We start from the raw sequence: 284,968 nt of genomic DNA, 5'->3' as shown, positions 1-284,968 counted from the left end.
TATAACATGTTTGTTTTGTTTTGCTTTTTAGTATAATTCATTCAACAGATACTTATTTTACCCCTGAGTTCTTCCAAGCAATGGAGAGACATCAGTAAACAAAATCAAGCAGAATTCCTGCCCCCCCCCCCAGGAACTTGGGTTTAATTGTAATGCAAAGGCTCCAAGAGGTTCTTTGAATAATTTCACTGGCAAGTAATTGGATACCTATTAATCTAAGATGTCAAGACTCTAAGGAGTTAGTTAACAAGAAGCCCAGAAACCAGCAGTTCCAATATTGATTTTAATGTCTGAAGGATGTCATTAAACTCAGGCCCCTTTTGGTCCTTGTGCTAGGCAGTTCCCTGAGTGGTGATATCTTCCCTCTGGTTTCAAGATGGCTGCCGTAGCTCTGAGCCCTCTGTCCTCACACCATAGCTCCCAAAGCAGGGATCCAGAAGGGTAGTAAGAAGGATTTTTCTCTTGCCAGTCCTTGGGGGAAAACCTTTCTTTCTTTCTTTCTGGATTGAAGAAATGACTTTATTCAGGTTATTACAACACAGAAAACATTTATTAATGTGGAAAGACAAAGAAAATGAGGGTCCCTATGGGTTTTACGGAGACTGATCAACAGGGACCCAACCTGGAATCCTATGGATGTTACAGGATATGATCATCCTCGTAAGGAAGGATGGAGGCGTGTGTTTTTCACTGCAAATATACAAAAGCAAGGTGTTTTGTCCCCTGGTGCTCTTTGCTGGGCCCTGAAGTCTCAGATAAAGTCCAACATTGTCAGTCTCCTCCGTTTGTATGGAACAAATGAATCTCATACATCACCAGAAAACTCAGAGGCAGTCGTGGGCCTGCCGAGTGGGGTGGGGCAGGCTTGAGGAGCGTCTTTCAGTGGTTCTGGGGACACAGTTTAACTAGTTTCATAGGAACAATCTGTTGAAAGGTTAATCACATGGTCAGTGGTTCTAGAAATCTAGAGCCAGAAATCTTAAAAGAGGGATGATGACAAGGACACCTCTCTGATGTCCGGTTGTGGACTGTGAGTGTGATCAGCTCTGTGGATTCCAAGAGGTTGGTAGAGGAGATCCTTTGGTCATACAGCACCACTGCTGAGGTGTCTTGACGCTTTCCAGCTACAACAGGGTGTCCTTGGTCAAGTCCTGCTCACCTAGGTAAGAAACCTTGTTTTTTGTCAATAATCAATATCTAATAAAATCAGCATAAACCTAGAAGGCTACTTTGTTAAGACCCAGAATCTTTGCTATCTTGGTAGATTGTATGACAAGAAGGGAAAGAAAAATACCGTATTATTTCTTTTAAGAGAAAGCCAATACACTAAAAAGAAAAATCACTAACAGAAAATGAATTCAAGTTTGTTAACAGTATCATATTTGATAATAAAGTTCTTTTTAAAAAATGCTATGAATAACACTGCCATAGGTAGCTCAGTGGTAGAGCATTCGCCTGATGTGTGCAGGGTTCAATTCCTAGCACCAAGAAAGAAAAAAGCGTTATAAAAAACAAAGTCAACCTTTAGCCAGCTTTGACCAATGATAAGTAAAATTCCCAAATCTTTCATAATTTTTGTAGCCCATACCTATCCTTATAACACAACTTTAAATGGCAAAAATGAACAGATCCAAATATACTTTGCCTCTCTATAGCATATAAAAGGTGAAAGCATCTAAACTTAAAACTATGATAAATAATTCATGTATCAATATTTGAATATCCCATAAGTAACTCAATTTAGTATCAGTCCAAGGTTTTAAGTCACCTAAAGATCTTGGGAATTATCTTCTATCTGGCATACTATGAAATATAATTGCTGATGGAATAAATTTCTCAAAACAATTATTCATGTGTAAATACAAATTTACACTTTTTGTGACTTAAATAAGCTGATATTTCTTCTACTCAGTGTTTATCAGTAAACCTAGGTACATTTAGAAAGAACATATCTAAGTAAAATAAAAATCTGTCAATGTAATTAAAACTGTTAAATAAGAGAAAACTGTTTTTTGTAAACTAAAAATATATTAGTCTTGTTTGCCAAAAATTTACCTAATATGTGGCTTGAGGAAGACCTTTCTTGGAAGCTCAGTGAACCTTCTCCTCGGGTCTAAGTAGTCAAAGTTCAGCCCAGGCCAGTGCTACCCCGCGTCACCGATGGCCTCAGGCCAACCATGGCTCATACACAGGGTAAATGACTGCCAGAAGAGGAAATCTGACATCTGTCAGGAATAAGAAGGTGACTGCGATTTTGCTCGGCAATCTTACCTTTAACTTAACCACATTCTTGTTAAAACATTAGGGACTTTGTATACATTATAATTCTCCAGTATTTAGTATCAACCTGAAGATGAGTGAGTCCTGCCTTTTTTTTCCCCCTTTGTGATTTTTTAAAAACTAGTTATACAAGACAGTAGAATGCATTCATGCACTTTGATATATCACACATAGGTGGGATATAATTTCTCATTTTTCTGAGTGTCCATGTTGCAGAATCACATTGGTCATGCAGTCACATATATACACATAGTAATCATGTCTGTTTCATTCTCTCTCTCCCTCCTATCCCCACATTCCCTCCCCTCCCCTCCCATCACTTCCCTCTACCTCATCTAAGGTAATGCTGTTCTTCCCTAGAGCCCCACCCCTCCTTATTGTGAATTAGCATCCACATATTAGAGAAAACATTCAACCTTTGGTTTTTGGGGATTGGCTTATTTCGCTTAGCATGATATTCTCCAACTCCAACCATTTACTGGCAAATGTCATGATTTTACTCTCCTTTAAAGCTGAGTAATATTCCATTGAGTATATATACCACATTTTCTTCTTCATGAAAAAATTTACTGTTGAGTGCAATAAATTAACTTGGATGTTCCATGGAGTTGAGGAATTCAAAACAAGTTTGGGGGATTACATATTCATTTCAATATTCATATGCAATCATTTATATTTTAGAGAGAACATCTGCTATTTTACCTTTACATGTATCTAGGAACACCGTCATGGGTGAGCTATGTCACCAACATGGACCAAACACACACACACAACAAGAACCAGCCGAAGAACTGGTTCAGGGCACAGGAGCCTATTCTGGGCCAGGGTCCTGGGGGTCGGCAGTGTCAGAGCGTCATCCTGGATGGTCAGCTTGGGGTGTCAGCCTGCACGTGCTCATCACCGGCAGGAGAAACCGCACCATGCTAAAGCCGAAGGGCAGGGATTTGGAGGTTCTTTGTGATTTTCCTGGGCCAGGCTGGTGACAAGTGACCAGGGGATGGGGCCAGGGTGCCATTGTGTCCAGTCACAGGGTGCTCTTCTGATGGACCTCGAGTGAGCGGGTTGCTGCACGGGGAGCTCACGGGCCTGGTTTTCCCACCTGAGCTTGCGAGGCACGTGCGCCTGTGCTTCTGGTGAGCACACAAGTTCACGGTCACTCCTAGCAGCACGCCTGATTTATCCGTCTGTGCCTTACGGTGGTCGTGCCTGGCAGATGGTGGTGTTGACTTGTACAAAGAAGGTGTGGAGTCATTGCCCCTCAGCCTGAAACTCAGAATGGAGGGCTCAGGGCCAACTGCTGCTCTATAACCAGGTCAGCACAGGTTCAGGCACAGCCTGGAAACTGCTGCTCTGTCCATGGTGGAGCCGCTAAGCCGGTGCCCGGCGGGCTCTCTGCACCTCTTTGCTGGGTTTGCTACTTTAGAGTCACCAATTATAATTAATTTGGCTCATTTCTATCCACATATCAGTGAGTTTTTCTTTTAAAAAACTCTTGATTAGCAAATAAGAATTATATGTATTCATAGGGTGTAGTGTGATGTTTGATACACGTATATGCTGTAGAATGTCTAACCAAGTTTTTTAATATATATCCATTACCTTATGTACTTATTTTGTGGTTAAAATATTTAAAATCTGGTTTCAGCAATTTTTAAGTATATAATGCATTATTATTCAATAAATCTTGTGAATTTCTTCCTGTCTAACTGAAATCTTACATGCTTTGATCTCATTTCTTCAATCTCCCACCCCTCATCCAGCCCCTGAGAATCGCCGTGCTATCTTCTGCTCCTTGGAGTTCAATGTTTTCAGATTCCAGATGTAAGTGAATTATGCAGTCTATTAGATGCTTATCTTTAATTACTTTAATATTTTTTCCTTTTCATCAGAAATCATTATTCAAAACCTATCTCCTATGTCAGTAGTGTAATAGTCAACCGTGATTGCTCTGCTTGATAAGCTTATTAGTTCTCCCATGTCAGGTGAATACATCTTCCACACACATTGTTTAAGAAAAAGAATCAAATGATTTCAGACTTTTACAGTCTCTTTATGAGAAGGGGGAGGATAATAATAGTTCCAAGTTTCTTCTCCTAAAGGGACATAGTTCCTGACATATATTTAAATATTATGGAAATTGAGTGATGTTCTCAGCCCAACTGGGCTGTGGAACGTGTCTGTCTGCAGGCCCGTGTCCACACGTAACCCATGTGCTCCCCATGTGCCATCAGATAGCGTCTCTTGGCTTCTCCCCGATGATGCACTCAGAGCAGAGCGCAGCTGAGAGGGACCCAGGACAGGTCAGAGGGAGAAGAGGGCCCGGCGTGGTGGTGCCCAGCTGGGACCCCAGTGGCTCCAGAGGTCGAGGTGGGAGGATCACAAGTTCCAGGTCAAGCTTAACAAGACCCCGTCTCAAAAAGTAAGATAAGAAGAGCTGGGGATGTAGCCAGTGGTGAAGGCCACTCCTCAGTGTGGAGACAGAGGAGCAGCAGGGAGCCGAGGGAGACCAGGCTGGCTGCAGGAGTCCTCTGCCTTCAGGCCAGCAGGGTGTGGCCGGGTCCTGTGGCAGCCCTCCCCTGTGGCGTCACCTCCTGCTGGCTTCCAGAGCGGTCCCCACCTCTTGCTGCTGTCCTCCCATGGAGCATCCCCCCTCCTGCCCACCGCCCTGTGGCTTTCCTCCGCTCCCTGGCCAGGAGGTTTGCCATCTCCCTGTTCACCCTTCCTGGGTGTGGCACCAGTTTTCTGTCTGACCTCCACTGACCTGTAAGTATTAAAGGAAAGAAAGAAAGAGAAAAGAAAAAAGCCTTCAGTGGCTGAAGTTCAGATTCCTCCGGAAACACGAAGTGGCTGACCTCTGGGCGTCTGGGGAGAAGCCCTGGCGGTGCTGTGCCCGTCCGCGGGCGAGGGGCTGCTTTCTCTGCAGCGTGGCTGCCCGGTGTGTGAGCCGTTCCTTTTCCATCCTCTTTCCAGGGCTCCGTCTCTTGACTCTTAGAAGCTGTGGATGAGTGGACGTTGGCACAGGGGCCACTGAAGTACTATTGAGAGTGTTTGAGATGCCATGTTGCCTAGGCTGGGCTCCAGATGCACCTCCTGCCTCAGCCTCCCAAGTAGCTGGGGCGACAGGTATTCCCTACCATGCCTGGATAACGAGGATTTTGAATAAGTGAGTGACACAAACTACTTTTTCCTTTACAATATTAACTCTGGATAATCATTTAGGAGCCTGTTGTAATTACCTGGATGGGAGATTCTTGAGATTGAACTAAAAAACTGATTGTAGATATCAGGACACACACACATATACTAAAATAGTATACCTCAAACAAAAAGTCAGCAGGTCTTGATGACTGGTTAGATGCAGTGAGCCAAGAAAAAGATTCAGAGACAAGCAGAGAAGGTAAAGATGCAGTCTGGGATCGTGTTGCAATGAACCTCTCTGTAGGGCAAGGGAGCGTGTCTGTGGTAAGCGAGAGAGACCCTGGAAGGTTTCTGAACAGGCGAAGGCGATCATTAGACACGTGATTTTAGTCCTGAAGACAAATGATATCTGTTGGAAACTTACATTGAAAGACCAATGATATGACTCTATTTAAAAACAGAGTAGTGTATAATTGAATTTAATTTTTAAATTTCAAATGACAACATCTTATTCCAGAAGTGCAAAGATGATTTAACACCAGAACATTAATTAAGGTAATTTAGCACCTTAATTACTACATATTAGTAATTATTTGAAGAGGAAGAGAACATGGTGTCATAAAGGCATTTGGCATCAAAACATTGAGGAATAAAAGACTCCTAGAAAAATAGTAATAAAAGTAAGTCCTCTTGGTTAAGAAGTATTTGTTTTAAAAATTATAGTAAGCATTGTGCTTATGGTGAACTGTTAGAAACAGTCCCGACAACAGAACTTACATACTTCCCACGGGCCTGTCTCTTTTACGCTTTCCTGGAGATCATAAATAGCACAGTACAAACAGAATTTTTTTAAAAAAAGAAATAAGAATTACACGGGAAGAGAGAACATTGTCCTGATTTACTATGTAGAGAATCTAAGAGAATATATAGAAAAACAGAATGGCCTCCAAGAGGTACAGGATTCCCGTCTGCTTGGTCAATGCTGCTGGATGCAGTCTGAGCTCACAGAAATCAACTGCAAATCTGAGCTCTGATAACAAGTCGTCTCAACAGCTGGAGTGGCAAAACAACATAGTTATTTGATTAGATAAATTGCAAAATCTAGCAGAACATCCAAGACTTCATGTAGAAACTCTGGCATATTACCAAAGGATAGAATAGAAGATGGAATGAACAGTGATATGCACTATGCTCATGGAAGAGAGGATTCACTATAGTAAAGATCTCAACCATGACTAAATCTAAAAATTTAATTAAATTCTACTCCAAGCAGATAAATTCTTTTTTCTCTTGGGACAAAAGTGATTCAAAAACATACATATGGAAGAGAAGATCCAAAGTGTCAGATATCAAATCATATTGCAAACATGGACAATTAGGATAATGGGCTATTAGGGGCATATTTTATATATCAGAGAGCCACCATTAAAAATGAGTTTTGAAACAATCGTGCTAAATATTTTTATATATGCAAAAATTGAATTATTTCTTTATACCATAATAATTCTAGGCATATGAAAGATCCAAAAATGAGGGCAAAAATTTAAGCTTTTAGAATAACATTTAGGAGAACCTATTTATGTGTGTATAGATGAGAAAATGTTTCTTAAACAAGCCAATAAATACAGACCATGAAGGAAAAGATCAATACACTAGGCTAAATTAAACTTAAAAGATTTCTGTGTAATGTGACGGCATAAAGAAAATTAAAAAAAAAAAAAAGGCAAGCCAGTAATTGGGAGAAGATATATGCAGTATTGGTCCCTGGAATGTATAAATACTGCCTCCAAATCAACATGCAAGACAGACCAAATGGAAAAAATGACAGAGGGTATAATTCATTGAAGCAGAAGCCCAAATGACCAATAATCTTACAAAGGAAGATGCACAACTTCACTGGTAATCAGAGAAATGCAAATAAAAGCCAAGTTGAAATGTGCTTTTATACCAAACAGATCATCCAAAATCGATACGGCTTGAAGGATGGAAGGACGTGCGGCAGGGATCTGTAGCAAAGCTTGCTCTCCTCAGTGCTAATGAGGAAGCAGCTGGGCGTCACGGAGTTAGGTTGGATATGCCCCTGGTTTTCAAGTCACCGATTCCATAGCTGTGTATTAGCCCTCTTTATAAAATAGAGATAAAAATGCACACGTCACATGATGAAATGGGAAAATAGAGATTGGACAAGTGAGACTAAGCTACAGTAGTCTGTCCATCTGTCTATCCATCCAGCACCTCTCTTCAGCTCCACACCTATTTGTCCAGTACCAACTCATCTTTAGGTGGCCCATCTGTCACTTATGTGTCTCCCATGACCGTCCACGGCCTCTCCTCCACTGGCTCCTGGGCACACTGCAGTTGGGCTGCTGCGCCCACTCAGTTTGTTCTTGGGAATGTCACCCACTGCTTCCTCTGTCCAGCCCCACCCTGCCTGATCTCTGGGCCACCTCTCCTGGCATGCTGCCTTCACCTGTCCTCACCTCCCTGGCCTCCTTTCCACTCTCCAGCCAGCTCCTCTGCTGCCTTGCTGTTCTCCAGTGTCACCACCTCTCCTAGTTCCTTCTCCTTGGATTGCGTGGTTGATTCTTCCTCTGGTCACCTTTCTCGGTAGTTGCTTCCAGCACACCGTGGACCCTGGATCCTCAACGCCTCCGTCCTGAGGAGGCTGCAACCCCCTCACTGCCCTCATCTTTCTCTATAGACTTCCCGTTCTGGGCCTGATCTCCGAGGATGTCCCCACTGGCCTTTTCACCTGACATCTAATCTGTCACCACAGACTATTGATTAAATCACAGATATCTTTGCAAATATAATGAAAACTATGGATCTCATAAGGTTTGGTGAGTCGGCATTGCTTCCAGAGGGCTGTGCTGAGAAGTTTTGTATAGTTTATTCCATTTCATGGGCACAGGAACTCCATGAGGTGGGCATAAGGCTCTTCACCAGGTTTTCAGACCAGGATAACAAGGGAAAGTGATTTCTCGTGTGGATGCCAGGCGTCTCTTACTAAGGAATCTGCCTTGCAGAGGCACCAAACTTCTTAAAACAGCAGGTGCCACCACCCAGGGATTCCCCTGGCTGTAGGGTAACATCCCACTTCTCTGCAGGATGCCGATTCTTGGTGAGCACTGCCACAGCTGTCCACAGATTCTGCTGAGAGTCTGGCCTGGGCTTGCTGGCACTCAGGGCACCCCGTAACTCCTCCTTAGGAGGTGCCACGACCAGGCCCTGCCTCTCTGCCTCAGTTCTCCCACTGGCAGCTCCTCAGTGCCCCCTGTTGGCCACCAGGAACTTGGTGAGGTCCGTGGAAGTACTTCTATTTATAGATGTACCTCTGTTTAACCTCTCTTGTTCTGGTCGATTCTGTGAGCTTGGCATAGGACTCCTGGCATGGGTGCCATGTGGTGCCAATTCCCCTTCATCACTAAAGGTCCTGTTCTTTCAGCTGCTGGGAAGGTTGTTGGCTGACTTTTCTACTCTTAGCCCTTTGTGGTGTCCTCAGAAAGAGAGCCATCAGGCCCTGGGTCATCGTCCCCACTGTCCAGGGTGATTCACACCCAGCAGTTGTTCTCAGGGCTCTCTGGAGGCCTGACCCACTCTATCCAACTCAGGCCAATTCTGAAGGGTTATCTTGGCTTCAGAGCTCCCAGAAGCTTCCACTGAGGGCTTGTGGTGACTCCTGATGGCCTGACTGGCATTCTCTCCTTCCCCCTAGATGACAGTGCAGGTGCCGGGAGCACACTACAGTGCACCTCCTGAGCTACATCCACTTCAGAGCTGGGATGCTGGACCTGGGCAGCTACCTGGGGGCAGATTTGGGTGGAGCTCAGCACCACCAGGCTTGAATCAGAGGCCTGGAGGTGGGGCCTCCAGAACTTGCTTTTTGGGTACATCATCTCAAGTGATTCTGGTGTCTACAGAATCCTGGAGGAAAGGGAGATGAGCTTGGTGCCTGCAGGTCTGGGTCCCAGCTCTCGTTCTGCTGCCTCGTGACTCCTGGAAAGTCACTTACCCACCAAAGTGCTCCCTCGTCTGAAAAGCAAGATTCCTTCCTGCAGCCTCCGAGGACTGTTGGAAAGTCTGAGCGAGATAAATCTTGCTAATCATGTTTCTAAGAGCTTAGCGCCATGCCACACACAGCACACAGTTGGTGACTGCCAGTCTCTGGCCCTTGACAGTTGGAGGGATGCGAGAGAATCATCAATGTGATCTGAGGTTTGCAGAATACAGCAGACAAAACCCTCTTGTCCCACAAGGTCTGGGCTCCTGCTGCTTGAAATTCTCTTCTCTGGCTGAAGGCATTGTCTCCTACCCTTGTTAACAGACTTGTGCCCTCTGGGTAAGCTGAACTGCCACTCAACCCTCCTGTAAGCTTTTCAAAGTCTGGGCATTGCAGCTGCTGTTGTTAACCAGACTCTCTCCAGGGCGGGTTGAGGAGGATCCAGACTCAAAGGTGAGGGCTACTTGGAGTGGAGCAGGCTAAGGATGCTCAAGGGGTGTGGGCTTGGGGAAAAGCGAAGGGAGAGGGGAGGAGGTGACTACCTGTCACCAAGATTCTGCACCTGATCTGTGGGTCCTGGGTCCTGCAAGCACCCGGCTACTACTTCTTAGGAGTCTTTCCCTCCACCACCTTCTCTATTTCCTAAATCAGACCTGAGGATCTCAGAGCCCTGTTATCAGATTAAACTCCCAGAGAGTGACTCTGGTGTCTAGAGCATCATCATCACCTTGAAATGAGTTGGCCAAGGATGCTGGCAGCCGCCACCCACTGCTCAGTGACACCTCGGACAGGAGCCGGGCTCTCATTTTCAGTCCTGAGATTACATTTCCACCCTTCCCTGAGGTTGCAGCTCCCACATTCCCCTCCCCATGGGTGGAGCTGATCTTCCTGGGCAGGTACCGGCACCCAGTGCCACCCTCTCCCTCCTGCCTGTTTCACTCTGCCTTAGTTATAAAGGTACCAGTGTGGTGCGTCTTCTCTGCAGTGCAGGCCCAGGTCCTCTGTCCCTGTCCCAGCAGGGGAATTTTCTTGGGCTTGGCTCCTGATGCTTTCTGAAATTGAGCTGGACCATCTGGGAAAGGGACCTCACACCTCTCCTTCAATTCTTGAACTCCCGCCCCAGATTCGTCCCTCGGTTGTTGTTCCCATCTGCTTGATGTGGAGCAGTCGTCTCTGCTCCTTAGAGGCAAGGGTAATGCACTGCAGGCCCAGGGTCCACCCTTGGAGCTGTCTGCAGAAGTGAGCAAACACCACCTGTTCAGGAGCAAGTGAAGCTGTTTGTGCAAAGCTCGCTGCAGCAAGGGAGTGGTCTCCATCACGCAGGTTTGGCAGGCAGAAGAGGGGGAAGACTTGCTAGTGGACAGAAGAGCAGGTCCAGGTGTGCTCTGGCTGGTGGCTGTTGTTGGGGATGCAGGAGGCTAGCTAACCAGGAGCAAAGCATCCTATGGGAGGGGTTGGAGGGCCATATTTGACTTTCTTGGTCACTTCTGAGTGGGAAGTGGGAGCAAAGATTAGGGGAGTTGGCAGTCCTGGACCAAGTCCTGACTGTGTAGTGATGGTGGCTTCTGAAGAGCTTTGGTTTGGTGTCCCTGGGTGGATGCCACGGGGGTGGCCCTTTCCAGTGCTATCGTTTTATGTGGCCTGGCCATTCTCCATGAGTATATTTAGTCTCCCCTTCCCAAACTTGGCTCCATGCTGGAATAACATGGGCTCTGAAACCTGCTTATGCCTGGGGGTGACACCTGGGCCCCAGCTGCAGATATTCTGATTGAAGTGTCTAGAGTCCATTCTAGGCCTGGGGGTGTTTCCATGTTCCCTTGGGTGATTCTAATGCAAGGTTGAAAACTACCTCCTAATGGAGAGGCCATAAAAGGCCAGAGAATAACTATGTTATACTTGGTGAGCCCTATGGCCTGCACGGCAACTGCTCAGCTCTGCCATTTTAGCATAGAGGCCATTATGAGCAACACGTGACGAATGAGGGTCCCTGTGTCCTGGTAGATCTTAATTTATACAAGCAGGCAGAGGGCCAGATTTGGCCACTGGCTCTGCACACCTCAACTGCTTCAACTGCCTGATCGTCATTTGGGGCACTTGCCCACATTCTTCAGGAGCATTTCCTGGGCCCACTGTCAAGCTTGTGACTGTCAATCTGCAAACCCAAGGCCTCTGTGGGTCTTGACTCCCAAGGGAAGGCTAGATCCTCCCAGGAAAGGGTGCACCTGTTCTATGACCGAGATCTGTGTTGAGCACCAGGTTGTCCAATAAATGGAAGGGCAAGGGAGCTTCAGCTCCACCCTGGTGCAGACCTGACCCCGGGAGCAGGAATCCCAGAGAGGAGGTGAGCCCGGAGCAGCAGATGTCAATGACAGGGACAAGGTTGGGCTGGAGAAAGAAAGGAGGAAGAAAAGAATAAAGAAAGATAAGGGTCAGACATGACTGGGAGCAGAGAGGTTTCTGGGAAGTCTCCTGCAGATTCCAGAGCTTCTCAGGGGACTTGAATTCTCCCCTCCAGGAGTCAGGGCTCCTACCACCCACCAGCTGCATTGCGTCCTCTGGAAGGGGCACCCAGGAGCTGCTTAGAGTAATGACAGTGTCGGGACACCGTACCTGTGGGACGCCTCACCTTCTATTTTATAATGATGACATCACTCTGTTATTCAGTCTCCTATTTTATGAAGGTCTTTTCCTAGACCAGCTTATCTGAAGTCAATCAAAATTTTGGGTACAAGCAGTACCATTATGGTTCTCGATTTTCAGGTAAGCAAACTTAGGCAAATCCCTTTGCCTCTTGGATTACCCCAAGACTACAAAAGTTTAACTTGTAGAGGCAGCTGCGAGAGACCCCGAACACGCCCTGCCGCCCCCAGGTGAGACTCCCCGAGCCATGCAGTGTCTTGGCTCCTCACAGGGGCTGGCTTTCTCCCCTTCAGCAGACACTCAGAAAAGCAGCAACAGAATTTATTTTAAAGGGATAGAACAAAAATCCCCAAATGGTCTTGTATCTGATTATCATAAAAATTAGATTTTGGGATCTACTTTTGGGTGGTACTTCTACTTCCCGAAGAAAGAGAAATAATAATAAAACCATGATGACCAAAGACACTTAAGGTATCAGATCAGTAAAACATAGCCAAGACACTCAAAATAATAGCAGCTTCTTAGGATATCTAAAACAAAGCAAAAACACTCCCCACCCCCCAGCCCCCCCAAAAAATCCCCTACCTACTGTCTTTTTTGTTCTTCCCTTTTTCTAAAAAAGAAATAAAGCAGCAGCCGATTTTCTTTGAATGGATTTGTGAAAAATCGTGTTTCCTTCCATCCTCACAGGGTGCTGCCCTCTGGCAGGCCACTGTCCTTGCACCTAGAAGATGGCGCCTCACTCTTCCAGCCCTCCTGCGGTGGAGCACCAGGCAGAGTACTGGCCCGCACTGAAGCAGACGTTCAGACCCTCCCTGGCAGGTGAGCCCGGGTCTGGCCACTCCATGCAGCTGTCTTCCTCCAGAGCCAGGACTCAGAGTGAGACAGCAAACATGACGCCGCACACAGCACCTCACGACCTGCACTGGAAGTCGCCTCCCATCACCTGAACCCGGCTCACTCACTAGTGAGTCCCTACGTCCAGCCCCTGCTCAGAGGAGAAGCCTAGCCAGGGTGTGATATCAGGATGCAGGGGCCGGAAGGGCCATCTCAGAGGCTGCCTCCACTTCTGTGTTCTGAACCAGAAGATAAGTGGAACCCAGCTAAGCCCCAAAGAGCCCAGAACTGCATGCAACCTAGAGACCCACACGTGGGAAAGTCAATGATACCTTGGTGAGTCTTGTACCTGATGAGTATCATGAAAATTGGTTGTCATTGCGGAGAAAGTTGGCTGAAGTTCTTAATCAAAGGAAAGCTACCTCTCTCCACAACTTTCTACCTGCTGATTTTTCTCCACAAAACCATATGCTATAGCATATGTGATAAAGTACCCAGTAGACTCTATAAAACATTCTCTATGCTTTTCCAATTGTTGGTTTGTTTATCATTTGACGTCACCTTCCAGAATGTTCATGCCAGGAGGGCTGGGACTTTTGTTGGTGCTGTCCCCAGCTATATCCCCAGTGGCTGGAGCAGTAGAACAATGTTTGCAATGCAATATTCCCTTTGCAAATATTTGTTGAATGGATGAGTGGATAAATGCTGATGTAAGAGACAGGTCTGGGGAATTATGGATGTCAAAGAGTTTCTCTCTTTGGAAAGAACTACAATTGCATTGGATCAATGAACAGCAACTTTAGAGACATCTCCAGGGAGATTGTTTTTCTCACTTGGGTGAGATGCTCTGCCCCTCCACGGCTCTGGGCTCTTCAGGGTAGTTTGTACCAATTGAGATCCATGCCAAGTTGACCTCCTGAACACAAACTTCTTCTGTGATGTTGAGTCCAACAGTCAGAAAACGTACAAATATGACATGCAAAGAGGCCCAGACGAGCGGGTGGACACGGGGCCCACTGTGACCTCCTGCTGTGCCATGTGGTGTTCAGGTGAAGGGCACACTGATGTGTGTGATGTGATGTCTATCCATCTCCCGGGGCTGCATGGCAGTGTCACACTGGCAGCTCAAAGTGGCTAGAAATTCAAAATGCAGGGGTTGCCCAGGTTGGCCCCTGGAGAGGGCCTGAGGGGGAAAGCCTGCCCGAGCCTTTCTTGAGGCTGCTGGTGGCAATGTTAGGCTTTCCCCACTGTAGACATGTTTCTCCAATCTCTGTCACCTCCACGTGATAATCTCCATGTTTGTTTCTGTGCCTGCGTCTCTTTCCCTGTTCTTATAGGAAAGTGATTTATGTTGGATCAGGACCCATCCAGTGATCTCATCTCGACCCGATGGTGTCTCCAGAGAGCCTGCACATTTCCAGATGAAGTCACATTTGCACATCCTGGGGGCTGGAACTTCCATCTATCTTTGGGGGGCACTAAATTCAACCCATGATGGCTTGAGCCTTCCTGAGTCTTAGTGAGCTCAGCGAGACAGAAGGAAAGAGGAGCGATGCAGACATGTGGGGACCACAGGGCATTTCAAGCAGAGGAAGGAGAAGAACTGTGGCCCAGAGACCTAGGTATGGCTCACATGGAGCTGCAAGCAGCTTGGAAATGCAGCTGAGGACTTGTGCAGGGCCCTTCAAGGCCAGGCAGAGGGGCAGCTCTGAGGGCCAGGCTTCAGAGCTCAGACTTTTGGGGACAGAGGAAAGGGAACTATTAGTCCCTTCCAGGGTGATAGATGCCAGGACTCTGGGATAGCACATGAAGCTGCAGGCTCTGTGGCTGTGGCTGTGCCTGGGAGAGTGTGAGGGCGAGGGAAGGGCTGACAGGCATGGGCATCCTGGTCAGCGTCAGGCAGACAAGGATGGGGGCCTGAGCAGGTGGGGACAGGGCAGGAGGCTTTCTCCCGAGGGGCTGGAGTGCTTTCCACGGGGAATGACAGTCCCAAGAGAGTTACTGCTGAGTGATTTTAGAGCCCAAGTCACATGCTCCATCAATAAGCTAACATATATTATGGAATAATAATATATATTCTTGGTATATTATGATTGCACACTAGACTTCTGGAAAATCCACCCGTCTCATTCATGGGTTCAGTTTTGACTTGGTGAATTCTCTTTGTTCTTAAACAGCCTTTTGCAGACGCCTGTGCTGGGTTGTCCTGGGTCAGTCTTCAGGACACCAGGGGAAGGGAAGTGGAGGGGCAGAGAGCGCCTCCGGATCCAGCTCGGCTTCAAGGACACCAGGGTTTAATTAGCGGAGAAGAGAACGTGGGCATGAGGTAGGCTGGGCGGTTAGGGCTGGACTGAAACCGATGCGGCGTCTGTGCAGAGATCACTGTGGCCGCATAGTGTTAGAAAACTCCAATTAGACAGGACAGCAGCGCCGAAGCCTGGTTAGCATTCCAGGCAGGGGCTCTAACGAGCTCGCTGCCAGCAGCACAAACAAATGGCCACTCGGAAAAGGGCACTGTCCTGGGAGGGAAGGAAACCTTGTCAAGGGACAGGAAATGGAATGACTGAGAAGACAGCCCTCACCCGAGGGGGGCGGGCTTGTTGTAAGTTGCAGCTAGAACCCTGCATGACGGTCCTTAAAACTTGAGCCTTCAGTTCCCGGGTGTCCTTTAAAATCCCCCAGAACAGCCAGCCCTGACGCCAACCAAGGGGCCCTGCAGGAAGGGCATGGGGAGCCCCGGGCCAGCCACACACCTTCATCCTTGGCCTCCCCCTGGGGCTACCTCCTCTAAAAGCCTTTCTGGGGAAAACTAGCGCCACTGTCCTTTCCTGTCTCTGGAATTTTAGGAAATACAAAGTGCACCCTTCAGAGCGCATTTTCAGGGAGATATTGAATCTGGATATTACTCTCTGATTCTATTCTAAACTGCCAGCATTTGCTGGTGGGAAGAGTGAGTCTTTTCAAGGCAACTGCCACTGCAGCTACCTAGCACCTCTCGGGATTTAATCACTGCCGGGCCCTGCTCTAATCATCTGCTAACGCAGGCTCTCACCTCGAACACCCTCTGCGCAGACGGGGACACTTACATAACGTGGCCAAAGGCACAAAGCGAGGGGAGACGGCCCGGCTGTAAACAGGAGCCTGGCAGCCCCAGAGGCTGATCCTAAACCTCCACACGCGGGGCTACAGGCTGCCACTGCGCCTGGGGCCCTAGGACTTGGGCTAGTTCCTTCCTACCTTTGAGCCACAGGTTTGGGTCAGGCAAGGCACTCTGCCAGCAGTCCCTAGGTTCTAAGGGCAATGGGCTTTGGTGGAGACTCCTGTGCAGGGGGCAGCACTGAGCCATGTGTTGCAGGGGACTGACTGGCCACTACTCTGCAGAAATCAGAACTCCACAGGCAGAGGGGAGAGAAGGGAGGGGGTAGGCTCGGGGCAGGAAGGTTAGTAGAACGACTCGGACATTATCACCTTATGCACATGTACGACTACACGGCCAGCGTGATTCTGCATCACGCAAACCAGAAGAATGAGAAGTTATACTCCATTTATAACTTCTCAGAAGTTACAAAGTATGATGTGTCAAAGTGCATTCTACTGTTATGTCTAACTAATTATAACAGATTAAAAAAAAATCAGAACTCCTTCCTTGTCAATTTGCACTAGGAAAGACATAGGGCCATAGAACTCCAGTGGTAAGGCCCATTGTTTCCCCTGGTTCCTATGCACCCTGGCCCCCAGGCGGGTAGGGATGGAGCCCTGAGGTGTGAGCCAGGTGGCCCACAGGAGCAGCTACTCTTGTAGAGGCACAGAGCTAGGGTGGAAGAGGAGATGGCGGGAGACGGAGCCCAGGGCCTGGAAGGCCACCCTCTGTGAGAAATCTGAAAATTCTCAGACTTGGCTGAGGAAGTAGTTATGGCCGCCTCTTTGTCCACGTTAGACAGTGAAAAGCGTCTCCCTAACGACACGCCCCTGGACTTGTAAATGATCGGCGACAGAGGCCCCCTCTGAAGTCTGGTGCATGTTGGGAGCTGGCCTGGGTCAGAGCTCTGAGGAAAGCAAACAGGGCCTTGGGTGTGACAGTGGACAGGCCTGGAGGCCAGGGAGGAGTTGTCTCTGAGAAGACACCTGGGGGAGGGGGAGAAGCAGCCTTCGAGTGACCTGCCCAACACAGGTGCCCAGTGAGCAACAGTGGGGCCGAGATGAGGGGGTTGGCAGGCTTGAGAGGGAAGAAGCAAAACACAAACTGGAGCGTGCCAGAGCTGGGAGGGGAGAGGGGGCGCAGGGGACACAGCGTGAGGTGACTCAGGCCCCGCGTTAGATTTCAGATTTTAATTCCAGTAACGTGGGACATCCGGAATAACCTTTGCCATTGAGCTGTCTGGTCATAAGTCAGTGAGCTGAGAAAAGTGAAAGCAGCCTAGCGTCACAAAAAAAAATGAATTAAAGACTCACCAAGGCCCTTTGAAACCATGGCTTGGGCAGGCCCCATGTTTCAGTGGTTAGAACAGAGACGGTGCCCACCCTTGTTCTGAGTTGAGTCTTGTATCATATTTCGTAAATCAGGAGCAAGATATTTAGGACAAGATGACATTTGGACTTCAGCACGCTGCTTGCTGTGGTTTCAGAACCCTTAGGGTTGACCGTGACCTTTGCTGGGGGGTGTGGGCACTGGGAGGGCTGGCCTTGGGCATGCTTTCCAGACTCCCATTGCAGGAGAGAGCAGGAGGAGCACTTAAAGACCTGTAGACTCGCCGTCCACTTCTAGCATCTTGCCATCCTTGCTGCTGGAGAGTTTTAAGAAATGAAGCGATTTAGCAGAGGCCTGCTCCGTAGCAGTAGTGACAGCAGAAAGCTACTGACATTGTGTTGGGCAGGGGCACTTCACATGTATCGATTGGCTCATTCCATCCCCACAGCAATCCCCGGATGCAGCAGTCACAGGATTCCTATTTCATAGAGGGAGAAAGGGAGGTACACAGAAGTTGCAATTGCCAAGGTCAGCCCTGTTGGTAGGAAAGCTGACATGTAAACAGTATTCTGAATTCTTAACTACCATGTCTACTGACTTTAAATACAGAGTAGATCTGGGCATATTTCCCAAGTTTATAAAACTTGGGAAATAGTGTTTTCACTCAATGCAAATTATTCTTTCTACTCTGAGTTTTACCCCTGTTAATATATTTTGTTCCTTTTTAAATACTGCATAGTATTCCAGAATCAGATGTTTCCCAATTTATCACTGATTCTTCCATAGATAGATACTTGCGTGGTTTCTAATTTTTTCTCTTTCAGGCAGTACAAAGAACATTTTTGTCTCCTTATGAACATGCCTCCCTTTAGACATTTCTAAGTGTCTCTGAGCTCCCCATGTTAAAGCCTTACATACACAGGATTTCGTTATCTGTTCTGGGTTTGTTTCCTTTGTCGCCCAGCTGGACAAGCAACTCCACGGTGCACGGGGTTTCAGAACCTCGAGCTATGCCAGACCTACCCCCAGCATCATGGGACCTTCCACATTTGTGCCTTTGATCGAATCGCTCTCCGAGTCTCCTCAGTTTGTACTCCCATCCGGATGCACGGAGTCCTGCAGGTAGCGCCATCCCTCCGTCACTGATGTTGTAGCGCACGTTCATTCTGTTTTGGGCAAATTCCCAATACCATTACTATTTTCAAAGAACAAATATTTGACTTTGATCTTTTTCTGCTTTTGCATTTTTCTATTTTATTTCCTCTCCTAGGTCTCATTTTTTACTCCAGATTCTCGAGAAGAATTGGTTGACTAACTTGTCTTTTCCCTTTTCTAACATAAGTGGTGGAGAGGTTATATATTTCTCTCTAGGGATTGCTTTCAGTTGCACTGCAAAAGTTTGGGTGGGTAAAACATTGTCTCTTTAATGTTCAGTTCAAAATACTTCCCTTAAAAACACTTTCTCTTTGACTCAGATTATTTACAAGTATATTGTTTAATTCACAAATAGTTGGTGATTTTTAAAATGATATTTTTGATATGTATTTCTAGCTTAATTTTACTATAATTACAGAATTAATCTGAATGATTATGATCCTTTGAATTCTGCCAGGGTTTATTTGCAATCCATTATGCGAGGAAAGCTGTGTGCAGCGTTCAATATGTGTCAGATGACTTGAGTTTGCTGTTTTGTTCTGATTTTCTTTACCTCTATGGATTTTTTTCCTCTGCTGGAGCTGTCAGCTATTGTGAGATGTGTGATAAAATTTCCATTATCATCATGAATTCCTTTATCTTTCCTTTATTTCTGCAAGTTTTTGCTGTATGTATCTTGAAGCTAAATACAGATTCATAATTGTTATTTCTTCCTGACGGTTTAACCCCTTTTTGCTGAAGGAAAAATATTCTTTTCTCATAGTAATGTTTTGTCTTTAAGTCTGTCTTGACTGACGTTAGTATAGCTGGGCCTGTTTTTTGTTTTTTGATAATGTTTTCATGATATCTGTGGGCTTTGAATATTCCTTGGCTCTATTAATTAAGGTATAACTCCCACAAACAAAAATATTGTCAGATTTGCTTTTACGTACACTCCGGTGATCTCAAAGCCTTAATTGGAACATTTCCTCCATTAAGAATTGAAATAAGCCCTACTGTGCTTGAGTTCTATTGGCTTCCCCACTATTGATTTTCTAAATGACCATTTATGTATTGCAGGTCCCCTTCTCTCTCTCTCCCTCTCTTGCATTAGAAAATGATTGTTCCCTTTATCCTACGGAATGGTTAGTTATGTCGGCTTCTGTTTTTTCATTGTTTACCATGTGATCAGAAAGTGGCCCCTTGACCTGCTGTGGTCTAACGCGGCAGGAAAACACGAAGGTAGAAACTAGAACTTGAGTCCTTGGAGGTCCTAGCCCCATGACGGGGCTGGGGAGAGAAGTGGTCTGCGTGAGGTTGGTAAGGCACCAAGGTTGCGAAGGAGGCCTCCCTCCCAGGAGCTCCACATGTAACAAAAGAAACTAACCCAAAACGAAGAGACCATAAAAATACCTCAGAAAAAATAGAGAATGTAGTATGAGCACGTCTTCCCTAAAGGCCAAAGGACGTTTTCCAGCCATGCCTCATGATCCCAAAGGGAAATCCATCCCCCGGGGATCCCACGTGAACACATGGATACTCGGGCCAGAAGGAAGCGCCAGGCCCAACGTGAGTGTAGGAGCGAGGTTCCTGAAAACCACGCAGGTCGGGGCAGGGAGCAAAAAGAGCTGGAGAGTTTTGAACCCCTGGATGCGGAGGAGGTGGCTGTGGACAGGTTAGCCCTGGGCCTCCCTGCGCTGTGCTGGTAAGTCCTGGCCAGAGCTGGCTGCGCGGCTGCAGGTGTTCCTCAGACTCTAGGCCTGCGCGCCTGGGGCTGGGTGCGTTTTCTTTAATGTGAATCACATCTCAGTAAAACAGATTTAAACAGGAACAATGGACTAAAGGCCCCGTCCAGGCAGCACCTGGAGTGGCAGTGGGCGCAGCATGAGTGCCTGGGCACGCGGGCGCTTCCCGGGTCCTGAGGCCCGTCTTCCGTCCTGGCCAGTTTTGCTTTATGTTTTAAAGAGATTTTCTTGTATTCTTCGTGGTGACCTCACCCACTCATCGTTTGGGTTTATTCTTAGTTAACCTATGTTTTGCTGCTGTTGGTGAGTGAAGCTTCTGGAAATCGACGTGGCTGCCTGTGTTGCCAGGCGGTTGGAAAGGCTGTTCATCACTGAGTGGATTTCTCTTTGAAGTGATTCTCCCAGGGCTTCACCTCCCTGAGTGGAGAGAGAGGCCAGTGGAATTGTCGGAACAGTGAGGTCCCTTCCAGCAACGTGACTGTGTGTTTTCTTTTGTTTGGGCCTGCTAAAACCTTTGAGAATGTCAAGGACGCTTTTAAAATTACATCACCAAAGACCTTTCTATTTCAGCTTAAAGCAGGCCCGGTCCCTGTCTGGGTCACATTAGGGCAATTTCTTCTGCGATTTATTCCTATTGTCTGAAACAGCGTTGTCTGCAGAGATTCTGCTTTAAAACCTGGAAACGAAACACCCTTTATTTTCCTCTGAGAACACACAAAATGTACTGATGCAAAATATTTATAAGATATTGAACTGTATAATGGGAAAAGCAAAATCCCCCTGAAATCCCCTCTCACAGAGAACCTCTCTCATCAATTCAGCATCCATTTCTCCCCGTCTCTTGGTGCTCAGACTATTTATACGTATTTACACAGCCAACAAGCATCAGGTGATGCTCCATCCCGAGAGGCCGGCTTCTGGGTTATTTCACAGAATTGACTCATAACTGTTACCCTTGCCTGAGGACCCCCCTCCCAACAGGTTGAGGATGAAGGCCTGGCCCCCAGCATTCCCCCAGGAGCGTTGCCCCAGGTTGTGCCCTGGATCCATCTTCCTGAACAGGTGTGCCCTTTGACTTTGAACTTGGGGAACCTGCTATTCCCTCCCTGCTCATGGCTCTCGGCCTCAACCCTACCCTCATCCCTGTCGTTGCCTGGTGTAGTGCCCAAGGACCTGAATGTCAGTCCTTCTTGGCATCCCATGGCTTGTCCTTTTCTGAACCAGGATGGTCTGTCTCTAGTCCAATACTTGCCTGTTACCAGATGCCTTTGTGACCTACAAGACTCAAGGGGACAATGACATGTTTGCTATGGATCTGTATTTTTTTCCAGGCAGCATCTCATACATTATAAGTAAACTTTTGATATTGTGAATTTCGTTATTGTTTTCTCCCATCACTCTGTTATGGGTACATGCTGGCTTAGGGGTCAGTCCTGACTTCTTTAGTGAATTCTTCACAGCCACCTGTAATATGACACATCACCTGAGAGTTGGGCGATTCCTGGCCTTGGTCTTGGGGATTTGCTGTGGAACTACCATTGAGAGGTGCCCTGTACAGGAGCACTGGATAAGGAGTTAGGGGACTGGCTTCTAACCATCATTCTCTTCTACTTACTTTGACTTTGGACAAGTTTCTTTGCCTCTCTGATCTTTAGTATTATCTATAAAATGAGGGAACTGAACTCCAAGTTTCAAAGATCTAAAGTTTTTTAGCATTTAAAACTTTTTAATGACAGAGTGGAATAATCAGTCTCTTCCCCCCATATTTCATATTGGTGCATTCTAATTGTACCTAGCAGTCGGATTCCTTGTTATATCCTCATGCCTATGCATATAGTATATTTTGGCCAATATTATTCCAAGTATTTCCCCTGGAATAATCTGTCTTAAGAGTACAAGTCTGTAAATTTTTACAAATGCATCTAGTCATGAACCTGGAAGTCAGGATTCAGAAAATTCTGCCATTCTACCATCTAGTTCATGCCCATCTCCTGTAGGCAAACGATCTTCTGACTTCTTTCATCACAGACCTACTTTCCAATTGACCTGAGTAGAGGAACAAGCCTTGTGCGTTCTCCTCCTACTCCTGGCTTCCTGTGCCGGGCTCCTGTCTATGTACCCGTCCACATGGCTCTGTGAATCAGCAGCTGATCACATCCTAGTCTCATCTCATCGTAGGGGTGTATCACCAGGCATGCGGCACAGGCTATGTGCCAGGACTTGGTGACCTTGGTTTTTCAGTGGCAGCTATTGTGGTGGGAGGGAGACAACATATTGGTTGTGACTTTATTTGCATTTCCATGGTGATGAGGGATTCTGGGCCTTTGCATGTGCCCACTCACCATCTTGACCTCTGGTGAGGTGCTGTTCAAGTCTTTTACCCATTTTTCAGTAGGACTGTTAGTCTTATTAGTGATTGCAAGAAGTTCTTATGAATTCTGGACACAAGTCCTTTGTCAGACATTTGAATTTTGATTACTTTTTCCAATCTGTGATTGACTATTATACTAGCCCTTTGTTGGGTGAAATGAACCTTCTAATTTTAATTCAATTAAAAATGCTTTGAGCCCTCATTTCCTATTCAAAAGATATTTTTCCTTATCTAAGAGTCATAAGATTTCTTTTATATTTTCTTCTGGAAGCTTTAGAATTTTAGCTAATGTTAGTTAGGTCTATGATCCATCTTGAAATAATTTTTCTGTATAGCATGAGGAGGGGGTGATTTTTTTTTCTGCTGCACTTGAAAAACTCTACTGCAATGTCAAATAACAAATGATCCCTCCCTTGGTCTGCTCATCTGTCTGTCTGCTGCTCTCACATGCTGTAGCTTTATGTTACATCTTGGAGTCAGTCAGGTAATAGGAATAGTCCAGCTTTATCCTCAAGATTTTTTTTCCTTTGGCTATTTCAGGTCTTTTGCGTTCTCATATATTTTTAGAAACAACTCAGCCCATCTTAACCATAACTTAAATTTAGAATCACTAAATATTAATAATAAATACTGGGGAAGTGTTACTATGTGCTGGGCAAGATGCTAAGTGCTGTAGGTTCGTGATCCATCACATTTACAATTCAAAACCACCGTTAGAAATGTGTGCTATTATCAAGATCCTTTTACAGAGGAGAAAATGGAAAGCGAAGAAGATAATGTTCAAGTTTCAAACCCAGTCCTCTCTTTCCCCAAATTCAATGGTCCCAACCCCTACTCAAGTATCCCTGTAAACCCTGCAACTTTTCAATTCATATTTTAACAGGGACTTGATTTTCATTAATCACAAATAAGTGAAGTTTCACAGCCATCAAGGATGGAGAACAAGCCATCAGTCAAACCCCCTGGGAGGACCCGACAGGGTGGCAGTGAACACAGGCACCGGCAGGAGTGACTGGCACCCCTCCGCTGAAGAGAAGCCAGGATGGGTCCTTGGTGAACTTCACTGTGAATGTGAAACACTTCCTTCTCCTACCACGCTGCAAGCTGTGTCTGCATATGCGTTGCCTTCATGTGTGTAAGCCTCAAGTCTACATTTAGGGTTAATCTCAGTTCTAAGTCATGGGGAAGTCTTTGTTGACACTTCAGTGCAGTTGGTAAAGGGATTATAGAACACAGTGGCAGAAAAATAGTGTTTGGAAATGACTTCCGATTAGAGGAAAGTGTGAAGATTCAGAATCTCTTTGGCTCCAAAGCTTTCAATTTACCTAGGTCTCTTGTGGTCCCGAGTAGAGACAAGGGAGCCTTCTGAAGAATTATGTGCAAGGAGTGTCTGCAAGGAGATCTCATTTCACACCCATCCCATGGAGTGCGGAGGGTCACTCACTCAGAGAGGTGCATGTGTCACCCAGAAAAGGCTTTGCTACAGACTGCAATAAGGGAGGGACACCTCTTTCCAAATGCATCCCGCTAGATGCAGAGTTTGGAGATGTGCTATTGACAACTAAGAGCCTCCTCTAAAACCCTAGAAGCAGTTCTATGACCCTCACGGTGTCCCGATTCTCCTTGAGAGAGGAAAATTTCCATCCCATCCAACTGAAGTATACTGCCATGCAGGCTCCATTCCTTGTTGTGTCCTTTTGGATGAAAAGGAGAAAGGCCAGTGCCCTGGGTGTGGCTGGGCTCCTCTACGCAGAGCGCAGCCCAGCCTCCCCAGGCCTGAGCATGCTACCTGCTGTCCACTGTAGCCTTCTTCACGGGGCATTTCATTTCCTACTCACAAGTTCCTGTGGGTGTATTCCTTCTCCCCATCATGTTGATGAAGAGGGCGTTTGGGGTTACAGATGGTGATGTTTCAGGGCTCTGAGTCAAAGACACAGATTTTCCAGCTGGAAGCCTACGGGCAATGGGTTTCAACCCCTGCAGTTGTGACCTGCATTTTCACATGGGTGCTAATGGCCTCTTCTTGGAAGGGATCAACAATTTTCATCAGATCATCTAAAGGGAATCCAGGACCCCACAATTGGAGAGGAGAGAGAGAGAGAGAGCGTAGCATCTTGGGGATGTGAGCATAGTGGCAGCCGCTGAAGACAGGAGGACTTACAAAGGAGACTGAGAGGAAAATTAGTTTTGCACCAAAGACCACAACCAAAATCTTCTCTGAGCCAACATTTCCTGATCCTGGATTCTGCCTTGGTAGGGGTTCTCCCCTCTTCCCACCCCACCTGCAGCTCTTTCATGAGGTACAATCAGAGCGGTCTCTAATGAAAATCTTGGAAGAGAAGACGTCTCACCACTGGACGGTCACAGCCTCAGAGAGCCAGTCTTGGAAGTCGGCAGCTTTCTGCCATCCCTGCCTCAGCTGTGGAGGGAATTGGCTTCAACTCCATTGCCCCCCTCTGCCTCCTGCCCAGCCGACAAGCCTGCCTGGGAAGGTGAGCGGGGTACTGAAGGAGCCCGTCACTCTGTCTCAGGAAGTGCTGCAGCCTGCCGGGGGCTGCCTGGGCACCTGATGACCGTGCTCTCCACCGGGCTGACCCATTATTTAGAATTCAGAGCCCAGAGGCTCTGGAAGCAAAGTCCAGCCCTTTTCACTCTCTGGAACTTACCCTTCTATTCTGTGAGATCAGACATTGGAGTAGATGCTTCCCAAAATTGCTTCTGGCCCTTAGGTTCTCTCTACTCCGGAAGAGAGAATTCTCTTCAAGACGAAACATCAGAAAGGGTGACCAATTTTCCAAGATCACAGAGTGGGTGAATGGAAAGCCTGGGTGAGAACTTAGGTACATGAAGGGAAGAGCCGATTTCTGAAGAAGGAGACGTTAAGCAAATGATTCCGAAAGTGAGTTTCCAAATCAGGCGACTCACTTCCTCTGCATGTGGCCACCTTTACCAGAAGGAAAGGGGACACCTCCAGCAAGGGACCCAAATCTCAGCTACCAACTTAGAAGTTTATGTTCATAGGCTGTGGCATCTCTGTTTATCAATATATAACTAAGACAGGAAAAGGAACCCTGCGGGGTCCGGAGCTCAGGGCTCCAGGAAGCAAGAGCCCCATGAAGCTGGCTTAGAGGGAAGGATGGAGATGGGGGAAGGAGTCAGAGTCAGCTGGAGCAGCACAGGTGGCCCAGGTTGGCCAAGATGGATCTGCAGTGTGTTCTGGGTGTGCTGAGAAAACCCAGTTGGCGTTGACCACATTCAGATAGTTCAGAGAAACTGGAGTTGAGCGTCTGGGAGGAGAGAAGGTTCTTAGTTTGATCACTGAGCTACGTACCTGAAGCTCTTTTATGTAGAGGAGGTATCTTCAGGAGAAAGGGGCCAGAGGACATAGGGGACAAAGATGCTGCTTTCTGTTTGGGCCCAGCTGTAACAGATTGTCAAAGACACTGGTCATGGGAACCGTGAGCTGCCTCTCCTCAAGGGTGTCCAGCCCAGAGAGTGTCCATTTGCCCAGCAGGCAAACTAGGGCACTTGTGAACGGAGGGGGTGGTCAGGTCAGACAGCTTCACATTTCTCACCTCGTCCCTGGGGATTTGAATATGTTTCTCTATTCAAAATTCTCAAGCCATGTTCTTGAGACGTGTGGGCCGACTCTTCCCTCTCGGTTTCTAAACACGTAACTAGCAGTCCCACTACTGACTGCTAAAATAGAAGTTGACTTATTAATCAGACGAAGCACAGTTATAGCAGGAAAGTTCACGTTAAACGTATTCTAAACATTCTGGAGAAAGTTCCTCTGTGGGTTGCTTGGATGCTGCTTGGCCTTAGGAGCTGGGAGCTAGTGGCCAACCTCAGCTGGGCCCATGTCTTGACCTCTACTGACATTTTCTATCTGCCTTATTGCAAACTCACTCATTAGGGAGTAGACATCTGTCAGTCAAAACATGGATAGATAGGGGTGCGATCGCTTGATGGCATATGGATCTCCTTAGGTGTAAGAGACAACATTCCTCATGACTGGGGCTGACACATAAGCTTAGTGTACGTTTTCCTTTCACCCTCAGTACCTCAGCCAGCACCTTGTTCTACAAGCCCAGCACCATCTAGAATCACAATACAGAGCTCTGCGTTGTATTGGTCCAGACCCAGGGTCTGTGTACCACTGCCACAGGAGCAGGTGTGTGGCTCCTGTGATTTACTGGTCTGGTTTATCTAAATAGCCCAGCAGTATACAGGAGACACCAGCTTGGAAATGACACCCTTCACCCAACAGACATTATAGGGTGCTGTCTCTCCAGTCTGTACAAGTCACAGGTCGGGGAACCGAGGGGTGGAAGCAGGAGTCATCCTGTTCTCTGTCACTCCCAGGACCTGTGTGAAGATTGTGCACTCCTGTTCCTGGAGATTTAGCGTCCATGGGTCTAGCAGTCCTACATCCCAGAGAAATCTTCTACCCGGGAATGCAGTATGAGCCCCACTAAGTGCAACCTCTTCTGGATGATTAGCTCAGACTCCTTGGGCCAGTTGATGAGCCAGTGCAGGGAATCTGGTGCAATTGATGCTGACCGGTCCCCAAGCACTGAAGATGAGGAATCTAGCGTATGTGGTAGAGGACAGAGATGATGGATATCATTCATAGCCTTGGGACCACTGGCAAGGGCTGTGGCTCACCCCATTAGATTTCCCTTGTAAAGTTTTCTAGAAATGAAACAATTGGAACTCTGGGGAAGCTACACACATCTGAGTGGACCTGATACGGTAAGAGGGGGAGTGAGAGGTGCAAGAGGTGGACTGCAGTGGACACCTTTGACGTCCTGCCCATTTCACAGGCCCCTGAGATGTTCGTCTGCTCACAGCTCGTGCTCCATTGTTCTCTGGCAAATTTCCCTTGGTCCATGAGAGTTGATGGCCCAGATCTATTCAGGAAGTCATGACCCTTCCTGCACCAGTGTCCATAAGCCAGGGACTGGCCAGTTCCAAGGTGGAATGATGGCACTCTTGCCACAGAGAGGGACAGGCCACAGTGGCTCTGACTGAGGCTACTGCAGCTGAGCCCTCTCTCTCTGCTCTGTCCTGAGCTGCTTCCCTCCCCTCGTTACAATTCCTAATACGAACACTTGCTCTAACTCTGTCATCTTATTGTGATAGTTAAATTGCACCACTGTCTCTCAAGACTGTAACCAGAGCCCCAGAGAAGAGGGGAGGAGAGGCTGAGCCTGCACAGGCCTCTCTTACCACTTTAGGGTGCAGTATCCTTAGGGTACCTCGATCCTATAGATGTGCTAATAGATGACCACACGGGTTTGGTTATACATTTTCTGTAAGCTAAACTTTGTTTGGACAAGGACTTTGATTGCCTGACTTGACTAAAAGAAAGTTTTCTAACATGCCTACTGTGATCTGGTTTTTTTTTTTTTTTTTTTTGCACAAATTCCATGGTAATCACTCAGGTCTTCTCCCATTTAGATTTCTAACAAGTTGAGATCAGAATAAGAAAGTAGAAAGGATCAAAATGGACCATTGGTGTCATTGCTGACTTGGCTAGAGCAAAGTCACCCAAATCCGGCATTTATTGTACTTGGAGGGCACAGCTAAAGTCTGAGATTAAAAGTTAGTCTTCCCTATTTGCATCAATCTAGGTCTTAGGCCCTTCTCTGGGAAGAGTTAGAACTATACAGCTGCACCCACACCCTGCCGTCTGTACTGCACATTCAGTCTCAGTGACCCTTCCGCTGAGGGAAGGAGGCCCCTGGAGAGCTGGGATCTGTGGATGGACATTATAATAAGGGAGTTCTGCGGGAAGTGGAGGTGGGGACAGGTGGGAGGCTGTAACCCATCGTGTGGGTGGTCAGCTCAGGGCTGTGCTTGTGGCTTGTGCTATGGCTGAGGTGTGGGCTAGGCCATCCTCCTCCACTTTTTGTTTTTAATTGTAGTTGGACGTAATACCTTTATTTTATTTATTTTTATATGGTGCTGAGGATCGAATCCAGGGCCTCACACTTGCTAGGCGAGCGCTCTATCGCTGAGCCACAACCCCAGCCCCCTCCTCCACTTTTTAAAGCAGCCTTCTGGAGTGCGTGGCCTTGAAGCTCACAGGGAAGGGAAAGGACAGCTGGAATCCCCCTCTATACGCCTCAATGCCACCACCTAGAGGGGTCTGTCACTCCCTCTCACAGCCTAACCCATAGAGGTGATGGGTGGTGCCCCGCACTGGTAAAGGGCCGCAAGGCAGAGCTCTCAGGAGAACTGAACTCCTGTGAGCCCTTGAATTCTCCACCATGAAAAACGCATGCTGAGGGCCTAGTGTGGTGGCTGGCCCCAGCACTGGCTCCCCTGCTCTCTCCTAGCCTCCTGGCCCATCACACTGTGGGCTGGAGCTGGTGACGGCGGCTTCCCCTGCCCTCCCTCTGTGACAGGGTGGAGAGACAGATCTCTCTCCTCTCTTCCTGCCCTTATGAGGCCGCAGTCCTGTGATACTAGGGTCGCCTCTCAGGACTTAACCATCACCAACCTTAACATCTTGGCCTTCAACTATGAAGTTCAGGGTCACATTTCAGTCCTCGGCACTCACAGGGCCTTCTTGACCCTCTTCCCCAAGCAATGAGCTGGTGCCATGTGAGTGGCATTTGCCGTAATTCTCATGATTATTAGTGTCACTTCCTCAGCGTTTTCTCTTTTCAAGGTGGCTTGCCACAGCCACAGCCAGAGCATCTTCTTCGTTGGGGATGAGTTTGTGAGGGTATGTAGGGACATGTAGTGGAGCTTCAAGCTCCTCTGCCCCCTGATCTCAGGCTTCAGTTCTCACCGCCCTGTTCCAGAAGGATGCCTTGGCCTGCCCATGGACTCCACCCCAGCCTTGGAAGCCTGACCTTTGTTTCCCACAGCCCTGTTCCTCTCAGGGGCTGGAGTCTAGCTGCCAACCCCAGGTCTCTGCTGTCTGCTGAAGTGGCCACCATGGCTCTCCCCACCCATGCCCTGCTGGGAGTCAGGTCTCCAGGACCCTCGCTCTAGGATGCCCAGGTGAGTGAGGTTTGGTTAGGGAGGGAAGAAAGTGGAATCAACCTACCCTGTTCCAGGGGATCCATGAACTGTCATTAATGCGTTCCTCATGGACACTTTGAGTTTCAGAGAAGACAAAGACCACCCTGAAATCACTCGGCTGATAGGCGACACAGGTTGGATTGTGCCAGGTGTCGGCCTCTGGTGGGAGGAGCTCAGCTTAGACCTCCCTGGGCATGCACCCATTCCCACCTGCTAAGCACCACTGATGTCCCCTTCTCTGAGATTTGTCCCTGCCAGGGAGGGAATGTCCCCTCCCCAGGACTCAGTGCCAGGGAAGATGGGCTGGTAAGGAAGACGGGTGCCAGCCCCCTTGTCTAAGGGGGGGCAGCTCTGCCGAGACCCTCTTTCCAGGGCTCAGGCTCAGCTCTAGCCTTCACCTGCTTTCCTCACAGGTTTCTCCGAGCAACATGCCCTCAAAAGGTCATGAGATGCGGGAGCCCTGCCTCAGCCTCTGCTTTCAGGAATGTGGCCCTAGAGACCCCCAGACCAGACCTTCCCCATGCCACGTGTGGGATTCGGCACACCTGGATGTACTGCCCTGAGTCCAGGGGCCTGACCCACTCCTGGAGATGTACCCTGGCTTCTGGGAGGTTTGGTGAATGGATGGCTGGAGGAGAGAGGAGGAGGGGTGGGGCATTTCTTCCTTGGCCCCTGCCTTGCTCCGGCTCCCTGGGTATGACCCTGCTGTGCCCATCTTGTCAGCTGTCCGACTCATGGCTCCAGCTCTGACCTAGCTCTCTAAACTCAATCCTGCCCTCCCTATTCTCCATGGGCCCACCCATTGCTGCTAGTCCCTGGCAACTTGACATCTGAGCTGGTTCTCTTAACCCCAACAGAGTTGGGGCCCTTCTGTAAGAGTGCCTTAATTCAAAGTCTCTTCAAAGACTCTACATGGGATGGATATTGTTTCTTGAGAGGCACACTAACTGCTTTGCTTTCATCTGACAGATCTACTCAGATTGATTGCCCATGGCTGTCCACATGATGTGTTTAGGAAGAGTGCTGTGATCCATTAGTGATGTCTGTCAGTGTGCAGCAGGGTAGGCATGTATAAGTGTCATGTTTTGGACTTCTCTGAACTGGATGGCCCTGTCTCTGAGATTCCTTTTGGCTCTGACTTCTAGGATCTATTATTTATGAAAAAAAGAGATCAATTTCCCTCCAGAGAAGCCTGAACAAGATGATGGAGTTAATGACTGTGGCCAACCAGCTGACAGCTTATTGGCAAATGAGACATCGACACCGTGGGAAATTATGTCCTCCGTGTGGCCAATTAATCTTGACTTTGTGGCTCATGCACTATCAGTACTGCTGTCAGTAATGGACCACCAGGGAAGAGGGTGGGAGGGTCTTTCACAGGCTTTTGGAACCAAGTGCAAAAAAGTTTGGGGGCCTGTTGAATGCAAACCCTTCCAGTTACAGGTGGGTCTGGTCAGACCACAGACAGTAGAGTGATTTGCTCTGCAGCCTTTGTAAATGCATATTTTTATTAAAGGTGCATTTTGATCAGTTATTGTGGGCCAACATTTTGGGCTATATGTTCTGCAAAGGAATAACTCCATAGCCTTAAGGTTAGCAAGGGTGAGAGACCCTAAGCAAAAATCACAAAAATAAATGTACACTTTTATCATTTAAACAAAATTCAGAAAGTGAAGAATGGAAGCAGGACTACTTTAGGGTGATGTTCAATTATGAAAAACCTGCACTCTGGTGGGAGGGACCCAGGTGGAGGGCTGGTGGATCGGTGGCTCAGGCAGTGGGGACAGAAGACACAAAGATCCTGAGGCAGAGAGATGAAGGAATGGAAAGTAGACCAGAGGATTTGGACTACAACAGGGATGAGGAAATCATGAAGAAGAAGTGCGGGAGACAGGGTCAGGTCAGCAGCACACCGGGACGTGGTTAGCTGGACGTCTCTGAAGCTGGATCCCTGGCCAGTGGGCAGGAGCCTCATGCAGAACATGGGGAGGTGCAGCCTGTGGTTCTCAACTGCACAGTAGAGATGCCAAGTTGTGTCCCCGTCATGCTGGGGGCCCCATGGGGTTCTGTGTGGGAATGCAGTTTTTTTTTTCTTTTTTATTATTATTTTTTTTATTGGTTGTTCACAACATTACAAAGCTCATGACATATCATATTTCATACATTAGATTGAAGTGGGTTATGAACTCCCAATTTTACCCCAAATGCAGATTGCAGAATCACGTCAGTTACACATCCACAATTTTACATAATACCCAATTAGTAATTGTTGTATTCTGCTACTTTTCCTATCCCCTACTATCCCCCCTCCCCTCCCCTCCCATCTTCTCTCTCTACCCCATCTATTGTAATTCATTTCTCTCCTTGTTAATTTTCCCATTCCCCTCACAACCTCTTATATGTAATATTGTATAGCAATGAGGGTCTCGGAAATTGCATGGAAATGAAGGGAATGCAGTTTTTAAACAAGAGCTGTGAAGTTAAAATGGCTAACTAGAAGGCCATCGGGCTAAGATGGCTTCAGTATCTGGGTTCCTCCATGAGCAAAGGAAACGTAAGCTCATCCTATCAGAAGTGGCCGGCGAACCTCTCCCAGGTCTCTCCACTTCAACCTCTCAAAGATTTGTCTTTCTTCTGCAAACACTTTATAAAATCTTCTCTCCCCCGCTCACTGGAGCATTGAGCTGTTCATGGCTGGTGCCGTGTGGTCAGCTCCACTTCACATTTTAACATGCAGAGGTGCACTGTTTAACAGTCTGCAGGAGACTGGGTTCAAAGGAGGTCACCTTTGCTGTCCCTCCCTATGTGGCCTGGCTTTTCACTTCTTGGCTGATTCTCTCTGACCAGGCCTCTGCAATGCTCTGCCTCTTCAGCCAGCCCCAGGCCATGTCTGCTCCAGGTGCCAGATGTGAGCTCTTGCCCTCTGCTTCTTCTCGGGGCTCTCTGTGTCCTGATGCTAACCTTCTCTGTGGAGACTGAAGGTCACCAGCCACTCGGCTCCATTCATCCACACGCCACTGTCCCTGAAAATGGCATCCAAGCTTCCAAGCTTTCTCTGAACGCCCAGGTTTCTTTTACTCTCTGAACTTCTACTCACCCTTCAAAACTCGGCGACCTGACTTCCTCTGGGTGCCGTGAGGGCTGCCTTGTCAGCCCAGGTGACCCTGCAGAGGGCCAGGCACGAGGCCCCGGTCCTGTTCCTAGCCTGTGTCTTTCCCGGCACTTGCTGCTCCAGCACAGGGCTCCCTCCTAGGAGGGACCCATTAGAAGTTCATAAACCATGAATATGTGAGCGAGTCGATGACAAGATGCTGGGGACATTCCTTCTAAGAAACACAACTAGAGAGCAGCCCCCTCTGCCAAAGCTCAGCTGGAAAGTAGAGCTCTGTCACCCTTTGGGAAGTTCTTCCCACCGTGAAGAGAAAACAATGAATACATAAAGATTCATTTGTCTTCCTCTGCTGTCTGACCATGGAGTCCTCCAACCCCCTGCTTTCCAGCCAGCAGCTCAGGCACCAGAGTTGTACCTGCTCCCCACCGTGGTGAGCCAGCCAGCAATAAATCCTCAATTAGCAAGGAGGAGGATTGATGGAACCTGTTCTCCTCTTCCTCCACTTTTGTTCAATGCTCCCTGTAAACAAGGCTGCGTGGCTGGCATTCAAGAGGAAGGAAAATTGGATTTAAAGTCATTTAAAACTTGCCATGATTGATGTCATGCCAGGTAAGCAGTGAAAAAGCACATCAAAAGAATACAAAAATAATTCTGCTCTTCGGCCTGAGAACATTGTCTTTCTATGTGCATATGAATATATCACACAGAACCTTCTACATAAACAGAAGTGAAACCATGACCCTCATGTGATGGCAGCTCACCATCTCTACAGGGGCAATGGATTCACATATAACATATCTACTGTGAGCCCCCAATGCAAATCATGTCCCTGTGGGACGTGGCCTTTGCAACACTGCAAATACTTGGCAAGAACCATCCATGGAGTCAGACAGCCCTGGCTTTAGCACTGAACAGAATTCTGGGATCTTACAGGCTGGACTTGATTGTTTGCCTTCTCACTGGTGGTAATACCAATCATAAATGTGTTAGGATTTTTAAAAATTCTAATTTGTTATATATGACAGCAGAATGCATTACAGTTCACATGACACATATAGAGCACAGTTTTTCATATCTCTGGTTGTACCCAACATAGAGCTACACCAATTGTGTCTTCATACATGTACTTAGGGTAATGATGTCCATCTTATTCGACTGTCTTTCCTGCCCCCATGCCCCATCCCTTCTCCTCCCACCTCTTTGCCCTATCTAGAGTTTGTCTAGTCCTCCCACATTCCCCTCGCAACCCCACTATGAATCAGCCTCCTTAAATCAGAGAAAACATTCGGCATTTGGTTTTTTGAGATTGGCTAAATTCACTTAGCATTATATTCTCCAACTCCATCCATTTAATGTGTTAGGATTTATGAGATGCTGTAAATGAAAAATTAGCAAAGAAACTGGCATTCATTAAATATTCAGTTAACGAAGCATAGGTCTATTTTTATCCACGTCCATAGTATATGTGTGTTTGTGCATGCACTTGTGGCATACCACCCCTGAATTGATACCTTATATAAGGAACATAGAGTTATTGTGTGTGTGTGGTGTAGGGGGCTGTGCATACATAAGTATTGAGTTTAGAATGACATTTCAACAGTTTTATTTTGGCCAAATATTTTAAAATATGTTACCACCTAGACATGATTCAAAACCATTTTCGGATTTAGACAGCTCTGCATTGCATCATGTTTTCACAAAGTTCTGTAAGACATTGGACCTCACTGAGGCTCCTTCTCTCCCTCCGTAAAATGGGAAAATAGGGAAATTTACATTAGAGTGCTCGTGCAATTCAATGAGACGGTCTATTGGCTGGCTCACTCATTCCCAAAGCATTTCTCTTGGTGTCTTTCTGCAGGGGATGAAAATGCAAGGAAAACTGGGGTGGGGTTCCCACCCCAAGAGGGTCACCTGTGATCCATGCTGGCTTATGAACATGCCATCCTCTATCTTTGGCACCTACAGGGCAGGGGTCCCATGAAGGGTTTGGTAGTTTGTGCAGGTTTACATTGAGTTGCAACCCAGAGTAGGAAGGAGAACTTAGCAGGATTCTCTCCTACAGCTCTTCTTCCCAACCAGTTCTTATCGTTGACCTACTCTCTCCCTTTTTTATAAAATAGGGAAGGTGTTAAAATGGGTGTCAGGAAACTGTCATCCTTTTCTTATTGTGTCCTGGATCACCACCACAGCACCCAACCAATCCTGCAGCTTGCACCCCCATCCCCATAACTGAGGTCGACTCAGCAGCCACAGTTAGCTTTATAGAATGTCCATCTGCCCTCAGCCAGCTCCTCTGCTGGGCCCAGTGGCTTCTCATCTCTGAAGGAAATTTCCTTTAAGTTGTCACAGCCCTGCTGGCTTCCTTCTTGTTCCCAGAAAAAGCTGGACTCCTTGGCCCCTTGGGAGTGGCTCTGTCCTCTCTGCCACCATTTCCTCCTTACCGCCAGATACTGTGTCAGTTGTAACCAAGGTGGGTGGAAGGGCCCCTGCCTCCACCTGACACCGGATGGGAAGTTGATTCCTTTGAGAAAGGTTGTTGGCAGAACAGATGTTCCTGGTGGCAGGAGCTTGTGAATGGGACTCTTGCTATTGGTCACATACATAGTCGTCATCCTGGCCACTATGAGTTCACTGTGCCCATGAGTCCATAATGCCAGCAGAGGAGAACATCAGTGACCCTTGCTCCAGGCTCAGTAGGGCCTGCCCAGAGCCTCAGGAGTCACCTTTCCCACCACAGATACTTGGAGTACCTTAGGGTCTTTCTGGTCACAGAGCCCTAGTGGCAGGGCACCAGGACACGCTGCAGAGCCTTTTCCTGGGCTGTTCCCAGTGGAAGCTGACAGCCTTCTGTGTCACATGGTAAATAGCCTGAAACAGTACAGGGGTCCCTCAGTGTCTTTGGGGACTTGGTTTCAGGAAACCCATGAAAACTCAGATTTCAAGTTCCTTATATAAGATGGTGTAGTGTTTGCATACCCCCCCCCAATCCTCCCACATACTTCAAATCTTCTCTGGATTACTTAGACTACCTGGGCAACGTAAGTGCTGTCAGTAATTGCTGTTCTGTATTGTTTGGGGAGTGATGACAAGGAAAGTGTCTTTACATGTTCAGAACAGTGGCAGTTAAACATTTTTCTTGTGTGATTTGTTGGATCCATGAATGTGGGGAGAACTGCTTCCTGAGGTGCAGAGCCTGAGGAGGGCTGCTCTGCTCAGATGGTGGGGAGTGGAAGCCATAACTTGGTGTTTTTCTTTGGGAGGAAAGAATGTCCCAGGCCATTAGATCCCTATGAATGTCATGGCAGAGTCCTAAAGTTCAACATGGTTTATTTACTGCTTCTTAGAACCTGTGTTATTTTACAGAGAGCATCACCAATCCTGCCCTGTATGTGCACCTTATGCAACCAGCAAGATGTCAGTGCCCATCATCCCAGCTACTCAGGAAGCCAAGGTGGGAACATTGTGAGTTCAAGGTCAACCTGGGCCACTTAGGGAGACCTCATCTCAGAAAAAAAAGTTACCTCTTGTATACTTGCATATTAATCTACTGTGATGTTCTTTGGAATAGAGACCATAATATTTTAGGGATTTGAGAGTTAAGATAGCTGTAACAAGACTGCAACACTGTAAGTGTATGCACACATCCTTCTCAGAGGGAGGAGAAATCCTTTGGGTCATTTCCTAATAGGACTGGGAAGGAAGGCCTTCATGAAAATCAGAGGTTCGAACCCCATCCCTGGAGTGCCACTAAGGGCTTGAGACAACACGATTGAGAGAAGACTGTCAATCTTGAGGGAAAAACAGCCACAAACAGAAGAGAACATACTAGATTCAGCATGCATGGCCTCACCCATGTGCACGAGATCAGTCACATGCCTACTCTCGGGAAAGGTAGAGATTGGAAAGGGGCAGGAGACACTTTTAGATTCTGCTAATGATCTCTTTATTTGGGTATTGGTATTGTAAGTGCTTGGTTTGAAATAGTTCAATAATCTGGATTTTATTCAGTCTTTTTGTAGGTAGACTCTACTGATAAAAATCTATTAAAATGGGATCTCCTTATTATAAAATAATCATCAGGCATTCCCTTGCTTGAAACCATTCAGTGGTTTTATTATACTTTTATTATACTTGTATTATACTAGAGGAATATATAAGTACCCTGGACAGGTCTCACCTTCTTAGCAGGACGTGGCCCAGGCAGGGCAGTAGGAGAGAGGTCAGTTTGTGGAACAAGATCCTGGGGTTGGAATCCCATTCTACATGTACTACATAGCCAAGCTGCTTAGCCTCTCTGTGCCTCCATTTGTCCAACTGTGAAGTCAGTCCTCAGAGTTATTTTGGCTCAAGTGAGATCATACATGGAGTGCTGAGAATCTGTCAATTCATAGTAAATGTTCCTTTTATTTCCTTGAACACATGGAGATTTTTACCCCTACAAAGGACATTTTATTCTCTATTTCCTCTCCTTGAAATCATTTCACCCCATTTTAAGAAATTAAAAAAAAATCTTAAGAGTGGTTTCCTTTTGATCAATAGTTGGTAGGAGCTCAGCACCTCACCCTGGGTCACCTGCACTGTGAGTGGCGGATTCTAAACCTGAGCTCTCCTCATCGATATTTTAGTCTAGGACTCTTCCTGTGGTAACCTGTTCTTTCCTTGAAGAAAGACAAGTCTAAGTTATTTTTGTGCATCTTCTTGTGGTACAAAAAGCACAGGAAGGTTTTGATGAATTGAATTGTTTTCTTGAACTGACGCAGTTCCTGAGTGAGCGTTCAGTTTGGTTTAGGAGACAATACATAAACACTCAAAGTAAAATAACAAATGTATGTTTCAATGCTGTGGAAGAAGAGCTTTCACACAGCATGATTAATTGCCCAGTGATCAATGCAGACACTGTTCAAGTTCAGAGAAATGAGAATCGTGCTTGGGCTGGGCTGCTGCTCAGAGAGGACCCCTGGAGGGCGGGCCCTCTCCTGCATGGGCTGGGGGGGAGTTGGCAGGGTGCCCGGGAGAGATGGCTTCCAGGCTGCAGAGCAGCATGAATCTAATAAGCCCAGGGGTGTTGAGGGGACAGCGCAGGAACCAGTGTGGCTGGAGCCTAGTTTTACCCAGGAGAGGGAATGAGAGATTTGATTGGGAAGCAGAGGGAAGTTGAGTCCTTAGATAAAGGTGCTGGAAAAAGAAGTTTAACTTTATGCTGACTTATAATTTCTTTAAAAAAAATTTTTTTTTGTGGCACTGGGGATTGCACTCCGGGCCTCGCACAGGCTAGTCTAGCACCCTACTGCTGAGTCACATCCCCAGCCCAATTTGTTTTCCTTTTTGTAAACAATTTTATTGACACATAATCCAAAGACAAAACACCTGCATGTGTTTAACGTCTATCATTTGAAGAGTTTGGGTATGTGCCTGTGTCCAGGACACAACCACCATGATCAAGGTAATAAGCAGACCATCACCTCCAAATCTTCCTGTGGCTCCATTGTTTTGGGGAGGGGGTAAGAGTGCTTCTCAGGAGATCTATTCATCTAACAGAATTTCTAGTTGTTTGGAGGATACATGTATTAACTTGAGCACCAGGCTGTGTAGCAGATCTCTAGACTTGTTTATCTTGAAACAAACTCCTTTCTCTCTTCCCTCACCTCAGGACATCTGCCATCTAGTCCCTGCTATAGTGACTGCACTACTTTAGGTACCTTATATATAAGTGGAAAGCCTTCTTGACACTGGCCTTGGCAATCATTTTTTAGATATGCCACCAAAAACAGGCAGTAAAAGCAGAACTAGACAGGTGAGACTACATCCAATGAAAACACTTTTGCACAGTAAACAATTGTGGGAGTGAAATGGAAACCGAGGAGTGGGGGAAAATATTTGCAAACAATGTATCTGACAAGAGATGAAGATCCAAAATATATAAGAAACTTCTTTTTACATACTAAGAAAATGACAACACACAAAACTCTAAATAGCCAGCTTGGAACAAAAATGGGCAAAGGACTTGAATAGACTTTGCTTCTAGAAGACATAGGAAGGGTCACCAGGTTTATGGAGAGATCCTCAGAGCAGTGCAAAGACATGCATAAGACAGCAAGGGTGACAGCGGACGAGTGCATTCCAGGTGCCAAGAGCAGAGCACTTCCGTACAGCATAGCCATGAAGAAAACTGAGTTTGGGGCCTGGTTACTTGGCTTAGATCCTAGGTCCACCACTTAACACCCTCAGCTGCTGCCTTCTGAATCCAATTGCTGTGGTTTTGCTAAGGGCACATTTTCCATGAGCCTCTCCCAGCCTGTAATGAGGAGGAATTCTGCAGGAGTATCCATAGGAGGCGCTGCTGTTCCCCTGCATGATGCTGGTTGTAGAGCTCCATTGCTGGTCTGTTTCTCAAACTGTACTGGAGAGGCAAACCGCCCCTTGTACTCCCAGAATGACATCTGCCTGAGAGAATTAAAGAAGATTTAAGCATATGTAATATATACCAAATTTGTAATCAGAAACTGAGCATTATCAAGCCCCGAATGATCTAGAGATTTGGTGCAATCCCAATCAAAATGATAATTTATATGGAAATGCAAAGGATCTAGAATAAACCAAGCCACACCTGAACAGCGAGGAAGTGAAGGACTAGCACATTCCTCATTTAAAATCCCGAGCAGTTAAGAAGCATGACATTGGCACAAGGATAATGGACTATACCAATGGAAAAAGCAGAGTGCCTAGGAACATCCACACCCACGCTGTTGCATGGCAGTGCACAAAAGGGTCATTTCTCAATCAATGCTGCTGAGTCAACTGGATGTCCACACGGAAAGCCGAAACCTTGGCTTTAGGTGTGAAGGTAATACGGAACATCATGTCTAAGAGGCAGAATGTTAAAGCTTTCAGAGTAAAACAAGAGAATATCTTCATAGTCTTGGGTTTCTTGATACTGTTACAAAACAGGAAAGACCAAAGCAAAATCCTACCCAGAAACTAAACAACTCTTTCATATACACATAGGTACATTTGTATACAGTTATTTATGTATGTACTACAGATGATTTAACTTTGTGTTTTTCCTCAGTCACTCTTGGGGTTGGGGCTTCAACACATGGTTGTTTGGAGGACACAGTTCAGCCCATCACAGATTCCTAACCATATTTCACTCACCCATCAGGCCTCTGAGTGGCCCATACTGGGCAAAGTTGAAATGCCAAGTCTAGAAATTAGATAAGGCCTTGTGATGGGGTCTCTTGTGCTCATCTCATGGTTTTGTAGGTACAAGGGGGCTAGCACCCCCTCATTGTCTCCCTGTCTGTTTTGCCCCCGAGGATGCTGTGTTCAGCATCATCTATGTCAGGGGCTACCTGGGAGCTACTCTAGTCTTGCCAGGAATGGGAGCCCCTGGCCTAGGGTGGTCAAGATGGACCCCAGCACCAATGATTTCATAAAACTTGTGCTGTTGGTGAGCCACATTCTTTGATGCCCTCCTCCCTCAGTGAGGCCCACAGAGGACACCAGGGGCTTTCCTTTGACATTCCAGAGCCTTTGCAGGTGCAGGGTCCTCTGGGCCTGCTCTTGAAGGCCTTCATGCTGGGTCTTCTCTCTCCATATAAGCATCCATTCCCACTTGCACCTGCTTCCTGTGCTTGGCAACATCTTTCTCCACTGCCAGCAGTGACACTTCTGTGTTCTGTGTTCTAGGAGCAACTCTTGCTGTGACCTAGTGGCCAGGAAGGGGAGGGTGAGTCCTTGGAGCAGCGGTCTCTGCACCACCTTCCAGCATGGAGGAGGCCATCATGAGGAGGAGGAGTGGGCCAAGTCTGTTGCTTCGGAGGATTCAGAGCAAATCCTTGGGGGCATGCTCAGGTCAGGGTCCCAGGCTTTCCCAGAGAGCATTACAGACCTGACTTTCTTGGGCCTCCCACAGTCTTCCAAGGTCAGCCTCTCTACCTACTAAGTCCTGGACTTGGCCCTGTTTATTCACACTCCAGTTGCAGGAGATGAGAGTGTCTTTGCTTCTAAGAGAGGCTTTCTGGCATTCACATCTGGCTGTCAGCTGTAGGTTTCTGCTCCCAACTATTTTCTATCTTTCTGAAAAACATCTGTGACACTCAACCAGCACCACCACCTACAGTCATCCTTACAGACAAGTCACAGCCTCAAACGAAGGCTGTCCCAGAGGCTGGCACATTCCCTCCACCTCATCTCCTTGTCTTGCTCACACAATTCCTAGTAATTGGTACAGGCTGAGTTCACAGAAGCAGACCCCGAGACAGAGTTTGGAGCTCACGATGCTTACGAGGACACCATGTGTGAAAGGAAGGGCAGGGAGCAGGACTGGAAGAGGAAAAGGGCCAAGTGCAATGAAGATTCAGCACACCTCAGCTGGCTGACCTGCCGGGCAGTTCTGGAGCAAGTAACGCCCAGAGTGTCCCAACTGGGCCAGGATGTTGGGACCTTAGTGCTTCAACTGCCTCAGCCCCCATGTCTGAGGCCAGGCCCTTCTGGGGACAGTCCATCCCAGTGACTCTGCAGCTGAGGTGGACACTGAAGGTGCTGAATGTGGAGGCTTCCTGCTGACCACACTGCTGGATGCTGGGTGGGGAGGCCTCTGGGGAGGGGTCTAGTGTCTGTGTGGCCACAGTGGATAAGGTATGCATGATGTGTGTTGCGTGTCGATGCATGTTCAGGCACTCAGCCTTGTGTCCTACCAAGTTCTCCTGGGCTTCTGGGGATGGTGCTTGCAGGAAAGGGGTGAAAGAGATGCATCAGGAGCCCCGTGAGCTCTGGGGTCCCTCTGCACCAGGGAATGCATATGGCAGGCAGGCGGGGAACTTAGGGCAGGAAGAGATCTGCTGGCACTAAGTTCCTTCCTCCCTCCCCTTTTTTGAAAGGTCGGAGGTTGGGGGATGTATAGGCAGGAACGCCCTGGTTGAAAATAGAGAAAACAAACGTCATTAACTTTGCAAGGTTTCCCCACCATCCGCTCCCAGGCATCCCAGGGTAGTGGCTCTGTGCCTGGCTGCATTGTCCTGGGACCCAGAAGAGAACAAAGCTCTTTGGAGAGCGGTGGGTTTGAATAATGCCTCATCTGAATGCCAGTCTTGGCGGCCTGTGGGATAATCATCCACCACCTGAGCGCTGCTCTTCAGCCCCCAGGCCGGGGCGCACGGGGTTACCAGGCGCCTGGCAGCCAAGGAGGCCTCAGGCGTGAGCAGCCTGCATGTGGCTCTGGGGCCCCATGTGGCCAGTCCAGAGCTGCTGTCTGGAATTGAGCTTGAAAGCTTTTTTGGAAGCCTTACTCAGGGATGGCCGGCACAGCTGCCAGCTCTTCCAGTCAGACTGGAGCCATGCCATGACTGGGGGCAGCTCAGACGCGGTGGGCACGAGGGCTGCAGCGACCAAAGGTGACGAGGACAGCAGTGTCATAAGAGCTACTGAGCATGCCAGGCCCTGGGCTGAGCTGTAAGCCTCTCTTTACAAAAGCTGTGAAAGATGGCTCTTAACCTCATTTTAAAATTTAAAAACAAAAACAAAACAAAAAACAGTTTATTGAACATTTACCGCAAAGCACAGTGCCAGCCCTTGAGATGGATTATGCTGTTCCACGCTCCCAGCTTCATGTTATGAAACTATCATGAACATGATGAGGAAACAGAGGCTTAAAGGCAATAAGTAAATATCTATAATTGAGGTAGATTTTAGAGCCAGGTCTATGTGATTCTAAGCAACTGGCTAAAATAGTGGGGTGGCAAAAGATGCCACCCTAAAACCTGCTATCCCAGGGAAGAGCACCTGGCTGAGAATGGCAGGTTGATTTGGGCTTTAAAGCGGGGCCTTGACTTAGCCAGTTAACACTTTGGGTTCACATTTCTGTACATTGTGCCTGGGCTCAATAATGTCTACCCTGACACCAAGCAGCTGTCATGCAGAGAAAGAATGAAAATATGATGCCTTCCAGACAGAGACCACATGGCTCCAGGGTGGGATGTGACAGTGCCCAAGTCCTGGAGGGAAGCAAAGACCCAAGAAATTAGCATCCTGCGTTGGAGTGTGGCTCAATGGAGGACTGACCCTGTCTTGACCTCTACTCCAGATCAGCCAATCGAACGGCACTTTTGTGCATTAGTTTCCCCACCTGAAGATGGGGACCCATGGCGTAGGGAGTGAAGTCACCGGTCTAAGGAGCTTCTTCACTGACCAGCACACAAAGCCTGGTTACTAAGTGCATGCAAACATGTAAGGTATCAGGATGTTCGTGACTGTCTAAATGAGAACGGTGACAATGAGGATGGTGAAGAATATGGATAGAAGAAGAGACTCGTAACGCTGCTGCTGCAGACAGTGAGGATGATAATGAAGCACGACACCTTTGCTAAGGAGAGACATCACCATACACCAGGAGCACATTACGCAGTGGAGTAGCTATGATCCCATAGAATAGTCACACTCTGTTTTGGGTGGTGTCCTGGTGGGCAGACCGAAGCACAAAGAGGCCAAATGGCTGGTCACAACCTATGTTCTTCCTCAGAGAGCAGTAAGAGAGCCCTGGCTACACCCAGGAGGTGAGGGGTGCAGGCTGGCAGAAGCAGCTAGCCCTTCGTGGGAGACAGCAGCCTTTGTCAGCTGTGTGGTCCAGAGAGTCAGTGGTCTTTAGGGAGTGATCCAGTGGCCTGGCTCCGGCAGAGATGCTCCTGCAGAAAGCAGAAGCAGCTTAGAAGACATCAAGGAGGAGGTTAGGAAGGGACCTGATCAGGTGAAGGTCAGGTCCCTGGGCTTCTTGTTTTCTGGAATTCTGTGATATCGTTTTAATGTCTTCAACTGAAATTCCTGTACTTTTTGCAAGAAGCAAGATTGGGGTTAATCTGCCATCAGGTAGAAGCAACCATTTGCGTGTTCTCTCTGGGAGAATGTGAGATTTACAAAGTCAAATCTGATTAAGGTGCACAGACTTTCTCAAGGAAACAGCGATTATGCATCACAATGAAAGGAGAGCGTAGCCCAGAATGGAGAATTCACTAATTGTTCTTTGCAGCTGGGGGCATCAGGCCCCTTTTGGTACCAAGCTTATTGTCTGTGTGTGTAAATTTTCCAAATTCTCCCCCAGTGGCCTGGCAGCAGAAGAATAAATAAGAACACTTTTTTCCCCCCTATAACCTTTTGAAATGAAAAGGAGTCCCAGTTCTCCTCTGAATTTGCCTTAGCAAAGACTCCTGTCTAACACATTTGTTGCCCTAGGGTGTCCCCAGGGAACCAGGTTTACTTAGGAGGAATTCATTGTCTTGAAAGAGCAGGAACAGGGACATGGGCTTCGTTGGGAAATAGCTGTCAAATCAATTATGCCATGATCAGATTAGTAGCGTCAGAATTCTGTATCTCTCACCAGGTCAGCATTTCCAGGCCCATTGATTCCACAGGGAGAAGGGGAAGGAGAGACCCTGCCAGGTTTTGAGTCACCCCTTCCTTCCCTCCATAGAGCTTGGACATGTAGAGCCAGGCTCAGGAGCCTCAGACAGACACTGCTTGGGAAGAGGCTGAGCCTCACCTCTCAGGTCCTTCCTGCCCACCCCAGGAAATAGCCCCTGCTAAAGGATCCTGCTTGTTTGAATACTGTTTTCCTTCTGCCTTGGTTGGTCTGAGATCTGTGATGACAACCCAGTTCTCCAAACTCCTTCCCATCAGTTTTCCATTCCAAAGGGACCTGTGAGGCAGGACTGATCTGTCCCCTTAATGGTCCCCACTTTCCCCTGTCCCAGCTCCCATCCCTCTCCTGCCTCAATGGCCTGGGCCTGAGCCCGAGCCCTTTAAAAGCCTGGCTCCTCAAACTCCAGACCTCTCCTCCGATATCACCTGCTTGGAGACATCTTGCCTTGTTCACCTAATCCCCAAATGCCCATCCCTTTTCTCTCTGGTTACGACTCTTTCACAGTCATGGCACCAAGGACACTCAGCAGTGACATCATGACTTGGCGACAGACTTGGTTTGCTGTCTTCACCTCCAGGAGACTCCGAGCACCCAAAGCAGAAGTCACATTCATCTTTCTGCCCTTCTCTCTTCAGTGGCCTCCAGGCCTGAGTGGCCCTGGAGCTGGGCTAAGTTGTATGTTGCTGGGCCTCGGTTTCCGTTCACAGAAGAACCACGATAGTGCCCGCCTCTCCAGCTGGGGTGTGGACTCTGTTGAGTGGACAAGAGAAGCTTTGAAGCTGGTTTTACATAAAGTCTAAAAGCCATGTTGATCTCTGTGGTCACCATGTTTCATGCAGCAAGCAGGGCAACAATATTGTGCAGCACAGGCCAAGGAACAGGAACGAGTCAAGAGAAAGCAACGACCAAGTCCCCATCAACAAAGTCAGCCTTCATTGCTCCCGTCTGTCTCCTTTGAGGAAACGAGGTGTTTGAAAGGGCCCACACATAGGGAAGATGGAGATAGGGTCAAACTCGCATCTTCTGCTTAGTTTTTGACATTGGGCCATTGCTCCTTTAACTTCTGGGAGCCTGTATTTTCATATGAGAAATGGGGACAGGAAAAAGAAGCTCAGAGACATGAAATAATGTTGTATAAGGTCCCCCAAGTCAGTTTGTGGAGGTGGGCCCCGAAGGAAAAGAAGAATTTGCAGAAGACCCTTTTCAGTGCTCTGTGCCATGATCTACCGCAGCTCACTTCCGATTTCTGTTAAAAGAGGGATCATTTCCAAGTGCAGGTCACAAGTTCAAGTACACTAAGGGGTCAGTTTAGTCACTAATCTGAGAAGCAACCCTGAGTAGAGAGAGATCTATGCATATCAAGTGATGCCCAGAGTTGGGGGTGCTGTGGCAAATGTTCTGTGCTCATCCTATGGAGCCTTGGCTCTACCCATGGTGGCCAAGAGGGCAGGTACAAAAAGGGTCACCAGAAAGTCTTACTCCTAAGGCAAGCTTGACATCTGGATTCTGATGACACATTTTCACCATTCAGTAGTGGTATCTCAATCAATTTATTTTTAAATTCCCAGGATGAATGCAATCTAATCTGGGAGCTCAGTTTGACCTCCAGGCTACCACTTTTCCCTGCTGCCCTAGAGAAGAGGTTCCAAAAGAGCCTTGGCCAAGGGATCAGCCTTGGGGCCAGCATATCTCATGATCCACTCTACTGTGGGAAGGGCTCGTCTGCTGTCGCCTATCTGGGAGGCTGTAAGCAGGTATGTGCCCACAGGTGTGCCTCCTGTCCTGGATGCAGTGCAGACTGAAATGCAGGTCACATGGCCGGCTCCCTGCTGGCTTTCCCCTGCTGTGATGGTTTATTCTGATGACGTCAAGGGAAATACCAAAGATGTCTTCCACTCACTGAAGGAGTCAGGACTTGGCACATGTTGCCACAATACGTTTGCACACCACCCCAAGAGTCCAACAGCATCACCTTCAGTTTCCAAAGGAATTCCTCATTGACTTGGGCCTGCATGTAAAGCCAACCCCTCAGAGAACAAGCTGGGCCATTTCCCTCCACTGGTCAGAGGGATGGTGTTTTGCTGAGGGAGGCACCCGTGGGGCTGCCTGCTCAAGCTGCTGGCCTGTGCCCTGCCCCATCCCATTCATGATCCCTCGCAGATGTAATCTTTCACTTAACTGCATGACTTGATGGGTCTCGTGACAGTCTGCTCTGGATGCCTCTCATCTCAGGTCTCATGGATGGGCTTTTTGCCACACAGGGTTCGGTCACATGCCAGGGCTGTTTCATGTGATCTTCCACTAGACTGCAAGACCTCGTGGTATAGACCTGGGGCCTGTAGCCTAATTTTCACAGGAGTCCACCACATACTCACTGTAGCACCTTTCCCACTGCAGATCCCTTTGACATAATAAGGTCTTCCAGGACAGATGGCCCAAGGCTCTTAGACTGCTGGCGATCCCTGCTCTGACCAACTCCATGTTGACCCTCTACTGCAGCACTCTAAGCACATGGCTTGCTGTAGTGTGCACAGGTGTGACACCTGCTGTTTGCAGCACCTGAACAAGCCTCTCAGGTGCTGTGCCTCCTCCCTAGTGGTAGGAGGTACAAGGTACAATACTTTCCTTTGGAGGAGAATCCTGGCATGCCCAAGACCACTGCATGGATGCGGAGTCCCCTGGATCTGCACGAGGTTTATCTCCTTCCCTCCAGAGCACATTCTTTTTACCAAGGCCTCAGCATACCTGCCCTTCTTGATCAGCTCCTGCACTGAATATGATGGCTGCCTCAGAGTGGAGGACACTCTGCAGCCTGCAGGCCAGGCAGGCCGTGCCCCTGGATGGTGCTAACATTGTGAGAACATGTCTCCTGCATCTTGCACCCTGGAGTCAGGTCCTGCTGTACCCTACTTAGATCTGCAGCTGCTTCTGTGTGTCCAACAGAGAAGCCCTGTGTGTGTGTGCTGGGCGCAGGGGTGGGGATGGTCAGTCCCGCTGGCCTGGGATGGTTGGGTAACACCATCTTCCTCAGGAGATCAGAACTCTGAAGCCCAGGCAAAGAAGCAGGGAGAAGCCCGATCAGTTGTGAGTGATGTGTGGCTTTTTGTCCGCCATGCACTTCTGTTTCATCTTTTATTTGGCTCAGAAGAGGAGATGGAGAAGGATGTGATGCCATACAGCAGGCTGCTCTTGAAATCCAGCTCATTCATGGTGTGAACTTTTCCAGGTGGTCACGAGTTCAAGACACGGGCTGTTTGAGCAGGGAGGAAGAGCAGGAAGAAAAGATTAACATTAAACAGAGACATGAGATGGGTGGGAAAGGGAGAGAAAAGGGAAATTGCATGGAAATGAAGGGAGACCCTCATTGCTATACAAAATTACATATAAGAGATTGTGAGGGGAATGGGAAAATAAACAAGGAGAGAAATGAATTACAGTAGATGGGGTAGAGAGAGAAGATGGGAGGGGAGGGGAGGGGGGATAGTAGGGGATGGGAAAGGTAGAAAAAAAAAGACACGGGCTGTTTAAAGGGTGAATGTGGCAGATGCCACAGTGGGATCATTTTAGAGCAGCCACACACCCTGATAGTGACTTAAACATGCAAGTGAAACTACATAGTCCCCGTCCCCAAGGCTGATGATCTGTTTAGGACTGATGGCTTGACAGTACCAAGATGGGGTAAACTGAGCCCAAACCCAGAACTAACCTGGGGCCAGGCTTAGTTTTTATTCTTTCTTTGCTTCATCACTCAAAACCTAAGTGGCTTCCAGCAGAAATATCTGTATTTCTCACTCACAGGTCCACAGGCTGCAGGGGTGCTGCTTCTGGCTGTGGTCTGGTCCAGATTTGCTCTAGCGTCTCTGTTGACCTTGGCCAGCAGCTGCCCATGGTGTCTCAGGGTGAGTGGCAGGAAGGTGAGAGTGCCGCAGTCCGGCTGCAGCAAAATAACCGGGGGGTGACGAACAAGTTGTGTACGTTGATACAGCAGGAGAGGGAGCCGTTTATTGTAGGACAGGAGGGGCATATATACATTCCACACAGCTGATATTAATTAGCATAAACTAGATACAGCAGTTAACCAATAAGAAATCTCCACACTTAATGGCTCGCTGGCATGACTTCACAAACCACTCCCTCTGGCATTTTGCCAGGCGCCATCCTGACTTGTTTACAGACTCTAACGTGAGAGGAGCAGATGAAAACTTGTGTTGGAGAGACCCCTCAACTCCTCCAGGTGAAACGGACCCACAGCCAACATCAGGCCCCATGCAGGGACAGTGCCCTGCCCACTGGATGTTAGTGGCCAATCCCACAGCCAAGAGTGTGGATGCAGCCCTCTGATGGGGACAATCAGAGGCACTGGCCTGACTCCCCTGTATCCTAGTGTTCAATATACCAGCTTCTGGGAGACTTAGGGTCCCCTTGTGGCCCCCCGTTCCTGCACTCCTCACATGGTTGTAACCCCCTTTCACTGTTCTGGAGACTCTTGGAGGCAGAAGCTGGTATGTGAATGTTGTTTGCCTGGCCCCAGAGCCCAGCCCACCCTCAGGAGAGGCCTGTGTCAACTGACCGGCCATCACGCCCTCACACCAGCTACTGAGTTTGTCTTCCTGTTGCTTCCTCCAAACGGCAACATTATTGCTCAGATCTAGGCATCCTTTTGTGCTACTGTAGAGAGAAGCAGGAGCACCTGCCTCAGAGCATGCTATGGTGCTAAATAAATGTCAGCCCAGCACAACGATGGTGATGGCTTTGGCATGCACATAGGGTCTGAATGCGGGTGGGCAGCCTGCATCACCTCTCTAAGTCTCTATTTCCTCATCAGTAAAATGGAGACAATAGCTCCTAATTCACAAAAATTATCCTGAGGATACAGAGAACAGCAGATTTGGAAGGACTCCCGCAGATCATCATGTGGAAGGCAATTCTGCGAGGTCTTAATGATATTGGAAAACTGTCCCCATTTGTGTTTTAGACTGAAACAATAAACTGTGGTTTGTTGATCTGTGGTGAGAAGTGGGATATTTGTTTTGTTTTTTTATTGACACAGCTGCTAGTGACAGTCTGCCCCAGGCCAGCACTGCCAAAGGATGTGATGAGGTCTGCTGGTTTCTGCTGCCAGCTTGGAGCCCACAGTCTGTCCTTTCGTTCCGCCTGTGCTGCCAGGCTCCCGTCAGGTCACTGGGTCCTCATGTGGATGATTGCAAAAATAGCTGCACATCCTGCCCTTCTTTGTATCTGTGGCTTCACAGCGTGATGTTGCACAGAAATCTGGGTTGGATGTGGTACTTATTCTGATCAGCAAGAGAGCGCTCCTGCAGGTCAGATTCCTCTCTTGCAACACTGCTGCCACGTGACAAGCTAGAGTTGGGTGCTGGATGGAGAGACACGTGTGGTCCAGTCTCCCTTACTGCATACCTGACATCCAGCTTCTCCCCACTGCAGAGCTCCTACCTGGTTGTCAGCTGGGCATGTGAGCGAGCCCAGCCAGAGCAGAAGAACAGCCTGGCTGAGCCCAGCCAAACCACACGTGCCGAGTCATGAGCTAACCCAGCAGTTATTTGGGGCCACATGGTTTGGGATTATCATACAGTGAATGCTGCTGATACACTAGGCATATCTGGTCTATACCATATACCATCTGTCTGGAGGTGACACACACCTCGACAGGTGTGTGACATGCTGATAAATGCAGAAGGGGACTGTGTCAAGTCTCCAAGACCACCCTCAGGTTTGCCAGCTTATAGGAGGACTCAGTTCTCAAAGTCTTTGTACTTGGGGTTAATCTGTGAAAGCGAGAAGGATGCAGATTATAACTTGCTGATGAACAAGGCATGTTGGGAGAGCCCAAGGGGGAGCAGCGTGAGCTCCCAGCCGTCTTCTCCAATGGAACTGCGGAGTGCTCAGTCGCCCCCCCCCCAGCAATGACTTGTGACAACAGGATGAACTGTCAATCAAGCTGGCTCCCCCAAGCCTGGTGTTCAGGATTTTTATTGGGTGCCAGCCTTGGAGGTGGCAGTGCTTTTGAGTCTGACCTAAGCTACTTGGCACCTTGTCTGGAGGTCAGACTGACCCGGTGCACCCAAAGCCTCAGGCACAGGTCATCCACAGCAGATGCCCTTGCTAGCCCAGCCTGTGTGGCGTGGCCCAAGCTTAAGGCATGCAATACACTCTTCTCAGGCAGGTGCTCAGAGGGCTTGCTGGTCCAAGGCAGAGCCTGAAGGTCTGCCAGGCCCACAGGTGGGGACGTGTCTTGGTTAGTGACAAGCACTCCACTGGCAGGAGAGACTGCACAGAGGCATTGCGCACAGCTCAGAAGGCAGGCGCATGCTGGTTTAGGAGCTGCACGTGAATGTCATAGTAACCTCTGGGCACAGGACAGCCCTGGGCACAGGTCTCAGGCCACATTTCCTCTCCCCTTGGCCTCAGTTTCCTCCAGGGAAGAGTGAGATGAAAGTCACCCCCATGACTTCACATGGGCTCAGTGTTACGACTCTTCACACTTGAAGGAGGCGTTGATTGATGTGAGCCCAGATTCCTAAGAGTGCCCATTCAATGTCATGAATTTCCTTCGTTATTACTCTAATGGTCTTGTCTTCCAGTTCACTCAAAATGGAGATACCATCTCATTTCCATCCCTAGATAACTGGAGTTAGTGCCCATGTGGAAGAATGACCCAGTACCATAAATCCCTCTGCAGCTTGGCCACCCCTTCCAGGCGGGACTGGTGATCAACAGGTTCATCTGTTCACTTTTTCATTCATCCAACATACATTTGGCCTCTCCATGTGCTGGACACAGGGCTAGGTGCTAGGAGCAAGTAAGTGAAGGGACATGATTCTAAGCATCACTCGTGGGCTAGAGGGGGAGAGTAACAAGTGGGCAGCCCTATGCAGGGGCGCTCGGGAGCTTGATATCGTGTAGAGCCCAGATGAGCTGCCACCCACAGAGGACAGCAGAGAAGACTTAGGGGAGCAAATTGGGTGTGAGGTTGCACAAGGGCTGGAGGGAGGCAGCGGGGAAGGGAGCGGCACCTGGAGGCTGAGGGCATTGACAACGCACTCTGCAGACTAAAAGCAACTGGGGTGCTGACCCAGCACTCCCTCGGCCCCCCTAGTGTGGTCCTGGCAAGACCCCAGGTCACTGGTGTTCTCTTTCCTACAGAAGAACAAACTCGGTCCAGCCATGTTAGAAGCAGACAGCTAACATAAGTTCAATGTGGAACTTGATGGGAAGTCTCTGGGCCTCCAGCTGAGAGCCTGGTAGGGAAGCACTTCCAGGAGACCAGAGCTGGGAGGGAAGGAGCGGAACAAGGCGAGTCGGCAGGGTGGTTTCTGCAAGGCTGATCGCTGTGAGGGATGAGAATGGAGGCAGACCCTGTGGTCCAGGAGGAGTGGGGCCTGAAGGAGGGGGCGGTACACCCGGAGGTAGGGAGTTGGGGGACTTGGGGGATGCCACTCTGCCACTGGGTGGGCCTGCATGGGTCATGGTGTAGGAGACAGAGGGGTTCCTGGGTTCTGGTCACAGCTGGAGATATGTTGGCTCTCTGGATTCCAGAAAGTCCCCAGAGCTCTTCAGGCCTCTGTCTCATTGTTAAAGGAGGCTTCCTAGGATCTCCAGTTGTTGAGGTTTAATCCAGCTGAAGTATGTTAAGCAGGGGCGGGGGCAGCTGAGCTAACGAGTGAGTGAATGAATCAACACTTGGAGAACCTTGAAGGGGGAAGGATGGGGGAAGAGAGCCCTGGGCCACGCACTCGAGACCTGCTGCAAGCCTCCTGTGGAAGGTGCACCCTTTAGCATTCTGAGCCTTTACAAATTTCAGCTGCATGATGAAGATACCCAGTCGTGGAGTTAGGGAGCAAATTGAGGTATCGTGCGTCTTTGGTCAGGAGACTTGCATTTCACAACAAAAAAGAAATGCATTAGTGCATTCTAGTTACAGCCCCAGTATTCTGTTTCCCTCCCCTTCTCCCTCCCCCAGCCTCTTCCTCTATTGTTCATTTATTTTAATTGGGCTTCATCCTATATGAAGGTGGAATGCAGGGTGATCTGTTCATACGTGACGTGCCATCAATCCCCGAGTCCCCTGCTGCTCCTCTGCTGACTTCCCTTCTGTTTGAGGCTTCCATTTCTACTGGGCTCAGAAAAAGCTCGTGGAATTCACCTCTCAGGCTCACTGGGAGAAGCAGCAGTATAACACATGTGAAGCACACAGCCAGGTGGAACCCACAGGTTTAAAGTCCTCTAAGACTTGACACTTTCCAGAGAAGAGCTCAGGTGATTCTCACAGGTTCCCTTTGGTGTGTGTCAATCACATTTTCATGGGAGAAAAAACGGACAGATAAAAATGTTTCCTTAGGGTCAGGAATACCAAGATTCCACCTTTGTTTAGTTGAGCCTGCCTCCATCTTTTATTCTAGGCGCTCCTGGCGGAGACAGAGCATACGTCATCATCTCAGGCACTTCATCCTCTGGGGTTGTGGATTTGGGTCATTTCTCCTGGGGAGCTCTCCACGACATCCCGAAAGGAGTTAAGCAATTTGTCAAAATTCACAGATGTGAATTCCAGCCCTGGATGGCCCATTTCATCTCCTTCCTTACATTCCGTGCTCTTTTAGTTACACAGCCAGGGAAAATTTAAGTCTTGGAAGTGAGCGAAGTCCTGGGCTTTCTTTTAACTGGACTCGGGGTATTTAGAAAACCCTGTGGGGTTATTTGATTTCATAGGCATCTACCCCTCCAGCATCTTTCACTGTTATTTTTCAATGCTCTAAGATACATAAACTTGAGGGAAGAAAACCAACAACCACCACCACCCAACCAACCCCTGCTTCTCTATGAGATGGATTTCATCTGGTGGAGAGAACAGTCGATCCCCCCCCATCAAAGGGAATAGCCTACTTCAAATAGTACATTTTGCTAGCATGGCCAATTTTATCTATTAGCAAATTCATTTCAGAATTCCCGATTCCAGATTCTATGATTCTTCACATTTTTTGAAAACTTAACATCTTACTGGTTCCATCATTAATTAATGAATTTATTAAAATCTTTGACATGTGTTCATTATATATAAAGTCATAATTTTGTTATTTTGAAGGAAATAAATGTATACTTGAAATAGGGAAGCCATGTCTAAGAGATTATATGTATATATGTATAAATATATTCATTTGTATCATTAAATGTCTTTGGTTTATATATATGCTTCTCCAAATGCTAAACACACAGCTTTACCATTTTTTGTTCTAACATTGTACATTTTAATGGTTAAGTGATATTGTCCTAAACAACAAAAACCCTGCCATTTTATATTTGGGCAACAATGAAAAAAATTCATTATGTCTTTTAATATCAATTTTTATAAACAAAATCATGTACTGCTGTTCTGTGTGTTTGTGTGTATAGAGCATGGGTATACATATGTGAACATGTTTGATTTCATGACATTCCAGCTCTAGGTGCCCCAGAGCCACTACCCATGGGCCCTTTACCTATTGGTTACTTGGAAACACCTGCGGATAGCCGTGTCCACCAGCCTGAGACCTCACAGTGACTCTCCCTATGGTGGGTCAGGAGCTGCTCTTGATGTGCAGGTGGTATCCATTGGGACTGACCATCTAACCCAGCTGCCCCTGGGGAAAACAATTAAATGTAACTAACTGTGGTCCAGTTAAAACTGAGGACAGTCACTAGGCAGGGGACACAGGGAGAGCAGAACATTGGTTGGGATTCTGTCCTCCTCTGCCTGCTCTTGCTCACCTCCACCCAGCAGGTAAGGATTTGAGGGTCTGTGTTGACAAGCTTCTGTATCCTCTGGACTATCAAGGGCAGGGATCCTCAGATGCTAGGGCACAGAGTGCTGGCAGGGTGCGTCCAGCTGTGTAGGAGGGAATTAGAAGTGGAAGAAAACCCCTTTCACTCACAACCTCGGGGGACCAGTCCCTGAGACGGGCCCCTGTGCTGTGTCATCTCACTCGTTCCTCCCCACATGGAATGAGAAGCCTGGGTCCCTGCCACCCAGATGATCTGTATCTATAAAGTGCTGATTGGTCAGAAGCGAGTTCTCCTGGGGTAGTACCGAGTGACATCACGTCAGAACACCCATGAAATTGAGGAAGTGAATGAAGTCAACACGTGAGAGTCACTACAGCACGATTTCTATTTTATAAAACACTAACAGGGCTGGGGATGTGGCTCAAGTGGTAATGCGCTCGCCTGGCATGCATGGGGCTCTGGGTTCGATCCTCAGCACCACATAAAGATAAAGATGTGTCCACCAAAAACTGAAAAATAAATCTTAAAAAAAATTCTCTTCTCTTAAAAAAAACAAAACACAAACACTAACAAATGCAAACCCTCCTCCTCTTCTCCAGATCCTGTCCCAGGAGGGAGAAAAGGCAGGCTTAATCTGCCACCTTCATGTCATTTCCTTTCCCCTCTGGTCAAGCCTGGTGGCGGGATGTGTTGGCTATCTGGACTCCGAAAGTCCCCAGAGCTCTTCAGGCCTTGGTCTCATTTCAGAAGAAGTTTTAAGAGCTAAATGCTCCAAACTCAGTTAATGAAATAGATAAAAAAAAAGACCACCTAGATGTTTTAGACACGGATTTCAAGAAAATAGCCTAGCTTGTAAGGTTATTGCCGGGCACTAAAGTCCTTTTTCCTATGTGAAAGCTGATAATCATCCTTTAGAACTCTGTGCTCCTTCTGCTAATGTGACAGAGAAGGTCACACTCAGGGACAAGAGAAAAACATTAGCTAGAGGAGACCCTTGGTTATACACACACACACACACACACACACACACACACACACGCACACAGCCTTTCTTTAGTTCAAGTACAACTATCCCAGCACCGAGGCAGGCATTAGATTTAAAATTGAGAACAGAAGAGCAGACCCTCAGAGAGACCATCTCTCATGCATCTCAGTGTCCTGATAACAAGGTAATAATTGGAAGGACACGCAGAGAATATCATGGCAAACTCTCTGGGAGCAGAGAAGACTCCTTACCATGCTTGGGAGGTCACACCCCAAAGAAGCTGGCACAGGAGCCAAGTGAGACCTGAAAAAACAAATTGTTCACTCCTCAAATACAGGCCCGTGTGTCCCAGCCAGTGCCCAGTGTGTCCCAGGGTTAGAGAACACCATGAGCAAATGTCAAGAAGAGAAGCAAGCAGTATTCCTTACCACAAACATGAACCCCAAAGTCATTACACAGAGCGCAGAGGGGAGGCGGGGGGAGCGGAGAGATGAGGGGGGACAGTAAGCACCTTTGCACTGGGGAGGACTGGATCATCCCATGGATGTTTCTGGGTTTGCCGTTATATCCAGCACAGTGTATGCCATCATTTAGCCCTTCTCCAAAAGGACATGGTTTAAAGGCAGAGAAGGTCTAAGATGCTACAAACCACAAAGACAAACTGAGCAGGCATTATGATCAAGAGATTTCTAGGAGAGGGAGATCAGATGGTAAAATGGTAACTGAAGTTGAGGCTCATTTAGAAGGACACCAAATAAAATAACCAAAAAGATATGGCTTTGGGAAGTCATTAAAAAAAGGGGAGATTCAACTCCAGGATATATACAGAACTCAAAAAACTTAAAAAAATAACCCAATTAATTAATGGGCTAAGGAACCAAAGACACTTCACGGAAGAAATACAAATGATCAAATATATGAGAAAATATTCAACATCTCTAGCCATTAGAGAAATACAAAACAAAACTACACTGAAATTCCATCTCACTCCAGTCAGAATGACAATTAGAGAATACAAGCAACAATGTTGGTGGGGATATGGAGAAAAAGGTACCTTCATACACTGCTGGTGAGACTGCAAATTGGTACACTGAATCCCACCCCTATGGAAAACAGTGTGGGGAATTCCTCTGAAGACGCAGAAGGGAACAAACATTTGATGCAGTTATCCCACTCCTTGGTTTATACTGAAAGGACTTAAAATCAGCACTATAGGACACAGCCACATCAATGTTTATAGCAGCACAATTCATAAAAGCTAACCTATGGAATGAACCTAGATGCCCTTCAACAGATGAATGAATAAAGAAAATGTGGTACACACAGTGGAATATTACTCGGCCTTATAGAATGAAATGATGGCATTTGCCAGTAAATGAATAGAGCTGGAGACTAATCATGCTAAGTGAAATAAGCCAATCCCAAAGAACCAAAGACTGAAGGTTTTCTCTGACATGCAGATGTTAACTCACAATACAGGGAACTAGGGAAGGATAGAGGCAGTTCAGATTAGAGAGGGGAGTAAAAGGAGGGGAGGCTGTATTGGGGTAGGAATGACAGTAGCAGGAATCAGACATTATAACCCTATGTGCATATCTGATTACATGATCAGTGGGATTCTACATCACATACAAGAATGAGAGGTCATACTTCATTTATGGATGATGGGCCAAAATGCATTTATTGTCATGTATAACATTTTTTAAAGCAATTTTTAAATTTGTTCTAATAAAAGATTCAATATAAAGAAGGAATTACTGGAAAGCATAGCTAAATAAAAAGGAAGTATCATTCCAGGCTCTGCTCGGTTCTGCAGCGGCAGCTTTGTAAGAGAAATAATGTATGGACTGTTTAGTGACTTGAGAGCGCTAAAACAATATTCAAGGAGCCGCGAGAGGCAGGATGGGCATGTGTTAGAGAGCCAAGGACTTATGCAAATGAGACATCTTGAGACAGTTCTGCTAACATTCATAAGTCAAGGGAAAGCAGAATAAGCAGTTTGCTTTATAGGTAAATATACACTTACCATAAGAACCAGCAATCCCACTTCCAGGTATTGATCTAAGAGAAATGAAAACGTACGTCCACACGAAGACTTTATTTATAGCATCACAGACTGAAATGGCCCACAAACTGGAAGAGGAGTGAAAAATTGTGGGGTGCCTATGCAGATGGTGAGGTGCCTTCAATGCAATACTAATACAAAAGAATGGACTATTGATACACACAGTGCAGACAGACCCAAAACACTGTGGCCACTGCACAAGTCAGACACAGCGGACCAGATACTGTGCGATTTCCCTCATGCTAAATCCCCACCAAGGCGGACCCCTGTGGGATGGGCCAACTGGCGTTGGCCAGCAGGAGGGAGTTGGGTGGAGATCTTGATGGCGAAACAGCCATCAGGGACTTGTGGGGGTCATGGAAATGCTCTATGTCTTGAAGGTGGGGGTGACTCTAGCCGTTGTCAAAATTCATGGAATAGTACCCTTAAAATTTCTGAATAGATTTGCATTTAAAAATAGCCATGGAGTCATTGAATTTTAAAATAGAATTATTAGAGGTGAAAAGACACTTTCTGAAATTAATCAGATTAGGCACAGCTCAAAAGGAAGGAGTGACTTGGATTACAGATTCAAACGCAGCAACAAGAAAGGAAGGAGAAGATACAAAAGGATTTTCTACCATGAAAGGTAATTAGAAATTCTAACACGTGCCTAATCAGTTTCCTGGAGTGAGATAAAATGTAAAAGAAACCATTTGAAGATGAAATGGCTGAAATATTTCTACTTTAAAGACACTGAACACACATCCAGAAAGCATAACTCATAACGAGCCTCATAAATAAGAATTTATAGCTAAGCATGTGGCATTAAAGCTGTGAAAGAGCAAAGATGAGATTCCAAACATCTCTACAGACAGGGCATATAATTTACAAGGAGACAATTAGAATTACAGAAGCAAAATTGGAAGCAATAAGGGAGTGTTAAAATATGCTGAATGAGGAAAAACCTGAGAACTGGGAACTAACAAAGCTGCCTCTCAAGAACAAGTATAAAATATAGGCGCTTTTGGATATAGGAAAACAGTTTATCACTACTCAGATTAACTGAAGGAATTACTAAAGCACACACTGTAGAAAGAAGGAAAAGCGACCCCTGAAAGGCTACGGGGCAAGGAGGAGCAGTGGATAAACCGGGAACGGATAATCACGGGAATGTGTGCCAGAGCTAACAGTAATGACAATATGTATATGTAGTAAGGACAGACCGCAGCACAACGGCGCGTGAGCTGCAGGGGTTCCAAGAGCCAGGCTGCTGCCATGGGTGCAGGAAACAGAGGGACGTTTTTGATTGACTTTAGGATTTGTGATAGTATAAGGAACAGCCCCTAAAAATGAAAATAACAGGAAAAGCATGAACTAGAAGAAATAGAAACCAAAGATGCAGAAATATTAAGACTAACAGAGAACAAAGCACACCTAGAGGAAAAGTAATCCAGGAGAGGTTTGGTAACAGAGCAAGGCCAAAATGACAGGGGGGCATGGGCCAGAGGGTAACATGGGGACCAGCTCCCTGGAAACTAGGAACCACTGCTGGTGCCCCAGGGCCTTCCTCTGGGGCAGAGACCCACGTCCTCTCACGGCCACTGCAGGGGTGCATCCCAGGGCTGCATCTGATATACTACGGCGTATCATATGACTGTTCAGGACCAAGCATGTTCAGGTGCCATTGTGACCCCTTCTGTTATCCGGAACTCACTTACCCATGACAGTGGGGGGACGGCATATGCAGAGAGAGAGATCAGCAAAATATAATGGAGAGTTCATTAAAACTCAGACTAGAGGAGTGAAGTGAGTCAGGCCAAGACTTCTTAGGTGTAACAAACAGCACGAGAAAAAAAAATGAAAATAAATTGGACGTTATCAAGATCAGAAACCTAAAGAGAATTCTTGCTTCATAGGACATCAAAAACAGTGAAAAGGTAACCCACAGGATGAAAGCTGTTTGAAGAGCCTGACCATATCTATGATTTGCAATCTAAATAGGCAAAGAGCTCTTACAACTCAAAATCAAAAAGACATAATTTAAGAGTGGCCAAAGGATCTGAATAGATTTTTCTCCAAGGATGGTAAACAGATTTCTAGAAAACACATGAAAAGATGTTCAACTTCAGATATTAAGGAAATGCAAATCAGCACTCTGATGAACACTGTTACTCTATGCCCATGCGCATGGTCACCACCAGAAGGAGACAATATCTGTGGAAGGGTATGGAAAGACTAACTCTTACACACTGCTGATAGAAACATAAAAGGGTACATTTCACCATGGAGGACAATCTTGCATTTCCTCAGAAGTTTAAACAGTTACTGTATGACCCAGCAATTCTACTCCTAGATTTGCATCCATTGAAACATCCATGTCCATGAAAAAACAGTCTGAGTGTTCAAAGCAGCATTATTTAAATAGCCCCAAAGTGGAAACAATCCAAATATAAAGTGGTTAATGCATAAACCAAAAAAAAAAAAAAGATGCAGTTCATCTGTACAATGGAATATTACTTTTTCAGCTACTGCAAAGAGGAAAACTTCCAGAAGAAAACAGTAGGGAGAAGTTTAATGACACTAGACTGGGTGATGGCTTCTTGGGCGTGACCCCAAAAGCACAGGCAGACGGGAGGGGCATCCTGCAGGAACCTATCTGTAAACCACCTGCGAAGGGGCAATCTGGAGCACAGAGCTGCTAACAATAGCAGAACATCTAAAAAAACTCAACTGAAAGATGCACAAACAACTTGAAGGACATTTCTCCAGAGAAGAGTCACCAGTGGCCAGCAGGCCTATGAAAGATGTTCAATGGCACTTATTGTCAGAAATGCAAGGAAAAGCCCCAGTGAGCTAGGAGCTCACAGCGGTCCTCCCAAAGCCAGAACATAACAGTACTGCTGAAGACGGGGAAGTGGGAGCCTCCAGCAATGCTGTGGGATTGTGAACTAGAGCAACCACCCAGGAAAGCAATTCAGAGGCTCAAGATTAATTAAAAAGAGAACCACCACATGATCTCATGATCCTACTCCTAGGTGTACATCCTAAGGAAGTGAAAGCCAGATCTCAAAGAGTTTTGCACAGCTTGTCAGGAAAAAACAGAACAAAACCTCACACATATTGCATGATTCCATTTACATGGGGTAGCTAAAGTGGTCCAATTCACAGGATCAGGGAGTGGGGTGGCTGGGTAGGGGGCACTCTGGAGACCTGTCTCACAATGGGAACACACTTAATGCTACTATTCGTACCTGAGGAAAAACTTAAAACAAAAATTACATGAAGTTACCATCTTAACCATAATAGAAATATTAGAAAAAGCTTAAAGGATGAATACATGACTTTAGGACAAGGTATTTTAAAAATGAGAATAAATCTTGAAAATTTGCCATAATTCACCTGAGAAGGAATAGAAATCAGGATTGTTCTATCTCTATTAAAGAAAATTAAATTTATAGTCAAAGTCTTCTCTGAAAATAATCGGCATCTGGCCTTTTCTTTCAAAGCAATTAAAATGAAGCTTTGATGAAACCATCAACAAACAGTACAGACAGGTCAGCTACTCAGCGTGTTCATGGATGGCCACCCTGGGCGGGGAGGTAAGGCAGGTGGAGGGGAGAAGTGTGAGCCTGTGTGGTTAGACCTGGGCGACGGGGTGGACCCACAGACCCAAATGGCCAAACCAAGACTGAAGGGGTGGGGGGCAACGCAGAACAGGTCCTGCTCATGACAATAATGCAGCAAATGTCCCACAGACACCTGTAGTGATTTTTGAAGGTGAGTTTGCCTCTACCTGTTGATCCAGATACATTACCACAGCGGGATCCAGCTCACCCACGACCAGGCAGATCCGACATGGGACTGACCTCCCCAGGAAGGTGGGCAGGGCAGGTTCTGGGGTGAGGAAGCATTCCAGGTTGAACTGCATCCTCACCACTTTCTCACGCTGAACCCTCGAGTCCCAGGACCTCAGCTGTGAGCTTATTTGGAAATGAGACATTGCAAATGAACTTGGTCAAGATGAGGTCAAACCAGAGCCTCTGGGCCCCTCTCCAACACGACTGGCACCGGGAGAAGGCCTTGTGGCAGTTGAGGCTGTGTGGTCGTGAGTCACGGGGCACTGAAGATCCCCTGCAAAGCCCCAGGGGAGGGCACCCTCTCTCACCACCTTTAGAAGTGGCAACCCTGCAGAGAAGTCAGATTCAGCTTGTGTCCCCAGAACTGGGAGAATGAACCTCTGTGTAAGGTACCTGGGGTGTGGTACTTTGTCACAGCAGGCCAGGACGGAAAAACATACAGTTCAGTACTTACAGACTCTGGGAAGGAGAAGCAGCAGCAGCCATGAAGCCCCTGCCTGGTGGCTCTTGCCCCTTGCAGAGTGGAACGGTGCGCAAATAAAAGGGACACTATGGCCAGAGTGTTGTATGTGGGGGGTGGGCAGGGTCCTCCCCCACCCCTAATCCAGGAGGTGGCGAGAGCACCTCCTGGGGGAGAGGGGGTGGGGAGATGGACAGGGAACAGGTCCCGCAGGCCCGTCCTCAGGGGTTCTGGGGGGCACAGGTGCTCGCTCAGGCAGACGGTGCCCGCGTGCTCCCCACAGCCACTGCTTCTCCTTGCCCACCTCAGCTGCCCGCTGCTGCCGTGTGCAGCCGCTGAGGCTCCACGGCTCCAGGTCACTCCCCTGTGGAAGGCACCAGCTCCATGACCAGAACTTCTGGCCTGTTGACTTAGTTCTGAGAGAAGTGCTGCCAGGTGGCTAGTTAGGAGCAGAGGGACGAGCCCCACTACCGCTTCCTGCTGGGACAAGAGCAAAGGAAAGTGACCTTCTACCTGCCCCCCAGCTTGCCATAGGTAAGGTGGGGGCAATTACAGTGCCGAGCTTGCCGTTTCCTGTGAGAATCACTTCTGCTAATATTCTGCACTGCTTAGAGCAGTGCCCGGCCCATGGAAAGCACCCCGCGAGTGTGCAAAAGAAACATTATGAAGCGCGAGTGGGGGAGAGTGGGGGAGAGTGGGGGAGAGTGGGGGAGAGTGGGGGCGAGTGGGGGAGAGTGGGGGAGAGTGGGGGCGAGTGGGGGCGAGTGGGGGAGAGTGGGGGAGAGTGGGGGAGAGTGGGGGAGAGTGGGGGAGAGTGTGGGGAGGCTGAGTACGTGTGCGCGTGGGGGGGCTGTGTGAGAGTGGGGGGGCTTGTGTGAGAGTGGGGGGGGCTTGTGTGAGAGTGGGGGGGCTTGTGTGAGAGTGGGTAACCCCAAGAAACCAAAAAGGAAGATGTCTGCTTATGCCTTCTTTGTGTAGATAAGCAGAGAAATAATATTCAAAAATCTCCTTCAATTTTGCAGAATTTTCCAAAAAGTGCTGAGGTGGAACACAATGTCTGGGAAAGACAAGATGGCAATGATGCAGTGATTGGAAAATGAAGGGTTATGGACCAGCTGAGGGTGGCAAAAGACCCCAATGCCCAAGACATTACCACCTGAATTTTTTGTTCTGTGCAGAACTCTACCCCAAAATCAAATCCACAAATCCTGATCTCTTTTGGGGACCTGGCAAAAAAGCTGGATGAGGGGCTGGGGATGTGGCTCAAGCGGTAGCGCGCTCGCCTGGCATGCATGCAGCCCGGGTTCGATCCTCAGCACCACATACCAACAAAGATGTTGTGTCCGCCGAGAACTAAAAAATTTAAAAAAAAAAAAAAAAGCTGGATGAGATGTGAAACAACTTGAGGGACAGCATAAAGCTGCTGTCCATCACTAAGAACACAGGGCTGAAGGAGAAATAGGACCCTGCCGAAAATGTCATATAAGAGGTAAGGAGGGGTAAGTCAAGAGAATACAAATGGAAGACATGATTTACAGTAGAAGGGGTAGAGAGAGAAAAGGGGAGGGGAGGGGAGGGGAGGGGAGGGGGGATAGTAGACAATAGGACAGACAGCAGAATACATCAGACACTAGAAAGGCAATATGTCAATCAATGGAAGGGTAACTGATGTGATACAGCAATTTGTATACGGGGTAAAAGCGGGAGTTCATAATCCACTTGAATCAAACCGTGTAATATGATGTATTAAGAACTATGTAATGTTATGAACGACCAATAAAAAAAAAAAAAAAAAAAAAAAAAAGAAGTCTAAAGTCAAGTTTAGTGGTCAAAGGAGCCTGCTAACGTGGCCTGGGAAAAGGTAGAAGAGAAAGACAAAGACGAGGGGGAGGAAAGGGAAGGATTAAAAAACAAACAAAAAAACCCATTTCCTTGTGATTGACAGTCACATCTCCAATTAGAAATGCATCAATTACCCTATGTTCAATTCCAGAATCTGTTCGGTCATATTGTAGCCTCTCAAAGTGCTCTAGTAATTGTCCGTGGTTCATATAAAGTGGCCCTGTGTGTTCACAGCACCCTGAAACTGTATCAAAGTTGTCCATATTTCAAACATTTTTTAAAATGAAAAGGCACTTGTGTTCTCCTCACTGCTCACTTTGCTGTGGGCATGTGAAGATGTCTCTGGTATTTAGAAATAATTTTATAAGGTGGTGTTAACTATGTGGTCATTGGCTACAAATCCTCAAGTATCCACTGTACCTATCCATAATCTGTTTAAAAACAAACAAACAAAACAAGAAAACCACCACTAAAGCAAACTCTTGATGCTCCCTGCTTGGAGCAGGTGCCCTTCAGTAAGGCTGTAGTTCAGGGGACAAGCCATGAGGCTGGCCCTGCAGACATTGCAGTGGGCACCCATTCAGCTTCAGCCATCTTGGTTTTGTGTACAGTGATATAGTTTTCTGCTGTTTCTTAGCTGTGGAAAAAGGGGTGGGGTCAGATGGTATGAAGTGTTTAAAATTTACTGCACTTAAAAAAACAATATAAACTTTTTTAAAAAACAGAAGAACCCTTTATTGTCAGCAAAGAGCCACTGCATCTACAGAAGTTCAAGAACCTTCTGTACTTAAACATTTGCAACATTGGATGTTTTGTATGTTTAGAATGCTGAAATATTTTTGAAGTACTATTACATTTTTAGAAGTTTTTTAATGCTTTACAAAAGGAGTTGTTACCAACTTGTGATTTGTGCAGTGGGTACAGGGAGCATGAGCCAGTGATTTTTTTTTTTAATGAAACAGTAAATAACAGTAATTCTGCACCAGGACAGCTTGGCATGGGAACAGTAAGTAACAGTAATTCTGCACCAGGACAGCTTGGCATGGGTAGGGCCAGTCTTGTGTCATGGCCATGCATGGATCCTGTGAGGGTGTGAGCTGTGGTCACAGTTTCAAAGGCATTTCTTGTAAGACATGTGACCAAAGCCACTGCCTTAGGGTGTCCATTCTGTCAGAGCACCTGGCAGCCTCGCACTCATCGCCAGCAGCAGGCAACTCCTCCTGTGCAGTCTCTTTACAGGATTCTGAGGCTGCCTCTGGGGGAAAAGTGGAAGAAGTTGCAGTTGACTGGTGCCATCTGGCACTGGCACAGCTGGGAGCAGTGGCACATGCTGGGGTGCAAAGTTCCCGACTCACCAGCGCTTCCCTCCCGCGCTGCACAGGTGACCACACCAGCTGCTGCCTGAGCAGCAAGAGGCAGCTACCTGCTCAGCGTCGCTCAGAGGCCCAGCAACAGGAGCCTTGTCAATGGTGGCATGAAACTGCCGACCATCCAATGGACAAAAATTAATAGGATCTATGGAGCTCACGGCCGGCAGGGGATTAGAGAAAAGGGACTTTTCATATATAGCTGATGGGATTATAAATTACTGCAGTCATTTCAGAAAGTAATCTGTTCTAAGAAAATTAAAAAGACAACTGACTTTTGACCCAATAATCCTCCTTAGGCAAAGTATACCACAAAAATAGAGTTACCAGCATGAAGAATATATTTGTAATGGTGTATTTGCAGTAGTGTTGTGTGTGTGTGTGTGTGTGTGTGTGTGTGTGTGTGAGAGAGAGAGAGAGAGAGAGAGAGAGAGAGAGAGAGAGAGAGAGAGAGAGAGAGAAACAGGGAAAAATGCAACAGCAATACACTTGTTACACTGCATTTTGGTTTTTCTTTTGGTAGAAAGTAGTCAGAAACAAGAAAAAATCTGTACAATAACATTGATTTTAGTATGAGATTGAGAAGTCTGGAAGACAGACACACTCCTGTAACAATAGGACAGTATTGTGCTTACTGTGATGAGCTTGTCCTACAGGAGACAGGGTAGTGGGTTCAATCCAGTGGGCACATTCAAGAAATGGAGGCTCACTCCAGAGGCTCCAGAAGATGGTTTAATGGGAAAAATACCCGAGTCAAATTCTAAGTGATGCCACCTACTCCCATCCTGGGCTCGCCTTGTCCTTGGAGATCTAAGCCGCCCTTCCTTGACCACAGCGCAGCCATTCCAGGCAGAGGTTATGTGCCACACAGAAGGTTCCCTCCCCAGCACAGGACCCAGTCACAGCCCTGCTGGCACCGAATTGCAGTAGGAATCTCTTAGGTAAACCATACTAGGGATTTTGCAAGACATTATTTCCTTAATAAGAGTCCAGAAATAGCATTTTAAAAAAGAAATTTGGAGGGAGGAAAAAAAATCATAACATTCCAAAACAAGCACAGGTGGAAGAAGGGTTCCTCACCGTCTCCTTGCCCACCCTGCAGATAGCCTGGGTGAGGAGGAAGGACCGTCACTCAGACCTGGAGGTGAATCACTGGCTTTGGGCAGTAGGGCCCCTGGGGTGGAAGAGCACTGGCTGCGGGACCATGGGAGGGTCAAGGAGGAAAGGAACTTCCTCCCAGGAAGCCCTGGAGCTGGGGGTGGGGGCCGTCTTGAAGGGCTGGGGGTGGGGGCAGTGGCTGGGCCAGCCCTACCATTTCCTCTCATAGTGGGCAGGATTGACCCTGGATCCTTTTGCCTAGAACCGCTTAGTTTGGAGAATAGTGTCCAAGACCACATGGTCTAGGGCAGGGGCCATCTGCTTCTCCTAGGACCTTGTGGACTTCCAAAATGCAGACGAGTGACTCCAGGCAGTCCAGTGTCGGAAGCAGGAGGTTCTGGGTTCCTGACCTCACCTTCAGCAGGCTGCAGATGGAGAGGGGAGGACACTACAGGAGGAGCAAGACTTGGTCAGCAGACTTGGCTTTAGCCTGTGACCCGGTGGGGATGAGGGTGGGGATGAGGCTGGGGATGCATGGGAGGCAGAAGAGATTTGAGCTAACATTCATCCAGTCCCTCCCTGGTTGAAGTCCTTGGGTTAGGAGCTGTCACTGCTCTTACATTCCAAGGTGACTAAGGCAATGCTGACCCTAATCTCAGGCCCAACTCCAGGGCAGCCTCCGGTCACTCAGGAGATGACCATGTGCATTTGGCCAGGAAGAAAGGTCCCAGTCAGTGGTGCGACTCGTCTGGCCTCCAGGTCTGGGACCTGGCACCTGGCCATGACGGGGTCCTTTCTGGGAGCATTTGAAGCAGCAGCATTCTTCGGGGAGAGACCCCAGGGGCCAAAGTCATTCTTCCTTTGGACTCAAGGACTGGCCATGCTGCAGGCAGCACCTCCTTCCAGAAGAGGGGGCACCTGGAAGTGGCCAGGGAGGTGACCAGGATGGTGGCGTGCCTGGGGCCCCAGCCATATCCCCGCCCTCTGGACACTCCAGTTTTGTGGTCAGCAATCCTGTGGAGACAGGGCCAAATGGTCACTAGCCAAAGCTGCTCTGGGGTTTGTTCCGGTGGTAACTGTTAACCCTTCAGAAGAGGCCGATTTGTACCAGGTGCCAGGATTCATGAAGTAAACGTCCATGTACATTCAAGACCCCCAGGGGATGTCTGGAGCCACACCTAGTACTTACAGGGCTCAGTACTGTGTTGTTTTTCTATATACACATTATGATAAAGGTCATAAATTAAGCACAGTAAGATAATAACATAGAAACATTTTAATACTATAATGAAGTCATGTGAATGTGAACTCTTACTGCTAACTTTCTCAGTTTGAGGTACAACAGTAAAAGCATGGATTTCTATAGTTTTACAGATGCAAGATTTTTTCTTTATTGTAGCTCTTAATCTCAATGTGTTGTTTTTTATCTTTATCAAGAAATTCACCTTTATGCTTAAAGGAAGCATTTTACAGCTTCTCTTTGGCAACCCAACTGCCAGCATCACAAGTCTTGTGCTTTGGGGCCATTAATACAGTAAGGTCACTTAAATATCAGCATTACTATACCATAACAGTAGGTCTAATAACTGAGATGGTTAAGAGATTAATAGGTAGGTAGCATACACAGAGTGGATACACTGATAAACTGAGCAAGGCTGCCGATTCACATACTCTTACACAAGGGTGTACAATTTTATCACACTACTCTAAACAGTGCACGATTTGAAATTTATGTTTTGTGTTTGCAGTTGAATGTAGGGAACTGAAGCTGTAGAAAGTAAAATTATGGACAAGGGGAACGACTATTCTCCCACCATGGTCAAATGTAAGCTCCCAATGGGCTGTTGTCCCTGAATATTTAGCTAGAAGAAGGGCCACACAACTGGTGCTTCTGAGCCTGTATAGATGGCTCAGCTCACCCCCGCTTTCTGCAGCCCCATCTCAGTTCCTCTTCATGCTCTAAATATTTGTCAAGAGTCTTTCCCTCTCCTGGCAAAAATGAGGTAGTGAAAGCCAGGCAGGCTCATGCGATTTGTCAAAGTGATTGATACTGCCCAGCAGAGGGCCAGGGCAAAGGCTGCTTGCACAGCAGACGGGGAGAAAGATTGCTATCTGCAACACAGAGGGAGACATACAATTTAAGAAAGGAGATTGATTTTTTCCTTAAACAAGAGGGATGGGTATTGCCACTCCATAGCCAGGGCTCTCCCTGGGAACTGCAGATATAACTTTGAGCGTTTCTTGCTTTCCCAGCTTTTGTTCTACAGACTTGTGTCACAGGAAGGCAACTTTGCCAGAAGCCCCGACTCACCTCCCAGCCTGGGCCCCTCCCCTCCAACAGTCCCCAGGTGGACATATTGCCATCTGGGTCTGGCCTGCAACCATCATGGTCAGGCTGCAGGGGACCGAGAAAGATTCAGGGTTATCAGTATCTGACTGGGCACAGAAACATCCACCTCACCTTCACTCATTGAAAATCTTTCCAACACTTGTTGTGCTTCTTCGTGAGAATCCCAGTTGTGAGTAGGAAAACCTTTGATGATTTGCAGGACACACGGGGTACATGGTTCATGTTCATTACAGTTTATTTCCTCCTCTTTGCTGTGAGACCCACATTATAAGCCAATTTCTCTGTTGAAGTCCCCAGTGACTCCTTCCACTCTGTGGGGCCATCTCTGTTGCTTATTGATCAGACACTGATGTTCAGAACAAGATCTATCAGAAATGAAGCTGTGCTTACCTTCTGATCAAGTAATGCTGGTTTTAGCAATTTATCTAAGACAGCAGTAGGTACATACAAGGATGATTGGGATTGTTGCAGTATTATTGGTAATGAAAAACAAAATATCTATTCATGGGAATAGTGAGAAGGAACAAGATATTAAAAACAGCTTTCTAGTGCTTAGAGCAGCATCTGGCAAGTACTAGAATATACTCAGTGGATGTTGAACAAATGAATGCACAAATAAAATTCAATGTGACCATTTCAAACAATAGAACTAAATCAAATATATCAGATGGCTAAGATGGTTAAGTGAGAAGGGGAGTTGCAGAACATGTGTCATTTGTTCCCTTGTAAAACAGATTTCTTCCCCGCTCCCCACTCCCCTCCATCCCCCTCTTTAAGTGTCCGAGCTTCACATGCACTGAAGTTACCTGTGAGACTGCAGCAACACTATGGTGGTAACTTCTGAAGCATGTTTGGTCGACCTGTGCTCTTTTTCATTCAACAAAACATTTGACAAATGTACACGAAGATAAGCGGGTCTCAGATCTTCATCGCCAGTCCTAATGACCACCTAATGAAAACTCCACAGGGGGATGCATTAGTTCCATTGAAACTTATGTTATTTTCACAATTAGATTGTGCCAAGATGAATGTTCTGTGCATTTATCGTTGCCTGTTGAGACTGTATTAGCAGATGCAGACAAGCAAAAGAAGCTTTTCATGTTTACACTTGACACTTTGTTTCTTGGTTAATTTCAAAACCATGAAATGGCTCAGACATTTGACACACAGTGAAGCTGGCCCAGCCACCTCCATTGTAATCCCAGTTTCTTCCTCTTGAAGTAGGAGTATCCTCCCAAGGTTCATTGTGAGCATAGGATATAGCAATGAGCAAGAACTGTGCACAGAAGGCTCACGGCCAGCACACCAGATCAAAGACATGCTGCAAGGAGCTTTGTGGCTCAGAGGAGGGGGGAGAGAGCACGTGGCACAATCCAGGAAGGGATATGATCAAGCCTTCTGAAGGGAGGAAGTTCTAGGTCAAGGGGCCATGTCTGGTGAGGACATTCTTGCTGTGTCTTAACATGGCAAGAGAAAGTCAGTCCTGAACTCATTTCTGTAGCAAGTTCACTCCTGCAGTAATGAACCTCGTCATGTAAGAGCAACATCAAGCCACTGATGGAGATGGAGCCCTGGTGACCTGTCACTTCTCAACACTGTTGCATTGGGAACTAGGTTTCCAGCATGGGAATGTAGGAGGACATATTCGAACCATAGCAGTCACCCACTGGGGATGGACGGAACCCTAGAGGGAGGCAGAATTAGCCACAGATGAGAATGGGCAGGGGATGCAGACATCTTGAGTCACTTACTGATCTTGCATACCCAAGCTGGGAACCAGCAAAGACACAGGCTGTGGGTATGCCCAGGTGGCTTTGAGAAGGGCAAGTTAGTGACAGTTCCCAGTTCACTTGAACAGAATGGGACAGAAAAGACACTGTATTTTCTCCTTTGGTTCAGAAGGAGGCAATGAACTGCTTTGAAACCTTTTTTTTTTTGGGGGGGAGGGTACCAGGGATTGAACTCAGGCACTTGACCCCTGAGCCACATCCACAGCCCTATTTTATATTTTATTCAGAGATAGGGTCTCACCAAGTTACTTAGCATCATGCCATTGCTGAGGCTGGCTTTGAACTCATTATCCTCCTGCCTCAGTCTCTGGAGCTGCTGGGATTACAGCATGTTCCACTGCACATGACACTTAAGTGTGGAGATAGGATGCCGAGTACAGTCCCCCCCCACCAGTATCCAGAAGAGAAAAAGGATCCATGAAACACTCCCCAGGGCTCTCCATGCACTGGAGGGACTGGAGCCCCTTTCTTGTCAAGGTGCTAAAGAACCAAGCCTCAGGTCTCCTGCAGAGTGGAACATGCTGCCCATTTGGTGCAGGATGTTGAGGGAGTGGACAGTTGCTAGCCCATGCGATGTGGCTGTGGCATAGACTGGGAGAGAGGGAGAGAGAGAAAGATGAAGAGGAGAAGGAGGACCTCTACTTGGAGAATGAGGATTCAGTGGAGCCTACAGGAACAAGGTACTGTTGCCCAGGGCACAACCCTGTTTAGGTCTTCCTCCAACCATGCTCAACCTTTCTTCCAGTCCCTCCCACCCCCCAGTAGTGTATTCATCTTGAATGAGAATTTCATGTTGACATCAGAGCACTCACCATCCAATGCTTCCCTCCAAACCCACCCATGAAGATGGCTCATGTGGGGACTGAATCTTCGGCACAGGAGCCTTTTGTGGGAGATTTCAGATGCAAACCCTCTCCCTCTCCCTCTCCCTCTCCCTCTTCTCCCTCTCCCTCTTCTCCCTCTCCCGCTCCCTATCTTGCTTTGATTTCCTGTTTTGGAAGCTTAGACATTCTTTGCTCAGTGGAGTCCAGTATGTTAATGAGCTCATCAAAGCTCTTCCTCATTTGTGTCCCACCATTTTGTGTCTCCATCTCTTGCTGCCTTGTCCCCTCTGCTCATGCCTGTTCTCTGTCTTTCCATGAGAGCCCTTGGCAGGTTAGTCGTGGTTGTTTGGGGGGTTCCTGATCTGAGGTTCCCAGCATCCCTCCTGGTGGGAGTCTAGTGTCCATGCTTGCTCCTCTCTCAGGCCTTTGCCTTTTACTCTGCCTTGTAACTCTAGCACTGGGGAAGGGAGCTCCTGGAAATAGGCCTTGGGGAGTGTCCAGGAGTGGGAGGCAAGCTTTCTGTGGCCCCTCCAGCGGGTCCCTGTCTCCTGAGCCTGCATCCTGGGCTGGGAATGTCCCCAGTGCTTCTGCCTGTTGCCCTCTTAGGTGGAACAGCAGGAAGGAGGGTGCTGGAGCTGGGTGCCTGCCTTCCCCCAGGTGACACAGGCTCTGGTGAATCCCAGTTGTTCAGACTCTGATAAAGCAGTTTCTCTAGAGGGCAGCCTTGTTAGGAACAGAATGCTCTGGCGTATGTCAGAAAGGTCCAGAAACATGAGGAACCTGGAGACAGTCTCAGTGGGAACACTGAAATCCTGCAGGTAAAACCCACAAAGGTGGAGGGCCCCTGTGATCTGGCGGTGGTTCTGAGTTTTTCTTTTTCTTTTTTCTGTTTCTTTCTTTCTTTCTTTTCTTTTCTTTTTTTTTTTTTTTTTTTTTTTTTTTTTTTTTTTTGTGCTGGGGGTTAAACTCAGGACTTCACTCTGCAGAACAAGCTCTGCCCACTGGGTTCCCTCCCTGGAATTTTCAATATTCAACTTGCCTACTGAGCCTCCAGAAATCCATCAATTACAACCTGCCTTTGCCAAGACTAGTATACACATTTTCATAGCAGCTTTGTTTATAGACAAGAACTGGAAACAGTGTAGATGTCTATCAGCAGGTGAGTGGATGCAGACACCCCAGGCCCACCTTAAGAGACAGTTGATCACTCAAAAATAGGAAAGGGTGAGCTATTGGCACTTCACATTGATGATGCTCAAAATAATTATGTTGAAAGAAGCCAGATTTAAAAAAAAAATAAAACATGCTGTATGATTCCGTTTATTGAAACTTCTAGAAAGTATATAGTAACAAAAGCAGATCAGGGGTCACCTGGAGATGTGAGGGGGGATGGTGGAGGTGTGAAGGGATTGCAGAGAGGCAGGAGGAAACTTTTGGGGTGATAGACATGTTGTTTATATTGATTGTGGTGCCCTCACAGCTGATGCATAGTATTGGAACTCAGCAGAGTGTGCTTGAAATGTGCAGGTTGCTGCCCTTCATTGAAACTGTTTTTTGAAATTAGCTACAACCAACAGGGGACAGAGAAGCCCCCAAGTGGTCTCTTCCTTTACTGAAGACTATGATGTAGAAATAGATTCCAGAAGAAATCTCTTTCCTGTCCATGCAATGTTTTGAGCTTAGCAGTGCTTACCTGCTGCATGGCTAAATCGATCCTGCTTCAAATGCTGGGCGAGATCTTCAGGGGTGTAAGTACCACGTAGGCAACATGATGCTAAAGCGAGGTCTCTCTGCCCCCAGATGCAGGTCCCTTCCCTCATGCATCAATCCTTTGGGGATAAAGGGGAGAAGCCCCGCCTGGGATTCCAAAGCCTTTGGAAAGAAAGTTGAGGGGTCCCGGGAGCAAAGAGGGTTGGGGATGTGCCAAGGGATGAGTAGGAGGTGTGCACTGGGAGGAGGGTGCTCCACGCGGGCCTCCACTGTGCACCCAGTGTTCCACGAGGCTGGTTCAGAGCCAGGGCTGCAGGCCAGGAACATCTGGGCACATTGCAGGTGCAGGGGACTCTGCCGAGCCTAGAGAAGGGGATACTGGGGCTGAGCAGCATATATCAGGGAAATCGGTCGCTCCCACCTGACAGATCCCTTTCCAGGGCAATCTTGGGGCCCTGCTGCAGGGACACCCAGTGAGGATGCTCGAGGAAACCTTTCTGTCCAGGAACAGGGTGGGGCTGGTGAGGGCTGGGGTCCTAGGGCGAGCTGGCTGCAGCTTTTTACCTGAAGTCCCCCTGTCCCGCCCCTTGATGATCCTCCTGGAGTCGGGCCCCAAGGGACTTCTCCCTTGGCAGTCTTTGGGAGGCACTGAGGAACTGTCTGGGGCCCTTTCCCTGAGGGCGACAGGGCTTCCAGTGTTTGCTGACTTGAGTCGTGGGGAGTTTGTGAGGAGGACTCCAGCCCTCCACCTCTACCCACAGACGTTCAATGGATGGCTAAAGGCAGAATTAGAAGGGCAGCATCTCTGCCTCAATATATGGCCCATCCATCCCCTTTGCCCTGAGTCACCTTGGATTTGTTACTGGGAGCCCAGCCCAGGGACCCTGCCTGGACCCTGCTAGCTGCATCAGTGCCCACCAGCATAAGGAACAGGCAAAAAAAAGAAAGAAAGAGAGAGAAAGAAAGAAGGAAGAAAAAAGGAAAAAACTGAACTTTATCTGTTTGATGAAACTGGGGAGAAGCAGCTAGAGGCTTGGAGGAAGCCCCTGACCCACAGAAGTGGTTACAGTTTATAGAAACAAAACCCAAGTGATCTACATACATCAATTTCCTTGGCCTGAAGAAAAGCAAAAATGGGAAAAACACAGAAAATGCCTAGGCAAATGGCCTGTGCCCAGGCCTGAGGAAGGGCGGGACCCATCTTAGCTTTCCTGGCTCCTGAGGTGGGCGTGGGGGTTGCAGCAGAAGGAAGTTGCTCTTAATTCAGAATCCAGACCCCCGCCCCCATGCAGTCTGTTTCATGTCCCAGGAACAAGGTCTGATCTGATGTGCATCTGAGAGCCAAAGCAGGTGACACAGCTCTCCTGACAAGGCCCCACCTGGCCAATCCTGGGATGATGGACAGACCTCACCTGGTCAGGACCACCTGCTTTGGCAGCTGTGCAAAGCCCAAGCCCTTGCCTCATTCCCCTTTCTATAAAAGCTCCAAGTCATTGTCACTCCCTGAAGACAGGCTAAGATGTGGGTCCCCTTGCCTTCCCCGTGTGGCTGCACTGATAAAAGTTCCTTTCCTGCTGGGCATGGTGGTGCATGCCTGTAATCCCAGAGATTCTCGGGTGGCTGAGGCAGGAGGATCACTTGAGGTCAACCTTGGTGATTTAGTGAGACCCTCAGTGACGTAGCAAGACCCCTTCTCAAAACAAGAATAAAAAGGATTGGGGTGTGCTCAGTGGTAAGGCACCCGGGTTCAATTCCTAGTCCTTTACCTGGAGCTGAAGCTCCCTGCCTCCTTTTCTTTTCCGGGTTAAAGCTTCCCCTGTGCATTCAGTCTCATTGGGCTTGGAGTTACCATTGACCCAACTCAGAAGTTTCCATCTCTGGTATCTCCACCTCCTCTTGGTACTGGGGATTGGACCAGGGGCTCTGCCACTGAGCTACATCCTCAGCCCTTTTAATTCTTTATCTTAAGACAGTGCCTCAATAAGTTGCTAAACCTGGCCTCAAACCCACAATCCTCCTGCCTCAGCCTCCTGAGTCACTCTATCACAGGTGGGTGCCACTGTGCTCGGCCTGTGGTTGCATTTGGATGCAGTCCAAGCTGCTGCAGGTTTGGGAAATGTTCTGTGGGCATCTATATAACAGTACCTGGATGGGGGTGCTTTCTGAAGGGGGCACCAGACCCTCTCGCTGTTTTTTCTGTGGATGTCTGCCTGGCCTGCAGTGGGTTGGTCATGGGACATTCAGGAGAGATCTAGGGCACTGGGCAGTGCCCTCCATCCAGCAGGTGACCTGGCAGGAAGAGCCCTTGCAGCAGGGAAGTGGGGTGGCACTCTGTAGGTGAAAGCACAGAGCTCTCTGATGACTAGTGACTAACACATGGTGAAGCAGAAACATCCCATGAACTTCATGTTCAAATACAAAGTTGGCCAGGATGACTGGGTGGCATTGCAATCTCCTAAAGGTCCTTCTTGGATTCATACAAAAAGAGAGAGCGAGGGACTAAGGGGCAGGAAGGAAACACAACTTTTTCAAACAATGAGATCTGGAGTCCAGCTCCTGCCACGTAGTCAGTGAATGAATGGATAATAGTTGTTTTTACAGGACCATGTGACTGGGGCTGCTCGGCTTCCTGTGGGCCCTCAGCATCCCCATCTATAAAGCAAGGGCACAGACCAAGGGTGCTGTCTGCTTTCTGTTGCTGTGACAAAGCATCTGAGAGAATCCCCTTAAAAGGAAACAGGGTTTCTTTTAGCTCATGGCTGCATAGGTCTCAGTCCATGGCACCTTTAGCCCTGTTGCTTTGGGCCTGTGGCAGCACAGTAGGACATCCTGGCAGCTGGAGCATGTGACAGAGGAGGCTGCTCACCTCTGGGAAGTGGGGTGGGGGTACGGGTAGTACTGGGCTGGGTCCCAATATCCCCTCAAGGTCACACTCCTAATGATCTCATTCCCTCCACTAGGCCCCACCTCCTAAAGTTTCCATTATGTCCCAAGGGCCACAGGCTGGTGACCAAGCCTTTAGCACATGGGCAATGGGGACATTTGACATCCAAACCACAATACCAAGTGATCATTAGCTGGGGGCTAACCCCTGGTCACCAGGCCAACCCCTCCCCACAGCCCAGGCCTGGGGAGATTGACTGCCATCTGCAGGACACCCGCTGCAGGCAGCTGTCTCAGCCAACATGGAAGTCCTTAGCAGAGGCTCTTTTATTTCACGGGGGGTGGGGGGGTGGGGGGTGGTACCGGTGATTGATCTCAGGGATGCTTGACCACTGAACCCCATCCCCAGCCCAATTTTGAATTTCATTTAGAGTCAGGGTCTCACTACTTTGCTTAGTGCCTTGCCATTTCTAAGGCTTATTTTGAAGTTTTGATCCTCCTGCCTCAGCCTCCCGAGGTGCAGGGATTACAGGAGTGCACCACTGTGTTGGCCAAGGGGCTCATTTTTGGCAGTGGGGTTTCCTTGGAGAGAAAGCTGACCCTGTCCTGGGGTCATCCCTGATTTGCCCACACAGCAGTGCTTTGTTACTTTTTCTTTTCTCTGGAGGGCAACTCAATTCATACCTAGTAAACATAGCCCCACAGGTTCTCTGATTAAGAATAGTGCAGAGCTGGGGGGCAGTGGTGCTTGCCTGTAATCCCAGCAACTCTGGAGGCTGAGGCTGGAGGATGGCATGTTTGAAGCCAACCTTAGCCATTTAGTGAGGCTCTGAGCAACTCAGTGAGACTCTGTCTGTAATGAAGTATTTTAAAAAGGGCTGGGGATGTGGCTCAGTGGTAAAGTGCCCCTTGGTTCAACCCCTGGTACCAAAGAGAGAGAGAGAGAGAGAGAGAGATGAAGAAATAAGGGAAAACAAAACTCAAGCTAAGATCTTAACCCTGCAAACGCAGCTGGTAGAGAAACGTGCTGACTTCAGGGCTATGGGGATTCACCTCACCAAGTCTCAGTTAGCAAATGCTCTCCAAACCTGTCACCCTCAGGGCTGGGTGAGCTCCGCGGTAGAGCACTTGCCTAGCATGTGCAAGGCCCTGGGTTCAATGCCCAGTGCGGCAATAAAAAGGATTTCAAAACCCCATGTCATCCTCAGGTCCAGGGAGAGCAGTCAGAGCAGCTGTCTGCCCCTGAGACTGGGCCTGGGAGGACTCACTGGGAGGATGCCAGGGGCTCATCAAGGGTCCGGGGAATTGCCACCAGTGCGCCCAAGGTCACTCCTAGATGGCAAACTGAAGCCTGTGAGCCATGTTTTCTGTGACTTTCAGGAATCCCTTCCACACCTCTGTCCTTAAAACAGGGAAGAGTAATAATGTCAGTCCCTTTGTACTGCTGGGACCACAGTGGTCTTTAGAGGAGATCCCATGGCTGCCCTGGGTCACCCCTGCTTCACATCCCCTTGGTGACCAGTGGTCTCTTCCCACCTGAATGCTGTCCAGACCCGACTTCTGGGGGGCAAGCCTTCCCCTCCACCTCCACCAGTGCTCACCAGCTGCCCTGGAGCACGGGAGGCTGTGACCCAGGCTTGGGGAGGGCTTCCCCCCTAGCCAGAGCCGTCCTGACAGCACCAGGCTGCAGCCCCAGCCTGGAAGTGGCTGCCTGGAAACAGAGCAGGAGGTTGCTCCCTGTGGCCCCTCTGGTCCCTCTCTTCCTCCTGTTGAAGGAGCATGTGAGGAATGGCTTGTCCTTAACCCTGTGCAGAAGCTTCCAAAGAAACCGCTTCAAAGCCCTGGAGCAGGGGAGGGGGTTGAAAGGTTTGGAGATGGAGCCATCTGAGAAGAAATGGCAGAACTTCAGAGATGAACAAGAGAGCAGGAGTTCCAAGCCTCTGTCTATGGAGTTTCTAGCAAAACAGGATGTTGGTTGCAGGAGCCAGATGTAAGCCAGGCTCAGATGACCCCATGGAGTACCATCAGGCGACCAATGGCCACTTCAAAACTGTATCGTAAAAGAGCTTCCAGTCCTGAAGCGCAAACTATGCCAGGGACCTCCAGGCTAAGTGACAGAAGCAGGCACACAATGACACATGGCCTGTGACCTCACTCATGGAGAGTATAACACAGTTGTACCATAGAAGTAGAAAACACTATTGTGACCAATATTTTAATAATGATGATTATTATGATGGCCTTTCATGTTGGTTGTGATAATTGACAGCTGTCATTTTACAAATAATGTTGATCAAACGTTCCCTCTGGGCCATGCTCTGGGCCAGCCACTCTACCTGCCTTGCCTACCGGATCATCACAGTGTCCCCAAGAAGCCAACACAACAAACCAGAAAGCACAATGTCTCTGCTAGCAAGTGCAGGACCTAAGTCATGAACCCAGAGCCAGAGACCAACCAAATTAAATGAAATATTTACTGGAATACTGGTAGAAATCTAGGAGAAGAGGCTGTGGCCTCGAAATGGGGAGGGTTGGCTTCAATCCTCAAAACCCAAAGCTGTCAAGATGGTTCAATTGACCATCCACATTAGAAACTACTCTCCAACGAAATATGCCCCAAACATTGCCAAAACAGAGGGACCGATTGGGAGGAAATGGCAACCCAGTAGAACAGGAGGCACGAGGAGAAACACAGATGAGCACTATGCACGGGAGGAGGTCACTGGAACACAGCTGGCAAGCAGATGAACACAGGCTCAAATGATGTATTTTATTTATTTATTTTTTACAAAAATCAAGGATGTTGATAATATGTGCTGGGAGGGGATAGGAAGATAAGCTTTTTTTCATACACTTTGGAGACACATTTAACATTATCCATGAAACTTAAAAAATGCACGAATGCTATGCTCCCTACAACACAGAAATTCAGGTCTTGGCACGTGCCCTGGGAAGCTCCCAGAAGGAAGTTCATTTCAATGTTGTGTTAAATTATAGGACATGTACAATGCAATGGCCATTGGCAGGAAGTCTGTGGCCACAGTGAATAAGGAGGCACGTGCTGACTGCAAGTTCTTAGGACCTGTGGGTGGAAAGAAGACCCTGGACCACATGTTTCAGCTGTGAGACACAGACACAGCCCTGAACATAGGCTGGTCCAGCGGCACTGTGCATCTCTCCAGATCCACACAGTGTGGAAACCGCAGCCATCACTTGGCTTTAGGGACAGTAGCTGAGGTGATCCTCTTTTCTGAGAGATAGGGGACCACGGGTGACTCCCTAACAAACAGATGACCAAAGCCACCTCTGGGGAGAGTCTGGTCCAGGAGGTGATGGGAGAAGAGGAATTCGATCATCTGTTTCCATTTTTCTGTGATTTGGTTCAAGTGGTAAAGCGGTGATATTTATTAATTAATGGATCAAATAGGTTCATCATTGTTTTAGACTACAATTAGGTGCCTTCAAACTTTAGGCTACATGGGCACATTTGAGAACGGTTCCAGCCATTCTCTCATCCTTTGGGTCATTCCCCTCCTATGTCCTGTGAGACATTTTCTATGTGACGCTTTAAGAAGAAGAAGAAGAGAATATTCTGTAAAGAAAACCTTATGATCTGTGCATTATAAAATTGAATGGGTTCATTCAGAAATCAGAAGTTCTATTGAAAGATATTTGCATGAGGCAAATAAAACCTATTTTTAGGCATCCTGGTGAAGACAAGCTTTTATCTTTATGTCTCATGTCTGTGTTTTTCTTTTTATTTGTTAGAATGAAATTCATAGGTTGGCAGACCGTTCTATCAGATGTGTACCTAGGTGACATTTAAATTACCCACTTTTACATGGTAGACATTTTTTAATGAACACTGCCTGTCAGCAACTTTTTTAAAAACAGGACTGGGCTCAGGAGCCCAAATACCAATGTTAGCTGGAACATGTTCTCCAGTTTGGCCTATCCGCCAGTATCCCCTGAGGTCATCTGTTCAATGAGCTTCGTTCCTCCTGCTCCCTCACTGGATTTCATAGAAACCACATGCTGTCTATGAGTCAGAGACACCAATCCCACAACATTGTGTTCTTTGAGTATCCAAAGTCCCACTTTTCACTTCGCCATGCCTGACATTGTCGGTAATATTTATCAGCAAATGTGAGATTTTCAAAGATCCAATTCTATGTGCTCCTTTCTCAAAGAGCCTTAGGCAGGGCTATAGCATACATAAATATTAAGTAAAGGCCTAGTTTTTAAAATGTCATCCATTGAATAGTTGACACATGTCTGAGATACTTTTTATTTTGGAGGAGGTATTATTTAATAGGGAATTCCAACAGCTACATAATAGTGAAATGAGAAGTCTTGCATCCATTTTATTCTTTGTGATGATTTTTATGAGTAAGGATAAGATACTTCCTTGTTCCAATGAAGATGTTGCCCACTTCTGTGAATGGATGCACGGTGTCACCCACTACTTGCATATCTGCATGTTGTGCTTGACATTAACATCGTACTAGGCAGGTGGCAGAAAGTCAATACTGAAGTTAAGCTCTTGTGTTCTAGCAGCTGTGCTGCAGATCCTTGGTGTGCCACCTTCTGAAATCCATGCTGCTCTGTTCATGTTCCTATTGACTTCCTGGTGATGAGCATCATGGTCTCCTGGTCTTGAGAATGGCCAAGGATTTCTCTGTGAATGTGGAAGATGGGCATGTGGAAGGCTCCAGGGAGGAGGGATCATTGGTCATGTACTCTAATCCATGTGCCTGTTTAATGACCTGTTTTTCTTCTTGGGTTTTAAGGGAGACACTGCCCTAAAACACTTCTGTGCAGCTGGGAATGCAGGCTTCTGCTTCACCTTGAAGGAAGCATTAATGAATCCTTTCCAGAAGACATGAGAAGAGAGAGTGAGCCTCTGGTATCATGCAGGTTCCTTGCATTGCCCATGGGCTAGAGGAGAGAAGAGTTGCTTCATGAGATTTGATCCCCTTTTTCCTAAAAAGTTCCACACAGAGGTGAGTCCCCAGCATGTTTAGACATCATTTCAGACATCTTTGTTGATGGAAATGAATCACACCCCCTGATGATGTAGAAGAGCTAAAGATGGGTTTGCTATGAATTTTCTATTTCATTTCTCAGGGCCTGAGTCAAGCCAGCCATTGTGCTGTCAGCGCATGAGCTGCTGGTCAAATGTAAGGAAGTGGTCTTGCTTTATGAAAACACCACCCTGATTCAGTGAGCCAGAGGCAGCCTGCAGTCCCTCTTTTCCTGTGAAGGCAGATTGCTGTGGATGGCCTCTGGCCTCGTCATGCAGCCCTGCTCAGAGTAGGGGATTGAGGGTCCAGGCAGTTCCCAGTTCCTTTTGACCTTTATTGCCATTGGGCCGCCCCAGGGTCCTTGGACTCTACCTGGTCTTCTGGCCTGGGTCAGGGGATGTGAAGTTTGGAATCCCCCTCTGTGGCAGGATCCCAGGCCCCCCAGCCACTTGAGGGCAGCACATCCTTCCCTAATTGTGTTAGAGGGGGAGGATTCTCCCGCCCCTCCTCATCCATGCTCATCCCGCATTTTGTAGCTTGACACCTGAGGACCTTTATTCATTGACTTAGTGGTTAGTGGTGATGGTTGCTAAGACTAAGTGACACTTTCAAGGTCACATCACTTGCATGGTAGGGCTAGAGCATGTATCTTCCTAATTGATTTTATGGGACTCTCTCATGGAGACTGTGACTGCCTCCTAAAACACACACTCTACATTTGGAGTGTCAAAATTCTTGGCACTGCCTCCTTGGCAAGTGTATCTTGTCTTCTACATGGGAATTTCACAATTTTTTTTTTTTTTTTGGTTTGTGGAGGTCATGCATAAGGGATTTCATTTGAAATAGCCCAAAAAAGAAATACCAGTTGTCTTTTTCGCACATGGATGTGTGTAGTGAACATCCCTTTCTGTGTGCTTGCATGAGTTGCTCCTTTGAATTTGTTGAAGAATGGTTGGCTGGGGAGCAAGGTAACGAGAGATGGATATCAATGCTTGTCCAGTATTCTGAAGTGAAGAATGTATTGAGGATGTGAAGGCTTTTCTAGCCAGTTCCTATGGCTCAGTCAGGGATCAGTCAGAGGATTCTGTCTGGTAGACTCTTTGGAGTAGATGTCAAAATGGACCAGTCTTACTCTGTCCAGGACTGAATGCTGAGCTTGAGTGGGAGCTTCTTATCAGTTCAAGCACTTCCATGAGTCTGTCCTCTGTTCTCTTTGTTTGTTTGTTTTTTTATTTTTTTCAGTTTTCAGTGGACACATCTTTATTTTATTTTATGTGGTGCTGAGGATCGAACCCACTGACTCACGCATGCCAGTCGAACACGTTACCACTTGAGCCACATCCCCAGCCCCCTCTGTTCTCTTTTTTCCGAGCAGTTTCTAACAGGGAAGGAGAACAAACATTGAAAGTCCGGTGATTGATTATGTATACCAATGTTATTTGAATCAACTTTGTATAATTCAAAATTAACTTTTTGCTAGTAAAATTTCATATGTTGAGGAAATAATGAAAATATTGGGGTTGGGGGATGAGGATGGGCAAATCAAATATTTTTGAGCACCAAGACCTGTTTTTTTTTTTTTAACTTAAATCATAAACTGCCTGAGGACCACAGCAAGTAGATATTTCCAGCGACAGTGGGAAGGTAGTAGCACATGAGGAAGGGAAGAGCTCTCAGGATGGGAAGAGGGGGCAGCTTCAGGACTCACTGGGCAAGGCACGAGGCTGCTGGCCATGGTACATGCCTGGGCCCACTGAGTGGGGAAGATCCATGCTCTGTGTCCCTCCACCCTCCTCTGTAGCTTGTGTTGGCAGCAGATCAGGGAATTGGGGTCAGAAGTGCTCCCAGTAATATAGGCACCAGCCCCCAGAGTGTGTTCCTAGCCCTTTCCCCACCTGGCCTGACTTGGTGCTTGTGTTGATGCAGGGCTGAGACCCTACAGTCATCAGAGTGTGTCTGCGGTCCAGATCCACCCTGCATGGCCAACATGCTCAGACCTTTGGCTGGGTCCTAGGCCTGCTACAACCAAACTCTGTCAACTGGGTGGCCAACAACAGAGGAAGGGCCTTCCCTCAAGCTCCAGGGGCTCAACACACAAGGTGTTCGGCGGTCCCACTGCCAAAACACCTCACAGGTTCCTAGGGGACTGTCCCCCCAACTCTCCCAGCCCTTGCCCACTCTCCTATTGCTGCCCACGATCTGTGGTTCCCATATGGGCATCCCGCCCTGGCTCCAACCTCACATAGCTGGTATCCCCAAGTCTCCCTGGTCTCTGGGTCCAGACTCTCCTCTTCCTACAAGAATATCAGATATTGGATTTGGTCCCAGTTGATGCTGTGTTCCATCATGTGAGCTCTTAGTTTCATCACTGTGCAAAGACTCTTTTCCCACACAAGTTCGCACGACTTTTGGCTGGCTAAGAATTTTCAGGCGACACTTTTCTAATGAGTACACTTTCCTTCCTTCCGATCTCCCCCCAGTGAGCATTCCTTGCACCCTTGTCCTAGTTCCTTTATGGCAATTTCCCTCCTTATGGCTGAGAGGACCTAGTGACCCCTGGATTCACACATTCTCCTTAATCACCAACACACTGCAGAATTCTCCAAAGGGCCATATATGCTCCTGGAAGTTGGTGTTGGAAATAGTTCTCCATCCATTAATCACTCCCTCACTCACTAATGTCCTTGTGTCCTTGAGAAAGGCTCTCCCTTTCCTGGTTTTCCTGAATAGAAATCCTCTTGCCTCTTGGGTGAATAGGGTTATGGGTTGTGCAGAGGGTGTTGGTCCACTGAGCATCTTAGAGACTGTCCTTTATGGAGCCTAATGATCCTCACTGGGGAATGAGGCCAGGGTCCTAACTGTGGTTAGTGTGAGGACACCCTGGGTTCAGAGAGGGAAAGAAGGACGAGGGAAACTCAGATGTCCCTTCATGGCCCCTGGAGTTAGAGGACTTACCCCTTTGCACCTGGGATCAGGAGACCCCATTTCCTCGAGAACACGCACACTCAGACGTAAAACTTGAGTGTGGGTTCCTTTCTGGGGTCCAGGGCTGTTGTTAGCCACCAGGAATGACAGTGCTCTCCATGCTGAGTGGAGCCATTTTTGCCAGGAAAGAGAGCCCATGGTCACGCCTTGTGCAAAGCATCCCACGCCAGGGGCTCCCATCCCTACATTCCTGTCCTGAAAGGAAGCCACTCAGAGGCAAGGTGGGTCCAACCACCTCCCATGTGTTCACTCATCACTGTGTTCCAGCAGTCACCCCAGTGAACAGTCCTGATGGGATTAGATGTGGCTCAGAATGTCACCCTCATGAGCTCTACCCTGCTACAGCTGCAGTTCTGCAGTGGGAGAAACTCAAAACCTCAAAACACATGCACATGAAAGAAAAGAGCAAGAGCCAGAGCCCAAACAGGCCAGGTGTGGCAAAGACAGCTGGAGTGCCTAGGTTGGGACTCAGAATTATGTCAGTGGGGTGGCATTGGTGCTGGCACCAGCATGATTACAGAGAGCCAGCCCTGCTCTATCTGGGGTGCAGTGTGTTGGGGAAGGCAGCAGAAATTGAGAGGCAGGATTGAGTTTGGCCCTAGGAGGAGGTTGGGTAAGAGGCCAGTGTGGGTTGGAGGGCCTGAGCAGATAGAGAGAGGCCAGGGCACACCCCAAAGCCTGGAGACTGCACTTGATGTCCAGGGTTGTGAAACACCACTTCCCCTCTTACTCACAACTGAGAGCAAGGGGCATTGATGAGTTCAGTTTGTGTGCGGCTGCATCCAAGGTGGCTTGGCTAGGCACCTCTTTTTCCTCTTCTCAGGAGGCTGAGAGTCCAGACTCCACTGAGTCTCAGCTGGGAGGATCAGAGTCTGAGTTTATGCCTGTGTTCCTGGTAGGATCCATGTTGGCTGAGCCTCAGTGTTTTTGTAATGAGAGGATGGGTGACTGTCATGTCTTTAACACAGGACACACTTCCTAAATGGATTTGTTTGTTCTGAGGAGGAAAGAGAGAGAGGGGAGTGGTGCTGGAGACAGGGATGCAGACAGGGGTCATGGACTTGGCATAACTCAGTCTTGGAGGTGATATCCCATCACCTGTACCCACTTCAATTCCCATGAATCCAGAGGCTGAGCCCCCTTGAGGTGAGGGGTGAACCGGTTCTGGGCAGCAGGATGCTGTGGTACCTTGGAGTCTCTGTGAGACCCCAACACTAAACACACTTGGCCCTTTTGAAATCTTAGGAGAAGCCTTGGGAAGTTGTATGGCAGAGGGGAGCAGCCTCTGCATCTCAGTCCCCTCCAACTTGCCATGGTGTAGAGAGGGAACTGCAGCCACAATGGGACGGACATTGGCCACGTCCCTGTGTGGGACACAGGCCTGATTGAGTTAGGGTGCATTCTTTGTCTCTCCCCTTCTTGTGATTGTCCCATCTCTACATTTGTGCTTTAGCCACCTGTGAGTCCCATCTCTGGTTTTGTAAGGGTCGGAGTAAGAGACCACAAGAGACTCTCTTATGCAACAGCAGAAGGGTGGGTTTATTTGGAGACCAGCATGCTAGGGCTCTCTCTATAGCAAAGAGAGATAGAGCCCTGAGAACAGCTTGAGCAGAACTTCTATACTTTTCTTGGAGAGGGCAGGGAGGGAAGTTTATTGACAGGTCAGGGCGAGTGGGCAGCTTGCCTGTAACCGAGTGAGGGAGTGAATTCTGCAGCTTGGCAGTTGGGGACAGCACATTCTGGAAACAAGATTAGCAAAAACAGTTTCTCAGGAATTTTAACAGTGTTTTGTTAAGCATATAGAAAAACGGAATGACAAGTACCTATTTTATTAATCTTTCAGTTTCAGAGAGAATAGAGGGTGTTATGGGCCAATAGACACAATAAACCCTAGAGATTAGATGCTACCCTACTTTCCAGAAAAGACTGGGCACACCATGAGTTGCCCAATGATGGGACCAGGGTCCAAAAGCTGCTGAGAGGGAAGGACTGGTTGTGAATGCATTTTTGAAGGCTCCAAGCTGGAACTCTAGTGGCACCAAGCAGGGCAGATGCTGGTGGGGATGTTTGGGTAGTTGTTGGTGAACACCTGCGCACCTGAGATGGGTAGGCATGGAGGAGAAATCAGCAGCCCATAGGGCTTTTGAAAGTGGTCTTATGTGAAAAGAGGCTCAGGTATGGGCACAGGAAATGACATCATTGCCTTGACAATGGATCAAACAGAACATGGAACCCTGGTATCCAGGCACCCACTTCACTGACCAAGCCATCCGAGCTCACTTGGTTGGAGCCACTGGAGGGAGAAGGATGTTCTCCTGTGGTTGCAGACAATGCCGAGCCTCAGGCTCCCAGGAATCTCAGGGGGGCCAACTAGCCCTTTTGTGGATACACTGGGTGAGGCTTCATCTTAGACGCCAGAGCCTCTGGCGATTGTCGCAGAGGAGCTCAAGAGTAACAGTAAGTAGCACAGGGCAGGTGAGCCCAGCAGGCCCTCTAGTCTGATCCCTGATGAATGGCCCAGGACTCCTATTCTGACTCTGTGTGTGTGTGTGTGTGTGTGTGTTTGTACTGATGGGAACTGTCCCATTGTGCTTTGACTCTAGTGTATTGGCACAAGTCATTTTTCTGTTTGTCACCATTTCCATTTTGAACCCACCATTCTTGGTCCCAACCCAGGGTGAAAATGATCAGAACACGGAGGAGCCCTTCAGGGTTCAGAGCCTTGAACCTTACAGGCACAACCAGCTTAGGAATGAGCTCCTGCCTGTCATTTGTGGGAGGAACCTACATTTCAGCAGCAACATGGGGTTAATCTCCTGGGATTTCATCCCCACCCAGCAGGTGCTGGATCTCTTGTTCCCAAGGTAAGCACCAGACCACCAAGCCCAAGTGTGTAGCCCCCTCATGCCTCTGTCTTGGGGCTGCCATGTGCCTCTCAGGGACCCAAAGGTTTGTGATACCTAATGAGATAGAGGACCACACTCATAGTGGAATGTCAGCCCCGAACGGGACGAGTCCTGGAGGTGCCTGCCACAGCCTTGCAAGGGCAGTGAACTTCCCCTCTCAGGCAGAGAAACCATCCTGACTCCAGCTGATCCACAGAGATCCGTGGAGCAGTCCCCACACACTGGGCACCACAGCTCAATGGTGTGCACTGAGCTCATTCCCAGGTGGACTCAGTGAGGCCAGGTGGTCTTTCTGGTGTGATGTTGGCTTTGTGAAGAACGTAGATCTGTGCTAGAGGCGTCTCAAAACTCGGGCCTTGGGAAAAGCACTTTTGGGTTAATAAAGACATGTTAGTTTCCATAGTGGGACAGAGCGTCCTAGCTGGGACATAGCTGGACAGGGGCTTTGGACATGGCAGCTCCCACACCCAGAGATATGTGGGAATCAGCAGTTTGGGCTCATTCACTGGTGAACATGGAGAAAGCACCCACTGTGTGAAGACACGTTTCCAGTCACGTTTCATAATTCAGTGAAAAATGGGGTGCAAATGATTGCCATTGTGTCCCTTTTCATGGGGTCAGCCTAAACCGCAGGTGCCATGAGTACATATCCTACATGTGACTGCATCCCTGACTCCATGAGGCATAACTGCACGTTGTCCTCTTCAGTGACTATGGTGGACCCTTGGACCAACTTCAACATGGAATGGGCTTGGGGTCAAGAGGGTGGGCTCCTGTTTCCAGAATAGGGACCTGCAAGGTGATTTGACTTGGGAAGGCTGAGGAAAGACTGCTCTCCCCAATTCAGTTTTCTGCCTGCAGTGTAAGGTGTGGGGCTTCAACAGTAGGAGGGGTAAGGCAGGGAGTTGTAGGTGGAGTCAGGGTCCTCTGGGGAAGGCCCTGGGATAATGGACCCCCCACACCACACCTCCCTGTCCTCCCCCAGGGCCACAGAGATGTGGTCTGCACTCATGGGAAAAGACAGGTCCACCGCTACTCAGGGGGACTCAGTGAGAGCTCACAGAGAATGAGGTAGCATTGCAGCCCACGCCAGGGGAGGAGGTGTCTCTTGAGCCCTGAGAAGAGTGGGCAGGAGGACAGACACTCCCAGAAGGTGCACTCCAGGTTGGAGAGCACGTAGCCAAGAGGAAGAAGAGTGTCAGGCCTGCCCAGAGGAGGGGAGAGCTGGTCAAACCATGGATCTAGCGCTCCTTCGTTAAGGTTCTTTGCCTGTAGCGACCTGTCCTGACCCTGCCTGTACAGCCACTGTGTCTTGCCTGAGGTGGACTGGTGTGTTCAGAACCAGGGACGGTTCAGGAGGGTAGGGTCAGAGGTTTGCTCTGGAGCCCGTGGCGAAGGCAAGGCCAGGGTTTTGCTGACTCCACACCTGCCTCCCCACAGTGCCTCACCTTCCTTCCTGGGGACCTGGGTGAACTTCTACTCTGAGGCTTCCCATCAGCCTCCAGGCTCTCTGAGTCTGCAGCAGCTGCTGCCGTACATGTGGCTCCTCCTGAGTGGCTTTAACCTGGAGCACCAAGCACACCACCTGCTGGCCCAGGTTGAAGATGGCAGATCAAGCCAGGCAGAGCCTGAGAGCCAGGCGGACCGGGGTGAGTACCTAAGGGTATAAGAGGAAAGGTCCGACTGTTGTCCCACTGCAGGGAGTCTGTATGCCTGGTGTTGGGCTGGAAATTAGGATAAGCCTTTGTCCATTCAGGAAGTGACCCCAGTCTGCAAAGAGGTCCCGTGTGGGCTAAGGGCCCGAGTTCTTCCTGGCAGCAGGGGTATTGTCTGTCTGTGCGAAGGTCAGGGCAAGGCAGTCATGTTGGCATCTTTTCTCCTCTAGCTACAAGCTCAGTTCCTGTCACGGCTCCTGAGCCAACCCCAGAGCCAGAGCCTTCTCCCAGGGAAGGGGTAGAGCCGGAGTCCAGGACATCAGGGGTCTCCACTCGGGACTCCCCACGGCCCAAATATACCAAGCGGATGAGAGGCAGGTGCGTCATTCGCGTCTACCTGGAAGACGAAAGGACAACACAGTATAGAAGCATCCTGGTGAGTCTTCGAGCAGGGGAGTCTCCTGGGAGCCCACAGTGGGGAAGACTGAGTCCACAGCAAACGCCTTGGACTAGGCCTGTCTTCTTGAACTGGAGCTTCTGGAAGGTCAGGAAGGAGAGCATAAAATGAGGAAGAGAGAGGCGAGAGAGCAGCAGCATGCCAGGTCTGGGTGCGAGTGGGCCTGCGTGTTTTGGGGTGTGCAGGTCAGAAGTGCAGGAGTGAGTGCTGGGTTCAGAGGAGGTCAGAGAAATATCGAGGGTACAGGCCATCCTCTACTGACCTTGGTATTGAGGAGGAGTATATTGAACCGTGGAGGTTGAAGCAGAGGAGTTGGCAGTCATTTTCTTGTGTGTGGGAGGGGATATGTTGCTGGTTGAAGGGAAGGGAGCCATTGTAGAATGATTAGGGTGGGTAGGTGTGGGTCATAGACAACGGGGGGCCTTGGAGGGGCCCATTAGTGTCCTAGTTTGCATGTATGTGAATAGAGATTTAGCGGGTCTCTCTGCAGAATTTTCCTGGGTGTGGAGTATCCATGCTGAGACTCTGGTGTCCACCTCCAGGGGAGCCATGTTGAACCACTGCACCTGCTGGGTCCGAACCTCCTGACACCCCAGCAAGCACTGACACTCTCGAGCCCAGCAACTTCCATGCCTATCATTAAAGAGTCCTAGTGTGTGTTGTGCCTGGCTGTCAGGACCAAAGCACCTAGGGTTTGTGCCTGGTCCACACAAAAATGCAGCTGCATCCCAGACCAGAGCAGGGATATGGAAGTCCACTGGACCATTCCTCCCATCTTGATGGGACTAGAGTGTGTCTGTACAAAGCCTTTTGGTCCTTATTCCCTTGTCCCTGTAGGGAATAGCAGGTTGAAGCAAACTCTTGTACCAAGATTGGACTAGAGGCTCATAGGAAGACCCCACATGATCACATGAAGGCCTCAGGTAGCAGGGTAACAAGATGGTGCCCTTGTGTTGAGAGCACTCTTGTCTCTGTCCTCGAGCAATGTCCTCTGGGTAGTTACTCCCAAATTCCCTCTCTGATGAGCTTTCTCCAACCCTGCTCAGGTGACCTGCCAGGATAGGACTCCAGCCGTCATCCGCAAGGCCTTAGATGTACACTTGCTCCAGCAGGAGGATCCAAAAAACTATGAGCTTCTGCATATTTCCTGGAACCATCAGAGTAAGTGGAACCATCAGAGGGTAGGGAGCAGTGAGTCACAGTGGGCTCAGGATAACTGGGAGCCAAAACACAGTGTGCGTTGACCCAATGCCCAGGAAGAGTATGGTGGGACTTGTGCACAAAACAAAGTGTAATTGATGGCGCATAAATCTGCAGGTTCTTCATGTTCCCCAGGGGCTGTGGACCTGCCTATCATGTGTTCTTTCCTTGGCCTGAGGAGGCATTGCAAAGCTATTATCCACGAGGGGCCAAGAAGAGAAGCTTCTTTGTCTTGTGTCAAAGAAGACAGACAACCACAGGGTGCCTACTTTGGCCGCCTTTCCTGACCTAGATGAGTACATGAGAAAAGCAGTTCAATGAAGAATCATTTCTGGCTTCCAATCTTTCTATTCATTGCAAACTGAGTCCACTTAGGACCAGAGGCCATTTCTAGAGAGAAGAGTGTGGTAGAATAGAACCCTTCATAGCTTGTAAACTGTTCTTGGAGAGAGAGAGAGAGAGAGAGAGAGAGAGAGAGAGAGAGAGAGAGAGAGAGAGAGAGAGAGAGAGAGAGCACGAGCGAGAGAGAAAAGAAAAGAAAATGAAGAAGGAGGAGGAGGAGGAGGAGAAGTAGAAGGAGGAGTAGAAAAATGAAAATAAGTTGAAGGAGAAGACCATGAATAAGAAGTTCAAGATGACTATAAGAAGAAGCATGAGGAGAAGATGAAGAAGAACAAGAACAAGAAGGAGAAACACAAGCCGAATAAGAAGTATAACAATAAATTGATTAAAAATGTGAATGAGAATTATACTCAGGTAGGAAATGCACAAGTGGGGAACTCAAGAGAAATATATTCCTCTGGATGGCACAGCCCTGTTGTGGACATCCGCCACCCACGCTCAACACACCTCCAAACCATACCCCTCAAATTAGTGTATCTCTGTATGAGTGGATGAATCCACTGGCAAGGTGGAGACACCCACCATCAAGTGCTTTTCCCCAAACCCACCTGAGATCATTGCTGCAGTGGGGCGAAAACCTTCAACACATGAGTCTTTGGGGACCAATCCAGATACAAAGTCTAGCTGTTTCTCTTTGATGGGTCCAACGTGAGCTAAGGGGTTCTGGGGTACAAGGGGCTATTTCCTTGAAAGGTGTTCCTGGAGTGGACCTCCTGTGCATAGAGGGTCCTCAGGGATTAATCAGTGGGGAGTCTTTGGTGGAACAGAAGCTGGATTCGGGGGCTCTCAGGTCTGTGTGTGAGACCTGAGCTGGCAGAGGCTCTCAGTTGTGGGGGATGTTGGGTAGTGTATTCCTTGAGTGTCACCTACCATGCCTCTGCCCCTGCCTCTCCAGAGCTGAGGGTCCCTGCTGATGCGAAAGTATATCACGGCCTGATTGGAGGAGTGCATTATAACTTTCTTCTTCGGGAAACAGATGCCAGCAAGTCGTTGAAGATCAAAACAAAGGAGGTAAACAGCCACCTTCTTCACTCTTTACTCCTGGTGCCACTCCACATCCTCCAAGGGGACAAGAACCTCAGGTTCTGGATGGATGTTGTAGAATGCCCACAGAGCCAACTGCCAGGCTGGGTGGGGTGCAGGTGCTGGGCTTTGCTGATGTTGTCATCCCCCACAGTTCTTAGAGCCTTCTGTGGCAGTGGCATCCAGGATCCCAGCAGCTGTGAGCAGCAGCTCTGCAGTGGCTGCAGGATCATTGCCCCAGGCCACCCAAAGCAATGAGTGCTGCATGAAAAAAGTCACCAGTAGCACCTCCTCACTGCTTCACTCCAGCGAGCAGGTGGAAGACAACCGCTTTGTTCATGTCCTCCTAGAGGGACAGAGCCTAAGAGAGTCAAAGCGCATCCTGGTAAGCCCGACAGCAGGGCTGCCTCCTGTGTGTCCACACAGTGGAAGGCAGGAGACACAGCCAACCCCGGGGCTATGGTGGGAAATAAAGAAGAGAGAGGTCCGTCTTAAGGGCTTGACCAGAGGAGGGAGAGCCTCAGCATGCCCAGCTCCAGCGGTGAGTGGGCCTGTGTATTGTGGGTTTGGCAGGCCAGAAGTGCAGATGGAAGTTCTGTGGACAGATGAAGTCAGAGATATGTCCAGGGTGCAGGCTGCAGTGCCTAGAACTTGGTATTCTCAATGAGTGAGATTGGAGCAGAGGAGGTGGCAGTGACTTGTCACATGTGTAGGAGGGGATGTGTTCCTGGTAGCCGGGAAGAGAACCTCCTTAGCATGACTAGGTGTAGGAATTTGGGCTCGGGATCACCTGGGGGGTCATGCCAAAGCTTCGGAATGTCAGCCTTTGCATGTATGTAAATGCGGAGCTAAAGGGGTTCTTGGCAGAATTTCTATGGATGTGCAGTAGACACGCTAATGCTGCAGGTGTCCAGCTGCAGAGGAGACATGTTCAGTGACTGCCAGTGCTGAGTCAGGGCCTCTCAAGGCTATCATGAAGCACTCAAGTGCACACTCTTGTATATGAGTCTGTTTTGTGTAGTGGCAGTCAGGACCAAAATTTTCAGTGTGTCTGCCTCTTCCACCCACAAAGGCAGCCTGGACCCCAGAGCACACTTGGTGCGCAGATCCCTGGCCCATTGCTCTCGTCTCAGTGAGATGAGAGTGTGTCTGTGCATAGGCAGTTTGGTCCTTTGACCTGAGTGGAATGTGGCTCCCCAGGGGGAGGGGAGATGGCAGGTACAGGCAGATATTTGTACCAGGATTGTTCTAGTAGCACATTGCAAGAACCCAGGGGGTATATGGAGGCCACACTCAGGTAGCAGGATAACAAGATTGTGCCCTTGTATATGTAGCTGAGATTTCTCCTGAATGTTTGACCACAGGCTTCTGGGTAGCTCCTCTAAAAGCCATTCTCTGATGACATTTGTCCCACCCTGATCCAGGTGACCTGTGTGGATACGGTGACAAGCCTCATCCGCATGGCCTTGGACCAAAATTTGTTGCAGCACGAGGATGTGGACAACTTTGAGCTGCTAAGAATGATTTCTGAGAATGAGAGTAAGTAGGACAATCAGACAGTGGGGAGACATGATCCACAGTGGGCTCAGGATAACTCACAGCCTAGAGAAAGTGGGCCTTGGCCACAAAATACCAAAGTGTGGTGGGCCTGGTGCAGGAAACCAAGTGCAGTGATGGGCATGTCCAATGTGGAGGTGCTCAATGAGGCCCGAGGGGGCTGCTGAACCTCCCTAAATGTGTTCTCCCCTGGACCTGGTCTGGCAATGGAAAGCTAATATCGATGAGGGGCAAGGCAGAGAGAGGCTCAATCCATCATCAGTTTGGTTTATGGCTCACTGATAAGGATGCCTTCAAATGAAGAGGAGGAGAGCATGGGTCCTGATTGAGTCAGCATCGCTATGGACGGAAGCAGCACAGGTCCCAATCCATGGCCAGGATATGAGAAGTCCTGCCTACTCAAGAATGTCAGGATTGCAGCACCTGGGAACAGGACTCAGTGAAGAGGAAGTCAAGGCCAGGGGACAGCCTGTTTGGGTTCTTTTGGGAACAATTCCAAGTCTTCTGTGCCTGGGTGCCCATGTCCTGAAGATATCAGAATGGCCAGGTTATTATTCCTTCCAGCAACAAAGAAGGGCATCTGAAGAACAGAGGCCACAATGCTGAGCTGTCCACAATGCCAGTGCTCTTTCCTTTCTTGTGAGCAAGACACTCCTAGCCTCCACCATCCCAGCCTGTCCACAATAGAACCCACCATCTGTTGGGCATGTAAGTGAGTTTTCCAATTTTCCAACACCACCTCATTTGGGTTGGCTCTGTCTTACACATGAGGAAGACTGAGGTGCAAGGAGCTGGGCAAAGGGCAGTGTCTGCGAATCTCAGGGACTTGGGAGGCAGCGCAGGAGGATGGGGATTTCCAAACAGCCTCAGAAACTTAGGGAGACCCTGTACCCAAGTAAAAAGGCCTGGGAATGGTCTCAGTGCTTAAGTGCCTCTGGTTTTATCCCTGGTACAAAAATAAGCCAGTCAATAAGGAATTACCAAACTGAGAATCTACGAAGATGATTTCAGAAACAGACACTTTCAACCCAAGCATCAGTTGAGAGCAGGCTCCAGACCAGGGGAGATTTGTGTGTAACAGACGTCAAAAGGGAGGACTACGTGGGGCCTGGACCCCACTAGGTGTGATGGCATCTATGCCTTATGGCAGGAGGGTGGCAGTGATGCTGGCCCTCTCCTAGATTTTGGAAACCTTGTTTTCATTGGGGAAACTTTATGGAGATGGAATCTATTTTAGCAATCCTGGTCCAGATGAGGTGCTGACTACCACAGGTAGAAGCCTATCCAGAATACGGTGTCTGTTAGGAAGTCTTTCCTGACTGTGACAATGACAAAGAAAGGAAGTCACTTGTCTTTGGTCTTGGTTTCACTCCTGGCCATTGATTGAGAACTGATTTCATCTTGGACTACTGAACAGAGGCTGCATCTGGGCAGAAGAGTGTGATAGATATGAGCTCTTCAGAGGACGCCCCACCATTGCCAGAGAAAGAAGGAGAAGGAGAAGGAGGAGAAAGAGGACACTCCTGAGTGGGGAGAGGATCACACGATGAAGAGCAGGAGGAAGAAGAAGAAAAGGAAGGAGGTAAACTGAAGGAAGGATGGAGGGAGATACACAAGAAGAAGAAGGAATCATGTAAGAATAAGAAAAAGACCCAGAAAGAACTACAAGAAGATGCAGGACAGAAAGAAGAGCCAGAAGTAGAACAAGAACCAGAATAAAAGTACAAAGCAGACAGCTCATGATGAGAAACAAGGGGAAGGAGAGCGAACCTAGAAAACAATAGAGTTCTCCAGGGCACCACCCTGCTGACGTCCTCCCATGTCCATGCCCAACACACCTCTGATGGATACCACCTCCCATCCGCGTATTCACCCATGAGTTGATTCATCCAGGGCAAGTGGATGAATTCGCCCACCATCCAACGCTTCCCTGAATGCCCATGTGTGAGCATGGCTGCCCTGGGGAGAAAGGCCTAAGCACAGGAGCCTTTGCCAATCCTGATGCAGAGCCTAGTAGTGTCTCTTTGGCAGATCCAACCTGCACTGAGAAGTTCTGGGCCCAAGGTGCTGTTTCCATTGCCAGGTGCTCTTTTGGTTTAGAATCCTGTACATCATCTTCTCCAGGGAAGAATCACTGAGGGAGTCTTTGGTGGCACTGTAGCTGGATAGGAGGGCTCTCAATTCTGGTGCAGGCTCGCCCTGTTGGAGACTCTCAACGGTTGTGTGTGTTTTGTGGTAAAATCCTTGAGTGCCATCTAACAATTCTCCACTTCGCTCTGCAGAAATCAAGGTCCCTGACCACTCACTCATGTATATGTCCATGAAACCGTGGATAAAATATTTCATCGTGAGGAAACGCCCCGAGGTCAAGAGAAAGGAGGTAAACACCTACCTTATTCAAGCTGTACTTGTGCTGCCATTCCACTCCCACCTGAGGAAATAAGAAGCCTCAGCACCTGGACATATGTGCTAGAAGCCCATAGAGCCAACTGACAGGCTGGGTGGCTTTCTGTTTCTGGGTTTGCTGATGTTCCATCCCCCACAGTTCTCAGAATCAACCTGCAAGAAGTGCTCCAGGCCACTTTCCCAGAAGCAGGTGGGAGACACCTGCTTAATTCGTGTCCACTTAGAGAAACAAAGTCCAACGATGGCCAAGGATGTCCTGGTAAGCCTGGGAGCAGGGGTGTCCCCTGGTGCTTACACCTGGGTGGGGAGCAGACACTGGTCCAATACCAGGGACTCCTCATGTACCTGGACATTACTACTAAATGTCCAGGTAACCCAATGACCACCCTTGCCGTATGAGGTGCCCTCCTACACCCCAGCCAGCACTGAGCCTCTGGAGGCCAGGAGGTCTCGTGGCTATCTTTCAGCACTCCTGTGCGTGGTCATGTTCCTGGGTCTGATTTGGGCCCTGGCAATCCAGACCAAAGCCTCTAGGTTTTGTGCCTAGGCCATTCCCAATGCCGCCTGCATCCTCGGGCAGACCTGGGATCTTGGAGGCTATTGTCCCATTCCTCCCAACTTGTGGGATGAGATTGCATCTGTATGCAGGTAGTGGGGTCCTTTCACTTCTAGAGGAGTGCAGCTCCACAAAGAGCAATGGCAGGCCCAGGAAGTCCTATGTACAAGGATTGGGCTAGTAGCCTATGGGAAGAGCCCACGCGATGAGCAGGAGGTCAGCCTCAGGTAGTAGGGTCATGGATGTTGCCCTGGTATCTAGAGTGGAGGTGCCTCCAGAATGCCCCTGCCCACTGTCCTTGAGTAGTCACTTCAAGGCCCATTTCCTGAAGGCCTGTCTCCCATGCTGCTCCAGGTGACCTGCCAGGATAGGGCTCCTGTCGTCATCCGCAGGGCCCTCGAGCTACACTTGCTTACTCAGGAGAACCCGGAGGATTATGAGTTGGGCCAAATCATCTCTCACCGTCAGAGTAAGTGAGACAATCAGATGGCAGAGAGCAAGGGTCAGGATGTGGACTCAGGTCAACTCTTAGCAACAAAGAGTAGTCTCTGACCCCCAAGAACACTCCAACAGGTGTGTTGGGTTCGTGCACAAAGCCAACTGCACTTCTGCTGGTGGAAGGTCTCGAGGTCCAATGGTATACCCCAGTGGATATTGCGGCTCCCCACCAGGTGCCTCCCCTGGACATGAACAGGCATCCAAAGCTGACATCTTTGAGGAGTGAGGAGGAAAGCCTCTTTCCAGGAGCAGTATGCTTTCATGGTCTGGGATAGGAGTGGTTTCAGAGGAACATGGGAATGCATGGGCTAAAGAGGGAACTGGCATTTTGTGGACTGAAGCAGTAGGATTGAAAGCCTTCTGTGTGACCAGAAAACCACTGCCTTGGCAGAGCATTGCCAGGATTCTAGCAAGCAGTAACAGGATGAAATTGGGAAGAAAACACAGCCTGGGAGACAGCTTGAATCATGTCTTTGCATAAATTCCATGGTCTTCCGCACCCGAGTCCACTTGCCAAGGAGTGATCACAATAGCCAGGTTGCGATCCCTAACTAAAGTCAGATGAGGGCTTCCTGAGCACGTAGCCACAAAGCTCATCTGATAATAATGCCAGAACTTTTTCGTTGGTTGGTTTTTGTGAGCCAAACACCACAGCAGCCATTATCCCAGCCTATGTACGCTGAAGACCACCATCCCGATGAGTTCTAGGATCACTTGTCTCCTATCTTAACCTTCTGTTAGGTTAGTAGAGTCTATGGAAGAGGAAGTCTGTCTGGGGCCTTGGTAGTCTTAGAAATTCATAGCAGAGATCTTCACATCCAACCCAGAAGGGATGGAGAACAGGCTCTAGGTTAGAGGAGGGCGACAGGAAACACGTGTTCAGAGGAAAGAGAAGCGGGCTGTTGTATTCCCCCACTTGGGGTCATGGCACCACTGGACCATACACCATGTTGGAGGGAAGCATTCCCTTTGCTGGTCTTTGGAACCATTGTTCTCAGTAGGGCAGCATTTGGAATGTGGCCTCCATTCTCAGAATGGTTCACATGGAGGCGGGCTCCACCAACGCAGAAGCATGGCTCTAATGTGGTATCCGTGCTGGTCAGCCTGTCCTCACTGTGGCCATGCTTGAGGAATCCTAGGCCTTTTCTCTGGCTTTCACAACTTTCTCTTTGGTTGTGCACTGAGGCTGTCCATAAAGCTCTAGTGTGTGGCAGTGGAGAGCTCCTCAGCCCTTGCCACAAAGGCATAGACTGGGAGAGAGGGAACAAGGCTGGGAGAGAGGGAGAGAAAGATGGAGAGGAGAAGGAGGACCTCTACTTGGAGAATGAGGATTCAGTGGAGCCTACAGGAACAAGGTACTGTTGCCCAGGGCGCACCCCTGTTTAGGTCTTCCTCCAACCATGCTCAACCTTTCTTCCAGTCCCTCCCACCCCCCAGTAGTGTATTCATCTTGAATGAGAATTTCATGTTGACATCAGAGCACTCACCATCCAATGCTTCCCTCCAAACCCACCCATGAAGATGGCTCATGTGGGGACTGAATCTTCGGCACAGGAGCCTTTTGTGGGAGATTTGAGATGCAAACCCTAGTGGTGTGCTTTGGCAGATGTAAGAGGACCTGGGATGTTCTGGAGTCCAAAGCCTTTGGTAGGAACCGACATTAGGTCTGTTGAAGTGCTCTGCCTAGTTCTTCCTCAGGGAGGACTGTGGAGGCTCTCTTTGTTGGTATTGGTGCTGAATTGGAGAGCTCTCAGGTGTGTGGCTCTGGCCTTTTCTGGCACAGGCTCTCAGATGTTGGGGTGTCCCAGGGAGCACCTCCGGAGCCACCTTATTTTGTACACCCCTCTCTCCCCAGAGCTGAGGATTCCAGCAGAGGCCAACGTATTTTACGCAAAGAACCCTCACACAAAACCCAACTTCGTGCTGAGGAAAAGGAGCCTCTCCCAAAAGAATGATGGGTGGATCCAGCCTCAACCTCCCTCTCGTCCTGGAAAGAAGGCTGCAGCCCTCCTGAGGATGCTTGCAAAACCATTCTGCTGCTGTGTGCCTGGGCGGGGCTGAGGCAGCCCAGGAATATTTACATTGATTACTATTTGCTTCAAAGTTTGAATCTATAGTTTGCCATTGTCCTTGACCTTGTTTAGTAACACAGTTGTTACTCTATCCTGTATTTGTTGTTTCCATTAATATATTATTATTTTAAAATATATGTTTTTGTTACCTGATCTACTGTGATGATTTGTTACCTGCTCTACTGTGATGGTTTTTGATCAAAATTGTGCATTTGATGATAATGAATGCCATGCATTTAGGAACCTGTAGACTCTAGACAATGAATGAATGTCTACTGTTGCATGGACTGGTCTGCAAAGTCCTGTAGCATTTGAGCTTGTGTGAGGGCTTCATAGGGCTTGCAAAAAGTCCAGGTCAGATGGTCCTGCATGAAGCTTAGCTCCTAGTGGTCTCCTCCACCGCATAAGGGCCAAGGAGAAACCCACTTCCACACAGAAGATGGAAAGCTACCTTATGAAGGTGATCATAGGTGTGGGACCCTCTTGCTAGGACCCTTTTGCTATTGGGCCAAAACTGTGCTCTGAATGTGCTTACTGAGAAGAGCTTGGAATTTCCTGATTGAAACAGTTCATGCAAGCTGCTTCCACTTGCAGGAACAAAGTGTTCTCGTTGAGCACTTTGGGGTGTCCCAGGTTGAACTAGAGTGTGTCAGAAGCACTTGTAATGATTGGCATTCACGGTTTCACATTGAAGCCTCTGTGCCATCTGTCAACCACTGATGGCTGCAAGTGGGTACCCTGCTTTTCAATGAGTTTTCTGAAAAAGTAGGAGTTTTGAAGAACTGATCTTCTCAACGTTCCCCTTGCCTCCCCAAGTTGGGTGATATCAATTATACAGGCTTCCTTGGGAGCACACATTTTATATTGAGCTGGAATTGGACTCTGTATGCGATTGCTGAAAATAGCTGGGGAATGGGAGAATGGAAGCTGTTTGCTGCAAGCAGTTTCAATTTGCTTTGTTGATTAACTTTGTTGTAAGTGAACACATGCTATTTTTTTTTTCTGTGGACCTAGAAGAATTCAAAACTGCTTCTTACAGGTGACAGGCATGCTTACACATTGAAGCCTCTGTGCCATTGATAAAAAAACAGTTCACTCATGTGGGCACCTGCACTTCAAGTGAATGTTGTAAACAAGTGTGACAAATGGATGTCAGTGAGACTTTGGAGAACTGATCTTCTCAGCTGGTCCTCTTTTCCCCTGCCAGTTGGTGATGCTAGATTCAAGAGATCTCTTTCTGGCACCCTTCGTGTTTCATGCCTGAACTGTGCTCTGAAAGGGTTTGAGGAGAACAGCTTAGAAGTGCAGAAGTGAAGCTGTTTGTGGAAGCAGCTTCAAGTGGCACAAGCTAACTTGTTCTCAGTGAGCACATGGGGATTTTCCCTGGTTGAAGCAGTGTGAATGAGAAGGGCTTCTCAGAGCTGGTAGGCATGTTTGCATTTGGCAAACTTTGCCTTCTGTCACCCAGAGTTCCTTGCATGAAACCTGCATTTCCAGTGTTTTCAGAAAGGTCTGATGAGTGGGTTTCCATGGAATTTTGTGGAATTGATCTTTTCAGGCAGTCCTCATTGCCATCTCAAAATTGTTGATCCTGGTGCAAGGGCTCTCTTGTCAGCCAACATTGTATTTTGGGCCTGACCTCGACTCTGAATGTACTTGCTGTACTTCCCATCTTTCCTCTCTCTGGTCCACTCCTCAGATCCCATCCTCCTTTCAATAGGGCCTCATCCAGGAAGCCTGCCCATGTGCCTCCCACTTGATTTAAACTTCTCCAGTGCACTTGTTGTCAAAGCAGGGACTCCCAGGAGAGAGGAGCTCTCCATTCTGCACACTGAAATCTCTCAGCAGGGAGGACTCCTCCATGCTTGGATGGCAGGGCTGCAATCACCTGGGAAGGTGGAAATAGGAGGCTGGTGGTGTTCCTAGCCAGGATGCTGGTGACTGCAGTGCATTTAATCTATGGCCCTCAAGGAGCTTTATGCTGCAGATTTGTGTACTTCTGCATCTGTATGCACACAGTTCTTCATGTGGGGAAAAAAGCAATGTTCTCAAAGTTTGCTTTATATTATACTCAACTGGTAATTTACAAACCCCAGTGTCCCATCTTAGCCCAGAGCCATTCCATCATCCCAGGGCCAGTAGGTGGTCCAGTGGTCAGTACTATGCACAGCTCCCAGGTGGCTCCAGTGTGTAGCTGAATTTGAGAGCCAGTGTACTGTAGGATTTGCCCTTCAGGTTAGAACTCACTGACTTCCTCTTATGTCATTTCACTGGTTCAGGATATTCCTTGTCTCATGAACTATTCTGTGAAATCTTCAAGTTAGCCATCTCTGGTCATTTCTTCCCTTTGATGGCACCTGGTTCAACAGCTTGTTGTTGGGTGGGGTCGGTCATGTGCAGTCCTGGGTCACAGAGAGGGACAGGAAGACCATAATGTGGAATGGTGGTGTAGAGAGTAAGGATGGGGCCAGAGCCCACACTGTGGCTAGGGTAGGGAAGGGATCTGAAGAGACTACCTTGAAAGTGAGCTCTGGCTGCAGTTAACCAGGAATCAGGGCCTGGAAATGGAAGCCATGACAGGGCTTCTGACTAGAAAGGACACATCTTTCTAGGCTCAGTTGGAGGTCCATCGAGGCAGAGGAAAATAGAGAGGATGCAGGAGAGGGAGATGGTCTAGATCAGAGAGCAGCTCCGTCATCATATCTTAGAGAATGGATTTTTTTCTTCCAGTTCTTGGTAAATGCTAATTCATTCACGTGTTACATTCACATCCACCTCGTCCATTGGAGAGGCCGCTCAACCACCACAGGCAGTGGTATCTTGGTGGATGTGTGCATTCTAAAATGAGGTGAGGTTGGCGCCAATAGAGTGTGTGGGCGCTCAGGCATTGGCAAGCTTGCTTTGGAGAGTGAATCCTCTAAATGTTATTGGGCTGTTTTTGAAAGCTCGTGTGGTTTGGCTAGACCTAGAATTCTTCCACACAATTTAGCATGGTGTATATTTTAGAGAGCATGATCACTGAGGGGCAGGTTGCTGGTGTGAAGCTGGGAGCATTAACATCTATCAAGTTTCTCACCTGGAGTTGGCTACCTACAACTGGTGACAGTGTTTGGCTACTGCTGAGCAATACTGAACAAGTCTCTGGGCCAGTAATCCATTGCTGAACTACATCACCAACAAAAAGACACTCAGTGAAGGTGAGGACCAGAAGAGCCCAGGAACCACCTGACAGCAGCCCTGAAGTCCTGAGCTCTGGCACATCATATGCCAACTCAACTGGGTATCAACCTTGTCTTCCTGGGCTCATTAGAACTGTGTGCTTCAACTTTCAGAAGAAATGCAGAATGATGAATCTTCTCTGAGGACACTTTTCTAAGTCTTATTTGCAGCATGTCTTCACTGGAATGAGTAGTCATTTGGCATTCTGTTGTACTTAAAATTTCATGAGATTCTACTCCTACTTGGTAGGTTGTGTGAAAGTGACTCGGCCTGAATGCATTTTACATCCCAAAATATGGCTTGTCTTTTCTCCTAAACCTATCAGGGCAATCAGAGCAGCCAAGGAGTACTATAAATTCAGGCACAAAATGGCCAGATAGACTGGGATCACTGTATATCTTTCTAGAACCTTCTTTCATGCTCTGGCTTCCCTGAGGTAAAGTGTGGAGACTCTGATCCAGATTTGTTAGCAAGTAGTTTTCTTGGGAGGTGATGCTAGAAAACTCCAGGTTGGAACAGGAAGTGATTAGGAACTGGAAGACAGGGTGTACCAGCCAGTTGTTGTCACTGAGTGACTAAGCACAGTCCTGATAAGGAGTGCTGGGGGTACATGTAGATCATGCTACTAATAGAAGCCCTCCTACAGGGTGAGAGAGCTGGGGGTTCTCCACCCACTCCTGCCAACCATGACGGGAAGCTGCTGCTGGCCTTCACTGTAGGCAAATGGGCCATGATGCTGGGGGCTGGAGGTCAGCTGGGGTGTGAAGAAATGGCATAGTGCTGGACAATGTCATCCAGCTTTGAATCCCCTGGGATCTTTAGCAGGGCAAGGTCAGAGACTGTGCTCAGTGCAGCGTCTACTTCTCAGCATAGTGCCAGGCACACAGCAGACCTCATCAATACCCGTGGAATGCGCTGGCTCGCCCCAGCCCTGCTCCAGGCCTCTCTCACCTGGGCTCTCTCTACTGGTCCTGTCTGTTCTAGTATATTCAGCTCTTGCTTCTTCGTATTTCGCTTTCCTGAATTGTGTCCTCTTTCTCCACACTCCTGTGGTCACTCTTTCTCCACACTCCTGTGGTCCCAAATGGCTGTCTGGCGGGGCTGTGGCAGAGAGATCTCATTACTACCAGAGATGGAGTTTTTAAACCAAATAAGACACGTGCTCTGCTGCTTAGGATTGTCTTCAGCATAACGTGAGGTAGAAGGTTTGAAATTAGGATTGTCCTCCCAATCTTAAGGCATGTCATCCCTGTGTGCAGACCAGGAAGTGCCCTGGGAAGAAAGGCAGGTGTGGGTTTGGAATCAGAGACCAGCATGAGAAGAACACTTTCACTGCTTACTGGACAATGACCTTGGGCATGTTCTGTAACCTCTTGGGACCTCAGTGTTTGCATATCTGAAATGGGGATAGTTGTATGACTGACTTCAGGAGGTGGGTAGAGAGAATCCTAGAAGTAGAGGAAGAAAACACACAGCATCTGTGAAGCACCCCGCCCCCATATTTAGTCTTTCCATGATTTTCTAAGCATGTGTTGATTGGCTGTTGGTTACAGCATGCCTCCAGATCTACCTGAGGTCCCGTCTAATCCACACGGATGGAGAAGCTCAATTTTGCTCAGTTGCCATATTTGCAAGGACACCTTTTAATAGAATCGGATCTAGGAAGCTGGGGTCCCTTTGCAGAACATACAGGATCCACAGCAAATTCAAGCCCCTGAGACAGAGGGCTTCTGCTGGTGTCCTCATGTCCTCATGGGCACTGCAATGCCTTTCTCCACCGATGTTCATTGAGAGCCTGGTCCAGGCCAGGCCAGGGCTCCCTGCTGAGGATGTGGCAGAGAATGAAGCACATGCCTGGCTGGCTTGCAGGGGACTCAGCAATCGGGGGCAAGACAGGCCAGTGATGGTGAAGACAAGACCAGTTAGTTGACTTGTCCGAAGGTCTTGGAGCCAAGCACTCTTCTAAGCACCTTATCATAAAAGCTTCCTCATCCCTCAATAGTTGCAGGAGGAACAGTGCTTTGGTTGTCCCCATTTTCCATAGGTGACAACTGAGGCACTGGCCTATATGTATCAGGAAACATTTTCTTGAAGGAAAAAAACACTTTGCACCGAATAAACATATATTTGTTGTAGCTTACCCTGAGACATCATATTGACGGGTTTTAAAAATTGATTCATTTTACAAATTCAGCAGCTTATTCTGAAGTTCCATTGCCCTCAAAATCCCTTATGATTGGCACATTAGCCAACAAGCAGAATTCTCTGAAGCCCCAGCAAGAAAAAAATAAAGTCAAATTCCTATTTGTTGACATTTGAGGAAAACAAGGGAGAAGCAAGGGGCCCCACTCATTGGTGACAAGATCTGGTTGAACATCTTTTATCTAATGCTTACCAAGAACGGTAGCAGAAACAGCACCGGTTCCTCAAACAGGGCAAGAGAGAGGTTGACACAGGTGAAGAAGTACGTGGCCATCCGCATGGCCCAGTGATTATAAAAATAGTAAAGTCTGGAGAGGAAAAACAGTAAAGGTGGTTATAACCACTGAGCAGGAGTTCTATAACACTCAAACTTCTGTGCTAAGACGAACAGGGCCGGGGCTGGGACGGCAGCTCAGTGGTAGAGCAGTACCCAGCACGCACCAGGTCCTGGGTTCCATCCCCAGCACTGCCAAATAAACGGGTAAATAAACAAATAAACAAATAAGACTCGTGATGGGTCACATGCCCTTTAGGTTCTCAGGAGCAGGGGCGGTATTTACTTGAGCTCAAACTATAAAACACTAACAGAAAACATCAAGATGATGATCATGTCTCAAAGCACACTTGGTGGACAGTCTCGAGCCAGCTTTAGCACCTTCTTCACGGGGTTGTTGTCACAGTAATAAGAGAACACTCTGAACCAGAGACTGACAAGGTGAACCCTCAGTTAAAGTGACCTAATGCCATTTGGGCGTAGCTGAGTCCAATGTGAAAATGTGCACAGCCCGTCTCAACACGGTATACTCAGGACAGAAGTGGCTGCCACACGCCAGATCCCTGCAGGGTGGGACAGTCCCCCACTCCTGCTTGGCAGTCTGGGCATATGAGGTGTTTGTTGCTTTTGGAGACACTGACACCGAGCACTGATGTAAGAGAGGGTTTTTCCTTACTCTAGCCAAGGGCTTGGTCTTAGTTGAAGCTTTAAGGGGAGATAGAAAAGGCTGGATTCCCAGGAAAGGACTGAATGTGTGGGTAGCATTAGGAGGTGACAGAAGGGAAAAGAGAAGCCCTCTTTTGCACTCCAGGTAATGCTGGCTCGAAAGAAAGGTGGCCATGTGCGTCCAGCTTGGGCACTCCATCTCCTGGCCTTGGTGGTGTCCATTACCCCCCGATCTGCTCTTAACTGACCGGATGCTCCCTGCACGTGGGACACTGTGCTCTTAGAACTTAACCCAAACCACCAGGCTCAGGGGCTGGGCTGCAGCTCCGTGGTGGAGCGCTTGCCTAGCACAGGCCAGTCTCTGGGTCGGCTCCCAGCACGGAGAACAAAACACTCTTGGGTTTTGCCCAAATTATGTGCCGTACCTAGACCCCTCTGAAAAGTTTCTGTAGAAAGAATGCCTCCAGGTTTGTCTCAACCTCTAGAACTTAAGGTGGACAAGTGGGACAGCTAGATGATTAAATTACCTGATAGCCTGAGGGGAAGTTTGGAATGGAACGTTCCTGTTGTACTGGGCATCAGAAACATAGGCAGCTCCAAGAGAAGGTTCTGGAAGGGAGAAAACATCAGCACAGGAACTAAACTGCTTTTTCCTTGTGGGAATGCATCAGGCACGGAGGGAAGCCCTGCCCCTCCACCTCCAGCCTGGCTCCCTAGAGGTTGCCACCATCAGCAGAGCCATAGGTGCCTTTCCTGGTGGGTCCCTTGGGACCAAGGATCCTGCAGCAGAGCTGGCCATGTGCACACTGCCTTTTCTAGAACTCAAATACAGGTTCTCATTTGAGGAAGGAAAATAAGAAAGCACTGAACAGAATATGTACATGGCTTACGTGGCATATTTACACATAAATAAAGGTTGCTTCTGTCCAAATATACGTATGAGTATATGCACACAAACCCAAGTATAGAAACCCAAAATTATATTTAAGCCACTTGGTGGGTGATTGAAGGGATTTTTGAGGCGAAATCTGACAAGTGAATCATCCATGTCTTCTAAATCTACTTAAGGTAGATCTCTATACATACATGGAACTGAAAACCAGTCACAAGGCTTTCATGTAACTCATGGTGGACACTTTTCAGCCAATATATTCTGGACTTTATCCCCCTGTCAGGACACAGAGTTGTATTCTTCTTAACAAGCAACTTATCATTCTGATAGTACTCATTTTTTTTTCTATTCAAACATAGTTGCATTTCATATTCTTATGGGGGTGGGTACGACGGAACTCAGGGAGCTTAACCACTCAGCAACATCCCCAGTCCCCCCCCCACCTTGAGACAGGGGCTTGCTAAGTTGCTGAGGCTGGCTTTGAACTTGCAATCCTCCTACCCCACCCTCCAAGTGCTGGGATTACAGGCGTGTGCCAATGTGCTCAGCTCAACATTCTTTTGTATATTATACACACACACACACACACACACACACACAAGAATATCACACGTGCACACATAAATATCTTGGGGCCCTATGAGTGTTTTTGTGGGATTAAAAAAGTGCATTACTTCTTGAAGAAAGAAGACATAGATATCCCACAGGCTTCCAAATGGTATGGGAAAGAAGACATGTGTAGGTAAGCATGCGCATGCACGCGAGCCCAAACACATACTCACGTGCGTGCACGTTCTCCTGCTTGTCACTAAGGGTGATGTGATTTTAAACAGTGTCTAATACCGACCAGCCAAAGGGGCTTCTAGAGACTTTGTTTGCCTTTCCTTAGGACCAGGACTGCTGCCTCCCTGTGTGATGATTCACATTCTGATTCTGCATCGATGAGATAAGAACATACACACACTGACCAGCTATTTAGCCCTTTCCATAGACTTCAGAAAGAAGAATAGTCTGATAAGCTAATTGACTGCCTGAGCTATCCGGTGTAAACAGAAGCCATCTTCCTGCCTGTTTGGAATGGGTGTCTCTTACTGGTCAGGCAAGTTAATCTTAAAAATGCATCACGTATTCATAGGGTCAAAAGATTCCCAACTGTATGCAGATGGTCAATCATAGTTCTATAAAGCTGTTAAAAATTATCCAAACAGAAAAGAAATGCTTGAATTAAAAGTTGATGCAGAACAATATCCTTAGAGATGGATTCACTGCTGTAAGAATGGATCGCTTTTGGAGTCTCACGCATTCCAGGGCAGGAGGACACTTCACCAGGGCACATTACCAAAACCTAAGATGCACTATATATGTTTTTGACACATTATACATTTTTCTTTAACATATCTAATAAAATATTAATAGAAAAACTATTAATATCAATTATTTTTCCATCAAGCATCTTTAATATTGAGCAATAAAGAGTTTCCCAGTATACTCTTAGAATTCTGTTTTAGGTAAAAACATCTTGTATCAATAAGAGTTGATTTGTTTCTAGGTTTTTTCAGTGCATGCACATCAACTTTAAGAAAATTCTTTACCTTATATAAATGTTAAAATAGACTCTACTGTCTTTTATGCCTAAAAAAGAAAAAGAAAAAAAATATATGTTTAAAAAAATAAAGTCCTATTAAACCTCAGAAAGATCATACTGGGGCAGCAAAGAAGTCTGACTTTTTAAAAAAGTATTTACAGCAATATCTTTTTAAAGTTGCTGCTGTTCCTGGTTTGAGAAGATGACGCAGGGTTTGGTGTAGAGTGTGTGTTCAGCGTGTACAAAGCCTGGATTTGATTGACACCCAGGAAAAGAAATTTTAAAAATGAAGCTATTAACATCCTTATAGCTGGACCCTGAGACAGGAGCCCTTTGACACTCATAAGCTTGATGGAGACCATTCGCAGGCCCTCCAGAGGGAGGATGGGGAAAACCACTCCCACCAACCCTGGGAGCCAGGCCAGGGGGTTATCTCCGTGAGACATCATCCAGACACAGACCTTAATGAGACCAGCACAGGTTTCCCTCCAGTGCCTCTGGCCATCCGGACACCCGTGGTTGTCAAGATCTGCTCAGGCTCTGTAACACCAAGCCTGCTCCAGGACAGCCCACAGAAGTGCTCTTGAGGCTTTCCCTGCCTTAAGAGGAGGCACATTTCTGACATCTGTCTCCACTTGCAATCTCCTCTACTCTGCCTTCTGGGCCTACTTCCCTCCTTCCTGTTACTGTGCAACTTCTTTCTCCTGGGCAGTCCATGTGACATAGCAGATCGACCCAGGGACGAAGGACCTGCTCTGGCCAGTGGAGAGAGTTCCGGAGGCCCCTTCCAGGACCCGCTGGCCTGGGTGGGGCGGGGTGGACCATGTGCAGGGCTGCGGGGACCTCACGGGTGGCCTGGTCAGCAGCCCTTGGCCCAGTGCGCAGACTGTGCGCCCCAGCACGACACTGTGTGTGCCCTGCTTTCGGATCAGCGGAATAGGAAGGGAACCATCCTCCAGAGCTTCCTTGGAGAATTAAATGAGCTAATATATGCGCAGAGGCTGCTGATGCTGGGCGCTGGTAAATATTGGTTCCCTCCTGCCCTGGTGGAGTCCCCCAGAGATGGGGTGCGGACTTCAATGCGGCCTCCTGTGGCAGATGCCCCCAGGGAAAGATATGTGGGTTCTCCTTTCTTCTCCTGGGGCTTCCCAGTACCAGCCTGACCTGGAACTCTGGGTTGCCAGAAATGCTAAATTTTCAAGAGAAAATGGAAATGTGAATTTATTTATTTATTTATTTAGTGTACTAGGGATTGAACTCAGTGGCACTCAGCCACTGAGCCACGTCCCCAGCCCTGTTTTGTATTTTATTTAGAGACAGGGTCTCACTAAGTTGCTTAGAGCTTCGCTTTTGCTGAGGCTGGCTTTGAACTTTCGATTCTCCTGCGTCAACCTCCTGAGCTGCTGGGATTATAGGCATGTGCCACCAAGATCAGCAGAAATCTGAATTTTCATGATCCTGTTCCTGAGTTTTTTTCTTTTAATGTTGGCTATGAATTTAAAATAATGATAAATCCTTCCATGCCACCAAGGGCCAGCAAGGGCAAGTGTTGCTGGACACCCGTACCAACCAAATCCCTGGTCACCTCCAACTGCAGGGCGAGGCCTGGAGAGGCTGTGACTGGCTCTGTCACCTTTAGGCACCTACTGTCCTTCTGGATGGTTCAGCAGGAATCTGCTAGATCCTGATGGCTGGCAAGGTCAAGGTCAGAGAGAGAAAGATGGGCAGAATTACAGCCCCAAGGATTCTATCCCTTATCCCTGGAAGTGCATAATCTATTTCTTTTCAGACAAATGAGAAGTTTACAGATGTAATTCAGGTTCCTAATCAAGGGACTTTAAAAATAGGGAGGTCACCCTAGATGACCTGGGTTGGCCCCATGGAATCCCAAGGGCTCTTAATGTCAGCAGAGGACGGAGGGGAGGTGAACCTTTCCAAGCCCACCAAGGACCCTGGGCAGGTTGGAAAGCTGTTACCTCCTCCTGCAGGGAAAGCCCCAGAGCCTCCAGGAAGGAGCAAGGCTCAGCCCGTGCATTTATGGGCGCCTGTGAGACCCCACTCAGAGGATGCGGCCTCGCCTCACGGACCTCTGGCAATACAGGCTATGGGAGAAAGTACTTCAGTCTCCTCAGTGTGTTAAGGTGGAAACCTGGCAGAACGCTGGCCTGTGCCTCAGAGCTCACATCATGCTCCAGTCACAAGGCTGGCCCGCAGAGCCAACTGTGTGGCCTCAGCTCCCCGGGGGCGGCCAAATCCCACATCTGCAGCCCCACCTTTGATTGTTCCCGCCAAGGCCCCACCTCACATCCCCTCTGAGCCCTTCCTCAACTTCTCAAGGCCAGCGGATCATGTCCTCTCTGTCCTGACTCTTCATGAAGACAGCCATGTGGCACTTTGCAGATGTAGTCCCCCCCCACCCCTCAGGCCACAGCATCTGTCAGAGGAAGAAGACAGGCAGGCTCTATCTTTGAATTCCCAGCACCTGACCTAGAATGGTAAAGAAAATTCACCCTGGCTGCTGGCCACGGAGCTGTCTACAGGATGTATCCAAGACTCACCTTCGCAACTGTTGATTGAATGGATTATATAAAACTGCCTGCCTGCTCTTGAGAAAGGCCAAATATTCCATTTCTGTCTTAAGTGACAACTTATAGAATGGTTGTTTTATGGTAGTGTCTTTTAAAATGGCTTTTTTTTTTTTTTTTTGTAAATGTGTTCAGTGTGAAGAGTTAGAACAACTAATCAAAGATCCAGGCCACTGTGAGCACATTTTGATGGACAGCCTTCCCTACAGCTCCTTATCTGCAGGTACACAAGCAGGCACACATGCTTCTGTAAAACAAATATCCTACCTGCACCCACTGTGGAAGGCCTTCTACCCTGCATTCCAGGCTCAAGTCAGACTTTCGCCCCTCTGTGTGGGAGGCCAACCTTACAGGTGACTGAGTTACACTCCCCAGCTGGGTGCTGAGGCACTTAGTCACAGAAATGGGTGTGTCTTGCTACAGCCCCATGGGTGAAGCTATGCTCACCTGTTCCTTTGTAATATAACCCCTTGCCCTGTTTAGGATAGAATCTTCCATGGAAGTGCCTGTGTGTGTCCCCTCCTCTTACTGTGCCCTTGGGTATGGCCTACCCAGGTGTCAGTCAACCTGCTGACAGTGGACATCATGAAGATACTCAGCCCCCTGAAACCTGACCCCTTGACTCACTTGAATAGCTTCTCCTCAATAAAAGGGGTCAGCGTGCTCTCTCTCTCTCTCTCTCTCTCTCTCTCTCTCTCTCTCTCTCTTTCTGCAGACCCTTAAGGTCAGAGGAGCTGTCACAGCAACCCCAAAGAAACAGGTATTTGTGTCTCTTGTGTGGTTATTTCGTGCAGCCCAATTAGCCCAGTTTAACTAGAGTGACCCCTGAGCCTTTTAGTCACGAGAACAGAAACCCGGCACCTCTGTCCACAGGAGGTTCCTCCTTGATCTTGGTTAGTCTTCACAGGGAACTTTCCATAAGGCAAGTACATGACTGAAGTTTGCTCAAACTGACTAAAAAGAAGCAGTGGGTTGAAGGGGAGAGATGTCCTTCTCTCTTCCTCTCTTGTGCCTATGAAAGTAGACTTTAAAAGCATGTGTTCCTGGCTGGGTGCAGTGGTGCACGCCTGTAATCCCAGTGGCTTGGGAGCCTGAGGCAGGAGGATCATGGGTCAAGGCCAGCCTTAGTTTAGCAAAGTCCTAAGCAACTCAGCAAGACACTGCATCAAGGAAGTTTACCCAAGGATTCAGTGCGCAGAGGTTTTCTTGGGACTTGGTCACAGCCTGCATGGCTAACCCGTAGACTGCCGCCTCTCTCTGGGCTAATACCTTTGGTTTGGTTCCTCTAGAGGTTGGAACTAATACTCCATAGCCCAGAGCCCCCAGGCAAACTCCATGTTTCTGCCCAGCAGGATGTTCCCAGTCCAGAGGATCTCCCGGTGACTGAGGGCAGAGGCTAGATCTCTCTTTGGCCAGGGTTAGTTCTTCACTACATACTTGTACCTATATTTGTTTTCTTTTTGCAAATTCTCTTCTTTTACTATTTATTCTCAAAAGGATAAAACAATCTAAATATTCACTAAGAGGGGACAAGTAGAATAAGCCAGCTAGAAAAAAAATGGGGCATATACCTATAGACCATGAGGCGATGGCCAGTATGTTACTCAGCTGTCCATCCCTATAACAAAATACATGAGATAATTAACTTATAAAGAGAAAATGGTTATTTGGGACTCAGTTTTGGAGGATCTAGTTCATGTTTGGGAAGACCCAGTATATTTAGGCTTCTTAGTGGGATTGCTGGGTGGCAATGATGGGGACCACGTGGCCGAGAAAAACTGTTTACCTCGTGTCCAAGAAGCAAAAGAGAAGATGAGGGGGCACGGTTCCCAAATCCCCTCCAAGTGTGTGCCCCCAGAGACCCAAAGACCTCTATTAATTCTCCCTCTGAAATCCTCTACCACATCCCAATAGTGCTACCCTGAGGACCAAACCTTGAATACACAGGTTGCTGGGACACTTAGCCAAACTGCTGAAAGGAACTATTTAGTGAAAAGAGAAAGACGATGTTCATAGCGGCACAAATCACAATAGCTAGAATGTGGAACCAACCCAGATGCCCTTCAATAGATGAATGGATTAAAAAATGTGGCGTTTGTACACAATGGAGTATTACTCTGCACTAAAAAATGACAAAATCATGGAATTTGCAGGGAAATGGATGGCACTAGAGCAGATTATGCTAGGTGAAGCTAGCCAGTCCCTAAAAAACAAATGCCAAATGTCATCTTCGATATAAGGAGAGCAACTAAGAACAGAATAGGGAGGAAGAGCATGAGAAGAAGATCACCATTAAACAGGGATGAGAGGGGGGAGGGAAAGAGAGAGAGAAGGGAAATTGCATGGTAAAGAAAGGAGACCCTCATTGTTATACAAAATTATATATAAGAGGAAGTGAGGGGAAAGGGAAAAAAACAAGAGAGAGAAGCGAATTACAGTAGATGGGGTGGAGAGAGAAGATGGGAGGGAAGGGGAGGGGAGGGGAGGGGGGATAGTAGAGGAGAGGAAGGGCAGCAGAATACAACAGACACTAGTATGGCAGTATGTAAAAACGTGGATGTGTAACCCATGTGAATCTGCAATATGTATACGGGGTGAAAATAGGAGTTCATAATCTGCTTAAATCAAATGAATGAAATATGATATGTCAAGAGCTTTGTAATGTTTTGAACAACTAATAAGAAAAAAAGAAAAAAAATTAAAAAAAAGAAAAGAGAAAGTTGGAAAAGACCTGTACATGTCATATTTCCATTTACCTGGAGGGGCTTGAATATGTAAACAGTCACTCATAATAAAGACAAGAAGGAAGGTGATACTAGAAACCTTTTTAAAGGTCATCTCGGGGGGGAAAAAAATAAGGTCATCTTGGGGAATAAGAGAATGAGGCATCTCCCATGTGCAGATGCAGTTTTTAAATAGTCCGCATTACTAAAAGGAGAAATGGCTTATTCCAGAGAAGGAAATACTCTACTCCTTGACTTGCAATGGGGTCACAGCCTAATAAATCCATCATAAGTGGAAAATGTGGGGCTGGGGTATGACTCAGTGATACAGCTCTCACCCCCCATACATGAGGCTCTGGGTTTGTTCCACAGCATGCACACACACACACACACACACACTCACACATTTTTAAGTCAAAAGTGCATTTAATAACCTCAGCCTAGCCTTGCCTACTTTAGGCATGTTCAGAAGACTTACATTAGTCTACAGCTGGGAAAAATAATCTAATGTGAAGTCTGTTTTATAATGAAGTGTCAAGTATGTCACATAATTTTTTGAATACTGTACAGAAGATGAAAAGCAGAGTGGCTGTGTGGGTATACACTCACATCATCCCACGGTCAAGATTGTTAGCCTGGAGTGGTGACATGCCTGTAATTCCAGCAGCTACAGAGGCCGAGGCAGGAGGATTGCAAAGTCAAGGCCAGCCAGACTCAGCAACTTAATGAGGCCCTAAGCAACTTAATGAGACCCTGTCTCAAAATTAAACATTTTTTTTTTTAAAAAAGGGCTGGGTGTATTTCTCAGTGGTTAATCGGAGAAAAAAATTGTTAATTCACACCATCATTAAGTCAGGGACTCACTGTACACAAATGAGCCTGGGACTTCTTGTCATGCCAGAGAGCAAGGGGACTGACCTGAGAGGTCTGGTCATGTATGGAAGGATTCAGGGACCAGCTTCACTGGCCAGAGATGACATCGTTGGTGCACCAACAAGGGCAATCATAGCCACAGGCTGAAACATGAAGTAAGCTGAACTCTGTGAGTTCCTAATGACATAAAGAGTTCAGCCAGAGGGGGCCTGGAAACCAATTCATTATTTGAGAATTGGTAAATGAGGAGAAGACCCAACATCTACCCCAACTTTAATCTCATTTAATCAAACTGTATTCAGGATACCACTGGGTGGACGGCAGGAAGATTCTCCTTACTGCCGAATTCCAGGAGAGAAGTGAAGAAGAAATGAAGCAGTAGAGCATGACCTTGTGCAGTTCCTGCTGAGCTCAGGGGTGAGGGCCAGGGCCACCGCGACTCCTGACATCATTGGGAAGAAAAACCACGTGCCTCTGCCTCCCCGTAGCACCTATGATGTACCCAGGCCGAAACTGAACTTGACAAGGTCTCTACACCTAAACAATCACTGTGAAGAAGAGAGAAAGAAAAAAAGAAAGTGAGGGAGGGAGGGAAGGAGATGGAGTGAGAGAAGGAAGGAAAGTGGAAAGGAGGGAAACAGAAGAAAAAGAAGAAGGAAGCCAGGTGCAGTGGCACAGACCTGTAACCTCAGCAGCTTGGGAGGCTGAGGCAGGAGGATAGCGAGTTCAAAGCCAGCCTCAGCTACAGTAAGGCGCTAAGCAACTCCGTGAGACCCTGTCTCTAAATAAAATACAAAATAGGGCTGGGGACGTGGCTCAAGGGTCGAGGGCCCATGAATTCAATCCCCAGTAATAAAACCGTGAAAAATTCCTCTAGGCGTGGATTTTTTTTATTACATGCAAGTGTGTGGAGTGGTGATCATACACACACCACGTACAACGTGATTAGCATCGCCCTCCTCTTAAACATTCACCATTTCTTAGTGTCAGGAAGCTCTAATCTCCTCTCTTCTAGTTCCTTATAAATTTGTGATACGCTGTTGTAAACCACGATCGCCCCACTGTGATCTAACTGCACTAGAAACCATTATTCTCCCCAGAATGTAGATTTGAAGAAGAGTTTTGATTCTCAAAAAGTCAGAGTACTGTTGATGCTTGCTATTCTTGGCCTAAAGTCCCCGACCACTGAATTAGCCATGTTGACTGCCGTCCCTCGGGGTAGGTTCCTATGGGCTATGATCACATTTTCATCCACTGGTCAGGCTGCAGCCCTGTTCAATGTGCACTTCTGTTTCCCTCACTTTTCATTGACTATTTAGAGTCGCACTCCCTCCAAAGAGGTTACAGACCCTGGCAGGCATCTGCTCTGGATCTTAGCAGACCCTTCCTCCCCACTGCAGGGTTCTGCTGCCTCCAGCCACAGGACTGGGTGGATGTGTCACGCCCCAGCAGGAGGCGAGCAAGTGGAGCCAGGCATCCTCCATTCCCAAGAGCTGCCACCCCAGCCAACATGGCAGGAAAAGCAACCCCCCAGGAATTAAAACCTTCACCCCAGGATGCACCAGGCACCCGCATGAGCTGGGGAAAAGGCGCAACCCTTCAAGAGGTGCCTATGGAAATGGCCAGGGTGCTGCCGACTTGTGGGATGGTGGAGGATGGCCACAGCCATGCCCCAGGTGTGGGCACCCTACCCTAACCCCCCATGCACCCACACCTTACCTGGGGGGTAGCATGGCAGCAGTTGCTGCACCAGGGGAGAAGGGAAGGCTAGGTGAGGCCAGGGCACTCAGTGGGAAAGCAGGTGGCTGAGAGCCCACCTTGGGAGATGGGCCTCTCCTGAGGCAAGGCTCCAGGTCCTGGAACAAGCTCCACTATCCCGATTGAACTTCCCTTTAAAATGCAAATTCAAAACAAATTATTAAGAATTTCAAGATGGCCACTGCAGAGCCAGGGCCGTTCTGAATGTGGGACCCTGTGTAGCTGTGCCAGTCCTACACCTATGAAGCCATCCCTGAGAGGAGAGGGACAAGACCAGCTGGAGATGACACCCTAGAAGGGCAGTCAGGGAATAAGACCCCACCCTCGCTTTCCTCCCCATTTCTGAGTGGGTCTCTTCAATGGGAGAACCCAGATGCCAGCCAGAAGGCAAGATTGCCAGTGGAACAGAATCCACAGAGGTCAGCCTCCTGGGGCAGAGGGAAGGACGAAAGATGTAGAGAGTCTAATCCCACCCAGTCTGCATCTTCGCCCCTCAATATTCACTCTTTAATATGGGTGGGAAAGAGCTACCATATCACTGGAAGCTAATGTCAGCTTGGTCATTGGTATGGTCTGAATGCTTGTGTCCCCCAGATTCATGTGTGGATCCCTAACCCCCCATATGATGGTCTTAAGAGGTGAAGCCTCAGCGATATGAGGGTGGGGCTTTCAGGAATGCAATTGGTGTCCTTATAAATTTCCATTGTTTATAAGCTACCCTACCTATGGTAGTTTGTTACAGTCACACTCCCACCTGAAACAGAAAGGGAGCCACCAGCGACATCCTCTATATAAAGTAGTGGGACTGCAGGCTACAATGAAGTAACAGCAGCATGACTGCAGAAACCCTGCTTCTGTAGCTGGTCTCAGGACCTACGGGTAATGATATCCCTTCACCTGCTCCATGATCCCCTCAGCCTTTGCTAAACAGGGATCTTTAGCTGGCAGAGTGATCCCACCTTCCTCTCCTACGGGAACTCCACTGGCAGTCCCGTCTTACTTGGGTTGCTATAGTTTTTTTCCATAAACTTGTACAGTGGGACATAGAAATATAATAAGAGATGTCCAATGCACCTCCAAGACTCCAGACCTGGCTCTCCCTGCCCCACTGTAGAGCAGATCTTCCCTTGGCCATTGGGACTACTAGCATAGGCAACATAGCACCCCTCCCTGTGCATGTTGTTTGGCAACAAGAGGAGCCCAGAATAGGCAGGGATATTCCACTTGCAGTGCTTTGGTACCTGGTAGAGAGAGAGTCTCTCTTAAGTTCCAACACTGCTTTGGTTTGGAAGAGTGTATCCCACAGGTCCATGAGTTGGAAGCTGGGTCTGCAGGGTGATGCTATGGGGAGATCCTACGGGCCTTTAGGAAGTAGGGCCTAGGTCACTGAGGGAGCACCCCAAGGTACATTCTGGGACCTCATGCCCATCCTCTCTTTTTCTTTGCTTCCTAGCTCATGATGTCAGCAGTTTGTTCCATTGTGCACTCCAAAGCCCCAAAGTAGTGGGGGAGTCATAAGGTCTAGGGATGGATCCCCAAGAACCATGAGCCCAAATAAACCTTTGGGCTATTATCACCTTCTATCCCTGGCTAAACGACCACCTTGCACATGATCCTATTTTGAGCAAGGGCCAGGGAGGCAATGGAATGGACGTCTGGCACCCACAGGAAGGGCCATCTTGCTAGCTGGCTTGTTGAGCACCTTCTCTGTGTCAGGTGTCCCCTGGTGGTCATCCAAAACAGGTCCACTCATGAACCAGGAATGGGATGTTTCCAGAAAATTCTCCCGGTCCTCCTGAGCATGCAAGTGCAGGCTGAGAGAGAGGCAGGGAGCTGGAGGAGAGGCCAAGGGAATTTTGAGCTGGTTGCTTACACAGTCTCCCTGGGCCCTTGAACAGGCCCAGGCCCAGTCTCCCACTTATTATTCTCTCTTAAAAATGAGGCACTGCTGTATATACCCAGTTATCAGCCATCAGTAATATTCCTTTCACAACAGTCCACTCAGGCTCCAGAGTCCTTGAGATCCCACAGGCAGGAGTGTAGCTTCTACTTGGGTTGACCAGCAACACAGGAAGTGCTGTACTAAGAGCATTTGCCACAGAGGAAGACGGTAGGTCTTCCTTGCAGTGCTCTACGTGGGGCTCAGCAGAAGCTCCACATCTCATCCTCGTCACTGTCACAGATACTCCCAGTGCCAGAGCTGGCTCCATGATAACAACCAGGGGCAGAGCAGCTCGCCAGTCAGTCTCATGAGCTGCCAGGCTGGAGCAGCACCCCAACCCCCAGACCCAAAGAGACCGGCCACTAGATGTATTGCCAAGTGCAGCTACTTCCTGTTCACTTTAAAAGGGGTATCCTGACCTGCCCAGACCAGTGGACACCTGGAACTCACCATGCAGCTTGACCCTGAACTTAGCTGTCTCTATGACCTTCCGATTTGTACCTGTCCTACAAAGGCACCCACAGTTCCTACTATTTCCTGTTACTAGCCCATTGCCATGAATGGATCTGCATGCTATTTTGCAGGATTTCAAGATTGTCAAGGTTCCTCTGAACAAATGGACAGAACCCTGAAGCAAGACAGTGAAAATATAAGGCTGTCCCTGCAATAGAAATGCAAATTGCTTTTGACTTCTCCTCTGACGGGAATGGAAAAGAGAGCCTTTACCAGGTCAATCAAACACTATGGTGAATGCCAAAAATCCATGTGCAGAGCTGCAAACTTCAGACTTCAAACTACAGTCCGACCACTCCAACATTATTGTAGCATTGTCTAACTTGAAGACATATATATTTTACTATATAAATATATTTTGCCATTTGTCTATGCTTAGTAACAAATTTGCATTTTTTATTTGATATAACAAAGGCTTTGATGTAATTTCTCTTAGATTTTGCATTTTTCATTATTATTATGCTTAACCTCAAACATATTGATTCTTATATAATTGTATTAGTATTATGAACAATCACATGAAATGTTGTGAATATAATTATAGGGCTTTTTTTTCATTTAGTATGAACCTTTCCATCAGTGTGGTAAACTAAGAAAATTTCTTCCCGCTGTATAATCTGGGATTTGTAGCTTAAAGTTTGTTTTTCTGTGAATAAAATGTACTCAATAAATCTTATATAATTATATCAAAATGGATTCTGCTGTCATGTATGACTAAAAAGAACCAATAAATTAAAAATATATTCAAAAATGCAAATAAAAAGATGAAAAAAACGTATGGTGTTTAGAAATGAAATATTTGGGAGGTGATTAGGATTAAATAAATTCCCCCCAGTGAAGTCCCCATGACTGGATACAGGTGACTTTATAAAGGGAGGGGAGTGGAGATTTCAGAGGATACCCATCCTTACACTTGTGGTTCTTGCCATGTGAAGCTCTGCCCTGGCTCGGGACTCTGCCAGCCAGAAGACCATCCTCAGCTGCTGCCCTTGCCCCTGATATAGACCTAGGAAACAAACCTCTCCTCTTTATACTCCTCCACTCTGGTACTGTGTTATTAGCGACAGTGACTGGATTAATAGAAGGTGAATGCTCTGTTTTAATCAGATCACAGACTCATCTTTTATGGGCACATTCAAGTATAAAGTGACCACGTTACTGCTCAGGGCCTGGGAGTTGCAGAGGAAGGTAACGTCATTTATGTACTTTAAATGAATTTACATAAGCAGCAAAGGTTCAGTATGGTACATGATAATGTCTTTTCCCTTGGTAAGTGCTTCAAACAGCAAACTCAACAGCAGCAATTAATGTATCCTTCAAAAGACACTCTGTAATCAATTAACTCATGACATTTGACTATTCAGCCTATTATTAATCCAAATTTAATATTCACCTCAAAACCAGTTTGCCATTATCAAATCCACTAAAATGTCCTACTGAAACAATTTTCCAAGGTGAAAAAAATACAAAGATTCAAGCTGGGGACATGTTGGCTTCTTAAGAGGGATTTTAAGATTGTAGATCTTTGTCTCTTCCTGGCAGCTCTCTGAATATGACCCCAGTTTCCTCATGTTAAAATAAGGGCATTGCATAGTCTGGCTGGCTCTGCAGGTCTAAGGCTCCCGTGTCCAGGATCTGCCTATTTTTAGTCCAAGGCATCTTAGGGATGAGGCCAGAATTCCAAATGAGGTTCAAATTTGCAACAACACCAGTGGCCCAGGTACACAGTCTCAGAAAAAGACTCCAAAATGACTTAAAATTAACACATCATACCAAACTTTTTGTTTTATAAGTGAGAAAACTTAATTAAGGAGAAATTTCATGTTTTCTTCTGATTAACCTACTTATCTTTTAAAATTCAGTTCTGAGCTGGAGGTACATAGCTCAGTGGCAGAATGTGTGCCTAGTCAGTGGGAGGTCCTGGGTTCCATGCCCAGCACTGCAGAGAGGAAGAAGAGGAAGAGGAAGAGGGAAGGAAGAGGAGGACAGTGGGGGGGGGGGAGAGAGAGGACCTGAGAGGAGAGTCTGATTTAATTTAGCCATTCACCCAGAAGATACAGCTAACCACTCCCTACTGTCATCAACATCAAATATTCACTGTGTGTCAGTTATCTGCCAGTCCCTGTTCTAAGCACTTAGGATTCATGGTGCACAATGGAGACGAAAATCCTTGCTCTCAAGTGGCTTATATTCTAGGTGGGGGGAGGGCCGGAGGCACTGCACTGTAAATGGAATAAGTAAATCATGTTGTATGTGGAAGGGAGCCAGTACTAGAGGGAGACAGAAAAGGATCATGGGGATCAGGAACACCAAGAGTGGGAATGGCTGAGTTTGTGAGTGACTTATTTAGTTAGTTAGTTAGTTAGTTTTGAGTTTGAGATTTTTACCTAGTCTGATAGCTTCATAAAGAGGTGAAAGTTGATTAAAAAAAAAAAAAAACTTATAGGAGATGGGGAAAGGAGCCAGGGAGTATCTAGAAGAAGAAGGGCAGGGTCCCACCCTGTGAACATTCTCCACCAGTTCAGGTCACAGTGAGCAGGCTCTTGAGAGATAAGGCTAGGGAAGCTGGTCACACAGAGCCCTCGGGGCCACCACAGAGGCTTTTACACTCCAGGGTTTGAGTAGAGCAGTGACATGATCCAACTTCTTCCCTGCAGGCCCACCTGCTCTGGTTGCTGTGTGGGGAATAGAACATGGTGGACAGGAAGAGAAGCTCTGAAAGCCGGTGGGGGCTGTTGCAGCCCCTCAGGTAAGAGGCCAGGACTGCTTGGACCCAGGGCGGTAGTGGAGGTCGGCTCTGTCCTGAAAACACAACAGGGTGAGCTAAGAGATGAGATGACACTAATGGGAAACACGAGTAAAATGTTTCCTTGAGTTTTGTGAGCAAACAAATCAAACCCGAGGACAGGGTTGTGGGAACTCCTGATTTATACCTGTCGGAAGTATAAGTGACAATCTACCACTTGAAACTGGCAATTTGAAGGGGGCGGGGTGTGGTCAGAGTCTTGTGATTCTGACCTCTCAACTTGTAGTATCTGACACTATTTCCAGATAGAATTGTAGGGCATTCAACTGCTGGTGTTCACTGCAGAACTGGTTGGTGTGTGGGGCTTCTCCCACATCTGATGTCTGAAGTACTGAGCGTCTGCATAAGAGGTAGTTGGTACTGAAAACCAGAGTGGGAAAGTGTTTTTCCCACACTGTGTAACACATTGCTGCAAACTTTGCAACTTAAAACAATACACCCTTATTCTCTCACACTTTCCATGGGCCAGGAGTCTTTAGCTAGGTCCTCTGTTAAAAGTTTCACAAGGCTGCAACTAAGGTGCCAGGCTGTGTTTTCATCTGGAGGCCCCAGTGAGGAAAATGTGCTTCCAAGCTCATTCAGGTTGCAGACAGTTGGTTTATTTGTGGTTGTAGGATAAGGGATCTAGCTGTTAGCTTGGAGCACCCCGCCATTCCCAGGGGTCACTCACAGTTCTTTGATGTCAACTCCTTCAACACTTCCACCCTCTTCATCAAGCTGTAAGGAAAGTCTTCAATGTAACATAAAGCAATCACAGGTGACACCGTATCACCTTTGCTTTATTCTATTAGTTAGAAGCAAGTCTCTGGATCTGCACACTTAAGTGCCTGAACACCAGGAAGTGGGACACACGAGGGATCACAGTGACCTGTATCATTAGAAGTGTGTGTGCCCCTCATCTCAACAATTCTGTCTCCTGTTAGCTCTGGCATAGCATGGCTAGTGTGACAAAAGAACTTCATTTTCTTTTTAATTTTTTTTTTTTTTTTAGTTGTTGACAGACCTTTATTTTATTTATTTTTTATGCAGTGCTTAGAATCAAACCCTGTGCCTCCCACATGCTGGGCAAGAGCACTTCCACTGGGCCCCAACCCCAGCCCCAGCCCCAGCCCTAAGAACTTCATTTTCAATTTAAAGAAATCTAATGATCAATTTAATTTGAAAACCCATAGTAAACTCAGTTTCAGGGAAAAAAATTTTTGTGTAAGTAAATGAGACTTCTTTTTCAACTGTAAATTTTACAAAACTAGATACAGATCAAATATCTCCACTGAAAACTCAGTGTTTAAACAGTATGATTGATGTTAATTGTAAAGATATACACCAAGTTTCAAAGACAATACAAAAACCAGAAATCTCTTAAATAATTTCCAAACTGATGTTGAAATGATAAGATATATTATTAAAAACAATTTTATCTGCTTGTACTTATTTTTGAAAGAAACAAGTTTCCAGAGGATTTTAAGTTGCACACGTGGTTCAAATTCTATTGCTGAGCAAAAATAAAGAGGAGCTGAGCTTACACTTGGCAAGACACCAATGTCAGCTAATAGTGCAAGGAAACATCTGATGGGACACTGTGGAGGGCTCAGAGGGGTGCAGACGGGCTCTCCAAGAGCTGCAAGACTCTTAAGGGTGTGTGGGTGCATCTCGGTGGAGCCCAGGGAGCGCTAGAGGAAAATGGGGTGGTGGTCATTCCGCTCTCCTGGGCTCCACCGCGGGTGCCAGGCCCGGCAGACCTAGGAGCACTGGCTGGGCAGCCCTGCCGCCCAGACCCCGGCTGCCCAGCCCCTCCCCCAGCTCGTGCGCCCCTGGGTCAGCCTTTACAGACACAGGGTCCACTCACTTCTCAGTGTCTACACCCCTGTCCTTGCTTACCTGGACCAGCCCAGTCACCCGACCTGTCCAGGGCTGCACCTTGGGCCTCCAAGTCTGCCCCTAGAAGGCCCCATGGGCATGTTGAAACGTACCTAGGTCCCAGGCTCCTGGCACCCACAAGGCCCAGGAGCAGCCCGCTGCTCTCCTGCTCTCATCCCTCAGGTGTGATCCAGCCCCAGGGCCCTTGCCCTGGCTACTCCTGCCAGCTGAACCCTCCTCCCTCTGGTGTGCCTCACTCAGGTACTGCTTCCCCAGGAGCCTACCTTGCTGTTGAAACCTGAGTCCGAAGCCAGGTGCTGCTGCACACCTGTCACTACTGGGGGAGAAGCTGAGGCAGAAGGATCACTAGAGCCCAGGGGTTTGAGACTAGCCTGGGCAGCATAGAGATCCTGTGTCCGTTGCTGACACACCCAGCAGGACGCCCCGCGCCAACAGCTGCTCCACCGGCTCTTCGCCAGTGCCCGCGTGAACGTGCGGCGTTGCTTGACCCTCGCGCAGCGCCGTAGGCCGCGCTGCACGCCGGGAGGTCGCGATGGCGGACGTGTCGGAGAGGACGCTGCAGGTGTCGGTGCTGGTGGCTTTCGCCTCCGGAGTGCTCGTCGGCTGGCAGGCGAACCGGCTAAGGAGGCGCTACCTGGACTGGAGGAAGCGGAGGCTGCAGGACAAGCTGGCGACGACGCAGAAGAAGCTGGACCTGGCCTGAGTGGCCGCCTCGCGATGCGCGCGGCTCCCTCGCCCTCCCGCCCGCGGTGCCGGCCCTTCCCCAGCGTCGGTGAGCTGATGGAACTCCGGGCTTGGGTCCGCGGTAGGCTGGGGCCGCCGGGCGGGACTGGCTCCCCTCCCCGGAGACCAGGAGGAGGAACTTTGCTGAGTACTAGCGCTTGGGTGTAATAGTTGAGCTCCCTTCGGGGGTTTGGTGGCACTGACTTGCCATGTGCAATGTCATCGCACCCTGACATCGTTAAAAGTGAAAAATCCCTGAAAGAAGGACAAGGCAAAAAGGAAAGGCCATGGGAACCACGGAGATGCCTCTTGCACCTGCTCCCCCTCCGTCCATCCCCGTGGCGCCCGGGGACCTCTTTGCATTAAAGTTTTGTAAACTCCAGTCAGAAAACTTAGGTTGTGGGAAGTTGGTGAAGAGGAAAGAGCAGTGGTCAGGAAGTCAGAATCCTTGCATTTAGTCCAGACTTTCTCATCAGAGCTATTTGTCATAGATTTTCAGGACCTCCGTTTCCTTGTAACAGCAGATCTTAATAATTCAAGTTACCAGAGGATGTTAAGTTACATACGCGTGGTTCAAATTCTATTGCTGAGCAAAAATAAAGAGGTGCTGAGCTTACCCTTGGCAAGACACCAATGTCAGCCAATAGTGGAAGGAACTATTCCTTTAGGTTCCTGGTGGACCTAAAGCTACAGCATAATTATTTGAAGTTAAAGAGTGTGTTACTAACCTTTTCTTTTTTTCTGTTTCCAACAGCTTGCTGAAGAGGGATGTAGAATACCGGAAAGAAATAAGTTCTTGCACTTTATGAATCTATTTTTAAAATAAAAAAAATTTAAACATCTTTGAACCTTTTTTTTCCTTTAAGGGAAAGGGATCTTTTGCCTGCTTTAAGTTTGCTGTATCAAGAGATTCTAGATTCTTAAGCTTATGCATTAGCAGTTTTCAACAAGTAACTTCTTTCCTATGGAATCTATGCGGGGTCGTTGGTTGGTACAGCCACAAGGCAGAGTTCACCAGGGAACCATTATGGGTCCTTTTGTTGGACCAGGAAAGCAAGGATCTGTGTACACATAACTGAGGTAAGGATGATGTATGTAAGACCTTTGCACTTCAAAGAGCGACAGTGTACCAAGTACAGAGTAGACATTTCTATTGGCAGAAGTCTCCTGTATGTCTCATTATGGAATATACATGTGAACAAGAAATGTTATCAAAAAGAGCTTGGTGATAAATTCTGTAAATCAAGCGTGAGTGACTAGGTCCACGGTTACTTTTTATTTGCAGGTGATGCTCTCTAGCACACCACCCTTGCTCATTCTTATAAAGATGACTTTTGTGTCTCAGCTCCATAGCAACATAAGGAAATTTAGAAAAGGTGTTCCTACAGAAAATCTATTAAAGTCACACTACTTCCAACTTTGTTCTTTTTCATTCTGTGAATGCAGTACATAAGGACCCAAAGGATGGTTCTTAGAGCTTCATCCTGTCGGCTCTAGTTAGCTGAAGCATTCTAGTTACCATCTTTCATTGAGGCTCAGAGTTAAAGCTCTTCGAGACACAGTAGGTTTCTTGAGGTCCATGTTGCCCTCCAACTATTGGAATGTTCCTGGTTAAGTATCTGGGTTCTGGCAAGTTCTGCCTCTGGACCTGTTCCTGGTGGACCTGGTCTTTCCGGCTTCTTTCCTCATTGCTTGCATGCAGCGCCCTGGTGTACTCAGCCCCCTCTCCTGTCCCATATCTGGGCATCCCTGCCTATGGGCTTGTGCTGCTCATTCCCAAGTCCTTTTGTTTCCCATGGATCTTCACCCATTCTGTGCCACTCCTAATCTCATTTTCTGTGCCTATTATCTCTTTATGCTCTATGCACATGTGTCCCCATCTCTATAGTGGGGAATCCCCCTTGATATTCTGTCACCTTTTTCTTACCTTTACTCAAATTAGTTTTTCTCCCCTGAAATGTTTTCTCACATAGAGGAAGTACCCTTTGCTATGTTAACCAAAACTGGAAACAGGAGGTTGGGAGCCAGGAGTCACAACAGTAGATATCCTGGATATGACATACTGCTGACTTGAAATAAATACCCCACCCCCACTTGCCATGCCATTTAATCACAACATCTAATCTACTTGTCTTGGTTGACTCACTCTTCTATCTTGTCTTCCTTTCTGCACCATATGGGCTTCTCAGACCACCTACTACATTCCACATTGCTTTAGCTAAACCCTGGATCTTCTCTTCAACAGACTTGGACCTCATTTCATACTTGGCTTTGATCTCAGCAGGTGAACCCTCCATGTTTAGGGCAGCTGACATCAGTAAAAGTGCCAACTTAAGACCACTGGTTATCCTATCCTCCAGTTCACCTTGTCAGTCATCCTGGGCTTCCCGATCACATTAGACTCCATCCCCACTTACACATTTACCCCTCAACACTGTTGTTGCCACCAAACTTACCAGAGGAAGACACTTCACCTTTCTTATGTGGCCTACCTTAAGTGGGTTCTGTTGTATATCCTTCTGGTGTCCCAGTAATGTTTCTTCCCAGTGTATATCTCATTCCTAGGAGATTGCTCTCCATCATATGAGAAGATAAAGGCCATGAGGTGGGAATTCCCTTAGCTCTCAATGATCTGACTAGAGCAGTGGTTTTCAACAGGGCCGTCCATTACGATCATCTCAAGAACCTTCCCAGTACGAATCCCTGAAATTTTGCTGCATGTAGTTGGTCTGGGCGTTAGGATTTTAAAGCTCCCCAGGTAACTCTAATGCTCAACAGAGGCTGAGACCCGGTGGTTCAGGCTCTGTTGCATGACCTTTCCTTTACTGTTGGGGACTGCAAATCAAGTCAAGATGGCGCCTGGCAGTTTGCCAGGAGGAGTGATTTGTGAGGCAATGCCACCGAGCCATTAAGATGATGGGAATTCCTTATTGGCTGATTGCTGTATCTGGATGATGCTAACTGAGTCAAGCTGTGTGTAATCAGGTATATATACCGATGTTGTCCCGCAATAAAGCAGTTCCCGCTTCAACCTTCAAGTTGCTTGTCACCTCCCGGTTATTTTGCCCAGCCAGACTGCAGCACTTTACTTGGAAAGCAGATCTAGGGGCCCCTTCATAGGCTATCTCCTCTCTGGTCTCAGTTGTATCTACCCTGGCCTTCAATCTTTCCCAGCTTTCCCTTAGTCACAAGAACAGATCTTGACTTAAAATTCCTTTTAGTTGACCCACTTGAGAATGAACATACTACAACTAAGTACAGCATCTTACAAACACAAGGTTGACACAAGAATTCTATACACAGCATAATTCCATTATTTGTCCAAAAGGAAGCAAAACAAGTTTGTAGTGTTTACTTTTGGTGGTGGTGGGGGATAAGGGTGGGTAAGAACTAGGAGAGGAAGAACTGTTAGGGTGCATGCAATGTTTCTTAATCTGGGTGCCATTACATGGAGCATACAGTGAAGATTCAGGAAGCTGCATGCTTTCATTTTGCACTTTTTTTTTTTTTCTGGGTACTGGGGATTGAGCTTGGGTGCTTTACCACCAAGTATGTCTCCAGTTCTTTTTAATTTTTTATTTGAGATAGGGTCTTGCTAAGTTGCTGAAGCTGGCATCCAACTTGTGATCCTCCCAGTTCTGCCTCCCAAGTTGCAAGCAATACAGGCAGTACTTGGCTTTATGGCCTTTTCTATCATTTTTGAAGAAAGAAGTATATAATAAAAATGTGACAGTTTGGCCTGACCTGTGGAATCAACTTATGTACATTTCTGCAGAACACACACTTATATTAATGTGGTCCATCATTTGGGAGGTTAGCTGGGTCTGTCATTCTTGCTCAAGTACAATGTTGCCATAGTGGAGTTTGGGGATTGGATTTACAGGATTCAGCCCAGCTTGGGGAATTATTATTACCAGCTTTCTAAGAGTGCCTGCAAACTGGGGATCAAGGTGAGGATGCATTATTTGCTCACAGACTTGCTTGGAACAGAATCACCATCCTCCCAGAATTCAGATGGACGACGTGCAAAATCAGAATGGAGAGAAACTACAGCCATATCCCAGAAGACAAATAACTAAAAAGTGACTTTGAAAGCAACAGTATGCGCCAAAATCATGCACCCGGTGAAGGCTACACTGGACAGTTCTTGTAGTTATCAAAGTGTTAAAACGCTCAAATCGCATCTTAAGATTTGCTCAGTGAGACTGGCATGAGTCAACAGCATAAAACAGCACCCCAACCCTAGGTAATAACAATTCGCGGTGGCACTTGTAGTTTCGCACACCCGGGGCTTCCACAGCGGGCGTGCTACCGCTCTTGCCTTCTTCCCGCTAGCAGTCGGCAGGTGGGCGGGGCTGCAGGGCGGGCGCAGCGTGGCGTCATCTTCCGGCGCCGCCTTAGTCTCCCTGGCAACCGGCGCGCGCCTGGCGCCGAGGCCGAGGAGATGCTGCCACGCCGGCCTCGGGATCCACTGCAGGCGGTGCGGCGCCGCAGTCAGGAGCTGAAGCAGCAGGTACGACGGGGCGGGGCGCCGCGGCGCTTTCCTCCCAGCGACCCCAGTCCCTGGGAGCCGGCGTCCGACCCAAACGCTCCGCACCCGCCACCTCCCCGCGCTAAACCCCGCTCCAGCCCGCGCTGTGCCCGGTCCGGCCAGCCACGGAACCTCCCGACCGTCCACGACAGACCGCGTCCCCCGCCCTGACGGCCCCCAGCCGCCGGGTCTGCAGCCCAGGGCTGCGCTGGAGCTGCCCTACCCACGCCCGCCCCGCGCTCTCCGGGGTCCCTGTCCCTGGAGCCACCGCTCTTGGGGCCCAAGCCTCAGGAAGAGTCCTACTCTGTCAGGACTGCAGGACCTGGAGGGCGAGCAGGGACATTAACTAGAGGACACACAAGTGATGTCAGCATGAAAGTTAGCTTCAAAGATAAACCAGTGACAAAGGAGATGAACTCTCCCAAAGACTGTGAAAATGGCCACTCTCAGTCTTGGGGGAGGCATGGCCGGCCTGGCACCTAGACTCGCTGCTCCAGGGTGTCAGGTTCAGCTTTCTGGAAAGCACTGTGATGAGGTGTAGCCCATGTGCATGCGCCCAGGCTGGGTAGTGGAGTTCCAGAAACCTGCCCTATGTAATAATGAAACGTTGGGACAGAGATTGAAAGTTAGTAAAAGTACTGGTCTCATTGTTGCTTAATAGAAAAAAATGATACACTTTAATGAGAAGTAATAGGGCAATGAATAACTTTTGATGGGATATAATAATACTATTACTAAACTTTTGTTAAATCTTAATGTGTTAGGGAAAATATTTGTGATCAAATGGCAATTTAACAAAAACCGGAATAAAAGGTATCTTAATGACGTTTTTCTGTATATAGTACATGAAAAAGATATAAAAGAAAACATGCTGAAATGGTATCTCTGTGGTGGAATGCTGGGAGTAGTGTTTTTTCTCATTTTTAAGTACACCGTATGCCTATGCCACAGGTGTGCCCTATCACTGAGCCACATCCCAGTTCTTTTATTATTTATTTGTTTTTGTGGTACTCGGGATAAGTCTGGGGCCTTGTGCATGCTAGGCATGTAAGTGCTCCACCACTGAGCTACATCCCTAGCCCTTTTTATTTTTTATTGTGACACAGAGTCTGGCTAAATTGTTGAGGCTGGCCTTGAACTTGTGATCCTCCTGCCTTAGCCTCCATAGTAGCTGGGATTATAGGTGTGTGCCATTTCATCCCAGGTCTATTACCTTAGGAGAAAAAAAAGTAAATAGCAATTAATAGGTTCATTTTTTTTTAGATTCTTTATCAGTTTGCTAATTTTATTTTGTAAAAAGGATCTATTGCCAAGATTTTTACTCTAAATAAAATTATTTTATATCAGTTAAAAATAAGCCAGGCACGGTGATGCAGGCCTGTAATCCCAGCAGCTCTGGAGGCTGAGGCAGGAGGATGGTGAATTGAAAGCCAGCCTCAGCAAAAATGAGGTGCTGTACAACTCAGTGAGATTGTCTCTAAATAAAATACAAAATAGGGCTGGGGTCATGTGCCCCTGAGTTCAATCCCTGGTACCTAAAAAGAATTAAAATAAATTTTAAAATGTACCAAAGAATTTGGCACATAAATATTTAAGTGACTTTGTATTGGAATCACAGTGGTACAGCAAAAGCAAAATTGTCTCCTGGTAGAAATGAAAAATATAACTTGATGGAGTATTGACTTACTTACCGGTAACTTACTGTGGTTCTGCACTTAATTTTAAATTTAGTGGGACATTAAGAGAACCAGGAAATTTTTCGAAAGTAAACTATAAAAGCAGTTAGTAAAGCAAAAATAAAAGATGATTACAAAATTATTCAACTTGGGGACAAATTGATTCAGGAACCACTTGATACCTTGAATATCTGGAAAGGACATTTTAATAGTATTAGCTCATTCTTTCTTGTATCCACAAAAGAGACCTGAAAAGAAAGTGGACGGGGCTGGGGATGTGGCTCAAGCGCTAATGTGCTCACCTGGCATGCGCTGTGCGCTGGGTTCAATCCTCAGCACCACATAAAAATAAAATAAAGACATTGTGTCCACCGAAAACTAAAAAATAAATATTAAAATTTCTCTCTCTCTCTCTCTCTCTCTCTCTCTCTCTCTCTCTTAAAAAAAAAAAAAAAGAAAGTGGAATAAATTTCTAGCATGGTATCCATGGGGCAAGGAATCAGCTTCCTATTTGGGTCACTGAGTGTATGAATTTTGTAAATAACTCAGGTGGATGCCAAATAATAAGGACAGAGAAGAAGCTAGTGGAATTTACTTTTTTATCTACTTTATCTTTTCCACATAATCTGCAGAAAAGAAACCAAAGAAAGGTGTGCCTTTTTGGAGGGGTACATTGACAAAGATGCAAGTAGTCTTTAGTAACACAGGAAGTCAGGACAGAGTCATGTAGCATTCGATGCAATGAATACTATTTGGTAATAAGGAATAAACTTATGATACAACAGTGTGGAAGCATAACATTACATGGTTCATGTAGACAAGAGTTCATACTGTACAAGTTCATTTATATAAAAGTTGAAGAGCAGGCAAAATTTAGGGTGGAAAAAAATCAAGACAAGTTTGTCTCAGGAGGAATGGGATAGAATTTACCAGAAAGGACATTGGAGTTCTTCTATGAGGTTTCAGTTATAAACACACATGTTTGTCAAAATGCAGCAGATATACCTTTTAGGTTTGTGCATGTCTTTGTATGTTTTACATCAAATATTCAGCTCTCTTAGTGGTACCTATAGCACATTATTTAGGGGGCAGTGTATTGGTGACTGCGGTTGACTTGAAAATGCATAAAAATAAAGTGGGTTGATGGATAGAAAGACCAAATAAGTAGGGTAAAATGTGAACAGTAGAATCGAGGTAGTGGCATATAGGTATTTGCTCTAAAATTCTTTCGACTTTATTGTTTGCCTAAAAGTGTTTATTTCATAAGGGGAGAAAAGTAAATTTTTATTTCCTAAGACAATAGACATAACTGAAATGTAAGAATCATAACTTAATATGATGTTTTAAACTGTCTCCCTTTGCCATAGGTTGATAGTCTGCTTTCTGAGAGCCGATTGAAAGAAGCTCTAGAACCTAATAAAAGTCGAGATATTTACCAAAGGTAAAGTATGCTCAATTATTGGGTTTTCTCGGGACTAAGCTTATATCTCAATGAGTTGGATTTAAGGCACAGAAGTTGTTTGAGACTTTCTTGCCCTCTTTCCCTTCCTTTCTTGCTTTTTCTTTTTATTTATCTATGTTTCACCCGAAAGACAAAATAATAATGGTAGGTAATATTGAGGTAACAGTGAACAAGATTTTCTAAAATGTACTTTTAAATATTTCCTATCATTATCTATATCTACCTGGTCTTAATTTGAAATGATAAGATCAAATAAAGAATAGTAAATATTAAAAAGAAGCACCCTTCATTTATTTTATACCCTGTATGTGCCGCGCATTATAGTCTGTACTCCTCAAACTTTTTCTTAAATTTTTTCAGTAATACCATAAGGTACTTATTAACATAAATAAGAAAATCAAGGCTCACAGCAGTTAGTTAATGCATCTAGCATTACTTGGCTTTAAGACACTAAAGTTGGGAGCCTATGAAAATGTTTTAAGGTGGCTAAGAAATGCAGAATTCCTTGAAGCAAGGGAGAGCACTTGAGAATCTCAGAGGTGCAGGGTTTAGTCCATTACAACCAAATGGAAGGATTGCAGGGTGATGTCATGAAGGTCTAGAAGGAACTAGCTACACCTAGTGGTTGTGGGCTTGTTGCTATTGTGCAGCAACTAAAATCTGCTCAGAATGCACTGTGGTGGCTCACGCAGAATTACCCTAGGCCCTTGGCTCATGTAGCCCAGAAATGATCAGAAATCTTGCTAGAAGCAATTTGTCTTTGCTTGGGATAATGACCTTTAATTTTCTTGAAAAGATACTGTGTTCTCTATATGAGTAAGTAGTTTCTGGTTTTAATCCCTGGGAAATTTTAACATTAAATAGACATAACGAACTAAACTGAACTAGACTGCTAACACTTTTGCATTAATTTCAGAACATCATTAAGTAAATCTGCATATTTGCGGGTATTTGAAGAGTTTATAGCATTCAGAAGAACTTGAGAAGGGGCACCAGGAGATAAATAGTAAATACTTAAGTAATAAGACCATGGGGAAGAAAAGAAAAGAGCATGAGATTCATCCTATTAATTTAAATTATTTATTAGAAGTATTTGGAAAAGTTTTACTTAAGCCAGGAATTCAAAGTGCCTAAAGGCAAAGTAAAATATAAATAATTTTTAAAATGTCAAATGGAATTTAATTTACCATTATTGGCAGGATTGTTTAAGGAATTATTTCAAATTAAGTTAATTAATAATAGTGAAGAAAATAATAAAGGTAATTGTGCTTGCTTTGCTAGATTTAAAAACAAAATAATATATACAGACTATATTTGAAGCCTTGGGAAAAGCTAAGTTTTGAATTTTCTTTTAAAAAATATTAAGCATTGGGGCTGGGGATGTGGCTCAAGCGGTAGCGTGCTCGCCTGGCATGCGCTGTGCGCTGGGTTCGATCCTCAGCACCACATAAAAATAAAATAAAGATGTTGTGTCCACCGAAAACTAAAAAATAAATATTAAAAATTCATTCTCTCTCTCTCTCTCTCTCAAAATAAAAAATATTAAGTGTTTCTGGGGAGAAGAGATTGAACCCAGGCCCCTTTGCCACATGGTTACATCCCTCGTCCTTTTTATTTTTTTCTTCTGAGACAAGGTCTTGTTAAGTTGCCCTGGCTGGCCTCAGACTTTCAATCCTCCTCCTTAGCCTCAAGAGTTGCTGGGATTGTAGATGTGTGACACCCCGCCTGGCAATAATAAGTATTTTTAAGCCATAGTTAGCTTGTGAATAAAATGATCCCTTCACAGTCCCTTAAAAATTCACACTGATGTTTGCAAGTCTGAAAATGTCATTTTGCCCTTATGTTTGATTAATAGTTAGCTGGTTATAGAATTTAAAATAATTGCTACTAAAACTTTTGAAGGCATTGTTCAGTTTTCTTTGCATGCAGTGATGCTGGTAAGTCCAATTATCGTTCCTTAATAATTAGCGTGTTGACTTTTCAGCCTTGGTGTTTTGAAATTTTAGCACAATATATTTTGGCATTGTTTTTATCTGTTTAGCACCAAGTAGATAGTTTCACTTTGAAAACTCATATATTTCTCATGAGCTCTGGGAAATTTTATTTTACTAAAGATCACTTCTTTACTTCCATTTATCTATTTTTTCTGAAACATCTTTGAGTCGGGTATTGAGTATCTTGGATAGATTGTCTAGGTGTCTAAACCTCTCATGAATACTTTTGTTGCTTGTCTTTTTCTTACGCCTGGGAGATTCTCTTGACTTTTTTTTTTTCCTCCTAAATGGAATTGTAATTGAGGATTGGGTAACAAATACTGACAGTATTTTGTATAGCAGCCACAATTAAGTCCATCAGACATTCCAAATAAAACATTAACAAAAATTTGTATAACTTCTATGAATGTTTTATTTTACTGATCATGTTGTTCATTTACTAGTGTTTTTTCTTGTTTTGAATCTTTTTTTTTAGAGTATCATATTTCTGCTTTCATATTTTCTCCTTCCATGCTTAGGTTTGTTTTTAAGTTTTCTTCTGTTCTTTGAATTGTCTTGCTTCCTTGGTGCTCGGATTCCTATTTATTTATTTATTAATTTTACATTTTATCCTTATGTTGCTGGTTTTCTTTATTTAGTCTGGTGGCCCTTTAGCTATTCATTTTTATTTGAGAATGTGAGCCTGGGTTGGTTATTCTAGAGCCCTTTCTCGGGTTCTTCCACTGTGGCATATCTTGGTGTCTTTCCTGTTAGCACCATATGCTGAACGCAAATCAAGTTCTTTGCAGGTGGACAGGGCTCATCATGGGGTCAGGAACCAGCCTTTAGTCTGAGGAGCCTTCAGTGCAGGAATAGGTGTGCTGCAAAGTTCTTTAGTAATTATGATTCTCCCCAAATCATTTATTATTATTATTATTATTATTATTATTATTATATTTTAAGAAGAATATTCTGGTTCAGTGGGAAAACAGAAGGTGAGATAAGAGAAGAGAGCTAACAGGCTCAGGATTTCTGTAAATAAACTTTAAAAAGTTACTACATTTATTACAAAAGAGCCTTAACTAAATGTAAACTTAATGAGAATCTTTGGTCTTTCCCCGAGTAATACAAAGACCCCTGATGGCTTTAAGATTGATTTCCCTAAACGTGCACCCATGTGCATCCTAGACAGACCTTCATGATCTTGGAGTGTTCTGCCAGGTGTCCCTTGTGCCTGTGTGACACTTGATAAGAGTGTCACTTGATAAAAGAACATGCTTCTGTTTTTTCCATGAAGCAGAAATTTGTTGCCCTCTCTTGCTGGCCCATGATCCTTTCCCATTCTTTGCTTTTTGGGGTTATTACCTTCGAAAACACTTTAGTCGTTTTTTGTTCGGTTTCAGGAGGCAGCGAAGATGGGTGTGTGCTTAGTTTTTATACTGAACCAGGAATCTTAAGTATCTGGGCTGTTTGAGGATTTGATAATTTTATAGATATGACGGAGATGATTATAATTATTTTCTTGGATTGTGTATTATAAAAAAATCATTTTGCACTTTGGCTCTCAAGTGAGATTTCTGAGTTCTTTCATTCAACAGGACATCTGTCAAAATAAGCAGCTTTACTAAGTCTCATCTGCCAAAACTCTGCTGCTGGATTCTCCCAGGTGGGTCAGTGGCTCCTGATGTCCCAAGACCAGCTGTTGGTGACATTCTGTCTGTTCTGCCAGCCTCAGCTTGTTGATGATGTCTGTCCTCGGAATTGCAAAGTCCTTAGGGGGCAATATTTAAGAACAGGAAGGGGAGGGGGTTTCTTAATGCCTTGCTGTAGAGGCTGGGGGCAGGGGGCATCCTGAGCATGCTCTTTTATGTTCTGTTGGCCAGCCCAGGTGTCCCCCCACCACCTGCAGTGGAGGCTGAGGACAGAGGTGCCAACAGAGGGCAGGTCACAGGATAGAGGAAGCCAGAGAAGGGTTTGGGGCAGGCACCTGGCAGGGTCAACCAGTTTCATGTTGCCATTTCTCTTTTTCTGCCCATTTCACAAAGGACTTTTGACTCCTACACCTTTTCCCTTTTATGTTACTTTATGTCATTTCACTCACATCTGTAAGAGAAAAATAGCTCCAATAACACAGAAGTCACTTTTCAGAGAGTGAGAGAAAATCCAGGGCTCCGAATACTAAAAAAAGATTTGATTTTTAAAAACTCCTCTGGGTGCCACGGCACACACCTGTGATCTCAGTGGCTTAGGAGGCTGAGGCAGGAGAATCATGAGTTCAGAGGCAGCCTGAGCAACTTAGTGATTCTCCAAGCAACTCAGGGACACCCTGTCTCTAAATAAAATGCAGAAAGGGGCTGGGGATGTGGCTCTGTGGTTCAGTGCTCCTGGATTCAATCCTTAGTATCAAGAAAAAGAAGGAAAACTCCCCTATCATCAGTTGTACCCCATTTTTGGTCATTTTTTGTATCTCTTCTCTGGGTGTCTGAGACTTAAACTGAGATATATGAGCTGTCTCTGTAGCCCAAAGCATTGTACCTGTCCTGAGAGCCAGTTCAAGAGGGGTGTGTAGTGGCAGTGGCAGTGGCAGGAAGAGGCAGCCACTGCCACTGCCACTAGTCCAAGTGCCCACCTGCCCTCTCTGCTGCCCTCCCAGGGACCCACTGTGGTTTTTTTTAGAACCTTATTTTCTCTGCCTGGAGTCGGGCTTGTTGGGAGACTTACACAGCTGTGGTGGGGGTCAGTTGTATCTCATGTCCAGTTCCTTGGCCTTGGGAACTGTAGAGCTGGGGAGGCGTCTTAGAACCCAGAGCCCCTCCTCATTTTAGACTCAGGAGACTGAGGCCCCAGGTCCCTGACATTTCTGAGCCTGGTTTTCCTGCCCAGGGCCTTGGAGAGCCCCTTGGATCATCTAAAGGTTTTTACATGTGGATTTTTAAACATTATTCTTAACAGTAGCCAATGGCCTTGCCTGCTTAGTGATTGAATGATTTTTTTTTAAATAGCTTTCTAATTGTGACAACAGAAAAATCATTATATTTTCTTTCTTTTTTAAAATTTAGATGTATCCAGTTAAAACAGGCAATAGATGAGAATAAAAATGTTCTTCAAAAGCTAAGAAAAGTAAGTATTATGTGAATCATATTAGAAAAAAAACTTTTTATATAAATATTTTCACTAAGAGGAATGAATTGGAGTCGGTAAGTTCCTGGGTTTGCATTAGAAATAAAGCCCAACCCAGAGGTGCTGAGTGGCGGCATGGTCTCCCAGGTGTGCTTCAGAGCAGAAGAGAACCTCCAGCCCTGCTGAGCTCTTCAGCATTAAGGACCCAGAAACCCAGACACTGCCTTTCAAATGTGTGCATTGTATAACTTAGATGAGGGGCAGTTTAGAGCCATTTTGATTTTAATCCCACTGTGGGTAGAGTCTAGCCCTGGGTGAGTGGAAGGAAGTCTGGTCTTGGTGGTGGCTCTCACAGCAATGACTGCCAGATTGGAGTAGCAAGCTGTACCCTTGGCCATCCCTTCAGGACTTTTTTTTTTTTTTTTAATGGGCCTGAGTTTCATCTATGTGTCTAGGGCTAGAAGCTCATGGAGCAAGTGGAAGTCACCTGAAAGTGTCCCCTGCCTGTGTCTGAATACTTGTTACTGCATCTGAGTGTCTCTTCTGCATTTCTGCAGTGACACAGAACTTTTCAATGCAGGAGGCAGGTTCGCCCCGAGTTTGAAAACCTAGTTAACCCATTTCACAGATGGGAAAACAGCCTTCAAAGGTGAAGAAACAATGTCTCTGTCAGTAAGTGGCAGAACCTGGGACCAGCCCTCTCCTTTCTGACTCTGGAGCCAGACCCTGTCCCCTACTTGACTCTAGAGTATCTGAAGTGCTCAGCAAGAAACAAAACGAAAACAAAACCATGTGGTTTTGTGTTTTCATTTGGCTTGCATTCCAACTCAATTACTTAACTACATTTCTTTTAACTCTGATGTATTTCCCTAAGGTAAGTATAATCTCACTCTAGTCTTTATTTTGTCCTACAGCACTTACTGTGGTTTTTATTGTTATTTTTTTTTAAATGAATGTAATTAGCAAACTGAAATTCATTTTTCAATGAAATATTCTCTCCTAGGCAGATGAGTCTGCACCTGTCGGGAACTATAATCAGAGAAAGGAGGAGGAGCAGAATTTTCTGGACAAGCTCACTCAACAGCTGCAAGCGCTTGCTGTGACCACAAGCAGAGAACATAGAACTGAGTATGCCATCTTCTTGCCTTCATTCCTTTCTTTCAGATATTATGTTGCTATCGTTTTTACATTTGATTCTAAAATAAATATATGCTATAACAGCATAGATATGAAGAAATGACAACAGTGGTCTGAATAATGAGCAGTTATTGTGCATGATAAGACACGTCAAATCCCAAGAGAGATGTAAAGGTGTGCACGGCCTAGTCTTTGCCCTCAGATTACTCAAGATGTAGTTGGGAAAGCAAAACAGAGGTGCGAGAAGCTACGTAAACAAGTGTTAAATAACTAGGATGATGCCCTGAGTGTCAGTGTTGATGGGTAAGGAAAATGACTTGCAGTGTCTACTGACAGGGTCTCCTTTCTTATAAATGTTTTTTAAAAATTTGAAGTAGACACATAATTGTTTTTCTGCTGGAGAGAATGTCAATAATCTCTCTTACAAATTACAAAAGACTTGTAGGTATAAACAAACCCAATTCGTAGGGAGTAACAAAATATCAATTATTTAGACCCTTCAAATGCTGTTCCCCAGCTTTTTACACTGTGGGAAAAATGCTAAGAATATTGACTCGAAGATTCTAGAATTTTCACTGAATTCTAGCATTAAGAATGTCAGAATAGCTGATATTTTACTTAACTTTTCCACCACAAACAACTATAAAATCTGTGCAAATAAATAATATGCATTCTTTTCAAGTGAACATATAACATTAGCCAAAATGAGCCATATAGGACCAGAGAGCAATTTTCAATAAATTTCAAGGAAGTGAAATTGTATGTATTTTTTGATCTCTTAGAATTCTATTAAAGCTCAGTGACAGAAAAATAACTAGATATCATTAAAAGTCTGAAAATCAAGTTACATACTTTTTCTGTATGACCCATGAATTCTAGAAAGTGTTGCACTGGAAATTGGAAAATATTTCAAATGATAAAAATGTATGACTCTGGGGCTGGGTTGTGGCTCAGCGGTAGAGTGCTTGCCTAGCACGTGTGAGACGCTGGGTTTGAGCCTCAGGACCACATAATACCTTTATTTATTATGTCCAACTACAACTAAAAAAATATTTTAAAACGTATGTATGACTCATGGGTTGCAGCCAAAGTAGTGCTTAGAAAGGAATTCATAGCTTCAATGAATAATTTTAAAAGATACCAAAAATCAATTATTGAAGCTGTTAACTTAAGAAGCCAGAAAAAGAACAAGGTAAGCCCAAGGGAAAGGAAAAAATACAATGGGAACAGAAAACAGTGACATCAACAGATAAACAGTAGGTGCAATCAGCAAAGCCAAACATTGACTTTTCTGTAAATATTAATCAAATTGATAAATTCTTAGCAACACTGATTAAGAGGAAAGAAATACAATAGTGATGAAGATAAATGGCTCTAGGTATATCCAGATACTCCAAGTATACATTCAAGAGCTCTACCACTGAGCCACCGCCTCAGCCCGCATCCTAACTGGCTCTGATGGGCAGCTCACTGCAGGCAGACATTGTTCTAAACACTTTACGGATTGTCACTCACCTGATCCTCATGACAGCCTTAGGAGTCAGGTTCTGTTGTTATCTCAGCTTTATTTATGAGAAAGGGAGAGCTTACAAGAAGGTCACCCACGGAAGAGAGAGAGCCAGAATCAAAACCCCCACTTGTGTTTCAAGCACTGTGTGAGAGTACTCAAGCAGCGTGTCCTGAATGGGGGACCCAGGCCGTGGGTGGGGTGCTCTTGTAGCACAGGCCTGGCTCATATCAACCGGCTCCTTGTCCACCCTCAGTCCTTCAGGTCACGTGTGCTCAGCACTGTTGTGGGAACCATTAGTTGTACTTTCCTTTCATTGCTTTTTTTTTGGCCAGCTCCAAAAATGGAACACTTCTTCAAGGTACAGAGGTTCTGCTCCAACTGGGTTTGTACTCGCATGTTTTTTCAAGAGATCTCCTCATACAAATGCTTTTTGTAGAACTGATGTGCTTACTGACAAAGAGGAAGATGAGGATTCTTCTGAGGAAGATGAAGAAGATGAAGATGATGACGAAATGGAAGAAAGTGGTGGAGAGGAAGAAGAATCAGAAGAGGAAGAGGAAGAGGAACAAGAAAATGAATCTCCTAAACAAACAAGTAGAAAATACATTGCTCTTGGAGATTTTACTGCTCAGCAAGTTGGGGACCTTACATTTAAGGTAAGTAGAGAAGACGGGGACCTAGTGTAAGGAGAATGTTTCTAAAGGCTCAGTCTGTTTAAATAAGGAATTATGATTTACAAGCAGTAGTTATGTGAGAGTCTATTATTAAAGTTACCTGTTCTAAAGATGTGTCTTTAGTGTTGATAAATCTTAACAAGGGGTTAAATTTTATAATTAGTTTCTGAATGTCATATGTACCAAGTTATTCAGGTGGGTTAGGCAGTGTCCTAGCTGAGGTAGGGGGAGCACTATCACACTTCTTTCTGTTGGCTTAGACTTGAAGGGGCGCACGTCCATTCTAGGCCTGTGCATAGATAAGTGGCAGGTGGGATAGAAAAATGAAGTTGTGGGGTCTTGTTTGTTTATGCAGAGCAGGGATCAGACCTGGCCTAGCCGGGCAGGTGATCGACCCCTGAGCTACAGCCTCAGCCATGCAGGTGTGGTTTGTAAAGGATTTGAGACACTTTTCTGCTAGTGAAATGATTCAAAGAAATTTTTATTGAATATATAAATCTTGATCTTTTGTTTAACTTCAAAGTGTGACACTCATTAATAGTAAAATATGCAAGAATATTGTACAACTAATATCTTTATTGTTTTTTGTTTGGTTTGGTACCAGGGATTGAACTTGGGAGTGCTTTACCACAGCTACGTCCCCACCCCTTTTTTATTTTTACTTTGAGACAGGGCCCCTTGCTAGGTTGCTTAGAACCTCGCCAAGTTGCTGAGGCTGGCCCCAAACTTGCAGTCCTCCTGCCTCAGACTCCCAAGTCACTGAAATTACAGGCATGTGCTACTGCACTCAGCTAATACATTTTAATTCATAGGTTTTTTTTTTTCAACTTTTCCTAGAAAAATGCCACCAATACTAAATAATAATGTGTATTCTAAGAAAGTCTTTGCTTTTACATGTCTTCAGTAGTGGAAATTACTGTTTTTCAAGGATGGATTATATTTCGTACATGAACAAGTATTGTTTTCAATGGACAAGTATTGTTGAAAACATGGATTAGGTAGGTAGGAACATTGGGTAAACTATTTTTGTTTCAAAATAGGGCTTAACTTAATAGAATCATTTTTCTTTAGGGATTTATATGATACTCCTGGAAGAAATTTTGCAAAGAGAGACTTACAAATTCAAAAATATTTTCTGCAATAATCAAATTGCTAGAATAAGTATGGGTCCTCATAAATGCTTGTGGAAATGGTCCCCATTTGCATGTAGAATATGAATGTGTGTTGAGCAACCCAAAGGAATGATTCATTTATAGTCACAAAGGTATTGGGGTATGGCAGTAGGGAAGCATTTGATAAAAGGATAAATATTGAATGAAGGAAATATTTCCTTTTTTTCAGTGTATATTTTAAAGCATTAGTAATGAAATGCTACTCATGACTATTGAGCTTTATTTTTAAATTCGTACTTTGTTTTGCGTTAAGAAAGGAGAAATTCTTCTTGTAATTGAGAAGAAGCCTGATGGTTGGTGGATAGCTAAGGACAGCAAAGGAAATGAAGGTCTGATTCCCAGAACCTACCTGGAGGTGAGTCTTTGTTGTTTATGCTTTCTCCTTCAGATAGATCTCATTTTCAGTTAAACATTAAGCTACATTCTTGGATCAGTTGACTAGAGAATGACTTGAAATTTAAATTTAGTTTTACAGAGACAGGGCGTGGGGAGGACATTGTGTATTGAGGTCCTGGGGGCCTTTGAAGAGCTCAGGTGAAAGTGAGCCTGGGAGCATTCTCAGCAGGAGGTGTCTCTGTGAGCTGGTGGTGTTTATAACAACTAAGAGGCATTTATTATCATAAAACATGGCCACTGTCCACTTGGTGTTTACTTCCACAAATACATGACCCCCTTACCAAGATATCAGCATACTGTCCATGCCTGCTTGGTCCTGAGTCACAGCACATGCTACGTGGTGCAGACACCTGTCTGGATGAGCTCTGTCAGATGGAAATAAGAAAACCCACACACAGGATTCCGAGTCTTCCAGTGATCACACTGAGTTCCTGACGGGGGGGCGGGGGGGTTATTCTCTGACACCACGGGTGTCATTTTCCATATCAGCTCCTTAGCACCAGCCCGTGTCCATCAACTCAGTTGGATTCTGGCCTTAACTCCTGGATTTAGCACAGGTGTCACACAGTAAGGGCACAGTCCTACTAGACTGCCCTCTGTTCAGATGCCAGTCACATGTCCCAGCAGCCACTTGTACTTCTGACTGATTGGCTAAAAATTCAGAAGTCTCCTCTCCTTCTGCAGGGGTCTGATGATTCCCTAGGGTGACTCACAGAACTTGGGAGAACACTTTCCAGTCTGTCCTCTGTATCTGAGGATACAGAGCAAAAATATCTTAAAACAGTTGCATCTATATTGAACATGTACAATTCTTTTTCTTGTCATTATTTTCTAAACTATAGAATATAATAATCATTTATTTGGCATTTACATTGTGTTAGAGATCATAGGTATTTTGTATATGATTTAAGGTATGTGGGAAGATGTGTACAGGTCATATGCAAATACTGTATCATTTTATATAAATGACTAGAGCATCCTTAGGTTTAGTATCCATGGGGATTCCTGGGACCAATCCCCTGAGGATACTGCGGGACAACTATACTTGGATGTACCAGTTTATTATAAAGGATGCAACTCAGGAACACCAGTGAAGAAGACGCACAGGGCAAGATGTTGAGGTGGGGCATGCAGGACATAAGCATGCTGTTCCCCAAGGCCTTTGTGTATTCACCCACCGGGAAGATACCCAAGCCCCAGCCTCCCGGGCGTTTCTATGGAAGTTTGTTTATTCTCATTAAGTAAATCACTGACCATTGGTGATGAATTTAATCTCTAGGTCCTCCATCCTCCCTAAAGTTTGGAAGGAAGAGCTGAAGGTTCCAACCTCTAATCCCTTTCTGAAGCTGTCTGGGGGTCCTCTAGAGGCACCTCACTAGCCTGCACACTAGAATGGTTGAACTTCTTAGGAATTAGAAAACTTCTTATGAATAAGAATTCAGGAAATTCCAAGAGTTTTAGGAATTCTTTGCCAGGAAAAGACACAAATATATATTTTCATTACACACATTAAGAAGTAAACAAATAGGGGGAATTATTTTTAATATTTTATATTGTCTAATATATCAAAAATATCATTTCAACAGATGATCTATATTTGGACATTGAGTTACTTGTTTTATATTAGGTTCAAAATCCAGTGTGTGTTTACGTGAACAGCACATCTCAACCTGTGCTAATGTGAAGAGCTCAGTAGCCACAGGTGGCGAAGGGCTATGCACCACGCAGGACAGGTCTAGGTCCTCCTTTGGAAGGCAGCAAGCATTCCAGCTCGTGGTGACATTTATTCAGGGTGTTTGCAACCTATAATCACCATCAATTATGCCACAAAGAACCTAAAATTAGCTTCTATGAATTACCAAAAAATCTCCCCAAAGCAGCTCACCTGAGGTAGCTGCGTCTTCTCCCACGCATGGAAGGAGTGTGGAGATGGGTTTCTGGTGCTGGTTCAGGCCCCACCTGGAACTCCATAGCTCCAAGTGAGGCAGCTCTTCCTGGGTTACCTCTTTAGTTAAGTCAGTGGCCAAATCCTTTAATGATTCTGAGCAGCAAAAGGGAAAAGAGGAAAGAATCAAGAAATATGAGCTGCTATCTAAGGAGGTAAAAAGTTTTCTGGAAGTTAGAAAACTTCAACCACGTCTCCACGACCAGCATATTTAGTCCCCAGGCCACACCTAGCTGCAAGGGAGGCTGGCTGGCCAGATGGAGTCTCAGCAGGCCCGATGAATGAGCGGTTCTGCTAGAGAGGAAGAGGTGGAGGGTGGCCACCTGTAGCCTGTTTGGATCAGTCTGCATGTACCTCTTTTTAGACTCTTGGTTGTTCCTCTTGGGTGAAATCCTACATGCTTGCCAGTGCTTCAAAGGGTTTACACCTTTAAATCTTGATTTATTTTGCCAATTTTGTCTTGGCAAAATTATGGCCTCCAATGTCAAGAGGGCTTATTTCCCCATGCATCTGCCGAAGCTGGCCAGTACCAGTCTTTCTTAGCCTTTGCCAATGTGATCAACAAAACAGCCTCATAGTTTTTATTTGTACTTGTGATACTCCCAATGAGGCTGAGCATCCTTTCATATGATTTACGACCATTTGCGTTTCTTCTTTGTGGATAACCAGTTCAGTTTCTTTGACCATTTTTCAAATGAATTTTTCTTAAAAACTTTTTCTTGATTTATAAGAACTTTTTATAAAATTAACCCTTAGAACTTGGTGTTAATGGTTTCTTTATTGACCTTCAGCTGTGTGTATTTTTTATTAGTGAAATCTGCTAGCATTTCCATTTATGATTTTTTAAATTTTGGTATCATAACTGCAAAGGGCTTTACCCCACATTTATTTTCCCCTATCAAAAGTAATTCTTTTAATTTTTTTCATTTGAATAAATTCTCCCTGGGATTTGTTTTGGTGAATTTGCTGTTTACTTTAGTCTTTGTCATTGTTTCACATAGTGAAGTTATCAGTCATGGGTTGAAATTTTTTCCCTGTCACGTATAAATTCCCCTCTGTGCCTGAAAGTTTCTGAAAGTCGTAGCATTTTTATTGGGTGATTTTTGTGTTAGTTGGAAAGCACTTCCTGTTTCAACACTTTTCCAGCCCTGTGATAAAGAAGAGGAGCAGGCGACAAGTGAAGAGGGCAGTGAGGAGGACACCGGGGAGACGGAGGGTGAATCCGAAGCTAATCAGAGGTACAGAGCGCAGGAGAGCGAGCAGCTTCTGCCGACTTTTTATTTATTTTTACTATTAAAATAATGCAAGATTTTCTTGAAATGGAGTCAGCTTATACCTGGAGAGCTTTTCATATTATTGTTGACCTAAAGGTCATGGCTACTTTAGTTTTGCAATTATTTTTAGTGCATTTAGTTCTAGCTTGGCCACACCTAGAGATTGTTTGGTCTTCAGAATCTACTGAGTGTTTGTACTTGTTCTCTGATTGCTGTGGTGAGGGGCAGAGGCTGCGCCTGCACTTACCTGCTCTTTCATTTCCCCAGAACTGATACTCGCTGCAGTGCTGTTCAAAAAGCTATCTCAGAGGTTGGTATCTGCTGTCTTATTAATAATACTTTATATTTGATGTCTTATAATATTTTTGGCAATTAAGACATTTGGGATGTCTTAAGTGTTTTATTACCTATAGTTCTGGTTGAGTTCAGATTCAAACCAGGATGGAGACTCTTTGAGACTGCCTAGATCTACCCAGGCTCAGGTGTGGAAAGTGCAGGGCAGAAGGCTTCTCTTTCTGCCTTAGTAAGCCTGAGCTGCAACCAGCATTTCTCATTAGGGCTTCTGTACAAGAAGAGTAGATCATCCCATTCATGGTGTGATTTCAGAGCTCGGAATCTTTCTCATTGATCCTATCCAGATTATTTATCATTTTGGGAAAGGCTGGCATTAGATTTTAGTTATTATTTGAAAAGTCTGAAAAACCCAGAAAGGTAAGACACTATCTGTAATCCTGTCATTTAAAAAAAATGACACAACAAAATGAAAATTCTCCACCCTGTGAGTAATCACCATGAACGGTTCAGTTAGCATCTTCCTGACCTTTTACTGCTCTTCTAACTCCCAAGGAGATGCTCGCGGTGCAGGTGTTTGGGGGTGCACTTACGCAAAGCACCTCACAGCTCCTCAGGCGTCAGTAGCGGTATCATCTGCTGAAAGGCAGTGCAGTTGGGGTGGGGCTGGAGCAGGAGCATTACAGTCAGAATGTACTTGAAGCAGTGATCTAGAAACACAAAGCTCTGCGCCCAGCACTATGTGGGCCCCAAGTCCTTGTGAGAGTGCAGATCCAGTGATGGCCACGTCCTCTCAGGAATTGGGTCACATTGCAGCGCTTTCCCGACATGTGCATGTGGTGTTTTCCCGTTGGGTTGGGCTTGCTGTGGTGCTGAAGGGACACAGTGGGGAGGTGAGGAATCATGGATGGAAACAGACCACTTTTGTTTGTCCTCTCCTCGGCAGATGAACGCCGTGGATGTGTTAACCAGCATGGGGGCTATCCCCGCAGGCTTCAGGCCTTCCACACTCTCCCAGCTGCTGGAGGAAGGTACGGTGACGCTCGGCCTCTGCAGCCATGCTTGGAGGCTAATTTTTCTCTGGTAGCTAAAACAAGTTGAGGAAGATGCCGAGTCTCACTTCTCTTTGGAGCACGTCCTTTCCTGGTCCCTCTTGTTACCATAAGCAAGGACTCCAGTTCTACTAGAGGACCATCTCTTTACCTATGTTGTGGGCTCCAGCCCTTCCCTATTCTCTTTAATTGCCAGCCCTTTCCTGCTCTCTAGCCTGCCTGTCCTGCCTTCCCCTGCCACCACTGTCAGCAGCGCACCACAGTGCCACCAGCCCATCCCGTCCCAGCGAGGAAGCCTCCCTTCCTCTGCTCCTCTTCACAGCAAGGGCTCTCCTAGAGCGTCCTCAGTGGGCTTTCTGATTCCTGTTCACCCTGGATTTCCCAGTACTTGGCAACTTTTGTGTAGAAGCTCATTGTGAAGGGGAGTCATGAGGGGCAGGCTGGCTCTTGTGTGCCTGAGCCATTAACTGTGGGTGGAAGGGCTGCTTCAAGGTTACTTCTGCTGGGAAGGTCCTTCCTGCCCCTTCCCATCCTGTAGTCTCAGGGTCCCTTCTACCTTGGCAGCGATGCCCACTCTGGCAGCGCGGCTTCCCTCCCACCCTGTGAGCACACGCATTAGTCTCATGTGCCTACTTCTCTGTTTCCCTCACTCAGCTGTGGTCAACAAGGATTCTCGGCTCCATTTCCAGCTCCTAGCACAGCCCATGGCACAGGGCAGGGACTCAAATGATTTCTTAAACAAAAAAGTGATTTTATAATAAATGTTCATGATAAGCATTTTTATACTTCTCTTCCATAGTTTATGTATCTCCCATATCCTGCGTGGGCAAGAGAATGGCTTCCCTCCGGAGGGATGGGCTGGCTGGGAAGTAATAGTTAAAAAAAGTACCAGGAGATGGCCTCAGAACACAGGAAAGCAGTTTCAGAGCAGGGGCATCAAAGGGCAAAGCTGACCAGATGGGTCTAGCTCCTAACAAACAATGGAGCCCGCGCTTGCTTTATTTATATTGGAACACATCAAAGACTTTTGGTAGAAAATTCTTCACCAAAGCAGGATAGAGGTGGGGACAGGTAGGCTGCTCCATTCCTGACAGGTCATACCATCTCTGGTGCTGTGCAGGACCTTTTGGCAGAGTGGAGGGGGAGTTCACTTGCATTGGGTGGTCTTGATAGCAGAAGTGCCACTATAAGTTCCCAAATATGAGACCTACCCCCTCACTGGCTTCAGTGCTGAAAAGGTCCTCGTGCATTTTGTGGATGGATCCCTGCACTTTTGTGTTAAGAAGTAAAACTAGGTTCTGGGGCCGAGCTCAGTGTAGAGCGCTTGCCTAGCACATGTGAGGCACTGGGTCCATCCTCTGCACCACGGAAGAGTAAATAAATAAAATGAAGGTATTTTGTACCTCTGCAACTAAAAACATATATGTGAAGAAAGAAGCAGGGCTGGGGCTGGGGCTCAATGGCAGAGCACTTGCCTAGCATGTGTGAGGTACCAGGTTCGATCCTCAGCCCCACGTATAAATAAGTAAAAATAAAGTTACATCAACAACTAAAAAAATTTTAAAAAGAAGCAAAACTAATGGTTATGTATTTTTTCTAAAATATATAAAAAATGTTACAGATTTCTGCATTTTATAGAAATATTTGAATAAATCATCTTCACTGTGAAGCATGTTGTTGGTCTAAACTCTTTAAGATCTTCCTTAAAACTATCTTAAAGTAGTCTTTTATCAGTTTTTATCTTAAAATTTTGAGCATGATTCTATCTTGGTTCATCTGTCTTGGAAAGCAAGTTGCTAGTAAGCCCCTTAGCATTTTGGAAATATCTGTTTCCTAAATTTGTAGCATAATGTCTTAGACTTTTGGTTTTGAATTTCATTCTTCTTTCCATAAGAAAATAAAGGAAAGCTGTTTTTTCAGGGAATCAGTTTCGAGCAAGTTACTTTCTGCAACCTGAGCTCACGGCGTCACAGCTGGCCTTCAGAGATCTGATGTGGGACACGAAGACAGGCACTGTGAGTACAGCGACAGCAGAGAAGCTGCAGCCTGGCTGCCGTTGTCCTGGGGCCAGCACATGAGTGACATGTGGCTTTAAAGCAGTGGTGTTCACATAGCCAAGGCAGCACCTAGACTTGGTCCTCTGACTCTGGTTTCTCTTAGTGGTTGTGCCCTCCTCCCATCGCCACAAAGGATGTAATACTGAGTCTCCCTGTTCATCATGCTTTCCCTCAGTGTCTTCATCTGGGAACAGGGATGACAGTCCTTCTAACATCGAGCGGTTGTGAGAATTTATGAAGGCTTTGGCAGTGCCTGGCAGAGTATGAGAACGCAGTCAGTGTTGGCCAGCACTGTGCTTTGGATAGGTGCCCCACGACCCATGGTTCAAGGCTTTAGCCAGCCTGGGGGCTATTGGGAGGCGGTAGGACCTGGAGCTGGGGCCTAGTGAGGGGAAGTTACATGGCTGAGCCACACCCATGAAAGGATTGTGGGACCCCAGTCCCTGCCTCTCTCCCATCTGCTTCCTGGCTGCTGGGAGGTGACACATCACGCCACCATTTGCTCCCCGCTCTGATTCCCTGCCTTGCCACTGGCCCCAAAACAGTGGAGCCAAGTGACCATGGACTGAGACCTCTGAGACCAAGAGCTAAGCAGACTTTGCTCTCTGCAAGCTGCTCATCTCAGATCTCTTGCAGTGGGAAGCTGCCAGCTCCGTCAGGAAGAGTAGAAGTGACATGATCTTAGTTGAGTGGGAATGAAAAAGTCGGCAGAACTTCATGATCACACTTTTTGGGTACCATCAAGAAAAAAAGATTTTTGCTATCCCAGTATTTGAAGTAGAATATGCTCTTGATCTTTAATTCTACTTTATATCTGTCTGTAACAGATATAAACTGCATTAGAGTATGTCACTCCCTTCCCATTTACCTTGACTTTACCCCTCAGTGGTGGCCCAGGTAGTAGGAAGGGGGGTGCAGAACTTGGTGCCCCTAATCCTCTCACCCTGAGCATCAACTGGCGCCTTAGTAGGAGGTGCTGTATTGCAAGTGGGCAGAGAGGGGCTGCTTGGTGCACCAGTGCTTGAGCAGATCACAGTTAATGCCGTGAACTTGTGCCCGGGAACTAAAAACCCAGCTCTCATTACTTAAAAGGTGACAGATTATTGATATTATCTTATCTTTTGCAACAATAAAAATTATTTAAATGAAAAGGCTTGTGATCATAAAGCAGAATGTAAAGTTTAGCTAATTGAAGCTGTTCTTTAAAAATAAAAATACAGAATGCCAGTTTATTTATTCACAATCTGACTTTTATCTGTGAAATAGATTTGAACAGTCAGACCAAACATGACATTCTATGTCAAAGCATCTAAGAGCCAAAGAGGAGGTAGCTGGGTGACATTAATGCCAGGTATCTTGGTTGTCATGCTACGGTAACTGTCTACAATTCCACACATCGTATGGGAATGGACCTGGAGACTAGAATACAGTGATTCAAGGGTCAGGTCATATATTTTACCTGCTAGTACTAGTAGTCTTTCATTGAAGTTTTGAAGTAGTTAAGAAAAAAATGCAAATATTTCAAAAATTTACCTGAAATAACTGGGTTTGATTTTGAACAGACTATTAAAACTCTGTGTATGTATATCCATGTAAAAGTTTTCCTTTTTGTATTCTATGTATATCTTATTAAGCTATATTTTACAAATGATGCTTTGGAAATGGATTTGTACTCCTATTAATAGGTTTTTGTGTTTTTCTTTCAGATTAAGTCAAGGCCAAGTCGTGTTTCCTTGATCCTCACCCTGTGGAGCTGTAAGATGATTCCTCTCCCAGGATCGAGCATCCAGGTGCTCAGCAGACATGTTCGCCTCTGTCTGTTTGATGGCAGTAAGGTAAGGTCACTGAGTTGAACCATCTCACACAGGATGATGGAGAAGCCCTTGTGTGGTACCACACATTAAAGGTGGAGTGCACTGTGTGTGTGAGTATGTGGTACCGCAGTGGGTTAACCCTGGCTCTTCAGTGTGTGATGTTGGTACACACACAGTTAACCCATCTGGGCCTTAGATTTCTTCACTTATGAGAGGGACTGGTACCTGTATTCTAGTGTTGTGTACAGTTCAGTTCTAAGTATAGAGTATTGTATTTTTGAGAATGCAATGTATATCCAGCTCCCCAGGCAAGATATGGAGCATCACCATCTCCCGTGTGGTCTCCTGGAATCCTTTTCTGCTCAGCTCTTCCCTGATTCCTAAAAAAGACCATTTTTTACCTAATACCAAATGATAGTCTGAATGACTTCTAAAAAAATAATGTATCTTTCATGAGATGTAGTTTAAGTGGTGCTTAGGTAGAAATTCGTAGCTTTAATTTCATATACTAGAAAGAGGGAAGGTTTAAAATCAGTGATCTAAGCTGGGAACTTAAGAGACTAGAAATTGAAGAGTGAGTTAAACCTAAAAATGTAGAAAAGAGGAAATAACAAGAGTAGAAATTAATGAAATAGAAAACAGATGGACAGAAGAGAAAATCAATGGAGATGAAGGTTGATTCTTTTGAAGAGATTAATAAAATTGAAAGATGCCCAGAAAGACTGACCAAGATACTTTAAAAAGACTGAAAGAAAGCTGGGCGAGGTTGCACATGCACACCTGTAATCCCAGCAGCTCTGGAGGCTGAGATAGGAGAATTGCAAGTTCAAAGCCAGCCTCAGCAACAGTGAGGTGCTAAACAACACAGTGAGACCCTGTCTCTAAATAAAAAAAAAAAAAAAAAAAAAATAGGGCTGGGGATGTAGCTCTGTGGTTGAGTTCAACCCCTGGTACAAAAAAAAGAAAAGAAAACAAATTATCACTATCTCCCATTGAAATAGAAACATCATTACTATCCTCCAGACACTGAGGACAATAAGGGATATTATGAGGAATTGTATGCCAGTAAATCTGACAACATTGATGAAATAGATAATTTTATAAAAATTAGATATTATTTTAAAAAAATAGATAATTTTATATAAACATAATTTACTGAAACTGACATAAGAAGAAATAGAAAATTTGAATTTCTCTTTTAAAGAAATTACAACTTCAACTAAAAAACTTCCTACAATGAAAACTCCAAGTCCTTATGGCTTCACTCTAGTGTCTTCCCGCAAACATTTAAGGAAGAAATAATACCCATCTTATGCAAACTCTTCCAAAGAATAGAAAAGGAGAAAACATTCCCTAATGTATTTCCTAAATCTAGGAAAAACATGACACCAAACAATGACATTACAAGACCAGTATCCTTCATGGATATAGAAACTAAAATCCTAAACAACATTCTCAAGTTGGATCTAGCAATTTATAGAAAGGACAGTAGGTCACGACCAGCTGGAATTTCTCCCCATGTTCAGATGTACACACCTGTGCATCCAGCATTGGACTGCGAAATTGTAATGTTATTTCATCATATTAGTAGACAAGAAAAAATCATGTGAACATCTCAATAAACAAAGAAAAAACATTGACAAATTTCAGTGCCCATTCACGAGTTTTAAGAAATTCCCTACAAACTAGGAACAGGTGGGAACTTCCTCAAATTTATAAAGAATAAGAAAAACCTAAATTTCTATCATTGACAGTGAAATGTAGAATTTTTTTTTTTATTCTAAGATTAAGAACAAGTCAAGGATGCTAAGAAATAAAAAGATAACTCAGTTTTTAAATGAGCAAAAACTTGAACAGGCCCTTCAAAAAAGAAAACATGAGAAACCAATAGGCATATAAAAATATACCTAACATGTAATACATTATTAGGGGAATGTAAGAGTTTATAGTGAGAGACCCACTTAGATGCTCCATACAAGAAGCCCACCTTAAGAAAAGGTAAGTTAAAGGGAGGAGGGTTCACTATTCAAGATATTAATGTCAGGCTGGGAATGTGGCTCTGTTGTTGAGCGCTTGCCTGGCATCTGCTAGGCCCTGGGTTCAACCCCCAGTGCATTAAAAAAAAAAAAAAATGTCAAACAAAGTAGATACATACCCAGTCACACCATGTTAGAGCTTCAAAACACATGACCTAAAACTTTATGGAACTGAAAAAAGAAGTGGGAAAAGCCACCATTATAATTGGAAACTTCACTACTGTTCTCTCAGGAATATAGATCAAGCAGACAGAAGATGAGAAAGGATATTAGGAATTGATTAACCTATTGACAAACTAGGTAGAATCAGTATTGAGCAGCACTTCACCTCTAAACAGTAAGAAGCATGTTGTAAGTGCATGTGGAATATCCTCCAGTCTACACAGGTGGACCTGGGTCAGAAAATAAACCCCAACAAGTCTAAAAGAGTTGAGAGCCATGTACCCTATGGCCTTTGAGCACATGAGATTAAGCTAGATATCAGTAACAGAAAGATCCGTGGGCAAAGTCTTCAAATGCTTGGAAATTAACAGATTTCTAAATAATCAATGAGTCAAAGGGAAATTAGAAAATATTTTGTACTAATCACAAAGTGGAAGTGAAACAGACAGTCTGGTAGATGTCAGCTAAAGCCTAGTTAGAGGGGTTCCCAGAGTGGGTGGGAGCCGCAGAAGAGCTCCTCACAGCTTCACCCCCTGAGCTGAGGAGCCCCAGGCCTCCATGGGACATGCAGGCAGAGGCCCTCTGGGGAGGGGACTCCAGGGGGAGCAGGGTGGCCACCAGTGTGGAATCCTGATGGGGAGTGTCTGGAAGGCAGGCAGTGTGAGAAGCAGTGCGCATCTGTCCTAAAAACAGCAGAGGGCAGTGAAGGAGGTGACATGATGAGACTCATGTTCTGGAAAGATCTCTGGCTCCTCTCCAAAGAATAAATAGAAAAGGTAAGTTAAAGGGAGGAGAGGGCAGCCAGAGGGGACTCAAATGGACCACTGGGGGCAGGGCCATGGCAGAGCATGGCAGGCAGAGGACAATAGGCATCATCTTGAAGAAGCAAAATCTGGATCCAGCTTGCTTAGGATTGCCCCTGGCGCTGGCATTTGCACAACATGGGACCTTGACCTTGCTCTCAGGCTCCTCCTCTTGTACCTCCTGGGATCAATGTGAGCAAACTGGGTTAATATAAGTAAAGCACGGAGAACAACACATGGAGCATAATAAGTGCAACTAAAAGAGTGATGACGATTACAGCTTGGGTGGAGATCAGGTGGGGGAAGATGCAGGAGGCGGGAATCAACGGGATTGGTGGTGGGCTGAGTGTGGAGGGTGGAGGGAGAGCAGGTGTGGAGCGGGCAGTAGGTCTCAGACATCCACCCCTGGATAGACCATGGTCACACGCACACAGGTAGGGAGGCCTGGGGGAGGACTGGGTGTGGCGCTGCCCTGGTGGTTTTCTTCCACCTGAACTTGGAGTAAGGGTGACCACAGGGCTACTGTGCACAAAAGCACCACCGCAAACGCGTCAGGAGGTGTCAGCAGTGACCAAGAAGAGAGGACCTGCTGTACTCTCCTATTCTCACATGAGAACCGAAAACAAAAACTAGAATTTCACTTTAATAACAGAAAATATGGGATTCATTTATATCCAGATCCTAGAAGTTCATTTATGAAATTAATTTTTAACAGAGTTTGAAATTGAGAAGTTTTACATCACATTTAATAGTTAGAAAAATGCATTATTTGCTTTTTGAAGGCTTCTTTAACAAATCTAGCCTATTACAAATGGAAAGCTCTGTTGTCGAGCCTGGGCAGCGCCAAGCCAGGACGCCCTCCCAGCACCCACCGTCCTCGAAGGGCAGGTGCACCCACACCTGCAGCGTCGGGGGGAGCCTCAAGCCTCTGGGTCTGCTGCCTGCTTTTCTTTTTTGTTTTATTTTCTAGGGCTGGGAGGGAGCCCAGCTTTGTTCTCTCTCCCTGTTGTCCTCTGTTCTCTTTCCTCCTTCTTGTGTGTGGCTTAGACGTTTCTTAGAACTCCATTCTGAATTATCCCTGGTGATGAGTGGTCTCTCTGGGTGGCTTCCTGGGTGCTTGCTGTAGGTGTTATTTTACACACCCAGCTAATCACAGTGACCACAGGCAGCGTTCTGGTTGGAGAGAGAGGCAAAGACTGTCCCTCTCTCTAATTCTGTTTGTCCTCATTCACTCACAACTGGCTTGCACATTTCCTCTACATACACTGAAACCACATCACCCAGTCTTACAATTTTTGCTTCAACCATCACTGAGAAAATTAGTAGTATTTAGTCAGATCTTTACTTTTCCCATTGATCTCCTTCCTGATGTTCCAAGATTCCTTCTTTAGCTTGTCCCTTCTGTACAGAGTGTCCTTTAACCATCCTTTCAGGGTGACAGATTCTCGTAAACTAGCTTTATCTGAGTATCTGTCTCCCTTCCTTCCTAAAGGACCTTTCCATTAGATGTGGGACTCTGGTTGGCAGTTCTTTTCGTCTACCACTTAAACAACCTGGTGCCACCTCTTCCTGGCCTCTGGTTTCTGCGGAGACACCCACTGCCATCTGAGTCATTCCCCTGGCTTAACCTGGCTGTTTTTCTCTCTTGCTACCTTCAGTGTATTTTTTTTTTTCCTGTTTACTTTAGAAGTGTGTTGTACCTGGCACAAACCCTTTTGGATCTCCCCTGTTTGGAATTTGCTCAGCTTCTTAAATCTGTAGGTTTCTGTCTTTGGCTGAAATTGGGGATTTTTCAGCCATTATTTCCTACAGTACCTTTTAAACTCCTCTCCTCTGGGACTCTGATGACACAAGTGTTAGATCTTCTGTTTTAATCCTCTAGGCTTCTGAGGTTTCTACCTGAAGTGTCACTTCCTCTTCTAGTAAGCATATCTCAGATATTGAGTATTCACTTGATGTGGTTTATTACTGTCACAAGGGCACAAATCTGAATCTATTTTATCAGCTTCTTCATTGTTTTATTAATAAGTATTGGGACCATTGTTTTCACTGTTTGAAAAGTTAGATGCATACTATATTGGATGTAGAAAGAAACCCAGATCTTACAGAACTGCATGAAATAAAAAATGGAAGCCCCTCCTCTCCCTCTGCCCTGACCAGTATAGCCACTGGTAATTATCTGGGACTCATGAGGGTGATGTTTCAAAGAACTTCCTACAGCCTGATCTGAAATCGGAAAATCTTTCAGGTCCTGAGCAACATTCACACTGTGAGGGCCACGTGGCAACCCAAAAAGCCCAAAACCTGGACCTTTTCTCCCCAGGTAAGAAATCTGCTGAGTAGCAGAACAGGAAACACCCTGCTTTCCTCCTAGGTGATCAGCAGTTAAGACCCAAGACGAGGCTGTGGAAGCGTCACATTTAGCACAGAACACATGGAGCCACATGTGAACCCTTAGATTCTTTACTGTTCCAGGAGGACTTTGATTAAAATTATGTGTGTTTCTGACTCACCAAGGTTATAATTCCAATGAATCACCCTATTCATTGGATTTCAATTTTAGGAAATGCCCATTTGATGATAAATGCAGACAAGAAGATAAAATTTAGGAAGTGAGGTGTTTTTCAGAAATGGAGTCTTACAACTGCACTAATGACAGTTGTGTTTTCCTCTGATGAAATGAAAGGTGACGCCTAGGGAACCAGTCCACTCTGGACTGTCAGAACTGGGAGGAGGTTAAGGTTTCTACCACTGAGTCAGGCTCGCAGGGATGGATGCTAGTGAATCCAAGGTGTCTCTCTGTTCTTTTTATAATACGAATTGTCTGTAGTTCACCTACTTCCACCCCCAGGTTTCATTACTTGAGTGTTTACTTCCCTCCCTCAACTAACTCCCTTTGTTACTGCACCCTAATTACCCTTCTCCTAATAAAGATCTTAACACAAATGGGAGTTCATCGAGAGGGCACTGGCTGTGAGTGAGGCCGGCAGCTCGCTGGGTGCTGCAGGCATCCTTGCTTGACTACAGCACAATGCCTGAAAGTGAGTGTGGCCTCCTGACCTCCTGACCTCGCTGCCTCCAGGGAAACACACCACATATCTTTGGGTCTGTCATTTCACAGTTCTGTGACACACAGCTGTGTGTCATGCTTTCTCAGGATATAAAGGTGAGCTTTGGGAGGAATAACTAAGTGCTTGTCACCTTCCTGAATGAACTGAGGTATCCGTTACATGCCCACATTCTTCCTAGGTGCATGAGGGTTTACTTGTATGTCAGTGGGGAAGAAACACAGCTGCAAATAATAAGAATGCTCTCTACTTAGGATGCTCTAGCCACGCACAGGCTCTTGGGTCCCTGCTTTATTCAATCCTTAGAGTCGCCCTGTGGGGGGGGGGCGGGCGCTATGGATTACTCCGATCAGGCAGGCTGTGAGGATATGGGTCTCCAAGCGCTTTGGGAAACACAGAGGAGGGGGAAGTTAATTCTAGCCCTTGAGCCTCAGGAGGCTTTGTAAAAGAAAACTAGACCTCAAAGACTGGGTAGGGTTGTATAGGCAAGAAAGGGAGGATGTGCTGTGTAGGGAGAGGGGTGGGAGGAGCCCAAGGGGAGGGGGCCTGTTCCAGGCAGGCATCAGGAAAGCCCAGCAGACATGTGTGCCCAGCCACTCAATTCTGTTTAAAATGAACAGCGATTGGCATAAAAACCTTATAACATATGCCAAGTGGGCCTCGAGCACCTCCGGGTGGTTTGCCGCACAGGTTGTATGTTAGCCCTGCTCGGAGAAAAGTAAGTGAAGAGAAAGGTGTTTCCCTCAACAAGGGAGCTGAGTGTGTTCACCAAGTCCGTGGTGTGGATGGGTCAGTCCATCTGCTCTTAACTTTCCTTAAAAGTCCTTTGTTTTAATGCAGAGGCACAAGCCTTGTGCCTTGGATGGGGCAGACCGCCCCTTCCCACTGTGCACTGTGGTCAGTAACCCACGTTTCTTTATCGTTCCAGGTCACTGGCATCTTGCCATGCTTGCTCCATGGCGACTGTTTTATCAGGTCCAATTCTTCATCTCCAGACCTGGGAATATTATTTGAACTTGGAATTTCTTATATTCGCAATGTATGTCAGACGCAAGATAAATGTCACTTTATAATATACCAGTTAAAAGGGAATTGGCAGGCCGGGTGCCGTGGTGCAGGCCTGTGATTTCAGCGACTCAGGAGGCTGAGCAGGAAGATGGCAAGTTCAAAGCCAGCCTCAGCAACTTTGAGAGGACCTAAGCAACTTAGTGAGACCCTGTCTCTAAATAAAAAATTCAAAGGGATGGGGGTGTGGCTCAGTGGTGAAGCACCCCTGGGATCAGTTCTCAATACAAGAAAAAAAAAAAGGAGTGCTGGAGTGTGTGTGTCTGTGAGTGAAGTCCTGGAGGGTTTCCCTAGGTGGGATTTTCATCTCTGGTGGAGCGAGCTGGCAGTGCTCATGATTCTTATGCAGTGCTGCTTTCTCAGTGGCAATTAGATGAACAGGACCTGCTTACATGTGTAGCACCAGTGAATGCCAGAACTCCTAAAGAACAGAAATTCAGAACAGAAGGGGTTTTCAGAAAGTGATCAGAAGCACCATGGCACTCCAACCCCGGGACCCAGTGCACCTGGCCCTGCAGTCAGCAATTCTTATTGAGAGACCTGGCCAAGTGGCAGTTCTGTGCAGGGAACACCAGAAGCATGGTGTCATGTGAACTGCTGGAGCCAAGGCGTGGCCATGCTAGCAGCCCTCCATCTCCCACCCCCTAGCAGCATCTGAATGCAGTGTAGGAATCCGGCCCCTCGTAGCCCAGAGCCACCACAGGTACCCTGTGTACTGCATCATCCCGTGTTTCTTTAGGACAAGTAAACCCAGGGGAGTCACAGATGAGTCAGAGCGAGAAGAGGAGTAGCCCGGAGCCAGGCCCAGTGGCCTCTGGCAGTGGACAGTGGGGCAGACTTCCAGGTGTCAAGGCCTTTGCATGCTGAATCCCCACAGTCCACTGCAGGGAGACAGAGCTTGCTGATCCAGGAGCACCCATGTGCCTCTGGGTGATGCCACAGGAAGTGCTCAGCTCCTGAGGCACCTGTTGGCACATCAACAGTTTCAGGGATTTTCAAGGGCAATTTTGACAAAATGTGAGCATCACTTAAAGTGCCACCTGTGCTGTACCGTGGGACCCACCACGTTTCATTTGATTTTCTGGGGCAGAACTGCTTAGCCCTAAGCGGGGATACTGGCCTTGTTCCTTTCAGGGGCTTGCATGTGCTTATAATTTGACTCGTTCAGATGTTGTTTCTCAGACTTGTTTTATTTCCTAGTCAACGGGTGAGAGAGGAGAGTTAAGTTGCGGCTGGGTGTTTCTCAGGCTCTTCGATGCCAGTGGCGTTCCGATACCAGCAAAGTAAGTGCTCTGCGTATTCCTAGTAGTTGTGTGATTATGTAGAAGTTCTTTTTTTAGGATCAAGGAACTCAGGTTTGTTCTGTTGGCATGTCAACAGCTTTTGGGGCGAGGGCTTTTAATGTTGATTTTAGTGTTGTATAAAGTAGTGTGTGAAAGCAACACACGCACTCTCACCCAGAGAGGGAGAAGGACACATAGGACATGTTCTAGAATATGCTTGCACTGTCTGCCTGCTGGGACTGTTCCCTGAAGTACTGGCACATTCCACCATGCTGAAAACAGTGCAAAAGCTAAGTCCAGGGTCCCCAGGTCCTCTGTGAATCTGTGTAGGACATTGAAATTCTAGCAGTTTTTTTAATATTTATTTTTTAGTTGTAGTTGGACAGAATACCTTTATTTATTTATTTTTATGTGGTACTGAGGACTGAACCCAGGGCCCCGCACTTGCTAGGCAAGTGCTCTACCTCAGCCCCAGCCCTCCTGTAAGCAAATTTAAACTTTAAAAGCACAGTGCAAGCTAGAAGCAAATATCATCATGCATACCACAAAGTTGGAATGTTGTTAGCCCTAACGTAAAAAGAGCCCTTGAAAATTAATAAGGAAAAGATCATCTGAATTTTTATTTATTTATTTATTGGTTCCAGTGATTGAACCCAGGGGTGCTTAACCACTGAGCCACATCTCCAGCCCTCTTTATTTTTTATTTTGAGACAGAGTCTCGCTGAGTTACTTAAGACCTTACTAAGTTGCTGAGGCTGGCTTTGACTTGTGATCCGTCTGCCTCAGCCTCCCAAGTCACTGGGGTCATAGGCATGTGCCTCCTCACCCAGCTCATATGAATTTTGAAATGGGGAAAACAAAGATCTAAGTCTAGGATGTAAACAGGACATTCACAGAGGGCTACAGATGGACAAGCAGTAGGGAGGATGGTGACCAAGATTCTAAATTTGTCATTACGGAAACTCAGGGTGCTGGGTCCCACACTGCCTGTGTAACAGGAGGTACGTGCCACAGTATCCAAATTCCCCCCACCTTTAATCTGGGGGAATAATTCCTACCCCACAAGCTCCTGGTGAGGATTAACTTGGATAACATGCCCTGCACAGCCTCCTTACCACTGAACCCTAGTTTCTAGCCTCATCCTAGCCGGAGCAGGAGGGGCGCCCCATTATCAGGAGTGAATACAGAAACTCAAGTTTCTTATGATTCTTTAAAAAATATGTTCAGGGTTTTCACTTATACTTAGAAAAAAAAAAATAAGGAAACATCCAAAATTCCACCTTGGCAAAGTGAGGTCCCAGTTATTTCCTAGGAGGTGGAGCTCGATCGATAGGGAAGCATTCTGATGTGTATTGTGAGGCACAGGGAGTCACAGGGTGGGTGACAGACAGGGCAGGAGACTTACTGAACTAGGGGGAAGGACAGAGGAATTTTTCACTTTTTACGTGTCCTGTCTATGCCATTCCAACATTTTTCTTAAATATTTATTTTTTAGTTATAGGTAGACACAATATTTTAATTTTTTATTTTATGTGGTGCTGAGGATCGAACCCAGTGCCTCACGCATGCTAGGCAAGTGCTCTACCTCCAAGCCACAACCCCAGCCCCCATTCCAACATTTTACAACGATCTGTGTTACTGTTTTATTTTAAAAATCATGTAAATTCATAATGGCTTAATTTCAAATATTGATTCAACACATTTAAAAACAGTAATTACTTGCTATTTACAAGTCATTCAAGTCAAAACTCTTTATTTTTATTTGTTTATTTTTATGTGGTGCTGAGGACCGAACCCAGTGCCTCACGTGTGCAAGGCAAGTGCTCTACCACTGAGCTACAGCCCCAGGCCCATGTTAATAACAAAAGTCTTTCTCATTTTCATATAAGTACATTTCCTGTGTTGATGCTTGGGACAGAGTCTCTTTGCTGAGATGACACCCCATGGAAGGGTCAACACTGTCATTCTCACTCATCAATGAGACATAATTAGAATGAATACATTTGTGCTAAAAATGTTTCACTTCTGGTTCGGGTGTCTACGGAAGGCCCGCCAGGCGCAGCCATCATAGTGTGTTATTCCTTCACAGAACTTACGAGCTCTTCTTGAATGGTGGCACTCCTTATGAAAAAGGTGTTGAAGTGGACCCTTCAGTGTCCAGAAGAGGTACTGCAGTGGTGCGCTGCCTTCTGTCAGCTTTCCGTCGCTGTGACAACGTACCTAAGATAATCAACTTCAGAAGAAAGAGGTTTATTTTGCTTCGCGGGTTTCCGTCCATGATTGCTTGGCCGTTGCTTTGAGCCTGTGACATCATGGTGGGAGCACATGGCAGAGGAGGCCTGTTCATCTCATGGTTGCCAGGACTCAGAGGAAGGGTTGGGGTCCAGTATCTTCAACTGACCAGTGTCCTAGCCTCCTCCCATAAGGCCCCATCTCTTAAAGGTCCCACACCTTCTCCCTCAGTGCCACAGGCTGGTGACCAGGCCTTTCATTTGTGGGCCTTTGGGGAACACCTCAGATCCAAACCGTGGCACCTCCTTTTCCTTAAAGATGAAACAAATGGCAGAGGCTTCAGAGAAGGCAGCCATATTCCAGTAAGCATGACAGTTTCTACTTGGATTCACATGTTTTAAGATGTGCCATTTGGTGATGTGATCTTAGTCATTTTTATCTAAGTGATTGTTATTTTGGTAGCACGTGTAAGACTATAATGTTGAAAATCGTGAGAAATGGGGCCCTGCGTTAGTTCTGTCGCTGAATGCTGAGCTGATGCTGTGGCAGGTACAGAGTGAGTGAAGCCGGCTGCCTCAGAGATGGCCCATTTCAGGGTCGGGGCGTGTAGGCATTGAAATCGTGACATGCATGCCACCTCACCCTCCAGCCACCCTCCAGGAAGATGGAGCACCCGTCAGTATGTCTGTTGGCCAGGGGACACCAGGGAAGGGAGTGGAGGGCAGCACAGATGGGCCTTCCCTCGGGGAGCTGTGGGCTGACGGCTGGAGCCCCCTCGCACGCCTCAGCCCTCCTGTCCTTGTGTGGTCCAGGACACCAACCCTGGCTGCTGCCCCAGTGCCAGGCTCTCTCCTCCTTGGAACAGGAAGGAGTTGGGGTTTGAGGTGCAGGTGCTTCTTCCTGGGGCCGCATGTGCCCTTCCCCGTTTCCCTGCGTGCTGCTGCGGCTATCTGCCCTAGTGGCTGGGGGTGCTGTAGGGAGGCCCCAGGTTGCTGTCACCGCCAGGTCTCTTCTGACAGCCGGAGGGATGTGGGCGCCTCCTGCCTGCTGTAACCACCAGTTGTGCTGACCTCTCACTTAATAGTCTTACCAAACGCCCGCTCCGAGCGCTGACAGCTGTGGGTCTGTTTCTGTTTGACAGCGCAAGGCAGTGTTTTCCAGCAGATGATGACCATGCGGAGGCAGCCTCAACTCCTGGTGAAACTGAGGTCTCTCACCCAAAGGTCACGGAGCATGCTCAGGTGTGTCCCGCTTCCCGGGCAGTGCCCGCAGGGCACTCGGCCCCAGGTCGCATCTGCCTTGGGTCCCCCCTGCTTGGCTGTCTCTTGTCGGTTACTTTTTCCCCCATTAATTATTTTTGCCAAAGAGCAGAAGAGAAATAGAAAAATAATAAAGCTTAGCATCATTTACTCTTCTTTACCACTTAGCTCAAGTGACAGACTTGGTAATAAATCCTTCAGCTACTTTTGAACAAATGAGACTTCCCAATGCCTGGGCCTATCTTCAGGGAAATCTTTTTTTACTTGTTCTTTTTGGTTTTATAGGACAGGAGAATGTACTTTGACATATCCTACATACATGGTGTGCGACTTCACATTCTTGTGGTTGTACATAGTGTGGAGTTCCACTGGTCGGGGGTTCATATATGAACACAGGAAAGTGACGTCCCACTCATTCTGCTGTCTTTCCTATTTCCAGCCCCTCTCCCTCCCCCTCATACTCTTTGTCTAATTCAATGAACTTTTCTTCTTCCCTCCCCTCCCTTATTGTGCGTTAGCATCTGCATATCAGAGAGAACATTTGGCCTTTGGTTTTTGGGGACTGACTAGCATATTTCACTTAGCATGATAATCTCCATTTCCATCCATTTATTGGCAAATGCTATAGTTTCATTCTTCTTTAGGCTAAGTAATGCTCTCTTGTGTGTATAGAAACCACATTTTCTTCATCCATTCATCTGTTGAAGGGCACCTACGTTGGTTCCATAGCTTGGCTACTGTGAATTGAGCTGCTATAAACACTGATGTGGCCAAGTCACTACAGAATGAACTTTTTTTTTTTTTAATGTTAGGTTTATTTAGGTTTGAGTTGCATGCAGTAAAATTTATGATTTGGGGGTTGCAGTTCCTGGAGTTTTGACAAATGTACCAATCACGTGACAATCACCACAATCCAAAGAATATTCCCTTTGCTCTCAAAGGTTCTTTTGTGTCCCTCTGTGGTCAGCTCCCAGCCCCGGCCTCGGGGAAGCACTCCTCAGTTTTCTTCCCCAGCACTTCGGCCTTTCCCAGATGCCATAGGTGGATTCATGCGGCCTGCAGCCTCTGAGTCTGGCGTCTTGGACCATCATACATCCAAGGCTCGTCCGCGCTGTTGCCTGTGTTAGTGATTTGTTCCTGTTCATTCTAAATGGTAACTGCTGCATTTGATGGACATGCCACCATGTGTTTATCATCCTCTAGTTGGTGGTCATTTGGGTTTTTCTAGGTTTGGGTAACTATAAGTAAACCTGCTCTAAATATTTGCATACACGTTTCTGCGTGTGTGGACGTGAGGCTACCTACATCTCAAGTAGGACTGCCTAGCAGAGGGTTTGCCGTTACATCTGGTGTTGGTCTGGCTGCTTCCCTGAACGCCTGTGCCATTGACCCTCTCACCCTCACTGTGCACGTGTTTCAGTGATTCCGTGTTCTTGGCAGCATATGGTATGATTTTTCTGTTTAGACCAGTTTAAAAAGTGAACAGCAGTTTCTCACCATGGTTTCATTTGCCTTTTCCTGGGGAGATCCCAGAGCTTCCGGTTCTCACTGGATGCCCTGTAGTCATGTAACCTTCTCTCGGGGTTTCAGTGGCTGCCTCTTTAAAATGGGGATAATAGCAATATCAATTCCCTCCAGCTGTAATGAGGTTTAATTGAAAGCAAGTATATAAAACACTTAGTCCATATTTATAGTCCCTGGCTCTAGGGAAACACAATGGTGTTGGCTATAATTATCTATATCATAATTATTTTATATCCAAATAAATGTCAGTGCACACCAGATAGATATGTGGTGCCATTTCCTGAAATTTGTTCAAATGAAGAGATGCAACGCAGCTGGTAGGATTGAGGAATTTAAAACAGTTGTTAACCGATTGGAGGGATAAGAGGGCCTTCCTCCAGGTCACACAGGGGACACGAGACGGTGAGCCTGATGCAGGTTGGGGAGCAGCAGGGGAAGCAGCCTGAGTGGTGGCTTCCGCCCCTGGGTCAGGGCCTTGCTTTAAATATCCCCTGTTCCTTCTCCAGAGCTGACAGGTGCTTGTCGTCACACACGGTGTTGAGTCTTTCAGTAACTGTTAATAACGTGCTCCTGGGGATTCATCTCTCTCCTTACCTGCCCCGCCTCTTTTTTCTTTCCTGGATGTTCGTGGCCCTTTTTTGGCAAATCTTTCCTCAGAAAATTGTGGTTTTTTTCCCAGTGTGAGGAGAGCAGCACAGTAGCGGTCTTTGTCAGGACCCAGCCGGATCCCATGGGGCCTAGTTCTCCCTCTTCTGCTGCTGCCAGCCGCTCCTCCGGGAGCCCAGGGCACCCACACAGCCCTGTCAGCACAGCGCTTCCGGCAGTTTCTGTGGCTCCAGATACTAGCTTTTAGGTCCTTTCACCATCTCAAGGTCAGGTTTGACTGTGGTGCAGGGGGTGGATGAAACTAGGAGCACTCTTCTGTGTGTTGGCTTACTAAGAAGGGCCCTGGGTCCTTGTCCCCAACCTCAGGGACTGAGGCTCTCGCTTGAGTGTAGTGCACACGGGCACCCAGACCTTTGGTATCAGAGCATGCCTCTCAGGAGCCCTGCTGCTGCCGCCCCTGCCACTTACCCAGACTTGGGCTGTCCTGGCATTGCCTCTGCACATGGCGGGATCCTGCCGTGTGCGCCCCTGGTGATGCTAAGGGTGGGTTTGGGCACCCTGCTGGTGTGACCCAGGGACAGGCTGGCTCACCGACAGCAGGCCATGGCAGTGAAGCCAGAGGCCCTAGGCCTTTCCAAAGCTTTGGTCCATGTGCTGCAGTGTACGTAGGTCAAGGTCAGGGGCTGGATGTGAACTTTAGGATGTGGCTGCCCTGCCTGAGCACCTGGAGGGGCAAAGGCAGGACTGACCCAAGTGGGCATCCTCGCCACCCATCCTGCTACCTGCAGAGAGCAGGGAGCGAGTGTGGCACCTGCAGCCCTCTCCTCTCTTTCCAAGGAGCATCCACCTCCAGCCCCACCTGTCCTGCCTACCAGCTCCACCTTGGCTCAGCCACGTCTCTGCTCACAGGAGACAGGAGGGGTCTTTCCAGGACGCCAGCGAGCACAGAACAGTGGAGCAGCAGCTCCAAGAGCAGGAAGCCCAGTATCTGTCTCAGAGCCCCTTGTCCCCTAGGGCCCTAGCTGCCCCAGCCCACAGCCTTACATGAGTGTAGCCTGTGGGTGTCAGGAGACCTTGAAAATGCGGATGAAGCTGGGCAGACCCGTGCTCTCTGGAGAGAGCTCCAGGGTCCTGCACAGGGGCCCAGCAGACTGTTCAGTGAGCTGGCTGGGCTGGGACAGGCTAGGGGGTGCTGTCAACGTGGCAGGGAGCACACAGGTGTCTCAGGCTCCCCAAGGCTTGGCTTTCTGACTCTGGAGCTGTTCCAGATCTAACTTAGTGCTCTATATTGTTTAGCCTTCTCTCAGGGTTAAATAGGAATTACCTTTCTCGTTCTGGAGCTCTTGTACAAAGGGTTCAATTTGCAGTGATCAGGTTCTCAGCCCCTTAGGGGAGGGGAAGCTCCGAATTTGAACTCTGAGTTCTGAGCACCAACAAGCGCTGGCCTGTAGAAGCAAGCTGTGTACACGTGTGTGTGGCGATGCTAGAAATGGACTTCCCTTTGCCTTTTTGATGCATTCTTTTCCTCTCTTTTAATGCTGTTATATTATTGCTAAAAATAAATAGGATATGGCCTACCTGAGGCCCATTCACCCCAATCACAGCACCTCTGCCACCAGAGACTGCTGGTCCCCGTGTGAGGTCAAGAGGATATGTTCTTACTTCTTCAACTCAGCTAACCTTTGGTGACACAGAACTTTCTGGCCATCTTAGGTTTGGAAAAATCAGGAGGTTTCTCTAAAGGAATTAAAAAAAAAGGTAAGCAGCATTGCCTCATGGAGTGGGAAGGTGCCAGAAGGAAAGGCGTGCCCACTGTGGGAGTGCCGTGCCTGCCAGACAGATGAACAGGGAGGTGGGCAGCAAACAGCAAAGGAGGGGGTGAGAAGGAAGGAAGGAAGGAGGGCTCCACCCTTCCCCTGTGCAGCACAGCCACCACTGTTACTCAGCAGCAGCTGGAACACGGGCCATGGGGGCCAGGGGCTGAATAGCCTCTGGAGTCGCAGCATGACTGCTGGGTGCACGAGGCACTGAGGCTGCCAGTCTTCTGCTCCTAGGTCAGGAGTAGATGTGGGAACCTGAGTGGCTTCAAAGAGGGCTGAGGCTGCTCCCGCCTAGAGGTGGGGGAAACTGGCCTGTACCATGCCTCGATGCCTCTGGACAGTGGGCAAGGTGCTGCTCCAGTTCCCAGGAAGCTTAGGAACGGGGATCCCCTCGATCAGGCCAGCCCAGGGTCACGATCACGTTTCCTTCCAGCCAGCTGGAAGCCTGAATGTGGCCCCTAGGATAATTGTTCTAAAACTCTGGAGTTAATTAAGATAGAGGGTTAATTTATAAAATTAAGATTTCTTTTATAACTTCTGAGTGTAAAAGTGAGTCTCTTATAGGAACGCATATAGTTGGATCTCGTTTTGTATCCAATCTGACAATCTGTGTCTTTGAATTGGGGGGTTTAATCTATTACACTTAAGGTAATTGCTGGTCGGGGATAGGGACAGCCTTAGTGGCAGAGCCCATTCCCAGTGTGCCCAGGCCCTGGGTTCCAGCCCCAGCAGCACCAGATAAATGAATAAAGTGGTCGCTGGTGGGCGGGCCTTGCACTGGGCGGTTGTTCTGAGTGTCCTGGAGTTTTTGTCCTCATTTCCCCCTCCTGCTTCCCCTGACGTTGAATTGATTTTTATAGTGATACAGTTGGTTCCCTTTCAGTTTCCTTGGTGTCTGTTCTGGAGGTGGTGTCTTTGTGGTCACCATGGGAGTAGTGGGTCGTATCCTAAAGTCACAACCATCTATTCTCAACCGATACCAACTGAACTTCAGTACTGAGTCTTCTGTCCGCCCTGAGTTCCTGCCCCATCTCGGGCCCTGCACCAGGCCTTGCACGCCACCTTTAACCCACCCAGTTCCTTGAAATGAAGGTAGCACGCTCATTCCACAAACGAGGAAACGAAAGCACAGGAGAGAAGTTAATTAATCCACAATCAGGAAGTGGCCAAGTCAGGATGCCACAGGCCTGTCCCACCCCCGTGTCCCACCCTGCCCTGTCTGATCTGGCATTTCCTCTGCACTGGCAGCAGGCGTGGCAGCACATGCCCTGTTACAGCCTGTAGCTCCCTAATCCCCTGCTCTCCAGAACTTGTATTTGATGACTTTTTTACTTGACCTTTGACGTGGGCGTGTAGGCCAGCATAGCAACTCAGAGCTGAGACTCCAAAGTGTCACCTAAAATACAAGTCGTCTGGAATTTAATGTGGCCAGCTGGAGTGGAAGTTTCACCTTTAGGTTGTTAAAATGTTTCCAGTAATGAAGCAAAACTTGCAGCCTCTCCTTAGAGTAATTACAGTAAAAAGCCCTGTTGGCTGGCCAGCCTAGGGGCTGTTTAGTGACTGCCTCTTTGTCCTTCCATAACAGCCTGCTGCCAGAAACACTGATCGGAGGGATGTGCTACGTCCACCTGCTGATATTTTATCGACAAATTCTTGGAGATGTGCTCCTCAGGGATAGGATGAGCCTGCAGAGTGCTGGTAAGGGGCCTGCGTGGTTTCCTTGTGTGTTCGTGCTCTGTGCTCCTGAGTGTGTGTGACCCGTGCCACCCTCTGTCTTCTGCCTGTAAATGTGACATTGGAAACACCATATTAGAAGTGCACCTGGCCCTTCCTTTGTGGGACTCCTTCAGAACACTGAACTTCGTGAGCTCAAGTGCATGTAAATTCTTCCACATATTCTCATTTTAAATTCAGGAGGTTGGAGATCCTAAAACACAGATATAATCATATTTTCTCTTTCTGTTTCTGAATCATTTGTTTTTGTTCCATAAGTTCTCCCTGCATCTTTGGGGGATGAAACCAGAATCACCCTAAATAGCTGGTTCTTAATGCATGAAGTGTAGGTGCCAGTGGAATAAAACCAGCGCACTCAGTAAGGAGTGTTCCGGGTTCCGGGCGCTAGCTTTACTTATAGCTTCTTTAAGTTTGAATTTTTTCCAAGTCCAATAATTTTAGGAAATCAAGTTTCTTACATGAATGAATGAATTGACAATGAGAGAGAAATGTGTTACCAGAATTGCCTCTAAAAAGAAAAATAGTTTAAATTTATTGGATAGCCTTTGAACTCATTAATAAATGAGTAAGCAGATGTGTCCTGTCCTGTGTGCCAGACGTGATGCTGGCCCTGGTGAGTGACAGAGGCATGGCTGCCCCTCAACCCAGCAGTGCAGGGGTGAGCCTTTCCGCCTCCACAGGAAGTGCTCCGGAGGAAGGAAGCGTGGAGAGGAGATTAAAAGGGTCCCTTCTGGGGAGAGGGGTAGCGTACCTGAAGGCCCAGGCAGGAAAGCTGCAGGAGCTGAAGGGACACCAGGGAAGGCAGGCCAGAGGGGACAGGAGAGTGAGTGAAAGAGCAGCCTGACTCCTGTTAGACAGAGTCCACACCCAGGGACTCACCACCTGGTACCTGGCAGCTCAAAGTCAGCAGCCATTTTTTAAAAAATATTTATTTATTTATTTCAGGTATAGATGGACACAACACAATGCCTTTATTTTTATGTGGTGCTGAGGATCAAACCAGGTCCCACCCGAGCGAGGCGAGCGCTCTACCCCTGAGCCACAATCCCAGCCCCAGCAGCCATTTTTAAGCAAGGCCATACGCTAAGGGAGGATCATTAAGCCTGTTGAGTTTATTTTAATGACTCTAGAAAAACTTCACAAGTGACACAACTTCTTTTTGTTTTTGTTTTTTGATACTACCACTGAGCCACATCCCCAGCCCTTCTTATTTTTTATTTACAGACAGGGTCTTGCTAAATTGCTTAGGGTCTTGCTAAGTTGCTGAGGGTGGCTTTGAACTTGCGGTCCTCCTGCCTTGGCCTGCCTGGTTGCTGGGATTACAGGCATGGGCCACTACACCCAGTGTGACATGACTTATTAAAGAGAATGAGGCTTAATAGTCAGTCCCTCCTGCAGGTGAGAAGATCACTCAAGATGGCTGACTGCATTTGATCATCAGAATAAGCATAATAAGATCAAGAGGAGGGGTTTTTCTTTAGTGAGGACACAAAATTATAGAATAGATTCGCTCTTTCAGAAGCCCCTCTGTGTATCAAGTGTCGCTGCAGCAGTGGTGTTAAGAGGTGGGACCTGGAGAAGTGACCGGGGGAAGGTGCCTCCCGTATGAAGGGCCTAGGTACCCTTAGAGGAGCTCGGCGCAGGGAATGTGCCTTCCCCACGTGGGCCCCAGCATTCCTCTTCTGCAGAGGAGCGACACAGTAAGAAGCCGGATACCAACTGCTGGTGCCTTGCCTGTGGACCCCAAGGACTCCTCCTCCAGAGCTGTCGGAGGTGACCTGCTGCTATTGCAGGAGTCGCCGGCTCAGGCACCGGACAGCAGCAGGGACATTAGGCCACAGTGCATGGGGCCTTGGCCAGCTGCCTCCTGTGCCACCCTCCTGTGGGCCATCGGTGCTGTGGTGCTGTCCTACGCATCTGTAGCCGTGGGGCCAGGCCCTCCAGTTCTGGATCCTTCCAGTTTCACCCACCACCACCCACTGGCACCTACCCAAGGCTGGGGTCCTTCCCAGGGGCTGGAGTCACCCTGAGCAGCGGCTCCCCCTCCTTCCCCTGGCATTTCCTGGCTCCTGCCCGCCCTCCGGGAGCAAGGCTACCTAACTGGAAGTTCCTCTTGCCAGGCCACCCTCATAGGAGGAAGGGGTGGAAATGTGAAAGAAACCCCAGGAGAAGAAATAAACTTCCCAGCCTCCCCATTGAGAGCCCAGTGACCCGCACCCTAGCAGGAATCGCTTTAAACTCCCTGAAACAGGACAAGGGGGTCGGGGGCACCGCGTTGAGCCTCCTGGAGGTCAAGGTGTGTGGTGGGTGTTAACAAATCATTTGGCCCAATCATTTAATGTGAGTGTTTTTAGACGCAGGGCAGAGAGGTGCATTGACTCTGTGCTGTGTCTTTCAGATCTGATTAGTCACCCTATGCTGGCCACCTTCCCCCAGCTCCTGGAGCAGCCCGACGTGATGGACGCCCTCAGGGTGAGTAGACGGTGCCCATTCACCTGCTGGCTTTGCTTTAGTGAGCTCTGTCACCTAGCTCTGTCTCCCAGGACTATTCTGCTGTCAGGGTAAAAGCTCTTGCCAGGCTGCCCCCCCCCGACTCAGCAGCACGAGGTACCTATGGTCCCTGTGGCATTTTTGTGCCTGCTTCTTTCTGGGCTTAACATGACCACCAGTGACGTCCTTTAGGACGCTTTTAAGCAGAAACCCACCAGCTGAGTTCTCAGAGGCGAGTCAGGGCACGCAGCGCCCCTGAGGGCCAGTCCACACGTCTAGAACAGCAGGGACGTTAGGCCAGAGCATGCGACATCTCCAGTGTCCAGTGGCTTTGGCCTTATGAGATGGCGGGTCCCCATGGCTCAAGCTAATATGTCAGGATTAACAAACATTAGAGGACCCGTGTTCATGCCAGGTGCTGCCCAGAGCAGGACGGTGCCCTGGGCCATGGCGACTTAAAGAAGGCAGCAGTGCTTCATTAAGGAGCTCTGGGCTGGGCCAGCCGGGATTTCAACTCATGAGGACAGGTGAAGACACTGAGCAGACATTCCAGGCAGGAAGGAATCAGTGGAGAGTATTCTAGAGGAGAGCTGTTTTCTGGTTTGGCATGCTGGGTGCAGGCCAGGGAGTGACGGAGCATGGGCCAGGTCGCGGACCCAGTGTGGAGGGCATGGGTACAGAGAGTGGTTCCCGCTAGGCTTGTGCTGCAGGTGGGCTCCTCCTCAGCCCATGTGCAGGAAGGAGCAGCTGGGCTCTGGGGACTCAGTGGCTAGGAGGGTGGTCAGAGGGCCTGACAGCAAAGGTGGAAGGCCTCGGTCATCCCTGGAGATCTCTAGACCTGCAACTGACTGTGTGCTGACTGGTCTGGGGTGGGGGAATAAGAAGATTCTCTTTGGACCTTTTTCAGCAAAAAGGTCATGGCTGTGGCCACTTGCATGGTCCCCTGGGGCTGTACTGAACGGTGCAGTGTTGGTCTTGCTTTCCTCTGAAGTCACTAGTGCCGGGCAGCTTTTCACTGAGGGCTGGGCCTTTTTGCCACAGGAACGTCTCTGTTAGGGGGACCTCAGGGCCAGGCTAGCCGACGGCTGCGTGTCCTTGAGAAGCAGATGGCTTAGAAACATGCAGTGACCTGACTGGCCCCCGAGTTCATCAGGGCCAAGCAGGGCTGTCACCAAGGGCCAGCTGGGTGCAGCCAATTAGGCCACAGGCTGGGCCACGGAGCACACATGGAGAAAGCCATGCAGTCTGTTGCGACATAAAGGAAAAACACCTCGTTTGGGACGCACTGGGTACGTGTAGGTGGTGTATCCACGGAGAGAGCTGCATGCGTGTGTGCACGTTCTTGGGCAGGTGTGGGTACATGTGATCACGTGTTACTTACACACAGGGGAGGTCTGTGAGAACATCTGGAAGATGATGCTCCAGGAAACTACCAGTGATGGCCTCTGGGTCATGGGTCATTTTAATCTGTATTTTCTTAATTTTTCCATAGTGAATCTTTGTCTGATAAATAATAGAAATGGCAGAGTGTTTGCACCACACTCTCCAGCCTTCTGCCCTGACCTGTTAGTGTGACAGGACAAGCAAGGCTTCACCAGCAGCCCACATGGGCCTGGCTGGCTTCTCACTCATGGACCCTGCCCAGCTTGGGTCAGCGAAGACCCTGCTCCATGGTCCCCCAAGAGTACGGGCTGGCAGAGGCCCACCCTGAGGGCATCATCCAGAACTAGAACAAGCAGCCTCCTCTGCTGCCCATTGTCCCTGCAGGAACAGGGAGAGGACGGAGGGAGGTTTGTCCTTGGGATGTTCACAGCCTTCGCCCTGAGGGTGCCTGGGCCAGCAGTAGTTCTGTGGGCTACCCGACTTGAAGGGAGCCGGGGGCAGGGGCTTCTGTCTGCTGCAGAGAGGAAGAAGGGGCCTGGTGCAGAGCAGGGCTGCGGGAAAGAGCTGACCACTGGCTGCTGCTCAGTGAAAGATGGTGCAGGATGTCACCAACAATAGGCAGAGTTTACCGCAGAGTCAGTCAAATGCTGCTCAGTGATATTCACATTAACCCATATTGTCTTCAGATTTACATGATGAAGTGTGTGTACCTCCTGATGTATTTAAATAAGTGCAGTTTTGATAGGTTTTTTTTTTTTTTTTTGAGATGGGGTCTCACTAAGTTGCTTAGGGCCTCACTAAATTGCCGAGGCTGGCCTCAAACTTGCAATCCTCTTGCCTCAGCCTCCTGAATCCTGGGATTACAGCTGTGCACCACTATGCTCAGCATGTGATTAGTTTTTAATAATAAGAATGGTGCCTGGCCTGATTAGTAAAGTATTCTGGCTCTTTAAGGGGCCTCTTGAGGCCTTTGAGGACCTCCAGGCAATGGTGAATAGTCAGTAGTGTGGGGAACCGTGGTCCCATGAGGCAGTGAAAACTGAGCACTCCAGAACCTTCTCACAATGGCTTCATCTGTGATCACCCCTGGAGCAGCCTCTCTGTCATGGAGACTCTCTTTCCTGGCACCCGTGTCCATGAGCACCCCAGAGTCTCCCTCCCGAGAACGGGGTGCTGCCTGCAGGTGTACCACAAACTAGGCCCCGGCAGGGGAAGCCTCCTGCACCCAGGCCGGGAGGCAGCCCTGAGGCTGGCCGTGCTCCATCCAGGCTCACCAGCTGCCAGGACCGGCGCTGGGAACTCCAGTCCATACCCCATGGGATCAGTTACCCCGGAGTTTCTTATTTCTCTAAAGGAGCTTTTGTGAAGCCTGTGGGCAGGCTGGGAATATTGCAAAACTGCTTCACTCTATCTCCCCCATCCATGGGCATAGCATGGCAGCAGGACTGTGGCATCTGGCAGTGTTTTCTCGCTGATGTCTTACCTTGGAAGCTCAATGCTAGCTCATAGCCCTAGCCTGTGGCAGTGCAGACCGCACAGCATGTGGCTGCCGCTGGTTCTCTTAAGTTGGTTCTGACCTATAAGAACTGAGCTCCTGGGGCACCTTGCACACCTCTGCCGTGTGGGTCTGGTACCTGGTGATTAGTAGCAGGTGCGTTGGGTCATTCCGTCACTCCATACTGTTCTTAACCCTGCCCGTAGGTTCCCTCAGAGACAAGCTGCAGAAGTGCTGTGGGGACATGGGACTGACCTCTTTCTGTTCGCTTTTCTAGAGTTCGTGGGCTGAGAGAGAAAGCATGTTGAAAAGATCGGAGAAGGTAATGTGATTTTTACACTGACTTCGTATTTGCAGCGCTGTTGTTTGCATTCAAGTAATGCCTCCTCTTTTTTTTCCTATATTTGATTAGTTGTCAGTAGACTCCATTTATTTGTATGTGCTGCTGAGGGTGGAACCCAGTGCCTCATGCATGCCAGGCAAGCACTCTGCCACTGAGCCCCGCCCAGCCCCATAATGGCTCTTCTCCAGCCAAGTGGCCACAGTGGTGCTTGCTGTCCGTCAGGGAAACTGTGTCACTGTGGTCACAGTGCACATTCCAAGAAGGGTGTGCATGATCGGGTCTGAATGTGCAAAGGCATCTCAGGTCACTGAGTCTCATTGAAATGAAGGAGTTTCTGAACCAGCCCTTCTGGCTGGCTCTCCAATGTTCCTTACTTTTAAAAATTCCTCTAGCTCTCAATACCCATAGCAGAGAAAGAGAAGGCGAAAGGAAGCCAGCCTAAACTGCGTCACATATCGGAAATAGTACTTGCTCTGCCTTCTGTTGAGTGGCAATCAGCACGTGGAACTTGCAGTGGACAGTGGACCATGGTGGGGTTTAACTTCTGTAATCCAGGATTTGGCAGCCTTTTTCTTTGGGGGATTGGATGGAACCCAGGGACTTAACCACTGAGCACATCCCCAGCCCTTTTTATTTAGAGACAGGATTTCACTTAAGTCCTTAGGGCCTCGCCAAGTTGCTGAGGCTGGCCTCACACTCGCAATCCTCCTGCCTCAGCCTCCCAAGCCACTGAGGTTACAGGTGTGCACCGCTGCGCCTGGCAACAAACTTTGTGTAAATGGCCAGATAGTAAATATTTCTGGCTTTGTAGGTCATAGCCTCTGTCAGGACTGCTCAACTCTGGGTGGGGGTGAAGCTCATTTGTAGAGCACTCACTTAGTATGTGTGAGGCCCTGGACTCAAAGCAGCTGCTCTGCTGTGCTGCAGAAGTGGCCGCAGACAGGGCACATGTGGCTGAGCTCCCTGTGTCCCTGTAAAGAGCGAGAAGGCTGCTCGGACCTGCAGTCCACGGTGGCCAGTTCCTGAATGGAGGCGGTGGTCACCTGCAAGGAATGAGGGATAAAGACACGCTAATGCCCCTAAACCCAGGGGTCGGGGTCGAGACACTGTCCTGAGTCCCATAGGACGACCCCAGTGCTCGCATGGGCACAGCTGGGGACACATCGTGGGCTCTGCTGCGTGTGACAGCTCTGCCCTGGGCCTGCTGGGCCCTCTGAAACCCACCGCAGCTGGTGCTGGTATGCATCACTCTTGTCACTGGGAGCTTTTGACACCCTCAGGACTGAGGGCCCCCACCCCACCCAGGCATGGCTGCAAATCTTGTCCTGGGGTCTTCTTTCTCTGGACCCCATGCAGGACATGGCCATCCATCCCCACCACCAGGGCGTGACCATGGCTCTGATAGGCTGTGGTGGAGCCGAGTCGACAGCTTTGCTGTGTTTGGTTGTCTAGCCTAGACCATGCCCTCCCTGTCACCCATCCTACTGCAGCACCCTGGTCTCCGGAGCCCTGGAGGCTTGGGCAGGGCCGAGCTCCCCTCCTTGCCCACCTTGCCCCCGCCCCAGGCGGCTGCACCCCCTGCCGGGCCCCAGGGCACCCTCCACCCCGCCCCCAGGTGGCTGTCGTGCCTCAGGTGCAGCGAGTGGGCCGTCCTGGTCACTTGTGGTTTTGGCATTTTCCCAGAGAGACCCTGAGTGCCTGAAGGCCACCTTCCTCCTGGTCTACCAAGACTGCGCATGGCCGCTCCTGTGCTCCACGCTGCTGCCCCCGCTGCACTGGGCAGAAGAGGAGAGCGAGGGGGCTCGCTGGAGGGCCATCGCTGACTTCCTCAAGCAGAACCAGGAGCATGGGGGCGCCCTGCACGCTCTCCTGTCCCCAGATGGGGCCCACCAGCCTTTCGACCTCTCAGAGCAGGCCTATGACTTCCTGGGTGAGGTAAGGAAGCTGTCGGCCTGACCCAGCGGCCCAGCCCCAGCTCCAGAGCCAAAGGCAGCTGCCCATGGGACTCGGGTCTCACCCCCTTTTTGGGTACAGATTGTGTTTTTAAAGAAATAGTTATATAATTTGAATAGGTTTTAAAACAATAAAATAAATTTTATAAGAAATACTGTCACATCTAAATTTGAAGACTTTAAAAAAAAAGTAAGTTGGCAATGTCAGTTTCTATAAAAGCAAGATTTTATCAAAAAACGAAATTTATGACCATTTAAGAAAGTGAAGGGACAGTGCACTGGACAGGAGAAGGTATTTCCAAGCCACATATCTGATAAGAGTTTAGGATCCAGAATACATAAAATATATGATCGTTGCTACTAAAATTTTTGTTGTTTGAGATATTAAGTGTATTTAAGCATTTAATTCTGTCTGATATTTGAATGTTATTTATTCCTAATTAGGTACAAAAGCAGAATCGTCTTTTCCTTTTCAAGTCAGCATAGTAAGTGCTCTGTCAAAAAACAAGAAAAAATCCTTCCAGCCTGGTCCCTTTAGAGAACAGAGAGGAGTTCATTCCGTCTTGTGTTTTGAGTGAAATTGTGACTTCTGGTGGAAGGTCCCTAGCCTTTGCTGTTAGAAGCAGGCAGTAGCAGCTGGCATTAGCTGAGTACCTACTGTGTGCCTAGCGCTTGGGTTAACCTGCCAGTTCTCCCCACTACTACTGAAGTAACAAGCCAGGTGGGATAAACAGTTTGCTCAGGACAGAGCTGGCAAATGTCACAGCTGACACACAAGGGAAGACACCATGGTAAGTTTCTTCTGCCTACCATGTTCTGCCTCATCCATGCAAACCTTTAAGAAACCTGCGTGCAAATAAAATTTGAGAGAGCTATTTGAAGAAAAGTGTGAATGAATTAGAAAAAAATTAACTTAGACTCTTAAAAGTACCTATGAGGTACTTGTGTTTTGGCAGCATGCCATCTTAAAAGAGGCTTTTTTAGAGATTTATCATATTATGAAACTTATGGACTACATCTTAGTTAACTTACTCAAAGCCCTTAACCTAGACTTGGTCCTTGTATGGGTTCATTTCTGTTACTATAACAGAATACCTGAGGCTAGGGGCTTATGAAGAAAAGAGTTTTATTTAGCCCACAGCTCTGGAGGTTCAAGAGCACAGCACTAGTACCAGCTGGCCTCTGGTGAGGGCCTCACGGCAGATGGCATCACAACAGCAGGAGCTAATGCATGAGAGAGGGTGCCAGGTGAGAAGTGAGCCCCCGGGTGGGGAACCACGCACTCTCTCAAACTAACTCGGGCCCCACAAGAGCCACCCGCTGCCAGCAGGCCCCACCCGCTCTTCACATGGCCCTGGGGACCAGGCTTCCAACCCCTGAAATTTGGGGGACTCACATTCAAATCAGAGCAGCCTTTAACTTCAGAAGTTAGCCTGGCATGAAGGGACCCCAGCAGCGGCTGCCAGGTGTGAACTTGGCCCAGAGAACTTCCACTTATCCCCAGGAACTGGGTTCCAGGGTGCGCCCCTGTGTGTCCCCTTCTGCCCTCGGTGACAGGAAGAGGCAGGACGACCCTCTCCTTGCCCATCATGAGGCAGCCTCAGCGGACCCTTCCTAGCGGCACCTCTGCTCTGCAGAGGTGCGAGCCCCCGAGGGACTGGTTCCTGCCCTGTCACCAAGTCACCTTAGTCCCCGAAGGCCTGTTCTCAGAGGAACCCAAGACTTGCCCCTGCCCCACTGGGAACATCGCTCACTGTGGGATTTTCTTCCAAAGTCCCACCTTTTTATTTTTTTAAGCATTGGCCTGTTCTCCGCAGGAAGCCGGGTGGGGCATCTGGCGCCGGCAGGAGCAGGAGTAGGACTGGTCCAGGGTCCCCACTGCCTCTCTGCTCATCTGAGGAGGTGTCAGGAGTTGGCTTCGAGTTTCTGAAGCACAGGGACAGGAGAGGGGCCAGAAGGTGAGGGGCACAGGAGTCAGCCTGGCTGGCGGACACAGGGTTGGGACAGGCCCAGGGCCCTGCGGCGGCTGCTGCTGAGGACCACCTCCTCTTCAGGCAGCACGATATTTTTTTTCCCAGCAAAACCTCTCTGAGATTTTAAATGCCACTTTTGAGCTTCCACAACAGGAAGGGGTTGTCAGGGCGCCAGAGACATCCTGGCCAGGAGCCCGGGGTCCTGTGGGGAGCGCTCCTTAGCAGTACACTAGCCACAGTGGGTGACTGCACGTCCTGCCTGTCCTCCCAGTCCTCCAGGCCCTGAAGCCAGGGACCCCGCACCAGAACCACATCCCTCTCCATCTCCTGACCTCCCAGCGTTGGTCGGGTCTGCTGGAGGTGAGAGTCACGGCTGTGCCCTGCCTGGATGCCTGGGACAAATGCCAGGGCAGAGGCACATCCAAAACCACTCGATGGCACCCGTAGCTTGGCCTCGCCATCCAGTGCAGTGGGAAGCCCCCCTGCTCCCACAGGCTCCAGTAGTGTCACCTGTGCTGCTGGGAAGTCTCCTGCTCCCACAGGTTCCAGCAGTGTCCCCTGCCAGCAGCTGTGTGCGCAAACTCTGCTGGGACTGGCTCTGCTTCCTTTGCACAGAGCATCCCCGGCCAGCCAGAGGGTGTTCAGGGGAAGGAGGTGGTCAGAGCCGGCGGGAACAGGACCGCCCTTGGTGCTGCGCTCTGGGGCTTCTAACTGTTCACTCCTCAACTCCACACGTGGCCACGTCACAGGCCCTGGGCTCCAGGCACAGCACAGGCACCAGGGGACAGCAATTGCCCACGGCAACTGGAGGCAAGGGTACTCATGACTGGGCGGTCCTGGCCTTGTGTTTTGTTGGTGTCATATTTAAACCCACCAATCCTGTGGCCTGGGAGGTTCCCGGCCTCACAGCGGTGAAGTCAGGGGTGAGGACACAGGCATCCTTCCCCTCCTACCCCGCCCACAGCTCCCTCGCTGGCTCTTGGGGTCCAGGTGACTCCTCAGCTCTCGGAATCCAGTTGCAGGGCCCCGGTGATTGGCCACGGGAACCAGATGGGCGTGGGCAAGGGCTGGGCATGGACATAGGAAAGCGGAGGGTGGCCTGGGTGGCTGGGTCAGCACTGCTGGCTGACCTCTGGCCTGCAGGCACACGAGCAGCAGGAGAGCCCAGAGATCACCAATGGACTCCAGCGGCTCAGGTCCTGTCCCATTTTGAGGACAGGGTGGACCTTAACCAGCCGCTCCTGTCGGACTCTGCCAGCAGCCAGTGCTTCAGAACTTTGTCCTCGCAGAGCCACACCGAGCTCCTCTGGGTGGGGGTGGGGGGGTATCTGGAAGACTCATTTCCTGTGAGTCTGTTCTGCTAGCTGTCCTTTGACCCTGGAGTGCACCCGACTTGCTCTGACCATTGTTAGGGACACTGGGAGCCAGGTTCCCTGGAGACAGCACTACCCTCAGCCCCCCAGCCCGACCTCCCTGCACCCTGCCACCCAGGGAGTGTTGAGGTGACTGAAGTAAAGAGATTATCTGTGTCCAGCTGGGCCTGTGTCCTGTGACGTCAAGGGAACAGGCTGTGTCCTACAGCCTCCACTGTGGGGACTGTCAGAATGGATAGAGTTCCCAGCCCAACATCCACGTCCCCCTTGCGTGGCTCCCCCCCACCTTGGGGCAAGGCCTGAGTCACTGGTGAATTCACCTGAAGCCAGCTACCCTGCACTCGTCACTTTCCTGAGCTAATGACTTCCCCTCCCTGGGAAGGAGGGAAATGGGTCCCCCAAGAACTGAGCCTCCCGGCGCCGGCTGTGGAAGGATCCTAGTGGACACGACAGTCTATTCTTCTCCCAGCTCCCTCTAGCTGTCCTGCGGCCTGTCCCTGTGTGTTGGTGCCTGACCAGTAGGTCATTTCTGAAGAACATGCAGAGCACGTGTGGGCAGGAGAGGATCTAGGGAAGGAGAGAAAGAAACAGTCGTCCCCAAAGTCCTCATGACTAAGGTAGATCAGCCCTGAAGAAGCACTTACCGGGGTGCTCTGTGTGCCAGGAATTCAAGATGGCGCAGTGGCCATGGTCCTCCACAAGAGCCAGGCCATTGCTGCCCTGAAGCCCATGTCCCAGGGAAGGGCGCGGGGGAGGGTGGAGAAAGAACAGCCAAATGGGTAAGCGAGAGGGACTGGGACAGCGATGAGCAGGGGACAATGACGGCTGGGTCACTTCAGCTGTGATCAAGTAGAGAAAGCTGTCCCTCTCTGCCACCAAGTGCAGCGAAGGGCCTGGGCAGAGTGCATGCAGCTGCTCTCGGGGGACCCCCAGAAGCAAATGGAGCAGGATGTGGGAGGAACCAGATTCAGGACACTACCCAGCTGGTGCTGAGCGTCCCGTTCTCCCAGCCTGGACTCAGAGGCACCTGAATCCCAGAGCTGGACACAAGACACCAAGAAAGACATCTCCAGAAGAAGCCCTCGTATTTCTGGTCCCAGGAATTGGAAAGAGACCCTCTGCAGGTCAAAGAGAGTGAACAGCCCCTCTCACTGTTTCCTGTCCCAGGCCATGTAATGACAGTGGCAAGGCCTGGGGCAGCCGGGAAAGTACCTCTAACTGAGGAAGGGGACTGTCCCCCAGCAGAGGAGCCCTGGTCCTGAGAGCACAGGGGGATCCCCGTTTCTTCCTCACCCCCAAACTGTTTGTCAGCCCCTGAGATAGGCATGGTCACAGGAATGAAAACTCTGAGTTTTGTCCAGAGTGTGGAGGGGCAGGCTGCTGGGACCTGGGAGGTGTGTGTGTGTGGGGGGGGGGGACATAGCAAGGGAGCTCAAGAAAACAGTCCCATAAAATAGTAGATGACTGTCTGAGCTCACCCCAAAGCTGACCCCAAAGAGAATCCCAAAGGCTTTCAGAACTGAGTCACAGGGACCCAGGCTGGTCTCAGGCCCAGGATTGTCACACTAACCAGATCCGAATGACCCTGCAAAGCTAAGAACATCTCACACTGAAACCACAGCCCAGAGCAGGCAAGGGACCCCAGCAGGAGCCCAACAGGCTGCCCGCCTGGACAAAGTCAGTATCAAGGGGCTGGGGACATACTCCGTGGTAGAGGGCTGGCCTCGCAGGCACAAGGCCTTGGGTACAATCCCCAACACCACCAAAAAAACAAAACAAAAATCAGTTTCAAAACAGGATTTAAACACGACTCACAGCACAAGACACCATAGTCATGATGTCCAGGATACGGTCCAAAATGACAGGAAAATCTCAACATCTCTGAAGGGAAAAGAAAATCAGAGACATCAAGAGACCACTCCAAGATGGCCCAGTGTGGGACTGAGACCCTGAGGCAGTGGTTGTGACCATGCTCTAAGAAGGAAGGGCAGCCTTTCACAGTGAAAGGGAAGACAGCCCATTGCACAGAGAAACAGGAGAGAACTGAACGGAAACTTGAGAAAAAAATATATAAATAATAGCCAAATGACAGAATTTAGTAACAGACTCAATGCACTGATGGAGCCAGTCCAGAGCACAGGGGGCCTGAGTCAGAGGATCCAAACAGGTCGGTATGAGGAGTTGTCCAGACTTAACAACAAAAGGAAATCGATTAATAGATGGAAAAATAAACTCACAGGTCGTACAAAGCCAAGAGTCTAACATTCCTCAGGGTCTCAGGAGGAGGGAAGAAAGGATAATGAGGAAAAAAACACTATTTTTTCTTTTTTGTGGTGCTGAGACTTGAACCCAGGGGTGCTTTACCCCTGAGGTACATCGCCACCCCCCTTTTTTTGAGTCAGGGTCACACTAAGTTGTGCAGGCTGGTCTCACACTTGTGATTCTGTCGGCCTCCCAGGTCACAGAACTTGCCCTGCTCAGAAAAAAAAAATTTTGAAAAAATAATGACTGAAAATGTCCCAAATTTGGTAAAAGCCATCAAGTTAAAGATTTAAGAAACTCAGTGAGCACCAAGCAAGATAAGGCCCGGTGTTACAATCAAACTACTAAAACTGAAACCAAGAAGAAACATTGAAAGCAGCCAGAGAAAAACAATGCATAAAAAAAAAGTGGGGTGACAGTAGAATGACCACAGAGTCCTTATCAGAAACCACCACCGGGTGGCCTGGCTTTTTTGTTTTTGGTTTTGGAGTTTTTTTTTGTTTTTTGTACTGGGCATTAAACTCAGGGGCACTTGGCCACTGAGCCACATCCCCAGCCCTATTTTGCATTTTCTTGTGAGACAGGATCTCACTGAGTCACTTAGCGCCTCACTTTTGCTGAGGCTGGCTCTGAACTCACCATCCTCCTGCCTCAGCCCTGAGCTGCTGGGATTACAGGCGTGTGCCACTGCACCCAGCTGGATGACATTTTTAAAGTGGCAAAAGAAAAAAAATACATAAACCTGTCAACCCAGAATTCTCTACTCCATAAAAATGTCCTTTGGGAATGGAGGTGACCTGAAGACACTCTCAGATGAAGAAACACTAAGGAATTCATTGCGGGCAAACTTACCCTAGGAGAAGTGCTAAAGGAAGCTCTTCAGGCAAAAGGAAATCGCACCAGAAGAAAGGGATATGAATGGCAACCATGTGGGCCAATATGATAGGTTATTGTTCTCTTCTGCTTTTTAAAATATGTACAATGGTCTTGGATTTTTATGTCCCTTCTACGATGACAGCTACACTGAAAGACAAGAGGGTGAAGACCTGCACAGTGGTGAGGTCCATCTGAAGTGGCAAATGTCAACTCTGAATGAACTGGGAAGTCACCTCCCACAGCAGCTTCTGAATACAAACTACAAATAGTAAAGAACTTAGTAGGCGAATTAAAGTGAGAATACTAAAATATTCAAAAATCCAAAAGAATTCAGGAACAAGGAAACGGGAATGAAATACAGAGCAAACACACACACACACACACACACACACACACACACATCAAAGTACACATAAATCCCAAAATACCAGTCATTATATTAAATGTAAATTAAAGGCAGCAAATTTCAGAACTATATCACAAACACACACACACCCATCATAAATACAGTGATAGAGGTAAAAGTAAAAGAATAAAAAAACATACCCTGGGCAAACACCAATGTATCATAATACACATGCAGACACCAATCATAAGCAATTGTAAGTTGTGTACATTGTTAGTGGGATAGAAATGTCTCAGCAGTTTTGGAAAGCAGCTTGACATTATCTGCTAAAAACAGGTACCACGTGACCTGTAATCCCCCCTTAACATATTTCAACAGAAATGCATACACAGATGCCTCTAAAGACTATTCTAGTTGGGCTGGGGTTGTGGCTCAGCTGTAGAGCACTCACCTAGCGCTGCTGAGGCCCTGGGTTAAATCCCCAGCACCACATAAAAATAAATAAATAAATAAAATAGGAGTATTTTGTCCAACTAAACTAAGAAAAAAGGACTATTTTAGAATAGTAATAACCCCAAATTGAATGTTAGCAATAACCCCAAATTGAAAGAACCCAAGGTCCATCAACAAGAGAATAAAATGTAGCTTGTTCATAGAATGTTCATGGAATACTATAAAGCTCTGAATTAACCACAGTGACTTACAATGACATGGATGGTCCCACACATAACCTGAAGTGAAAGAAGTCAAACACAAACGAATCCTTTCAATAACAGACAAAACCAACATGTGAGGTTAGAAGTCCAGGGCAGTTATTTGGGGAAGAAGAAGAGGGAACTGGTTGAGGGGCACCTTGGCCGTCTAGGCTAACCCAGGGTTTATTGAGAGTCCTCAATGAATGGTCTTTGTTGGCCACTCTGGGAACAAGGATGAGGCAGGGAAGGGACTGTCACCTGCACTCGGTGCAGAAATACGAATGCCCCGGGATTCAGAAGTTCCTGGGGCCTGACCGTCTGCGAAGACCCGGTCCCCGCCCCGCGCCGCCCCGCCCCGCCGCGCCCCGCAGTGCGCTGTGGTCCCCAGGGCTGCTGGCTTCGCGAGTGGAAGGACCTGCTCGGCGGGAACGGTTTTTTCCTCCCGGGCGACGTCGTCCGATGGGTGTGTCGGCAGGAGGTGATATTTGAAGGCTGCGGGCTGGAGCAGCGCCACGGAGCAGGGGCGCCAACAGCGGGGACAGGATGGCAGCGAGGGACCCGCCGCCCCCCACCAGCTACGCGCCGCCCGACGTGCCCCAGGGGGTCGCGCTGTTCCTCACCATCCCCTACGCCTTCTTCCTGCCAGAGCTGGTGAGTGCCACCGCTACCTGCGGGAGGCGATGGGAGGTCGCCCGGGGACCGGACCTGGCGGGGACCGGGACCTGGCGGCGCCGCGGTGGTCACCGTCTCCGCACCCGCCGAGCGTCAGGCGCCTGGCAGGCTGTGTCCCCTGGGCTTGGACGGCCTGGCGGGGATCCCTCCCTCCGTAGGGAAACCCGCACGGGAGAGACAAGCGGTCACTTGGTGGCTGGACGCTTGCGTCCCCACCTAGGCTAGCGGAGACCTCTGGACCTGTTGCCAGTGGGCTTTTCCCATGTGATTCCTTTTCCCCACTCGGGTGCTTTTCTGAAGCTCAGAAAGCGGGCAGGGAGCTGCTCCAGGCTCCCAGGGGCCTCCAGTATCTTCCCGGCTGTCAATCAGCCGCCTTGAACTTTGATTTATGTGGCCCCGCACAGGAGGCTGGGGACAAATCCACCATAAAACAGTCTCCAGATGCCCTGGGTACACGGGGATCTGATGGTGACACAGCACTGGCACTCAGACCTGTGCACAGCTTCCCCAGAGACCCCTGTCCCCGAAGTGGCTGCTGTCCCCTCTCACTGAGGGGTGCTGGAGCCTGGCCAACAATCCAGGGCCAAGGGGCGCTGCGTTTCTGGATCCTTCTGAAGCTCCCCGTGTGTGTGTGGGGGGGGGGCGGGGGGCGCGGTATTTTCTTTCCTACTTAGAAGGTAGCCAAGATGGAAAGTGGACTCACCCACAGAGATTGGACCTGACCGGTCGTCCCTTGCCCCCTCCCCATGCACCAGGAGGGTTGGGCGGACGAGTACACTTCAGGCAAACTGGTTAAAGGGCGGCCATCCACGTCCTGATGCCAGGCTGGGCAGGTCAGCATGGGGGGGACTCTAGCTGAAACCCCACCCAAGGGTAGGTTCCTGCCAAGCCCGCCACCCCCAGGCATGAATGTGGGCATCTGGCCAGACTGATGACATCTTAGTGCTCGTATGAATTTTGTGGCCAAGGCCTGGGTGTGTCCCTCACCTTGGGACATGGGCTGCCAGGATTGTGGTGGCTTCACCACTTTTTATTGAGCGCAGGCCTTTTGCCAATCAGTCACTGTAGACACTGGTGGCCGGACCACTGCCTGCCAGCAGTCTGTCGGGCCCTTCTGCTGCGGAGGGATTCAGGGGCTTTCCTCTCTGCAGCCAGGCTGTCTGTCCTGGCCAGCTCAGGGCGGGGCCCAGGCCTGTCCCTGGGAGTTGGACCTCAGAGGAGTGGCTGGATTTTCAGACTGGGAGGAGGGACAGAGAAGCTCCAGTGGCCAGGAGGGAAGAGCCCAGGAGGCTGGGCGGATGCAGCTTCTGAGTCAGGAAAGTACCCGGGGCTGACCACGTGCCCCCATGGCCGTTCCTGCAGTGGCACCTGAGGAACGAGGCTCCTGCAGAGGGTTCCACGTGCCCTCCGCCCAGCCTCCTCTGGGTCCTGACTCCCTGGTGCGGCTCTAATGGTCAGGAACTTGACATGGATACCGTGTTCTATTCAGAGTTCGTTCACGTCCCCCACCGACGTCCTCCTTCTGGTGCAGGGTCCAGGTCAGGGTCTCACATGGCATTGAGCTGTCCTGTCTCCTGTGCCCTTTGACCTGGATGGCTCCTAGCTCTGCCCTGATTCTCTGGAAGGAGTGATGATGAGGCACATGGTGCGTGTGTTCACACGCAGACACAGATGCATGTTAAATGGGGTGTTCTCTACTATTGTTCTGCTCCTTAAATGAGCGTGCCTCACATGGAATTAGAGCAGGGTGTGCCTTGAACTCCGGGAAGGGATGAAGAGGGAGGGCAGACTCAGCCCAGCCCAAGTCCTCTCTGGCTTGGTGGCCTGGTGGTGTCGCCTGCTGCTGTGTGACAGCACCAGGCTTCGGGGTGTGTCCAGTTCGGTCTCAGGGCTTAAGTCCTCACGGACAGGTATATGTCTTTCTCAAGATATGAGTCCAGAGAGTGGGGTGTAAAACTGGGGCTCAGGCCAGCAAAGGCTCACAGAGAAAGGGAAATCCAGTAACTGGGATCCCAGTGTCGTCTGAGGTGGGGACAGCCCAGGGAGGACATGGCGTGGGTGGTGTCTGCAGTCACCCTTCCCTCCAGCCTGTCCACAGAGCAGCACTGTGAACCCAAGAGCAGCCTGTCCTGAGGGCCTGCCCAGGGGCACACGGAGCCCGGATGGTGCCCACCAGCACCGTCCCATGGGAGCTCAGATGAGGCTCCCACTGGCTTTCCTAGGGCCACATGTCACCCTGGCTGGGCAGGGGCAGCCTCTGGCCTTCTGTGGTTCTTAAGGATGACATTCTAGGATGACCCAGGTTCCAAAGGGGCTCTGCAGTTCCCACCTCTGGTCCCCTGCCACCTGCTCCTACCGATCTCTGTCTAAGAAGGTTTGTTTTCAAGTCTTGGACATTAAAGCTCACATTTTAACACTTCTAATGCCTCAATATAGAGTCAGAGGAAGTTGCCGGAATGGGGCAGGGGCGATGGTCACGTCTCTCTTGATTAGAACCCAGGGTCAAAACCAGGGAGCTGGCCTTGGTAAGGCAGATCTCGACCTCTGTGTCTCACGGGCAGTGAGTCACAGAATCCAAATGAGGACCAAGGTCAAGGACAGTCCCCTCACCATAGCCAGACTCCATCCATCCCACCCTCCCTCACCCCGCCCTGAATGCACCCCAGGAAACCACCACTCTATCACTATGATTTTGTGATTTCAGAAAAGTTGTAGAAATAAACAGGATCACACAGTGTGTGGCCTTTTGAGACCAGCTCCTTCGCTCAGCACTGTCCCTCGATGCCCACCCAGGACACGGTGTGTCCTCTCCTGCTCTCCTTCCCCTCCCATGTTGGGGACTGGCTGAGTCTGTTTAACCAGCCACCGCTGGGAAACAGCAAAGCTCTTCAGAACGTTCGTGTACAGACTTTTGTGTGGATCTAATTTCCATCTCTCTGGGGAAAATGCCCAGAGCAAATGAGCAAATGCATCCTGTAAGTCACCAAGGGTCTCCTGAGATGAACTGCCACTCAAGCACCAGGCTCCGCCCCTGGGGGGACACAAGAACAAGAAGCTAAAGGGGGGAAAGGTGGGCCTTGGGCCCTGTCTTTACAGAGTGGAGCAAGCGACACTGCAGGGTGGACTAGTAAGGGACAGTTGTGGGTTTTGTCGGTGGTGATGCTAGGGACTGCACATACGTTGCTTTACCACTGAGCTACATCCCTCGTCTTTTAAATTTTTTTAACTTTTAGACAGGATCTTGCTAAGTTGCTGAGACTGGCCTTGAACTTGTGATCCTCCTGCCTCAGCCTCCCACACCTCTGGGATGACAGGCATGCACCACTGTGACCTGGCTCTGCTGGGTTTTTATTGAGAAACTGAGGAGCTTTTTTCCAGGGTGGTTGGAAAATAGCTTTTGCATTTTCCATTCCCACCAGCCAGGCATGTGCCTGTGTCCCACTGACATTTGTGTTCTACCCGGTGTGCTGTGGAATTTGGCCTTCTCATTTGAAACTGAGAATTTGGCAACAATCTCAGAGGGTGAGGAAGCTCTGACATGATGAATTTAAAGATAAGAATGCACATCCCGTCCGGGCTTCCCTCTGTCCCCTGGGTGGGTGGGGGTACCAGCTGCTGCCAGCACTGTGCTGCCCAGGCTGGTGACATTCAGCTGACCTCGCTCCTCAGAGCCAGCTCTGTGTAGTGGCTGGGCCACCAGGCAGTGGCCTGCGGGGTAGGTGCTGGCTCCAGAGCTCTTCAAAGGCTGGAAAGTAGAAGCTGAGAGCATCCGGGGGTGGCTCCCACCAGGGGTGCTTTATGGATAAGAGTCCAGCGAAGTCTCATCACTTTAACCCTGACTCTAGCTGACTTAATGAGACTTTTGCCTAATTAAAAGGAAACAGGAAGGAGAGTCCAGAGATGCGGCCAGTTCAAAGGGGAGACGTGTGAATGTTGCTGTTAGATCTCTCTGTTTCCACTTCTCCACTCGCCCGCAGACCATCAGAGGGAAATGCTAAGGTGCTCTTAGAAGTTCTTTCCAGACTCCTCCAGCTTGGGAAGTTCATCCTTATGTCTTACTCAAATCCCCAGGATGGGAAGTTCATCTATTCTTACCTAAGTCTCCAGTGTCACCTTAGTTTCCACCTCCTGCTTCCTCTGCTCTGTGTGTGTGAGCCTGTCTGACAATCACTGCAGCCTGGCATGGGGCCAGGTGCTCCCCCTGGGAGCACCTCCAAGGCCCACTCTGCAAGGACTGAAAGTGATGGGGTGGGGTAGAGGAAGCATGAGGCCCCCCAGGCCCCGTCCCCTCCCTGGGACACATCCTGAGACGCTGAGTGTCCTGGGAGGGAAGTCCGCTCCCGTTGCCCTCCACCTGTCAGTCCACCTAGGCTCCTGGGGCTGCTGGGATTGCTCAGGGCGCCGGCCGCATCCCACCTGCACCCCCCGCCCTACGACCCTGCGGCACCCCCCGCCCGTCCTGTCCTGCAGGACCTGGGAAGCAGCGCCTTCCGGGCCAGGGTACCTGTGAGCCCCACCAGATCGGTGCCCAAGGACGTCCCTGGAAGCAGGTGACAGGGAAGGGAGGACAGAGAGGAAGGGATGTTACCAGGGCCCAGAGGAGCGTGGGGCAGGAGGACACTGGACAAGGTGGGGCAGGGGCTGTGGGAGCCTCCCCAAAGCCCCCTGGGCCACCCTGGCTCCCTGCACCACGCCCAGCCCTACTGGAAGACCCCCAGGGCATCTGGGGTCAGTAAAATGGAGTCACTCCTGAGGGGGTCCAGGCCTGGCTCCGCTTCTTGGATGCCATGAGACCCTGGACAGGTCAGTTAATGCTCTGGAGCCTCACTTTCCACGATGGGAGGAGTGACGTTAAGAGAAACAGTGGTCTCCCAAGTCAGCTGCACGGGTTTATAGGAAGGGTCAACCTCACCAGTAAGGGCCCCAGAACAGTGGCCCCCGTGACTGAATTGTCATTGGTCACAGGACCTCTATTAGGAAGAGTGGGTCTCTGGGCAGCAAATGCCTCTGGTAAGTCACCAAGGGTCTCCTGAGATGAACTGCCACTCACACACCAGGCTCCACCCCTGGGGGACACAAGAACCAGAAGATAAGGGGGGAAAGGTGGGCCATGGACCCTGTCATTACAGAGTGGAGCGACTGACAACCTGAGAGTCCCCAAGACAGGGCCGGGCTGAAGGAAGGGGACAGCCATGCGGCCCAGAGGCTCCAGGGCCAGAGCATGGTCAGGGCACCCCTGAGAGGGGAAGGGGCTGGGATTGAGGGGAACATTGGCTTGTTCAGACCTGGACCAGAGGGAACAAGCCTGAGTGTGGGTGTCAGGAAAGAGGCGCTGTCCCCTTGACCCCAATATCACACTCCTGTATTTACTGAGCACTTGCTCTCTGCCGGGCACTGGGCATCTGGCAGCCCAGACCGGCCCTGCCTGGTGGAGTTCAGAGCCTGATGGGAGAGACAGTGAGGAGCCAGGCAGACTGACTAGTGGTGCTGTGACCATGGTGCGGCAGGGACCCTGAAAGGTGCTTCGCGCAGAAGGGATTCAATACGGGGAATTGTTGGGAGCCATTGAGAGGCTCAGAGAGCAGAAAGGGTAATGAGCACATGAAGTGGCCACCGTCCACCCCCAGTTAGGGCAACAAAAGGGACACCGTGGCTGGTGCTTAAACCACTCAGAAGCCTTGCCTGGCTGCGTTCGGGTCGCTGGGGAGGGGGCCGTGAGGCAGTGGTCAGCCCAGGGAGGGGACACAGGGATCTGCTGCTGGAGAGACAGCGATGCACCGGGAAGGGCAGTGGGAAGGCCTCTCTGCTCCCAGCCAGCTCCCTCCAGCCTCCCCCTAGGCCCTGACGAGGCCCCAGCTGTGCGGGGAGCTGCTCACAGGGGCTTGAATCCTGCACCCACCCCAGCCCCTCCGCCCAGGGCTGCACTTCCGGGCCTGTGCTGGCCCTGACTGTCCACCCCATCCCGAGCAGTCCACCCTCTCTGCTCAGCAGACAGACAACCAGCCGCACTGCAGGAAGGCCAGCCTGCCTGGACAACGGCACTAGACAGCAGGCTTGCAGGGAGTCACTCCTCGCAGGGGTGCTCCTCAGAGGGGCTGCATTCTGACCCGCTGGACCCCAGGGGCTCCCCGATGAGGAGTGTCCGCTCTCTGGACAGGCGCTGCTTCTTTCCAGCATTCCCAGCGGCTGTCCCTGCAGAGTGTCCCCCAGGGACGGGCAGATCTGTGGGACCCAGGAGATACCTGGGCCTGGGGCTGCGGTGTCTTCTGACCTACCTCAGGGCCACCTCGGCCCACCGTGGCTGGTTCTCTGAGCCTCGCTTTCTCCTCCACCGGTCACAGCCCCTGGGCCTCCCGTCCGGGTGCTCTCTGTCCTGGTGTTGCGTGTGGCTCTCTCTGACAGTGCGTTTCTGGGCCAAGGTGGCATCCCAGGATGATGAAGGGCACGGGGAGGGATGGGGAAGAGGGAGGTAGGAAAGTCCTCCCGGGGAAACCCAGCTGCCCTCTCCAGGGAACAGGCCTCCGACTGGGAGATGATGGAGCAGGACGTGGTGGGCATGTCCCCCTCGGTCCAGGCTCCTAGCAGAATCTCAGACCATGGCTGGGCCACGGTGGTGTCAGAAGGTGTCAAAAGGTTCCACTGCGCAGAGCTGGCTCAGGAAGGTGAGGCTGCTGACAGCTGGCGGGGGTGTCCACACCTGCTGTCCACCTCCTTTCTCAGGCATATGGGGTTGTCCTGTTCTGTGCCGGGCTCTCTGCCCAACGCTGGGGACCCAAGACCTCAGGGTGCGGTCCTGCCTCTAGGAGCTCAGGGGTCCTGGCGGGACGCAGCAAAGTCACCATGAAAGTGGAAAGACACCCTAAGGACGGTCACTTGGCAGTCAGGAGTGGCTTCTGGACGAGGTGACGTTGGTCTGGTCCGGTCCTCCAGGGCCTGGTGAGGCTGGGACTCGGGAGCTGGTCCCTAAGGAAGAGCAGAAACACAGTCCGGGTCACACTGTCTGTGGGATCCTGGAGGAAGAAGGGCTCCTCTGGGACCCCAGGGACAGGTGAAGGGGCGTGCAGTTAATCAGTGTGCAAGGGTCGTGGGGAGGTGGGGAGTCCTGTCCATGAGCGGGGGGGGGGTCTTTATTTCTAACTTTCCTAAAATCTACAAGAACAGAAGTTTTTTTAATTCCCCCAAAGCGTTTTTTTTTTTCTTTTCTTTTTTTTTTTTTTAAGAGTCAAAACTGAAAAGCCCTTTAGACTCTGGTTAGTTAAGAATGTTTTTATTATTCTATTTTATGTCACACTATAAATCTGTGCTATTTGGTCAGTGAACCTGGGCCCCGGCGGCTGAATGGAGGGTGCGGCCGAGGCAGGAAGCCGCAGGAGGAGGGAGGAAGCCGGTCACTCGGGGAAGGTCCTCGAGCTTCCTGGGCACAGGGCCAGCCAGCCTGGGAGCACTCCTGGGCCTCAGTGATTCGTCCTTCCTAGATCCATGGCCCCAGAGCTCGGGCCAGAGCTATTGTTCCCGGAGCCAGCGGGATAGGACTCAGCCCTCTCGGGAGCCTGGGCAAACGGGGCTGGCAACTTCCTGCCAACCTGGAAGCCAAAGGAACTTCTCCCCCGCGACTCAGGACAGAGTGACTCAGTGTTTGGAAGTGTCCCGGCCCCAATTATGGAGCATGGAACTTCCATAAAAGGCTGCTTGTCTTGGGGTCCTCTTGGGGTTCTGGCCTGAGGCCTTTGGGGCAGACCCAGGACAGTTTCCTCCCCTGTGCCAAGGAGGGACGGGACCTGCATCCTGGGCTGTGAACAGCGCTGGGTCTTTGTGTGCCCACAGGGGGCCTGCGGTGATCAGGGTCCGCCCAGGAGCACCCAGCCCCCTTGGGTGGGACTGCTCCGCCTGGCTGGGTGCTTGCCCCTTGGAGCTGGAGCCTGCTCTGAATTCCAGTCCCCAGAAGGGGCTTCTGCAGCAGCAGCCACTGTGGTGGCCTGCCGGGGTGGGCCCTTACCCAGGGGGTCATGCAGGCCAGGCCCGGCGATCTACCGAAAGAAATACCCCTTTATCACAGGTGTTGTGTGTGCACGTGTGTGTGCATATGTGTATGTGCGTGCGTGTGCATGTGTGTGTGAGTGTGCGTGTGTGTGCGTGTGTTCACAAAAGACTCAGGAAATGGCACTTCCCTTCCCATGGACAACACCTCCTGTATTTTCACTCTGGTCAGTTTCATCTCTTGTTAGTGACCCACTAATAGACAAGTCGTGACCCTCAGATGAGTCTCGTGCACTGGTTGGCAGCCCCAGGGTGGGGGCTACTGGCAGAGGTTCAGGGAGCCCAGAGTTGCCCCAGCTCTTCCCTGGGCAGGCGGCTGGGCTGGAGGGTGGGGCTCTGGTCCGCGTTTGGCCTGGGAGTCCTGGTCACCAGGGAAGTGACCTCAGAGGGGGCCAGGGGCGTGGATGACGTGGGCAACCTCCCACTGGGGGTGGTCCTCAGCGTCCTCTGGCTGGGCCGTTGCTGGCTGAGTCCGGCTTTAACACAGGAGAATGGACTGAGGTCCCGGGAAGTCTGGAGCTCAGTGGGCGGATTCTTCACAGGCCAGAGGCCATTGGCCACTGGCCCGTCCTCCCCAGTCCATGGCTCCAGCCTTCACCCACACACAGCAATGGCCAGGGCAAGAAAGGTGACCACGGGCCCGGTGTCCCCTTAGGAACAGGTAACCTTACCTGGGAGTCCCCTGTGGACTTCCCTTGGCATCTTGTTGGCCAGGACTAAGTCACACAATGTCCCCAGCCAGAGGCTGCGCTGAGCCTTGCTGGAAAGAGACCTCTATGCCCCCTCCCTGCCCACGCTTGCCACCAATAAGCCCAGGTGGGGACTTAACAAGTGGCTGGCTGCCACGTCCCCTGTCACAGGAACACTGGCCACCAACTCACCCTGCACGTGGACCCCACGTGGTGAAAGTCTCATCACTGGAGACAGTAGCTTGGACGTTGACAGTAAGGGGGACTTGTCACCCCTGCAGCCTGTTTTCGAAGCCACACACTTGCTGACTGTATTTGTTACCCTCAGGTTAAGACTGGCCCTCTACAGCCATTCAAGGACCCGCAGAGCCGTGAGATGTGAGTTCCCCACGAGCCATGTGCACACTGAGGGCTGGCTGTGCGCTCCCGGCTGAGATCCACCCCACAGGGTCCTCCCTGGTCTCAGTGCCCACTCTGCAAACGCACATCCTCTTCTCTGTCCTATTACTACTCCGCTGTTCTTGGTTTTGTGCCTTGGAGGGGTTTTGCTGCTTAAGATGCACCCAGTGTAGTGCCAAAGCACCTCTCGTGTCCCTAAGGCAAGAAGGCTGGCATGTCAGAAATGCACGTGGTAAGACTCGTTCAGTCCACGTTATGCAGCGTGGCCACGTGCTCAGTGCTATAACCCAACAGGGCATATTACGTAAAGTGCCTCTAACCAGAACCAAGGTTATAGAATAATTAGGTGGCAGGAAAGTGGGACCAGAGGCTCCCAGGGACCGGTTACTGTTTCCCCCGGAGCAAGTGTTCAGTCTCTGCAAACCCAGTGTCCACAGGGACTTTAAAGAACAGAACTGCTGCCAACAAGAGCCAGCAGTTAAACCGTCCAGTAAGATAGGAAGATGTAAAAAGTAGAATAAACAATGTATGTGCTCCATGATTTACAGTTTTATTAAAATAATGTCTGTCTCAGGACTGCGCCTGGCACAGTGGAAACTCTCTTTGCTGTTGACATTATTTCTACAGTCAATTTAAAGTCTAGTTAAAGAATAATTCTGGCCACTAAAGTGCTCAGAGTCAGGGGAGCATTTTGATTGGACAGCGCAAACTCCCCAGAGTCCACTCCAGCCCCATGGCTACTGCAGGGGCACATCTGTTCGAAGGAGCTGTCACTCTCCAGTGACATGGGAACAGTCCACAACGGGCTTGTCTTGGTTTTCCCTTTTAAAAGGTGTGCATCAAACTATATATATTTGCACACCTGTGTTCATAGCAGCACTGTTCTCACTAGCCAGTAGTGCGCAGAGGAGTGGATAAGCACAGGTTCTGCAGCTGCCTCTGGGCTCACCACAGGGCCATGCCCTGAAAACCCCACTGTAAGTTGAAACAGTGGAGTCAAAAACATACTGGAGCCACGCGGAGTGGCGCAGTGACTGGGGAGGCTGAGGTAGGATGATAGCAAGTTTGAGGCCAGCCTCAGCAATTTAGCAAGGCCCTAAGCAACTTAGTGAGACCCTGTATCAAAATAAAAAGTAAAAAGGCCTGGGAATGTGGCTCAGTGGTTAAACACCTCTGGGTTCAACCCCTGGTACAGGAAAGAAGGAAGGAAGGAAGGGAGGGAGGGAGGGAGGGAGGGAGGAAGGAAAGAAAGAAACTGGATATACCTAACTGCCCCTCATCGTGACTCAGCCACCCAGCACACTGCAGAGTATCAGTGTTTTCCTCTGATCTGGGGCTGACTGGGACTACAGTTCAGGCCACTGCCCGGCATCAAGGGAGAATATCACACCACACAGCACTAGCCCAGGAAAAATTCGAAGTGCAAACATGGAAGTGCAAATTCTACAGAATTTGCTCACAAATATGAAAATCTGTAAGTTGCACCATTGTGAGTTGGAGAACATCTAGAAAACACGCACACATGCACACACACACAAGGGAATATTATTCAGCCTTAAAAAGGAAGTTCTGACACGTGCTCCAACATGGACGATCTTGAAGACATCATGCTGGGTGAAATCCAGCAGCAGCCAAAGTTGCAGAGGCAGAAAGTAGAGTGCTGGTGTTGAGTGTCCAGGGGAGGGGAGGGAGTTTGTATCCAGGGGAACAGAGTTTCTTTTTTGCAAAACGGAGGCACTCGGGGCTGGACAGAGCAAGATGCCTCCGAACTGAGCGTTTACAAAATGGCTAAGATGGGGAATTTCATTATGGGGACACGATTTTTAAAAGAAGGGCAGGTGTACAATAGTCGAAGCACCTTATCTGCCTGCACCTGAATGCCTGACATCCTTCATCTTGACACTCCACAAAGCCACAGAGAACCTTGCGGAAGCTGGGGTTCCCTCTGTGTAAAATGCTGACCACTCCCTTGGGGAGCCCTTTCCTCCGGGGAGGTAGGGGTCTCAGGGGCCTGTTGACTTCAAGGGCCTCACCTGTCTTTTTTTTTTTTGGGGGGGGGGGAGGAGGGTTACTAGGGATTGAGCCCAGGGGCTCTTGACCACTGAGCCACATCCCCAGCCCTTTTTGTATTTTACTTAGAGACAGGGTCTCACTGAGTTGCTTAGCAGCCTTGCCATTGCTGAGGCTGGCTTTGAACTCCCGATCCTCCCCCCTCAGCCTCCTGAGCTGCGGGGATTATAGGCGTGCGCCACCGCCGGGCTCCTCACCTGTCTGGAGTTGACTTTTCCCTCCAGCCTGAGGTTACCGAGGCTCAGCCTGGAGCTGGGGTCAGCTGCTACCAGCGAAGGGAAGGAGAGGGGAGTGGCAAGACCCTGAGGAGACACCTCCGCCCGTGATGCAGAAAAACCGGCCGGGTCCCCACCTGCTCCTCCGCTTGCTTCTGCCCCACCCTGAAGCCACGCCCCCCGCCACAGCTGGAGTCCCCGCCGGGCAGGTCTGAGACTACAGCGTCCTTCCCACCCCCTGGCCCTCCCCTGGGACCTTCACCCAGCTAGCGTCCTCTGGACCCTCTCAGGGTGTGAAATGCCACCCCCCAGCAGCCTGGCCAGTGCAGACCCCCCGCTGCTCAGGTGGCTGCGGCTACTCTGCCCCGTGGGCAGATCCCTTCTCCCTCAGGTGCATCTCTTCCCGTTCCAAGTCTTTAGTGAGCTTGCATCGTCCAGCCCGGTTTCCTCTTTCTGGGTCTCAGTCCAGAAATATTCTGTGCGTCCCAAACAAATTTGCATGGACACAAATGCACGCGCGCACACGCACACGCACGCTCTTTTCTTCTGCGTGAATCCCAGTGCACCGGGTATGCTGGCCTCTGCCTTTGAGAACTTCTGGACTTGTTCAGGTTGGGGATTCAGAGAGCCTGCCTACGCTTTCTGAAGGCTGTGGGTGTTCTGCCATGTAGACATAACTGAGCTGACCAGTCCCATTATGATAACCTGTGGAGGTCATCATTTCCTTGCTCTCCTGCAGCCTCCAAGACGGCAAGGACCACGGTGTGGTGTGTCTGTTCACATGCATCACTTGCAGGGCAGATACCAAAAGGCCAAGTTACTGAAGGGACCAGTAGGTGCCGACTTAATGTTTTGATCATTATTACTGGGGAGGGGGAGAGCGAGCATTCGCAGTGGACATCACCCTTCCTGACCTAGTAGTGGCAGGACTTCAATTGCATGGATGTCGGGAGTCTATGAGTTCTCAAATTCAGAGGCAAAAATCATGTCTGTGTGCAGGTGTGTTTTCTGGGTGGCTAACGTGTTCCTCAGCTCCTCCGGAGGGTCTGTGCCCCCTTAATACTGACTCATCCGTCCTGCGATTTGTCTCCCAGCCTTCCTTCCAGAAGTGAACTTCTCACCCTCTAGGGAGACTGGCTTGCACATTCCCTTCTCTGGAACTTTCTCACAGGACATCCCTCCTGTCCTCTGTGCCATTTCAGATGATTCCGGCTGCCACAGCCAACAGTCATTACCCGACACTCAGATGAGAATTGTCACAGAGAGCCAGGTGGGGCGGGAGCCCACAGATCCCTTTGGCCTTTTGATGGTCACAGAGGCACAGATCTGTCAAGTAACCTGTGCAGCAGGCAGAGCTGGAACTCCAAGAAAGAAGGGAGGGCGTGGGTGGGCGAGCGTCAGAGTGGGCGGAGGTGCCAGCAGAGGAACAGACTTGGGGCTTTGGGATAGGCTGCACCTTCTTGGGGAGTGGTCAAGGGTGCAGCCTCTCTTACCAGTTCCCACAGTCTCCTGGGGCTTCTTGAGGTCCCCAGAGAATTCTGGGGAGTAGCAGGACTCACGGTGCTGCCCTGAATACCTTCTCAGGTGTCCACAGGATTCTCTTGTTTTTCCGTGCTGGGGATGGAACCCAGGGTCTCGCACATGCTAGGCCAGGACTCCACCACCAGCTTCCCGGCCAGCCCCCACATATTTTAGAAACACCTTGCCTCTGTGCCATGCTTTTTTTTGATTTCTTTATTAAGCAGCTTTTAAAACAATAAACATCCTCCAAAAGTGACCAAAGAAAGTGTGTTAGGTATCATCTGAACATCATGGATTTCAGCCTAGGTGATCATTCCAGTCCATTGTAGCTGCTGTCCCTATTTGAAGTTCAAATTGTCCCCTCCTTAGCCAGCAGGAGTCTGCTGAGTCCTTCTGATCTGACCCCAGGAGCCTGTGGGGTCTTACTGTGTGATACGTGGCCAGGTTCAACCCCCACCCAGACCTGCAACCAGCCCCTTCTCCGGCTGGATGTCATTACCCCAAATCTTGTATTCTTTAACCAGATTTCTAAACATGAGGGAGCTGTTCTCCATGAATAAGCGATCAGATCTGTGACTGCGCTCGCTCGTACCCCAATGATCCTTTCAGACCTCAGGTTAGACTTTCAGCAAGTGAACTCACAAGTGAGCTTTATAAGAAAAAGCCCCAGCCAAGGCTGAACTTGAAACACAAGTGTTGACAGACGTCTAACTGTGATGAAATAGTCCTCCACTTCAAGGGCCAGCCCCCAACCACCGAAAAAAATCTCCTGCTCTTGGGAAATACACAATGAAGACTTAAATGGAAGGGCCATCGAGGCTTCCAGGAAGATTTGGAAAGTTAAATATGAGTTTCTTTAAAAAAAAAAGTATAAACAAATATTCTGAGTTCTCAACCAATAGAACTTGAAGCAGAAATGAGCCAACAAATTCCACTGGGTTTAATTCACCTGGAGTCGCTCCCTGGCCCTAGTCCAGGCCACAGTTTAGAAGGTAGAGGGGCGTGGAAATGAAAAGCAATAGCATTTCTCTGATTCCACTGATTACACAACAGCAGAGCCACTTCAAAAGATTCCCACACATTTTGAGTGGGTTTCCAAATGTTTGGGGGGCTTTGGCTTGTGTAAGAGTAAAAAGTGGGACCTGGGATCCCCCAAACACAGCAGGGACCCAGAGTGGGGAGGCCAGGGTGGGCCCTCTTGTGCTGCAGATGGGAGATTCCCACCAAGGCCTTTAATTCTCCCAGTAGGGCAACCTGGAGCACATCCTAGGAATGTCCAGGCCCTGTCCTTGAGGTGTGGGATCTGGCTTGGGGACACAAGTATCCTCCCCCATATCCAGCTTCTGCACATACCCTTCCCTCTCCTCCTCAAAACTAGTGAGGATTAGGCTGGCCAAGGCAGCCTCTGATGGCTGGAGAGGGTCGGGGACCCCTTCTCAGGCCCTGACAGGGACAGAGGAACTGAGCCATCCAGGCCGACTCCCAAGCCTGGCACAGGTGAGTTGGTGGTCAGCAGTGGAAGGGGTCTGTGGTCTCTCTAAGGAAATTAGAGTGGGCAGGCCTTTCATCACCTGTGAAGTGCCTGGGGACTCAGAGGTGGTCTTGAAGTTACTACAGACTCATGCCAAGGGGGGCACGTCAGCACCCCTCACCCCACGACTCTGCAGGCCCTGTGCTGGGCACCAGGTAGACATCTGTGAATGATAGCGACCCTTCTCTGCTGGTCCCATGTGAGTCTAAAATCCTACAAGTCCTGGTGCAGCCACTGGTCCTACAAGTCCTAGGTGGCATTCCCTCTAATTGCCACCATGGCTGGGTGTTGGCCATGGAAGCCACATTCTTGCACCACACTTGGCAGGTGGCCTAAAGCTGACTCCTAGCACCTCCCTGCAGTACCAGCTTCAGCAGCACCTGTCACAGGGAGCCACGTGGGAGAGCCCAGTTCAGGGGAGCTAAAGAACAGAGCTCCCATCCCTCAAGACCCCCTGTTAAGGACAAGTCAGCCCACCCAGCCGCAGGCAGGCCCAATCCCTGCTCCCATTTTCCAAAATTCATCTGGAGATTGACTATTAGGGCCTAGGGGAACTTGCCCATAGAACGGGCATTTTAAGGGATGGCCAGGATTCTGGAGCTGTTTCCCAGCCCTATTAGAGCGGTACGAGTACTCCTTGCATAGAGATCCCCGCCTGTGTCCACTTCTTATTCTATACTTACTTCTTACTTCCCCTTCCTGTTCTCTCCTTAAAGCCTATAAATTCTCTATAATTGCAAAAGTGTCTTTCCTGCTAAGACAATGGCAGGGGGAGGATAGGGTGACATATCTGGAGCTATCCATTGGTTAGTTGTAAGTTAAGAACTGCTAGTCCAGAAATCCAGGGGTGTTATGAAAAGCAGAGCCTGAAGGTTTGTGTCTTTCCGTTGAGCTAGACAAAATGCGTGAAATTGTTTTGCCCAGAATTTCTCTAAGAGTATTATTCAGAACTGGGTGACTGCCACAGACATGAACCGCCAATCAGAATTCACTAAATATAGGGGCAGACAAGTGTAGAGTAATGAAAATCAATGGAAGCCAAGACTGCAGAATCCAGCTACCAAGGACAAGGTGATTAAATGTTTGTATATTGAATGTAAAATTAATATTAAGCAGGAGTAGTACAAAGATATTCCTATCTCAACACACTGTATCTCTAGTGCATGAACTGCAGAACACCAGCCAGGGAGAAGACCCCAAAAGTGGCCAGATGCCAATGACAGATACCTACAAAGAGCAACAGTTCATCCGAGCTGTCCTCTTGACCCCAACAATGGAAGCCAGGAAACAATAGGATTATATGGGAAAGTGTAGAACATGGTGGGCATAAGAGAGGAGATAATTTTCAGGGGAAAATTAAGGCTATTTTACAACTAATCAAACTGAGGATTAACAAGTTACTTTCACTAAAGAGACCACTAACATGTATTTGACAAAGAAAGAAAATGATCCTAGGAGAAAAGGTTGAGTGCAAGAATATCTCCATGACCCAAAGTAGGGAGGAATTTCTGAAACTTGTGGCAGAGCATGATCTATAAAGGAAAAGATTGACATATTCAATTGCATTGAAATGAAGGGCTTAGTTCACCAAAAGTCATCATAAAATATATGAGATACGTGCTAGCAAACTTTATCTGAAACATATATAATAATCAATAATACCTACACTACTGGGAAGAGTTCCTGTAAGGTAAAAAAAAATTATGACCAATAGAATCAATTAAAAATTTTCAGAAGAGGAAATATAAATGGCCAACAAATACATAAACATACACTCTACCTCACTGATAATCATTAACATTAAAACCTAAAGAGACACATTAAAAGCTCCAAGAAATCTGACAAACTGAAACAACAAAAACAATCTTTGAACTAATAAGTAAGCTTAGCAAGTTGCAGGAGATAATGTCATTGTGCTAAAAATCAATTGTATTTCTCTCTAGTCAAATAATTTTAAAAAGTAAAAGTACTTACAAGAGCCCCCCCCAATAAAATAATTAGGCATAAATAATAACAAAATGTGTAGCAACTATATGCTAAAAGCTGCAAAACATTATGAAAGAAGTCAAAGAACATATTCATAATAGGAGAGACATACCATGTTCATGGATTGGAAGACGAGACCTAGTAAAAGATGTCAGTTCTCTGCAAACTCATCTAGGGATTTAACAATAAAAATCTCATCAGAGAGATACTAAAAAGATACTAAAAGATACTAAAAAGCTGGTTCTAAAATTTATGTGAACTCAGGAACAGAACTAGGGAAGGAGATGAGCTGTCTCCTGAGAAATTCTCCTGAGAATCACATGCACTCACAACTCTTCAGATTATTGCAGCTTTATAGAAAGTTTTAAAATCTGGACATGTGATTCTTCCAAACCACGTATTCGAGAGTCACCTTTGAGTCCCTTCCCTTCCTTTCTGCCATCATCACACATTTCCAGTGATCTCACAGTCGACGGGCTCTTATCTTTTTCAAAAACATTTTATGGCTTTATTAAAGCTGAGTGCTGTGTGCCCACGATGAGCTGTAATAAATAGCCATCTTCTCCAGGAGCCTCTGTTCCTTCATGCTAAATCCTGTTATTCTCTCTCCCAGATGAGTCATGCTAAGTGGGTTCTGAAGGAATTTGGGAGTGGCATGAGTTCAGACTTTGTACCTGTTGGATTTGAGGAGTTTGAGGGGCAGGTCCAGGCTTGGGGTAGGGCAAGCAAGGTACAGGGTGCAAACTTTAATGGACATTCTCAAGAGTAGGCAAGTGCAGAGTCAGCCCTGCAGAGGGACTTCCACATAGAGACATCTGATGGGCAGGTGCCTGCCTGGGGCTGAAGGCCACAGGGAGAAGTGGGCAGAGGTGAGATGATGAGATCACCAGCCAGTGTGGTGTTTAAAAGTACAGATTTCACAGGACCAAGATCAGGACATGGGAGGAGGCTGCAGGGACATCCTAAGCAGGGGAAGGGGAAGGGCTGAGAAAGCAGGAAACAAAGGGCAACGGAACCTCGGGTCTGGTTGACCTTCTCCCCCAGGCCTCTAGCTGGACACTGAGTTCCTACCCTGGCTACCAACACAGGGGCCAGCCCAGCCTAAAAGCAAACAAAAGCTGAGCCCAGAGAGGACAGGGAGAGGTAAAGGCACCAAATCTACTCAAGGCACATCAAATCTCAGGGCAGAGCATAGAGGCTGTCAAACTGGAACCCTATCACCCAACTGGGTGGGTCTCAGGGCATCAGCTGCTATGACCTAGGGCTTCAAACCATGTGCCCTTAGGGTCAGGCAGGCATTCAGTGGGGGGCAGGAGCCATGGAAGGAGAGGGCTATGCCACCTTGTAGGTGAGCAACAGGGTGAGTCCAGAAGACGGCATGGGGTTGGTGGGGAGGGGGGTGTGGTCCACTAGGGACTTCAGGACCTTTCTAAAGAGACAATCACAACACATTCTCGCCTGAGAAATGGGTATGCTGTGGCCAAAACCATGTATTTCTCAAGAAATATCCAAAATCTAGATTTTTTTTCATGTGAAAAATCTTGTTTGAATGTTGGCAACATATTCAGAATATTTTAAAACTGAACATGCCAATACCGCTTGAGCTCAAAAGGTACAGCCGGACTTGATGGGAAGGCTTCCTTTTGAACTTCCGGGTCAGCCCCTTGAATTTTCTAACAGGATCCAACTTGACCATGGCTCAGAAAGGCCACCTTTCCTCCCTGTTCCCTCCTGGGTCCTTCCAGCTTCAATGGAGCTTTTGACCAGAGACAGGAGAAAAGAGACGCCCTCTGAAGGCACATGTCACCCCACACGGTGCGACGTCCCTCACGTCATGCTTTTCTCTTACAGGCATTTGGGTGCTGGGTCTGGATCCTGGTAGCGGCCACCCACGTAGCCAACCCGCTGCTTCATGGATGGGTGCTGTACGTCTCCCTGACCTCCTTTCTCATCACCCTGATGTTCCTGCTGTCTTACTTGTTTGGATTTTACAAAAAATTTGAGTCCTGGAGAGTGCTGGTAAGGATCAGGGCTGGCGCCCTGGACTGGTGTCCTGGGAGCTGTGGGCACAACGGGCCCTTCTGGCTGGGGAGGGAGAACCAGAGAGCTGGGATCCGAGGCCCTGCCTGGGCTGGACCCTTCTTGAGCTAAGGCTGGTGCTTTTAGTGTATGAATTATGAAGCCAGACCTCTGCAAGAGTAGACCTCTCCTGTCTTCCCTCCGCCACTTTCCCTGCTAGCATTGTCTGCACCTCCTGGATTAAGACTATCTGGGAGCTGGGTGCAGCCGTGCAGCCTGCCTCAGGCTACTCGGAGGATGGCTTGAGTCCAGGGCTTCAGGCCAGCTTGGGCAGCAGTGAGAGGCTCTGCCTCTTCATAAACAAATCCACAAAACAGAAGCAATATTCCGATGTGTTTTTCCTCAATTTGACTCATGGTAAAATAAATCATGGCAGCAGTGTTGAATAAAATGCTAGTAGGGAAAAAATAGCTTGTCACACTCACTGATCAGCTCATCCTCTCATGTGCCACATGGATTTGTGCAAAATGGACATGCATTTGAATCACACTGAGCAAGCAGCATGGGGTGGATGCTTGCATTTGATACAGCATCGTTGATTTTTCACGTTGCCCCATTATCTTGTTAACCATTTGGAAGTGCTGTGTGTTGAGCAGCTGAAAACAGACAAAAGAACAGAGAATTACATTGGGACCCTCACAGCCCAGATTCCAGAATTACCAAGATTTCACCACGTTGGCTTTGTTCAGACTTTTTATTTTTTTCCCTGCAGAATTTTAAAGCAATTTCAGCCTAACTGTCATGCTATTCCACACATGTCTGGATCCCCCAAAACATACACAGACTTTCTCACACCAAGTCAACAACAACTCGGTGTATTAAGACCAAGGTCACCTTCAGATCTCCCAGTTATTTCTGGAATGTCTTTTTGCACTTGGCTGGTTTGAGCTGGATCCTCCCAAGGGGCCTTGTGTGCCTTGGTTGTTAAGTTTCTTGGGTGTTTTCGATCTAGACTGACTAAATCTGGCCCTGCCCGAGACCTCTAGGAGAGAGGAGGTCCACTGTCCTCCACAGGGCACCCTATTTTGGATCTGTGTGTGTGCTTCTCCTGGTGTGATCTGACTTTCTGCTCTCTTCACTGAGTTGACTGTAGGCTGGAAGTTGGCACGGAGGGCTTTGACAGGTGGGCAATGATCCCTCTGTGCCCAGCACAGTGCCAGTGGTTCAAAGCCGGGAGTTAACCAGCCTCCATTCAGACATGGCCTTAACCTTGAGCTTCCATCTCCTTAAAATGAGACCAACACTGAGAGCAGGCGAGCCTCCCTAGTGGTTGGCAATGTTGGCGAGAAACACCCCGGTGCCGAGCAGGCCCGGGCGAGCGCCCGTGGGCCTGGGACCTGCACTGCTGTCACTGCTCCACCGTTATTTGCTACATAAATATCTTATTAGACACTCTGCAGAGAAGCAGCAGGAGTTGGGGGGGGGACCTCACCCCTTTCCTCACTCTTCCCTGCTGTGTCACAAGAGAGGAAGGTGCCTGCCCAAATGACGGTGGCGGTGGCCTCTGCTCTGCGTTTCCAGGACAGCCTGTACCACGGGACCACGGGCATCCTGTACATGAGCGCTGCTGTCCTGCAGGCGCATGCCACCATCGTTTCTGAGCGCCCGGACCTGAAAAACTACTTCATCAACGCCACCGCCTCGGTGAGTGGGCGGGGCCAGCCGGGCGGGGCAGGACGGCCACCGCGGGAGGGCAGTTTTCTTTTTTGGTACTGGGATTGAACTCGGGGTGAGTGACCACTGAGTCACGTCTCCAGCCCTTTTAATTTTTTATTTTGAGACTTGGTCTCGCTGAGTTGCTTAGGGCCCACAGGTTGCTGGGGCTGGCTTTGAACTTGTGGACCTCCTGCCTCAGGCTCCTGAGCCGCTGGGTTGAGAGGCATGTGCCACCGCACCCAAATGGAGGGCATTTTTGCGTGAGGTTTCAATCTGCCCCACGTATGTCAGACAACCCTGAGCTCTCCAGCTGCAGGAGGGGTGTGTGTGTGTGTGTGTGTGTGTGTGTGTGTGTATGTGTGTGTGTGTGTGTGTGTGTGTGTGAGAGAGAGAGAGAGAGAGAGAGAGAGAGAGAGAGAGAGAGAACACGCATGCCCAGGCTCCAGGCCTTCTCTGGCTTCTGTCCATCCTGGTCAGCCTCACTCGCTGCCTGTCCTATCCACCACAATATGCAGAATTTATTTTCCCAAAGTGCAGATTGAATAGTCTCTCCCCCCTGAACACCCCTCCATGCCCCCCCCCATTGCTCTGAAATGAAGCCAGAGTCCCTGGCACAGCTAAGTTGTCCCCATGTCCGTTTGTTTCAGTAACCAAAGTCCATGGGGTGGCATTGTTGACCGACCAAAGCCCAGGCCAGGTGGTCCCACCAAACTTGGGGGATCTGGCGCTGGGGGCCTCCCTGGTCCCAGGCACCTCAACTCCCCTTTCTCTGTGGAATGGTGCCCCCGTGTGGCAGGAGCGCACAATGACATCCCTTGTCCCTGAGGGAACTTCCAAGGTGGAGCCAGTGCTGCTGGACCCTGTCCAGGGGTGAAAGGCGAAGGAGAACTGAGTCCGCCTGGCAGCTCCCTGGATCACAGGCTATGCCAGGAGGAAGGGCACATCTGGGGTGCTGTCCCAGTGCCTGTGTGTCCTGCCTGCTTTCCGCTTCTTGCTGCTACAGTGTAAGCTCTGGGCGGCAGGAGCCCTCTGGCGTCCTGTTCACTGTGACAGCCAGAGTGGTGCCCCACGTAGAGCAGGTGCTCCAGAGACTGCTGAATGCGCGAGTGAGGACAGCCGGGCATGAGGGACGAGGCCAGTGCCCGGCGGTCTTGGCGATGATCTCTGCCTGAGAGGGGAGCAGAGCCGCTGTGGTTCCAAGCAGGGTCTGAAGCTGTCGCGATTCCCTGTTGTGGCGGATTATCAGGGAGCAGAGTAACTGGAGTCAAGTTGAGGCGTGAGGAATCCTCGAGAGGGATGATGAGGCTGAGACAGGAGCCGGTGCCAAGAGCCAGCCAGGCAGGGAGACCTGCAGACTCTGCCCTGGCTTTGGCCGTGGTGGTGGCCAGGAAGTTGGAGGGTCACAGGTTCGTGGCACAGGTCACCACACCAGGTGAGAGTCGGGGGCCGACTGAGCTGGTGGAAATGCCAGCAGTTCAGGCTGGGCCATTAAGAGCTGGGGCACCGAGACATTCAGAGCAGTTGTGGGCCATCAAGTGTGAATGTGGAGGCCACAGGGCCCACAGGTGCAGGGCTGCAGAGGGCCAGGAGACAGTGCCCAGGGCCACAGTTGAGCGGGAGGAGAGCCAGCTGGATGGCCAGGTGTCGAGGACCCTCCTGAGGGTGGAGATGGAGCCGGCACTGCTCAGAGCAGGACACCAGGAGAGTGTGGCCTGAGGGAGGCCCAGGGACGGAGAGTCTCCAGGATCCAGCTAGCTGGCCGGGGTGGCTGCTCCCGGGTGGGAGGTCACTGAGGAGGGTCAGGGCTTGGGGCCTCCTGGGCGCTGGCACTGGCCCTCTAACGGCCTGGTCCTGGCCCTCTGCAGTTCTTCGCCTTCATCACCACGCTGCTGTACATCCTCCACGCCTTCAGCATCTATTACCACTAGGGCGCCGGCCCCAGCGCAGGATTCAGCTTCGCCATCTGGACGAGACACAAGTTCCCCGGAAGCCAAGGTGGAATTGTCACGCCGTGTCCCCTGCGGGATGAGGAGGCCCACTTTGGCATGTGTCTGGATGCCGTCCCTCCCTGAGCAACATGAGAAAGCTGTTTCCTTTTTCCTGGGAAAGTAACTGTCTTTGGAATGATCTGACCTTGAACCCAGCCCTTCTGGACAATGAACACGGACGCCCTCACCCTTGAGAGGCCCCCTCTGGGGGGGCGGGGCCTGCAGCACCCCCAGATATGCAACCTGGAAGGCCCTGGCATTCCTGGGCCATGTTCCAAGGAAAGCTGGCCGTGTGCACACGGAAAGGTCAAACCAAGGTGCTTCAGAGCAAATGCTTTTCTAAAGGGAGCTGTGCTCCGGGGGTGTTTCTCCCCCGGAGGGGCTGCCCTCCTCCCGGATCCAGGCAGGATGTCCGCACAGCCCAGTAACTGCCCACTGTCGCTTTGAAACGAATAAATTATTCTGTGAATGGGTCTTGTCCTGACAGGTCTGGGGCTTGACATCGTGCCTCAGTCCTTCCACTCCTGGGTGGGCGTGGTCTTCAGGATCCACAGAGAAGAAAACCCCATCTCTGTCTCCTGGTCACTTTGCCATTGCCCTGGTGTCTGGAAAAGCCACCACAGATCTCTCACTTTGTTGGCAGGCAGCTGTCTGGGATGGTCACTGCTCACTATGTGCAGAGTGGCCATGTGCAAATAAAAACCTTTTGTTCAGTTAATTTGGATGAAGTTGGTGTGTTCCTCCTGCGGGCAGCTGGCCCCAGCTGTCTTTTCTTGGGTCCACTGGAAATTTTCACCAAAACCGCTCCTTAGGGGGTTTAAGTCTTGCCCTCCAAGTCATCCCCTCACTCAACAGGTGGGAGACGGGGAGCATCAGCGGTTTCTCCTTCTCCCAAGCTGAGCTGCTGGATTGGCACCCAGTCTGATGACCCTCCCCTTGTTCCCCTCCCCCCCACCTCTCTGTCCCTCTTCCAGTCATTTCTGATGCTGCCTATTCCCCCATCCAGGCCTGATTCATGACACAGCACCTGCCCATCACTTCCTAGCAGCTCAGGGATGAGAGGGTGTGTGTGCATGATGTTTCCATGGAGATGCTGGACCACTCCATGCTGAAATTCAGCTACCAGGAACTTTCACTGACTGAGTGGACCCTGGCTGCACTGTGTGGGGGCTCTTCTCTGTGCACAGTGCAGGATGGGATTGTAAATTCCTCTGTCTCCCATGGGGGCATGTGTGTGATCAGAGTCACTGACTAAATACCTGGGGCGAGTCCAGGCCCCACCTAGATGCCTTTCATTCTAACTCACCTGCCAGGGGCGTCCAGGAAGCGCGCTGATTTCTGCACCCACAGCTAGAGTCTGCGTTCCCTAGAGGGCCACTCAGCACTGTCCTGGCCCCTCAACCAGCTCCCTGACTCTGCCTGCCTTTCTGAGTCCCATTGACTCAAGACCATGCATTGTACTGGGCTCCGGAGCCTGGGGCTGCATTTCCCTGGGATGGAGCCAGGTGGGGCATCTCTAGCCCTCCACCCACCTCTGCCCTGCCTTGGCTGCCATACCCCAGCGCCCCCCAGGGCCATCCCTACTCCCTCATCCTCCAGCTCTCCCCATGACTGTCACCAACACTACTGAGACCCACCTCAGACACCCTCATTGCAGGCACGAGAAACCTTTCACATTTCACATCTAAGCAGCAGCCCCATCAAGCCCTTGGCTCCAGTCCTCCTCAACGCCAGACCCAGGGTCTCTCCACCTTTTCTTCCTCATCTCACCCACTAGTCCAAAAGAGGGGGAAATCTCTGGTCCAGAATCACAGCACAATTCAGGAATGCCCCCCCACCCCAATCACCCCACTTCCCACTGTCCCCGAGCTGTGGGTTGTCAATTGATCATGTGGTCTTAGGCCCTGGAATCAACTCCCCAGCACCACAAAAGAAACTAATAAACAAAATGTGTGGTTTTGAAGTCTCCACACCTAGGACAATCAGTGCCCCTGACGGATGTGTCCATGTTGGATGCTGGCCTCTGCGGCTGCCTTACCCAGGGTCACGAGCCTCCAGGAAACGCCTTCCTGCAACTACTGACCAGAGTGAAGATATAAGAACCAGCTCCCAGCCAGGCATGGTGGAGCACACCAGTAATGCCAGCAGCTTGGGAGGCTGGGGCAGGAGGATCGTGAGTTCAAAGCCAGCCTCAGCAACTTAGCGAGGCCCCAAACAACTCAGAGAGACCCTGTCTCTAAATAAAACATATATTAAAAAAGTCTGGGGATGTGGCTACATGGTTAAGCACCCCTGGGTTGTCAAATCTGCAGTACCAAGAAAAAAAAAAAAAAGAAAATCAGCTCCCCTGTCTCAGAGGAACGCCCCAGCTCCTGAGTCCACTCAGGAACCATCTCCCAGCCTGGCTTCTCTGCCCTCTCTCTCCCACAGCCCTTGCTCCTGAGAGCACATGCCATGAGCCTCCTTCCTGGTAATCCAGTCTGTTTCCCAGAACTTGCATCCCAGATACTCCAGAAAGGATATGGTGTCTGTCTTCTCCTTACGACCTGCTAGGTCCTGCCCAGGCCCTCACCACTGAGCATCGCTGGACCTGGGTCCCCTTTCCTGGGAACACACAGCCCCTGGCTCACAAGTCTATGTGAAAAACCCCAAATCATCACCAGACTGCCCCGTGTGCACCTTGACCTCCCAGGACAGCCAGAGCTCAAGGGCAGGGGAGGGCTCTTGGACGTTTTGTCCTTTTATACCCACCCCCAGTGCCTGGCACGCCCACCCCTGGCTCTGCCAACCTCAGCTCTCAGTCCAGCCCCAGCACTGTGGAGAGATTCTGCAAAGACCATGCCAGCCACAGAGGCTGACCACAGAGCTGGCCGGAGCCCCCAGGTCCCCTAGCCCACCATCCACATCTGAGGGCAAAGGAGCATTCTCCACCTGTCCCTGTCTTCCTGGGTTTCCAAGGGGCAGATCAGCTCCCTCCAGCCTGAGAGCCATCTGCACCATGAGGAAGAGCCCGGCCTGTCACCACCAGAGCACAGCCCGGCTTCCATGGCCTCAGGGAGCTGGGCCTCGTGGGCGGTAAGGCTGCCCTAGCTGGCCCTGCTGACCCCAGCTACAAGGAAGGCTGGGCTGCTGGGGGTGCCCAGCTAGATTCCATGCACCCCACAACACACTGGTTCTGAGCCCAGCACATAGTAGGACTAATGGAAGAGCACTTAATGCCCCCATAGAGCCCCAGGGCCTGCATCAAGGGTGTCTTAAGGGAACCACTAATTCAGTGCCTCCAAAATGTCAGAGCCAAACTCAAGAGGCAGGTGGATTTGGGCGGGGAGAGTGGGGAGGGGTCCAGAGTGGCAGTTGTGGCCCTCGTGCATGACTGAGCCGGGGTCTTCACCCTCTAGGTGGAGGATGTGGACAGCCGCATGAAGCAGCTCTTCTTAGGGCTTTAGGGAGCCTCCTGGGGGGGAAGAGGGCAGCTTCATTTCTTGCACGGAGATTGTGGTATTGTGTTCAATAAGAAGAAAAAGAGCCGGGGTGGTGGTTCATGCCCGGAATCCCAGGGGCTCAGGAGACTGAGGCAGGAGGATCACAAGTTTGAGGCCAGCATCAGCAACTTATGGAGGCCCTAAGCAACTTAGCGAGACACTAAATAAATAAATAAGAAATAGAGTACCTAAAACCCTTGGAATCACTAAAGTGACTGGCCCCCCAGGGGCTGGTGGGTAACCTCATGATGAGGGCTGGTTGCCCTCTAGTCATCAGCTGTGTGATTGGTTGGCCACTTTCGTTTCCTAGGGAAGGGAGGGGCTGAGGGTGGAGCTGATCACCAGGGGCCAAGGATTTAAACCACTGGGCATGTTCATGTCAGGAAGCCCCCATACCACTGCTGAGGACCAGTTTGGAGAATTTCAGGTAGGTGACCATGTGGTGGCTCTGGAAGTGAGTCACCTCACGGGGTTGGAAGTTCCTCATCCTGCCTGCCCACCCCCCAATACCTCGCCCTGTGAATTTCTTTGCTGACTCTTCAGAGAAAAGAAGGAGAAGCGAAGGGGTGTGTTGTCCCCATCCCCAGTGGGGTGGGTGACAGGATTGGCCTTGTGAGAGTTGCTCCCTGTACCCACGGTCCTGGGCTCAGGGTGGCTCCTTTATAGCAAAGGGTAAGAGTGACTGAGCTGTCCCTGGCTGATTCTCAAACGTGAGGAGGGGATCCTGGGAACCTCCAGTACATGGGCAGTGGGTCAGAAGCACGAGTGACAATGGACCTTGCCAACGTGGGCAGTACTGTAGTCCTGAGCCCTCAGGCTGTTGGATCTGATGCTAACTCCAGGCAGCTGGTGTCAGGGTTGAGTTAAAGGGTGGCACACTCAGTTGGTGTCCTGAGAACTGGATAATCCGATGGAGTGGGGCAGCGTCGGGCAGGGGGGGCCCCAACATGCATCTGGCATCAGAAGGGAAGCCCCGAGGGCCATAGGAGAGAGGAAACAGGGTTGAGATCCCAGAGACACCACCACCCTCCTCAGAAGGAGGGAACCCAAGTGCTCTTCACCTTGGGATGGGTTATGCCCTAAGAAGGGTCCTTTGGCTTCTGCTCACGATTGCCGGGCTGCCCGGGAGCTACAGCTCACTGTTGCTGCCCAGCATGACGGGAGAGTACGGGACAGGCATTGCTACCCAGGAAAGGACCAAAACTCCAAGTTCAAAGTGTGGATTCTATGGGAGCCATGTTGTTTCCCACCGTCACAGAAGCCGAGCCACCCTGAGTCCAGGACCATCAGCTCTCTCTGTCAAACCACCCATATGGGGATGGGGACAACAGGCTCCTTCTGCGTGCCCTGGCCTTGCCAACACAGGCCACATCACTGCTGCAAGACTCAAAGGTTTGTGGTTATATTGGGATGCTCAGGGACCCTCCACTACCGTTCCAAAGTGGCCAGGATGAGACACAAGAAGTGGGAACATCAGGTGCATGTGCACCACCGTGTGGCCGGGCTGGTGTGTCAGGAGCTGTAGTCACTCCAAGGCGGAGTTATGTTGGGGCGGACGCTGAGTCTGATGTGTCCCCACCTGCAAATTCATAGGTTGGAGGCCTGACACCAACTGAGACAGTATTTGGAAACAGGATTTTGGGGAGGCAATTGAAGTTTAATAAGGGCATAAGGATGGGGACTAATCCAACTGAGAGATGCCCTTGTAAGAAAGGAGCCACAGAGAGCCCGGCCTCGCCACCACGTGAGGGTGTCTGCAAGGTCCAAAGCCAACCTGGTCTTGCATATCCACCTCCGTAACTGTGAGAAGGCAAGGTCTGTGGTTCGAGGCCGGGTCTGAGGTCCGGGGCTGGCTGGACCCCAGGTTCCGGCCAGGTACAGGGCGAAAGCGCATGCGCGGTAGGCCTGCGCGCCTAGGAGCTGTCATTGCTGGCCCGCATCATCAGACCTGGCGAGAGCCCACAGAGAGCCGTCCCTTCAACGCCAGAGCAAACAGTGCCACTGTCCTTAAGATCAAGGACTTAGAATTAAGGCTCTTTTGATGGAACAGGATTCAGGAGCCAGAGAAGCCAGTGGGAAGGTGTTGTTACCCGAGGGATCCACGAGGGGGCGCGTGTCACCACTCGGAAGCAGGTTGATCTGCGTCCCGCGCTGTTAGCGGGCAGCCGGGGAAAGGGGGACCCGAGTTTGAGGGTCTTACCAGGGAAGGCTGCCCTCCTGCCACAAGGGTGACACAGAGGTACTCCCCATTCTTGAGGCTTTGCCTACTGCCTCGCATGTGGGCAAACGAGACCAAGGACAGAAAGTGACGTGGCTCAGGCTGCAGGTTGGGACAAAGCTGAAGCAAAGGAGGTGGGATGGCTCCAGAGACCCCTTCTGCCCCTCTCCTGTCATGGGGTGGAGGGACGGCTGCGCCCAAGCCTGAGGGTAATGTTAGGTTTTGCAGGGAAGCAGGGAGGAGGGACATCTGCCTGGAATCTTGTTCCTGGCTGCTCATGTCCCCTATTCCTTTGAGCTCAGTCACCAAGAGGCAACCTCCTGGTCCTCAGCAGGCAAGCCTGCACTGAAGCAGGAGGTGCAGGAGCTCAGCCTCCATTCCCCGGGCAGCTAGGACGGTGGGTGAGGAGCTGGGGTCACAAAAAGAATCAAAATGTTCACACATTGTCCAAAACAGCTGTTCCTTCAACCAGCTGCTACTGTCCTGCATACGTCCAGGTTTCCAGAGCATCGTGTGGCACCTGACCTGCGAGGGCTCCCCACGCTCCTTCTCCAGGCCCTGATAGGACATATTACTACAGGCGTCAGGGCCTGTCATCTGGGCCTAGCCGCTGGGGAATCTGCCCCTGGCTCTGAGAAGCGGCTGCTCAGGTGCACGCCTCGCACACGGGCCTTCTCTCCAGGCCTCAGTTAGCTGCTCTGTGGACTGAGGAGCTTGTCAAGATGCCCTTCAAGACCCTCCCAGGCCACTGCTTCCTCACATAGAGAATGGGGAGGGTGGAAGAGAAAATTGAGCAGGGAGGCCCCAGGCCAATTTTGGGAGTGAGAGGACAGGTCATGAGGCCCAAGCAAATAGAGGTCCCTTCAGAGCCAGGCTCCACTGGTGTGGATTCAGGAGACCCAAGTATGGAGAAACTGAGATCTTCGGGCACAGCCCTACCGGGCATCTGGACTCAGCCTGGTATTTGCTGTTCACAAGGTTTGTTCTGCTCTGTGCACATCTGCTAAGCATCTGCAGTGTGCCTGTGCCTGGGGCAGGCCAGGAAGAGGGCGAGACAGAGGCCAGAGGCCACACTCCTTAGGGGAGGGCCACTAGCCCCACCTGGAGGTGGAGGGGAGGGATTTGTAAGGGCCTTTAGAAAGCAGGAGCCAGAAGGTTACTAGGATGATCAGTGGTCAACCACACTCACCACCCTGGGCCGGAGCCCCTAGGCTTGAGTTCTAAAGGATGAAGTGCAGCTGGGTGGGAGGGCAGTCTACAGGGGACAGGGTAGGAAAGGTCCTGGAGGTTCAGAAGTAGCAGTCAGCAGCCAGTAGGATGGTGACAGCAACAGGACCACAGCCAGACAGCATTAGCTGTGACCATGACTCCCCAGCAGAGGTAGTGCCTACCTGACCCCTTGGGAGAGTAGACACTGCAGAGAGCTGACCAGAGTCTTTTGGGGCCTGAGCTCATCTCAAGAATCTGTGCACTTTGAATTCTCCAAGAATTAGAAATTGTCGTTTTGGATTGAGCACCGTGAGACACGGAGATGATCATACTAATTAGGTAATGAGTGATGGATAATCAATAATTAGGTGATAGGTAATAAGCAATGTTTTTCTTTCTTTCTTTTGTTTGGTGCTGGGGATGGAACCCAAGACCTCATGTAGGCATGGGTTCTGCCACCGAGTCCCACCCCCGCCCCTGGTAATGGCCACAGCAGCTCATGTTCTCACGGAGCCTGGAAGGACCTGAGCTCTCCTGTGGACGTCTCCCCCTTGGCCATCAGGACCGCACCTGTGAGAAGACGAGGCAGGTATCAGGCGACACTCTCCCAGGTGTCTCCCAGGGATGGAGTGGAATGTCCTGGTTTGGGGGGGGGGTTCGAGGCAGGTGTGAAGTGGGGGCCACCACCCCAGAGCCCTGCAGGCCCAGCAGTCCTATTTCTGAAGACCCCTGGGATCTTTCTGGTGACCCAGGAGCTCTGAGAGGCTGCAGCTCAGTGGCCTTGGCGGAAGGTTCCAGATACCTGCCTCTCCCACCCCCACAGGGGGCTGGCACCTACCTCCGCAGAGGCTGGGAGGCCTTGGTGTTGAGGTCACTGAGTCTGGGAATCCAGGGGGGTGGACAAGCACAGAGTCCGGGCTTGAGGACCAACTCCAGCTCACCATTGACAGGCACTTGTTGAGCACCTGCTGTAAGCACAAATGACAGAGCTGGGGACAATCCTCACGGATCAGCAGTGTCTCTTATTCAGCAGTGGAGTCAGGCATCGGAGGGGCTCACTTCCTGGGTAGAAAATGGCCACCAATTACAGGAGGGTTTGGGGTTTTGTAGGTTTCATTGAGGTGACTTGTCAGTTCAGGCATCTAGGGAAGACATTGTGAAAACTTGAGACTTGTTTTTACTGGGCAAGGATAGGGAGTTCAGAGCTCAGCGCCCAGTGCTACCTTGTCCTCTGGGGCTCATTGCATTGTCACTGGGACAGGATTCATGTGTGGCTTTCCTGTCATGGGGAAGAATTTGCTGGGAAAGAATCAGTGTTCATCCTCCTCACGGGGACTGCCATTTTAGGACTGGTGTGTGTCTCCCTCCCAGGGATTGTCCTGTCACTGGGAAGGGATCCATGTTCTGTTCTCCTCCCCCCTCCCTCCTCCTGGTCACACCGTCTTGGGGGTTGTCATTTAACACGTCCTTCAGTAGGCATTCACAATAGAGCCGTGTGTCGATGAATCCCAGGGACACGTGGCGACCAACACAGCGTGAGGGGATTTTTGTCACTGAGCCAACACCCCAGGTGTGCTTATGCCACCAAGACATCTATGCTGTCACTGGGGATATAATCAGACGGGACCCGGTCAGTGTATGCAGTCCACCATTGGCTGAAGCGTCACTGTCGCTTGGCTGAAGATGCTCCCCTATCCTGGGTCCCAGTGTCCCTGTGAGCCCAGTGTGGCCTCTCTCCCAGCTTGGCTCAAGGCCACCTGTTTCTGTTACAGTCACCTAAAAATTGGTGCAGCCCCTTGAGAGGGAAGCAGCGTGGCCAGGGAGGAGCTGGCTGTTGCTCTCTTGCTCTGACAGCAGCACCTGACCAAGGAGAGCCAGCCGGGCAGTCCCTGGTCACCCAAAGCCTGCCTGCTCCTCCATCTCAGGGTCAGCACCACCCAGGGGTGTTTAGAATGAAGCACAGGATTATTTGAGAGTTAACCAAACCCATACTGATAATTTTGCATGTAAAGTTCCCAAATTCTAGGAATACTGTCAGGTGTAAAAGAATGTGGTCCAGGCCAGGCGTCGTGGTGCACACCTGTAACCCCTGACACAGGAGGCTGAGGCAGCAGGATCGCAAATGGAGGCCAGCCTCAGCAACTCTGTGAGACCCTGCCTCAAAATAAAACTAAAAGGCGCTGGGAACGCAAGTCAGTGGTAAAGCACCTCTGGGTTCAATCCCCAGTGCCCCCCCAAAAAAAAAATTCATGCCAGGAGAGTAGAAGTTTGCCTTTTGATTCTAATTTAAACATGTCATTGGATACGGTGGCATGCCTTTCATCCCAGCGACTTGGGAGGATGAGACACGAGAGTTTCAAGTTCAAGGCCAGTCTGGGCAATAATAAGACCCTGTCTCAAATTAAAAAATAAAAAGGGCTGGGGATGTGGCTCAGAGTACAATTGGGGGCAAAAAAGAAATTGTCAGCTGAAATTAAATGCGGAAGTGAAAACTAGCTGTTTGAATTGGTGAATGTAGGGCAGAAGCTATTAGAATTATAAAGCCCAGGAATCTGGTTAATCTCTCCTGCACCAAAAACCTGCCTCAACCAGAGACGAAGGGGGCGGGCCTCTGGGGCAGGGTGCCCAGAGGTAGAGGGACCCCTGAGCCGGGGCACTGTGGGTAGAGTAGCAGAACAGGAGTGACGCGATTAAGAGGTGACTCAAACTGGCAAAGGCTGGCGAGGACAAGATATGCCAACCCCACCAGTCACAATCCTTAAATATTGCTGTGAATTCAAAGTTTCTAGGCAATATTAAAATCTATCCTGTAATCTATTACTTAATAACCTGTTCAGTTTTTCGTCAGGTTTGCTAGTCTGGACAGGAGCAGGACTCCCCATAATCTCGGGCAAGACCCCTCCATCACCGAAGAGTGAGATGACCACGGCAGCAGACCTCTCCCCCCAGGCAGAAGCTCCAGGAAGAAGGGCCTGGGATCTGAGTGAGCCCTGCTCTTGACCCTGCTGGGTCACATGCTTAGGTGCTAGTAAGTGGCAGCCGGGGGCGGGGGTTACCACTATTGGTCCAGACCACCACTTGGTACGGGAGTCACCAGGCCTGGTGGTTCCTGCAGGCCAGAAAGAGGTCCCACCACCTGCATGGTTGTAAAACAGTTGTTTTTTTTTTCTTTTTTCTTTTAATGAAGCGCATTGCTGGGCACTGTGGCACTCACCTGAAATCCCAGCGGCTCAGGAGGCTGAGGCAGGAGGATCTCGAGTTCAAAGCCAGCCTCAGCAAAAGTGAGGCCCTAAGCAACTCAGAGAGATCCTGTCTCTAAATAAAATACAAAACAGGATGTGGCTCACTGAGTAACCCTGAGTTCAGTCCCTGGCATCCACTCCCTACAAAAGAGGCCCGCACACCAACACTTCCCTGGTAGGGACCTCACACTGCAGGCCACAGCACACCAGCCCCAATCATCAGGGGTCAGTTACCTGACAACCAGGGACAGCCCTGGCCCCGGAGCCTGCACCAAGATTTAAACTAGCCAGCCCTCTCCAGTGGCCAAACACAAGTGTCCCGGACAGCCCCCGTGTGCTGGAGGCTGACCCTGGTGCAACCCTCACACGGCCCTGCCTGGCGTCTGTCTGAGCGTCTTTGTGTCCCCTGTCAAAAGAAGCTTTAATCCTTCTTCAACAATGGGCGCTCTGAGTGGCAGGGCGAGGCCCAGGGCTGGCTCTGGCTGGGCCTCTTGGGGCTGCTCCCCGCTCACTGAGGGGTTTCTGGGCCTGGAGGAGGAGGACGGGGCTGAACTGGAGCTTGATTTCCCCCGCTCCTGGGTCTTCCAAGTCCCTCCCCGCCAACCTGAGCGTGCTAACTGGCTAGGCTCTGGGGACTGGACACCAGCAGAAGTGGGGCCACCTCAGGGCAACTGGAGCAGCGGCCACTGGCATGGCCCTTCCTGGGTGCTCAGTGTTGGCGTTTCTTTATCACTCCTGTCCCAAAGGCTGTGATTCTGCTCTTCAGCAGGAACAGGGGGCCGAACCCTAATTCTGAGGCTTTCAGGGCCCTTCATGGAGGAAGGTGTTGGGTAGCATACCTTGTTGCTGTCTCTAGGTCTGTGAGGACCCTCAGAGACTCTGCGGCAGATGCCCCTGCAGCCTCCCCTCCTGGAGTCTCTGGGCCACCCATGAGGCTGGGAGTGGGACACAGGCTTCTGGTGCAAGGAGCTGCCTCTTGGCTTCGTGCTATTTCCACAGTGTCCACTTCGTGCTTTGCAAGTAGCCCTTGCCGCCCTGCCCTGAGACTAGTTCTTTAAATGGACGATTCTTTCTCTCCCTCTCTCCCTGCTCCCCCCAATCTCCCCCTCTCCCTAATCTCAGGGGAAACAGGATCACCTGACTCCCCATCCTAGGCAGAGGTACCTGCCCCTGAGCGCACACCCACCACAGGAACAGAGTCATCCAGACTTTGCAGAATTCTCTCCTAGCTAACCAGTGAGTGTCAACTCCAGCAGAGGACACCTGGAATTCTGCCTTTGAGTCACCTCTGTGAAAGCCCCCTGTCCCTGCTGAGGGGCAGAATCCCAGCCTCAGGCACAGGAGTCCCCTGTGTTTCTCTTTTGCTAATAAAGTCATAAGCCTTCTTTTTCCCTTTTCTCAAAGCCATGTCCTCCTTAATGGATTGACACTGGGGACAAGGACCAAGCTTTCGGCACTGTGGTTTAGATGTGAGGTGTCCCCCAAAAGGTCATGTGTGAGACAGTGCAAGTGTTCGGAGGTGAGCTGATGGGTCGTGCGAGCCTGGGTGGCTGAACCCCTGCCGGGGATTAACTGGGCGGTAAAGCAGGCAGGTGGGGTGTGGCTGGAGGAAGTGGGTCGCCAGGGGCATGACTCTGCGGTTGGTTGGTGCTTTGTCCCTGGCTCCCAGCTCTGTCTCTCTGCGTCCTGACTGCCGAGAGCCACACGCCTTTCCATCCTGAAGTCCTGCCACACCTCCGGCCCCAGCTGTGCAGTCGGCCACCCGTGAACTAAGCCTCCGAAACCGTGAGTCAGAGGAAACTTCCTCCTCCACTCTGTTTTGGTCAGGCCTGTGGGTCCCAGCGACACAGAAGCTGGCTCAAGCCCGGCCACCAGAGAAGAAGTAGCCGTCATCTACTGAAAATGAGGCTTGGGCAGCGCCTGAGCCTGTGCGCCCCACAGCCTGGTGCCCATCAGGTTTCAGGTCACAAGGACAGAACTGCACACACGGGCAGCCTGCAGCCCCCTTGGTGTGGGGTGGGGCAGACCTGGCCCTCTGGTGGCTGCCATCGAGAGCAGGGGTGGTCTCCCCTGTTCTCAGAGTGCTAGAGGAGGTCACTCCCTCTGAGTTCCTTGGTTATTAGGGGTCCTGAGATGGGCTGCAGGGGGAGTCCACAGGCCTGCTCAGGGCATTACTAGCCATCCTCAGCCAGCATGTCCCTGGCAGGACAGGACCCAGGGGTCAACACGATTAGCCAGACTTTGGGCAGCAGGGTTAGCACTGGACGCCTGGTCGGCAGAGAGCCCCATTTGCATGTTCTTATGGCTGTTGGGGTGCTGCCTCGGAGACAGTCCACCAGGGTAAAGCCTCACAGACACCCCAAACAGGATCGACGTCACGAGTGTCCACATAGGCGAGGCACAGTTCAGGCCTCAGCTGGACACCCCTGTCTCTCTCCTAAGACTGGGTTTCTACAGGTGTGACCAGGACACTCATTCACATCTCAGCACACACAAGCTGGCTCTTAGAAAAGGTGACAGAGGACTGTCATTATCCTGCAGGTCTTGGGCAGTGGGTTAATCACGAGGCCCGCGGGGCCCAAGGAACTCCTCTCTAAGTGGCAACAGGACACACTCCTCTGGGTCCCTTTTTTATCCCTTAGCCTCTCTGTGCCAGGCTCCTGACCCTCTTGTGCCTCACGCTGACACTAAGAAGCTTCCCCATGACCTTGCTGTGGGTGGGGAGGGGGTCCTGCTTCAGTGTCCCTACGTCTCATCACATGGGAGACCTCTTAGTGATATCCCCCCTGGCTGCCTGGATTCCCGTCCTGCCCTGCAACAGAAGAGCTGGAGGCTGGACAGGTGACCACCATAGACTGTCTCAAGGGTCAGACGCCTGCCCATCTAGGCAGGTGGAGTGTAGCTGGAGCCTAAATTTCCACCACCCCAAAACCCTTCTTGCATGTTTGAGCTCTTGGGGGTGATGATCAATCAGACTTTCTCTCTGACCCTCTCCAGGGAATCGTGAATCCTAGGGCCATTGCCACAGGCAGTGTGGACAACAAGAGAGATTTTTTTTTTCTTTTTTCTCTTTGCAATACTGGGGATTGAACTCAGGGCCCTGTGCATGCCAGGAAAACTGTCTCCACTGAGCTATATCCCCAGCCCAGGAAAGAGAGATTTTTAAGGCTTCCCTTAGTAGATAAAAAAAAAAAAAAAAATCATATTCCAAAGGCTGGAGACGTGGCTGAGGGGTAGAGCACTTGCCTGGAATTCACAAGACCTTGGGTTCCATCCCCAGTTCTGAAAAAAAAAAAATCATTCCAGAATAACCTGAGGCCCCTGTGATAGAACCAACAGCTCCTCGCCTGTGGCTTTAATGTGGTTCGTTCCCAACTCAGGCAGAAGTCAAATCCTGAAGCCATGTGTTAATGAAATTAAAAGGGTGGAAAATTATCCCTGCTATGGACTTTAGAGTGTGGGGGGTTTGGAAAGTGATTAGGTTTAGGCAAGGTCACTGGGTGGAGCCCCCATGAGGGAACCCTGGTGGCTGTATAAGGAGAGGCAGAGAGAGCAGACCCGCAGACACAATCGCTGTCCCCCCTTGCAACGTGCCACCTCACAGTCCACAAGCAAGAAGGCCACCGCCAGATCTGAACTGATGCTAGCACTATGCCTTTGAACCTGCAAAACTGTGAACTAAACAAACTTCTTTTCTTGATAAATGATCATCTCAGGTTATTTCATTACAGTGATGAAAAGCTGACTGATACAACCTCCTTGGTAACAAATGTCCCAGAGGAAAAATAACACTGGATAACAGAAGCCTGTCAGGTGTAAGTGCTCACCATTTTATGTCGAGTATTGGTTTTGTGACAATTGATCCAGATGTTATCAGTTTGCAATCCAGAGGTCCAAATCCTCCAAATGAGAAATGATTTGGATCAAACGTGGTGAGTGCTGAGGCCCATGTGCCATTCCACTGAGCAGGGCTGGCCTGTCTCTGGGGCCCATGACCTCACCATCCTGTTATGTGGACATTTTAATTGGTAAAGAACTTGTCCCACTCTTAACAACAGGCGCCCTAATCAGCCCATGTGTTCAACGACCTGCTGCTGCAGAGCTCTCAGGACTTGCCTGGGCAAACCCCGGCTCAGCTGGAATCTGCTGGACTTGGTCACCCTGCAGGGGACTTGAATCGTGCCCCATCAGATCCTGGAGGACTAGTCACCATCCCCTGCTAACTGTGCACCCACAGCCCCTGGGACTGAGAGTCACTGGCTGCTTCCAAACCCGTCTCTCCTTCCAGCTCCACCAGCAGCTCCGTCTTGTTATAAAACCATAGAGCCACAAACGAGGTCCTTGTCCCCTCCAGGGGCATCCACTGTGGAGGACACCCCAGGCCACATCCCAGACAACCCTGGCCAGCAACCTGGCCCGGGGAGAGCGAGGCCACCAGCCCAGCGGCCCCCTGAGGCGCCCTCTCCTTGAGGAGCCGAGGAGTGGCACGCAGCAGGAGTGGCTTCTCTTCCCTGGCGACTGGGTATGCAGTGACGGTTCTGAGTTTGCCGTTGGCTCAGTTCATGAGCCTCTTGAATTCTTGAATCTGCCAAAATATGTGCCCTGGGGATTCCAGGCCTGAGGGAATCCTGTGGATGTCACCACTGTCTGTGTGCAGGGCCAGGACCTCCACTACCACCTGTTTCCCTCGGTTACTAATAAAGCTCTAGACCACCTGCCACCTCCTGCTGCCCGGTACCTGCCAGACCTCCACCGTGGCCCGGGAATGTACCCAGACACTCCCCTCCTGACCAAGTCTCATGAGTCCACCAAGGTATTGTCAGAGACCCCAAACTCTCAGCTCTGTTTTATTTATTTATTTATTTATTTATTTATCCATCCATCCATCCATCCATCCATCCATCCATCCTAAGGATTGAACCCAGGGGTGCTTAACCACTGAGCCACATCTCCAGCCCTTTTTACTTTTTATTTTGATTCAGGTTCTCTCTAAGTTGCTTAGGGCCTTGCTGAATTGCTGAGGCTGACCTCAAAGTTTCGATCCTCCTGCCTCAACCTCCCTAGTCACTGGGATTTACAGGTGTGCACCACTGTGCCCAGCTCTTGCTGAGTGTTTTACCCAGTGGCCCCATCCAGCCTTCTGCTCTGCATGTAGCCCTAGGGGCCCTCTGGGGACTCTGCTGCTCATTTGAGTCAGAACTCTCTTCTTGCTACGGACTCGGTCACTCAGGCCGCAGCTGATGGAAACAAGCCCAAGTGACTATTTTTTACTACTGGATGCCGTGGCAGACAGGGCCCAGGGGCAGGAACCTAGCGTCCTGCCTCCCTTCTCCCCATGACTTAGGGACTGTTGGGTTTGCAGGGTTTGGTGGCCAGCCACCACACTTGTCCCTGCTTTCCAACGCAGGAAGAACTTGGTGACTACGAAGACCAGAACGAAAAGGAAGGGAAACGTCCACACAGGAGTGGAGCAGCCATAAGGGGAAGCAGGTGACCACCGTCGGGCTCCAAGCCCCGGTGCCAGAGCCGCAGGCCCTGAGAACCCCGAGACGACGGGAAAGAGATTGGCCCCAGGCCCGGCGCCTGGGGAGCTACTGTGCTCGCTCCCCTTCTCAGCACAAACCCCAGACGAACAACTCAGACAGGGAAAGGTCGATCCAATGGGGGCCCCGGTTTCTGTCCATGGTTGTTTGGATCTGCCACTTTGGGGCCTTTGGCAGGGCAGCCCCTGGCGGTGAGGACCACGTGGTGGAGGATACTACTCACCTTGTGGAGGTCAGGAGCAGGGAGATTCAGAAGAGGCTGAAGCCCCATCCCCGCTTCAAGGGCAGCCCCCAGGGATCTGTCCATCCTCCTATGAGGCCCCGCCCCGAGCTTCCACCCCTCCCCAGGCTGGTGACCAAGCCCTCAGCATAGGGCCTTTGGGACACTGAAGATCCAAAGCACAACAGCAGAGAGGGCCTGTGAATACCGTCCCAGGTCCCTGGGACTGCCAACGCTTAGAGAGCTTGAGAAGGCAAGGTGACAAGCGGTTGAGTGACAGGACCCCTCCCCAGGTGGGGCTCAGCCTCTGCCCTGCTGCAGTCTGGCTGCAGCAAAATAACCAGGTGGGGGGGGGGGGTGACGAGCAACTTGTGTAGATTGATGCAGCAGGAGTGGGAGCCCTTTATTGTAGGACGGGAGGGGTATATATACATTCCACACAGCTTATCTTCATTAACATAAACTAGATACAGCAGTCAACCAATAAGGAATCTCCACACTTAACGGCTCCCTGGTGTTACTTCACAAACCACTCCCTCTGGCAAAATGCCAGGTGCCACCCTGACTTGTTTACAGACCCTAACACTGCCCCTTCTCCAGGTGCATCCCACACAGCTGCAGCTGCACCTGCCCAAGTCCCTCACTTTGACCTCACCCCGGGCAGGGACCTTATAGGGTTCGCGAGAGTGCCCAGCACCTCTGGGCTGGCAGTGCCAGAGCGGAGGCCAGTGGTTACCGGGCTGCCCTTGGGACACATCTCCACACTTTCTCAGCCCCCTGGAGACCTTGGTTGGCCACAGAATCTCCCAGCTCCGCCCTGCTGCCAGTTTCCGAGGCGTGTATTCTCAGCTCCGTGACACACACCGTGTTTTCTATTTACAAAGGTGACATTGCCAGTTAAAGGAAAAGTGGTCAGGCAGTGCGATGAGATAGCACGGGACAAACAGTGAGCCCAGGGGACCCCTGAACCAAGGGGAGCCCCTACTCATCAGGTCACCTGAGGCAATCACACTACAGTTAGTGACCAGAAGAAAGACTGTGCAGTCCCAGAGATCTGGAGAGGGAAGGGAACTTGGTGACAAAGCTGGTTCAGGACTGAAAGCTGGGGGTAGGGGGGGCAGATGGCAGCAGGGCGGAACAAGGACAGGAAAGCAGGACTCTCCTCCACTGCTCCCAGCAGGCCCTGCGGCAGGGTGGGCAAGGCCACCCAGCCCCTCATGTGACCGTGACAGAGCCGGAAACCAAAGGTCATCACAGAGGCCAAGGGAGCCTGCTGGGTAGAAGCCACCACTCAGGACCGGAGCCAGGCCTGACAGGCAGGACCACGCAGTCTCCAGCAGGCCTGGGTGGTCCCCACATGTGGACTTGGAGGGCTCTGAACACCCTGGGAGAGGCCACCCAGGTGACATCTCCAGAGCTGGCTGACCAGGTGATTAAGGCTTGGCGAGGCCCAGTGCCACCTGCCCACACACCCCATGACATGGTGCCAGGTGGTGGCACAGGAGCAGTGCAGGAAGGAGCCCATGGGGCGGGGTTTCCACTGGGCCCAGGGAAACCCTGGGGCCTCTATGAATTCAGTTCTCCCCGGAGCCCTGTGAAGCCATGGTGGACGGAGCTGTGTGGTCACTGGCCACGCACCCACCCCTCAGCTGTGGCTCTGCAGTTCTGTTGGGCGAGGACGATGTGAAAGGGCCCTGTGTGTGGGTAGGGGATGAGTCCCCGGTCAACCTGTGGCCCTGCTAGTGCCTGCACCCGGGCCCGCACCCTGAGGTTCACTTCCTCCTGGGCTCCCAAGAGGCCGCTCAACATGTTTTATCTTCTTAATCCCCAATAACCCTGTGACGGAGGGATTACTGTCACCATTGCATAGACCAGGAAACTGAGGCACAGAGAGGCCAAGTCACTCGTCTGAAGTTGCATATTGAGTGCATAACAGAAGGGACACAGCCAGTCAGGTCCCGAGCTCACTCTGGAATCTGAGGGCTCTCAGGTGTCTCTGTGCCTTCAACACGGGACCAGGGGGGCGCAACGTGGTAAGAAGAGTGGCTCAGCCCTGCCTGGCACCTCAGGGGCCAGGTTCCTCTGGAAACCTAAGCCAGGGGCTGCCGCATGCCGTGGCCTGAGACCAGCAAGCTAAGAGCCGGGTGCTCCCAGGTCGGAGGCCTCTGGGGACGGGGACATAGGTCTATCAGCCGTCCCAGGCCTCAGGCATGCCGCAGTCTGTCCAGCCATACCTCCAGGCCTGTCCTGAGAGGTGGGGCAGTGGGGGGGGGGAACTGTCCCTAGAAACAGGGACCTCTGAGTACAAAGTCTCTGTCCACAGTCAGAGCTGTGCCACAGGCAGAGGTGGCACAGCAGGGCAGCGGCTGCAGCAGAGGTGACCCCTCCTTTAGTGTGTTTCTTAGTTGTCGGTGACCTTGATTTCATTATTTCTATGTGGTGCTGAAGATGGCACCCAGGGCCCCACACAAGCCAGGCAAGGGTTCCGCCCGCCACGGGGCCCCCGCGAGCCCCTCCTCTATGTTGGAGTGTTTTCTGCATGCTGATACCCACTCCCTCACCCACCAATCCTGTCCCCACCATGAAACCCGTGGCTCTGGCTTCCTAGTGCTTATTTAGCCAAGAATGTATAAGCTTTTATTTATTTTTTTAAAGAGAAAAAAAGGGTTATATTTATATTTTGGCCTGTGACTTCCTCTCTTCACCTCCCAGGGACACTCTCCTGCCACCTTCCTGCCAGTATCTAGATGTCTGCTGTCTTCCACCCCCACCCCCCGCAGGGTGTCCCCCGGTGCAGACACAGAGGTCCTGGGTCTGGTGACCGTCCTGAGCTGAGTGGATTGGACACGGTGGGGAGAAGTGACATGCTCAGGGGATCTGCTGGGGCCAGCGATCTGGTCTCTCCAATTTTTTAAGGAATTTGGGGACTTGATGGATCTGAGAAGTGAGGAGATCTGGGAACTGCTGGTTTGGGAAGATAGTGGGGTCTAGGGGGTGCAGGCAATCACACTACAGTTAGTGACCAGAAGAAAGACTGTGCAGTCCCAGAGATCTGAGGAGTGCAGGATCTGGGGGTGCAGAGTCTAGGGGTGCAGGGTCTGGGGTTGCAGAGTCTGGGGGTGCAGATTCTAGGGGGTACAGGGTCTGTGGGTACAGAGTCTGAGGAGTGCAGGGTCTGGGGGTGCAGAGTCTAGGGGTGCAGAGTCTAGGGGGTGCAGGGTCTGGGGGTGCAGAGTCTAGGGGGTACAGGGTCTGTGGGTACAGAGTCTGAGGAGTGCAGGGTCTGGGAGTGCAGAGTCTAGGGGTGCAGGGTCTGGGGGTGCAGAGAGTCTAGGGGGTGCAGGATCTGGAAGGTGAGGCAGAGGTGGTGGGTCTGAATCACCTCGGTGGTGCAATGGCTGGTCAGCTGAGGCCCCAGCCCTTCTCCTTGTAGGCCCCCCCACCTCCTGGGCTTCCACTCCCATGAGCCTCTGGGGTGCACCTCTGGAGGCCTCCTCTGCTATCCAGGGGGTCAGGACGAGGCCCCTCCCTTCCTTTCAAGCTCGGCTGCTCTGAGCCACAGAACAAGCCCCGGGGCAGCCGGGAGCTCTTCCTGCCTCTTTAGGCCGTAGAGCTGGAAGAACTGACCTATTTGTTGTGTCAGGAGCAATCACTAAGGAACACACTTGGTGACAAGAGTGAGGAGGTTAGGAAACCCCGGGGGGTCATGGGCTTCCCTTGCCTGCTTTCCCCTCTGTCCCTCCCTTCCAGCCCCTCCCTCTCTCCCTGTCCTTTAGTGAGCATGCACTGCCCTCCCCGTGCGCTCAGCACTGGGCGTCCAGAGACCAGGGAGCAAGCTCCTGCTCATGCCCAGGAGAACATTCCATTCTTTTGCAGCAAGTTTGGATTCTGCTTTGGTTGAGATTTATGGTTTTACTGTTTTCTGATCTCATGCCATTCCATGTCTCCAGGGCCGGTGGGTCAACTCAGGGACCTCTGGGCTGGTACCACCTCCTTGCTTCTTTGAACTCTGTTCCAAGTTGATTCAGGACTGAGGAAACATTGGCACCTCCCCAAAGGGGCACTCCCCCAGCCTCCGCCAGGGCTCCACGGCCCCCACCCTGAAATGCCTGCGGTGCACTGGCCCTGCTGTCACCTCCCAGGCTCCCAGGGCACCTCCATGCCCAGCCTGGTGGCCTGTGCTCAGTCAGCTTTGGAGGGTCTTCACCTGGAGGCTGAATGAATGGACGTATCACTTTCTGGAAATAGAAGTTCAGAGAATGAACGAATCCATCTCTACATGAATTCTAAAATAATAGTAATAACAACAACCACCACCACCTACAGCGATGAGACAGTTGCCCTGATTTGGAAGAAGGGGTGGGCACCCTCCAGTGCTCTTCTGCTGCTTTCCAAGCATGGGAGTATTTTTTTTTCCAACAGAAAACGGGAACACTAAATAAAAATCTACAGTCCAAGAGTGTCCACGGTCACCATCGGTGGCAGGAGGGCAAGGTCAGAGGTCCCCCACTGTCGAAGGGCGACATGGTCTCTCTAGAAGGTGGGCTCCTGGCCACGCATGAGGGGGTCAGTTCCAGAGCCAGAGGGTTTTAGAGAAAGGCCCAAGTACACGCTTGAGAAGGAGAAGCCCGGGGTCAGGCTGGTTCTGGGGCGCGGCTGCTCACTTCTGGTATTTTCTCAGCAGCCAGCTGGGCGTCTCAGGAGGCCTGCTGTGTGGCAAAGGCTATCTGAGGGTGTTGTTAGTGAAACCTCAAGAAGAGGAGCCCCCGCCCAGCCCCAAACCTGCTAAGACTGCATTCCCAGGACCCACTGGCCCCGCCTGCTCTGTGGAGTTCACGTTTCCTGAGGTTTCAGTCAACTTGGGCCAAATTCCTGGTGCAACTTGCTGGGCAGGTGCTGAGCTGCCATGCAGAGGTGCTGGGCCCCCTCCCTGGGCAGAGAGGACCGTCTCCTAGCAGGCAGGAGCTGCAACAGCTGCCCTTGGGTTAGCTAGAGGGAAGCCACACAGTGCCACCTGTGCTTCCTGCCCGAGGACTTTTGACTCTTTTCCCTGAGCCCAGAACCGCCCAGTTCTTTCCAGCCCTGCTCAGCAGCCACCCTGCTCCTGACATGGGTCAAGGGCTTCCTGCTCCCCAGCTTCTGTACCCTTGCCCGGGCCTGGCATCCCTTCTCCCTCTCCTCTTCACACCCCAATTCAATGCAGCCTGTGGGCCCCCTGTCTCTCTGGCCAGCACCAGCCCTGGCCGCAGTTCTTCCTCTGCCCTGGACTCCCATCTGCTCACGTTTGCCTTCTCTCCTCTGCACTGCCTGGCTTGACTCTACCTATTGGTGTCCTTATGTAATCTTTCAGGAGTGTAGCATGAGACACAGTGTGCCCCCAGAACCCCAGGAGATGAGGGCCCAGGGGCTGTCTGTTCCTGTATCAGAAACCTCTCTCCCCACCACCTGGTTCGTCCCTGCCCAGCAGCTATAGGGCACCTCCTTCCTCGAGCACCCAGCCCTAAGCCAGGACGGGCTATGCTGGTGGATGCTCTTGGGGCTCCCCGACCCCACATCCAGCACAAAACATCAGCACACATTTATTATGTCTGGACCCTAGAATGCACTTCATAAAGGCCAAGGTGATGTCCACCCTCCTCTATGGGCTCCTCTTTGCCCAGCGAAAACTGAACTTGGACTCATGAGGGAATGCAGGCTGGGGACCTCTATTCAGTTTGCATCTGCAGGGCAGGAACACAGCTGCCACCCTAGAAGTGCCCAGAAGTGGGGGCTCTGCTGCAAACTGCTTCCACCTCAACTTACTGCAGAAGGATTAGTCTCTGTGCCAGCTGCTTTGGTCTGAATGTTGTGTCCCCCCCCAAAATTTATGTGTAGAAATTTAACCCCTAAGGTGGTGCTATCAGGAGGGGGGCCTTTGGGAAGGCCCAGGTCACAGGGAGGAGCCCCTTCCCCAGGATAAGATGAGTGCCCTTGTAAAAGAGGCCAGAGACCCCTCAGAGAGCAAGAAGGCGCCATCGGAGAGAAGAACCAGAGAGTGGGTCTCCCCAGAAAAATCTGCCAGTGCCTCGACTGGACTTGAATCTTTGTTGTTTATAACTTTCCCAGTTTGTGACAACAGCCTGGACAGACTAAGATGCCACCCCTTGGTACTTGGCCTCTGGTGACAGGGAAAGGGCCCAGTGCAGACCCAGCCCGCCAAAGAGGGGCCTGGCCAAGTATCCACCAACACAAGTGTGACATCCCTTTCAGATGGAACTCTTCAGAGGAGAAGGACTTGCCTTCTTCCTGGAGACTCCCAGACGATGCCAGCCCAGCTCTGTGCTCAGAACGCCAGAGCACTAGACAGCACGAGCCCAGAGAGGCTGGGAAAGAAGAAAGAGTGACTCTGCGGCTCATTGTCCCTAGTGGTGGCAGGGCCAACAGAGGACAGCCCTCTGGTGAACAACTGCCACTTCTAGTTTTCAAGTCTGTGGCTTTGTACAATGGGCACAGAGGAGTGGGGCAGCCTGCCTGCTAGATTCAAGAGGACAGCTTTGCTTGGCCACCACGTGACCTGTACATACTACCACCCACTCTGAGCCTGGATGGTGGGGTGACACCCACCAGAGAGACTCTGGGACCAAACGAGATCACGTGGGCTAAGTAGCTGTGGCAGAGCTGGGTGCTTAGGCCCTGGTAAAGCTGTCTCCTCTCCACATCTAGGGTCAAGGCAGCTGTGGCTGCATTACCCCATCCTCCCAGCAGGGGTCCTCAGTGTCTCATGCCTTACGTGGAAATTAATTCACTGCTCTGGGTAGCTCTGAAGCAGGCATGTTCCCAGCTTTCTCACCTGTACCAGGAAGAAATGACCCCACCTTCCTGTGTCCCCTGTCAGGGGAAGGAAGGTCCCAGGGCCTGTCAGCAGCATATAGATGCTCCAGGGAGCAAGGGCCAGAGCCACACCTGATGATGTATGGAGCTTGGCATTTGACGGGCTTCTGCCCATCACAAGCATGGTTTCAATCAAGTGCTTGCAGCTTTGGAGGTCGGCAGCCTCAGGTTCAAGGCTGAGTTCCACTAAGCAGCTGCCTAACCTTTCTGAGGTTGTTACCTCATCCATAAAGAGGGAGTCCTCTTACTGATCTCAAAACCAAATTGCCTCTGCTGCTATTCATCGGCAATTCCTACCCCATGAGTCTTTCCCTGAACACGTCCCACTTTCCCATCTGTTCCCTCCCTACCCACACGTAAGCTGGAGGTGACCTTTTCCTGACTCAGCTGCACAGCAATCGACCTCTAGTTTCTACTTGGTAGAAACCTGCCCTAGGCCATCAGATAATTTGAGGAAGCCCAGATTCATGCCAGACCCACATGCATTCACACCCATTGTGCTATTGGGAAGACTCAGGCCCCTGAGGCTGGCTGAAGTGGGTCTTGGGGGGCTTTGCTGTCAAGTGAAGAGGCCCATCTGGATTGGCCAGTGCTCTTTATGTTCAACCCGGGTTGTTCCACTTCTTCTCTGGGCACCTGGCCCAGATGAGACTGGGGCCTTCTGATAGTGGGAAATATTTACTGAGAACAGAACACAGGGCTGGGTCCCTGGTTGACTGGCAAGGATATACTGCATCAGGGACTGAAATGGCGGTGGGGATGGGGACAGGAGACATTCCACAGTGTTTGGAGTTTGGAAAAGAAGGTGAACATCAGGCAAAGGACTCCAGGTGAAATGAAGGCTCACCAGGTAAGGAAAAGCCTCCTGTCCTGGACCCAGGAGCCCTCCTAATCCTCTTTAGTGTCTTGCAGAGACTCCTCCACCCATACCTTACCCAGGGAGGGCTGGCTCTTTGGAGCCTCTGTGGCGTGCACTAGGAACCAGGTTTTCCCCCAAAGTCACTGGCCCAAGCATGAAGGACTTTAGCAACAAAGGGTTGAAAGAGGCAGTGAAATAACAAACCAAACCAAAACACAGCTAATTGAGTATTGAGTGGGCAGGAGCTTTGTGTGAGTTTCCAATTAGTATAAACCACAGAGAAATTGCTAAGCCACTCTGGCCGGATTTGCTGGAGGGTTATTGTCATCCTGTGCCCTGGGTGACTTTCTGTGGCCACTTGGCTTTCAGGATTGTCTACAGTTTCCTTGGGAGGAAGATGTTCTCTTGGGAGCCATGAGGTCCACTTTACAAGCTGGAAGACGCCCAGCATAAGTGAGGACAAGAGGGGAGGGCCCCAGAAAACCCTGCAGCCCCTCATAGCCAAAGAGGTCCTGCCAGTTCCAAGACACCAAGGTGGAAGACCCGGAAGAGGCTCACCAAGGCAGAATGGGACTTTCTCATTTCAAATGCCTGGTCCCTTTCATAAGTCAAGGGAGAGGGCATTTGCTTTGGAAAACAAGTGAAGGAATTTCCTTTCCTCTCTCTCTAGCAGCTGGAAAGGGAACAGAGCTGCTAGAGGGGGAAGTGACCCTGGGTACAGGTAGGGTGTGAGCTAAAAGCTGACGCCACTGCCTCCTGGCATGCCTTAGGTTATCAGGTTGTAAAGGAAACTCGGCAGTGATACTGAGAATAATAAATTAAATGGGCAACTAGGGGAGTGTGATGCTTGTTTAAAAATAAAAGCAAATAAGAATTTCAAAATTGTTAAGAAAAAATGCAAAACAACGAACAAACGATAAAAAAACATTAAACAACCCGAGGGTCAACAGAGTCAAAGCTCTTGGGGTGGGGTGCGTGGTCGTCCCACTCCAATCTCTATCAATGCTCCTTCTTGCCGGGGGGATTCACTGTGACCCTGCCCAGCACCGCTGCAGGTGAGAGCAAGCCCTGCCCTCACTCAGACACAGCGGCTGCATCAAGAGGACCAGGGCGGGGCGGGTGCGAGGTTCCCCTTGCTGGGTCCCCACCACCCAAGAAGGGATCTATCCATGGCCAGAGCCATCTCAGAGACTCCAGGCAGACCCAGCAGGTTAGAGCGGCCCGGGAACCCGCCCACCGTGAACCAGGACGCGGAGGTCTTGCACATTAAAGCACCCAGCGGAAAGATGGAGACCCAACTAAAGAGTTAAAGCAATAGTGACCCGAGGGGTCCCTTAGGGGAGGGTTAAGAGACCAGACTATTGGTGGCCATCATTCTCAAAGGACTGCGATCACCTGAAAGGCGCGCAAAGCTCGAAGAGCCCCACGGATCCTGCTCTCGGCAGAGAGGTGGCAGCCCTGGGTGGAACGCGGGAATCAGGTCCCGGTCCCTGGCTCCGCTAGTCCGCAGAGTGCCCTGGGTGTGTTTCTGGGCTGCGCCTGCAGCGCCCTGACCAGGTCCCCTGGTGGGGCGGGGGCGGGGCAGGCCTGGGGCTCCGCCCTCTGATGCCCCGGACGCCCCAGCTCTTAACCCGCGCCCGGGGGTGCTCGGCCACTGGGCTTCGCCAGCAAGCGAGTGGTCAGCAAGCAGCCGGAGCCGCAGCCGCGCGCGTCCAGTCCCGAGGCCGACGCCAGCTCGCCGGCATGGCTCCCGCAGCGGCTTCGGGTGGCAGCTCCCTGCCCAGTGGCTTCTCGGTCTTCGCCACCTTCCCAGACTTACTTTTCGTCTTTGAGTTTGTGAGTGGGGCGCGCGCCCTGTCCCAGGGCGGGGAGGGGACGGGATGGCTGGAGCGGCCTCTCTCTCGCTGCACTGTGCAGCTATCCGGGCCCAAGCTGGAAGCTGCGCGGGTCCCCGGAGCGTCAAGGTAGCGCGGACAGGGTGAGGGGGCCACCCTCAGAAAGTCCTTCCCACCGCCCAGTCTTTTGTTCCCTTCTAGACCAATGACAGTTCGCACCCCAGGTCAGATGCTGGGAGCAAGCCTGGCAGGGTCTCCTTGCGCAGGGTCTTCAGGGCGGCGCGCCCAGTTTGCTCTGCCTGGCTGTGCAGGGAAAACTCACCCCGCTCTTTGCCCTGTGGTCGGACCAAGTCCTTGTAAGGATGCCTAGAGTTTTTCAAAGGACAAGGTTTTGTTTAAATAAAGAAAAGAAAGAAATCAGCAATAGAAACCTTAGTATTACCGAACGAAGTTTAGAGATTAAGAGAAACTGAATCCGAATTATTCTCTTCTGGACTCTTAAAAGTTTCCGACGAATGAATGTATGTGAGACAAATTTGACCTGGAATTAGGAAAATAGAGGCCAGCGTTTGCTCCGTAGTTATTCTCCCCTGGAGGGCGGGGAGCCAGTCCCCACGGCTTGGCTGACCTTGAGGGCTGGAGAAGGCTCAGCACCTGCGGCTGGTCCCGCCTTGCGCTGAAGGGACTGAGCCCCTGTGGCTGCAGGAAAGATCTTTTCACTGTGGGTTCCCGGTAAGGTGTCACTGTATCGCTAGGCTTTAGGTCCCCAGCGGCATCAACTCCCTGGGGGCTTCTGGTGCTTTATTTGGGGGGGGGGCTGTGCTTTATTAATTCTGTGGGTGTGGTTGGCAGGTGGGGAGACCTTTTCCTGTGTGTGCCACCCGGTGCAGAAGCCAGAGGGTTGGTTAAGGAGGACAGTGTGGGAAGCTGAAAGGTTCAGAGCAGGACCCCCGCTTCTTGTCTGATGGTGGGAGGTGATTACACAGAAGAGAGGAGGCGGTGTCATCCTTAAAGGACTTGGAAGAGGGGCCATGGGGAAACCAAGTTGCTCCGTGGCAGGGCTATCATTCATCCAGATTGACTTCACATCCTGGGCATAGCCAGAACCATGGAAATAATATTTAAAAGAAATCTTGGATACCATTGAGCCCAGCCCCACTATTTATAGACAGGGACAGCCAGGCCCCAAGTTGGGAGGGGGTTGCTCAAGTTCTGAGGGGTCTTTAGCTGGCTCTGGGGCCACCTGGGGATTTTCCACATTCCAGGTTATCTGGCAAAACCCCCAACAGCACCAGGAACATGGATTCCATGCAGGAGTCCCCTTGAGTCTGGCCTAGGCCTGAGAATACCCACTGGGTTTTCCTCCTTCATGAGGTTCCTCTGGGAGCTTCTCTTTCCCGTCTCCTGTCTGTGCAAGGTTGGACTTCTGAAAATGAGCAGGTCTTGTCTGGAACCCAGGACTAAGGAGTGAGTCCTCCCTTCAGGCTTTACAAAGGCAGAGCTTTGCAACCCTAAGAAATCATGTCTCCTGGTGCGATGTGATGGGCAGAGAGGCTTGTCAACAAAAAAGGTCTTAGTGTCTCTTGAATGTCGTGTGAGTGACTTAGAGTCTTCAAAGCCCTATGGAAGCTCAGTGAAGGCAAATGGTTTGCCCTGACTTCCCAGAAGGGACAACCTCCCAGGGCTCCCAGGCCTCCTCTTAGTGGCTCAGCAGGGGGGCAGGAGTGCCCCTGAGGGTAGGAACAGCCCAGCCAGGCAGCAAGATCTAATCTGTAGGGGAGTGGGGAGGAGGGTCCCAGCCAACCCATCAGGGCCATCTTTGGTCAGAGTTGGGGGGGGGCAAATCTGAGAACCTTCTGTTAAACTTACTCCTCTAGCCTGGTTTTATCACCTACCAGTAGTAGAAGTTTCTAGAATGAATAAATTCCCCTGGTTCATACCATTTCCCTGTCAGCTATCTTAGAAATTGCTTCTCTTCCATTTCTGTATTCTCCCCCTGTAGCTGTCACTTCCCTGGAGGCCCTGGACGTCTTACTCTACCTCTGAGTTTCTTTCTTGCTTTCTGAGTTAGAGGCAGGGTCGCTGCTGTCCGGGATGGAGAAGAGGTGCACACTAACCCTTCAGGTTTTCCTCTGCATGGATGGTGCACATGGAGCTGTGTGTGTTTTGACGTGAGGAAGGAGTAGAGAAGAAAAGGGCCTGAGAGGCACCTGCTGCTCCTGGGAGGGTTTCCTTAAATCATGGACTATGAAGCAACTCAACAAAAAGACAAAAACCCCAACTAGAAAATGGGCAAATGACTTGAACAGACACACAAACACACATTATACTCTGCCATGTTAGTCACCAGGGGAATGGGATGGAAGCCATGGGGCATATTGCTTCACACCATTAGGCTGGCTGTTCTGGTTTAAATGGGTCTAGCAGCAAGGCCTTCAATAAAACTTCCAAACAAAAAGAAAGTGGAAAATAACAGGGTTGATTGGGGTATAGAAAAATATTGGAACTCTTGTGCATTGTTTCTGAAAATGTAAGAGTTCAGACACCGTGGAAAACAGTTTGGTGGTTCCTCAAAAAATACCCTAGGACCCAGCAATTCCATCCCTACATACCCAACCACAGGATTCAAACCAGGGACTCAAATAAGTACATGTACACATGTGTTCCTAGCAGCCCTATCCGAAATGACCCACGGGGGCCAACAGTCCAGGTACCCATCAATGGATGAATTGGATAAACAACTTAGGATAGATCCCTACTGTGGAAAATTATCCAGTAATTGAAAGGAATGCATTTCTGATTCATCTTACAGAATTGATCAACCTTGAAAGCAGCTCTTGTCTGGAACCCTTGAAAACTGTATGCAGAAGCCAGGTGTGGTAGCACAGGGAGGTGGGAATTGGGGAGCAATTAGATAGAGGCAATGGCTACACCACACTAGGAACACGTTGAATACCACTCAACTGGTTGATTTAAGATGACTGGGTTTGGCCAGGCACAGGGGTGCCCGCTGATCATCTCAGCAACCCAGGAGGATGAAGTAGGAGGATCACAAGCTTGAGGTCAATCTGGGCAACTCAGCAAGACCCTGTCTCATAACAAACACAGAAATGGCAGCTCAGTGGTAAAGCACCCTAGATTCAGTCCCTCGTACAATAATAATTGTCAAAGCCTAATGCTTTGCCTTGTTTCTTAGTGTTAAGGAAATAAAGCTTATACGATGGTGTCTAAGCCTGCTAGATGGCCCCTTGTTACCTTGTTCTCTCCTTCCTTCTTCCTCAGGGATATCCCTAGGCTGAAGGTGAAGCTCATCAGGCTGCACTATGACAATGAGCCTGGTGTTGTTAATGACAGCAGCATCCTGCACAAACCCTGCAACATGATGTTTTGAGGTTTACACATGTTGATGCTCTTTATGGATTCTTCTCTTGGTGGACATTTTGGCTATTTCTGGTTTGCTACTTTTAGCTGTTGTGTACAACACTGGCAAGACCCTTCTTGTAATTGCTGCAGGAATTTTTCTGGGAATGCAGGGAGGATATAGCTCGCTGGGTCAGAGGGCACACAATCTGTTTTCCCAGGTGTTACGTATCCACGGTCCCCAAGAGTTATCCCTGTTCACCCACCCCAGCAGGGGACTTAGTAGAAAGCTCAGCACCTCCACCTGCTCAGGCTGCTTCCAAGACTCTGCCTAATTTTGAATTAATTTATAAAGAACCCTCTCCCCTACAAAACCATATAAATAAGCTTCAGGCTAGACCTGAACCTTCTCTGACTCTTCCAGGCAGCCTATGAAAGTCCCCATTGTTCTTCATCCTTGTCCCCCTCTGGTAGCGTCAGACTTTGTAATTTTCGCTCACCCATCGCATGTGAAACGCTTCATTATTTTTTAATTTTGTAGTGCATCGAGCCGATGATGAGTCACGGTTCAGTTTCTCAGGCCTGACATCCCAATAGCCTGGGAGGTGCAGATGTCTGGGGCCAGCAGAGTGAAGCTGCAGTCCACTCCCACGGCAGGGGACTGCCCACTGGAGCAGGCAGGGGTAGGCCTGGCAATCTCCCCCTGGCTCAGCACCCCTATCCCAGAGCTCCTGACTCTGAAGGCTACAAGGTCCTCACAGGAAGTGGGAAGCAGGCCCAGCCCCTCAGCGTGCCCCCATCTTTCCAAGCACCCCCCAGGTAGTGGGGTCATGGCATCCCCCTGGATCCCAGGGGTGAGATGTCCAGGCCTTGCTTATGGCCTCCTCCCCTGCAAGAAAAAAAAAGTCCCCACCCACTGAGGACGCTTCTTTTCGGAGCCACAGTGTCTGCTTTCTCTTCTCCTCCCTTCCCAGCCAGGGCCGCCATGACGCCCAGACCACCACTGCCCGGTAGGAGGCTCCCATGGAATGCCAAGACCCCAGGAGGCCACTTCTCCCACAAAGTGCTCTGAGAGAAGAGACCTCCACCCTTTCAGGACGTGGGAAGGAAGTCCCTGGGGACACTGCCAAGACCCTTGACCCACCTCCCTCCTCCCCTGTAGGCAGGCTGGCAAAGAAAGAGTGGGGAGAGCCATTCTTGGATGAGAGTGTGCTAGGAATTCCACCCCGGGTGGGTGTTTCCCCTCCCGGCATGCCCCAGGAGCACACAGAACAGGCGCGGTCAGCGGTCCAGGGGTGAAAGCCAGCCCGTGTTTGGGGGTGGAGGAGGGATAGGGGAGCCATGGAATTGGTTTGCAGCTTTAATTTCTAAGGTAATTACTAAAACCAGAGCTGTTTTGTGATCCAAAGCGAAGAGGGTCTTGTTATTACTTGCAAGTGACCAGACAAGTCTTGGATGCTCCTCCGTCTGGGGAAGAGCCGCCCCACAGAGCCAGGATGGGGTTGCGGGGTGATGGCAGAGTTCCCTTGGGTGGTCCACATTCCGGCTTCATTGAACAGGCAGCCTGACTCCTAGGAGACGAGATGCCCAATCATGAAACCTAATTTTCAGAACTGGGGGGAAATTGAGGCTCATAAAAGGATAATCTTGCCCAGGTCACCGGGTCCCCAGGGTCCCTGGAGCACATCCTACTGAGATGGCAAGTCTGTCCCATCCAGGCACCTAAGAGGGACTTTGTCTTCTAGAAAGGACCCTGGGCAGGGCTTGGGTTCCTTCTCTCCCTGCAGGGAGTGAAACTGAGAGCCATGGGAAGCTGACCAGTACACCACCGCCCTAATCAAAGACACATTCAGCAGGTTCTGAGTCACTAGGCCCCAGAATCTGCAAGTGATAAGCCCTGCACCCCGACACACACACACACACACACACACACACACATGGGTTCAGGGTTCAGTAGGAGTGGTCATCTGCCCCCAGGCCACCCCTCAGGCTTTTTCAAAAGGTGTTTTGGGGTTCTCATGGGTCCAGGGCATGGATTCTCTGTCCCAGGAGAAATTTTCCGGTGGCCTCAGCCAGGAACCTGGCCTGTGGTCCCCAGGGAGTGGGACTGGTCCTACTTGGACAGCACAGGACAGCAGCTGGGATGACCTTTCCTGCTGCATCCGCTGGCTACCAGCCCGGGGTCTTCGGCCTCTGTCGTGGGCCTCTCGATGGGGCTATTCAGGGAGGGGTACGGTCCCGTGCTGCCCGACTTTCTCCTTCCTACGTCTTTGCTGAAGGAAGGAGAATTATAGACAGAGGTCTCTGGTGCTGGGGGCGGGGTGAGGGGTGATCTTGGCTTTGAGAAGTGACTTTTCTAGTTTTTCAAGAACCCGAGGCCTGCTTTGATCAGGAGTCAGGGACTTCGAGCTGTTCTCTGGAAACTCAGTGTGGCCACCGTGGGATTGCCTGCTTGCTGCCCCACGGCCCAGCGACACTTCAACAGGTTGCCTTAATGCTTTTCCCAAGTCACCCCACAGGCCCTGGCTGTGGGGGAACGGAGGCACCCCCTCTGCTGACCGCTCTCAGGAGAGAGTGGGAGGACCCGGGATGCTGCTGCCAGGAGGAGAGCGCTCAAGTTTCAGATGGCCAGGAACAGAGGGTGACCATTGGCATCTCCACCCACTACACCAGCCAGGAGACTGCGAGAGCAGTGGTGCCGCCGGTCCACGCCAGTTCTCAGGACCTCAGGAAGGGCTGGGCTTTGCTTTGGGCCCAGAGCATCCTCCCTGAGAGAAGGGGCTGGGACAGGGCCACCTAGGGCCATCCCGTCTTGAGCTAGACAGGGGCTGGGGGCTGATTCCGCTCTGCCCAGCAGGAGGGTCTGGGTGCTTTCTACCTTGACACGAGCCAGTCTGGGACCTCCTCCTGTCCTCTGAACCATCAGTCCCTGGACATGGCACTTTGGGCCCACAGTTTCCAGGGACAGGCAATGGTGGGAGAGATCCTCCTGCAGGTGTCCCCTGGTGTGGATGGGTGTGAAGATGGTGGTAGCAGTGACCCATGGCCTTGAAGTAGGAAACCCAGGTCATGTGGCTGACCTCCTCCGGTTTTAGGTGGTTCTGAGGAGCTTGGAGAATGCAGTAGGTCTCTGTTGGTGTTGCATCATGGTGGGTCCAAGATGCCTCTACATTCTGGTGGTGAGGCCCGGCTTCCAGAGCTCCTGTTGGGCCTCCAGCTGCCCCAGGCTGTCCCAGGGTGGAGACACACCACCCAGGGTTCTCTACCATTCTGGGTCTCAGGATGCCCCCGCTGCCTCCTCATGGATGTCCCTGTGGGACCACACCCCCCCCCCCAGCGTGGAGTCGTCTTAATGCAGTGAGGCCCTGGGCCTGGGGAGAACATGTAGCAAGTTAAAGGAAAGCTTGTCACCAATCATGATGGGTCCACACACATGGACAGTAGGAGGAGGGAGGTGGGGTGACATGGCCACTCTCAGTTGACCTGAAATTCAGATTCCTGTGAGGGTGTCCAGGACACACTGGGAGAGACACTGAAGTCCCCGTGAAGCTGCTGGATTGACTCTGGAAGGGCCCTAGAGGGACTGTGAGGGGTGAGCACCCCAAGAAAGGGAGGAAGATGACATCCCTGGCCTGTGGGTGGGGGCAGGTGAGGGGTCAAGACTGAGTCCCAGGACAGGAACCCTGCGCCTGCAGATGAGGGGTGAGGTACTACTCCTTTCCTTCCAAGGCCGGGAGTTGATCAAGGCTCATTGTCCAGGTGGAGGGTGGGGCAGGGAGAAGCCAGCTTCCTGGAGCCACCTCCTCTGCCTGCCCTTCCTGTCCAGACACCCCGGCGGCTGCCAGCCAGGGAGGACAAGGGGGCTGGTCTCTCTCCTTGATGCCAATATTCTGGTAAACTGCCAGTGGGACCCTAGGTGACCGACAGGTGACCCTGGGTGACCCTGGGCTCTGAGGCCAGCTTGTCTGCATGCAGACAATGGGTGCATCAGTTTCCATGCCAATAAAATGGGGCTGTAGTAGCCCCACCTCAAGGACTATGGTGGGGTTCTTGGACAGTTGTGCGAGGACAGTTGTACGTTCTGAGAAACCCTTCCATGGGCGAGTCTGTCATTGTGTGAACATCACAGAGTGACTTTCACAGACCAAGACCAGTAGGATGATGCGTCCTGCAGCTCCTGGCTACAGGTCAGGCACAGTTAGGTTAGGAGTGTGGCTGGAAGGGAGCCACCCCTCTGTGGGTCTTAGGACTCCCTCAGTCCAGAGTGCTCTGGGATCACTGGTCAACCTGCCCACCCACCACCACCTGGCACCTCAGGTGCCCATGTGTGCCACTCTCAGGGCCAAGTGTGCGAGGCAAGGTGGGGTGAGGTTTGGGGTTGGTGGGGCTGCTGAGGACACTCAGCTTGTTCTTTCCGTCCCCTGTCCCATTCAGATGACACCTTCTATAGGACCTTCCCAGTGGTCCTTCTTGCACTGAGAGGGGACAGCTGGGCTGAGGGCCATCCTGGCCAGCCTGTTGGGGCAGCTGAGGAGAAGGCACAGTGGCTGCCTCATCTTGCCTTCTCTGCATTGGGGACTGGGTGCTTGCTGGGCTGCTCTGTGTGCCACTCGGCCAGACTGGTGCGGGATGGGTGGGGCAGCATTGTGGTTCCCGGTGTCAGACTGATGGCTGCACCTGTCCCCAGGTATAGGAGCCCATTACCACGGGCAGGGATTAGCCTTTCCAAAGTGACTTGTCATGAGTGGCAGTGCAGGGCCTGTCTGGACGGGCATCTTCTCTGGGAGGGGCTTTCCCTGGCACAGAAGCCTGCCCTCACCTCCCCCCTTGCCTTCCCTGTCAGACGTGGTCAGATCTAGGGGCCTGGCAGGAAGGAACCACCCGTGGTGGGTCTCCGGATGCCCCCGAAATCCAGCCCCAGCATTCACTCATGTCCACTGCCGTAGGGCCCGGGGGAAGGCTCCTTTGCCAGAGGTGGCCCTGCAGGCCAGCCCCACCGGTTCCCTCCACCCAGTCTCCCACCTGGCCAACATTTACAAGTCACGAGAGGAGTCCTTGGCCTCAGGGGCAGACAGAGGGGTGCAACCAACATCCGTCACCAATCTCCAAGAGGGTATTCCTGGGACCCTCAGGAAGAGCGCCCGGCCCAGTGGGCAGTGTCCCCCAGGGCTGCGGCACACTGTCCTGTGTGTTTGCTGGCCACATTTCCAGCTGGCTTGGTGACTCCTGTTGATACCTTTGGTTTTTCTTGCACTGAAGCTGCACCTTTCTGGTCTAGTGTTTCCACTGATTTTGTCTTTTCCAGGTGGCTTACCCTGTGTTTTTCACGGAAACTCCAGGTTTCTGTTTATCTTGTTGGCTGAAGCCGGCGGGTAGAGGTGTGGCAGGCGAAATTTTCCATCCAAATGAGGACCTGGATCCGAGAGGCATTTTGATTCACTTGGGAGCTAGTGAATGTCCTGTAGCTAGTGCTGGGGGGTGGCTGTGAAGTCAGCTGTCGCCTGTTCTGTGGTGGCTGGTGCCCGGGGACAGGCTTCCCAGGGGATGGAGGCTGGGTGGAGGTGCGGGCCTGGACGGGGATCTGCCCAGGACGGTCACCTGTTAATATCAACTGCAGGCCTGAACTTGGCCCCTGTTTCTTGGAATTCCAAGTCTCTACCCCGCTTTTTACAAACAGACCCAAATCCCCCAAGTCCTGCTGTCCACTTCAGATTAGATAAAGGGACACGGTCTAGGCCTACCTGGGAGGGATAATGGCATGATGGGTCCCCCCCTGAAGGGAAGGAGCCTTTCCGAACCAAAGGGCTCAGAGGAGGGAGCCCCTGGCACAGGTAAGCTGAGCTCGGTGGCCTCCTGAGCAAGCTCAGGGCTCTTCCCAGGGGCAGCCCAGAGGTCAGACCCCCAATAACCTGCCTTTCCAGAGGGCAGAGAGGGAGGGGTTCTCTACACAGAGCTACCTGACCTCCTCCCCAGGTCCCTCCCATGGGATCAGCATCAGGGACAGGGCAGCAGTGCAGATCCCTGGACTCTGCTCCTGTCCCGGGCAGAGCATCTTGCCGGTCCTTCTGGGGCTCTGACACGTTCACCAAAGCCTGAATCTACCCTTGGTGCACCCAGAGCTGCTCCTGTGGGGACCAGCAGCGAGTCTGCAGAGGAGAGGAAGGAGACTGGTCTGCCCTCCGTGTGTGTCATTGAATAAGGCTTATCTCCCTGGGTGTGCCTGTCCCCAGGGCTCACTGTGGTCACTCTGGAGTCTGTCCAGTGCATGACTGAGTGGCAGGGTGAAGGAGGCCTGCCCGGACTAGTCAGGAGACCTGTGCCTCCACACCTGGGAGGTGAGCTTCCCAAGGACTAGAGAAACCTGTGGTGTCTGCTTCCTGCCCTCTCAGCCTCCCCTCCCAACAGGGAGAGAGGCCCCCAGCCTCCCTCTGGACCTATCATGGGTGGGCAGGCCAAGGGCCTTGGGAAGGCCTCGCTGTTTAGGGGTCTTGTTTTTCCCCTTTCTGTGTTCTTCTGTGACCTGGCGCCCTGCGTTCACCCTGGTCTCAGAGTCTGTCATCCTGTGAGGCCATGTCCCTCCTCCATGGTGGCTCCTCTTTAACCTGCCTCTGCACACAAGAATACATGCATTCGTGGGTACACACATATGCCCAACACCCACAGCTGCACAAATCAGCTCACAGGCCCACACATGCACAACTCGCACATCAAAATCACACACGCATGCACACTCACAGAAGAAAACCACCCGTCTTCCACAGAACACGCAGGAGGATTCGTGAGCCATCGCCCTTGGAGCTGGTGAGGCCGCTGGCCTCTCCTAGAGCACACAGTGATTGTGCTGGACAAACCGCCCACACATACCTCCTCCTGGCGCTGAAATAACCCTTGACTGATAAACTAGTTGGGTGAGAGCAGAGTCAGCGGCTGGTTGGGGCTGCTGTTCCTGGAGGTCTCAGGAGAGCTCCCTGCCCGGGCCCGGAGCGCCAGGCAGCCTGGATCGTCCACGCGTGCCACTCATCTGGCGAGACTATCTCTCTTTTGCCTCCCCGGGGACATGATTTTTGCCTATTGGCCCAATGGCAGCATGGCTCAGCATTGGGTGCAGGGCCTGAGTGCTGTGGCCAGTTCCTCTTGCTTCTCACTCTGGTGGCATTTGCCGGCAGGGGGCTCCCAGGGTGGGGTGGAGAGCCAGGCGTGGGGGTTGGCTTTGGTTGAGGTCTTGGCCTGTCTTGCTGGGGAGGAGTCTCTGCTGCAGAGACCTTGACAGGGTCCAGTGAGCCCCGCCCGGGAAGCATCCAGAGAATTCCAGCAAGCCCCTGGCATGGACCTCAGTCACCAAGGCCTGCAGGGAAGCGCTGGGGACGAGGATGAAGAGCCCTTTCAGCCACACAGGCAAAGGAAGCTGCAGATGAATCTCGAGAATGTGCTGGAGAATTCCTTTCCCCTGGTGGGACTGAGGCGCATTGTTAGGAGAAAGGCCTCCCTCTGTCTTCACGCCTGACCCGTTTCCTTCTGCAGAGGCAGATGAATTTTTCTCAGCTTTCAGTTTGTGGGAGATTGTATGTTTTGCACTTTTTGATGCTTTTGAGGTAATTATTAAATTTCAGCCCTCAGCAAGTTTGGAAGTGGATAGTTGTACAGAGATCATAGACCCCTGGGCTTTTCACCTGGCCACAGGTGACACTTTGCTTGTCTATGACAATGGTTATAAGCACGTAGAACTCTCACTTGTACCTGGTTCTCAACTTCCATGATTATCATCATCACTATATTTTAGATAAGGGAAGAGAGAAGTTAAGGAACTTGCCCAGGGTCAACACAGCTGAGATACAAACTTGCTAACTTGGTCTCTGGAGTCCGCACCCTTACCCACTCTAATATACTTCCCATGGGTTAATTCAGAAAGAAAAAGAATCTTCCTGAGGGTCACATAGAGAGAGAGAGTTCCCCCAAACACTTATCTCCTTAGGGGATTTTTTTTTTTAAATCTTTGAAAACATCTTGTAGAGTTTTGTACGTGGTCCCTGGTTCTTACAGAACTTCAGCTCTGCCCTGCATCCAACCCCGGACTGAATTAAAGAAGGTGATTTCCATCCCCAAATATCAGGGCAGGGAGGGACCTCCAAGAACCCGCACGGCTCCCCCATTCACAGTGACTCTGTGTCCTGGCAGTTAGAGGACACACAGGGTCAAGCTAGTCTCATGTTCAAGGCAAGGTAGAGATCAAAACAGGAAGAGAGGAAATTTTAGGGTGACATTTTGCACAGAGAGATACGCAGAGCTGCAGAGGCGACCTCAGGCCTCCCTGGAAAGCACAGCACTCAGGAAGGTCCCGTCTCCTCTTCTGTTTGGGCTGTAGTTACCAGAACATCACCAGGAGCCTGATGTTATGAAAATGTGTTTCCAGGCCCTGGGCAAAGAGCAGGGTCCTCTGCTCCTGGGCCTGAGCCCTGCTTCTCTCTGGTTGAGTCAGCCCTGGGCATGGTGCTGGGCACCATATTTTTTTAAGGTGTCCCAGCTGATGAGATGCTGAGTCAGGACTGGGGACCACAGAGACTCAGCCCAGGTCCCACCCCCAGCTTCCAGCTGGGGACAGAATCCACTGGGATGTCCACATAGAGAGCTCTACCTGTGACGGCTGCTAGAAGCTGCACTGTCCTGTTAGGAGGGATGGTGAAGGGGTGCAGGTCACAGGTGATGGGACTTGTCTGGACTTTAACTCGGGTGAGCAGACACCGGGCAGTGCCTCTGCTTGGGTGAGTAACGTTTTCAAAACACTTGCCTCTGATCGTTCGCCCCCTGGCAGCTGCAAGTTGCCCAGAGCTTTCTTTACAAAGGGAGATGCTTGACCCCTCACCTACCCCTTGCTCTTGACAAATATTTGGCCATCGGGTCCTGAGGCCAGGCAGGAATGGCTTGCTCACTGCCCATGAGTGACTTATCTCCCGGGTGTGGGTGCTGCGCCTGCTCTCTGTTTGCTTTCCGGCCACTTAGTAGGTGGAGAGGGGTGGGCGCCGGCTCCCATGAGTCACGCCGCACCTCAGCTCTCCATGCTCACCCCGATTTGAGCCCATCTCCTGCCGCCCCGTGTCTCCACCTCGTGCTGGGCTCCCGGTCATCTGGAGGTCCTGCATTAGCTTCAGCATCCTCTGGGCTTGGCACACACTCCTCCTCACCCTGGAGAGCTGCTCCATCACCCTTTGGCCTGCTGATCAGCCCAGTCCACTTCTTTCAGGAATCAGTGGAGGGACTGGGGTTGTGGCTCAGTGGTAGAGCACTTGCCTAGCACGTGTGAGGCCCTGAGTTCAATTCTCAGCACTGCACAGAAATAAATGAATAAAATAAAGGTCTATCAACATCATTTAAAAAAATTTTTTTTTTTTTAAAGTCATGGAGCTGGGCGCAAGCCTATAATCCCAGCCACTCAGGAGGCTGAAGCAGGAGGATCTTGAGTTCAAACCAGCCTCAGGAACTTAGAGAGGCTCTAAGCAACTCAGTGAGACCTTGTCTCAAAGTCAAAAGTAAAAAGGGCGGGGATGTGGCTCAATGGCCAAAAAAAAAAAAAAAAAGAAAGAAAAAAAGAGAGTCAATGGATACCATGCACCAGGTCAGACTGCTTTGCCATCCAGGGCTGGGGTTGTCCACCTTCCTTACACACGTGTCCCTCTGTGCTGTCAGGGATTGGTTCTAAGACACCCCTCCCCACTCAGCTACCCAAATCGGGGGATGCTCAAGTCCCTGTATAAAATGGCATGGTATTTGCATCCTCTGTATACTTTAAATCCTCTCTGCAGGAGTTCTGTTTTCTAATACAATGTAAATGCTGTGTTCCTGGTTGTTATACCATATTATATGGGGAATAGTGACAAGAAAAAATAGCCCCTACCATATTCATTATAGATGAAATTACTTTTCTGAATTTTTTAGGTGGGGTGACATATGGGGATTGAACTGAGGGGTGCTTTACCCATGAGCCCACCAGAGACAGATGCGTGAGCAGCAGCCACGTTCAACTGCCCCTCCCCACCCCTGCAGGTTCCACATCTGCAGATCCCACCAGCCACACACCTAAACTATTAAGAAAAATAGCTGCTGATGGTGCACACCTGGAATCCCAGCAGCTGGGGAGGCTGAGGCAGGAGGATGGCAAGTTCCAGACCAGCCTCAGCAACTGAGCAAGACTCTGTCTAAAAATAAAAATAAAAGGACTGGAGATGTGGCTCATGGGTTAATCAACTCCATGAGGCCCTGTCTCCAAATAAAATACAAAATAGGGCTGGGGATGTGGCTCTGTGGTCGAGTGCCCCCAAGTTCAATCCCCAGTACCCCCCTCAAAAAAAAAAAAGAGAGAGACTTTCTTTCATACTCCTACAATGAAACCTACTATAGATAAACCATGCAAAGGAAAAACCCAATCTATTAAGGGCCATTTGTTAAATGAGGTAGGGCAGAGTCCTGTGGTCTGCCCAGGGGCTGAGCCCAATCTGGGCTTTGGTCTATGGACAGCTGTGGACAGAGGATCAGACCATGGACTCCAGGATCCTGCATCCGTGGGCAAGAGAGAGAGAGAGAGAGAGAGAGAGAGAGAGAGAGAGAGAGAGAGAGAGAGAGAGATGGATGGAGTGATAGGGACGGTGCATTCCCCAGGAAGCTGGGACATTGCCTTCGTCAGGCTGGGAAGCAGACCAGACCCAAGGCAGGTCTGGCTCCATCCCCACAGTCTGGTTCCTTCTGTGTGGCTGCTGGAAGCTCAGAGCCAGAGCTGGTGACCAGCATGTGTGAGACCTTGGTGAGCATGTGGAGCAGGGCCCTCGCTCTGATCTCCAGTCATTTGTCCTGCCCTTGACTGCCGACCACCATTCCTACCTCAGGCCACACAGGGAAGAATCTGGTTGTAAGAGGTGAATTGAAATGACTCTGCAGACCAGGAGCTGAGTGCCCTTTCCGACTGTGCCGTTTCCAGGTGTCACCTGGGTGCCAAGTGACCTTGAACGTATTTTATAGTTGATTCAGCCACAATTACAATATTGCCACCATAAACATAAAAACAAGCCACGATCCAATTCATCTTTGCCTGCCGGTGCTTCAGGGGAAGCCCAGGCACCGAGCTCCACGCTGCGCCCTTCTTACGTGAATCAGAAAACTCCCAGAGAGCAACAGTGTTCCTCAATGCTAAGTCCACTGGCCACCACGAGCACCTCAGTCCCAAGGGTCCCACAGGCCTATAAAGGAGTGCTCACCCACCATGGGTGACCCAAGGTGCTCCTTCGGGGGTTATAGTTCTTGAGGCACTTGAGTCTAGCTGTGACCACTCACCAGAACACCGAGGTCCATTAACCCAGGATGAATAGCCAGTGGTCCTCCTAGGGCCCCCAGGAGTCAGCAGCTACATGCTACATGCAACCATCCCCTGGTTGGGGAAAGGGCCATGTCACCACCAACCAGGTACACTTCTGCTCAAGCTGAGGCCCGAGGAGATGTGCAGGACCCCCCGGGAGCATATGGACAAGGAACCTTAGATCCAGCTCCTCAGATGGGCACAGGTGACCAGACCTAGAGGGGGTCCCAGGCTGATGCCTCTCTCTGCCCACTAGCTGGACATGCCTGACCAACTCTCCTTCCTCCATGCCTTCCTCCCTCTCCTCCTCATCCCTGTCCTGCACAGCCATTGACCTGCTCATGTCCCTGGGTCAGTGCCTTTGAGGAAGAGGTTAAGTCATCTGGTCGATCTTCAACACAACGATAAGAAATCTGCACACACCCTCTCCCAGGTGGTTGGAGGATTCTCAGTTTTTTGTGGGGAGTTACCAGGGTTGAACCCAGAGGCACTCGACCCCTGAGCCCCATCCCAGCCCTGTTTGTATTTTTATTTAGAGACAGGTCTCACTGAGTTGCTTAGCACCTCGCCACTGCTGAGGATGGCTCTGAATTCATCATGATCCTCCTGCCTCAGCCTCCCGAGCCACTGGGATTACTAGCATGTGCCACCATGCCCAGTGGACTTTCATTTTTTAGGGTGTCCAGTGTGTGCCACTGGCCCTGCTGCGTGTCATCAGGGAAGGGGACGCCCACATCTGGTTCATTCAGAACAACTTCGTGTTGATGAACCCAGATACTTTATTGCACTGATTTTTCTACCCAATGTGACTGTCCCTGATGATCCCCAGTCAAGAGGCTCGGAGGACACTGTGGAGACGGTGGTACCTCTTACCTAGCTGGTGGGCAGCAGGTCCACAAGATGGGGTCAAGGCACCATGTGGGTTGTCACTGCGGGGGATGGAGGACTGGGAACTCAGCCCGGGTGCTCAGACCGTGCCACACTCCGCAGGTCCTTGGAGACCTCCACCTCCAGAGCTACCTCCTCCCGTGTCCTAGTCCAGGCCTCACCTGGAGGGAGTCAGGCAGATGAGGCTGGACTGATGGCCACTGGGGTAAAGAGGATCAAGGAGAGGTAGAGGCAGCCCCCGCGTGGGGTCACTGAGGATGTTAGGGCCTCTGCTCCGTCCCCATGCTCCCTTCTGAAAACAGCTCACCGACCCTGGGGACATCAGCTGGGGTGCCCCCTGGCTAACCCCAGTGTGTGCAGCCTTCACACCTGTCCTTGGCCATCCAAGGAGACAGGACTGACCTGGACCCTCTCCATGCCAACCTCAGCTCCAACAGAGCACTTCCTGAACTTGGAGGTGGAAGGGGTCAAATCTTAAAACAAAACAAAACAACAACTACAACAAAACCCAGTAACATAGTGCAGCTGATTTGCTTTGCCAAGATCAGAAGAATCGACTGATTGTAAGTATTTCATAAAAGAAAGGACATTTTCATAGCCATGTAAGTGAGGATAGACTCTCAGGACAGCCTTCTCGTGACAGTGCTGAATGATGTTAAGTTCTTTTTAGAAATGACAAATTATGTCCATGTCCTCTCTACATGGGTCTTCCTCCACCAGTGTTGTTGTGAGAGCTAACTGAGCTAATATTTGTCAAGTGCGTCTGACGATGCCAGGCATGTTAGAGTGATATAAGGCTTACTACTAAAAAAAAAAAAAAAAAAAAAAAAAAAAAATTAAACTGTATTTAAAAAAAATAAAGGAAAGCGATATTGAGGGTGATTGAAAAGACTGAGGTTGGAGACCTAGTCCAGGACTTTGGGGGATGAAAGGGTCATTTTTTGGCAAGGAATATGCCCACCCAGTTGTCTTGGCCTCCTTCCTGTGTTTCTGCACCCCCAGAGCCCCCCTGCGGCTGTGCCCTGGGGGCTGTGTACCTCTCTGGTCTGACCCCACTCCTGCTCCTCTCTGCAGATCTTCGGGGGCCTGGTATGGATCCTGATCGCGTCCTCCCTGGTGCCCATACCCCTGATCCAGGGCTGGGTGATGTTTGTGTCTGTGTTCTGCTTTGTGGCCACCACTGCCCTGCTTGTCCTGTACATCATTGGCGCCCACGGTGGGGAGACGTCCTGGATCACCCTGGTGAGTGCCAGCCAAGGGCTTTGGTGGGAGGCGGGAGAGTTGGGCCTTTGCCCTGGGAAACTGGCTTCTTGGGACATGGTGGGGCTGCCCTGGAGACATCTCCTGGCACATTCCAAGGCCAAGCTGGCCCAGCCTCAGCCAGCAGCCAGGGCTCCCGCAGCTAGGAGGCTTGAGGTGGAAGCAGAGGTCGATGTCTGTGCTGCTGGTCGGTGTCCTCTTGGGCTGCTCAGCTTCCTCTCCCGTGACCACTGTTCACCCATAACCACGGCCCCACCCCTCCCCATCCACCTGCACCTCTGTTACCAGGAGGGCTGCCTTCACCTTGGGGAGCAGGGTCCCAGAGGCTGGCCCCTGCCATGGCTCCCCAGTGGCCAGGCCACGCGTGCTGCAGGGCTCCCCTGCCACTGGCTTCTACACAGGGCTGACAGAAAGGATCTGGGAACACAAATGGCATGTGGCCTTTCTTCTGTGTAAAATCCACTGTGAGGCCCTGGAGACCAGCAGCACCCTCATACGGGATACCTGCCCACTCTCAAGAGGCCTCCTGCTTGGACTCTTGAAATCTCTGCTAAATTACAACTAAAAACAGCAGCGTTTCAACTCTTTTGCTTTGAAATATGCCAGGAACAGAAAAAAAAAAAAACCCACAAATAAATAAACCCAACAAAATGGAAAAAAAACAGAACAATGGAAATGGCCTTGTCCTCTCACTGGTCAAGGAGGCCGTGTTGGAGCCAGGTCTGTGACCACTATGCACATCTCAGGCCCTGAGCCAGCTTCCACCTATTAGACTCCAAGCTGTCCCCACCTCCTGCTGGAGCCACCTGCAGGGCAAGCAGGGACCCTTCATCTCAGTGCTTTCTGGGTCCCCAAGATGAGGGACTTCAGCTCCCCTGGGCTGCACTGGTCACACCACCTCTGTGAGGAGACAGGCTGGGGACTGGCGGGTGGGAGTCAGAGGAAGCAGCCGCGGATTGCAAGGGACCTGAGCCAGGCCAGATGGGGACAAGTGGGGAGAGGCGCTGTGTCCTGGACTCTTTCCCTCCCATCCCTCTGATGCCTGCCCCTTCTGACTCCCAGGACGCGGCCTACCAGTGCGTCGCTGCCCTGTTCTACCTCAGCGCCTCCGTCCTGGAAGCCCTGGCCACCATCTCCATGCAGGACGGCTTCATCTACAAGCACTACCGCGAGAACATCGCGGCCGTGGTGAGTCCCGCCTGCCAGCAGGCGCATGCGCACAAACAGCTCTTGCTGTGCTGCCACCTAGGTGCAGCGGAGGCTGTGCTGCGAAGGTGCCCTGAGAAGGGAGTGCTAAGCCCAAGGCACCCTGGTGGCCAGGTCTGGAGTGCAGGCGTCTGAGCGCCCCCAGTGTCTGATGGATCCTGCACCATCTTATTTAACCCTCTCAAAACCCCATGACCTGGGTACCGATGCAGGGCAGAGTGAACCTGTGTTCTCTGTGGCCAGGTGCTGTGCCACTCATGACCTTGGCACCAGTTTGGAGCAGTGTGTCTGGACACTTGGGCCTTCTGACCCTGGCCCTCCCGAGGGTTGTCCACTGAAGCAGACATTCAGGAACAGGGACACTAAGGTCAGGGACAGATTTTCTTTTAATGGGATGGGTGGGAAGGGCAGGGAGAAAGGATGTTTCACAGAAGCTTTTTCCAGGGCTGCCCAGGGGTGCGCCTGGACCCATGAACTCGCTCTGGCTGACGGTGGATTTCTAACTGGGTACAGTGCAAAACCAGAACGGGTTCTGAGAAAGAGCTCCTCAGATTTCTAGAAGTCAACCTATGTCATGCAGATCCTGGTGCGAAATATGGTAGTAGCCCACAGATAGCTGCTCCGGTGGCCAGACGGGCTCTTCCTCCTTTAGGAAGGGGCAGGGCAGAGGCAGAGAGCAGCCCATGGGGATGGGCAGTGGCCAGCTTTGGGATGGGATCTGGTGAAAAAGTCCCTCAGAGCCTCATCCCTGTGGGCCAGACCCTTTCTCCCAATAATCTGCCAGCTTACAGCCACTTCCCTAATCATGGCCACCTCGGGGTCCCTGACACCCCCTGAAGTGTCCCTCAGTGTGAGGACGTCTCCCCACATGGCCAGTTTCTAAGCAGTAGCACAGCCAGCCAGGAGCCTGGTTGCTCTTCCCTCCCTGAAACGCTGGTCCTCCATCTCCACCATCATCCCTCGGACCACTCCGATTCTTCTCTCTGTCTAGGGGGCACCTCTTCCTCTCCCTATCCAATCCCAGAAGCCGCTCTCTCAACAGACATCAGCAAAGCATTTGGCAGTTCCCATAAAATTGTTGCAGACTGTGGTAGCAAAACATAGATGGATTATGGTTGGTGGGTCTATGCTTGATGGAAAAGTCCAGGTGAGGCGGATAAGTGCTGGGACAGGTCTCCAGTTGAGAATCACTGGGCTCTAGTGGATTGTGCTGTATTGTGACTTTTCCTTTTCATTGAAAGGCAGCGTACACTCAGAGAAGTGCACAGGCCACAAGTGTACAGCCTGAATTTTCAGAAAGTGAGATTCCCTGTGCAGCTAGCGTCCAGATGGAGAAATAGGACTCAGTAAATAGTTTCCAGAAATACCCCTCTTGTCCTACCACTACCACTGTGCAACTCTGCCACCTGTCAGGTTCTGATTTCTAGCACCCAATTCAGTTTTGCCTGCCTTTGAACTTCACTTGAGTAGGGTTACACCAGGTCCATTCTTTTATGACTGGCTTCTTTCTCTCAACCTGGTACTTGTGAGATTCATCTTGTGGTATAGTATAGATGTGTATCGTTTATTTTCACTGCAGTTTAGTATTTAGTATAAATATTTAGTATTTAGTGACATTTCTCCATTCCACGTTTGCTTATGTCCCCACATTTTGTTAGTGGAGTGGGATAGTCATGCCCAGGTAAAGTCAAGAGTGCTAGAATCAAGATCCAAATGTTCTCAGCAGGCAGATGCACTGAACCAAAATCATGAAGGTAAATGCAAACCAGGTTCCATGCAGTCATGAGATCCACCAAAAACATCCACTGGATCAGGACATGGGGCAGAGGGAGTCATCGTTCCTCAGGATTTAACCCCAGATCCCTCCCAGCCATAGCATGCCCCTCAGGTGGTCTTGGGGTGGCCATTGCAGGGCATATGGGGGCCTGGGGAGGGGTCTCCAAGCCTCTCTCACTTTGAAGGCTTCTGGCCTGTCTTGAGGCTTCTGTGTGGTTCCTGGTTGGGACATGTCTCAGAACCTGAGCTTCTTCCCCATCTTGTTTGGTGGTGGCAGAACCTCCTTGCCCAACAGGATTGGTGGAAGCTGCCTGCAGAGACCCGGAGATTTCTAGAGAAATCTGGAGGTTTCTTCTAATGGCAGGGTATCTGAAGCCAGAACCCATCCCTGCATGTCCCGGCTCTAACCGCCCTCAGCGTGCCATTCTTCACCCCATTTGCAAAACAGTTTCTATTTCCTGTTACAGTGGGGACTTCTGCTGGGCTTGTGCCAAAGGGCCTCTATGGCCTGGGAGTGCCACCGGATGGGCACAGGGGGGTTCGGGGCTGCTCACTTGGGTGTGACCGCGCCCTTCAGACCCAGGAGTGCCGAGATGAATTCTCTTAGGCTTGTTATTAAGTAACTCGGCTTACTCATCGCCTCTGGCCTGGGTGGGGGGAGAGCTTGCCCAAGCGTGGGGGTAGGGTGAGAGCGGGCACCCTGATGGCTGCTGTTTATGGCATTTTTCAAGAGTCACAGAAGCGTGGCCACCCTAAGTGTTGTGCTTGGGTTGGAAACTCTTGGCCCCTGCCCAAGGTCAAAAAAACAGGCGCAGAGATTGAATTTGGGGGCAGGTGAGCCTTAGGAAGGAGGGTGACAGGAGCAGGCAGTGCCCAAGTGACATGCAAGTCACCAGTGACCATTGCCACCACCCCAGGGCCGTTGTTCCCAGTGCATCCTCTCACAGCCTTATTATTTTTAATTGATTAATTAAGTCATTTAAATCAGGTATATATGGCAGCAGAATGCATTTTGATTCATTGTAAGCAATTGCCACAGCTTTCTTAGGGAGCCCTTTCTTTTTGACAAAAGCTAGACATCCTCCTTACCTTCCCTGACCCGAACTTCCCATGGACCCTGGCCTTCACCCTTGCCTGGGCAATGATGGATCCCAGGATAAGAGTCCAATAGGGTGTCGGGATGTCCAGGAGCTTGGAGACCCCAGCGAGGGCCAGCAGGCCCATGTCTCAGATCTCATAGCTCAGCCACCACCATTGCTGGTGGCCGCTGTCTTGCTGGTGCCTGTGAGGGGGAGGGGGGCAGTTTCCACTGAGTCATTGACACCTGCCTGGATGCTTTCCTTGCAGGGGCTCTCAGTGTTCCCATTTCAAGTCAGCTGACCACACCTGGACTTTGGGTGAAGTTGGTAGTTTCATCTTGCGTTCTAGGACCCAGGGATCTTGAGTCAGGTCCCCTGGGGCTGTGTGGGGAGAGGATTAGGGATGCACCTGGGCTCCCCAGGAAAGGGTGTGTGCGTGAGTGACGGACAGTGGCAGCCCCAGGACCATGCGGTGCTCCAGGCAGCGTGGACCCGTGGGCCTCCCTGCCTGCCCCCCACCCCCAACACTAATGGGGCTCTCTCTGGGTTCCAGGTGTTCTCCTACGTCACCACGCTGCTCTACGTGGTCCACGCCGTGTTCTCTTTAATTAGGTGGAAGTCGTCATAAAGCAGCCAGACTTGAGCTGAAAACCCAGAGGTGTTGGCGGATCAGCCCATCCTTCAGCGTAACTTTCTAGAAGGCAGACATGCTCTCAAGGGGGCAAAAAGAAGAGAAAAAAAAAAAAGCAACACTTTCCCACGGGTATCATGTTGACCTTCCCATTGACCTTTCCACCAGGGCAGGGACTGGCTGCTAACCTGCAGAGCTGAGCTGTCCAGGGCCTCTTCCTGTCTGTGAGAGGGCCTGTAGGGTGGGACACAGGGAGCGTGACCTCAGAAGACCACAGCATCCCCTGCTGGCCCCTGGGCTGGGTCTTGAGAATAGCAGATGGGAGCTCCCATGGGCTCCGTGGAGACCCATTTCATGGGGTGCTTCTAAGCGTCGTAGGAACTGAAACTCACCCGACTGACATTTCCAGATGCCACAGCGGAAGATGAGAACCCTCTGAAAGACTTTATAAAGTGCCCGTGTGTACAGTTCCTCTGTGGCTGTGCTAGGGGTTTGGTTTGAATTGCCCTGTGCTGGGAACCGGCTCCTGGCAGCTTTCTGAGGACCTTTGACTTAATCAGGAGGCAGCCTCAGTGACAGTCAGATGACATCATGCACGCTCAGCCACTGCCCTCACCCTCCCAGAATCCCACTGCCCGGATGGCATCCCCTCCCTGGAAACTCGCCAAGTGCCAGTCTGGGCCCCAGCCATGCCCCCCAGTAGTCTGTGCTCAATTAGAATTCCCTTAAACCGCCCGGCGTGGTGGCACCCGCCTGTGGTCCCAGTGGCTTCAGAGGCTGAGGCAGGAGGATCGCAAATCCAGCTTCAGCAGCTCAGTGAGGCGCTAAGCAACTCAGTGAGACCCTGGCTCTAAATGAAATACAAGAAAGGGCTGGGGATGTGGCCCAGTGGGTTAGTGCCCAGGGTTCAATCCCTGGTACCGAAAAAAAAGAAAGAAAGAAAGAAACAAAGAAAAAAAAATTCTTAAACCCAAAGAAAACTAGGTACAGATGTTTCCTCTCACTTTTTGTAAAGCTGATCCGAACTGTTTTGAGCTGTGTGGTCTGTTCTGTGTTCTCTGGTGACATGGATAATCAACTGGTTTTAGAATGTCCCTGGGGAGAAAGGGGACCCGGCTGCAGAGTCGAAGGAAGCAGAAACACCCAGTGGACACTGGGTTTCTGGTGTTAGCTGTCCAGGCTGTAAGTAGACAAAGATCCCTAAGTTGGGAATCTGGAAGCCCTGCCCCTGTTCTGAGTCCCCTTGATCCCATGGCTCAAGAATGAGTAACATTCCAGGATCACTGGTACCAAAATCTGGGTCACTGGTATCAAAATCTAGCCACTTGCAACGAGTCCACTGAACATAACCGAAATTTCATAGGAAACCATGAGCCACAGGCTTGGCAGGGGCTGTAGCTAAAAAGCAAAACTAAACTACAAATTATGAAATAATAGGGGTTTGTCATGTGTTTACAAAATTTGTCATTCAGTGTCGATGGAGGGAAGTCTCAAAACTGCCCTCCGCAGGGACTCACCCCAGAACTTGGTGCAAGCGAGGCTCCTTTGCAATAGGGAAGGGAGGGAGGCAAGAAGGCTGAATTGAATTTCCCAAAGTTAAAGTTTTTTAATCATTTAAATAAACTTTCATAGGACCTCTCTCATTTTTGCTAATGATAAAGCCCTTACTAGTCCATGGCTTTGCTGAAGACTCTGATACAGCTTCCTGTCCCTTCTGTCCCAAGACCATTTAGAAATCTGCAGATTCATTTCCCATTTGAGTTGCATCCAATTTTTTAAAAAAATACTTTTCAGTATCGATGGATCTCTCTTTTTGTGTGTTTATCTTACTGTGGTGTTGAGGATCAAAGCCAGTGCCTCACACGTGCCAGGCAAGTGCTCCACCACTGAGCCGTGACCTCAGCCCCTGAATTGCATCCTACTGGAATCGGGTGTGAATGGGGCAGGTGTGGTTTCCTCAGGCCCCCAAATGCCCTCCCCAGGTCTTGCTCCCCTTCTCCTGCCCCTCTAACCCACCCACCCGGTGCCCCCTCAGCTCCTGCACCAGCTCTCAGCTGTCTGTACCCAGCTGTTTGGTGTCTGCAGGTGCAAGTGTCAGCTGAGTGGCAGTCCTACCTGCTCAGGGCACCACTCCTCTGAGAACCCATGATGCCTGGGGAGCCAGGGGTGGCGAGGGAGGACATTTAAGGAACCTGCTGGGCAAGCGCAAAGGCACCCAGACCCCAGAGACTGAGCTGTGGCTGAGCCCCTGATGCTGGCTCCCTTGGCCCCTCCAGGAAGGGGTGGATCTGGTGCCCAGGCTTCTCTGCATGGGGGCCTTGGGCAGCCCCTTCTGGCCTTGGGGCCCTGATGACTCCCAGATCTGTCCTTATGCAGATCTGACCGCTGGCCTCTCAAGAAGTGACGACAATGAAGCCAGTGCGGTGGCACACACCAGGGACTCGGGACACGGAGACAGAGGATCACACGTTGGAAGCCGCTGCGACTTAGCGAGAGCCTGTCTCAACTTGAAAAATAAAAAGGGCTGGAGATGGAGTTTAGGGGGAGCCCTGGGTTCAATCCCCAGGGCTGAAGGGGAGAGAAAAAGGGAGAAGCCACGGTGAGCACCTCTGGTGGACATGCACGTGGCACGGGCACTGTACTGCGTGGGCAGAGGGACAGCCCCGACCTCGACCAGGGCCTCACAGGCAGGGGTGCTGGGCCTTGGACTCCGTCTTCTTTTCGAGAGCGGGGCCATGACAGTGCCCCGTCAGGCAGCCCCTGGGCTCTCCTGGGAGAGCCAGAGGCCTGCCTGACCCAGCATGCACCTTGCCAAGGGGAGGGACCTGAGGCTTCCCGGGACCCCAGAGCAGAGAGCTCACCTTTCCCCGGGCCTGAGAAAGGATGGAGGGACTCTTGTCCGTGATGTGACCAAGAGCCGAAGCTTGCGGACCAGATCGAGCCAGGGCTCAGTGGGAAGTGACGGGAGAGCAGACCCAGTGGAGTGGCCAGCTGGCAGGGACCTCAGGGGTGGAGCTGGGCCTCTGGATCCTGTGGACAGTACTCCGGCTGGACTCAGCCCAGAGAGCCACCCAGACCGTCCCTGCTGCCTTCTGGGGCCCTCACGCAACTCCCTGGGGCTCCCCCGGGGAGAGTGCAGCCCAGGAGGCCCCCGGGGAGGCCGCTGTGGGTCAACTCCAACAGGGCACTGAACGTTCACGTTCACCTTGCTCCTGGAGGCTGAGGGGCACCCCCTCAGGGCAGGGTGGCCTGGAGGGTCCCATGCAGCCCACCTTCCCTGGAAGCCAACCTCCCCACCTGTCCTCTCATAGTAGGTCCCCAGGGCATCTGCCCCTCTGCAGAAGACCCACTTCTGGGGAAGTCAGGCTTCCTCCACGTTCTAGAACCTGACGAAACACTGGCTCTTATTGGAGCCCGGCAGGCGCAGCCTCCGTGGGGGTGGACGGTGCCCTGCACCAACCCCACAGGGACAGAATCCCCGCTGCCAGCCGAGGGCCAGAGGAGCTGGCCTGCAGGGCCCACACAAGGGCCTCTTGTTCCAGGGTTGGGGCCGGTGTGGGGTCACAATGGGGCCTTTAAAGGAGACAAAGGGCCTCTGGCCCAGCTGAGTGACCCCGCACACGTGGGCATCTGCCCAGGGCATTTGAAGTAGCGCAATTTGGAAAAACAGATTGACAGTGATTCTCCCCACTCTCTGCCTGGTTCAAGGCCTTCATTCTGTCCCCACAGTGTCCAGCTTCACAGCCTGAAGGAGCTGGCATGCCACAGGCAGACACTGGCTCTGAGCTAGGACCCTCTTTCATAGGTAGCCAGGCAGAAGCACAGTGCCAGGCTCCCTGGGTGGCACCTGGAGAGTGCTGGGCTTCCTTGAGCAGCACAAGTTCAACAGGCACCTGCTAGGACATAGGCAGTGCCATTGGGTCCCCCTGCTGCTCTCAGCACTTCTTTGTTTAATCACCAAGACAACCTCATGGGTCCCATGAGTCAGCTTTCCGTCATATCACAAAATACCTGAGATAATCAACTCAATAAAAGAAAAGGTTTATCTTGGTTCGTGGTTGCAGAGGTTTCAGTCCACGGTCACTTGGCCCTGTTGCTCTGGGCCTGTGGGAGCCCAGTGCATCATGGTGGGGAGCTTGGCAGAGGAGGCCCTTTGGCAACTGGAAAGCCAAAAGAGAAAGAAAGGGATAAGCATTCCAATACCCACTTTAAGGGCACACTCCGGTGATCTAACTCCTTCCACTAGGCCCACCTTCTAAAGGTTCTGCCACCTCCCAAAAGCACTATGGACTGGAGAGTAAGCTTTCAACTCATGGCCTTTGGGGGACATTCAAGATCCAAACTATCACAGGGTCCCGTGCAGGTCTATACCATTTACACAAAGATTCTAAGGCACAGAGAGGTTGAGAGACTTGCCCAAAGTCACATAGAAGAAAGATATGGATTCCAGTTCCAATGGCCTGTCATGCCTAAGATCTTACTACAGTAGGGTCCCTGTGCTCTGGGCAAGTGGGCCCAGACATGTCACATGCACAACCCTGACTTCACCTGTACTGAAAGTGGAGTGGTCTCAGGAGCTTATGAAGCCTGCGCTGATCCTGAAAGCAGCGCTGTGCTTGGCTTTCACCCCAGGAGCAAACCCGTGGGGCTGTGTGCTGGCAGTGGCAGGGTCCCCCTGGTGTGGCCCTGGGCCTGGGCAGTGGCAGGGGTGGCCGGCAGGCCGGACCCAAAGGTGGGCTAAACTCCACCAGGTTTTGTGAACTGAGGGGCCGAGGCAGAGTCGCCCCAGCTGGCCCAGGTGAGTGGCCTCTGTCCCCTCCACTGCAGAACACCCACCCTGCCCCCAGGCTGTTGGACGGCTGGAGAACTTGGTTGAGGTAGGACCTTGAGACCAAAGGAGGCTCAGGAAGCCCCAGCTGTGGTTATGGAAAGATCTGGAAGGGTCCTGAAGTTTCTAGCCCAGCAGACGATGGCTGACCGCCCTCCTGTCATAAACTCAGATGGAGACTTTGCTCTCCGGTTGGCCGTGACTTCCTTTAAAATAGCCCTGCCTGGTTAGCCAGGCTCTCGTCCCTCCCTGGGGAAGGAGGTCATTCCTGCAAAGCCCGTTGGCCACCAAGGGGGGCGCAGGTGAAGGCCTGAGTGCATCAAGGACAGTGGGCCAGACCTGGGGTCTCCTCAGCCTGAGTAGCGTCACTCACAGTGGGGGGGGGAAGCGCAGGGAGGGTGGGAGGGGGCTACAGATGAGGGAGCCCAGGCCCCCAGAGGACAACAGAGTCACCCGGACACAGGTCAGCCCCAGCGGGCACTCCGCCCCGGAAGGCCAGGCTCCCTCCTCTGCCAGCCACACCCCTCTTACTCTGACCCCTCTCTCTCCTCCTTTACCACCCCAGGGCTTTGTGCACCAAGGTGGAAGAGAGGCCAGGGGCTGAGCTGGACCAGCTAGCGGCCACACCAAGGACAGGCCAGGGTGCGGGAAGAGCCCCTGGGGACTCGCTGGCTGTGACTTCGGAGTCTGTGGCTTGTGGCAGTCTGGCCCTCGTGGCCTCCAATTTCTGGGGTGAGCGCTGGTGATAGCAGTGGCTGGGTTGAGGGCCATGGCTGTCCCCAAGCAGAAAGCACGAGTCACCCAGCTTGGTACCTCGTCGTGTGTGTCTTGATGATGATGATGACGGTGACAAAGGGCTGCCCAGCTTATACCCGGCCCCACCTATGTGCCCCCTCCTCCAGGAGCTGACTCACACCTGTCCTCCTCCTGGGGGTCTTGGTCCCTCGTGCTCTTTCCCTGTCTTGCAAGCCCCACCCCTCAGGGTCCCTGCCATTCTCCAGTTCTTCTCCCACTCACCCCCACAGGACAGAGCGAGTCTGGAAGGACTCGGGAGCTCTGCAACCCCCAGACAGGCTGTGGCCGGGGGACAGGAAGTGAGTTGGCCCAAGGGCCCATCCTGTGACTCATTCCTGTCCCCAAAGCCAGGAAGGGATGACCTGCGAGGGAGGTGCAGGTGGACAGGTAGTATATTTTCTGGGACTTCTCCCCATCTGCAGTTGGGGTTGGGGCCTCCAGCCTCTGCCTGGGCCCCACCTCAGGCAAACAGTGACAGGAATGCCTGCCAGCCTCAGCACAGTGCCCCATGGCACCTGGCCTACCTTGCGCCCAGTCAGTGGAGCGGGCCACGTTCTGTCCTGGTGCCCAGAGAGGCACGTGGGTCTCCCACGATACTCGCCCCCATGCCCAGGCCCTGCAGATGGGATGGAGGTTTCTGGCCCCTGCAGGAAGGCGGCAGGAGAGGGACTCTGGAGGGACAGAGGTTACTGCCAAGCTCTCCTTGTGGGGCCCCTCCTGCCCCCCTCCATCCGCTGGCTGCTGCCTTCGGTGTTAAACTTGAGCTCTAAATGACTGACGGGCGTTCTCAGCAGGACAGGCACCAGGAATGCTGCCCGAATTCCCTGTGACCCCTCAAAGGCATTCTACCGTGTGGACGCTGCTATCTTTCCACCCTGCAGACGAGGAAGCAGGTTCCTTGGAGCTGAATCACAGCTAGCCAGGGCCACCGCCAAGGCCGACGCCAGGCCTCACCCAGGCCAGGCGGCCAGGCTCAGGTGTCACGCAGACTCAGGCACCAGAGTTCCCACAGTGCCTTACCCGCACCCTGGTCCCCAGCTCAGGCTGGATTCAGACCCTCAGCTGCTCCGGGTTCCCCTGGAGACTCGAAAGAGTGACTGTTCCCAAAGACACTGACATTTTAGCCAGAGACCCTTGAAAATTGGGGAGGCAGAATCTCGTGGTGACGTGCGGCCACCAGAACAGGAACTTGGAGATCTAGAAGACAGAAAACCACCTTCACCAAGTGCTGAGTTCCAACCACCCCACACAGGGCCAGCGATCACCACCTGCGAGGACCTGGGTGTGACCTGGGCAGAAGACAATCACCTGGACTGTTCTGGGTACCCTTTGGTTTGGGGGGATGGAATTCCAACCTTTGACCTTCTGGGCTTGCAAGCCTGACAGTGGCCAGGTCAGGGCCCAGGATCCCAGGTTTCGGGAGAGGCCAGTCGGCTCCGATCTCCCCCTTTCCTGCCCAGCATCTTCCATCTCTGTGTGAACATTCCTCTTGCCAGGATGGGAGAAGGAGTCCGTAGCTCTCCAATGGCCTCCGAGCAGCAGTCAGGAGCCCCAGCTGGCTTAGGCCAGCTCCACGAGGTGTTTCCAGAGAGCTGTGGGAAGAGCACATGTGGCTGCGGAAGCCACCGGAAGTCTTGTGGCAAGGTGTCCAGCAGCAGCGAGAGGGGCAAGGGACAAGCAGGGACAGAAGAACCCGGTCCTTCCTTGGGCTGTCCTACACCACGGGCAGCCGTGGTCTCAGGGTCCTGGTTTCTGTGTGGCCTTGGTCCTCATGGGGCTCCACCTCAGCCCTCGGGCCAGCACGAGGTACAGGAGAGGTGGCTCTCCTGCCACCTGCCCAAGGTACAGACCCTTGCTTCCCCCCATCAAGGAGGGCCAGCTCTGTCCTTCCACCAGGGGTGTGAAGAGCACTCTGCAGCACCAGAGCCCTGGGGCACATGGCCGCTAACTGACCATGAAACCTCCTCCCCAGAACCTGCTGTCACTCCCTCTAGAATAGGGAGTAATTTGCCTTCTATTCCAAAAAATAAAAACGAGAGAGAGAGAGAGAGAGAGAGAGAGAGAGAGAGAGAGAGAGAATATTAAATCAGTTTTCCATCAGAGAAATTTCCCCCTTGCCTTGGCCTTTCCTGGTTCCCTTCTTCTTCCCCCTCCCTCCCCTCTACAAACCTACTTCCACCCGCCCCCCCCCTGGGTCATGTCATGTCCCTTCACCCACCTGAGGCCACTGCTCTCCACTTGGGGACTTCAGGCTTCCTCCCAACACACTTCCCACCCCCCATCTCCAGGGCCGACTCTGCTCCTGCTGTGTCTTCCACAGCGTATACAGATGTCTTCCCTTTTCAACAGTTTTACTTCTCAGGATTTCACTTGCCATAGAAAACTCCATGATTCATAAGTGTTAAAGCATGTGCTGTTCTGCACAGCATGATGGAAACTTGAGCTATCCTTCATCTTGCCTTCGTCCAGTGTATCCATGCTGTATACAGCATATATGCTACCCAACTGCTCGTCATCTAACAGCCGTCCACTCCTTTACATCCAGTGTACTCTTTTCATCTTTGTTAGCAATTTAAAAATTTTTACTTTTATCAAGCTTAGATACGGTTTGATCATGGCTTAAAGAGTTCAAATATTTAATACAAAACCACATCCTCTTTCATCTCTTGGGGCTGATCATTTTGGTGTTTGCCTGTAGACATAAACAAGTGTAGGAGCTTCTATTTTTTTAGTTTAGCTTGTCTGGTTGTTTTTGGTTTGAACTCAGAGGTGCTTTACCACTGGGAAACATCCCCAGCACTTTCATTCCCTTTTTTTGACACAGGGTCTTGCTAATTTGCCCAGGTTGACCGCAAACTGTGATCTCCTACCTCAGCCCCCAGAGTCCCTGGGTTTGCAGCGTGCACCACCACACCCAGCTGCTTCTTGCATTTTTTAATAAGGTAGTTCTCTTACATCTCTGCCCCCTCTGCTTTCACTCCCCTCCCTCCACTCTCCCGTTAGGTTACATGTCCTGTGGTTGATTCTGGTGCTGAAAGGTGGCAGGAACTTAAGAGGGTGATTAGATCACTAAGAGGGGTTCGTGCCTTTCTGGAGGGAGAGAGTTCTTGCTCTCTCAAAACTGGATTAATGGGGGTTGGGGCTGGGGCTCAGCGGTGGCACACTCGCCTGGTATATGTGAGGCACTGGGTTCGATTCTCAGCATCGCATATAAACAAACAATAAATAAAGGTCTATCAACAACTAAAAAAAATATTTTAAAAAAACCCACTGGATTAATTACTGCAAGAACAGTTGCTATAAAGCCCAGCTGCCCTCGTGCTTTCCTCCCCAGCAGATAGATACCCACTGGCCCTTCCACTCCACCAGGACTTCACCCAGCACCAGGCCCCTGCCAGCACCAGGCCCTTGGGCTCCCAGCTTTCAGAACCAGGAGTCAACTCCTTCCTTATACATACCATTGTGGTTTGGATGTGAGGTGTCCCCCAAAAGCTCACGGGTCAGACCATCCTAGAAGGTTCAGAGGAGAAATTATTGGGTTCTGAGATCCTTAACCCAATTGGTGGGTTAATGGGATTAACTGAGTGGTACCTGAAGACTGGTAGTGTGTGGCTGGAGGAGGTGGGTCCCTGGGGGGGTAATTTGCATCTGGCGAGTGACCTCTCTCCCTGCTTCCTGATCATCAGGTGAGCTGCTTCCCTCTGCCACACTCTTCTGCCTTGATATTAGCCTCACCTTCAGCCCCAAAGAATGGAGCTGGCTGTCTATGGACGGAGACCTCTGAAACTGTGAACCCCCATATAAGCTTTTTCTCCTCTATAATTGTTTTGGTCAGATAGTTTAGTCACAGCAGCAAAAAACCTGACTCAAACAATTACCCAGCCTCAGGTACTTTGCTCTAGCAACAGAAAACAGGGTAACACACATGGTAATCTTGCTCAGATCAGAGTTTATTCTTTATGGTAGGAAACCATGTTACATATTGAATTATGCATTCAGAAATAAGCCATTTAGTGAACTATAGTTACTTTTTCTCTCTTTTTATTTGTTTCCTATGGAGCTAACGATTTCCTATGGGCTTTTCTGAGTGTGTTGTGTGTGTGCATGAGCACGCACGTGTGCTTATTTTTTCCCAGAGTCACTGGGTTTATTTTCTTATATTTACTTATATTTATTCACCCTCAATACTGTGACTGTCCTCTAAATCAGTCCCAAGATCCCCTGACACACCAGGTGTTCCATCAGCCTTCCAATGCTGAGGAGGCCTCTCCTGGCCATGTCCACCTGCACTGCATTGCTTCCCCTCAACACCTGTGCCCAACTGTCCCTGCATCGTGGCCCTGGATGTCCCCATCCTCTCTCTCCCAGGTTGCTCTTCTGCTTCCTGTAGCCCCTACTATCCCTGCCTCTTGTTTGGACTGCCTTCTCTTTGGGAGGAACATGTGCTCCCTTAGTTTCCTAGAATACAATTTAATGGGAGTCCAGCTGATTGTTAATCACTCTGTTTCTTTTTGAAAATGTCTTATTCTAGGGGCTGGGGTTGTGGCTCAAGCGGTAGCGCGCTCGCCTCGCATGCGTGCGGCCTGGGTTCGATCCTCAGCACCACATACCAACAAAGATGTTGTGTCCGCCGAGAACTAAATAAAATAAATATTAAAAATTCTCTCTCTCTCTCCCCTCTCTCCTCTCTCACTCTCTCTTTAAAAAAAAAAAAAAAAAAAAAAAAAAAAAAAAAAAAAAGAAAATGTCTTATTCTACCTTCATGTTTGGTTGATGGTTTGGCTGGGGATAGAATTTGGGCTAAGAGTGATTTTCTTTCAAAATGTGGGAGGCGCTGCGCCCCTGCACTTAAGCTTGCAGAGGTGCTGTGTCACCCAGTGAAGGCATCTTCTCTTGCTTTTTCTGCTCTGTTTGGGGACTTGTGTTACTTGAGCATTCTCTTCTGGTCTTCATCCCCACCCATCCAGGGCTGGGGATTGAGCCCAGGACACAGAGATGCTGGGCCAGTGCTCCACCACAGAGTGGCACGCTCCGCCTGTGGGCTGAGTGCAGTTTTCTGAGATGCTTTTTGACATTCCCATTTTTCTCTTTGTTGTTTTGGTCTACTTTCTGAAAAGTTCCTCAAATTTATCTTCCAAACTTTCTACTGAATTTTTCACTTTACTGTTGTTTTCTTAAAAGTTTGTTCTCAAGAGCTCTTTTCTATGCCGATTTTCGCTTTTAAAGACATTTTTCTTTGCTTCATGGATCTATTCTCCCCCCCCCCTTTTCTTTTAATGTGTTAATTTTATGAACACTTGCTTCTCCCTTGGGCTCACTTCTTCTTTCTTAATCTCTTTATTTCACATTAAAGGCTTTCATAAAACGTCTGGAAGTTTTAGGATAATAACTTATGATCAACTTTGTTGAGGGATAATTTGACTATAATAAAATTCACACATTTTATATAGGGTGGGGCTGCCATTTCCCTGTCTGCTCAGCTTGGGGACTGTGCCTGCTTATTGCTTAGTGGGAAGATACAGCTTCAGGTTCTGACAGACGATGGCAGACCTGTGGGTTCTGCTTAAGTGATAGAACCAAGCCCCCCAAATGCCCCAGGCCCACCTTTCAGGCCCTCAGAGTCTGCTGTGCATTCCAGCCAAAGCCCTCTGCAGCCTGCTCAGGGACCAATGAGCCACTGTTTAGAGTCCAGGACATTCTGGCTAGGGAGAAACCGTACACTGGCCAAGAGATGGCCAGCGATGAGCAGCCCTTTAACAGGTCTCCACGTCTTGGTGTCTTGACACTTATCTTCCACACCAAAGAAATTAGAGTGAGGCTTCCCCCAGAAAAGGAGCAATGTCCAACTGTAGCAGCTTCCAAGTAGAAATGCTGCAACGTGCTTTCAATTGCCAAATGTGTTTGGGGTTTGGCTTTTGGGTGCATTCGTGAGATCGACATGCAAATTTCTTGTGTTTCCTGGGAAAAATAATACAAGCCCCGGAGTGTCTCATCCCATTGCCCAGAGACGGACACAGCACTCTGCATTTCTAAGAAGCTTCTAGACTCTTACAGGCAGCCAGTTCAGGGACTCAGTGATTCAGAAGGTGCTGGAAGGTCTTGGCCTCGTTGTGCTGGTGATGGAGGGCTTCTGGAAGGTCCTGAGGATGACATGGGCACATCTGGTCCCTCTAGTGCCAGCTCTGCCTTAGTGGGGTGGGGTGTGCGTGCCTCTGTGCACACTGCCATGTTCAGCTGTTGCTCTCCCTGGGGAGCCAGAGCAGGGGTTCTCTATGACTTTTAAACTTGTAGCTTCCATGCAAAGGGCCCCTAGGACCCGATCTGAGGATCCATCTGCAGTTCAAGTGCCAATATATATGTACATTTTTGTCCTATTCTGGGGCCTTATTGTCTGTGTACGTTTGTTTGTTATTCATTCATTCATTCTGGGGATGGAATCAGGGCATTCCATTCTTTACTACTGAGCCACATCCCCAGTCCCCCTTTTTTATTTTTTATTCTGAGACAGGATCTCACTAAGTTTGCTTAAGGCCTTGCTAAGTTGCCGAGACTGGCCTCAAACTTGTAGTCCTCCTGTGTCACCTCCCAAGTCCCTGGGATTAGAGGCGTGCGCCCCCACACCTGGAGCCCGTATCCTCTTTATTGCTATTTATAAAGTATGTCTAGATGTGCTTGTGATGCCCACATTAAAACACTGCTGAGTTCAGAGCACAGGTTTTGATATTCTCCATCAAAAGTTACTAGAAGTGTACTGGCCATTAATACGTGTCGTGGGTAGGGGCCCATCTGTGAATTAATTTAAAATAATTAACAAGGGCTCTTCAGACATGGAGAAGTCCTAGGGCGAGGGCCTCTCTGGGCCCAGCAGTGACCTCTGAGTTAAGGAGTAGCTAGGTGGCTATTGCCCTGGCCACTAAGCAGGCAGCCACCTCACCCCCACCCCACTTGGGTGACCAGCTGGCCCGGGCCGTCTCCAGGGCTTGTGTCATCCTGGTCTGTGACAATGAGAGCTCCATTAAAGGGGAGGACACAGCCTGGGGTGGGAGAGGGCAGGTGGCCCTCAGCTTACTGAGTCTCTACCACCAACTGACTCCAGCTGACTCAGATTCTAAGGGATTTCCCCACCTGCTGTCATTGGGCAGAAAGGCCTAGGTGCAAGGACCTCTGAGCTTCGGTAATGTCCACAAAGACACCATGAACACGCCCTTAGCCAACCCAGGTTGCAGCCATCCTAGGTGAGTAGAACCACGGACATGGCTTATCTGGTGAGAAGCTAATTCAGAGGCTCAAACTAAAATGACTGTTGCAGCCCCACAGGGCTTTCTGCTGAGAGGACAGCAAGCTTCGCTCCCACCAGTCCCAGGGGCACAGGAAGCCCTGGCCCTGCACCATCTTGGGAACACGTAGGCCCTGAGTTGAGTGTGGGCAAAGCCCTGCACTTTCTGGAACCATCTCAAATCCCCGCTCTGCCCCATTCTCCAGGGAGGGGTGGGGGTGACTCTGTTTGGTCCTGAGTAAACGCAGGGCCTGAGAAAGGACACTGCATCTCAGGCACACTCCAGGGCCATTTGTTCCGGCTCCTGCAAGCCAACATCCTGTTTTGCTAGAAACTCCATCGACAGAGGCTTGGAACTCCTGCTCTCTTGTTCATTCTCTGAAGTTCTGCCATTTCTACTCAGATGGCTCCATCTCCAAACCTTTCAACTCCCTCCCCTGCTCCAGGGCTTTGAAGCGGTTTCTTTGGAAGCTTCTGCACAGGGTTAAGGACAAGCCATTCCTCACATGCTTCTTCAACAGGAGGAAGGGAGGGACCAGAGGGGCCACAGGGAGCAACTTCCTGCTCTGTTCCAGGCAGCCACTTCCAGGCTGGGGCTGCAGCCTGGGGCTGTCAGGACGGCTCTGGCTAGGGGGGAAGCCCTCCCCAAGCCTGGGTCACAGCCTCCCGTGCCCCAGGGCAGCTGGTGAGCACTGGTGGAGGGTGGAGGGGAAGGCTTGCCCCCCAGGAGTCAGGTCTGGTCAGCATTAAGGTGGAAAGAGACCACTGGTCACCAAGGGGATGTGAAGCAGGGGTGACCCAGGGCAGCCATGAGATCTCCTCTAAAGACCACTGTGGTCCCAGCAGTACAAAGGGACTGAGTGACATTATTACTCTTCCCTGTTTTAAGGACAGAGGTGTGGAAGGGATTCCTGAGAGTCACAGAAAACATGGCTCACAGGCTTCAGTTTGCCATCTAGGAGTGACCTTGGGCGCACTGGTGGCAATTCCCCGGACCCTTGATGAGCCCCTGGCATCCTCCCAGTGAGTCCTCCCAGGCCCAGTCTCAGGGGCAGACGGCTGCTCTGACTGCTCTCCCTGGACCTGAGGATGACATGGGGTTTTGAAATCCTTTTTGTTGCCGCACTGGGCACTGAACCCAGGGCCTCGCACATGCTAGGCAAGTGCTCTACCATGGAGCTCACCCAGCCCTGAGGGTGACGTGTTTTGGCAGCATTTGCTAACTGAGTCTTGGTGAGGTAAATCCCCTTAGCCCTGAAGTCAGCACGTTTCTCTACCAGCTGCGTTTGTAGGGTTAAGGTCTTAGCTGAGTTTTCCTTTATTTCTGCACTATTCTTTTTCTTTCTTTCTTTCTTTTCTTTTTTTTTTTTTTTTTGGGTAGCAGAGATGGAACCCAGGGGCACCTTACCACTGAGCTACATCCTCATCCTCAGCCATTTTGTGTATTTTATTTAGAGACAGAATCTCGCTGAGTTTCTTAGGGCCTCCCTAAGCTGCTTTGAACTCTCAATCCTTCTGCCTCAACCTCCTGAGCCACTGGGATTACAGGCATGCACCACTGCCCCCAGCTCTGCACTGTTCTTAATCACAGAACCTTCTGGGCTAGGTTTACTAGGTATGAATTGAGTTGCTCTCAGAGATAAGAAAAAGTAACATAGTACTGCTCTGTGGGCAAACCAGGGATGTTCCCCAGGGCAGGGGACAGCTTTCTCTTCAAGGAAACCCCACTGTCAAGAACGAGCCTCTGCTAAGGACTTCCATGTTGGTTGGGGCAGCTGCCACTAGTGATGGCCTGCGGGTGACAGTCAATCTCCCCAGGCCTGGACTGTGGTGAGGGGTTGGCCCGGTGACCAGGGGTTAGCCACTAGTTAATGATCATTTTGTATTGTGGTTTGGATGTTAAATGCCCCATTGCCCATGTGCTAAGGGATTGGTCACCAGCCTGTGGCCCTTGGGACATAATGGAACCTTTAGGAGGTGGGGCCTAGTGGAGGCAATGAGATCATTAGGGGTGTGCCCTTGAGGGGATTTTGGGACCCAGCCCAGTTCTACCCCCACCCCCACCCCCACCCCGCTTCCCAGAGGTGAGCAGCCTCCTCTGTCACATGCTCCAGCTGCCAGGATGTCCTACTGTGCTGCCACAGGCCCAAAGCAACAGGGCTAAGGTCCCATGGACTGAGACCTATGCAGCCATGAGCCAAAAGAAACCCTGTTTCCTTTTAAGGGGATTCTCTCAGATGCTTTGTCACAGCAACAGAAAGCAGACAGCACCCTTGGTCTGTGCCCTTGCTTTATAGATGGGGATGCTGAGGGCCCACAGGAAGCCGAGCAGCCCCAGTCACATGGTCCTGTAAAAACAACTATTATCCATTCATTCACTGACTACATGGCAGGAGCTGGACTCCAGATCTCATTGTTTGAAAAAGTTGTGTTTCCTTCCTGCCCCTTAGTCCCTCGCTCTCTCTTTTTGTATGAATCCAAGAAGGACCTTTAGGAGATTGCAATGCCACCCAGTCATCCTAGCCAACTTTGTACTTGAACATGAAGTTCATGGGATGTTTCTGCTTCACAATGTGTTGGTCACTAGTCATCAGAGAGCTCTGTGCTTTCACCTACAGAGTGCCACCCCACTTCCCTGCTGCAAGGGCTCTTCCTGCCAGGTCACCTGCTGGATGGAGGGCACTGCCCAGTGCCCTAGATCTCTCCTGAATGTCTTGTGACCAACCCACTGCAGGCCAGGCAGCACATCCACAGAAAAAACAGTGAGAGGGTCTGGCGCCCCCTTCAGAAAGCACCCCTGTCCAGGTACTGTTATATAGATGCCCACAGAATATTCCCCAAACCTGCCGCAGCTTGGACTGCATCCAAATGCAACCACAGGCTGAGCACAGTGGCACCCACCTGTGATAGAGTGACTCAGGAGGCTGAGGCAGGAGGATTGTGGGTTTGAGGCCAGGCTCAGCAACTTATTGAGGCACTGTCTTAAGATAAAGAATTAAAAGGGCTGAGGATGTAGCTCAGTGGCAGAGCCCCTGGTCCAATCCCCAGTACCAAGAGGAGGTGGAGATACCAGAGATGGGAACTTCTGAGCTGGGTCAATGGTAACTCCAAGTCCAATGAGACTGAATGCACAGGGGAAGCTTTAACCCGGAAAAGAAAAGGAGGCAGGGAGCTTCAGCTCCAGGTAAAGGACTAGGAATTGAACCCGGGTGCCTTACCACTGAGCACACCCCAATCCTTTTTATTCTTGTTTTGAGAAGGGGTCTTGCAAGGTTGCTGAGGGTCTCACTAAATCACCAAGGTTGACCTCAAATGTGATCCTCCTGCCACAGCCTCCCAAGAATCTCTGGGATTACAGGCATGCACCACCATGCCCAGCAGGAAAGGAACTTTTATCAGTGCAGCTACACGGGGAAGGCAAGGGGACCCACATCTTAGCCTGTCTTCAGGGAGTGACAATGACTTGGAGCTTTTATAGAAAGGGGAATGAGGGCAAGGGCTTGGGCTTTGCACAGCTGCCAAAGCAGGTGGTCCTGACCAGGTGAGGTCTGTCCATCATCTCAGGATTGGCCAGGTGGGGCCTTGTCAGGAGAGCTGTGTCACCTGCTTTGGCTCTCAGATGCACATCAGATCAGACCTTGTTCCTGGGACATGAAACAGACTGCATGGGGGCGGGGGTCTGGATTCTGAATTAAGAGCAACTTCCTTCTGCTGCAACCCCCACGCCCACCTCAGGAGCCAGGAAAGCTAAGATGGGTCCCGCCCTTCCTCAGGCCTGGGCACAGGCCATCTGCCTAGGCATTTTCTGTGTTTTTCCCATTTTTGCTTTTCTTCAGGCCAAGGAAATTGACGTATGTAGATCACTTGGGTTTTGTTTCTATAAACTGTAACCACTTCTGTGGGACAGGGGCTTCCTCCAAGCCTCTAGCTGCTTCTCCCCAGTTTGACCAAACAGATAAAGTTCATTTTTTTCCTTTTTTCTTTTCCTTCCTTCCTTCCTTCCTTGCTTACTTTCTTTTTTTTTTTTTTTTTTGCCTGTTCCTTATGCTGGTGGGCACTGATGCAGCCAGCAGGGACCAGGCAGGGTCCCTGGGCTGGGCTCCCGGTAACAAATCCAAGGTGACTCAGGGCAAAGGGGACGGATGGGCCATATATTGAGGCAGAGATGCTGCCCTTCTAATTCTGCCTTTAGCCATCCATTGAACGTCTGTGGGTAGAGGTGGAGGGCTGGAGTCCTCCTTACAAACTCCCCACGACTCAAGTCAGCAAACACTGAAAGCCCTGTCGCCCTCAGGGACAGGGCCCCAGACAGTTCCTCGGTGCCTCCCAAAGACCGCCAAGGGAGAAGTCACTTGAGGCCCGACTCCAGGAGGATCATCAAGGGGCGGGACAGGGGAGCTTCAGGTAAAAAGCTGCAGCCAGCTCGCCCTAGGACCCCAGCCCTCACTAGCCCCACCCCGTTCCTGGACAGAAAGGTTTCCTGGAGCATCCTCACTGGGTGTCCCTGCAGCAGGGCCCCAAGATTGCCCTGGAAAGGGATCTGTCAGGTGGGAGCGACCGATTTCCCTGACATATGCTGCTCAGCCCCAGTATCCCCTTCTCTAGGCTCGGCAGAGTCCCCTGCACCTGCAATGTGCCCAGATGTTCCTGGCCTGCAGCCCTGGCTCTGAACCAGCCTTGTGGGACACTGTGGGTGCACAGTGGAGGCCCATGTGGAGCGCCCTCCTCCCAGTGCGCACCTCCTACTCATCCACTGGCACATCCCCAACCCTCTTTGCTCCCGGGATCCCTCGACTTTCTTTCCAAAGGCTTTGGAACCCCAGGCGGGGCTTCTCCCCTTTATCCCCAAAGGATTGATGCATGAGGGAAGGGACCTGCATCTGGGGGCAGAGAGACCTCGCTTTAGCATCATGTTGCCTACGTGGTACTTACACCCCTGAAGATCTCGCCCAGCATTTGAAGCAGGATCGATTTAGCCACGCAGCAGGTAAGCACTGCTAAGCTCAAAACACTGCATGGACAGGAAAGAGATTTCTTCTGGAATCAATTTCTACATCATAGTCTTCAGTAAAGGAAGAGACCACTTGGGGGCTTCTGTGTCCCCTGTTGGTTGTAGCTAATTTCAAAAAACAGTTTCAATGGAGGGCAGCAACCTGCACATTTCAAGCACACTCTGCTGAGTTCCAAAACTATGCATCAGCTGTGACGGCACCACAATCAATATAAACAACATGTCTATCACCCCAAAAGTTTCCTCCTGCCTCTCTGTAATCTCTTCACACCTCCACCAACACCCCTCACATCTCCAGGTGACCCCTGATCTGCTTTTTGTTACTATATACTTTCTAGAAGTTTCAATAAATGGAATCATACAGCATGTTGTATTTTTGTTTAAATCTGGCTTCTTTCAACATAATTATTTTGAGCATCATCAATGTGAAGTGCCAATAGCTCACCCTTTCCTATTTTTGAGTGATCAACTGTCTCTAAAGGTGGGCCTGGGGAGTCTGCATCCACTCACCTGCTGATAGACACCTGCACTGTTTCCAGTTCTTGTCTATAAACAAAGCTGCTATGAAAATGTGTATACTAGTCTTGGCAAAGGCAGGTTATAATTGATGGATTTCTGGAGGCTCAGTAGGCAAGTTGAATATTGAAAAGTCCAGGGAGGGAACCCAGTGGGCAAAGTTTGTTCTGCAGAGTGAAGTCCTGAGCTTAACCCCCAGCACCAAAAAAGAAAAAAGAAAGAAAGAAAACAGAAACAGAACTCAGAACCACCGCCAGATCACAGGGGCCCTCCACCTTTGTGGGTTTTACCTGCAGGAGTTCAGTGTTCCCACTGAGACTGTCTCCAGGTTCCTCATGTTTCTAAACCTTTCTGACATACGCCAGAGCATTCTGTTCCCAACAAGGCTGCCCTCTAGAGAAACTGCTTTATCCGAGTCTGAACAACTGGGATTCACCAGAGCCTGTGTCACCTGGGGGAAGGCAGGCACCCAGCTCCAGCACCCTCAGACCTGCTGTTCCACCTAAGAGGGCAACAGGGAGAAGCACTGGGGACATTCCCAGCCCAGGATGCAGGCTCAGGAGACAGGGACCCGCTGGAGGGGCCACAGGAAGCTTGCCTCCCACTCCTGGACACTCCCCAAGGCCTATTTCCAGGAGCTCCCTTCCCCAGTGCTAGAGTTACAAGGCAGACTAAAAGGAAAGGCCTGAGAGAGGAGCAAGCATGGACACCAGACTCCCACCAGGAGGGATGCTGGGACCCTCAGACCAGGAACCCCCCAAACAACCACGACTAAACTGCCAAGGGCTCTCATGGAAAGACAGAACAGGTACCAGCAGAGGGGACAAGGCAGCAAGAGATGGAGACACAAAATGCTGGGACACAAATGAGGAACAGCTTTGATGAGCTCATTAACATACTGGACTCCACTGAGCAAAGAACATCTTAGCTTGAGGCTATGTCAACACAATCTTCCAAAACAGGAAAGCAAAGCAAGATAGGGAGATAGAGAGGGAGAAGAGGGAGAGGGAGAAGAGGGAGAGGGAGAAGAGGGAGAGGGAGATGAGGGAGAGGGAGATGAGGGAGAGGGAGATGAGGGAGACAGGGAGATGAGGGAGACAGGGAGAGGGAGACAGGGAGAGAGAGATGGAGAGGGAGAGGGAGAGAAGGCAGGGGCAAAAAGGGAGAGGGAGATAGGGAGAGGGAAAGGGAGACATGGAGAGGAGTGGGGGAGGAGAAGGGAGAGGGAGAGGGGGAGAGGGGGAGATGGAGAGGGAAAGGAGGAGAGGGAGAGAGGCAGAGGGGGAGGGAGACAGGGAGAGAAAGAACCAACATCTAAGAACTGTGGGAAGATAAGAGGTGTCATGTAGACAAGATGGGAATCCAAGGAAGAGAAGAGGAGTACTTCCCAAATTAGTACCAAATCAAAGTGGCTCAGAGAACTTCAAGCAGAAGGAACAACAAAAGAACTCCACCCAGCCTCAGCCTCCAGGAATCCAAACTGCAGCACCAAGAGAAAGCCAAGCCAACACCAAAACAGAACCACCATCAAACACACACACCTTAAAGGGGCCAGAGGAAGAAGCCCGCCCTCTGGGAACAGAGACACATTATATTCAACTGCTCAGAAACTATTCAAGGAGGAGCGTGGAGCAAAACACTTAGAAGTGTTGAGGTGGAAGCCCCCCAACCTACAGCCAGGTCCTGAAAACTCAGCCTTCAAAGTGAAGAGAAATAGAGACTCTCAGACACACCATGGAGGACTGTGTCACCAGGACGCTGCCTGGCAAGAAATGCTAAAGGAAGTCCTTTAAAGATAAGGACCATGATCCCGGCCGGAAAGAGACTTACATAAAAAAGAAAAAATCTTAATTTTTCTTGCATAAGTTTGTTCAGAACAAAATTAACAAATGTCCTCGATGAGAACTGTATATGTACATGTGAGATGACAGTGTGACTCGGGGTGGCAGGAGCACCAGGAATGCTTTGTTGCTGTGAGGTACTGACACCAGTCTCGACCCAGCAGTGTCATCTGAAAGTGGACCTGAGTTAGTTGTCAGTGTACATTGCAACCACTAAAAAAGGTTTTAAAAAGAAGTATAACAGGTGTGCTGAGAAATGTGAGTAGATGGAATCAAAATGCAGGAAAGAAGTGACAGACAAAAACAGGCACAAAGAACCAGGGCAATTACACAGAACGGTACCAAGCACAGCAGATACTAATTCAACTGGGTCAATCATCACATTATACGTCAGGGGCCTAAACATACCAATTCACAGAGATTGTCAGAGGGGTTCAAAAAACAGGTTCCAACCCTTTGGTGTCTAGAAGTCCACTTGAAATATACAGTAGTACCCCCACCCAGGGATACATCCCGAGACTCCCAGTGGATGCCTGAGCTGCAGATTGCACTGAGCCCTATATACACTGGGTTTTCCTCTATATCTACATTCTTATGACTGTTATAAATTAGTCACAGGAAGAGATTGACAATGATTACTAATAGTAAAATAAAATAATTTTAACATAATTCAATAAACTTCCCACGATCGCTCCCCTTATGCTTTGGGACTATTAAGTAAAATCAGGGGTATGTGAGTGTCAGCACTGATACTGCAACAGTCCATCTGATAACCAAGATGGCTACCAAGAGTGAGTAACAGGCAGGGAGTGTATACAGTGTTGACACACTGGACAAAGGGACAATTCATACCTCAGGGGGGCAGTGCGAGACTTCATAGCATTACATACAATGAAATATAATTTAACTTAGGAAATTTTTTTATTTCTGGAATTTTCCACTTAACAGTTTTGGACTGCAGTTGACCACAAGTACCTGAAACCTTGGCGAGCTGAACCGTGGGTAGGAGGGGACCATCGTAGATTAAGAGAGAAGTGTTGAAGAGGGAAACACAGGGCCAACTCTAGTGAAGGAAAGCAGTAGTCACTGTATGAAGCTCAGACTATATTAACTACGTGCAAGGAAAACCACCAATTATATAGAGGGACACCACCTGAATGATGATGGGACAGTTCTCCAAGATGTACCATCCTCAGGGAGCACGCACTGCACGGCAGAACATTAAAATACTTGAGAACTGCGAGGAGAGGTGGGTGACACCATGACCAAAGCTGGAGACGGGACCAGCCTGCTGCCAGAAGTGGACAGACCCTGAAGGAGAACACCAGGAGGACAACGTTAAGCTCAACAGGACACAGCACAGTGCGCTGACAGGATGTGCACAGGTGTTCAGAGGGCTTGAACTTAGTGCGGTCGAGGAACGGCTGGTTTGAACTTCCCAGGCTTCTCTTTGGGGCCACCGGTTCCTGGTTCCCCTTCTCCTCTTTTCCTGCCTTCTCTTGGATTGAGGGTTTTTTGAGTTTGTTCTGTGGTGCTGGGGATGGAACCCATAGCCTCCCACATCGATGCAAGCAATACACCACTGAGCGGGGTCCTAAGCTTTTTAATTTTTTCCCCAAGAAAATCATTTCTTTAAAAGCTTTAAAAAGAAATAATGCTGTTTTGCAAATATGACTTTGCTTAACAAGGGCCACCAAGTTACAGCACTGTGATGTCAGGAACACAGAGTGTGCAGGGAAACTAACTCATGCTGCTATAGTTGGGAGATTGGCTGCTGTTGGTGACTGAAGTGTGGGTGACACACTTTGGGACTTGTGGCCCATCAGATCAGCATAGTTAATGGTCACCCAACTCCCTGCACAGGCTCGGGTCTGATCACATATTCTGCCTGGATAGACATTTCAGCCTCTTTTGTATATAAAAGACTCTCTCTCTCTCTCTCTCTCTCTCTCTCACACACACACACACACACACACACACACTCTCTCTCTCTCTCTCTCACACATACACACACTCACACATATATGTATGTCATGTCATACAAACATGTAAAATAGGCTGCAAGGGCACACAGTAAATAAACAAGTATTACACACTTCAGGCAATCCTATTCACTATTTATACGTACACATTTTTTGCATTTTGATTCTTTTGTACCAAATTTCTACATTATCTAGCAACTTGCAAAAGAACACAGTTTCTTTCTTTTTTTTTTTTGATACAAAATGTCTCTAAAGACTTGTTATATTTGGACTTTAATCAAAGGATATGTATAATCAACAAATCAAGAGCATTGTATGTTTGCCCAGCCCTTTCTGAGACAGGGTCCTGCTAAGTTGCTGAGGCTGGCCTTGAACTTGCGAACCTCCTGCACAGCCTCCTGAGCAGCTAGGATTACAGGTGTGTGCCACTGCACCAGCGCAATGAGTTATTTTTAAGATTGCACCTCATTCTTTTTGCTGGCTTAATAGCTACAGCTCTGTGTCACGCTAGTGACTCCTTTACAATAGGGTTTAAGTGCACATCTTTACCTTAACCAGTCCACCTTCAAATGACCCCCTGCGAGAACCACGTGACAGCGTATTTCCAGGACTCCTGCCTGGTCTCTGTGTTGTTATCATTCATTGCACATCTACATGTGTTAAAACAATGTTGGCATTAATTGTGCTTTAACTACTCTATTGTCTTAAAGACAATAAACTGGGGGACTGTGACAAGGGCCTACCTGGGTAGGCAGAGGATTGGAGGAGGATGGGGGCAGAGAAAGTATTCAAAGAAACAGGAAATGATGATCCGCCCACGAAGGAGGAACATGGTGGGTCACACCACTTACAGGGCCTGTGTCCACAATACTAAGGCATCGTTACAACTCAATGATAAAAACACAAATAACTCAATTTTTCAGTTGGGCAAAAAGAGGTGAAGAGACATTTCTCCAGACACCACACAAGCGGCGTCAAGCGTGTGACAAGAGGTTCCTGCTGCTGGCACTTGATGCACAAGTTGGAACAATGAGGCACTTCCTGCCACCAGGGCAGCCTGGGCCCTGCTGGAGGTGGGTGCAGCCATGGGGGACAGGGCAGGAGGTCACATCCCCTGGATGGGCCAGCACGAGTGGGCCTCGGGCACAGCCACCACAGCCCTTCACGTCCCTGTGCACATGACCCCTGGGTGGGCCTTTTCCCGTCTCCCTGCTCCATTTACTTTTGCTGGTTTCATGGAGTATTTAAAGTAGTCTTGAACTGAGGTCGGTACATAATGTCCCTGTCACACTGCCTGGCACAGATCACGTGATCAATAAATCAAAACTAGAATTATTTATATGCAAGTAAAGAAGGTTGGAATTTCTTGAGAAAACAAAAACAAAACCAGGCAACATGGCAAGGTGTGACGGGGAGTCCCAGGCGCTGAGGGCAGTAGGCACAGTGCTGCAGTGGGGAGGCCAGGTGGCAGAAGGTCAGGTGGCGGCCCTCTTGAGACCTGACCACACAGACGCTTCATTCCCTGTGCAGCCTTCACCTCTTCCCAGTCCAGCCTGATGTCGGGAACCTCCTCTTCTGGCTCAGGATCCTTCCTCAAGGCCCCCGGGGGGAGGTGACCAGGATGGGCAGGGGGCCACATTCCTCCCGGAATTCCACCACATGGAGACCCTTCTTGTCGGCCAGCTGTTGGTGGGTTTCCTGGGCAAGACCAAAGTGAGAACAGCAGTTAGGTCTCCGAGGGTCCCTATGGCTATAGGAGTGAGAGGCACCACCACAGGGGTGGGGTGGGGGTGGGGGTGCAGTACCCACCAGAGAGCTTGGGGGAAAGAGCAGTGCCAGCTGATTCTGGGTGGTTAAACCACAGTGGCTGTCACAGGGGGACGCCTCAGCCCACCTTCCCACCCCAAACTGGGGTACGCCAGGCCTCGTCTTCCAAACTCCCTAAGCACGTGCCTGCTGGGCCAAGCACCAAGCCTGAACCTGGTGGAGCCCTGAGATCTAACAACCAAATCACAGGAGGCCCAGGGGGGAAAGGACATCAAGGACCCCACGGGTGATCAACCCTGGAAACACTATGGGACAAAACACCTGACTTCCTCAACACAACAGCAGCAAGGGGGGAAGAGAGAGGGACAGACCAAGAGAGCCTTAAAAGACACAGGAGAAACTTCAGGTGTGCTGACCTCTCTGCAACCTGATGCAGACAAATTGTGTAAAAAAATTTTAAAAAATCAGACAAATGGATACATTTTGTATGAACAAATTGGCTATTTGAAAACACTGTGTCACCAGTAATTTTTAGGAATGATAATGGAGCCATGATTTTTTTCCCAATACTGGGGACGGAACCTGGGACTTGAGGCTTCACAGCAAGCACCCCACCATGGAGCCACATCCCTGCCCTGCAAAGAGGGTTCTGATTCTGGTCTTTTAGAGATACACTGAAAGTAGTCTGAATGAAATGAAAGGGTGCCTGAGTTTTGTTTCAAAAGAACGGGGTGAGGTGATGTGGAGAAACAAGACTAGGTCTGGCGGGGGCGAGAGGCCCCTGGGGTCAATGCAGCAGGTGCCACAAAGAAGCCTAGAAACAAGCAAATACATCCAGTGGACGGTTTAGTCATAGTTCCTGAAAATACCTGATATGTGTAACCCCATGTAGACGGACTATGGCTGCTTTGTACTGTCCTAATTCTTTACGTGTGTAAAACTGGACAAAAGGTAAGCTATTTTGCCAGGCGTGATGGTGCACACCTATAATCCCAGCAGCTTGGGAGGCTGAGGCAGGAGGGTCCCAAGTTCGAGACCAACCTTAACAATTTAGAGAGGTTCTAAGACTTGGTGAGACATGGTCTCAAAATAAAAAATAAAAAGGGCCAGAGATGTAGCTTAGTGATCAAGCACCTCTGGGTACAATTCCTGGTACCAAAACAAACAAACAAAAACACAAGATAAGCTGTTTCATAAATCAAATAAAATAATTTAAATTGGAGTCTTACAATCAATCAAAGGCATCTCACATAAATTAGTGGTGTAAGGTCAGGCACCGGTGACCAAGAGGAGGCAGATTAAAAGCTGCCGGACAAGGCTTTATTGAGATTTGCTCCTGGGTGAGAACCTCTAGTCCAACAGAGTGGGTCCAGGGAAGTCGCACCCAGGCTCAGATGGATTGTAAATTTATCAGGCTTAGGGCAGGAAGGGAGGGCTTGGGACAGGAAAGGGAGGTTTTTAGGGTCGCTTGTCCTCCTGGGTTGGTCAGAGGATCTTGTTGAGCTCCATGTCCTTCCAGGATCACTCAGGAGACCCCACTGATTGATGATGGTTATCACTGCTTGTCTGGTGGCCCCTGATTGGTTGTTGCCTGGTGCTTTGATCCCTTAGCCTCCTCAACATACCTAGCATCCTGGCCTCTTTGATGATATAGGGCGCCAAATTCCATCTGGCTACTTCCTGCTGGCTAAGGGCTCTGGGAGGAAGGGTGTCAGTTTGGTGGGGAGGCGACTGTGGGGTGTAGGAGCATCTGGTTGTAGGTCACTCTGGTGATTTCACTCGTGCTTTCAGGCGAACCTGAGGAGGCAGGGAGCGACCATTAATAGAAGTCCTATTACTAACAGAGGAGTGAGAATGGGAGTCAGCCACGTAATGAGGGTTGAGTTTAGCCAGCTTGGCCAGGGGTCCTTTGATTGTTGCTATTTAAGCCTTTCACCCAATCAACGGAGGGTGTCGACGTTCTTTTCGACCAATCCAGTGTCATGGATGTAGTAGCAGCATTCTTCTTTCAGGAATAGACAGGTTCCTCCTTGGTCTGTTGTCAGGAGATGGAGGGCTTGACGGTTCTGTAATGGGACTTGGGCAATGGATGTTATTTGCCTTTGTAGGGAAGTGAGAGAGGCGGCAGATGCTTCTTCCACTTCCCTAAGTTGTTCAAGCTTCTGAGTAGCGGTTACTGCATAACCAAGTCCTCCTGCCCCCAGTCCAGAGGCAGCGAGGGAGGAGGCCAGGGAGAGTCCAATCATTACTGCTGGAAAGTCGGCCCACCGTGCCCTGGAAAGGGAGGTGGTGACAAGCCAGGTTAATTCAGCCTCACTGTACAGAGTTAATTGGGGGACCAAAGTGGAAGGAACACAAAAAAAAGTGAAGGGCATGCGGAGGCTTAGATTTTTATTAGGGCATCACTGCACCAGAAAAAGAAGCCCATAGGAGCAAAGGTTGGGGAAGAGATTCGAAGGATCTGGCCACAGGTGTCAAACCTGAGGAAGTGTAGCAGCAGGGGAAATTCCCTAGGGGTTATGAAAAAGAGGTACTTCCTCAAAGGATGGAGGGGGCGGCCATTGGGGTCTGGTTGAGCTGGAGGAGTTGGACATGAGCTTTAGGACTCTGTCTTGGGCATCAGGGGCTGGTGGTCTTGAAGAAGTAGTTGATTGACCGGCTGGTTGGTGAATCTGTGTATCTGGTCTTGTAGGAACTTCTGTAGGCAAGTTAACAGGCGTGGTCTTATTAGGAGAAACATGAAGAGGACTAACAGGGGTCCTGTGAGGGGGAGGAGCCAAGGCCACACTTGACTGATCCTTCCCATGGAGACTGTTGGTCTACTTGCTGTCTCCTCTTTCCTAGCTGTTCTTGTCTCTTGGCACCTGATTGGTCGTTCCTGGTGCTTTGTTCTCGGAGCCACCTCAACTGACCTAACAAGTGGCATTTTTGTCTTTTTGAGTGGCACATTAAAAAACAACTTGTCCTAACTGATGGCATTTTAGAAGAGATAATAAATAGTAATCACAGCAGAAGTCTCAAAATGCAAGAAAAAACAAAGACACCACGTGGAAGAAACATGAAAGGTAAAAGTGACCTGAGGACAACCAACAGCTTCTACACCTAACGACTGACCCTCCACCAAGCCTGAATTTAGAAGTGCTTTGAAGGATGTTAGATAAAACCAACAGCACAAAAGCTGTTCCAAAGAGATCTTTTATCCAAAGCCTTTTAAAAAAATTTCATATACATGTATATCTGAATTATAAATACATACATACATAAACTACAATATACACATAAACTATATGTACATAAAATATATTTTATGTGTAAATTAATATTTTACATATATATACATAATATATACATATTATACACACATATATATATCTATATCTTTTATTTTTATTTTTTTTGAGACAGGGTCTTGCTAAATTGCTGAGGCTGAACTCAAAGTTAGGATCCTCCTGCCTGGCCCCTCCAAGTCACTGGGATTACAGGCATGTGTCACTATGCCCAGCTTAATTTTCATATTTTAAACAGGTATATAAAATGATTACGTGGATCATCTTATTCAAAACCAGCCAAGGACTCTTGAAGGACCTAGAAATTAGACCAGAGACCTTGCACCTATTAGAAGAAAAAGGAGACCCAAATCTTTATCAAGTTGGATTGGGCCCCAATGTCCTTAACAAGACTCCTAAAGCACAAGAAATAAAATCAAGAATCAATAAATGGGATGGATTCAAAGTAAAAAGCTTCTTCTCAGCAAAAGAAGCAATCACTGAGGTGAAGACAGAGCCTACAGGATGGGACCAAATTTTTACCACACACACGTCAGAGCACTAATCTCCAAGATATATAAAGATCTCAAAAAACACCAAAAAAACAACCAAACAACCCAACCAATAAGTAGGCTAAGGAGCTGGACAGACACTTCTCAGAAGACATACAAATAATCAACAAATATATGAAAAGTGTTCAACATCTTTAGTAATTAGAGAAACGCAAATCAAAACTACTCTGATTTCATCTCACCCCAGTCAGAATGGCAGTTATCAAGAATACAAGCAATAATAAGTGTTGGAGAGGATGTGGGGGAAAAGGTACACTCATTCCTTGCTGGTGGGACTGCAAATTGGTGTAACCACTTTGGAAAGCAGTGTGGGAATTCCTCAGAAAACTTGGAATGGAACCACCCTTTGACCTGGCTGTCCCACTCCTCAGTCTATATCCAAAGGACTTAAAATCAGCATACTATAGTGACACAGCCACACCAGTGTGGCTATGTTTTTAATAGCTAAATTCACAATAGCTAAACAGTGGAATCAACCTAGATGCCCATCAATAGATGAATAAAGAAACTGTGGTAATATACACAATGGAATATTACTCCGCATTAAAAAAGAATAAAAGTATGGCATTTGCAGGTAAATGGATGGAATTGAGAATATTATGCTAAGCAAAGCAAACCAATCCCCCAAAACTAAAGGCCAAATGTTTTCTCTTATTAGCGGATGCTGATCTATGATTGGAGGGGCAGGCATGGGAAAGTGGAGAATCTTTGGATTGGGCAAAAGGGGAGAGTGGGGAAGGCTTATGGGGGCTAGGAAAGATGGTGAAATCAGATGGACATCTTTACCCTAGGTACATGTATGACTGCACAAATGGTGTGTCTCTACAACGTGTACAACCAGAAAATTGAAATGTTGCACTCAGTTTTTGGTATGGTGAATTGAAATGCATTCTGCTGTCATGTACAACTAAGTAGAACAAATAAAAATGATAATAAAAAAAGAAAAAAGAAAAGAAATTCCACTTGTGCAAAATTTTTTCTATAAACTTCTAAAAGATAAAGACTTACGATGTAAAGGTCGGGCGAACGTCGGAGGAAAAGACCACCAAGAGACTGTTTCATGCAACAGCAAAGGGTTTATTGGGGGTCCAGCATGCTGGGGCTCAGAGCTCACTTCAGAGGAGCAGAGAACAAAGAGCCCCGTGAACAGCTTAAACAGAGCTTATGTACATTCTTTGGAAAGGGCCGGGACTTCATATACATCATAACAAATCATCACATGCCGCGGGAAAATCAAACAACAACTCTTAACTCTGATTAGTACATTCACTGGCGGGAAAAAGTCGGGTAGGGGTGATTGGTCAGCACAAAGAAGGGTATACATTTGAACTGATTGGCTTAAGCTCTGAGGTGTATACGTGCTGGACTGCATGGTTTCTTTCTGGGAGGGTGGGTTGTTTTTACAGAACAACCAGATAATCAGGGGAGATTTCAACATACATTTACTGGTCTCTCTGGGAGTTGTTTTAACTGCCACATGAATTTCAGGTTCCAAATGCAACTTAACAGAACTTAAAAGCATTAAAGGTCTTGAAACAAACCTTATCCTTTACATTTCAATTTCTTTATCCTTTCAACAACAGGTAGCCACAGTACCATCATCACATGCACACTGACTGTTCCTTAGTGTTGCTCACAGCCATCTCATGATTCTAGTGAGTGGCCATGAGTCTGACCAACAGTGGGGGTCTGAATGGCGTCTCACAAAATACACAGGCTCTGAGCACAAGGACCAGGAGAGGGTTCTGGGACACGTGACTGTCTCCCTGTGGTGCCCCGGTGGCTAACACAGAGCTCATCATCATCTACTGAGGGACAGTAAGGAAAAAAATTCACCCACTTGGTGGCCTTCCCAACAGCAAAACCATCAAAGAAAAATCCAAACTATGAAAAGCAAAAAAACTGTCCCAGCCTGTGCCTCTCCCCAGCTCACAGTTTGGGCTCCTACAACATTTCACGCACTTCTCCTTTCAACTGCCCACAGAACACCTGCATACACAACCAGCCATGAAGAAAGCCAGAGACCTGCTCACCTGTTCTGAGGCAATCTGGAGACATTACATTTGGATGTATTTACGAAACCCAAGTTTAGATGCATAACATTATCTTTTATAAATCTCTAATGTAATGATATATATACTCGATTTTTAAAATTAAGTATGCTCTATATTTACAAAAGGCAAATGGTTTTGGACACTTGTGGAAAGATTCAAATGTCCAGAGGGATGGGGAAAAAATACATTGCTATAGAGTAAAACTATGATATCAATGGAACTTTTGAGTGGAATTTAGATTTTAATGAACCAGGAAAATAAAACCAACAGTTTGCAATTTGTAAATGCTTAATCCCAAGAAATGAGGTTCATCACAAGTTGCAGAAATGCTTCCATTATTTGCTGCCATCAGTTATTATTTAATTTGGGAAAAGTACTGTGTTTTTAAGTTATACACAGGAAAATAAAATACGCAAGACATCTGAGGCCTGGGATGAAAGGGGCTTGAATTCCAGTTCTTAGTTTAAACAGAACAAAGTAAACCATGGAAGTCCTAGAAGGAAATATATAATCTTCAAAAGGAGTCTTTTTAAGCAAAACACAAGCCAGAAGTGATCTAGGACTGATAAATTTGCTATATTAAGGTTTAAAACTTCTGTGGATTTTAAAACTTTACTGTGAAAAAAAAATTAAAATGAAGTCAATATATCTGATAGACAGAAGGCTGATGTCCTTAACTTACAAGAAGCTTATCCCAATCAACAAGGAAAAGAAACCACCCAATTAAAAAATGGGCAAAGCACCCGAACTGACAGATGTCCAAAGTGAAAGCGCAATGGCCAATGAACATGAAAATGGTGTCCGCACTCTCCTAACTTAGAAAGTGAAGGTGAAACTAGGAGAGATGTTTCAGGGACCAGATGACAATCAGTAAAGTCTGAGAATACACAGGGCAAGGATGGGGTGGCACAGAGGGACATAAACTGCTGCAACCTTTGAGGAGGTGATCTGGCAATACTTGACATTTAAACCTAGTATGGCAGCAATTTCAAGATATTTCAAGCAATTTCAAGACATTCCCCCTATTGCTATACTTGCAAAAGTTCAACAATCTATGTACAAAAAGTTCAGTTTTTTTAAATAAATGACACAAATTTGCAAACAAAAATATTCATCAATAGGGAGCAGGTAACAAAAATCAGGTCTGTGCACACACGGGGACACTAGGCAACCAGTACCAGAACAGAGGGGAATCTGCTGTGCTAACCCAGGATCACTGAGGGCAAAACCAAGCAAGAAGGGCAAGATGCGAACTCACGGCTGTAACATGATGTCTTGGTGAAGCTTTTTACAAGGTTAAGGGTAACAGCGGAACACAAAATTTCTGAAAAGATATTTTTGGAAAGAGACAACAGTAACTGCTAACCATGATTTCTTACACCAACACACTATCACGTGTATTACTTTTGCTTTGAAAGTGTCAGTATGAAACAACTGATGGTTTTTCAGTTCTATGTGAATATATATCACAAACTAGATGTTCACTAGGGAAACTTTAAAGAAAAGTCTAAAGAAGAAAATTTAAATGATTGGCAAACCTGCTAACCCACATAAACACTTAACAGTGTATAGTCTTCTAGATTTTCCTTAACATATAAATGACTTTAAAAAATCAAGATTACAGACACATTAATTACTGACACAGTAATTACTTATCATATAAGTAATTACTTATTATGTAAGTGATTTTTTCACAAGGTAGAGAATATTACTTTGGACAGCTATCCTGTTTTGTAACCGGGCCAGATTGGACTTGCTCTTCTAATTTTTCACTATTATACACAATACAATGGTGACTTAACCCTTTTAAATACCCACTGTCCTCAGATGCAGGCCTTGGAGCTCTTTTTTCTTTACACTGAGAAGCTTTGTAGTTTACCACAAGGTTTGTGAGCCCAGACCTCTAGACGCTCAGTGAGGGGGAAAGTGAGGCCAGCAGCAGGTCCCCGGGCTCCCAGTGGGGCAGCCAGGCCACTGCACACCACCACCTCCATGTCCAGAGTCACCCCACTCACCTGCAGCTCCCTGCCCATCCCCCACAGCCACCAGGACACGGACCCATCTCTTCCTTCCCTCTTTGGCTGTCATATTGAATACATTTCTTACTTAAAAGACAAAATGCCTCATCAATAGGACAGCTAAAGAAAACTCTGAGGTAGAGGACGAGGACTTGCTGGCTCAGCCACACAGGCTTGGTGAGGGGCCCACACCTCCAGTCTGTAGGCACAGAAGCAAACTCCCCAAATGAAACCTCCCTCCAGAGCATTTCCTCAGGAACAGCATGGAAATAAGACTTTCTCCTCCTATTTCACAGGGTTATTAGGAGAGTCAACTGAGATCACCTTGAAAAGAATTTGCAACTATATACCTCAATATACCCCATCTTAATAAATGTACCACAGGAAAGAAAACACTGTGGGTTGAACTTTGAAATAGTTTAACGCTGACTGTAAGACACATTCCAGGGTCAGAGACACTAAAGTGTCTTAGAAATGGTGAAATACAACATAAGAAGTTACTTGGCTGGACTGGCTTGCTACCTTAAGGATGAGGCTGAAACGAGGATAAAAACTTTGGAAATACCTGCTGATTATGAACTTCAGGAAAATTTCCAATTTTTTCAGCCTCTTGTAAAGGCCAGGAACTATGAAAGTATCAACTAAATTGCTTCAAAGGCAGCTGACTCTGGCTCATGGTGGCCCCTTTCTTAGGAAATGGCGTTGAAGGAAAAGGGAGGCTGAGTCCACCCTTGTGGAAAATCTAATAGGAAACAACCAACATATGAAAGACTCTTTCAATGGGATCAACTTTCCAAAGCTATGAACTGGGCTGGATGCAGTGGGGGAGGCTGAGGGAGGAGAGGGCAAGGTCAAGACTAGCCTGGGTAACTTAGCAAGACCCTTCTCAAAATAAAAGTAAGAAGGGCTGGGGATGTGGCTCAGTGGCAGAGTGCTTGTCCAGCATGCACAAGGTCCTGAGTTCAATACCTTGTGTTGATGGGGGGGATGCCAACATAAAATGCTTGTAAACATACTTTAAATTCCATGATATAACTGATATTTAAGAAACAATATACATATTCAGAGAGGCTTTGTCACAAATTTGATATATTGATTGTTCCACTTTTATTTTTTTTTTAGGGTAATGGGGACTGAACTCCCGGACACTCAAACCACTGAGCCACATCCCCAGCCCTATTTTGTATTTTAATTAGAGACAGGGTCTCACTGAGTTGCTTAGAGCCTCACTTTTGCTGAGGCTGGCTTTGAACTCAAAATCCTCCTGACTCAGCTCCCAACCCTCTGGGATTACAGGTGTGCGCCACTACATCCCACAAGGTAACAGTTTTAATCATTCATTTAAATTAAAAAGTGGCATTGAAATTCTATGGAACTCTTGTGCAATTCCCCTGAACAGAAGATGGAAGGAGACCCTCATCATTATACAAAATACATATATGTTGGTGTGAGGGGGAAGGAAAGAAAAAAGAGTGAGAGAGAGAAATATGTCACAGTAGATTGGGTAGAGAGAGGTGATATGGGGGAGGGGAGGGGAGGGGGGATAGGGAGGGCAGCAGAATACAATAGACACTAGTATTACTGTATGTATATATGTGGCTGTATAACCAATGTGATCCTGCAATCTGTACACGTGGAAAAATGAGAATTCATACCCCATTTGAATCAAATGTATGATATGTCAAGATCATTGTATTGTCTCAAGCAACTAATAAAAAATAAAAATTAAAAAAAAGAACAAAAAAAGAAATTCTATGGAACTTATGATTC

The 284,968-nt window shown here is 49.4% G+C and overlaps 4 protein-coding genes and 2 long non-coding RNA genes across 14 annotated transcripts; 5 read left to right on the top strand and 1 right to left on the bottom strand.

The window, feature by feature from the left end:
* The first annotated feature begins 29,435 nt into the window (after nucleotides 1-29,435).
* LOC144249883 (uncharacterized) lies at nucleotides 29,436-31,197 on the top strand. The gene is made up of 4 exons (XR_013342335.1): nucleotides 29,436-29,630; nucleotides 30,065-30,262; nucleotides 30,621-30,712; nucleotides 30,797-31,197. It is a non-coding gene; the product is annotated as an uncharacterized LOC144249883 (long non-coding RNA).
* Nucleotides 31,198-84,713: 53,516 nt separating this feature from the next.
* Nucleotides 84,714-122,303, bottom strand: LOC144249807 (uncharacterized). 4 transcript variants are annotated; one of them, XR_013342326.1, is made up of 7 exons: nucleotides 122,087-122,303; nucleotides 120,616-120,662; nucleotides 114,646-114,816; nucleotides 104,796-104,877; nucleotides 103,522-103,636; nucleotides 87,530-88,273; nucleotides 84,714-84,914 (listed from the first exon to the last, which is right to left on the bottom strand). It is a non-coding gene; the product is annotated as an uncharacterized LOC144249807 (long non-coding RNA). The 4 variants fall into 4 exon arrangements; XR_013342324.1 differs by lacking the exon at nucleotides 114,646-114,816 and adding an exon at nucleotides 102,078-102,227; XR_013342325.1 differs by lacking the exon at nucleotides 114,646-114,816 and having other exon boundaries at nucleotides 87,530-87,738; nucleotides 88,134-88,273.
* Nucleotides 122,304-122,318: 15 nt separating this feature from the next.
* On the top strand, nucleotides 122,319-123,388 carry LOC113178500 (mitoregulin). The gene is made up of 2 exons (XM_077791996.1): nucleotides 122,319-122,595; nucleotides 123,301-123,388. Exon 1 carries the CDS (start codon nucleotides 122,356-122,358, stop codon nucleotides 122,524-122,526), a length of 171 nt encoding a protein of 56 aa, XP_077648122.1. The 5' UTR covers nucleotides 122,319-122,355; the 3' UTR covers nucleotides 122,527-122,595; nucleotides 123,301-123,388.
* Nucleotides 123,389-126,966: 3,578 nt separating this feature from the next.
* Nucleotides 126,967-173,968, top strand: LOC144249673 (nephrocystin-1-like). 5 transcript variants are annotated; one of them, XM_077791808.1, is made up of 20 exons: nucleotides 126,967-127,059; nucleotides 130,121-130,194; nucleotides 135,248-135,308; nucleotides 136,312-136,436; nucleotides 138,392-138,611; nucleotides 140,055-140,156; nucleotides 143,289-143,380; nucleotides 143,684-143,726; nucleotides 144,654-144,738; nucleotides 146,680-146,774; nucleotides 148,523-148,651; nucleotides 153,880-153,954; nucleotides 155,628-155,738; nucleotides 156,965-157,047; nucleotides 159,137-159,213; nucleotides 160,421-160,520; nucleotides 166,074-166,186; nucleotides 168,621-168,694; nucleotides 171,868-171,912; nucleotides 173,617-173,968. In XM_077791808.1, exons 1-20 carry the CDS (start codon nucleotides 126,991-126,993, stop codon nucleotides 173,887-173,889), a joined length of 2,046 nt encoding a protein of 681 aa, XP_077647934.1. In that variant the 5' UTR covers nucleotides 126,967-126,990; the 3' UTR covers nucleotides 173,890-173,968. The 5 variants fall into 5 exon arrangements, with proteins under 5 accessions (XP_077647934.1, XP_077647935.1, XP_077647936.1 ...); XM_077791809.1 differs by lacking the exon at nucleotides 153,880-153,954; XM_077791810.1 differs by lacking the exons at nucleotides 153,880-153,954; nucleotides 155,628-155,738.
* A 7,840-nt stretch (nucleotides 173,969-181,808) lies between these two features.
* On the top strand, nucleotides 181,809-204,947 carry Mall (mal, T cell differentiation protein like). Its single transcript, XM_077791982.1, has 4 exons — nucleotides 181,809-182,061; nucleotides 200,382-200,549; nucleotides 202,131-202,253; nucleotides 204,131-204,947. Exons 1-4 carry the CDS (start codon nucleotides 181,954-181,956, stop codon nucleotides 204,191-204,193), a joined length of 462 nt encoding a protein of 153 aa, XP_077648108.1. The 5' UTR covers nucleotides 181,809-181,953; the 3' UTR covers nucleotides 204,194-204,947.
* A 24,620-nt stretch (nucleotides 204,948-229,567) lies between these two features.
* On the top strand, nucleotides 229,568-252,895 carry Mal (mal, T cell differentiation protein (MAL blood group)). 2 transcript variants are annotated; one of them, XM_077791943.1, is made up of 4 exons: nucleotides 229,568-229,732; nucleotides 246,395-246,562; nucleotides 247,643-247,768; nucleotides 251,254-252,895. In XM_077791943.1, exons 1-4 carry the CDS (start codon nucleotides 229,640-229,642, stop codon nucleotides 251,287-251,289), a joined length of 423 nt encoding a protein of 140 aa, XP_077648069.1. In that variant the 5' UTR covers nucleotides 229,568-229,639; the 3' UTR covers nucleotides 251,290-252,895. The 2 variants fall into 2 exon arrangements, with proteins under 2 accessions (XP_077648069.1, XP_077648068.1); XM_077791942.1 differs by having other exon boundaries at nucleotides 251,195-252,895.
* Nucleotides 252,896-284,968: the final 32,073 nt, after the last annotated feature.

The sequence above is a fragment of the Urocitellus parryii genome, chromosome 12, assembly GCF_045843805.1.
Source record: "Urocitellus parryii isolate mUroPar1 chromosome 12, mUroPar1.hap1, whole genome shotgun sequence".
Classification (NCBI taxonomy): Eukaryota; Metazoa; Chordata; class Mammalia; order Rodentia; family Sciuridae; genus Urocitellus; species Urocitellus parryii.
The sequence above is the reverse complement of the archived record's forward strand: the minus strand, read 5'-3'. Positions and strand labels throughout refer to the sequence as shown.

Excerpts from the sequence above, each read along its gene's own strand:
- LOC144249673 (XM_077791808.1), top strand. The coding sequence starts at position 126,991 with ATGCTGCCACGCCGGCCTCGGGATCCACTGCAGGCGGTGCGGCGCCGC. Across the intron at positions 148,652-153,879 it reads GTCTGTTTGATGGCAGTAAG|GTCCTGAGCAACATTCACAC; the intron begins GTAAGGTCACTG and ends AAAATCTTTCAG. Across the intron at positions 168,695-171,867 it reads ACGTGATGGACGCCCTCAGG|AGTTCGTGGGCTGAGAGAGA; the intron begins GTGAGTAGACGG and ends TCGCTTTTCTAG.
- LOC113178500 (XM_077791996.1), top strand. The coding sequence starts at position 122,356 with ATGGCGGACGTGTCGGAGAGGACGCTGCAGGTGTCGGTGCTGGTGGCT.
- Mal (XM_077791942.1), top strand. The coding sequence starts at position 229,640 with ATGGCTCCCGCAGCGGCTTCGGGTGGCAGCTCCCTGCCCAGTGGCTTC. Across the intron at positions 229,733-246,394 it reads TACTTTTCGTCTTTGAGTTT|ATCTTCGGGGGCCTGGTATG; the intron begins GTGAGTGGGGCG and ends TCCTCTCTGCAG. Across the intron at positions 246,563-247,642 it reads AGACGTCCTGGATCACCCTG|GACGCGGCCTACCAGTGCGT; the intron begins GTGAGTGCCAGC and ends TCTGACTCCCAG.
- Mall (XM_077791982.1), top strand. The coding sequence starts at position 181,954 with ATGGCAGCGAGGGACCCGCCGCCCCCCACCAGCTACGCGCCGCCCGAC. Across the intron at positions 182,062-200,381 it reads CCTTCTTCCTGCCAGAGCTG|GCATTTGGGTGCTGGGTCTG; the intron begins GTGAGTGCCACC and ends TTTCTCTTACAG. Across the intron at positions 200,550-202,130 it reads TTGAGTCCTGGAGAGTGCTG|GACAGCCTGTACCACGGGAC; the intron begins GTAAGGATCAGG and ends CTGCGTTTCCAG.